This window comes from Denticeps clupeoides, chromosome 4 (assembly GCF_900700375.1).
Source record: "Denticeps clupeoides chromosome 4, fDenClu1.1, whole genome shotgun sequence".
Taxonomy (NCBI): domain Eukaryota; kingdom Metazoa; phylum Chordata; class Actinopteri; order Clupeiformes; family Denticipitidae; genus Denticeps; species Denticeps clupeoides.
This window is the reverse complement of record NC_041710.1, coordinates 15,705,470-15,934,212: the sequence shown is the minus strand read 5'-3', so window position 1 is coordinate 15,934,212 and position 228,743 is coordinate 15,705,470. Positions and strand designations below refer to the sequence as shown.

Here is a 228,743-nt window from a genome sequence, read left to right as displayed (position 1 = left end):
TCTCTCAAATGTTTTTAAAAGTGCAGAGAGACACAGGGAAAAAGATTAAGATGACAAAAGGTTATTTCCACCATGACTATTGCAGTCATTTTGGCCTATGGTGTTAGCAGGCTTGAATATGATACAGAATTAATCAAACCAAATAAAACTTTTCCAGGTACCCCAACAAAATTCATTAAGTTCCTGCTGTATCAAGGCCAGTATTCACGCAAGAACATGAAGAAGTTAGGTTTAATCCCTTTAAAGTGGATGCCCTTGGAATCAAAACATCTAATTTTGTATGCAGAGTGTCATTTGTGTCTGACAATTGAATTACCGGCTTACCGTCAAGTAGGCACAATCCATAATTGGAGTTTTTAATAACTAATGCTTAATTCACCTGACTTTCATCCCTAAGGCAACACTGTGCCAGTCAGTCTTTTCCCACACTGCTGGTCTTAGTGGCCAGTCCTGTTAATTTTTGCTTGTTTATGATTCATGACAAAGCTGTACCACAGGCAATGTTATGAAAAAATGGTGCGGCGTATTATACTGTTGACTCACACAGATACATAAGATCTAGGTTAAAGATAATTAGCGGCTAAGATTGCAAATCTGACACATCTGTGCATCCAGGTCAAAGGTCAGTTAACATGATGGTAATCCCCTTGCAGAGCATAGAGGGTATTTGGATGAAGGGAGGGTTTGTATCTGTTGATGGTGGGCAGGTTTAGATTTACATTTCCGAGTTCCTGTTTCCCAGACTGGAGTTTTGAGTCACTTTGACTGTTACTTTGTCTTGGAATTCCTCATTTCATCCATCTTTCATGTGTTTATGGTTTGGTGTCTGTGTTGTCTTTATTTCAATTAAACCAATGAGTGAATCCATTTTCCCTGCTGCACATTCCTGACACAATATTAGGTATCATCCCATAATATTTCTTCAGGTCTTTTACAAAGACAGGAGAATAAATGCAGTCTGCTTTCATTGCTTAAGTGGTGGAGTGGTAGTAGCCTAGTGGGCAACACGGTCAGGATTGACGGCACCTGGACACATCACATTGTATTTTGAGTTCTGGAAATCGGCACACGCCTGCGGGCCAGTTTGTTGTTTTCCCCGTTACTTCCCGTTTTTGGCCACCGTGCTGCGTTTATTTGTGTTTTCTGAATAAAATCCCTTTCCCAGAATGTCCCACCTCTGCGCTTCTCTCCCCTGTCAGCTCGCGGGCGTGACAAACACACTCGCCTATGAACCAGAAGAACCAGGTTCAAACCCCACTTACTACCATTGTGTCACTGAGCAAGACGCTTAACAAAGTGCATGTCCTGCCTTCCTTGTGACCACTGTGAGAAGATATACCACAAATCCTGACTCCCTATCTTTTTGGGTCTTGTGTGCAGGTCTGCCAGAAGCATTTTTTTATTGAGTGTCAGATGTATCTGTATGAATCTAATGTGGTGCAGCTACCGTAAGCCAGAGAAGGAAATGTAGCAATGGAGTTGTGTAGGAAAGTGTTGTGTAGGATCATCTGGAGATAACTACCAAGAGGTTATTCCTTGTTTAATCTATCTCTGAGGGCACATTCGCGGACATGGCTGATGTTCTTTTTGTAGTGGATGAATAAATGTCTTTAACATGCCGGAAGCTTTGAATGGATGCACCGGTGGAGAAGCAGCAAGAGCACTGGGGAGGAGAATGGAGGGGAGAGGAGTGGCCACATTGCTCCATTTAGGAATAGGGCCTTCTATGGGAGAGAATGAATGAACATCATCAGGGCCAAAGTGGCATACAGAATACATCGGTCAATTTGAGAAGTGATTTTTATTGTCTTGTTTTGTATCAAATGTCAGACATGTATTCATGACTGAGCCACAAATAAATGAATAGAGAAGTGTTTTTTGAGAACAAAATATGTACATGGATTTTTTCATTCAAAATAAACTTAAACTACATTCCTACTACATGAAGACAATGTTCACTGAAAGACCCGGGCAGTCTTCATGATAAGCCCTGTAATGTTACCACTGCATAAAGGGGAAATATAAATGTATGAAAGCAACAGGCATGGATTTGTAGAGATCTATAGACAATGAAATGTACATTTCATACATTTTTAGACAATGGTCCATTCACATTCACTCCTTTCAAACATTATTTGGCAAACAGAACATTTTGTAACATAAAATAAAATCTTACTTATGAAATGTTATTGATTCTTCATTTGCTCGTTATACAGCCATACGCAGCACAAAAGTCATATTTGCTTGCACCATCAGAGAAGCATGCTTAAATGAGCTTGGAACCCCATCCAAATATGGTGGTGGTATTGAAGAGGCAACATCTGCAATAAATTTCTATGGTGTTTATGGACCATGCCAACCCTGCTCTGAGCAAAGCACCGTCCCCACACGATGCTCCCTGGGTGCCTGTCATGGCTGCCCACTGCTCATCAATGGTGATGGTTAAAAGAAGAGGACACATTTCGTTGTGTGCACCGTGTGCCGTGCTGCAGTGTTTCACAATGACAATCACTTCTGCGTTGTCACCCATGTTCCCCCTGTGGATTCTACAAATCCTGAAGAAGCCTTCCCTTACACTTGCGAACATCCCCCATACTTATGAAGGAGCACTGCACATAACATCACTTTTTAAAAGAGTGTTATAGTTTGTGAACAGAAAATGAGCCCACCGACATGTTGCACATCTGCTCATTGTCTCATCTGTGCCACACAGTTCCGTTTCTGTCCCCTTCTCCAGGTGTTCTCATATTTTAAAGTGTGGAGTTTTACAGCTCTCAGCTGGTACTGGTAGTGGTCTCAACCAGTCCAAGTGAAGCCTGTGGATCCTTAAACAACTGTTAGACAACCCCTTCTGTGAAGCATAATGAGTTTTCTCTTTTTTTGCTGTTCCTGTCTGGACATGGATCAATTGAGGCCAAGACCTTTAAACTCTCCTTTCAAAGTGGATGCAATAGATATAAAGAAACCTCCATTCCAACCATTGCAGACTAAAAGCCATATTGTTTGTCATATTGATCGGAATGTTTGAAGGTGGTATCAGGGCAGAGAGGGTGGAACCTTCCATTGTCAACATTTCTTCAAGGTGTTAGTGCTTGTGAACAAATTAAGTTGTATCTACGAGTTACCTTCAGATTTGTCTGTCTGCAAAGAAATCTTCCAGCAGAAACAGATATGATTAATGTGACACTCTTCTATGAGAAATTATTAAATGATGGGTTAAAGAAATATAGTTGAATAAAAGACAGCAATAATGAATAACTGGTCAAATAAATATAAATAAATAAAGGATAACATAAAATGAAATTCCCTAACAAGTACCTGCAGTTAAAAAAAAAAAAAAACTACAAGCTCTAAATCAATGTGTTCAATGAAGTAAGCACTTTTATTTATTTAACAGTTCTGTACGTCAGAGGACAAAAAAAATGCACTTAAGTGTTTAATAAATGTTTGAAGCATTATGCTGTCATGACTGGGGAGCCCTCATATTGTGATTGTCTGCACTGAATATCGAAGAAACTCATTTGTATTCAGAGCTGTGGTGACTGGAGGTCTGCATTTTGTGCTTGAGATCATGATGAGTACCTGGAAGCAAAATAAAGTGCCGCACAAGAACATTTGGTTTTAGATTTTTACGTTCACAAATTCTTATGTTTGACAGAATGTAATGAAAATATCCCTCTGTTTATTTAATGTATTTTATTAGAAATGTGTCACATTTAGGGTGGCATAGAATTCCTGTATACAAACCACTAAATCGTTTCCAATGAGGAAAAATATAAATATTTTATTACAGCTCTATTTCTTTCTAAAGGGTGGGCTATTTATATGGATACACCTTAATAAAATGGGAATGGTTGGTGATATTAACGTCCTGTTTGTGGCACATTAGTATATGTGAGGTGGCAAACTTTTCAAGATGGGTGGTGACCACCCACCAAACAGGCTAGGACTGGACCGCCACTGTGCATGACTACTTATATGACAGGGGATTTTACTTGGAACAACTCGCAATACAGGAGAGCAATGTCAGATTTTGATATGGGCAACATGGTTGGTCACCCAGGGTGGCATCTGAAGAAATTACATTTTGTTTGTGGATGTGGCTGAAACTGAAATCTCTGCATCTTTTTAGGAAAGACAAGCATATATGATGTCCTTGAAGAGCAGAAAATTGTTCTCTGTGTGGAGACAAGATTTTACTGTGTTAATATATACATTAGTCTTAATGCCCTCTGAATCAAACCTTCATAAAATGACACTCCATATACACACAATAGTTCAAATAGTCATTTTATTAAACAACAAAAAATAAACAACAAAAAAGAAATTTTCATAATCATGGCTTGGAAATGTATTAATGAAGATATTTCAGATATTCTGAGACTATATGATTAAAAGCCACCAGGAGCAATCTTCATGTCTGTATCTGGAGCTCAAACAATGTTTTTAGATCTATTTATAGCACAGAGAACACATCAGCAAAAAAAAAAAATACAGGGGAAATGAATTCAAACTATGTCCCTCCAGAAAAGGAAAGATGAAAGGAAGCGTCACAGTCTTTCATTTATGGCCTGTGCAAGTTCTTCCCCAGTTCAAGCACGTTGCATATGAAACGTTGACCAGGCCCGTTTTCCTGTTATTTTTGTCTTTGACCCATGTAGAGTGGTGTTCGTCCCTGCAAATTAGTTTCATGCAGCCCTCGACATCTGCAGGAATTCTGTCAGGTGATTTTTTTTTTTCTCCGCTTCTCCAATTCTTGCTTTCTGTTCAGCAACAGTAATCCCTTTGATAGTTGGGGTAGCTGGTACAGCCGGGGGGTGGCACAAAGCATCAGTCACATGAAACTCGAGGGAAGAAAAACAAGCTGACAGATAATTACTGGGTTCAAAAATGCAACACTCAGCCTTTCCATGTGTTATACTGTGCCCATCAAAACGTGCCATAATGTTTGAAGTTAGAGTCCATCATTAGATCAAAAATGCTGCAGGATGGTCCAGGTATTTGTCTTGAGAAGGAAAATGGGATTTTGAGTTTAAGAGATGATGGATTCAGTGGGAAACTTTGATATGAATCTGAAGCAAGATGAAAGTGGCTGTAAAGTGATATTCTGTGTTTCATTATTAGTGTTGCAAAGAGGAAATGGGAGTGTAAACAATAGAGACAACAGGAAATTGATTTGGAATAGAGGACTGCTGGCTCTTATCCATGGTGCTGACTGGGCAGAGTCTGATTTCAGAAGATTACACCGGTATCTCAGTTAATCCTGATCTGATCGTTCATCCGCCCATTTTTTATCCCAGTTGCCAGGTCAAGCTCACTAGGAAGTATGGTGTGTGTTGAAGCCAACATTTTGGCCAACATCGAGAGTTCTCATATTATCAAGATCTCATATTGCCTAAAATATATAAATATAACATCAACACAACCCCTGTTTAAGCATGTATATTTTTAGGATCAATTCACAGGATAAAATTGTGCCATTGTAGGAACGTTTATCATACCAGAGACCTTGTGCCTTGTTTGGGGTCATGTCCTCCTTTGTTTAATGCTTGATATAATTCATTTTCACTCACACCTGCATTCTTCATCAATACCATAACATTTCTGACAAGATGGTGTCAATTAGTTCTATTCTTAGAGCAAAGAGCAAAAGTCTTCATTAAAACCAGGGTTCCAGACTGGACCCTAGATATCTTTCTGCTGGCAAGAAATAAAAAAAACAGAGTAATTAATGATAGATCATGGTCCAAATTAGCTTAGCGGGTGTCGGAAGGGATTAATCCAACATCAAGGTCACTTTCTAGCTCAAGCTGTTGAGCATCCACTCCTATGCAGGTGGGCTCTGGACAATCTTTAAAAAGAAACAGATGGTCTTGCAATTAAAAAAGGAAAAACTAAACTGAGAATGCACTGAATGCACTGAATCTTTTTAACGTTTAACGTCTAGTGACCCTCAAAGTTTGCCAATGAAATTGATGATCCAAAGGAAATTACTATTGATTCAATGTATCTTTTCCACAGAGGTGGACAAAAACATTTTTTTAATCTGTTGCACCAGGATCATCCTTCAAAACAGAGGTTCTTGACAGGGGATTTGTACAAGCTTTGAATGAACAATTATCAGACTCTCATTGTCTGTGTTCTACGATAATTCTGCGCAAAGAGAGAGCAGCTCCAATAAGGCGAAGATGCCTCCTTCATTATCCCCACAGTGTGCTGCATGTGGCATTGTGTGTCGAGGGTGTCATTACAACCCATAAAGTGTGTTATTATGTCTTTCATTGTTCGCTTCACTTGCTCGATGGTGCCGCCTGGTTCCTTCCCCGACACTCCAGGGAGAACAATCTACAGAACAGAGCTGAAGTAGCCATTTATTGTGGTACTTGTCATTGTTCCTGGCTCACCTAATAAGCCTGGCAGCATCTGTCAAATGGCATAACAGGCCTAAACAGTGGTGTTGCAGCATGGAAATGTGTCCTCCGTTGAAAACGCTTTCCACTCACTGCAGTTTGACAATGGATCCAATTTATTCTGTTGTCATATACACCCATTGCTTATCTCAGTAGAAAATATAATTTCAGACCTCCTTGTTATCTCTGTAAAAACATTAGTGACAGTCAATAGCAATGAAGTAACTTGGAAGGAGACTTGAGAATTTCTGAATGGCCCTGGTGTATTGATTAATTTATCTGAAGCTCTTATGCAGAATGACTTTCCTTTGATAATTACAGGTTCAGTCCCAGTGGACATGCTGTACAAAGAAGTTGCTAGAGTGACGTCTGGATCTCTAGATAGGTCTGATGTGGTCAGCGTTTTATAGGAACGTCCTTCGGTGTGTCTAATACACTGATTTCTCGGTGCACATTCTTCTCTGTATTTGGGCTATGAACTTTCAAACTGACCTGAATGAGTTTGAACTCCCAAGAATGTGATTCTGTACTTGATCTACCCCATATTGAGAAATGGAGTAAACACATGTAAAAACACATCACAGGTCTTATGCCCCTGCTGGCTGGCTGAAGAACAGTTATTAATGTTGTCCATCCCCATTGGCTTTTTATTTTTCTCATGTAAACAGTTTTTCCCTCTACAGTGTGATGAGCATGTAATTTTTTTAGTTGTGGTGTGGTTGCTATGTAATACTAGGGGTGGTAGTAGCCTAGTGGGTAACACACTCGCCTATGAACCAGAAGACCCAGGTTCAAATCCCACTTACCACCATTGTGTCCCTGAGCAAGACACTTATTCCTAAGTTGCTCCAGGAGGGACTGTCCCTGTAACTACTGATTGTAAGTCACTCTGGATAAGGGCGTCTGATAAATGCTGTAAAGGTAAAAGGCTGTAAAGGTAATAGCTGCCTTTTACATTTACAAGTGAGGCATTTGGCAGATGCCCTTATCCAGAGCGACTTACAACGTGCTTCCATTAATGAAGTGATCAATTCTGGTTTACTAGGACCCCCAACTATGAATACAATCTTTTTATTCACTATGTTGTAGTTTATATACATAAGACAGACAATATGAAGGTTACAAGTTAATCTAAATATTCTCTAAAGAGGAAGGTCTCTCAGCTGCCGTTTGAAAGTGCTCAGTGACTGTGACCTCTTCATTCCAACACCGAGGGGCCAAGACAGAGAAGAGTCTAGATGAGTGTTTTTCTTTTACCTTAGCGATGGGGGGACAAGGTGAGCAGTACTGGAGGCTCAGAGTATATGAGGTGCAGTGCGAGGTGTAATAAGGGCTGAGAGGTAGGATGGTGCTACTCCATGTTTGGCTTTGTAGGCCAGCATCAGTATTCTGAATCTGATACGTGCAACTACTGGGAGCCAGTGGAGGGAACGTAGCAGAGGGATGGTTGTGGGAGAATTTGGGATGGTTGAAGATCAGTCGTGCTGCTGCATTTTGTATTAGTTGTAGAGGTCGGATGGTACATAGCGGTAGACCAGCTAGAAGGGAGTTACAGTAGTCCAGTCATGAGATTACTAAGGACTGAACCAGTATATGGGTGTTGACAGAAAAGGACGGATTTGTCTGATATTGTGGAGAAGGAATCTACATGAGCGGGAAAGGTTGCTGATGTGAGTCGAGAAGAAGAGTTGGTTGTCTATTGTTCCTGCAAGGTTGCGGGCTATTGTAGAAGGAGAGAGCTGTGAGTTGTACCATTAAATTGCAAGATCCTGATGTGGTGAAGAATCTGCTGGAATGAATATTAATTCAGTTTTGGTGGGATTGACTTTGAGACGATGGGCTGCTATCCAAAATGAGATGTCAAGATGTCAGTTAGACATGCAGAGATTTTGGAAGCAGCATGTAGATCAGAGGGAGGAAAATAGAAGATAAGTTGTGTGTCCCGGCATAGCAGTGGTAGGATAATCCATGTGAGGAAATGACCTCACCAAGTGACCTCATGTAGAGGGAGAAAAGGACAGGACCTAGTACTGAGCCTTGAGGGACGTGAGGCAGAGGTGAATCATTTCCAAGTCACTTGGTAAGATCGCTCATCAAGGCAGGAAGCAAACCACTACCATGCTGAGCCCTGAATTCCAAGCCTCTTCAGGATAGACACGAGAGTCTTGTGGTTAACTGTGTCAAATGCTGCAGAGAGGTCGAGGAGAATAAGTACAGATGACAGTTTTGCCGCATGTAGCTTCTCAGAAACAGCCAGAAGGGCAGTCTCAGTAGAATGAGCTGTTCTGAAGCCAGAATGTTTGGGATCCAGGAGGTGGTTCTGTGGCACATGAAGTGATAATCTTGAGTCTGGCTAAAAGACATTAAGTTACAGTCATTGAGCAGATGCTTAGATCCAAAGTGATTTACACATGATGACTAAGATTCAAGCATCAGCACAATAGAAGACATTTCAAAGTTCATAAGGCTTAAATAAAAGGGAAGCATGTAAAATCCAATCCAGGGTGGACACCAGAAATTGCTTTGCCCTTGTTAATCTGACTCCATTAATTATTAGCAATTTATTTAAATCTGATATTACCTGGATAATGAGGTATGTCACATTACTATTTACTATTGCATTTTACAATTACTGTTGCAGATACATGTAAATAAAATAGTACCAATGTTACAGAAAAGTGTCTGGTTAGGCATATAACAGCTGTTCACTGAGGAAGAGGAACAATGTACAAACACAAAAAGTATGGAATAACCAGTACTCGAGATTAGGGGGGACCCCATCCCACCTGAAATAAAACAGTAAAAATCCCCCTTCCAATACAAACATCCCCCAATTCCATCCCTTGTCCTTTCTTTTCAATGAATGCATAGGGCTATTTAGGGGCCTATGATTTCCTTGACACCGAAAACATGGACGAAATTGCAGAAATGAAAAGGCTTGCACACATACTACTTCATAACTATAAGTACATAACTCCACGTTTGTTCATTCATAGTTTTGATGCCTTCAGTGATAATCTATTCATGAAATAATCATCAAAACAAAGAAAACACATTGAATGAGAAGGTGTAAGAGGGGACGTTGCAGGGCCATGACGTTTCTGCACCTTTGTTTTGCATGGACGTTCATCACCTCCGTTTTCCATATCTTTGTCAAATGGCAAGAGGTGTGAAATGCCAGCCATGTGTTCTGCGACCCCCCCTGCCTTTTGTCTGCTACAGACGGGAGACACCGGGGGGTGTGACAAGACAGAAACAACAGATTCTGATCTGTGACAACTTCCTGGCAGTCAAATGTATAAAATAATGTTCACTTGTGATCTCTGGACTTTTTTCATCTTCTTTTCCAATAATAATAATAATAATTTAAAAAAATTCACGTTAAAAGCTCAACAATAATATCACGATTAGGGTAAATTGAGCCCAAATGTGCGAATTAATTCATTTGTGAATTAATTCATAAGGACGTGACCACAGTTCTTATAATGAGACATGGACAAAAAGGCATCCCCTGACGTTGTCCATGATTATTATAGATAAATAATAAATTTAGAGCAAGTTTGATCATTATCAGTGTTGTTTACAAGTTCTAAAAACTATTACAAACATCATAAAAGAGGAAAGTGTGGTATGTTTCATTCACACTCACTTTCATACAGCTATCTTGGTAAATGTTAAGGTGCCGGATTTCACATTAATTGGGTTATCAGGGACAAAATTTAAGGAGCTATGGTTTTTATAATGCATCTTGTCAGCTTGACAAGATCACAAGGCAGACTTATGCAATGAAAAGTCAATGCCAATACTGTTCCAGATCCGTAACATGTTCTCTGTCTGACAGATGATTATAGAATATAAGGCATGGAACTTTCCTACTTTATTACTGGATGATAAGGTTTGCTCTTGTTGATCAGATCTTGTTGATCAGATGCTGATCTCTCGTGTTGACTTGTGATCGAAGGGTGGCATTGTGGCTGGCCGAAGTCTTCTGAGGGTTGGAAGTTGCAAAAAGAGGGACCTGCTGAACACTAAGTAGGCTATAGGAAGGCAACTTTTATCTTCAGGGGAACTACGCCCCAGGTTGGAGCCTTAACCAATGGCTGTTCGGTTCTCTGCCCCCCAACGTCTTGATCAGAGATATGTTTATTGTCATCCTCAATGTAAGAAAGCGATATAACACTTATACACTACACTATTGCTATTCACCCATTCCACATTCATTCATGTTATAAAATGGTGATAACAGAGACATCAAACAGTACATGGATCCATGCTCTCTTGTTCAAGTCTCCTGGTTAAAGAGGGTGTTGTCGATTTTTTGGTCCTTATCTCAGGCTGAAAGAGGGGTCTCTGTGAAGTTTTGTGGCTATCCTTTGACTTTTCCTTTGATACAAAAGAGGCTTTGTAATCCTTATAAGTTGTTGTTTGCCCTCGTCTGGTGTATTTGGGGGGGGGGGGGTTATTGATGGAATGTGGACTGTGGTTCCATCTCGGTTTCCCTACAATTTTATCACCAAAAATTGCCAAAACTTTGGTTTTACTTTCATCTCCTCAACTGCTCATCCACTACTACTCTACACTACTAAGTTAGGGATATTGTGAGAGACTTAGTGGATGTCATATATAGAGTGCTTGTTTCACTTCAGACATTTTTTGGATAGTGAGGCAATTGTGTCGGGGTGATAAACACACCTCAATTTGTGTTTTCCATGTAATGGTCTCATTGAGTACAGGTGTGCCTTATATTGAGGCCAATATCAAAAGGCAACCTTTCTCAATGTGACATTAATTTCAACATTCTGTGGGTATGAAAAGCTGGCATTGTCAGTAAGTCATTCCACGATCATCATACAGCCATGAACACACAACGTCACCTAACGGACGGGTCGGTGGCAGGCAGTAAGATATGGCTCATGAACTTGGTGTGTCTCAAAGTGTCATCACCAGACTTGCATCAAGACACAGAAATACTGGCAGAGTTTTATGACAGACCCAGGAGTGGAGCCCCACGAGTGAGAGACCGCAATGATGACCAGTACCTAAGGACCTGTGCACTCAGACAAAAACCATGTGACCTGGACAATGCAGCAGTGGTCCACGGTCCTGTTCACTGATGAGTGTCACGTCAGCGTTGCTGGAGAAGACAAGGTGAGCGATAGGCTGAGGTCAACATGGTCCCCAGGGTTTGCTTTGGTGGAGGAGGTGCAACAGTCTGGACAGGTCTAATGAAAATTATCTTTCTTCTCATACATTAATACTTATTAAAATTCAGAGCAAATAGGAAAAGCACTCATGTAAATAACGATATATCTATCTTATTGTGAGTATTGTATATGCCACTGCAAGGTGTGTGAGTCCATATGTCTTCAAAGGCTGAGGAGCAATGCAATATTTTATCAAAGTTTCCAAGTCAGGTTAGGAGGCAGTGATGAAATAATCTTTCAGGATCTTAGATTTCTGATACATGTCACAGTGATCAGAACAGACAGAGCTTGCGATAAGAGTGACACGACCTGTTCTAATTTCTAAATAGAAATGTATGCATGCAGAGTAATATGCGATACTGATATATCTGTAAGAGGTTAAATCTAATTGACAATAACACTATGGTAGTTAGAGGTTCACCCACCTCCAACAAACAGGAAAAGAGAGAAATGACAGCGATACTTTCATTAGTCAGCACCAGGCTCTGGGTAGTTATTAACACAGCTCCATTCTCCTTAAGATTGCTTGATAGTGTTGTTGGATAAAAAATTATGCTGCCTGATGAAATGCAACTGCAAGTGTGAATTTAAGTGAGTTCCACACTTGGTGGATGGATGTTCTGTGTTGGAGGACCAAGCCATTTGTTGAGCCATTTGTTGCTAAGATGTTGGAAGTCTCAGCTCTGTATTCTTTCTTTGTGTCCAGGGCCCAGGCACAGGCGGGATACAAAAAGGTTTATTGTTTTACAGGACAAACACATAGGGCTTTGGAAAAGGGTATGTGGAAACGGGAAAACTCACACTCACAGGAGACACACCACAATCACACCACATCTGAAAAAAAAAAATCACAACCATTAACATAAACACAAAGACCCTGAGTTACACCAACTCAGACCAGTAGGTCTGTGTGGACAACACTGAGACTTCCCTGTGGCCACATGGCAGGAATTGACAAAGAAGCCTGCGACCATGCCAACACACATACAACCCTTTAAAACCGCTGGCATGGACCGCACTGTGGCCAGCCCACTGACCATACACAGTATGCACCAGTACCCTCACCCAAGTAACAGGATAACAAGAAGAGCGATACAGTCACTCTTTTAAAGTCAGGGAAACAGGTGTTGGGAAATGAAGAGGGGGTGTGGCCTGTGCACAGTGCCCCGGAACCAGTAAGCATGCCCAGCTCACACTGAACACCGGGGATGAACTTCATTACAACCCGGAAGATAAAACTTGAATGAACGATTCGGCCTATAAGTACGTTTATTTCAAAAGTCCTCAAAGTCCTTTACAAATATGAACTATGAACAAAATATGAGATAAAATAATACAATATGGCATTAAGAATTTTAAGCAATTCATATAATGCAATGCCCAATGAAACTACAGGAATCTAAGATACATAAAACATTTAAGAAAAAGCATTAGAAAATAAACCTGTTTTTAGTAAGGAGGGGTTTTATGCAGAACACGTGAAGGTAGATTTTTCCAGCAGTGGGCAGCATGGTAACTAATTGCAACTTCTCAATTTCTAGAAATTCTGGGCTCCATTAGCTGACCTACTAGATGTGATTGACACCTCTCATGCACTGTACTTCTTTTTCTAATACCTCTTTTACACAGGGTATGTATGAGGCGATTACAGGCCATTAAAATCTCAGGTCCATGGCCTCTTTTAAGACAAAAAACACACACAAAAAATGCCTTCTGTAGTGTCTGATTTAAAACATACCAGCTGGAGACCTGAATATTAGGGTGGGGATACCCCATAAGTGCATGTTCCAGGTACAATTGTATTAAAGTGAGGCTGCATGCCACGTGTTGGACTTCCATAGTGTTGCAATGCAGACCCTCAGTTTGTAAAAGCTCTTCAATAATCATCATGATTATTAAGTTATAAGAGTAGAGTAACTACAACAAATGATATTAAATTAAGATAATCCTTTCAATCCTTTATGTGGGATCATATTTAGGACAGATGGCTCTGGCACATCCAGCACGGTGGATTACCTTGCATTTACTGCAGGTAACTGTGTATATCTGACAGGGGCAACATGTGCTCTTTTCTTGTCCAGATGCAACAGCCATATGTTGTATCATTCCCTGAGAATAACAACATTGCAATATGTCTGATAATAAGCCTTGTACAATGGTGCATGGAGGCATGTAGATAAAATAAGATAAACCTGTGGGGGATTCAGTCAGAGGGAAATTGTGTTCCAGTTTCCACTCTTTACCCGCTTATCTTTGATCCAATAAAATGTCTGGATGGAGGAAAAAGATAATAAAGTATAATGACTATAAACACAAACAAAAACACACGAAAAATGATCAATTATATTGTTTTTTTGTACAGACACCAAGTACCAAATATTTACTGTTAGCAAATGTTTGCAAGTGAAATCACCAAGAGAGATAAATAAAAGAGAGCATAAGTGCATAGTAATTTTATTCTTATTATTTAGAGCGCTCTTCAATTTGTTTTGATTATTTGCTGAGAATGAAGACACCCTTTGCTTGAAGGAGCTTACTGCTCTTCCACAGTCCTGGGGAAGAAATGCACATTTTGAGAGATGTAGGCAGTGTCTGTTACTTCTTTTCTTATGATCTTTTTTTGCTTTGATGAGTGGCTGAAACCTGACACCTAAGCTAGTTATACCCAAATCATTTCCATCTCCTACTGCAGAACTGAAGAAAAAAAATGTACAATAATCCACATTATTGTTGTTACGAATGACGTGATGTGCTGTTATGTTCTCTGCGGTCTGTGTCAAATGCACATGCATAGGTGCAAAACTGTATCTCTGCATTCAAGGTGTTTGCAGCCAAAATCAAAGATTTGAAGTCAAATTATTTCAACTCTATTTTTTATTACGAATCTGTATGCGCTCCTTCAGCAAGTGTAAAATTCTCAGATCTGTCAGATGTGATCACAGACACATAGATCAGAGAGAATTGGGGTAGGCAGAAGTAGACAACTCATCCCTGCCCTCTGCTGTTTAAAGGTGGAATGGAAAAGAAGACCAAATGAAAAACACCACAGTAAGTAACCTTTGCTGCCATGGATTGTTTTTTGCATGATACAGTTGGGGGCTTTGTACCGCTGTATGACAAGTTCATAGGTTCTGAGGTAATTGTTATTATCATCATAATAATCTATTTAGCCACTATAGTATGCTATTATGCTCTGTGTAGTTTAATGTGCAAGTCTCTCACAGAGTTGGGAGCAAAGTTGGACATTTCGGGTTTAGGGAGTAAAAAAATGGTTTCCCAAAACAAGAGGACTGGTTAAAAAAAACAACTTTTAAGATTTGTTCTGCCCTGGATAGTCAATATCATTCCCCTACTCTCACTACAATGTCCATTTTTGGATAGACAAAGCATGTAGAGGAAAGGAAGAGCTTGAGGGTGTAACTTTTGTTAACAGAAGGTGGCGATAGCAGCTCACAGATTCGCACCAGCCAACAGCAGCAGAATGGCTGCTCAATCAACTGGTACTACAAAGCAGATGCAATGATCAGTCATGGATGCAGTTTTATTAGTTAATTTTACTAATTATTATTTTGCAACCTTTAATTGTATTAAATTATATGTTCTATAGGTGTAAAGTATATCTGCTTTTATGGCATGAAGACTGACACTGGGAAATAAAAAAGAAATAGTGTAGTGCAGGGCAATCTAATCAGATTGTAACAACCCCCCCCCCTGGTGCCAGCCCCGCCCCTTCCCAATCCCCTACATCTGGTTTCCCTCCAGTGCTCCAGGTACAATATTGCAATCTGTCCATCACTAGGTTTTGTGAGTAGGTGTTGGTGGTGGTGTTGAGTGCGTATTGTGTGTGTGTGTGTGTGTGTGTGTGTGTGTGTGTGTGTGGTTGGCGCACCTGCAGGTCAGCTGCACTCGGTCAGACCCTTAGTGGACCACATCAGCGATTTTACTGTGTCTGGTCAGTGGGCTGGCAGGCAGGCCATGGGAGGCCATTCCTTTTCCCATGTCTACTTCCACTTGCACCAAGAAGAGCCCTAAATGTTTGTTCGTCCTGTTTCAATAAAATGTTTTTTGTTCAAAGCATCTGTGCCTGGGTCCTCCGTTTCTTTGGTGATGTGACACAGATAGACAAACTTACAGGTTTGATGTGGCTCATTGATCTACTGGGTTGGCCTTCTGAACTCCTTAAGAATGTGCTAAAATTGGTATGACTGTGAAATATGAATCACAATCCAGTGTTGCAGCCCTGAATTTTCATCCATTATTCACCCTTCCTATTACTCAGAAATGATAGGATATCATATTACGTTCTTGACCAGGTCAAAAAGTAAAAACTCTAGCATATGATCTATATGTCTTCAGGTCAGCATAACCTGATTACTTCTGTGATTCTTCTATGTGTTTCAATAATAGGCAGCCTCCACAACCCCCCAGTTCCTCTTTTCTCATGTTCAAAAATGGGAAGCCGGCCCCACCTCTGTCCACTAACGTCATTCACTCTGTGTGTTGCTACAAAAGTCCCTCGAGACGGGATGCTCCCACCATCTGGCAGAGGTGGTAAGAGCAGGTCCAGCTTCTGAGACTTCCAGCTGCACCCTTCCATGAAGGTCATGGCTTTGTGTGTTTCCTAAACTGGGAAGAAAGATAGGCATTCCGCGCATTGCTTCAGGAGAGAATTGTGAAGGAAGAGGGAGTTGACAGTTCGTGAGGAGGCCAGAACACCCCGCAGCATCTCTCAGGAGATAGCGGTTCGGAGAGAGGGGAAGAACCATAATCACAGACCAATCCCTGCTCTGCTTTTGATTACTTTAGCAGGAGACAAGGTTCAGTCAGGCCATGTGCTCTTCAAATAAACAAAACCTCTGAACTCATATTATGCTTAAGGCAGGCATTTGCCAGTCATCAAACTGGACCAGTCTTCATCAACAGATTCTTAGTCATGGTATTTTAAAATAAACATTCAGAATTCTGAGAATAGACTAAATAATTTTTTTTTTATCTCATGCAATTGGTAATAAAAAGTTAATAAATTAACAGTAAAATTGTATAATGGCAAATACTTTTGATATCTCTTTGTATTGACAATTGCTTATGCTTTCTGTCACAGTGAATAATATTATTGAAGGCCAACAGCACTTTGTTTTCATGACAAAAGTTCTTATCCAAGGTTTGACTAGATGACAAATTACATAAATATGTACATTTTTTTTACTGTATTTTAAGCAAACTAAATGTTGTGGATAATATTAACCTCTTATACCAGTGGCACTAAACAATGGAGAATCAAGTGAAAAATAACACAACTAATTCTGCATTTCAAGTTGACTTCCTGAAAGACTGTGAATCTTAAGCCCACTGTAAATATGAAATTATGGTGTTTAAAGTCTTAGAGTAAGATAAAATCAAACAGCACATAATCTGTATGGGTATCCACGGTGGTATGTCATGGAAAAGCAGGAAGGTCTGGGGTTTTTTTGGAGTGGAGAAAATAGATAGAATATGTTGGATTGTCTTGTGTGGTGCATGATGATGTTACTGCAGATGCCAGCACTTTTGAAGGCATGGTACTGCAAAGTATTAAATACATGTCATACATCACTTGTTTTTATTTTAAAAGCTGTCTTATGGTACATGTAGCCTTCCATAAAATGTGAGTTACAGCTCAGCAGACATGTTCACGGTCATATTTCTTTCAATGTACTATCTTTCACATTCTGAGGAAACTGAGGAAACAGACTCTGCTATGTGCAACTGCACACATCTGGCTATGAAAACTATGATAGAACACGTGCACATGATAGACCATGCACTATTTTTGTTCCATACTACATTGTTTAGGTTAATATTTGAACGTGACAGTGAAGTGCACACAACGTCTCTGATAAGTCCATAGATTGCAGACGCTTACATCTGAAACCTACTGAAAACAAGCTGTTCAGAATATAAATATATCTGGACCAGTGGATCTCAATTAAACATTTTTCCCATGGACCTATTGGAACAATGGTGTGTGTACGCCCACCCTTTCACCCTTTCTGCTTCCACGGGTGATGTACACAGTTTATGGCCTTAGCCAGGTTGAAATTGATACACTGTGGACTGTTTCTCAAAACTAATGAGAAGAAATGCATGTGAACGCACCATGAGGATGTAATGTTGCATAATGCATGAGAGGCTTTTGACTCGCACTGGGTGGGCTGCGTTAACTAAAAGGTATGTCTTGGTACCCTGAAAACAGACAGATAAGCCAATATCTTTAGGCATTCTTAGCTGAGACCTTCTCAAGTTACTCCCAGGTTTGGGGGGTCTGTGCTGATCCCGTGGGCAGCAGAGTAATTATTCGCTCCTATATACTGCATGAAAGCAAGAGGGTCAAGTCCTCCTTGAGGAGTAAAATTTGTCAAAGGGGTCCATGCAGGAACGTAAGGTTGAAATTCAATTAAAGCCATAAATAACCCGCTCATATATTTTGAGTCTCCTGTGCTGGATGGTACATTTTCTTTTCTTCCAGTGGGCTGTGCTTTACAATGACAGGATGCAGGGTTACAGCAACATTCATGCGGTACATCTTCCTTATTTTCAGTTCAACTCAAAGCCATGTTGATGTTTATGCGAGCACTTTTGTCAATACTGCTGTTTCCTTTTCTCCGGCAGTTTCCTCTCATTCATTTACAGCAGAGTCTCAGCAGACACGGACATCTGAAGCAGTGCAGCATTAAATCTTCATGTGCTGCGAACTGGGCTTGTAAAGAACTGACAGTAATAAGAACAAATGGCATGGCAATTCCTGTATTGCTGAAGGGTTTCCGCCGTGGGAAAAAAAAAAAAAAAAAAAAAACTTACTCCGCTCTTATTTTATTTATTTATTTATCTAGTCTTCTGTATATCTATTTTCCTACATATTAATGTGATGCAAATTGGACTTTCTGACATGTAAACTGTGAGATGCACTAGAATATACCGTGTATACACTGTAAACTATATTTTCGTGCAACTTAAAATAAAAAAAATAAATAAAAAGTAGATTTCTTTGTTTGACATTTAATGGTATGTGACAACATTGTTATTGTTGGAGAAATGGAAGGGAAACGTGATCTGGTTTTTGTTCAAGCATCTGTGCCTGCGTCCTCCCCTTCATTTGTGTCGTCACAGTTACCAAAATTCACTTTTATTCATAATGCTCAGTATGAAGGTCACTTTGAAATTAAGGAAGCCGCCCCGTAATCAGAAGGTTTACGGCAATATGCCAAGGTGCCACTGAGGTGCCACTGAGCAATGCACCGTCCCCACACACTGCTCCCCGGGCGCCTGTCATGGCTGCCCACTGCTCACCAAGGGTGATGGTTAAAAGCAGAGGACACATTTCGTTGTGTCACCGTCTGCTGTCCTGTGTTTCACAATGACAATCACTTCACTTTCACTTTCGCTAATATAAGGAATTTAGCTGAAGTTGAGGCCAATATGTCTAATCTGTAACAGATATGTGTGCTTTAGATCTGCTTTTTTCTGATTATTTAGAGTTTGTAGCACTTTGATGAATGCTGGCAAGCTCCGAAGGAAGCCAGATAAGACCCTATCTTACATAAACAGATTACTGCAGAGCCAAGTATGTGAGAGAACATGACATCTGTTCTATGCAAGTCTTTCCACCTCATCGGGAAACATGCTTTCAAACTCTTCATCTTCTCATCCGTCTCTAACAGATGACAAACAGGGTACGGCTCTGGCGGCTGGGGTCAGAAAGACAGGCTGCAGGACAGTGGGATTTGTCCAGTTACCATGTGTATAGAGCTGTGGCTGTGATGATTGGGTGAGAGCTGAGGTATGTGGGTGCTGCCTCAGGGGTCAATAAGCTGACGCAGGTGAAGGAGTGAGTGTGCATTGTTAAGGAGTGTCATGCACATACAGTGACAATTCTGGAAATCCTGTGTTGTTGCAAACCCCCCATGTGCGCGCTCCACTCCATTGTGCGCTGTGACCTTGCTGTAGTATTGTTTGCAGTCAAGCTTGTATTGGCATGCAATGTGTTAACCTGTCTTTGAGGTTGTCAGTGGGTTTTTCATGGATTTAATGGGGTCCTGACCACATACAGTAACGATTCACTGTAATTGTGATGCTTCTGTACATATCTACACGTGCACACACAAATTTTATTTCTTTTAAATGAGTTGCTTTATTTAATATTTGCTGAAATTTCAACTGAACTTCAACCAAAACTGCACATCCAAAATGTGACACTTAAATACAGTTATCAGAAAATAAGCACAGATTATATATATGTAAGTATGTATGTATGTATTATCTTAGCAATCCTTTTTCACTGGGCTTCATGGGAGCATTTTTTTTCATTGCAAGTAAGACAATCAAAAGCACAGAGAATCTATGACCCTCAAGGTTCCTCTACACCTCATGGTCTAAACTCACTTTCTCACTTTAAACATTTTCTCCCTCACCACGGGGTAGTTGGTGCATTGCACCTCACTAAAGGAGATTAGACCCAACAAGAGCTCCATTCAGAAGAGACGGTCACCCCCGACTGTGATTTTCTTTTTCTGGTGGTGTGAACTCTGAGAGGAGAATAGATTCACAACCAGGGCCTCCATGCTGGATTCACCTTTAAGCATATTCAGCGTTCAGTACAGTTGTTTAACTCAAAGAAAATAAAGGTTATGATATCAGGTAATGATTATGAGTTCTTCAAATGTTCATCATTAAATAGGAATCTTGATTACTTCATATCGCCAAATTAACAAACTGACTAAAGAATTGTGTCCATGTAAACAATCTAAATATGTTAATATAATTTAGATTTCAGAACCCAAACAGTTTGCTTAATGCTTTATGTGAGTCCAGTGCTGAGGCCTTTTTTGTTGACCTGTTTCTTACTCAACCCATGTCCTGAAGTTCTTTAGCTGTTTGTTAGCTGCTGAACACATGCGGAAGTTTGTTTCTTTGCTTGGCTGGCAGTTCCTTTTAAAAGCTGAATGAATAGGCAGGGCACTTTCTGCTGGGAGACCAGTTCATCTCCCAAAATGGACTTCAGCCAACGTCTGCCATTGTCCATCTGTTAAGCAACATTTGGAGCGGCCTTTCTGTATTATTTATGGATTTGTACATGTCCTGCACAGATATATACAAAGACTAGAACATACCATGGAATAGTTACCTTTGACATGCAACATTGTATGTGTATTTATTTTGATTTTTTCCCTATTCTTTGAATATCTATGGACAGTAAAAATATTCAAACACCTTCAGGCATTAGAAGTATTAAAAGGTACACAAGTGTTCGTACAATTGAGGGAAACGGCTTCCAGATTGCTTCCTTCCCTTGATATACCGGTGATCACCATATAATGGGAGAAAGACGAGTATCCCACTTCCCCCTGGGACAGCTGCTGTGAGAAGATCCTGTGTTCTCTCAGTAAAGCCACCTCTCCACCACTGAAGTCATCTCAGGCCCACAGCCTGTTGATTGCTTTGGACTTTGGCAAGTCAGGATGTGCTGCCTGTGTTGTACTTGAATTTATGAGCCTCGTATAACAGCATCTGCTCTATAATTCAGAACATTTAAGAAGGAGTTAAATCGAAAGGATACAAGCGTGTATATATATATATATATATATGTGTGTGTGTGTGTGTGTGTGTGTGTGTGTGTATGGTTTAGAAAGACAAAAAACACAAAGTTGAATGAATAGGCAGGATATATGTTTCTAGATACACATTTTGAAAGTTCTGAAGTTCAGCAGAATAGGAGTACAGTGGGAGGACAGCTATTGCCATGGTCTTCTACCCCAGAGACAACTTATTTCACACAATGGACCAAAATGATTTATCATTTGCATGATCTCAAATGTCCCCTGTTGTTGGAACAGTTTTCTGTGGCTTAGTCCATCTTATTTTGTGTTCCCCATTTAGACAGTACACTCTGAACAATGACAAGAAATAAAAAAAAAAATTAAATATGTAAAAATGCCGTAAGCAGAAATGTAAACTGCACCTTTAGGTCTTATTCATGATGGGGCCTCCATGCATTTATCATGACTAAGGGCTGAAGGGGGAAAGAAGCACTGAGAAAGGTGATCTGGATCAATGGGATTTATTAACCAAACACAAAGGAAACAGCGCGAATGCCAAAAAGAGAAAACAAAACAGGCACAAACAAAAACCTGGCATTGCCAGAACTGAAGACATAGCATAAGGTAAATCAATAGTGCACATGTGCACATGTAACAGCACCCATTGCTTTCAACCTTCTTTTAAGAAGCCCTGACCTATCATGCATAATTGGCTTCAGCTGAGATTACTCAAGACTCCTAAATGATGTGCCCCGGCACCAGTTGTGAGCACCCAGAGACCACTGTCACAGTACCCCACTATGTCACAGTACCCCACTGCCCCCACTCAAGGTCACCGGTCTGAGGCAACCAAGCTCCATCACTGGCAGAGACAGGGATGGCAGCATCAACACGGCTTCGGCTCTGTGCTCCCTGGCAAGAGAACGTGGACCCAGACATCCTCTGGTATGGTGGCTGCTCCGGCCCCTCTGGTGACCTGCACACATAATTCAGGGCTTATACATCTGGGCATGTGCAGGCCCTGCCACTGCATTTCCATACTGATGTGTCCTTCATCTCTCCCTACCGCCCCAAGGGAGTTGTCCCGGATTGGCCATAGACCTCATGGCTGCCCCGGATTGGCCTCATACCTCATGGCTGTACCATCTGGGCACGTGCAGCCCCTACCAGTGCACATCCCTGCCAGTGCATGTCCCTGCCATGTTGTCCCCTTGCGGCTCAACCCAGTCAGCGTCTGTTGGAATAAGCAGGCCCTCTCCCTGCACGTCCCGTCTGGTCCCAATTGCCATCCTGAGGACTCTTTGGCTTCCCGTCCCCTTGTAGGCCTTACCGGAGACCTGGGGGGGACAATCCCCATCACTTCGCTGCCCACCACAATCCAGACCACCACGCCCTGGACTGGTGTCAACAGGTCAATTTGGGACTGTGGCATTGGCACCTGGTAGGAGAGAAGAGTGGGAGTGGGGGCGACATATGGTCACATAACATATACATACACGCACACACACAAAGACAGACCAAAGAGAGGGCTCTCAGGCTTGACCGGAAGGGTCAATGTCATTGGGTGGCATCAACAGCGGTCAGCTCCCCTTATATGCCTGACTATGGTGGTGGCCATTTGCAAGGAGCTAGTGTTGGAGGCTGCTGGTGGTTCAGTGCTGGTGCAGTTTCTGGGCCGTTGTTTCAGTGCTGTCGTCCTACTGCAGAACATCTGAGCAGAGAGGTCTGATCGTGTCTGCAACAGACACTGGAGAGGAGAGCAAGGCAAGAATGGCAGTGCAGTCGCTGGCTTCAATGAGCTCACCCCCATGTAGTCATCTTGCTCTCCTCTTCTTGGGCCTTGTTGACATCGACGTGACTTGGGAAATTGGGGGAACTGTGCAGATCTCCTGATGATTCACTTACATCACCCTCATCAACGTTGTTCTCATCAACCTGGGCATTGGCGAGGATCTCGCAGCGCTCCCAGCTTGTCATCAGGTGCACGATGGGAGATGTATCTCCTCTTACACCTCATTGGTGCTCAGCCTCTGATTTCTTCTGCACTTTTTGGCTGCAACAAACTGTCAAGACTAAGGGCTGAAGGGGGAAAGAAGTGCTGAGACCAGATATCTGGATCAATGGGATTTAGCAATGGCCAAAACAGATTGATGGCCAAAAAGGGAGCATTAAATTGCATGTTATTGTTGCAGCACCCAATGGGTGCTGTCGACCTGCTTTTAAGGAGTCCTTAGCAATCATGCCTAATTGGCTTTAGCTGAGCTTACTCAGGACTCCTAGATTACATTTACAGCATTTATCAGATGCCCTTATCCAGAGCGACTTAGTTACAGGGACAACCCCCCCCCCCCCCCCCCCCCCCCCCCCCCCCCCCGTAGCAACTTAGGGTTAAGCGTCTTGCTCAGGGACACAATGGTAGTAAGTGGGATTTGAACCTGGGTCTTCCAGTTCATACGTGAGTGTGTCACCTACTCGGCTACTACCACCCTCACAAATTACTAGGTGCCTAGGCACTGGGACTACTGGCCATCTAAACATGTCACCTTTTACCAGAAAATCCCACAGACAGATTTAGAATTAAGGAAATTTCAAGCTTTTTCTTATGTTCCTGAAGTTTGCAGTGTGGCAGGGTGAATTACCTATTTGAAAGAGGCCACCCCCGAAACAATTCACAGTTGAAGAATACTGATAATATGAAGGTCTATGTAGTTGGCAGCATCTTATGGTAAGTGGTTTGTGTCAAAGTAACATCCACATGAATGTGGATGGATCATGAATTAGCAGTTAAGAATGATTTAATTTCCCTTACACCCAGTATGATGAGATTTATTTGTGTGTGTCATCAGCTCCATCAGTACTTTGCATAATGACTTCTGATTGAAGTTGGGAAATGGATCATGATTCAGCAAATGCACATGCTCATGTTCCAAGAAATCTATGAAGAAAGATTAAAGATATATATTATAAATATTCTATATATATATAATTTATTCCTTTATCTTATTTCATTCTAAATGTTTTACAGCTTAATTGTGTTCTTTTCTAGTACTACTATGCAGGAGGAAGCCACTGCTTCATTTCACAAGACAGATGTCCATGACCTTTTGTGACACTGTTTCCTCAACTTTCACAGTGTTGATGTTCAACAAATTTGAAAAAAAATCCAGATTCCTGCAACATATATGCTGAACTCCTGAGTTACATAAACCTGACTACATAACTGACAATGTCAAAAACTACAAATATCAAAGTTACAGTCCACTTCAGAACTGAGGAATTAAGTGAAAATTAATAATTTGCTAGGTTGGTTAAGGACAGCAAGGTTATCAGCAGTTTGGGGAAACAAATTAATTTGAATGAAGCTACTGGTCTATTACAATTAATTTTGCAGGTTAGTTAATTGGTCTAAAGTAAAACTTTAACTCTGTTCACTTTCAGTTTTTCAGCTGGGCATGATTGCAGGTCCAGCGTAGGCTCTGCCTCTTCCCAATTTTTTAGACCTGTTTTCACTCCTTTAACGGAGTGCCTGCACCAGTGTTCCAGGTACAGTCTTGTTGTCTGTCACTGTCACACACCTCTGTGTGCGTGGTATGAGTAAGTACGAGTCCGCGTGTGTGTAAGAGCATGCACAGTGTGTGCATTGGGCTGGTGTGGCCACAGGGAAGACTCTGGGCAGGCTGCACCAGAGAGTTTTACTGTGTCGGGTCGGTGGGTCACTCAGGGTCACATGTTTTAGTTATGGTTGTGTGTTGTATTTTAAGGTGTTGTGCATGTGTGGAGTGTCCCCCATGTGAGTGCCTTTGCATTCATCATTTCCACTTCCCCTTCTGCTATGTCCTATATGTTTGTCCCATAATATAATAAACAGGTTAGTTTAAGCATCTGTACCTGCATCCTCCCCTTCCTTTGTGTCGAGACAGTTACCAAAATCCACATTTATTCATAATGTCCAATATGAATGTCACATTGAAAGGCTGTGGTTTAGAGTTTAAGGAAGTGGCCCCATAATCAGAAGGTTGCCGGTTCGATTCCCGATCCGCCAATGTGCCACCTAGGTGCCACTGAGCAAAGCACTGTCCCCACACACTGTTCCCCGGACGCCTGCCATGGCCACCCACTGCTCACCAAGGGTGATGGTTAAAAGCAGAGGACACATTTCATTGTGTCACCGTATGCTGTGCTGCTGTGTTTCACAATGACAATCACTTCACTTTCACTTCATATTGTTATATTTGGCAATGAAGCTCTTAAAAATATAGTGACTAAAACTTTCTTTACAAAGTTGAGGAAATTAGCAGTATTCAGCCTGCAGATCTGTCTGTTGGATGGTATGTCTTTGTCTAAACATTTGAAGTCAGGGAGAAAATTCCTCAAGATACCCTCAAAGGGGTTAATGCCGACACTTTTCCAAATGCCCTACATCCCCAAAACTGATAGGTTAACACTGTCATGTTGAAATTTTGGACCAGAACTCAGTTAAGGTCATCCCATGGTCAACGAGCGTATCAGCTTTGCAGCTATCAGATTTGCCATTAAAAGAGTATTCTGTGTGGAAGCTTTGTTGTTCCTGATCTTGATGATCCTGTTAAATACATTGTGCATAATGAGGACTGAGAAAATAAAGCAACCTGAACTCTTGCTGGCAGTGTTCCACAAACGATAATTCTTAATGGGTATTTAAGGGGTACTATGCTAGTGGGTAACACTCTTGCTAGAAGGCCATATAATTCACTTACTTTACTTTACTGTACTTTACTTGGCAGACGCTTTCATCCAAAGCGACTTACAAGGAGAAGACACCAGCAATTCTCATTTGGTTTCCATAGATTGTGAGTTACAAGAGCCCTGATAAGGCCTAACTTGTCAAGAATTCACAGGTTCAAACCCCACTTACTACCATTCTGTTGCTAAGCAACACACTTAGACCTGAGTATATCCAGGGGAACTGTCTCTGTAACTACTGATTTTAAGTTGATCTGGATAAAGGCACCTGATAAATGCTGTGAATGTAATGTAATTAGTTGCAGAACATTAGCATGGAGTGAAGATTACTCAGCAAGAATGTAGGACTGAATGATTATGTGCATCATAATGTGAATATTGCTGATTTTACTTTTTCACATCATTCAACTGGTCCAGAGATACAGCTATGTGTCACGCCGGCGAGGTGACAGGGGAGGGACATACTTTATTAAGAAAACACAAATAAACGCAGCTCGGTGGCCGAAAACAGTAAACTTAACACGGGAAAAACACTAACTTGCCCACAGGCGTGTGGCGGTTGCCAGATCTCAAAACACAACTCAGGTTCACAACAGAAAGCCACGTTCATGACAGAGTCCACGAAAATGGCATCGCCACAGGCTTTTAAAAGCTGTCCGGATTTGGCACAGGTGATGTATCCAGGTGGCGTCAATCCTGACACTATGATGGAGAATGCAGAACAGTTATCAACATAGCGGATTGGTTGCCGATGTCAACGTTCATGTCATCCAGCACACAAAAAGAGGCTGCAGTGTAGTTCACATAAAATGAGCAATGAACAAACACCTCCAGATCAGTCAACATTTTTATAAGATCTTAATAAAATTCTGGCTCTTTACTGCTGAAAGGGTTCACAGTTGTTTTGTTTGCCAATATTTTGTGACTTTCCTTACATTGTGCAACATTTTAATTGTTCCACAGCTTCTCTGCTTTTTCACTTTCAATAATGTTAGATGCCCCACCTGAGTTCTTGGGTGAACTTCCAAGAACTGTTCTTTAGTCAGCCTGTAAACAGGAAATTCGGTCAAAAACAATATAATCTGAATACTCATCATTTTCGGCACAGAGACAGTTGGCATCAAGCAATCTTCTCAGCACATAACAATTTAACAGATTTTATCCAAAGGCCTTTGTCCAATACAAAAAAATTGTCCAATACAAAGCTGCCAGGCATGCTGGATGAATAAAAATAAAAGTGTTTGAACTGAATAAATTCATCAATGCAAACTATATCTGAACCCCAATCAGATATTTTAAAAATATTGTTGATAAGCATAAATTAAATGTTTGTTGTTAAATATGCTAAAATATACACAGTCATGCTCATACATATACTTACTTACATATCCTGTGAAATAAGTACCATTAAGTGTGTTCAGAGATCTTTGTACGAGAAGTGTTAAGTGTTATTCTCAGACAAATTCAATTTCTCCTTATCCCTGCACTCTCTGAAAGTGTCCGCCCATCATCGTACCCTGAAGAATTTATTATGGGCCAAGGGGCATGATACGCTCCGAAGACAAACAGCTTCAGTCTGATTCCGGCTTTCTAGAAGGCGCATCATTGGCCCTACATATTAAATAATGACGCAATATGTATTTGTCATTCCAGTGCACTTATTTGTTTACATGTTGGTTCATCCACGTGGCTGGGTTCTCTGTTTAGATGGTAATTCTGTTTAGTCAGTAATGTTATCATCTAGGATTCTTTTCTTGGGTGGTCTTCCGAGGCCCATTCTTGAGTCAGTCCTTAAACAGGCGATCATGTCAAAAATACATTTTCTCCAGATTCACCATTTAAACAGATTCTGAGTCACTTCTTTGTTGAGCCCTTATCCACAGATTTGAACTATTTGTGCAAATATGTGTGGATATTAGGTAGGCTTATCCATTGTATTCAAGAGCATCTGCAAAATCCCAGTCACATCTTGTTTAGCATTGTGTGTTTGGGTGAAATGTGGCTGCACTGACTCCAGTGCAACTATTACAAAAATAAAATGAAATATCAACTTGAGATACTAGTGCACACGATACATTTAAACTGACCCCCAAATTTGGACAAAATACTTCAAGTGATTGCTGAACACTAACTAAATTGCCGTATAAGTAAAAGTGATTGTTTTTGTCATTGTGATACACAGCAAGCACAACACACAAAATATGTCCTCAGCATTTAATCCACTCTTAGTAAGCAGTGGGCAGACAGTTCTGATGACAGTAGCACCTTGATGGTCCAGGATTTAAACCCACAACCCATCAGTTATAAGTTCATTTCCTCACCTGCTAGTCAACCACTGCCACCAGACCCCTGCCCCGCAGTTATGTGACCTTCATGCATGTGTTTTTTTTTTTTTTGACCATCATCCACATTTTGCACTGAAAACAGTCAAAAACATACTATGCAGCTAAAATGTTCAGTAAGAAAATGTACAAAATTTGACATTTAGTTTGCAAAGGCCAGAACTTATTGATCACATTCAAAAATGCTTTTGTAATAGGTTCATTCTACAGGTGTCCATGATCCTGTCCATCAACTGACACAAAGTTGCCAGCACCCTTTGGGACCGAACGGCAGGCCAGCCCTGTGCGTCACGTCTGTCAGGAGAGCACAAAGGCCAAGATCAGCATGACCAAACATAGAACCACCACTTCCTCCAGAAGGCAGCCCCCTGGTGAGTTCTATCAGTCTGAGGATCCACAGCATCCTTCGAAGCCTCCTGAGTGTCTGTCTCCTTTTCCTACAGGGTGGAGATAAGGATCATCAGGTTGGGGTGTATGCCACACTGGCTCCATTGTGTCTGCATCAGTGGAAGCTGCCCACACATTTTATAACCTTGAGAACAGACTGTGGGCAGGCCATTGCCATGCTACGGAGGGACCCACCATGGTCACTTGGTTAGATCCTGTTCATCTGCATCCTCATTCCTTGGCAGTAAACCACAACAGTAAAGACCTGTTATTGTTCACAGATCCCATGTGTTTTTGTTGACATAACAACCAAAGGAAATGTGTTGTGAGGTTGTAAGTCAGCATCATTGGCATTGTGACGCAAGACTCTTAAAAAACAATCTTCGGTCCAAACAGGCGCCTCGCTGCCATTAAGTGCCACGGTCGTGTTGTGTCCTTGTGGTCATGCAGATTCCATTTACTGATCACAATAGATTCAGCCCCAGTAAATGTCAACCCGGACGTCACTGCAGAAAAACATGCAATAATCTTGTTTGTCATGCCTAAATAAATATGCATGAAGCTGTCGTTGTAGTTCTGAAACTGGTGAGAAATGTAAAAACGTTAAACAAATTTACACCATAAATCCTCAAATATATATACTGGCACTGCAAAGGATATTTTTATCCTGGAAAAATCCTATCATCCATTGTCTTTTGATTCATGCTCCCAGGAAATTGAAGTGAAAATGAAGTGATTATCAATGTATGCACACAACGAAATGTGTCCTCTGCATTTAACCCATCACCTTAGTGAGCAGTGGACAACCTTGACAGGAGCCCGGGGGGTGGCTTACCCACTAGTCCAAATACGGCCCCAGTGGAATATGCCAAGAAACCTCTCCTGACTCACTGGGGTTCCCTGATGGTATTTATGCCATCTCACCTAACCCATTCTGTACAAGTCACCAGCATGCACACACATTGCAGTACACACATTATTTCCTTGTTTTGGCCTCAATTTCAAAGCTGTGGTCTGGTCCATTGAGGTCGCGTTTAAGTATTTATTTAAATATGAAAGTATCTCCTTTTTTCCAAGTGTATTTGTGGTGGGACACCCTGCTGGTGTGATTTGTGAGAATGGCAAAATTAAATGCCGATGTTTAGGTGAGCAGTTTCCAGTCTCTGTCTGCCAGTAGCTGCTGTTTGTTTTCCACAAAGCTCTGCTTATCTGCAGTATCTTGGGCGAAGTGTGGAAACAAACCGGAGGGCATCAGTTAAGAGGACAATGTGACTGGTTATCGACAAAATCAGGAAAAAAAACAGAGGTGTGCTCTTTCCAGTCTGTTTTGAGAAACAGAATGGGATAAGCAACAGTTTTGACCAAAAGGATGCAAATAAAGGCCGAATAAATGACTAAATATAGCTTTAAATACGCTCAGTACTCAACATGTGATTTCTACATCAGATTTCTGAGCAATAGTAACCTTTAAAATATCTAATCAACATTACTTGTAAACAAACATAAACAATAGCATTTTCCGTTTCAGAATAAAAATATGTATACACAATTCATTCATTAGTTTAAAAAAAAAATTCTCAAAATATTCCTGCCAGACTTTGACCTAGATATGTTAATGGACATTATATTTCAGTAAAATGTAATCACACTGTTCAACTTTATTATAAATACTTACTGCACTCCTTCACTACACTAGCTCCTCTCTAGTTGTGACCATGACCATGGTTTTGTTGATATGGTCGTGACCATGAAAAGTTCATATGGAAAGGTCTATGGATGGATCCATCCATTTTTCCCTGTGCATTTATCCAGTCCATAGTAGATAATGACGCCGCTGTAATGTGTTTCAGGTTCAAAGCACAAGGGCCATATTTTTTGTGCATAAAATTATTTTTTCACTCAACACTGTATTTTAAGGCTAAGTATGGCTCACGCTTCCTGGTTCCTGCTGCTCATTTCCCGATTTCCACATCCTTTTAGATGCATCTAAAATTAGAACAAGTCTCATTTTGCCCGAAATCTTCAATGGAGATTTGATAAAAATACATCACAGGCTGAAGGGCTGCAACTCTGCAGGAGTGATGCAAGTGGAGTCCTGTATTTACTTTGTTGGACTTTCACCTAGAACAGATGCAAACTGTGCATGGAAACATGTAGCTAAACAGAACCGCGTGATTTATCTTTTAACAATGTTATGGCAGTTTAACCCCTAAGTGAAGTGATTTGTTAAGTTTAAGTTTTCTTAATTAATAAATCAACTTTTTGGTAATGAAATATCTACTAATTACACAACAACATTAAACTGTATGGCTTATAAAACTGCAATTTTAAATATTTTAAAACATTAATATTTTTAAGAACCACCAATGTATTAATAAAAACAGACAATGAATTCTAGATGTTGAATCATTAATCAAAACAAATGTTTTCATTAATCAACCAATTTTTTTATCGCCACTGAGAACATGTGTTCATGTGTTCTTCATATTAAGGCCATGTCTGTGAATTAAGTTTGTAATCATATTCCCTTATTTGATTTTAATATTGCAAGTTCACAACATGAGCCCAGATTACACCAAACATCCCTGGAGAGAATGCAAACAGGAAGTTCCACAAAATAAGGCGGCTTTATCTAGCAGAAGATCAGAGTAGCTTTCCAGCTATTTTCTGCCTTTTCATTGTTGAAAGTTTTCTTCTCAAGGATGTTAAACCAAAATCGCTGGCATGATGTTTATTCAATGCTCATCCTCGGCTCTCATGGCACTTAAAACATATCAATATTTTGGATTATCGTTGTTTCTTATAGTGTCACATGGCAATTTCTACCCATTCAGATGTTACCTCTAGCCAGGGCGTCATTATAGAGTCATTTTTAAACATTTACAAATAGAGCCCTAGCCTACTTCCTGAGGCATAAAAGTGTTTTCTCTACGTCACCCAACAGGACTTGCTGAGAAGCCAAGTGATTCATTATCACAGGACTATTGTGTGTTGCACGATCTTGGCCTCACTGGAGTATCATCTGTTGTAAGCACAAGCTCAGAATGTAAAGATGCATTCTGGCCACAATACTGGAACATCAAATATCAGATTCGTAGTACAGACCACGTTCAGTTGGTTCAGATTTGGAATCTCTGCTTTATTAAAACTGACAGTGCGAGGTGCAGCAATTCATATCTCTTGTTGGCCTGTCATCCAGACATTTGACACTACTATGTCTATGACACAGGATGGACCCGAACTTTAATAACCGGATGAATAAGTGTGTTTTCTTGTCAAAACCACTGTTCGTCTGCTCAAAGAAAGCTTTCATGTGGTAAGCTAAACATTTGACCACCTGGATCATAAATTATTAAGTACGCATGGGAAATATCAATCTCTGTGCATCGCAGTAATATTTTTCTAAAGATGTAACCTTGTCAGGAGCCTCTTTTCTCTGAATCATCGTCCAAAAGAAATGTAAAAAAAAATCAGACCACTAAAGCATTTGGACTTGCATTAGAATGCATTAGGCGATTATTTACACAAATTTCTTTTTATTGCCTCCTAATGAGTCTGGATATCACATAAAAGAGAAATTTGAAGCACACTTCCCGTGTTCAGCTGAGCTTTTAGGTTCACGTCAATCAGTGTGTGTTTCAGAAGCCAAATATTTAATTCAATTGATTTTAAGCTTGGAGAATGCAATGTGGATCCAGGGATTCTGGGCCAAACAGACTGAAGATGAGAAATGTTAGCGTTCCAGGAACACCCACTACAACAAGACATCAAATAAATGTACATGAAACGGACTGTTTATTACTCAAGTTGAAAACCTGATTTCAGGTCATGTGGCTGCACACGAGTTTTACAAATTCAGTCAGGAATGCTTGCAGTTCAACTGTTTGGTTTCGAGGGGGAAAAAAAATCCCTCCTTATTGAATTTCCTCTGAAAAGTTCATGCCTCCCCTAGAATTGCGAAGTCTGTCATTCTTTCCCTTTCATTGCGAACTTCAGATTTCTTTATATGGTTTATCTCCTCTTCATGGTCAAACAAAAGAAGTTCACATGTGGGACATCCATTCAGATGATAAGTTCTTTATGTTCATGTTGGAGAATGTTATGGAATGATGTAAGACTATTAGTGCTTGATCGGACTGCAGTTTCCATGACAGTGGCAGCCCCCAACTGAGTCATTCATAAAATCTTTTTGTACATGTTCTTCCGTGGTTTTAGGAGGTACGCATGGGGGGTTGCTAGACCTGGTGGCAAGGAAACAAAGAGTTAAGATGTGACCATGACGAAACAGCAGCCCCGTAAAAATAAAAATGTGTCTCGGTCACACAAGGCGCGGATGCAGACCTTTGCACACTACAGCTGGTGGCATCCGAACAGACACAGCACTTCCTGTTCCAAATAGCTATTGTTAACCTATGACCTCAGAGCTAGTGCAATGGCCCACACAAAAAAGATTGGCACGCTGTCTTATTAGCTTTTTCCTATATGTCTTCACGAATTGAACAAAATTAACCTCCTTGTGTTTGTCCTCCCTGTGACATTTTGCCTGGTGTGTTTGACTGCTTATAAAGCACAAGGGATGAAATGAAATACAAATTTTCTTTCATTCTTTTAATGAGCTTCTTTCCAAAATATTAACATATATTTGACCCTTTTTTTAATCTAATTTTTTTTTTTTAATCTAAAATCACACTATTTTGTCAGCAAAAACAAAGTAAACATTCTGAATTCCTTTCACTATGGTTATGATCATATGCACAAACCTCGGCAGAATATCAGTGACTGGTTTATGTTAAAGTTTAGTCAGGATATTGTTTTGAAAAATTTACATTTTTTTGAATGAAAGCAAATATTTGTCCACCCAGTGACAATTTATCAAGTGTGTTTGACTGCTCATAAAGTGAAAGTGGAAAAAAGTGAAAGTGAAAGCTGTGGTATTATTGACCATTTAAATAAAATTCAAAATGTATTCTGATTTTTTTTCACAATGTTTATGATTAGAAGTGCAATTGGTGAGGTCGATGTATCCTACTGGACATCCATGACCAAGCTGGCAGCCGCTGGTCTGCAGGGAAAGACCTGGCATCGTCTTCTGAGAACTGTCACAAGTTCCTCAAGTTCGATTGCCTGGGCATTGCAGGCTCTCCAGATTTTGATGCTGTACTTGCCAGGTTTACTTGGCATATATTGATTGAATTCAACAAGAATACTTGTTGTTTTTAGAGGTGTGTGTGTTTGTGTGGGTGTGTGTGTGTGTGTGTTTTTGAAGTAATTTTGTGTGTCTGTGTGTGTGTGGAAAATGCAATAGTTTTTCCCAGTGCAACACAAAAACTGGCAGGGTGAAATTGTAACCAGGAAGAGTACAGGTACTACAAATTTTAATAAAACACATGTAAAGTAGCAAAAAATGCTGTAATTTTTTGTTTTACAAATAGCGTAGTCTGGAACCAGTCATGTCCAAAATAGAAATAAAAACATACAATGGTGTTCACTCCTTTTGGTTTAATTACAGAATTCAGTCAGAAATTACTATGACTTTGTTTGTCTGTTTTTCAATTGAATTGTACATGCTACATTTTTTAGGATTTTCTGTGACCTTTAACCAGGGGTGTGTACACGTTTCCTATCCTCAGTATGCCCTTCTCTTCAGTAAATTCGTTTTTTTGATTGTTGTAATGAAGAAAACGTAGGCAATGGCAAAGAACTAGAATATTTTGGTGGAAAATGGGTAAAGAAGAAGGCAAAAAGTAAGCTGAATAGATGGATGGATGGTTAACCATTAGGTGTCCGACTGAAGGACAGGAAAAAAGGTCTGTACAGGACATTCCTCAGCAGCCATATACGTCAGGTTAACACAGCCACTCTTTTCCTATGGACTGAAGTCATATTTAAAATAAGAGGATTTCCTGTCTAAGTGAGTGCTTAAATAAACATTTCTCTCTATGGCCTGCTAATTGCATTGCCTTAGTGGAAGTCAGATAAGCAAGACACCATTAAAAAAGCATTATCATTGTTACTACTTCCTGTCCTGAGCAACCACACCAAAAGCTATATCATACAAGTTTTGTAAACAAATTAAAGCGACCGCTGTCGCAGGAAATCCTTAGAACATCATATACCTCAAGGAATTTTCAAATGAAGGGGGAAAATGTCTGATTTGGGAATATCACTGCATTTCATAAGATGCCAATCTATAACAGCTAATGTGATGCAAAAACATTCATTGCATATTGGATTAGCATTCATTTTGTTCCGTGCAAAGTTTTTGTTCCGGAACTGTCTCACCTCCTAAAAGGGAGCATTCACTCTTATTGTCTTCTTTGTTGTTTTTGACCTGCCAATGGCTTAAAGATGGATGAAGTAGGATTCTTGTATGGTTCTTGTGATATATGTTGTGTGGTGTAACCATGTGCAGATGTAAGAATGCATTCAGAGGCATAGTTTTCACAGGGGATAGATACGTGATCAAAATCAAGTTTCCATCCTTGTGAGATTGATAGGACTTGTCAGTTCTGAAACACCCCTCACTGCTTTTCAAAGGCTGTCTTAATCTAATCTACTCAGCTCCTATCAAAACAGACACTTTGCCCACATTATCACATCTTCATGTATATAGCATCTTTTTTGCATTCTCTAGAGAGTGAAGTGAACAAGCAAGAATTATGTAATCATGGCCGTCTGCAGGAGCTGTGCAGGCACAGATTTGCCGGATCCTCATTAGAAAGGCATTTAGATCCGAATGCCTTGGCCATTTCTCGGTGAATGGAGCCCTTTCAGAGTTATGGGCATGCACCGGTCATTGTGTTTATCAACCGCATGTTGCATTGTGATGCTTGCCATGCTTGCAAACGGCGCCTGCACAGCAGAGCTGCAAAACATGATTATGGTTCATGTAACCGAATGCATTATTCAAGGCTTAAACCAATCAAGCTTTTTCACACACATTGGAATTCAATAGCTACTTTCCACAAAGGGATAATAACCATGATCGGTCGATCCATACGTACATTTGCCACTGTCATTTCACAAATCTCATCATTTGAGACATCTTTTCATTCGCTTTTCGATGACAGCAGCTATGAAAGCTCTTCCTGTCATCAGTCTCGTCTACTCTCCAGACAAACTGTGGCATGGAGCAATTAGATGAGTACGAGCCATTAGGAAAATGAGTTCTTCTCTTGTCACATGCCGTTACACGGATGACTGCCTTTCCCAGTTTCCTCTCCTCCAACAGCTCCATGACCCAAACTCCTCCCCGGTCCAAAAAAAATCCTTCAAAGAGAAGTTTGATCCTCTTTTTTTTGGCCGTGCCGCTCTGATAGGTTGGATATGCCTAGTACACCAGCACCTTTGATCCTCTGGCAGAAACTGTCCATGAAAGCAGCCTCAGTTAAAAAAAAATGTTCCCGGATAGACGGACAGAACTTCTTAAGCAGGATCCTCATTTTCCAATCAGTCAACCAGTGCATTAGAATGTCCAGCATGAAGCGAAGTGTGTGGATTGTCTCAACATTCTGTACATACCTTAATTCTTTTCAGGTCCGAGTTGTCGGTGGCATCTGCGAACATTTGTGTATATGACTTTTTGATACTGATGTTAATATTTGATATTAGTTTCTATGAAAGTGATTTCTGTCAGTACATTTGTTGCTGATAAAAATGGCACCGTGATAATGGACAGTAGATGATCAATAGAGTAAACATGACTGAAACAATGTGTCTGGTGAAAAAAATGAGTGCATGAACATTTACTCCAGTTTTTTGCGAGTACACATATTTCACCCAAAATAAACTTATGCCCCTCTGGTTCTTAGCCATTGGTATTAAAACTTCCTAGGGATTCCTTATGTGCTGTTTATGGATCATAATGGTTTATGGTTTCTGTTTATGGTTTCTGAAAAGACAAATGACTAACATCCCCAATGAACTGTAATGGATCGAAGACCACACAGCATGTAGTCCAGAGAACATCATACACAGCTCTTGTTTGGCTACAAAAGAAGTTGATTTTATATTACATTCAATTAAAAAACCAACAATCCATCGAAAATGCTGTCTTAGATTCTGGGCAAGACCCTTGCATGTGTGTGTATTGGCAGAAAACACTATGTGAATGGGAGTGAGGGTGTGGGTGGATGGGTGGTTTGGTGGGGGCTGTCATATGACTTCACTGCAATGATTTGCAGTGACCGTAATCGAATGTTGCCCATTGCATCACAATAAAAAATGGACTCAGCCGTCCTCATTTTCATTTGCGTAGTTTGAAATAGTGGTATGAAATATAACTGCAGAGAGAATGTGGAATGTGGTGCAAGGTTTTTTCTTTAAAGAAGCAACAGTGTGTAGTGGGGGAGAGTGAGTAAGCGAGAGAAAGAGGGGGAGGGAGGACAGAGGAAAAGCCCTCATTTCTCATTAATAGAAGATTGCCCTTCCCTCTTTCCTCTCTAAACCCGCCTCCCCACCATTATCAGCGGCAGGCCTATAAAAGCAGCTTTTTTGGCAGCAATGTTGTTAGTACACAACCTCGCAGGAGTGCCCCCCCCCCTCGTGCTCCCAGCCATGAAGAGTGAGATCAAGAGCAAGGCGTTCTGGAGGGCCGTGCTGGCCGAGCTGCTGGGCATGACCCTCTTCGTCTTCCTCAGCATCACGGCGGCCATCGGAAACAGTCCCGTGGACGAGGTCAAGACGTCGCTGGCCTTTGGTCTGGCCATCGCCACGCTGGCCCAGAGCTTGGGCCACATCAGCGGAGCCCACCTCAACCCGGCCGTCACCCTGGGCTTGCTGGCCAGCTGCCAGATCAGCGTCCTCCGCGCCGTCATGTACATTGTTGCCCAGATGCTGGGGGCCACTCTGGCCAGTGGAATCATCTACGGCGTGAGGCCGGCAGACTCCGTGGCTCTGGGACTCAACGGCGTGAGTTCACCTTCCTTCCCAGCTCTGTCCTCTGTGGAGCTGAGCCCTGTTTGGGAGTAAAACAGATTTGGCTCTGTTGTGGCTCGTGGTACGATGCATGACCCAGTGAAATGTTTATAAGAACAGCTTCATGCATCCTCTGACCGTGTGTGTGCCAGGAGGAGATAATAAATTATCTCCCGATTTCAGCTGAGGCCTTGGCCAAACTGATAATGTTTGGCTTTGCTGTAGCGTAACGTCAGTGAGCATGTGCCAGAACGGCGTAATTCAAAGTTTTTTAAAAAATCACATGCATTTTTCCATAGGCTGTGCAGGTTCGATTCAGGCTGATGGGTATGTTTATGCTGGCCTCCAGTGTTTGTTCTGTGTACTACGACAACGCAGCTTCAAGCATTCGCTAACGTTCTCTGTTTACCTGAATACAGGATGAAGGGATTTGGCTCAGCTGTCAATAAAACGAAATATGTCCTGTTTTATGTCAGTGTATATATAAACCAGTACACTTAGTCCTCAGTCACACCGGACCATTGACATATCTGTTTTGTTTTTTTGTTTTTTTTTGTAAATGAGCATTAGATGCCAACTCTCGTTAGATGGGAAATCCTTTTAGCGCAATTGTGAAAGCCCATTCATCCCTCTGATCAAAACGGACTAATTGTTTTTTATTGTTATTTTGTCCCGTCCGCACAGCTCAACAATGTGACCGCAAGTCAAGCCATTGGCATCGAGCTCCTGGCCACCTTCCAGCTGGTCCTGTGTGTCATAGCAACCACCGATAAAAGGCGGCGCGACGTGATGGGCTCCGCCCCCCTGGCCATCGGCCTCTCTGTGGCCTTGGGCCACTTGACAGCCGTGAGTAATTAACAGTTCGGACACTTCCCACTGTCCCACTCCAGCCTGGAGAACAATGCATGTTTCAGGGCCCTCATTGTCTGTCTTATGAGAACCGTGACACAAAACAGTTGGAGATTTGATGAGGCGTTTTGCACATCGTAAACAAAGTATGGCCTGCCTATATGAAACCTGTCCTCACATTTTCATCCCTTGCTGTAGAATCTATATTAATGTACCACAATGTAATTATTTTGAGAGCTCGAAGCCTGTTCACACAAGGACATTACAGTGACAAGTGTTCATTTTCTAAGAGAACTCTGTTCTTCACGTGTACACTGCATGTTTGGGTTGCCTGTGTTTTTCTTAATGCTTCTCTGCTGGCGATGTGTTCCCTGCAGATTAGCTTCACTGGGTGTGGCATCAACCCTGCTCGGTCCTTTGGGCCGGCTGTGATCTTAGCCGACTTCACAAGCCACTGGGTGAGTCTAGAATTAAACTGAACTGGGTCTTTCAAATATAATAAACTTTGTTAAATAAATTATTAATGACAGAGATCTAGGGCACAGTTTCAAATCGATTCCTTAAAATCAATTATTCTACCAGAAAAAAAATAAAACAATCATTCACATATTTAATTATTTCAGGTGTACTGGGTGGGACCAATGTGTGGAGGCGTGGCCGCTGCGCTCATCTACGACTTCCTGCTGTATCCTAAACTGGATGATTTTCCTGACCGTGTGAAGGTTTTGGTCAGTGGGCCGGCTAGAGACTATGACGTGAATGGACCAGAAGACACCCCAGCTCTAGAGATGTCCTCAAAATGAACCCCCCCCAGCATCTAGTGTACAGTCCTTTAAATGTCCGTTTGCCTTCAAAGAATTGTTTTCACCAGTGAGGAGTAGCTTTGACGTTTGCTTGATGTTTGTTAGTGTTTGTTCTGTTTGACTATCCTAATTGGTGGCTTGACTTGTTCAGTTCTTCCATTTGGTTTTAAATATGAATTTTCTTTTTGGTTTTACTGATCTCAGTGCCTTAGCTTCCCACGTCTAAATTAAAATCAAGACTTAATTTTTATTTTGTAACAGCCAAGGACCACAGTATTTTAGATTCAGAGTCACTTTTTTGTAAGCTATTTTCTATGTAAATGTTTATTGTATCATTTTATATTTGTATTCTCTGTGTGCTCAATGAAATCCCGGGTCTTCACTTTTGTAAGTAAATAAATACTGTGTTGAATCATGTGTCACAATCATGTTTACCACGTCTGATTCAAGAATGAAAGAAATGGGTTATTTTTACCCTTTTTTCACACGTCTGTCTTTTCAGTAAACAAGAGGTATTATAGTCTGAAGGCAATTTAGGTCACAACACGTTGTCCATTCATAATGAGCCACCAAGCTCCCAAATTCACACACACAAGGTATTCACACCAGAATTCTTAATACATTTTAGAATAACGTGGCTGAAGTAGCCATTCTGTCCATAATACCACATGTACATTGTTCCCCCGGATTCTCAGGCAGTCTAAGGGCTGGACACTGTTCGTTTCAGATGATCTGAAGAAATGAAGGATGCCTATGGACACATTTGTGAAAGACCTTGACAGATAAATATGTACAATACGTAATAAACTCACTGCAAGCAGTAGATCATACTTGTTTGGTGAACGTTCGGGACACATGATTTCATTTTACAAAGCAAAGGATCATCTGTTTGGCAGGACCATGTTCGAAATTACAGCAAAAAAAATTAACCCCTCCTAAGATTATTTATGTAGTTTATTTATTCTTAATATTTGTGTGATATTGGTCATTTTACAGTCATTTTATTGCTTTATGATCTTGCAAGCGACTGCATGAAGTCATATACTGCAGTCTCTAATGATGGATTTTGTCAGATGTAGACAATCCACATCTGCACAGCGTTATACGGTTAAAAAAAAAGGTACAGTATGTGTTACATTTTCCCTGAATCCTCTGAAGAATTCTGTTAGTAGCAGGAGATCCATCTTATGAGATGACACAATGGAGAACCTCCCTCAGAGCAATAACGAGGATTCTTCTGCAGCTCTCCCTGGGATTTCCACACTCAACACATGCCCAGAGCTTTAACGTGAACTAATATCTGCAGGCTAATCTGGAATTTTACTTCATGTTCACCACACTTCATTAGCAACTTTCTGCTCCTGCACTTCTGTCAAAATGCAGCTGTTCAATAAGGTATTAAGACATATTCCGTTGCTTGAACACTGTTTCACCAAGTCAAGAACTCTGATCCACTGGTGGCTGGGGCCTGACAGGTTTCCAAACGACAAGCAAAAAATTCCCGCAGGTGGCAGAAGAGGCACAGTGTCTACGATCTTCAGTTTTCCGGTCATTCTGCTGGCTGTTCCCACCAGGATCAGGAATGAAAAAAATAAACATGACACAGTTAACAAAAAAAATCTGTTCGTTTTACCATAGATGAGCAACTGTTTCACAGAAACTGTGGCACGTTTGTTTTGTAGTTCAGGACGTGTAGCGGATGGCGGGACACTGCTTTGTTTTTACCGCATCGCTACTTCTAATGACTTGAACAATGTGCCAAGCTCTGCCAAGCAAACAACTGCTATAGATTTTGGGGGCAGAAAGGTCATTTGTACAGACAGAGCTGCCGCTCCACCTCCCCACTGGATGCTGTAGCTCTTGCCTTCAAAAAGTTGACCTATATGGTCCTACTTATAATTAACCTACATAGGTTAATTATATAGCATTTAAACTAATAATAAGTATAAAGTCAATCAAAAAATTAAGCAGACTAATAGGAAGGAAACTCTAGGTCTAAAATGCGAACATACTTTGCTAGGGATCAGCAATTAACAAAACAGTTAAGATGTGGCTCTAATTTGCATGACATTCAACTCAATCAAACAAATAAGAAAACAGCTGTGTCTGTGCTCTATGGCCAATCACAGCTTCTACTCTGATCAGTCGGAAGTAAAGGGTCATGTTAATTGAGGCATATTCTCATTTGGTGGGTGTTGCGCTTGAATCAGTTATTTTAAATGATCAGTTTAAAATTATGCACATTTGGTTCTTTTGGGCAAAGTAACTGCAGAGCAAAAGCTCACAGCGTGGCCTGAAGATAAGTCAGACCCCAGAGAGTATGTTCTGCTTGGACTTTGCATGGGACTTTTAATTCCCAGCCCTTGCAAAAGATTCCAGAAGGCATGGTGAACGAGGTGAAGACCTTGGCCTTTTGGCGGGCGGTTCTGGCTGAACTGATAGGAATGACATTGTTTGTCTTCACTGGAATTTCTGCTGCAATTGGAAACCAAAATAGAGGCTACCCGGACCAAGAGGTCAAAGTGGCCCTTGCCTTTGGGCTGGCCACAGCCACCTTAGTCCAGAGTTTGGGTCATATTAGTGGCGGTCACCTGAACCCAGCAGTCACGCTGGGCCTACTGTTCAGCAGTCAGATCAGTGCCCTGAGGGCTGTGCTCTATGTGGTTGCCCAAATGCTGGGGGCTATTGCAGCTAGTGGGATTGTTTTTGGGATTATGCCGGCCAGAACTGATTCACTTGGTTTGAATAAGGTATGTTGACTATGAGCTCTTTTACCTCAAATTAAACGGATAATTTAACAGATTTTCTTTCCCCAGCATATTTCAAGGTCAAATTAGTTGTGACTGTTCTTAAAAAATTATGTAAATGTTGATTTTTATTAAGAACCTAAAAAACGCATTAACCGGTCCTCTAAACTTGATACACTTTTGTATTTGTAATTTAAATTAATAGCAGACTGTGTGTGTGACTGTCGCTACTTTTATTTTAGTCAATATTTGTGAGCTGATGACATGACTGATGGTTATTTGTTCTGATTCAGCTGATGTTCTTGACTGGCAACAACATTTCCTTTCCCACATGAATCACAGCTGAATGGAGTCACCGCTGCCCAGGGCTTTGCCATCGAGTTTTTACTCACATTACAGCTTGTTGTCTGCGTCATAGCAACCACAGACAATAGGCGGCAAGATGTGTCTGGGTCAGGACCACTGGCCATAGGGCTCTCTGTGGGACTGGGACACTTAGCAGGCGTGAGTGAACGAGTGTCGTCTTTTTTTTTACTGTTTAATAGCACTCTTTTTGATTCTAAGTTTTATTTGTATAATGAGAAATATTTTGTTCTTTCAGATTAGCTACACAGGCTGTGGAATGAATCCTGCCAGATCTTTTGGACCAGCTGTTATCCTTCATGCATATGAAGATCATTGGGTGAGGAGCATAATAACACTACTTTGTGAACACACATGAGCGTGCATTGCATTAGATTCAAACTCCCTAGGCTAATACCGCTCTCAGTGTTTTTGCAAGCTCAATTCTAACGTAATGAGAGGAAATTAAGCATGTAACTAAAAACCCAGAGTGCACTGTAGATCCAGTGGTGCCACTTCAGTGCCCTCCCACACATGCAGACAGTTTAAGCCTAAGCAAACAATGTTTTATTAATTAAATGTTTTGTAGGTGTACTGGGCTGGCCCAGTGACCGGGGGTCTGGTAGCAGCGTTCCTCTATAACCTGCTCCTCAACCCTAAATGTGAAGGCCTCTCTGAAAGAATAAGGGTGTTCTGCTATGGAACCGAGGATCAAGGTGAGAAAGAGCCTCTGCTGGAGGATTTCAGAGGAGACCATTGATTTGAGGACTGGAGACACTTCACCCCTGGAGTGGGTGTGATTGTTTAGAATTGACACAACTTTTTTTTTTTTTTTTTCTCTTCTGTGAAAAGGACTTTTGAAAACTGCTTCAAAATAAAATGCGATGCAATAACTTTTTTTTGTTTTTTTTTTTTGTTTTTTTGTTTTTTCTCCCCCCCCCTCTGCTGTGTGCACGAACATGACCAGATAGGATATGTAAAATCTTTTTCGACATTTGAGATTTCATTAATAAGAATACCTTTTCAATGAGTCTATCATCAGCCTGTTACTCTTATTGTACTTGTGTGGGTATATAATGATAGTGGTTAAGGAAGCAGCCACGTAATCCGAAGGTTTCCGGGTTCGAATCCCGATCCGCTGAGGTGCCACTGAGCAAAGCACCGTCCCCACACGCTGCGCGTCATGGCTGCCCACTGCTCACTATGGGTGATTGTTAAAAGCAGAGAACTCATTTTGTTGTGTCACTGTCTGCTGTGATAAGAGCATTAATTAAATCCACTGCTCCTCAGAGCAAGTGTTAAATAATTTAAAACAAGCTTCAGTTACTATACTAAAGAGAAACTCACCGTTGGTTTATGACCACATCTGCTTTTTGCATAAGTCATGACTTCACCCCATTAGTCTTTGGAGTCCTGTAAAACTCCAGGGAAAAACTTGTCTGCATCTATGAAATTGCTTGAAGTTTGATTGGGGTTTGACCAATGTAAGGCTTCTTTTAATGTGTCAATCATCTTTGTTCCAAATATATATATATATATATATATATATTTTTTATTTTTTTTTGTCAGACTGGGGTCTCTACGGTCTGATCATATTAGGTAAAAATAAAGAAAAGATCAAAGATACAGACTAGTTGTAAAAGCCAGGAGCGGAGCTGTGAACTCAACCGCCACCACCACTACTGTCAGTTCTTCACTGTCTTTCTGCTTACAGACACTGAGGTGTCTGAAAATTGAGTTGGCGAGTGACTTTAGAGCATGGTCGCTGTGGAGGGCTGTGCTGGCAAAGCTGATGGGAATGATCAACTTAATCTTCATCAGCATTTCTTCTGCCATTGAGAACAAATACAACAAGCACCGCAACAAGGAGGTCATAGTTGCCTTGGCCTTCGGGCTGGCCATCGCCACTAGACCAGAGTTTAGGGCATATCAGCAGTGCCCACCTGAACCCGGCTGTGACACTGGGTTTACTGGTCAGCTGTCAGATCAGCGTACTCCGAGCCATGCTGTACATCATTGCCCAGATGCTTGGGGCAGTGGTAGCCGGTGCCGTAATGTGTAAAGTTAGGCCTGAATCCATCGACTACCTATGACTCAATGCAGTGAGTTTGTTTATTTAAATGCTTTCATTTTCAAATTTGGACAGCCGTGTCAAAGTAAGAATCTGATTTAAACAGGCCAGTGACGACTGCTTTCTTCGTGCCTCATTCACAGTTAAATGGGGTAACTCCAGCCCAAGGGTTTGGCATCGAGCTTTCAAACACCTTCCAGCTGGTGCTGTGCGTGTTCGCTACCACCGATAAAAGGCGCACTGATGTGACAGGCTTGGCTCCCCTGGCTATAGGGCTGTTAATGGGGTTGGGGCATTTGGCAGCGGTGAAAGCTTTCAGTGGTGTGAAGCAGTGAAAGCAAAGAAAGAGACTGTACTTAACATGCACAGGACTAGTCTATTTGTAAAATATGCAAGTGTAATAATCATAAAGTGGAGAGTCTGTTTCAAACAGGTTTTCTCCCCACAGACCAGCTACACTGGGGCAGTGGTGGCCTAGCAGTTAAGGAAGCGGCCCCATAATCAGAAGGTTGCTGGTTGAAATCCCAATCTGCCAAGGTGCCACTGAGCAAAGCACCGTCCCCACACACTGCTCCCCGGGCACCTGTCATGGCTGTCCACTGCTCACTCAGGGTGATGGGTTAAATGCAGAGGACAAATTTCACTGTGCGCACCGTGTGCTGTGCTGCTGTGTATCACATGTGACAATCACTTCATTTTATTATTACACTGGGTGTGGTATTAATCCGGACCAGCGGTTATTTGAAGTTTTTTGAAAACCACTTGGTAAGCATGTGCCATGCTGGTTAGTCTGCATATATTTTTGAATTTATTTAAATCCATTCCACCACTTTTGATGTGCTACCAGTGTAGGTGTAATGGATAGGCCCGATATGCGGGGTGTGCTCTGGTGTATGACTGTTTGCTGTACCCAAGAACCATATAACTTCGCAAACGACTGACTGCTCTGACCAGAGGATCTGTGTTCACAGAAATTGCTACAGAAAAAATACTTTAAAGAATGGTCCTTGATCTCCAGTCAAAAACATTTTTAAAACTCATAATTCCTTTTTGTATTCACATACATCCCTAACCTAACATATCTAACTTTATATCCACAAGAATAAACAAAACTTTTTACAGATATGGACACAACCATGAATTTTGTTCTGGGTGATGCAGATACATGCGTTTTTTTTAAATCTCATGTAATAAATTATATAACGAGTACACATATAGTGGACAATGTAATATATAATGGCTCTTGAATATGTTGTAAATTCCTGTCATTCTCCCATTTTAATCTTTGTACAGGAAGAGTTAGGGTGTAGGCACCTAAGTGTGCATCTGTTATTAAAATACGGTAAACACAACTGCTAAACGTCTACCATCCGAACGAAAAGGGTTTCCTTTCTGGCACTGTCACAAGTCATTGTGCAGAGCTCCAGCGCTGTCTTGTGTACTCTCACATTGGTATTTAATGAAGCCCCCCCGCCCTCCGCTAATGACTGATTAGCGAAATGTGCACAGAACGACGGCTTTGCCACGTAAACATAATCGGGATGGGTACTGTTTAGAACGCCTGGGCAGGAAGGAAGGAAACATCGCTGCTGAACGGAGACCTATTATCTAATTCCATGAGAAATGACGATGTACCTCTGATGATGGCCAAGAACATACGAAGCCCTTTGTTTAATTTACTTGAGGCTGGTAGAGAAGGAAGGATGTGAGTAAGTGTGATGAGAGGACTCGCTGTTTGCTTCCCCAGGGAGCTGTAGCGCCGTTCTGTTTGATCAAAGACGGAGTCTTTCATTGTGGCATGTTTGCGTAAAGATTTGATATGGCGTCGCTGATGCGTTCATGGAAGGGTCAAGGTCAATCCAGCATCCACCCTAAATTCTAGCCTTCTCCTGGTTTCTTTCGGAATCACCTGTTCACTGTGGAAAGACTGCACCAATTCATTTTTTTTGCATAAATTCAACTACACTTGCAAATTTTCCATCTTAGATGACAATACCTAGCATCTATTCTAGTCAATTTCTTTGTACCCCTGAAACCTTGACTCCGAGATAATACCACACTAGATGAGGGCCCTGTCATTCTATTTGAAGAACACCAGTGTTGCACATGATCTCCTGTCAGAGTAAAGCTGCTCTGCTGCCTTCGCTGTAGTAACAGTGACCCAGGCAATGGATGTAGAGGAGGAGGCCCTGGTCCTGCACATTCCCGGTGTTGAGAGATGGTAGGTTCTTATCTGCTCGCCCAGTGGGCCTTCACCGCCCACACCCTGTCTGCTCAACATCAGCTTTTGGCAGGGGTTCAGTGGGTGTGCTAGTGGCGCAAAGGCTGCGCGGCACTTGTTTAACTAAGCAAGGCCGCTGTGCATCTGTACCAGTTCATTCATCATGAGAGGAGACAGGCATGGCCTGGGTGAGAGCAGCGGAATGAAATTGTTGCTCAAAAGTGCTTGATGAGGTGTTTGTGACTACTTTGGTGTTGGTTTTGCAGCTCTTGTGCTCTGGGGTGCAGAAGAACACCCTTGGCCCACATCGGCACTGTACAAAACACCCATATGTGCAGTTGTCTTTTTCCCTACACTGAGTTGACAATAGAACAAGCAACATCTCAGTGATAGTCAGCTCTTCAAGCTGATCTGCAGCTCACACCACATTTCTCAATTCAACCAATGCCCGCCACCTTTAGGACGTATTCTGTTTTGGGCCCTACACAGTAAAATGACCAATAGTTTCACGTTTAATAAATAGTCTGGACAAAATGAAAAAATATTTCTGAAGCATAACTGAAGGTGGACTGCACAACTATATATATATATTTTTTTTATGCTGCACTGGATACAAAACAATGGATGCAGTCAATTACAGAACAGCAGCAAGATCATAAAATTCAAGGTCCTGCAACAAATTCATTGTTATTTCAAATGAGACAAGGATAAACCCCTCAAAAGTCCAAAATAGACCTCTTTTGGGTGAAAGTGTTCTTGCAGACAAGTTAGAGGAAGCTAAATGACAGGATATGTTCCAGAACACACTGTAATGTGTCCTCACTAACATTTTCAGATTGAAAATCAATCTGATTTCACAGTTGGTGGACTGTGGACAAAAAACCACACATGACAACACAGAGAACACAGACAATTTCCATAGAAAAGCACCCAGGCCATGACCCTGCTCTACTTGTTGCAAAGCAGCAACACAAACCTCTGCTTCCCTCTACTTCTGTTGTTGGGTCTCACTTATGTCATTTGATGCAGCATTGGATCTCACACAACATATTGCACAGTGTGCAATAATCGGTCTCTATAATACTCACTCACTGTCCTTAACCACTTAGTCCAGTTACTCAGGGACACTGGCCGCAAGGTGGGGACTCACCAGGGGCAGGGCAAACACACACTCACACCCACAGCCAATTTAAAGTCGCCTATCCACCTAGTATGCAAACTGGTGGGAGTCCCCGCCCTGCACCCAGCATTGCAGGATGGGCTCCAGCAGCCGCAACCCTGAGTAGGATGCAGCGGTTATAAAAAGTTAGTGAGTGAGTAAATGTAAACAGGTCAAACTTGAGCTTACATTTGTTCATGATGCCCAAGAACAATGGAAAGAAGAGCTGTGATGTTAATCCTAATATGATCACAGTAGCTATAGAATCATATAGTGATTAAGCATAAATTATATTAAATGAATTGGTTTTTTTTTTACTTTTTTCAATTAAAAATCTATTTACTGTAACATATTAACATATAACTTATATAACATATATTATATTGGAGTTTTATAGAGCTCTTGAAAAAAAGAATCAAAGAATTTCATCAATGGTAGTGATTATAAAACTTGAAACCTGATCTTGATGTTCTGTGTGAGGAAGGGGCTGGATAATGTAGTGGCAGGCTCAATGTTTTCTTCATGGTACTCCTTGCATGAAGACAGCAAACAATATTAATGTCTGCGGTCCAGGTAATGCACAGTTTTATCCTCCCTCGTGGTTGACCATCCCATTAGGGGGGATATGAGGATGGAATCTGTAGCTTCAGCATAACTTCATCATTAAAGCCAGAATTAGACTTAAGATTTCAACTAACGCAAGACATTCGTCCTGTTCTGTGCATGACGAATGCTGAGGTCTTGAGTGATTATCTTTCTGAGAAATTTGCCAGGCTCTGTCATGTTGGTAGCTGAGCTGTTGATGGTTATAGGAAGCAACCTCTCCCACTTCAGCTTCCCTATAGATGCACAACAGATTAGCTAGCTATGTGCATACAGGCTCATAAATTATGTTTATTATCTACAAACTTTAAGAGCTTTTACCAGCTGACATTGAGAAAGAAGTCAGTCATCCTTCAACAGATGGCGTCATTCATAACTGGATTTATAAGAGATCATCTTTCAAACTGAACAAAAAAAATTCAGTCACTGCATATTCAAGCAGTGCAATAATATTGTGCTCTTACAGCAAAAAGCTGCTGTTTATTAAACGTCTTTTACAGCAGGTGGATCCATGACACAACTGTAACATTCGCATGCACATAGAATAATAGAAACATCTAGCCATCAATGTGCTGAGGAAGTTCAATCAAATTAAAACTTTTTTGCGGTACTGATATTAGGGATATAATTTGTAATATACGGATTTTAAGGATTAAGTGACGAGATCACTGGAAATGAGCAGCAAACCAACCACACATCCACAACTTCGCCGGTCGTGGTTGAACTTTGTTCAATTCTACCATCTACCGGCCAAAACTGATGAAAAAAAAGTCTCTAATATATTTAAACCTTGGACAGCTTTATCACATCCATATTTCTTTGATATAGGTAAATAAATAAAATTTAAAAAACAGACGAATGGTTTTAGAGTAACACAAACTTGTTTTTGTACGACCCTTATGCTCTTATTTTGAGTAGAATGTGTAAACCGGAAGCAAAAAGAGAATTCCTGCAGGTCAGAATTTTGACCAAGTGCGAAGAGAACGATGTCTCCGTCCAATTTTACAGAAGCAAAAGAGAAATTTGCGGTGCGTAACGATTCATAAAATGAATTGTAATCCATAACTATATACGAATGAATGTTGCATTAAAGTTAACTTGTAATATACCGCTAATAGTATTTCTGTAACAATGCTAAGTTAGCTAGCCGGCGCACCGTTTTTGTCAACGCGTTTTGGAACTAACATTCAGAAATGTTCCCTTCGTCTTTGGATCATTATTTATGTGGCGACATTTTATAATTGCACATTATAGGATGCGACCAGAAGTGCGCTGAACACAAAAAGCAGCAAACCTTTACTTCATGCATTCAACCATTTCCCGGGAAAGTAAGTAGGGCGGTTTCATTCTTGCAGCTTTTTGATTCCATCGTGGCTCTAAATGCACATTGACGTAACGATATAATATTTTGCATCTCTCCCAAGCGAGACGGAGAAGAAGTCCACGTTGGATCAGGCTCTGCGCGGGGTTCTGGAGGATGAGATTGTGAGTTAAAACTATTTCCCCTGCCCTTTCTTTACCATTAGCTCATCAGAACCTATTCAGTCCTAACTGCAATTCTGTTTTTCTAGGTAAAGAAGGCCAATAGTGATGTCTTTCTTGCTCTTATTTACCTCAGCATTGATGCGGTCACTGAAGGTGAAGGTTTTAATGCTAGAACGGTCAGATTTAAAAAAAAAAAAAAAGAAAAACTTGCCATCCCTTATTGCTTCACTGAATGTGGTATTGAGCTGTTAACTGTGTTTTTTTTATTTTCAATTCAGGAATATGTTCAGCCTCTACACCATTCCTTTTGTTAGGAGATGTGTTGGATTGTCTTCCACTGGACCAATGTGATAAAATATTCTCTTTTGTCGAGGAAAATGTCTCCACATGGAAGTCGGTAGGCTCTGTCACTGATTTGTAAATGTACGGAGTGTGGTCTGTGTTATCATATTTTCTCAATTTCCCTCATTAATTCTTCTTCTGTAGAATTCCTTCTATTCTGCTGGGAAGAACTATTTATTGAGAATGTGTAATGGTAAGCAAAAATAGGTTTTGTATTCTTGGAATAACAGCCTGACTATGGTTTAAGGTCGATTGTGTTTGTGCATTTTATGTTATGTCTGCTTATTGCTTTAGACCTGCTGAGAAGACTCTCCAAGTCACAAAATACGGTATTCTGTGGCCGAATTCAGCTCTTCCTGGCCAGACTGTTCCCTCTGTCGGAAAAATCAGGTAATCTTATATGTCAATACATAAGGTTATATGCAGAAGAAAGGAGCAGGTTTACCCTATGTAAAAACCTTTGTTTTAACGTAGAAGCAGGCTTGTCATTGGCAACTGACTTTTCATGGTTTTTATTTCAGGTCTGAACCTCCAGAGTCAGTTTAACCTAGACAACATTACAGTTTTCAACAAAAATGAACAGGAGAGCACTCTGGGTCAGCGGGTACGTGCTAAACACTAACATGTTTAGTCATTATAGAATCAGTATGTGTTGATTAAGACTACTATGCTTTATTTTTAAGATTATAGCAGTTTATGGGATATAAAAATGTGCACAAAAAAAAAACTGAAGTTTGCTCTCTGTTGTCTCTGTAGCACACTGAAGAAAAGGAGGATTGTATGGATGTTGAGGAGGGGGAAATGGGTGATGAAGAGGAGCCTGCCCCTTAGTAAGAAATTCAATAATTTTATAAATGTCTGTGTTGAGAGCTTTTTCAGAATGGTGTGATGGTCCTTAAATTGTGTTGAAATTCAGTGTTTGATCTTCTGTTGCAGCACCATTCCTATTGATTACAACCTGTACAGAAAGTTCTGGAACCTGCAGGATTATTTTAGAAACCCAATCCAGTGCTATGAAAAGTGGATGACTTTTCTCAAGGTGCTTTATCCTTCATTAATTTAAAGGTCCCCTATTATGAATATTTCACTTTGTGAGATTATTTAACTTTAAAACGAGTTCCCCTAGCCTGTCTCTGGTTTTTCAGTGGCTCGAAATGGTGTTATTTATAAAGCGTCCTTTGGCCATTCTGCTTTGCTGCTCAGAGAGCGGTAGCTCCCCTTTCTCATGCTTTCTCCACCCACTTCAGTGTGTTAACATTCTCTTATTATCATACAGTGTAAGAGCAGAGAAATTACGAGTTGCTTTGTGACTCCAGGAAGCACTGTGTCCAAAGTTTTTCTAGTTTTCTGAGACAGTCCATTTCAACTAGAATTGGATTACAGAGTTTTGACATAGAAGCAGAAAGTGGAAGACTGAGCCATAGTCCTTTAACAGACTATTTTGAAAAGAGATTGCAAGAGATAGCAAAAAGGATGAAAAAGTGAAAATTCATTTTGGTTTTTCCCACCCCTCCCCTAAAAAAGTAACTCCACCAACCGTCATGGCTTGAAAACGTGCGATGCATTGCAGTTGCTTGGTGATTGGATATACAAATGCTTACACGTCTTCCTGTTTTCGCCAAAAAGGAAGTGTTGATGTCATTTCCGCAAATGCCTGCTCACTTCTATAGACCACTCTCCTCTTCATCCCACATCTCTCCTCCTAATTGCCATTTAAAGCTACACACACTGCTCATTGTGGGACTGCCTAAAAATGGCTGTAGAAATTCTGCACATAGCTGATTGTGATTGTCATTGTGAAACACTGCAGCACAGCACACAGCGCATACAATGAAGTGTGTCCTCTGCTTTTAACCCATTAGCCTTGAAAGGTGCCCGTGGAGCAGTGCAGACGGTGCTTTGTTCAGTGTCACTTCGAACTGGCAGCCATCTTATTACGGGTCCACTACCTTAACCGCTAGACCACCTTAACAGCCCCACTGAGACTTCAGATATAGTATTATTATACTATATTACACTATATAAAAGCACAATAGGGGACCTTTAAAGAAACTAAAATCCGGAGTAAAGAAGGCTGGATCTGCGTGAAGATAAATTTGAGTAAAGAACTTCATCTAATTTAAATACCTTTTATATATTTTTCTCCATCAATTCAGTACTCAGATGAGGTATTAGCTGTGTTTAAAAGCTACAAGCTGGATGACACTCAGGCCTCCAAGAGGAAATTAGAAGAACTGAGGACAACTGGAGGCGAACATGTTTATTTTGCTAAGTTCCTCACCAGTGAGAAGGTAAGGATAAATAGAACTTTCTTTGTCTTAAGTGTGAGCTTATTGTATTGTCATTGTGTACATTTAAAAACCTACTATTTCAATCAATTTTTTCTACTCAAATCTGTATTGTGATCTTTGACACACTCACTCCCACCTCCAGCTCATGGACCTTCAGCTGAGTGATGGCAACTTCAGACGCCACATCCTGTTACAATACCTTATTCTTTTCCAGTACCTCAAGGCCCAGGTCAAGTTTAAAAGGTGTGCTTTTTTCATAGCATATAGGGTGGATGTTGGCTGGATTCATTCTTTACCATCCAGCTCATACAAGGTAACTTGAATTCATTCTGCTGTTGCAGTTCCAGCTGCGTTTTGAATGACGACCAAAGTTTATGGATGGAGGACACCACCAAACTTGTTTACCAGGTGCTGTTCTTTTTCTAGTTTTTTTAACTGCTCCTTGAACTCAATTTCTTTCCCAATGCGTGAATCCTGATGTGGTGTTTTGTGTAACCCAGCTGCTCCGAGAAATCCCTCCTGATGGAGACAAATTTGCCGGTTTGGTAGAGGTGAGACTTTATTTGAAATTAGTTATTCTGAGGGTTGTTTACATGTACTAACCCTAACCCCATCCGATACCTAGTATTGAATTTATCAAGACAACATGAATGTTTAATTCAAGGTCTTAATCAATGGAATATTTGCATGAATGTAGAAAGCGTCAACTAGTCTATCGTTTCTATGAAATGATACTGTGTAAATGAGGACAAGTCTGTCAACTGATTGATTAAGTATCTGGTGCACCAGCAAATGTGGGTTCTATTGTTTTATTCTTTGACAATTGCTGTTTCTTATCAGGGCTGCAACTAACAACTATTTTGGAAGTCGACTAGTTATAGGCATAATAGCAGCAATGACTGGTTATTGATCTGATTAATAATCTTGATTAATGCAAGGCTAAATATGGAATTACATTTGTTCTAAAAGTTCTATCCAAAAGAAATATGATACAAAGATTATAAAAGGAAATAACACAACAGAAGCTACACTAGGAATAGAAATATTTTCTGTGTTTTGCAAGCATGTTAATGAAACTAAGCATTATTCTGAAATTGCAACAGCACATTCTCAACACAGAAGAGAACTGGAACTCTTGGAAAAATGAGGGATGCCCAAGCTTTGTGAAAGAAAGGTAAAGTAAAATTGCTGCAAGACATACGCTAAATGCACCCAGACATAAGCTGCTTACAGAAACCGCTTCTGCTGTCTTTGTCCCTGAAGGCCAACAGAGACCAAACCCACCCGCCCCAGCAGAAAGAGGCCGGCCCCAGAGGACTTCCTGGGAAGAGGTCCTGACTGCAAGATCATAATGGGAAAGTATGTTTACTTTGCACATCCATACCTCTGACAAATATACATTTTAAATGATACAAATTTAAGTAAACATTGCAAGAAATTGTTGTATGGAAAGAATAACCCTCTATGTTTTGCATTAATAGTCAATCAACTTAATAGTAATGCATCAAACTAAAATTGCATTGTAAAACTCGGGAAGATGCATATCATTACATTGTATGCTGTGGAATGGGGGAGCAGCTGTGTTCCACTGTAAAGTGTAGTTGTTGGAACGTGTCCAGTTTATTTTGGAGCTCTTCAGAACTGAAAATTTGAGCTGGGGCTTTTCAAATGAATTTTCACAGTGAGGAGCTTACAAGACTCTGGAACCTCAATCATGACAACATGGAGGCCTGCAAATCAGATAGCAGGTGTGTTCCCTTAAGACTGGGAGGTCTCATTTAAATGGTCTGTTGCCTGACCAAATATTAGCATTAACAGTAGTTGGACATTCATCTGTTCCCAGGGAGTTCATGCCGTCCCTGGAGGAGTTTTTCGAAGAGGCCATTGAGCAAGCCGACCCAGTAAACATGGTGGAAGATGAGTACAAGTAAGTGCAGACATGTGGTTTCATGCTGGGAAAACATGAAACATTGTGTGTTTGACAATAGGGCAGTTGTCAATGATGCATAGTCTACTGATGCTGCATCAGGCTTCAAGAACTGCTGGTTTTCCCCACACCACTTTTGACCTGTGGGAGTGTTTGGAGGCCTTTACAAATTGTGAATTAGGCATGATCTCAAGTGTGGGGGGTAATTTGGTCATTTGTACAGGTAACTTTGTGAATTACATTTTTTAAGACAAAACAATCACAAAATGATTACATTGAGCAAATAATCAGTGGTCCGTCTTTCCTCACAGTAACTTAAATGCATTTCAGTGTTTGGCTTCATTCTCATGAAATCTGTGATATTATAGGTGGAGCATCTGAACTAGTGGTAAAATATTTTGTGCTTCGGTGCAAATCATTGTTTCAACCTTCAAACAGATCACTTGTACAATGTCTTTTACTACTGTCAAAGGCCTATGGAAACGGGCAAATTAATACAAATGGTCAACTGTGAACAAATCTTCCCCTCAGGGTTGTCCGCAACTCCAACTACGGGTGGCGCGCTTTACGACTACTGTCAAGAAGGAGTCCTCACTTCTTCCAGCCAACTAACCAGCAGTTCAAGAGCCTGGCTGACTACTTGGAGAGCATGGTCATCAAGCTGGCTAAAGAACTGCCGGTGAGCAGTCGAGTATCTGGAATTGTCGAGGGCACTGATTGACATTTTGCAGCTTTTCACAATTATTATTTTTTTGTTAATACCCACAGAAAGACATTCCATCCGAGGAAATAAAAACTGGCGAAGAAGATGATGAAGATAATGGTGACAATCTCCTCAAAGAGACCAACGACAGTGAGTTTTAAATGGTTCAGATGTTCTGGTTGAATAATGCAGATTGATTAATTATAATATATGAACATCTCTTATGCTACACGTTGTCTTCATTTTTTTAAGCTTTAGTATAGATTTTGTTACATATTAGCCACTTGCCTTAGCTATGGATGTTTTTATCCCCATCAGGTCCTGGTATTCAGAGCAAATCAGTGTCTAATGAACAAATGGATGAGATTGCATCCAAGCTGGGTGCCCAGTGGAAGACACTGGCTGAGCAGCTGGAGCTGAAAACTACAGAGATGCGGGACATCGAGGCAGATAGCGAGGATGTGGAAGTGCAAGCCAAAATGATGTTAGTCGCCTGGCAGGACCGTGAAGGCAACCAAGCTACAATGGAGAACCTCATCACTGCTCTCAACACGGCAGGGTTCTCCAAGATTGCTGATGCCCTCAGTGAAAGCTAGATATTATCCTTGATCAACCTTTTTTTTTTTTTTTTTTTTTTTGAAAAGTTGGTGACCTTGCTTTAGGTCTAACGGTGGGTTTTTTTTGTAAAGCTGTAAAAAATTAAATAAATGTGACAACATGCACAGTGGTGGTATTTTGTGTTTAATCTTTATGAAAAGCCAGCAGTCAATAACTTATTACATAAAGAAGTGTTAGCTTTTACCTTTCCATTTACACAAACGTTGGTGACGTGGAATATATGAACAGGAGCGTTATAATTTGAACAGGAAGTGAAAAGGTCTCAAAACCACAAAATGCCACTTTCTGTCATCATGCCTGTGCAATAGCAACCAGCTGGTTACGGTCTACATCATCAATACAAAGCTAAGAGGCAACAGGCCTCTCACTCATTGGTAACTGAGCTGAAACAGTGATCACCTTCTCCAGATCTCTTGTAACCAGAGAGGAATCTTTAATTCAGTTGGCTGAAAAACAGCCCTTCAAATCCAAAGCTTTAAGTCCTTACTAGTTTTCCAAAGTAGTATACCAGGGTACTACATATTCAGCATGAACACGTAGTCAGAAGGTCTGAAAAAAAAAAAAAATACATCATGTATGCAAAACATTTGGGAAACCGGCTTGAAACATCCACACTGCACCTCAAGTTTAAGGATTGTTCGTAGTTTTACAGTATATCCTCCTTTAACATGCTGCTTCCCAGTTGGCGCATAAAGATGAGTAAGAAGCGCTCGTGTTTATATAAAAAAAAAAAAAAAAAAAAACATAAAAAAAAAAATGTTTTAAAGACACCAGGATTTATTGCACATCTATTCAGACAGTGCTTTGAAATGGCAATATTAAGTGTTGGGTTTCTTGTATATTTCTCTCTCTTCACATTACTGCTCCTCTTCAAGTATTTCCAGACGACGGGGCCCATAGAGCAGGACATATGCTATATGCCAATCCCCACCTCCGGACAGCTTCAAGATGTCCTCAGGAGTCACAACGCTCACCTTGTCATCATCAAACTTCACCCACTCATCTGCACAGAGTTCACAGAAATTAGAAGTTTCTGAAAATGACCCTCATATCTATATATACTGTGTTGCTTTAGCTTTAGGCCTCTTTTAGCAAATGACAGAATGGTTGTGCAGCACTTTTATGAATGTTGATTGGCTCCAGTCACCCTAATGAACACTGAACAGCACTGTAGCATGACTACAATCAATCAATTACATCACAGTACTAAGTCTGCAACTATAATAATTTGATGATTGATTATACTAAAATCATAAACTATACCAAGTCAACATAAAGGGTTTGAAAAAAAAAAATGAACTGAACCATGTCAAGGATTTTTACCTTCTTTCCTTTTCACCCAGGCCACATAGTGGCCAGACGAACTTGAGCGCCCCTGATGTGTCAGCACCGCCTGCAGGTCATAGTAGCCACTGTTGTTGGATCCCAGGTCTGTAAAACATACACAGAAGAATGAAATAGGAATCAAGCATGTCTAATCTGTCTACAAAATTGCATGACCTCTTGGCTTAGGTGGGTTGAATTATAAAAGCACAGTAGGCTTACCATTTGGAAATGAGAAGGGCTCAAATTTCACTTCTTTTGGTGTAGAAGCCTTTTTTTCCAACTGCTAAAAAAAAAAAAATCAGGGCCAACATATTACAAACGTATTATTCTATACTGAGTGTGAACTATTGGAAGCAATTTTTATCGTCACCGGTCACAGTCAGTTTTTTTACTGCACAATTTCCATACAGCCATGATCCTGGGAGCCCTTGTAATGTACAGCTTTTTAAAAGCCCGGCTTTCTTTGCATGCTACAAGCATGAGAGTGAGAGGGAAAGGAAATTGCCTCAGTTTCACCTCCTTAGCATCCGTTTTCTAATCTCTCGTGATAATTAAAACACATAACCTGATGACGGTAGCCAAGAATTGCAAGTAAAAATTTCAAGACTAACATTTAATATAAACATTTTACAACATGCAAAACCGTTCTACCAATCACCAAAACAAATTTACAAGCAGTGAATCATACGAAAAAGAAAAGGTACTATAGACCGGAAGTTTGCCTTAGCCCAATTATCAAAGATGCACTGAATAAAGAATCTCCACTATTGTCACATTACACATGACTGCAGGAGAAATAAATCAGATAGGAACAAACCGCTTGCTAGTTATCTGCATCTTGGAGAAAAGGAACGGTTACTGGACCATTTAAACACGGTCCTGTTAACTTGTTATAAACATGCAGATAGGTTGTATTATGTACACTGATCTTAAATCAGAGGTTCAATATAAAACAAATACACTATAAAAAATTACCTTCTGTTGCTGCTTCTCAAGCTTCTTGTCTTCCACTTCCTTGAACTTTGACCTGACTGCTACCATATTCTCTTGAAGTTCTGAAGTGCACAGCTCATAGACATCCAACATTAGAGGAAACTTGACATCCTGGTGGTCAGAATGGAAATACAAGGTGTGATGCAGCGATTTCATAGCAGATGTGGTTTTATTTATTATATTATTATTTACCTTAAGAACTTTGGCATTAACAGACTCCTTCTCCTTATAGTAGAAGCGAACCATCTGTACTGTCAGGTAGGCAGGCAGACGACTGACTTTTGACTAAAAATTACATAAAAAAAAAATAAAATAAAAAATTATAAATGAATGCTCTCCCCATAGAGAAGTGCAGTCTCTTGAAAATCACTTACTGATTTTATATAGAGAGCATTTCTCTGTAGACTTGGAGATAATTTTGTGATTTCCTCTTGTAGTCGCTAGAAGGGGAAAAAAATAAAATAAAAAATAAATAAATAAAAGTTGGTTTGGCACAAATGCTCTAGTTGTACTACTTCCAGTTCATGGATTAGGCCCAGCCCTAGACTAAAAGAGAACTTCAATGAAGAAAATTAAGAATCTGACCTCAACGTTTATACTGAGGCATTAAGGAATGTCAATGAACTCTAAAATTCAGATTAAACTAAATTCTAAATCATACAAAATGTTTTAAAATAAATACATACATACATACATACATACATACATAAAATATAATACAGATTTATTCCAGACTAATAACATAAGGTGTGATCATTAATTTAACACTCTATAGAAACTCTTTTGTACATGGACAAGTGCTCACCAGCCTGAGTCCTGTGGCCAGGTATTTCACCTCCTGGTTTATGAAACAACTTAGCTGGAGCTGACTCTCTGTGCCTTTGGTGGGCTCTTCATCATCAGACTCTGTGCATTTCATACTGAACAGGACAAAAGTTAAGTGAAGATGTCATGATGTGGCACACTGTGTACACAATGGAATGTATCCTCTGCATTTATTCAATCAATCACCCTTAGTGAGCAGTAGACAGCATTAAAGGTGCCATGGGAGCAGTGTGTGGGGACTGTGACCTTCTCAAGGAAACCTCAGTGGCACTTTGACTGTTTGGGACTTGAACCCACAAACCTTTGGTTATGGGTTCCTTACCCTCTAGGCTACCACTGCTTTAAGACCCAAATAATTCCTAAAGGGTAAGTTCACCATGTAGACAAATCTTACTATATAAGCCCAACTCCTAAACCTAGGTTCAATATTAAACAAAGGATACGTCGTCTCATATTCCACTCCAAAAAACTGATCGATAAAATTCTTCTTTGCTGAGGCTGCAGCGCTTTTGTCATCCACCTGAGGAAAAGGCAAATGAAAAACAGGGTGTGATGAAGCTTGGGTAAGTACAGATATTTGTGTGACCAGACTACACAAGGATTAAAAAGCAATAAACCAAAATGTATTAAACATCTTTTAAAATCCTCTGCACCTGTATTAATGTTGGTTAATAGTAGCCAGTCTGGTCTAATTCGGACTTTTTGCTATGAAGCAGTATCAAGTCCCTCTCTCACGTAAAGGGACTAGTATTAAGTACACAATGTTATCAAAACCGTCAGTGATTGTAGACAATGTGTTGCCTGTGCAAAATATAAAGATTATTCTCAAAAATCATTACATTTAGATTTTGCTATTCTCCTCACCTCCATGGTTGTGACAGGATCTTGTGGTTCTAATTTCTGTTGAAGGACCCTCATTACCTGCACCCAGCATTCATTGGCATCCTTAGTGGTTAAAAACAAACAAACAAACAAATCAATAAATAAACACATGAATGCAACCTGGTTTAGGCTGAAGTTGTATCAGTAAGGAAAAGTATGAGTATGAATGCAAGTCTGCCTACCTGCTGCAGGTACTGCCCTTGGTCACCCTTCTCTGCAAACTGTGGGAAGGCCATATGCAGAAACTGCAGCAGGATGATGGGTGGTATGCTGGAAGAAGTCTTATCCATTGACTCATACAAATCACGGAGGGCTGTGGAAATCAACATATAATAAACCTGGACGTTAAATCTAGTACTCATCTAAACACAATGTTTATATCAGTCCAGTACCAAATGCATTTTGTTGTACAGAGATGCTACCGACCTGCTGTGATATACTGAGATGGTGCACTGGCTCCTGTAGACTGTAGAGCACCAGAATATCTACAAACAGCACACCACAATGAGTGGAAGTGTAGACGCATGCAATGAAATGTTGTTTACAGGTAAGTTAGAGTCTACCTCTTGAGGGCACTTTTGAGCTCAGGCACAGAACGAAGACACTGCACTGTGGCATTCATGTAGCAAGTGTTGCCTAAGTTCGTCAAACCGCACGGCAACTCCATCTGGACAGGGAAAAAGAATCAGTGCTCCACATGAACCATGATTAAGCAGAGATTGAGCTGCATCAAAACAATGCTAACAGTATCTTATATCCACTCTCAAGCAAGAACAAGAGAATTAAACTTCCAAATGAAACAAAATCCCTCACCGCTGATGCAAGCTGCTCTTCAGTCATGTCTTCCACAAACATTGGACGAACAGCAGGCTCCTCAGGCAGAGCGTCCGCTGAGCCCATCATAAGCAGGGTCATGCCCTGTCGAACAGAAATCATTCAAATAAAGCACACTAAGTATCCGAGTGGACCGCTACGTTGAATAAGGTGAACTCACGTTTTTTAACTTGATGTTTCCCCATTCATCATCCTGAAACATTTAAAAAATAAAAGCAATTATGCCGTGAGAAGATGAACTACAACATTTTCATTAAGAACCTAAGAACCTACACACCTTCAAGGTTCCTCCTTTGACCATGACTTTCTGTCTTTCTGGTTGGACTCCTGTCAGTGCGAAGAGCTGAGCTTTGAAGACCATGGGTGGCTCTTCAGTGTTCAGCTCCACTGCGTCAAATTTCTCCTTTCCCCATTTTACATTCACTGCAACAACAGGTCAGCATCAAAACCACTCACTTCCCAAAGACACTTCCTGATTAAATCAACCCGCCTGAATGAAAATTTAATCAGGAATTACAACTGGCCCTTAAGATGTTGATACACATAGATTAAATCCATATCTTTCATGATATTTAACACAATTTGGATTACAAACCGAATTCAAACTACAAGCAAACTGAAACGACCAACTTCTATAAATGTGCACATTCAGGTGCAGTCTAATAAAGTGAACATGACTTGAGTGACGACGATATTAAATAAACCCAGACATAGTATGGACATTGGTATTAACGCAGCAGGTTTTGAAAGCTGGTTAGCAAAAGTTGTCTTATACAGTGTAGTCGCCAATTAGCTTTAGCTTAGCTACCTAGCAGCATTGCTAACACTAGCAGTTAGCCTCTCTACAATCACATGCGTGCACTCGAAGCAAAAAACGACAGGGGGCACAAAGGGAACTTAACGCGGTTTACAGTTTTAAGCACAAGGTTGTAATAGTCGTTCGTATCATCATATCGCCCTTTAGCCACCCTATTCCCTGGCCCCCGCGGACTAAAGACATTCACTGGATCCGATTGATTAGCCTGGTCAGCCTGTTAGCAGCTGGAAGTCTGATCTGTCCATGGTGCTGCCTACTAGCCAGCTGTCAAAAAAATACCCAAACACATAACCTGGCCCTACGCAACACATCACAGTAGATAATAGTGATAATACAGCGTGTCCCCTAGATGCGGGTGGGCGGCTTAATGTTGAAAGCTAAACAGCAGCCAGCGAGGCCTTCATCTTAGCAACACTGGCAACCCTCGTTCGCCGTGGCTACTCTCGAGTTTCTAAGAACCGAATCGCTAGAAGCACCTCCCGACGTGGAAACCGCTAGCGGAGAGAGTCGACATACCTGTAAACACGGGCATGGTTCGCGGATAGTTTTCTGAGCGGCAAAGGTCCGATGACAGGGGCCGGGGCGCGAATCCTCACCGCAGAGTTGTCCGAACTTCATTCAAACAGCGCCGCACAATGACGCTGCAACTGCACACTCATCGGCATCGACGCGCTCGGCGTGCGCCTATCTAGCCTGCCGCAGTACAGCGGGACGAATCTGCCAAGGCACACTCGAGTCGAGCAGCCGTTCCCGCCGGTGTTTCGACATCCTTCTGCGATATTTGCTATTGTGTGATCTCGAGCGAAGAATATTCCGCTGACGCGGACACATTCGAGATTATTTAAACACAAAGTATTTTAAACACTCGGGAAATGTTGCCTAAAGGTTATCCCGGCAGACACATGTTGTAGGGGGAAGAAAGCTTTCATGAATAGGACTCAAGTTCGCCATGAAACCCTCCCTTGAGATATTTTAGCCAGTGTTCGCCTGCTGTGGTAATCCATGCATTGGGGGCAGCTCTTAAATGCCCGGGGGCAGCTCTTAAATGGCTAGATTTAGATAGCCATCTGATCTCACCATAATTCATTTATATGTGTCCCTCTACTTTAAGTTGTTTTTTTTTCTAGCTGCGTCCTTTGATTAGGCTATTAAGCGTATTGCATGATTTGTATGTTTTTGTAACCTTGCCTGTATTCAAAGTTTTGGATTGGATTAGCTGCCCGCAGCATCAATAGTAGAATGTTTGTCGCTGTAGATCTCCCTCTGCAGTGCAATTCAAACCATGTTCTTTTACTAAACATCATTTACAGAGTTTTATTAATAAAAATCATTCGAACTTTTGGCGGGTCGGTCTTCCACATCGACGCGCTGCTTGGGAATGGAGTGCGACTTGTTTTGCCGCAAGGGGGCGCAATCGCACTGACAGAGAATCTCCCGCCAACACGAGATGCAAAATGGCTACATTTTCATTGGTTTTAATAAAATATTTTAAACTTCACTCGGGTTACCCGATTATTAATAATTAAGCCTTTTAAAATCCTCAGCAAAGCCATAACATTTACTATGACATAATTCTCATTGACAGTAGCGAATTGATAACATGTCCGTCCCAAAAAGAACACTGCATAACACAACACTATGCAAAGCTACAAATCCCTGCAGGACTTTGGCATTTTCAGAAAAGCAGTAATTATTAGTTAATAAAGCCCAATAATACTTGCAAAGCTAAATCAGTTTCTTTCTGGTATAACTTTATTGGAATGTCTTTTTGCTTTTTGTTTCCTTCTAAATATTTCTTGCCCTCTCTCGTTTGTTTGTTTTGTCGGTATTTCTCTGTGACACATCTCGACTTATTTTTAAAAAGAAGGCGCAGGGTCCGCGCATGCGCACTGGCCGAACTTTCGGAGTTGACTCTCCGGGGTGTTTGAACAGGAAGGCGGACATATTGGCCAAGCAGTGGGAGAAAATCGGGCTCAGCCTGCTTTTCGACAAATAGCATCGATCAAGAGGTCCTTTTTATCTAGAAAGCCGTCGTCATATTTCCGCCAGCGTCGGCTGTGGTGGCGGTTCATTGAGGATGTGAGTGCAGCCCGGGACGGACCGCGTAGGAACGTTTTAACAGGACCGTGTTTTAAAGTGATCGAATTTTTTTTTTTGGAAGGCGAAGTTTTTTTTTTTCTTCTTCCTCGCCACTTCTACTTTGGAGCTGTCAGACTCGTTTGTCGTTTTCTGTTTTTTTTTTTTCTCTCCTTACAGGGGCCTGGCACCGATCTGGACCCGGGCCTGGCGTTATGTGGCTCGTGTCTAAATCGTCCGTGAGATCGCGGATCCAGTTTTATGTGTTGTCCGCGTTATTTTAAACAGAAGTTTGCCGGACGCTCGGCTGCAGCTCAGTAATCTGTCGCTGTTGGCTGTTTTTTTTTTTTTTTTTTTTTCCTCATTCTTCTGCCGACCAAGTTGTCATGGACCAGTGTTAATTCCTCGGAAACAACTGGAGTCTTTGTTTTTTTCCCCCTACAATGTGGCTTTTGATCGCCCGGTGTGCTCGTACACGTTTAATTAAGTGTGAAGCGCTGGAAATACACCCGAGGCTCCAGTGATCGGCGCGGACACGACGCTTCTCCCCCCCCTCCCCTCTCTCTCTCCCCCCCCCGCAAGTTAACGAGCGACCCGGGCAGTTAGCTGGCTAACGAGGTTAGCCGCGGGCCGTTTTAAACTCCCAGCGCCGGCGTGGACACCAGCGACCAATAAAATGTCCGCCGGGGAGAGTTTGGAGGCTCGGTTCGACAAGATCGACGCCATGCTGAAGGATCCCAGGTCCGAGATCAACACCGACTGCCTGCTGGTGAGTGGAGTCCCGGGCTTGTACCCCCGCTGCGCCACTGTCACCCCGCGTAACTGTTGCAAAAGTCTTGTCACAGACGCGGGGTGTCACGGCGGCGAAATGAGTCGCGAATCTGGAATTTGTTTCAATTAAACGGGGGGGGGGGGGGGGGGGGGGTTGTTAAATAGGCTAGGCGCTAGTTAGCCTCTCTGCTAACGCCTGGGACAGGTTGAAGCTGACTTGACAGTTTACAGAAGTTCAGCCTGCGCTAGTGACGTGTGGCAAAATGCATTATTTATTCATGCTTTTAATTGATCTGTGTTGACGTCACGCAACCCAAGTTGACGAGTGCAAAGCGCTAAAGGCTGTTTTTTTCCGTCAAATGTGGTTCTGATGCAGCAATGTTTAACATGTTAATGTCTAACAGAAGTCTTTGCTTGTGTGGTGGCGCTTTGGAAGACCTTGATTTATTAAGTGTTCGAGCGTTGTTGGTGATTTATTATGTCCAAATATTTCTTTTACAACAAATTTCGCGGATCGTCGTAAAAAACACTGATTCTGAATAATTTTGTTGCTCTTTGGTACAACATGGATGGCTATTTGTGAATGAAACTTGAATTGTGTACATTTAATAGCTTCTACTATAGAGTAGAATATTTCAAGTTCAAGTTGAGGATGTTACTTTAGGTCTCCTGCCTGGTCTTAAACTAAGTCTGTGGATTTAATGATGGCGCATCCTATGCTGGACTTTAAGTGCCATGAGGTTTGGGGTAGATCATTCAGAGTTCAGATATTGAATGCATCTTGACAGTTGTGCAGATCAGGGCATTAGTGCAGGAGAAACATGAACCTTTTGAGTATTTTGCCTTGTAAAAGGTCAGGGCTTCTCGTACCTAAGCTTTCCTCCGCAGGCCTGTTTAAACCTGCCCTCCCCTTTGCATCCATCCACCTGTGTGTACGTTTGCCTCGGAAGCTACTTCCTGTCCCTCCTCCTCCTCGTGATGTGACTTGTTGCGGGAGACTGCCACGTGCAGCTTGGCCCGAACACACCTTGGGGCAGCAGCTGATCATGGAGGCGTATTGTTCTCGTATTGTAGATGGCTCCCTGTGGGCATGTGCACATGTGCATTATTACTCACATCCGTCTGTGCCAAGCATCCTAATTCGGAGCATTTTTTCAGCCTGGTCGCCATGGTTGCGTGCAGGGCGGAACCCATTGTATGTGCAGAAATAAAGGCCCCAGGCAATTCCTTTTCATTAGATGATCTGTTGCTGCTGTGTGTTAATGCATTCCAACTGATGCGTTAAGGATGTTGCAGTTCAATTAGTTAATAGATTTAATTAGTTAATTGGTTTCATTTTGATTGTCACTGCTAAAACACATTATTGTTACATTCTTTGCCCCTTGCTCACACTGTCTCCACTATTGATGATTTTGCTGCATCCTAATATCACTATAGTAAACACAGCACACATTAATGATTCCACTACCCTGGATACAAGTAGTATTCTCTTCTCATGCTGTAAATAAATAACCAATAAGAACAAGTGGCCATACCTGCATGACAGGAAAGATCAGTGATGATGATGATGATGATTGAATTCACTACCAATTAGTTCAGTTTTGTATGAAATTTGCAGTGACTCTGTACTGTTTTCTTTTTTGAAACATTGAATAAAATAAACAGTCTATGGGGTTGCATGACGTTATTTTCCATGAATGGTGCCATAGGGCCCAACCCCCAGGGACCTTTTAGGTCTGGTTTTTATCAAAACTGAACCAGTACGAACAGCGACTGGACAGGGAAAGTGTGGAAAAGGTGTGACTCCAGTGTCGTAGTTCCCATGTGCTGAGCACTTCATCATATGGGAAATGGGATAATATTGAACTTCTGTTAGAGCTGTTTTTATAGCTATATACTAATACAAAAAGCGTTTTTACATTTTCTTTCTGTTCAGCATATCTCTCACCTAACATCCACAAAGCCTGAACAAGAATACTAATTATCCGGGAGGACCGTGCAGCAGGCAGCCAAACACAAGGGTGTCGTTTTTTTCCCCCCTTTAGAACTTCCTTCAGATGGATGAATGGAGTCCTTTGCTCCCCTATGCCCCAACACCGCCATCCTGCTCGCTACTCCACCCACCGCTTAATAAAATTCCATACTAATCAAATAACCTCTTGTCTGCAGCTCGCCGGAGTTCTGTAGGCCTTCTTTATGGTGGGGGGAAATGAAACATCGAAGATCCATGGTACCAAAAACGGCAGTAAAGCAAAGTCTGATGTTGCTGCCATTTTCAGAACCATTTATTGTTTCATATGCACAATGTTTTTGGGATCATTAAAGACGTACATTTCATTTGACTGATTTGCCATTAGGGCTTCACTTTCTGAAAAGCTTGATGAAAGAATAACGGAAAACCTATTCTGCAATCCAATATGCTCACAATATATAGTAATTACATACCTAGTAAATATATAGTTATTGAGGTATGTGTCAGTGAAATGTAGTTTAATACAATATATATTTTCCTCCCATGCCCCACCCCACATAATATCCCCATATGCTAAATACTGAGTTCAGTGTTGCCCCGCCTCTATGTAGAACTGTCCCGTGCCACAGTTTCAGCTCACTGGGGGATATTAGAGCTTTTTATGGGCATGACGGCAGTTAGGCCTGTGAAGCCACAGTAGCCTGCTCATAACATTGTGGATGTCCTACAGCAACCTTCAGGAAGAAAGAACAGATTCTCTCTTGTTCTTGTACGTTTCCCTTGCTTTTTGTGCCAGAGACTGAAACTACCCGGATTTCCTTTTCTCGCCGGTTGCAGGTTAGAGGTGTGGGTGTGGGTGTGGGTGAGAGCATGCTCCAGGTGCACTGTAGCAGAAATAGTAAACAGACAAGCTGCTTTCATGATATTTGTGCCTTGAATGGAAATTAGCATTATTTTTAATAATTCATATTCACTTGCCTTCCCAGCCTATGTACAGTATCAGTAGGTTTATACAATTAATCAATATTTTTGTGTAAACAAACCTACAACAGCAATTATTTCTGTAATATCTCATTAATAACTTCATCGATGGTAACTTAAGCACGTTGTAAGTCGCTCTGGATAAGGGCGTCTGCCAAATGCCGTAAATGTAAATAACTCATTACATGCCTGGCCACAATGATGTTTATGACAATACATACAAAATAAAATACAGTTTTTGTTTATTTCTTTATTTTTCCAGCTATTGCAGCTTTCACGCAACAGCATTTATCTGTACAAGCAAAATAAAAGGGCACGCTATCAAAAGATGCACATTGGCATTATAGTGCAACAGTCGAGACCAAGCATTATTTATAGTGATGCATTATAGTCAAACGTAAGCAAAAAAAGTTGCCTAGGTAGTTGACAAATTCTATCTGCTGCTGTGAAGCTCACTGGAATCTCTTTAGGGCTGTGGGGTAGAAACATGCTCTTTCAGGTTGTTTTCAGTTCCTGGTTATTTCTGTGCGTGCGCTTCACATACACGTGCATTTTTATGTGCTTTGGTTTCAAGATTAATTAAAGTGGAAGTGAAGTGATTGTCATTGTGAAACGCTGCAGCTCCAGTTGCACACATATTCATAATATAAAACCTGGGCAATTTTTTAGATTCCCACTACCACCAGCTCCCCCTATATGTGACCCATGACAGTCCCGAAATCTGTGATAACTGCAGCTTGCAATGACAGCTAGACAAATTTGGGCTTGTGGCGCTGTGCATAGGGCCATATGAAATCCGGAAACACGTGTAGTGGGCTTCGGCAGAATCATACGCGAATCATACATAATTCTGCGCTTTATAGCGCGATTCCATCCATGTTTTCTGCATACGTACCAGATGTGAGCCGCAGTTTAGAGAGCATTGCTTAGAAATCTATGTTACTGTCTTACATAGCGTACAGAAGCTACAAAAGCTATTATCGCTTTTATTATATAACACCAATACACAGTCCAGTGCATGAGTGGAAATTATTGTGCAACGCTTCTGTTGTGTTGTTGTCATGTCACAGAACCAGTAAACATGTATATGTATATATTGTGTATATGTAAAAATTGAAGTCAAGTCAAGATCTTTGTCAATTCTACCATATACAGAGTATACAGTGTATCAAAATACTGTTTCACTCCAAGCCACCCATGGTGCCTTTATAAAAAAAATATCACAATATATTCACAGGAAATATAAAACTAGAAGTTACAAATACATAAATTATCAAATGCAAAAAAAATTGTCTATGCAACAACAACTGGAATTCCAGATATTTAGCTCAATGTTAACATTTATATGCCCATTCAGCGTGCTTTGTGTATACGAGCCGAACGCTCGCGTTTGTTATTTGGTGTCTTTGACCCAGTAGTGTCCCTGTGGGTGTCTTTGCATGTCAAGTGTTGCACGAGCACTTGGTGGGAACTGGTCACACAGCATACCAACCTGCTGTTTGTGGAAAAGAAAACCAACCAAACCAACCAACCAACCCTGTAACAAATGCAGTTATGTCCGCATTTCTTGCCTTGACCGAGTTAATTTTTCGTTGCAAGGTGGAATCGCTTGTTCTTCTCTCGATTAGAGCAGTCGTAAACTACACAAAACATGGACATCTTTTCAGATGGCCGATCCTACCTACCTACACTTCCGGAATTCCGTGCCTTGGCATGAGGTCATGTGAAATTAACCTGTTATCAAGATAAAAAAAATTTTTATTCATTTGTTTGTTTTAATTTTTTTTACTTTTCTTCCCAGCAGGCATTTTGATTAATCTGACTATAACTAATTACTAGATATTTTGTTGCATAGTTTTCAGTTGTACTGTCATATAACCATTGGCTGCTTGAAATGATGTTGCTAGGGAGCAGTTGGTGCAAAGATGAAGCCATTATGTTGCCCAAAAAGGGAAAATACAACTATATTAATGCTCAACTAATATATTATATGTACATAATGATCTCATTCACTGGCTTATCCATTCACTTGTTAAAAATTGCCGTTTTTGTTATCGTTTCTGCTCTGCTGTGTGCTGCCCTGTGCCCTGTTCAGAAACAGCCTCAATCCTGCAGGGAGCCTATAATAAACCACACAGTATCACCGCTTCCGGACTTATCCCCTTCCCAAATAGGCTATAGTCTGCAGGAGAGCGCCGTCTTATCTGCGGCGTGCAGACCTCGGCGGTGCTCTTCACAGCAGCAGCACAGATTCAGTTCCTGCCATTGTTTATTGCTCACATGAAAGGTCTGACGCTGTTAGTGCGGTACGTGCAGCCGTGTCATGGACATTTACATACGTATCCGAAATCGGTGTGTTGAAAGCTTGGTTCGCGTTTTCAGTCTGTGTACTGGGAGGATATAGAAATGCCCTTATGGCGCTAGGCTCTGGCTTTAGACTAGTCACATGACTCACTGGGAAAAGACATGGGTGGACCTTTTTATTTACCTATTTTCTTGCATAGATTTCAGTCTTTTTGTTTGTTTGTTTTGTTTTTGCAGTTGAACAAAAGTATTTGTGGTTAAATCTGAATTAGTGCAGCACATTAAAAGTTTTTGATGGTGAAGAATTTGGGGTTCCTGAGATTCCTCAGAAATCCCACTGCTGTATAGTTATTTTGAACAGATGTATCTGTCTTTCATTACAATAATAAGAGACCAGAAGATGAGCACAGAAGCCCTGGAATGTCTTTAATTGTCTGACTTTGTTCAAATCAAACAGCTTGAATGACATTTCCAGGTTGCACTGCAGTGCCCGGTCATTTGGAGGCCGACGTTTTTCTCTGGATCGGGGACGGGCGATGGAAAAACAATCAGTGAGCGGTTTATTTTGTCCCAATGGTATTGAAGCTAATGTTCATTCTTTTCGTCAACGGCAACCTGCATGAGCCTGAAGGGCTGTGTGGTTATGGCCAACCTGTAATGCAGCATTGATGCTGTTATTAACCCTTCATACAGTTGCAGAAGTGACTGTTTGAAGTCTAGTGTTTTTTCCGCATTTCAGTTTGTCCTGATCTAGTGGCTGTTAGCCACAGGATCTCCAGTCTGATCAAGAAACCCGGCTCTCACTTGTGTTTTGACACGGAAGCGGTCATGACAGTGGAGCTGTGCCCAGCCTGGATGAGGAAGTGGGGTGTGTGACTGCTGGCTTCTATGGACTTCAGGAGCTGTCACTGCCATTTATTCAGACTGCCTGTGGTTATGCGTGATGCCTGGTCATGGGAGATTAAAGTAGTCCCTGCATTTGTGTACATTTATAGAATGGAAGGTCAACTGTTGGCCTAAGTCACATTTGTGTAAAGAGAATATGCATTGTTTTGCTTAAGTTGTATTTTTGTTAGATATGAACATATATTTCAAGCAGATGTACATTATGTAATGGACATTTAATGATAATTCGACAATACTTGCATCTAGACATGATTCCATGATTGTCCAGGTGAATTCTGGCAGAAGCACCACAGAGGCAGCGTTCATTGTGCGTTTGGTAGGATCAGAAGTTAACCACAATGGAGCTGTGATGGGCTTGTACCCAGTAGGCTATGCGGTCTTATTCTTCTGTACTTACCTCTGGTGATTTAGACAGTGTTAAAAGCATGCAAATCTGTAATTATTGCAAAAATGTTGTTATTCACAAACCTTGTATTGGAGAACATCTATGTCAGCCTGTTCAGTCTTGGCCCCTGTCATGGTTTTGTGGGGTTTACCCACTTATGTACATTGGGTGGGTTGTGTGCTTGGTTTTACAACAAAAACATATAAATGCAAAAAGTGAATACAGTTCCTCAGTACACCTGAGAGAGCACATACGATGGATTAATTGCCCTATCTTGGCTTCCCCCTGAGGCGTGTGTGCCCGCCTGGCTTTGCCCACCATAGATGCCCAGAAAGTAGTGATGCGGTTGGTTCGCCCATGGAAAGATTGCTGGAAAAAAGGGACTGTACAGATTTTTTTTCTTTGACCAAGGATTTAATACAAATAATTACAGTGTTTAATGTCAGTGACTGGTGTTTTATGTTTTTCCATGCAGTTTTTTTTTTATGCCACTTGAGCAAATAAGTGACTAATTTATGTTTTCTTTAAAATTACTGAGCCTCTTGGCTACCACTTGACACAGCAGCATCAGCAAAAATGTGGACAAGTGAGTCCAATTTTTGTGTGTCATTTTTTTTGTCAAGTGAATTTTGCCAAAACAGTCATTTTTCAGGGCTCTAGTCTAATTTCCATCATTTTACTCAAGCTCGGGCTTGCATGGTTTCGATTAGTCGCAAAAATGGATGCTGAGGCGGTGAAACGGAGGCTAGGTTCGGGTGATTTCATTGCACTGGAAAGGAAAACTGCCAGTGCAGTGGAGTCAGAGATGTGAGAAAAACTTTGATCATGAAAATTATTAAAGACTTGTAACGCACGCAAAGTATGTTTGTAAACTGATGTTGCGGGCTGTGACATTAGCCCGCCACAATCATGTTGGGTTTTATAAAGCTGTAATTGTCGTGGTCGGGTCTATATTTTAAAGACTGATTAAAGCTTTAATCCGTGGCTACATCCACTGTGTCTATCTGACTGGTCTGGGCTACTCACCTCTCTCTGTCTGACTGCATCATCATGTATACAGCCATATCTGTTCCATGCCCAAACAGAGGCGGCCCAACATTCACAAATCTCTGATTGGTTTAGATTTTGACAGACCTAATATGTGTCTGTTGGCGAACCACGGAGAGCTGATGGACGTCCCCGTGTTTCGTGTTTTTTTTTTTTTTTGCACAATTGAGAAATTAGGTTGAATGTACGTTAGTAGCACCCTAGAATCCAGTTTTTGGTTTTGAATAGTCTTAATGTATCAGCAAAGAGGGTTCCATTGACCAGGATGGTTGGGCTAGACACCCTCCGACCTTATCGCACCATCTCCATCTGCCCCCAGGCAGCAGACAGATTAAATCAGGTCTGTGACCTCAAACGCTAATCGCCTAACCAACTGCAGTCCTATGCCAAGGGGGTCTTTGTTTTTGTTATGAATTATTTCTCTTCCTTTAGTTTTTATGTATTTTTTTTTTCGTAATTCGTTGTGAAGTATTTTTATTGAATGATTTGTTTATTTATTGGAAGAATTGCTGAACGCTTTATCGAATTTTGAATGAATTGTTTTTGCAACCCCAGACTCTGCTCCATGTCATGGTTGCTGTAGGAAGATGCATTTGCTGACATGCGGGGTTTGTTGGATACAGTCAGTGAGAGACAGTCTGGAGGGTTGATGACCCCCTGAGGCGTTGGGGATGTAGGCAGAGGAGAGGCAGCTGGGTTTTTATTTAGTTATTTTTGACAACTCTGTAGTATAGTGAATACTAATCCGACTTCACAACAAATCATGAATTAAATCACAATCACAGTATCTCAAATCAAATTCAGTTCGATATTTTCTTAAAATGGTTCAGCCCTGTTTGGAAGGTGCTTAATTTCATGTCAGTACTTGATTTGTATATGATCCTACAGTAAGAAGAGCTCCCTTAACCCCCAGCCGGCGCTGATGTGGGTGTTCGCCACGTGGATGACTGGGGAGGGTAATTACCAGTTGCAAATAGAGAGGGTGTGAGTGCTTTTATTCTCACATCTCTTCTCACACTGTCTGTAGCCTGAGGGGCTTTCTTGCTCTCCAGAAATAAGGAGTGGGAAAGAGATCATGTGAGGTGACAGATGACACTCAACTTCTCTCCATTTAAAAAAATGGAATGAAATAATGAAAGACATTCAGATTGTGTAAAGCGTGTTTTTTCTAGGTTACGCATTATCTTAAAATGCCGAAATCTGTAGCATCACACGTCAACGAATATTTCCCGGTGCTTCATATGGTCAACTTTTTAAATATTGTCTTCACGTTAAATCTAATTCACTACTTTTTAGGACTGCAACAACCAACCAACCAAGATATGATTTATATTTCAACAATGATTTTAACTAATAAATTTACAAATTACCTCAACACAAGTTAAACATCAAAATAGTCCATTTGAAGGCCTACTGTTATTACTGGGAGGTATTGAGGCTTTTTGTGGCGGGGCTATACTCGCCACACAATCCATTGTTTAAAACTATCGTCATTCATTTTTAAAATTACTCTGTCAGTTTAGTGTGTGGTCATTAGAAAATATATATTTTATTTTTTACCTATATAACTGCTAACTGAGTCAAATATAAATAGGGCCAGGTAGGATGGAGAACATGTTAGTTTTGGCCTTTGCTGTGGTCTTTGCTCTCCCTCTCTCTTTCTCCCCCCTTTTCCTCTCGCCTCATTCCTAAGCCTGCTCCTTTGAGATTTTTCTCCCCGGCCCTATTCAGACCATACACCGCTCCTGAGACTTCCCGTCTCTGTTCATTTTTTGGGTTTATTAGTCCTTCGTAAAGGACCCCAAGGCCTAACAGTTGCTTTGTAACCAACACCATACACACACACACACAGACGCACAGACGTTTTTTTTTTTTTTTTTGTTGTTTTTCGTCCAGAACTTGTTTGACTGCATTCTTAAAATAGCTCTCTGACGTGTGCCGTCCTGCAGTGGAATGTGGCTGTGGCCATCCAGAGCTCTGTGGCAGGAAGTTATGCAAACGTGCTGAGCAGCGCCGAGCTTGGAGTTCGGCACTCGGCAGTGTTCCCATCAGCCCCGGCCTGGAAACAGCTCATCCTCCAGTGCAAATGCTGAGAGATCGGTTTGACTTTGTGTGTGTGTGCGCACATGCCTGCTTCTCCCATTTACCCCACAACTCCCTGCCACCCGCTCGCTTTTCCACTCGCTCGCTCTCTCTCTCTCGCTCCTTTTCCCCCTGCGTTCTTGTCTCCCCCACCCCTCCCTCCTCGGCCCTGGGACCTGACCTGTTCCTGGCGACGTGCTGAGCAGCAGTGAGAGTCTTAAGAGGATTCCTGTTCCACCTGCCCATCGTGGCCCTTCCACACCAGGGTCGCCTGAATGCAGCCTTTCAGCTGCCTACATTTACCGCAGTTTCCACAGTTCCGTGGGGCTGCATCACCGACGTCTGCCGAGAAGACAAGCTAATGAATTCAACCATGGAAACTTGATGATCTCAGAATGTCTGGTGTTCAGCGCATGGCCATTTTTTCTGATGACAGTTCATGCATTAGCATTTAAATGATAAGTGTGTGTGTGTGTGTGTGTGTATGTTTAATGACTTTGGCTGTAGTGTGTGACAGAAGTTCTGTCATCTGAAGGAGCTGCAGCTCTGCTGCCCCTGACTGAGTGGCCTGATTGTGAGATGCAGTCCAGGATTACAGCGGATTACATCCCAAATCCTTCTGATGTCATTTATGATGCAGCACGTTCAGATGACTCCACTCTTCTGCTGTGGCCTTCTAAAGTGTCTCCCTTGCAGAGCTCATACACATTTACACAGACACACACAAAAAAAAGCAGTTTACGCTTGTTCACAGCATAACAATGCGCAACATTATAACTCATGGTCTTAAAGCCATGGCTGATTAAATGTTGCCTTGTCTCATAATGCCAATAATTTGATAATAGATCTGTGTCAGGTTATAGTATTTTGGACATATTAAGAGTACAGGTAAAGTGTATCTATTATATCTCTTTTTAGCCAAACATTTGATGGGGATATTGTGGTGTTAAAGGTCCCCTATCATGACATTTTCACTTTGTGAGATTATCTAACATTAATTAGAATGCCCCCAGCCTATCTATGGTCCAGTGGGTTAGAACCATTGGGTTAAAAAAAAAATTTCTGGAAAAACGTCAACACAACTTCCTCTCTGCTAAACATTGTGGTTTGTGAATGGTGATGATGATGTTATTTTCACGACTGCCCCCTCGACTTCTATAGGCCACTCTCTTCCTTGTCCCACCTCGCTCTTTTTTTTTTTTTTTTAATCATTTGTCTTTCATTTGTACTGCATTAATTTGTACACTTCAAACAGAAATGCACTACACTTGTTTGTTTCTGTATATTCAGAATTTTAAACTAAATGTAATGATTGTAACAAAGTGTCATGTCACTGGTTGAGGGTGCAGGTTAGCAGGGGAGGGTTGAAATTCATCGTAGAATCGATGCAGTCGTGGCCGAATCTGCATTGATGCAGTGCAGAACATAATCGATTATGACATCGCTTGGTGATTTTCTGAAGTCGGCATAAAAAGTCTGTGCTGGTAGTGACTGTGGTAACTGATCTGAGATCCGGGTTGGAGTTTCGGCAGCCTAGTTCTCGCACCAGGGGCAAAATTGGAACTACATCAGGAGCCGTGATGTAGTTTTGCTCGATCAATCGAATCAAAGCGGGCAAGTGTTTTTTCTGCCACCTCGAAACACACTAAGTTGGAATGGAGGTACGGCTGATCTTAACAGTCTGTGAGTGTCCAGAGATCTACAACATGACATTATCGTCTTACCAGACATGCACATTTCTTGCACTGAGCCCGGCAAGCGTAGTGTGGTTTTAGCCACGTTTGGTTTTAAAGCAGTTTTAAATTTTCTCCAATGAGCAGAAAAAAGGTCTTTGTTCAGCCTGCGCCAACCTGATGCCACAGACGTCTGAACCTGGCTTTTTTTCTGGCGTTTGTGTTTTCAGGTTGTAACGGGTTTTAAAAGCTTTCAGAATATTTTACATAACATAAATTTTGTATTTTTATAATTTGTTTGTACAGTTTATATTATAGTGGCAAAATTTTTTTATTAATACACACACACACACACACCTATTGCCAGTGGAGTATCACAATTAATCTTGCGAGCATGTCTTTGAGACTGGGAGGAAATCTGAGGACCCTGAGGAAACCCGCACCAACATGGAGCATTCAAACGCCACACGCTTAAGGCTGGAGCTTGAATTCAAACTTTCAACTTGGACCACCGCGTGGTCCGTTTACTATTGTTCCCTGTTAGTTTGTTTTGTGCTTTTGTGCTATTATGACCATTACCTCTCCCCCCCTACCATCCAGTGTACCTAGAGATCGTGTGCACACTGGATTGTGCATAGTTTGTATTCATTGTATTCATGTAGATTGTATTCATAGTTGAGGGTCCTAGTGAACCAGAACTGATCACTTCATCGATGGTAACTTGAAAGCACGTTGTAAGTCGCTCTGGATAAGGGCGTCTGCCAAATGCCTTAAATGTAAATGTAAATAGTCTATCACCTGTGCCAAGTGGCCACACGCACCCCCATTCGGAATCCTGAGGTCGCTTCAGGAGTTTGCAGGTGATGTTGGACATAAACCCTGCTTTCAGAGTGATTCCTAGCAATGCTGATTTATTGCTTCAGTCAGATGTCGCTGAACTTTTCTTGACCCCTTCCGGTTAATGCATTAAGTAACTCTCGTCAGTTTCTCTAATTAAAAGGCTCCTTGAACCAGTATTATCAATGCACTTTTTTTTTTTTTTTTTTAACTCTTCTTCTAAATAATGCATCTTTTTAATCCCGTTGGTTGTCTTGAACTGTGCAGTTTCTATATCCACAGCCATCCCCTAATTGAATTTGATTTGGGTTTTTGCTGATGAAATTTGCCTGCAAGGCATCATGGTTTAAATGTCAGCATGGAACAGCCGTTTCTGGCCAGTCCTGGGCTGGGTCCTTAATCACATTTCACTGTACATCTGACCTTCAGGAATTATTCTCTAGATTGAAGTGCCCAACGCACTAGAATAGCACCATGCGGGTCGTGATGTCAAAGCAAAATCTGGCGAAATCCCCTCCATCAGATCAAACACAAATCAGTTTATAGCGTTACACATGTTTACAGCGCCACTGAAATCTGATCTGGGGTTTTGAGGCCGAATGAAAACGCGCCGCTCAGCTGCTAAGCCCTGTAGTGACCTCTGCCCTGACACCCAGGGCAGCATAATCAAGGATTTCTTGGATTACACAGGCTTATGGCAGCCTGCCTTTTGGCTTTTTCGGTTTGCGGTAAGGCCTCTGTGGCCTCCAGGCTTCGGTATCGGTCCGGTTGCTGTGACCTGGTTTTAGGCCCGTTTCTTTTTTCATTCTTCCGATTGGTTGAGGTTCCGTTAATGGTGGTGTTGCCCATGTTCTTTTATTCTGATTGAATTTGATTCTGACATTTGTAAGCAGTGCAGCAATCAAGTCCATCTGATTTGATTTCAGTGTGAATGCCAGCGCTGATTCGTAGCAGCTCTGTTTTGACTGCGCTCAGTCTTATTTGCACAGATTAGGACATGAATGCTGCAGTTGACGCTCAATCCCCTGCTCAGCCCAAGCCTGTTCTGCGGGAAGCCTCAGTAGCCACGTTCTTTAGTGTACATGAGTTCAGTGTAACGCTGTATGACCTTCAGTTTTTACATTCCTGTTATATAAGTCTATTGGTGTGGTGAGACAATTTGTTGACATTCTTGACAAAAGTCATTAATATAATTGGTGCAGATTCATTTGATGGTCTATAATTTTTTGTTAGATGTACTTCTAAACAACCAAAGTGATGCCGGCCAGCATGGGATTTGAGCACTTGTTGAGTTGACACTTCTGCTTGCAGACGAGTTGAATCAGTTGCTAAACTCATCAATAGTTCAATTGTTTAATTAAATTTACATTTACATTTACGGCATTTATGAGACTCCCTTATCCAGAGCGACTTACAATCAGTAGTTACAGGGACAGTCCCCCCTGGAGCAACTTAGGGTTAAGTGTCTTGCTCAGGGACACAATGGCAGTAAGATTCTCTAGTAGGTTGGGGTTCGTCAGATCTGAAAATTTCCAGAATTGTGTTTCTAACATGTAATTATTTATTTACTGTTAAAGTACAGGTCTTTTCTGTTGACCACAGCACTTTAGAACTTGTTATGAACTTCTATGTGGTTCTTTTCTCTGTTTAGATACCACATTGTGGTCAAATGAAAATGCAATGAAAAAAACGATAAATTGACCACTGACCATGTTTCTCTCTTTTGTCAGGATGGTTTGGATGCATTGGTCTACGACCTTGACTTCCCAGCCTTGAGGAAAAACAAGAACATTGACAACTTCTTAAGTAGATGTAAGTGCCCTGCATGTTTCACCAGTGAAGACCACACCATCCCTCTCACATTCTAATTAACCTAACACAATGCAGTCCATGCTGTCAGGAGGAGTGGGGTTTTTGGGTCAGTACCTCCATGTATGCTGGGGCACCATTGTGTCTGGTGCTCCAACAAAAGGGCTTTGAGAGCTACTGGGTGACCCACATGGGGTTCCACATGATGTCCCCTCACACACTGTATATTACACGAGAAACCCGTCTCTGTCGGAGGAATTTAATTGTCTGACATCTTTGACATTATATGGTGGAGAATAGGCTTGTCATGATACTGAAATGTCTAACTATTTTACATACGACAGTGGGAGAAGTTTTAAACCAATTTTTAAATAAATAATGAATATTTTGAAGTCAGACCACTACGTAAAGAAATTGTAAAAAATACATTGTAAAAAAACAAACAAATAAATGAAAGAAATGTATTTAAATATTTGAGTCCAGTTAAAAAAGCACTACTTACTTCCCATGCCACAGAAGTGAAAAATATATGCAAGTGCAATTAGATAATTATAAAACGTGGAGAGTGACAGAAGCAATAAAAAAATACCCATATTTCATTTGAACAACTGATGCAAAATACCACGGCAAATAATAGGCCCTTAAATTAGGCTAAGAAATTATACCCACCTCCAGTTATCATAAGTGTCTGTATATGGCATCTTAGTGATGAGTGAGATTGCAGCATTTGGAGTTGATCTGACATCTAGAAGTTTATCTGCTGTGTTCCAGAAGTACTCCTCTGTACAACTGAAATGCACCAACAAGTTCTGTTGTTCTTGTTTTTTTCTTTTTGTACCTCATGCAAAACAAGATTTTCATGTTCATGCTTCATAAAAGGACATAGCTGAAACATTTAAAATCTGGGAACTCGTACTGAATCGTGAAACAATGAGAATTCACATGTACATACATACACAAAGTTTAAGTAAACTTTGTCATCTCTTCTATATATTGTACAGATATACAGAGAGACGAGAAGACATGGCTCCAGTTTACAGAGTGAAAGTCTTTAAGATGAGTGTTAGGGTACATGTTAATTACATTGAATTTGCTATGGGACATCATAATTCTTGCTATAATTACAAGTAACTGTGATGTGATTTGTTCAGAAATTCTGTACGATAGTCAAATCCTTGATTATAATAATCAAAGAAACCAGATTTAATTTGTGAATGTGGTAACCAAATTAAGTTCAGGTGATCTAACCTGAGAGGTGCTTTATGAGTGTACTTTACCATTTCAGTTGGAAGGAAAAAATCGACTTTCTTAAATAGCCTAAATCAACTTGTCTCCGTATGGCTCACTGCTGAGATTAAGGCAAATGCCAACTTCTGCATTGAAAACAGATCGCTAAATTAAAGCAGTATTCGTACAACCTGTCACTCACATACCTGTGCCAAGACTGTTTGTGGTTGTCATGTATGCCCTGGAGAGTTGGGTTTTTACATATTACACTTGGCTAGAAACCACTTCCTAAACAGTTTTCTGTGATTTGAATTTCTCTTTTGTTCAATAAATCCAGTTGTCTCTGGATTTAATCCTGACCCAGAATATGCATGAAGTGGTGACAATAGGTCCTCAGAGTCTCACTCCTAGTTCCTGTGACAGTATGACCACGTAAAACACTATTTCTATTCATCTCTACTGCCATTCAGAGTGGCTGATTGACATACATATTTTTCACCAGTTGTCCACAGAATTCATTGCATTCATACAAACATTTTTTTTTATATACAATTACCTTTAGTGTTCCGTTGTCAGTGGAGAGAGATGGATGGACAGAAGAGCTTGTCAGAAAGATTGGTTGCCGGTGGATGGATTTTATGGGGAGAAGGTTCATTCCTTTCTTTGTGGAATCTGGAGTGTGCAGTGTGTTGGTGTACTTGGCAGCATTGTATTTTACACACATGAGTGAGGATCCAGGCCTTTTGTCATCTCCAGATATGTCATTTTGATGTAGTTTCCACAAATTCCTCAGGAATGAACTTGCTGTCATTGCCTCCTTTTCTTTCCTGCATGCAACAAAAAGACTCCCTGGTAAAACTCTGCTGTACTTCTGGACCTCCCTTTTTTATTTTTAGGCGATTTTGAATTCGGAGCTGTCCCCCTCTATGCATTCTTGTGCCAGTTTCAACCCATGCGAGGAAGAGAAGAATCCCCTCCTGTTCGACTATGACCAAATTTGGATGAATGTAATCCCCCAGCCGGTGGGGCCAGTGCTGAAGTGAGCGATAAAGCCGCTGGTGGAACAGCGTGAGTGGAGATGGGCCCGCCACCTTGTTGCCCAATGAGAGTCATGCTAGTATCTCCCAGTGGAAATCCACTTAACAATACGTTGCAGGCTGAGGGCAGTTCGAAGCAGCAACGGGCGACTTGCGGTGTGGAGACTGCTGGGTTTTTATGAAGGCTCCATTTTCATCTGTTTTGATTATACCAGTATGCGAAGACCCAACATTGGGTTGATGTGATGAAGCGGCAGACAACATTGTCAAGGGGAAAACTTGATTCAAGGACTCAAAGTGGTGCAGTCACGCACACGGCTCGAGGCAGCCCGTGTTATCTTACCGTCTCGTGACTTACTGTAGACCTAGTGCAGTCGGGCCATGGGGCCGAGTGCCAAAAGCACAGGGCATAAAAAAATAAGTAGGGCAATCATTGAGTAAAGTTTGCTTTTACACAGAAATATCCTAAACTTGCTTCACTAACGTCTCCCCTGCCTGTGTCCAAGACAGGTCAGGACACCCCAATCCACATACACACATTAAAAGAATAAAATGATTAATTACACACTTTTATTTAAAAAACAGAAGTTGTAGGTTTTTGTTCGTTTTCTCCTTGTTTTACGCTGCAGGCTACAAATTTACAATCAGCAAAGTATGTGGAAAGGATAGGAACTTGTCACAGATCCCGTTCAGCGGCCACGGCGAGAAGGGGCTTCCGGGCATCCGCCGGGCTCATTGTTTGTGCCACACTACAGTGCTACTTCCTACTTCCATTGCATGAGCTGCGACTTCTCTTTAAGCACCTGACCGCACTCTGCTTTGATTCTCCCCCGCCCATCGTTTATGTTTTCTACCCTCCGATTCGGCCCAACTTTTGCTACCTGACTACGCCTCTCCAGGTTTTCTACCTGCGGGACCGCCGCCCACTCACTTGCCAAGCTTCCTCCGGACAGTACTATAGACTGGACGTTCATGTTTGTGGACCGAGGCGACCTGATTCTGACTAAAATGATTGAGTATGAACCCGATCCAGCTCTGCTCGTGGCAACATTTACAGATAAATCTTTTATTGTCATTGTCACTTCTCAAGCAACAACGAAATTGTTGTGCAGTCGACTCCGTGTGAAACATATAGGCAAAAAGAAAATAAGACAATTAAATAACAAACAAATAAAATAGTAGTAAACATATAGTAGTAATATATTATTGTAATATATACAATTATATTTAAAATATAAGTACAAAACCACGAGGTTTTTTGGCAGTGGTGGCCTAGCGGTTAAGGAAGTAATCAGAAGGTTGCTGGTTCGAATCCCGATCTGCCAAGGTACCACTGAGGTGCCACTGAGCAAAGCACCGTCCCCACACACTGCTCCCCGGGCGCCTGTCATGGCTGCCCACTGCTCACTCAGGGTGATGGGTTAAATGCAGAGGACAAATTTCACTGTGTGCACTGTGTGCTGTGCTGCTGTGTATCACGTGTGACAATCACTTCACTTTCACTATTTGGTGTGCTATTTTGTTGGAAGGGGCTTGTAATAGTATACCACAACATTGTAGTACTTGAGCCTTGTACCGTATAATCCATTCATTCACAGCAGCAGGGTAGAGGCTTGGTCTGGATGTGTGAGCGATATTGGGGACTGGGAAATTGAAACAGACGCGGGTAAAATACAAGGTGTAAGTTCAAGGACAAGCAGGGTCAAGACCAGTGTAACAGTCCATAAAAACCTAAGAAACACGTATAGTTGTTTTGGCAGCCTGTCTTAATTTTAGTTTAGGCTTCGTGTCAAGCTGTCAGTAAGTCTTTATTACTCTTAGTCATGTCCAGACTAAATTTGGTTGACTAAAACAACCCTACAATATATTGTTAATGCATTGTATTCACTTTAAGAGCTCATTTTGCTCAAACTAGTCATAAATACTAATTTAGTCTGCATGCTCATTATCATGACATAAGGGGAAATTAACCTTATTTATATTAGTGTAGTGTTTTATGTGTGTGTGTGTGTGTGTGAGTGTGTGTGTGTGTGTGTGTGTATATATATATATATCTGACAGTATTATGATCCATGCCTTCACTTTTTTTCTCTGCAGATAAAGACACCATCAGTAAGATCCGTGACCTGCGTATGAAGGCAGAAGACTATGAGGTGGTGAAGGTTATCGGCAGGGGGGCTTTTGGAGAGGTGCAGCTGGTGAGCTGACCGCTTTTGACCGCTAAGCTGTGATGTCCAGCAGGTTGGTTATCGGAGCTCTGTAATTGGTCCTATGTCTATGTAGGTGCGGCACAAAGCCACGCGAAAAGTTTACGCCATGAAGTTGCTCAGCAAGTTTGAGATGATCAAGAGGTCAGACTCCGCTTTCTTCTGGGAAGAGAGGGACATTATGGCCTTCGCCAACAGTGCTTGGGTTGTACAGGTATGGCATGTACTTTTACATTCATTTTTCTGTTGCTGAGGAAATGCCATAATGTAATAAATGCAATAATGTAACCTTGAGTGTTGCTCGGCATAAAATACTGGTTACTGTCCACACATATGATTCTTTACATCCAGATTTGTGCACCCCCACTCTGGAGGTTTGTGCATGCAGGTGAAACATAAGCCTAAAAGGTGTAATGTTGTAAGCAGTACAAGCTATCCATTATCATCTGAAACAATATTTTGCCCATACACCTGCAGACTTGTAATAAAGAAAGAATCCCTTGTAGCCACCACATGATAAAATTACTAACCATCACTGGTTACTAGAAAAAAACAGAAGACAAGAAGAGGGTTCAGTGGGTGTTTGTCTTGGGTACTGAGCTGCTGGGGTCGGTGTTGGTGCCATTTGCTAGTATTGATCCAGTACTGATACCAACTTGGTATCGATAATATTGATATTTAGGATCCACCAAGCAGACTGGTCCAAGAGTATGATGGAAACACCAGCAGCAGCCGGAGTTTCCACCACTGTCCTCCACTGTCGAGCAGTGTGAAACTCCTCCCCGGAGCGGTGCTGTACTCAGATCAGGCAGCTGCATTCACTGTCAGCACTACCTTTTCTAAAACTTTCTAAGAAGTGAGGGTCATTGTGAAACACTGCAGCACAGCACAAGGTGACTCAATGAAATGGGTCCTCTGCTTTTAACTATCACCCTTGGTGAGCAGTGGGGAACCATGGCAGGTGCCCGGGGAGCAGTGTGTGCTTTTATATAATTTGATATAAGTGAATATTTTCGATTCAGAATCGTCCAGGTCTGCATCACCATGCATTGATTATACGATTCATTTCAACACCCCTAATATTCAGCCACTGCCTGTTTTACTTTTTTCCACACCAGTGTGAGGAGGAGAATGTATTTCAGAATCTGACCAATACATAGCTTTCTTTACCATAATGTTTTAAGATGAAGATCTTGCACCTTTTGAGTTGGTTAGTTATTGGTACAGTGGAATTCCTTTAGGTTCTTTTTTTTTATGACCTTGTGTGTTGGTTGGATGGTTGATAGTGGAGTTCATTGAATGATTGTCTGTGGTCACTGAGAGTGTTTTAACACCTTTTAAGTGACTCATATGCAGACATTTGATTATAGGAAGTGAAACAGGCGCTCATCAGTTTTCTTTAGACTAGAAATTTCCATCTCCTGTTACTGCCCATTTTAGCCCATGGCTCTGTGGCAGGTTTTCCTTGGCTTCATACGTGTGGTTTCTTGCTGAGCGCTTTAACAGAGTTTGATTTGGTCACCAGCTGTTCTATGCGTTCCAAGACGACCGCTACCTCTACATGGTGATGGAGTATATGCCAGGTGGTGACCTGGTAAACCTGATGAGCAACTATGATGTCCCAGAGAAGTGGGCACGCTTCTACACTGCTGAGGTGGTGCTGGCACTGGACGGCATCCACTCAATGGGCTTCATCCACAGGTACTTTTTATTTATTTTTTTTGTCAGATTTGAACATTTCAGTTCAGCAGAACAACGTGCTTCCATATATTCAGTATATATTTAATCATGATGCATTCTCTAAACATGAAAATGTCTTTGTCTGAAGGGACGTGAAGCCTGACAACATGTTGCTTGATAAATCAGGTCATTTGAAACTGGCAGATTTTGGGACCTGCATGAAAATGAATAAGGTATAGAATTTAATCAGCATTAGTAGAATCTTTAAAATGTTTTATTTGATGTTCCGAATAATGTGTGTGTCTGTCTCTGTGACAGGATGGTATGGTACGATGTGACACAGCGGTTGGAACACCAGACTATATTTCGCCTGAGGTACTGAAATCACAAGGAGGAGATGGCTACTATGGCAGAGAGTGTGACTGGTGGTCGGTGGGAGTCTTTCTGTATGAAATGCTAGTTGGTAAGTCATAACATGGAGAGAGGTGTCTGTCCTGTGTATTCAATCAGCAAAACCTGTCTCTGGTATAGTACTTCTTACTCTATTCTCTGATCAATAAAGGACGGTGCTACATAAAGAACAGTGTCCTGTCACCAGACCTACTTTTGCAGACGTTGCAGAATTTTCCGTGTAAAGGGAATTGGGAATTTACATTAGTGTCCAAGGCTGCTGAGTAAACCAGCCACATTTTGTTGATTTATATTGTTGCTGTTTCATTTTTACATTTCTGATGAGGTACATGTCTTGCTACGTCACAGGGTATGACATACCAAGAGATTTGATTCTGCAAAGGCCTATAAAACAGAAATTGACGGAACACACAGAAACTCGGCTCTGAAAGTTAAACTTTAAAAGAAAGGGCAGGGTGCTATTACACTAAAATATATTTTCATTTCCACCATTATTAATTCTTACATCAAACCTGGTGTATAGTGATGAAATCCACCATGAGGTCTTCATAACAATCTCAAGAATAAAAGGACTTTTTAGAAAGGGGCATCTGAAACAGGGGTCATTTTATCATACATAACAATAGTTCCTGTGAATATCAATATCTGTACTTTACTTTTATTCAAAGCGACTTACAAAGAGAAGACACCAGCAATTCTCATTCGGTTTCCAAAGTAGTATCTGGTGGATTCAGAGCGGTCCCTACAGTGGTCTTTTTTCTTTTTTTTTTTGAGCTGCTTGGGATGGAGACCAGACATAGCCCTCATCCTGACATTCTGAATGCCCATAGCTCTTGTTTAGTGGCCCTTTGACCCATACCATGTGTTTTCTGATTATTCTTCCTCAGGTGACACACCATTCTATGCCGATTCACTGGTGGGCACATATAGTAAGATCATGAACCACAAGAATGCTCTGACCTTCCCAGATGACAGTGACATCTCCAAAGATGCAAAGAACCTGATCTGCGCGTTTCTGACTGACAGGTAATACATCACCTGTGTGACTGAGATGAAGGAATGGCATTAATCCTCCAGGTTTCTCCGGCAACGGCGAGTCTGCGTATATGGAGCCTTTAAGGAGCGCTGCACAGAGCTGAAACTGGCGACACCTGCGTGTCAGGGGTCTGGAAAGACTGCAGTGTGGAAATTCGTAACAGTGCTGCAGCGCCACTGATTGTAATGCCTGGCTGAGCGCATCAATGGGGCGAGCGAGGCAACATATGTTTTCCTGAGCAGGAGAAACAAAGATACAAATGCCTTTGTGCAATGTTCCTGCTGACAACGGGAAGCGGCGGCGGTGCATGGAGCACCGGAAAATCTTAATGTTACCATCACACACACTGTGGGTGAATAAAACCTTTTTAACAACACAGATCTAAGGGTGCTTTACACTTTACACTCAACAGGAACTGAAAACATTGGCACTTCAGGTTCTACACAAGTCTTTTTTTTCTGCCAGTCCTTGTCTACAACAGATTGCATTGATCTGGGTTGTGCTTGCAGCCCATTACTTTTAGGAACATGTTTCCAGGTACATCCACCAAAAGCTTTGATAATACCTATGTGGGGTGGCCACCAAGTCCATGGTAACATTGCGTTCAGGTTTAAAACTATTCAAAAGCTGGTGGGCTCCTTCTCTTTTCTTTTTCACTCCTACAGTTGTTTCATATTAGTGGCACACTCAGGACAAAAACAGAATGGAATGGAAGTTTACAAATCCTGTCCTAGCTTAAAGGCTTGGTGGCCACCCTGTAACTGTGTAAGCCGCTAATGGGGAGTGTTGGGAGATTCCACCACACTCATATGGGAGCTTGTCCTCTGTGCACTTGGACATTAATACTGGTTGATCTGTCCATGGCCGCATTTTACCCCTGATACTGATGTTTTCGATATCCCAGTGCTATATAAATTGTATATATTCTATTACTGTACTTACTTTAGTGTGAGTGTTTCATTGGGTTTGAGTTTTTTTGTTTATTTTTTCACGCGGTGCACTTTTTTTTTTAGGGAGGTCCGCCTTGGTCGCAATGGGGTAGATGAGATCAAACGACACCCATTCTTCAAAAACGACCAATGGACATGGGAGAACATAAGAGAAAGTGAGTGAAAACCCAGCTGACCTGTTTCATTATTCCCTGTTGATTGGGTCCTCAGTTTGACTCCATCAACACTTGCTACAACAGTTGCTGATATGGCCAAAATTGTAGAAGAGCCCCCATAATCCCCTTCAGTGAGTTAAATGGAGTCTTGCCCTGGGCCTTCTCTACCAAAACTGAATAGAATAACCACTTTGCAATGAAATTGAGTGGCCAGTAATGTATATTCTCAAAGCCAATGTATATACTCAAAGCCAAATTATTTTTGTCTCAGTTCTTTTAAGGATAGCTTACGGTAAAAGTCCAACTGTAATAAATATCATTAAATGACAGTTCTGTTTTCTGTCATAAGAATAAATATGTTTGATATAATTTCTTATTATTGTTTCAGTGGTGTCTTCAGTTAAGATCAATTGTTTAAGCCACATACTTCCAGCTTTACTCCTAACATCCCCTTGAGCTACTCCCCTGTTTGGTTGCAGCGGCTGCACCAGTTGTGCCAGAGCTAAGCAGTGACATTGACACCAGCAATTTCGATGACATTGAGGAGGACAGAGGGGAGGAAGAGACCTTCCCCATCCCAAAGGCCTTTGTGGGCAACCAGCTTCCGTTTGTGGGCTTCACCTACTACAGCAATCACCAGTGAGTTTGAATGTCCGCAAGAATGTCCTCAGAGTGGAACATAAAAATACCAGCACTTCCTGGCCATTGTAGGAACTCATTTTCAGGCCCGTACTTCCAGGACATTATTTGGTTTAGATGATATGTTTGGTGGCATGCCAGTCGTTGGCCAGAGCCAAAGAAACGTAACTTCCTGAAATGCAAAGCTTGGTGCTATATGGTGGTTTGCTGCTCCATAGAAAGTTGCATCTTTAGCTGATATGGTAAATATTTGACCTCTTCAGGTTACCTCGCAGTTCAAGCACCAAGTCAACTGATGGACGCAGCAGTTTGACCAAGGAAGACCAAAGCCATGTAAGTCTATTCACCACTTGGTGATCCCTTTTCTATGCTGTCACTCATACTTTGGGATAGATCATAGTACATCTGACTTTTACTGTTTGTAATCTTAATTTCAAGCAGGTGCTGGTGCCAGACTGTTCAGTTCTTCATGTTCTATTGCATTCTTGGTTCATGTAACGATTGTGGGTGTTGTGTTTTTGTGCAGTTGGAGAACATGAAGAAAAAGATCTATCAGTTGGAGGAGCAACTCCACAGTGAGATGCAGATGAAGGATGAGATGGAGCAGAAGTGCAGGTACCACCCTGCCTGAATCACCCTGAGTTGCTTTATACTTTAGCCCTGATATTATTGGGGCATCAGAGATAACAGTTCTGTTATCATGATGTGATGTTAAGCAAATCTGCCTGTTCTTTCCAGGACTTCAAGCACCAAACTTGAAAAAATCATGAAAGAACTGGATGAAGAGGTACATGAGCCTCTTCATGTGTCTAAGTAATAGATTTTTTTTTTTTTTACTTAACTAATCCGTTATTCACTCATTGTGCTTTCTAGATCAATCAAAGGAAAAGTATAGAGCTGTCGATGTCCCTGTTAGAGAAAGACAAGATCATGATCCAGCATCGGGCCACAGAGTACCAGAGAAAGGCCGACCAGGAGGCTGAAAAGAGGCGCAACCTGGAGAATGAAGGTGAACTTTGAATGAATTTTTATTAAAATGATATTGTCATTAATTTTGTCAGACTGTTTACTTCAGGTCAGATCTGCTGGCTGTTCAGTCTACCTCAAAACTTTGATTCTCAAATTGTGGTATGCATTCCACTAGTGGTTCTTTGGCTCCCTCTAGTGGTGCGCATGCTGTACTTTTGACTGTATTTACATTTACATTATTTATCAGAAACCCTCAGGGACACAATGGTAGTAAGTGTGGTTTGATCCTGTTTGCCTCCTTTATTCTTTATTTGCTTGTTTCCACACTGGTGTTGAGCTGCCTGTTTGACCTTCTGTGGCCTCTGCTAATGTTAAGTGCAAATGAGAGCTTCTCATGCTAAGTAGATCCCAATGAGCCTTATTCCACAGTGCCGGGAATAAATGATGTGCCAAATGTGACATGACAGGACAGAATGAGAGTGCTGGCAAGCAGCCGAGGTCCTTTTGCATGGTGGAAAAAGCTAAAAGTATTTGTGATGGTGTATAATTCAGGACACTGTTGACATTCCTTCTTTTTCGCTTTTTAGTGTCAACTTTAAAAGAGCAACTGGAAGACTTAAGAAAGATCAGCCAAAGCTCCCAAGCATCGAGTGATAAGATCGTCCAGCTGCAGAAACAGGTATGTGGATTTTTTGTAATGAATGGTTTAACCAGAGCCAAGATTCAATGTCTCGGGTTTGTCTTGGGTTGTTTCAGATCTCTCTCACACACACACACACACACCACACCACACCATACAGTCTCTTCTATTAGAGTTATTATGTAGAGTTATGATTATAAAACCAGCATTCTATATCTTCCGGGTTCTTTTGATCAGTGATTGTGAGCGATTCTGAGATGAGTGTTGAATATAAAGCTAATTTTGTCCTTTTTTTGATTAGATTTTGACTGAAGTTTGATCTTTCATTGTCCTTATGCAGTTACGAAAGTTTATCTGGGTTGATGTGTGAATGTTATCTAAGATGAGATCTTATCTTTATTCATAGTCTGAGTCATAATAAATAAAACCACTGTACACAGACCACATTCAGACAATTCCAGACATTCTTCTCACCACTGTACGGGTGTGTGTACCTCACAGCTGGAAGATGCAAACGAGCTGCTTCGGGCGGAGTCTGATACAGCGGCGCGCCTGCGGAAGAGCCACACCGAGATGAGCAAAGCCATGAGCCAGCTGGAGGGCCTGAACCGCGAGCTGCAGGAGAAGAGTCGTGCCGCTGACCATTCCCGACTGCAGCTGGAGAAAGAGCTGGTGCAGCTGCAGACCACACTGGACTCGGAGAGGCGCAACTGCAGCCAGGGCTCAGAGGAGATCCGCGAGCTGCAGGGTGGGTGCACATCACAGCACATGTGCAAGGGAGGTTCTGTTGGGTCAGATGAACCCTAGCGCAAATTCGGTTTATTGGCCAAGGACACTGTATGTACCAGGATTTTGTCTTACTAGTGTTACGACATGAATGTACAGTATATTAGTACCAAAATATAGTTAACTATTGCATTTGGGTACTGAAGGCAATGAGAACAGGGTGCCAATTAAATAGATGCTAAGAAATATTTAAATATAAAATAGCTTCTAAGCTGGAAATGTGAGTGTTTATACAAGTATATTTCTATGCATATATTCAGTTTGGGGGGGATAATTATGGAAGCATTATAGTGAGACTGAAAAATAACAAATCCAATTGCCTGAACACTTTTTAAATAATGTGGGGATAATGCAGTGCCAAGTTTGGAGGAAAGGTACAGAGGCAGTGGCCTTGTTGTGGGGTGTGTGTGTGTGTGTGTGTCTGTATGCCATTATAATGGCATTCTGCATCCTTGAGTCTATATGGTTCTGCTGTAGTCTCGGATTGTCTGATTGTCTCTGATAGGTTCCATTGTGTACTCTTTAAGTAACTGTGGTGCATTGTTTTTGTAGGCCGGATAATTGGTTTACAAGAAGACAACAAAAACCTAAAGCTGAGTTTGTCCAAAGTGGAATCAGAGAGGAAACATTCCCAGGAGAGAAGCAATAGCCTGGAGAAGGTCAGTGATGAACTCTGGAATTATGTATTTGCAGTAGCCATTGCCATTCAAATGATCCCAATAGAATGACATTTTGAATAGGTCTTGAGTGATATTATAATATTATTATGATGATTATTGAGATTATTGAGCACTTTAACTGTCATAATAATACATCCAAACATTGAGATGAGTCTGCTAAGAGTACAATTTGTACTGTAAATGTTAGAACGCTGTGAATAAGTATTGCATATATCTCATGTTGAAAATTCTGCAGGAAAAGAACGGCTTGGAGATCGACCTGAATTACAAGCTGAAGACACTGCAGCAGCGTTTGGACCAGGAAATTACTGAACACCGTGTGACTCGAGCACAACTCACAGACAAGTATGAGTCCATCGAAGAGGCCAAGTCAGCCACTATGCAAGGTACACATGAGAAGTCCATATCCACAAAAGCTACATCAGCGAAGTACACAACAGTAATGAAGCATTGTTTGTTTATTAACCCCTTGGTTCTTTATTTCCAGCGGTGGAGCAGAAAGTTTCGGACGAGAGTAAAGCTCGAATGAGGGCTGAGAGCCGGGTGATGGAGGTGGAGAAACAGTGCTCCATGCTGGAGTTTGACCTCAAGCAGTCTGTGCAGAAGATGGAGCAGCTGATGAAGCAGAAGGAGAGGCTAGAAGATGAGGTGAGAGGGTTTTATCAATTGTTTAAGCCTCATACTTCCAGCTATACTCCTAACATCCCCTTGAGCAGCATAATAATAAAAATTTTTTTATTTCACTCAATTTATTTCATGTGTCTTAAGGCACATAAGCTGTTCTGTAAGGATTAAATATTTTCCCTGACTCCCGCCTGTGTCTGTGTGCCTTTTCAGGTGAAGGCTTTGCGGGTGCAGCTGGAACAGGAGTCTGGGAAGCGAGCATTGGCCCAGACTGACCTGAAGAACTGGGTGCTGGAGGCCGACAGGTTAAAAGGCTCAGAGAAGCAACTGAAGCAGGAAGTCAACACAGCGCTGGAGAACAAGCGCTCCCTGGAGTTCCAGCTGGCGCAGCTCACCAAGTAAGAGCCCCTCCCCCTCAAATCTCCACCCACGACAGTCATCAGCCACCACTGCACTTCCTATGAATACAGCATACAGTGGTCAATGTATAACTTTGATTTCTGTTCCATTTTGACCACATTTAATCTAGAACAAACAGCCTTTTATCTTACTTCCCTGTTAAATGTGTCATATGAGCATCCCAGATCTTTCAGTGATGTTTGCATCTTGCCCAGGTAACCACTTTATCTGATCCTTCTACTAAAAATGCTGTTAAAGGTCTATTACAAGTTATTATTTCAGAAAAGACTCCATCTTATAGTCAAACATAGCCAAAATTTCCATCCACCAATATTTACAACACAGATTAGGGATTATTCCATGTCTGTCTCCACCCTCCTGGTTTGTAATCCTCTCAACCACCCAACCACTAATACCTTCTGGTGTTTGTTTCTTGGTGGTACAATTTTTAAATAAATGTTCATGTATGGGGGTGTTGGACTGCTTTGATAAGTGTGTTTCTTTTATTGGTGTGTTTTCAGACAATACCGGGGTAATGAGGGACAGATGAGGGAGCTCCAGGACCAGCTGGAAGCGGAACAGTATTTTTCAGTAAGTACACAAAATGGAACTGGCATTGGCAAAGATTTTTTAAAACCAGATTTGCATGTGTTATGTCTGGGTCAAGTTGACATGACCCGAGAAGAGTTGCATTGTCAGGTCATGACAGTAAAACTTCCTGTTTCCTTCAGACACTTTACAAAACTCAGGTAAAGGAGCTAAAGGAGGAGTTTGAAGAGAAGAACCGACAGCTTCAGGATGCTCACAAGAAAATGCAAGAGCTGCACAGTGAGAGGTGTGTAACATCAATGGGCATTTGAGTGGTACTACCCTTGGGTTTGACCATGTGTGGATCCATTCCTCCCCTCCCTTTAATATTTTGGCTCCACCCGAGAAGCTCGTCCTGTGGTGGTTGATTGGTGGTTGCTTTGTGCAGGGACTCTTTGTCAGCTCAGCTGGACCTGACTGTGACAAAGGCGGAGTCAGAGCAGTTGGCCCGCGCTCTGCAGGAGGAGGAGTATTTTGAGCTCACCCAAGAAAATAAGAAGGCAGCCACCCGCCACAAGCAGGAGTGCATTGAGAAGGATGCTGCCATTGCTAGAGTAACTCGAAACACACACATTTGTTTTTGCCACTTTATTGCCACTTTTATGAAACTTTAAACTTTATGAAACAGCCTTTAAAATGACTAATGTAAACATATATAAAAATATCTAATGTTTCTTAAGCTTGAAGATTCCTTGAAAACCCTAACCAAAGACGTGGAGATCCTCACCAAGGAGAAGACAGAGCTGGATGAGAAACTCCGAAATCAAGCACAAGGTTGCAAAACTACCTGACATTGTTACTCCTCTTTTATTCTTTGATGTATGTATCCCCTGACCGGACTGTTTATGTCTTTAGAATTTGAATCCCAGAAAGAAGAAATTACAAACTCCATCAAGGCCAACTTTGAGAAGGTCCTCAGTCAGGAGCGAACTCTCAAGACCCAGGTAACATTAGAAATTAGAGCAAATGAGCATAAACACTATCTCACAAAAGTGACTATACCCCTACATAAAGTGAAAGTGATCTGTCAAATGTGCCACTTAGTGTGTGGCCTTCCAATCACAAGTCCGCCTCCTTAACCTCCAACGCTGCCCCACTGTTGTCCCAAGGAAAGATACAAAAATATTTACAAAAATGGGAGGGGTCTTCTCACTTTTGTTAGATATTATAGTATTGACGCATACATTTTAATATGCAAAATTATGTCCAAACAGAAATGGGTTCTCTTCAGATCTTTGAGACATTTTTGTAATAATTTTACTGAGAAATGAATGACTGTTAAAATGTCATTAGAGATCATTCTGTGTATGTAATGGATACAGCACCAAATTTAAAGTAGCTTGAACAAAAAGCAGTACCAAAGTAGCTTTTGTTCTTGTAAGCCTGATTTAAGAGGTTTAATGGCCTAATATGTCATTTCTGTGTACAGGCAGTGAACAAGCTGGCTGAGATAATGAACAGGAAGGACATGAAGCTGGACCAGAGGAAGAAGGCCAGCACGACTGACCTTCGCAAGAAGGAAAAGGAGAACCTCAAGTTGCAGTCGGAGCTCAAAGAAGAGAAGCAGAAGTTCAACCACATGGCCATCAAGTACCAGAAGGAACTGAGCGAAATGCAGGCGGTAGGCATTAGCATTCCCAAATTGTGTATTTTTGGGCATAATCTGCTGGTATTTCGGAACCCATTTCTCATTTAAGTGTATCACATTAAAACTTATTCAAAACCAGCTAATCTGTGTAGTATCTGCTTATTCTAGTTAGCACAAGATATATATGCTATATATATCTGAGCAAATGTAACCATTAATTTAGGCTAATACGCTGCTTGAAATGAAGGACTCGTAGATAACTGTCCCGGAATCTAGTGCTTGAACTGCTATATTTTGGCACACAGCAACTGGCTGAGGAGAGTACGTACCGCACCGAGCTGCAAATGCAGCTGGACAGCAAGGAGAGTGACATCGAGCAGCTGCGCGAGAAGCTCAATGACCTGCAGCTGCGCATGGACAACTCCAGCGTCACCAGCCTGCAGCCAGACGAGACTGATGGCAACGTAGCTGGTAAGGCCCGCTGGACGGGCATCAGCCAACCGCTCTCTTTCTTGCCGTGGGTAGGTGCTGGTCCACCAGAGAAGTGGCTTCTTGGTGGGGATGCCAATTCTAGATCTGTCAACTTGTTATTGGAATCCTGATCAGTCATTGCGCAGTGAAATGTGAGTGTATTGTCTATGCATAGTCCTGGTAGGCTGCCATTTTCAGAAGAATTTTTATTTTCATTCCATCCTCACATATGCACCATACATGTCAAGCCCAGTTCAAGTAGCAGTGGCTGATGGTTGACCATCAGTTGGTAGTCCAGGATCAAATACTAATTGATCAGAAGACTATCGATCACCTTAACAACAGGTGAACAAATGCTCAATAAATATGTTGAACAAATAAATGAAATACCCCTTGCTGGTATTTAATAGCATAGTTAGATGAGGGGTAGGAGCTGTACTGATACCCACCGCTACATCTGGGCCGGCAGTGGCATTTTGCCATGTTGGCGCGATTGTGTCATACATTAACTGCTCTGGTCTGTTTAAAGTCCTCTCTCATCTCTCCCTCCTCATGCCCAGTCGGTACTTCTCCTTGCTCTCCTTATCTCTGTCTCTGCTATTCTTTCTCCTCTGTGAGTAACCTGGAGCCTGGGATTCCCACTTCATGCCTGCCCTGTGCTGTTGGGTGTTTGTGAAATCTTGTCGTCGTCGTTGTTGTTTTTTTTGTTGGTTTTTGTTTTCCCCCAAAATCTTGAATAGAAAAGTGTGTAAAAGCGTCTTTCTACTTTCTTTTGCAAGTGTGACATGTTTGAAAAGGTTTTTCTCACAGTGACGCAATAAGAGAATTGGTTCAGGAGAGGCTGTTTTAAGGCCAGCAGTTCCATTTATCAAATAGAGGTGTTTATTCCACTTGAGTGTCAGTGGCATTGGGTGAAAATAACATAAAAGCCCTCCTGATGTTTAACCTTTTCACTCTGACCACCTTTCAAACGTCTGTCCAGCCACTTTTACACCTTTTGTGTGCAGAATGCTTTTGGTTAACAAACCTTGTTCTGTCCGCATGCTCGCCCAACGCTGAAGATACTTATCTCGAGAATTTATGGTCTCCTTTTGTTGTGTGAAAGCGCACATCCAGAGCACTGGTTTCCTCAGTTGGAGCGCTTTGCTCCTCCGACCGAAGGGCGAGTGTTTCTGACCTTTCACTGTGGTCAGACGCTGTGTTGATTGGCCTCAGCTTTTCAAACTCTGGTCTTTATTAAACTGCAATTAGGCCTGTGTGGTGGTTTTTTCCCCAAAATCACCGACAAGAGTTCAGAGCCAGTGCCTTGCTGTGTGCAGGGATTCATTTTAATGTGCCAGGGCTTTCCTGGTCTGTGTGACCCCAGTTCATTTTTTCTCTTGTTTGCTTTTGGTTTGCTTTGATTTCACTGCATGTTCTTGTTAAGTCAAAGATTCCCGAACATGGGTCCCATTTGTAGTCCTAATACTTTTTATATTTCTTCCTAGAATCAAGACTTGAAGGATGGCTCTCCATACCTAATCGTGCTAATATCAAACGTTATGGCTGGAAGAAGCAGGTGGGGTATTCGTATTCGTGCTCCATTTCCAAATGCACCTGCAGCTGGGTCAGTAGCTTTCTGACGCCTTGTTTTGTTGACTTCTTCCTCGCAGTATGTTGTGGTCAGCAGCAAGAAAATCCTGTTCTACAATGACGAGCAAGAGAAGGAGCAGTCAACACCCTCCATGGTACTAGATATTGAGTAAGTAGATGAACAAGACATGGGTCCAGATTTGTGTGTTCTTTACGTACAGATCATTGTCTTATAAAACTCGAGTTGTTTTGGGAACATTTTCTTTTCTCTAGCAAACTGTTCCATGTGCGTCCGGTCACCCAAGGTGATGTGTACAGAGCTGAGACAGATGAGATTCCCCGAATATTCCAGGTCTGTGTCTCTCACTCACTGCTAGTGTTAATGGAGTGCTCTGTTGTTTAATTGAAAAGCTGGGGGGGTGTGGAAAAGAGGGGTTTATTCATAACTAAACACAGCATAACTATACACAGTATTACACTACAGGGTGGGCTGTTTATATGGATACACCTTAATAAAATGGGAATGGTTGGTGACATTGAACACATTTTATTAGTGGTCAGAAACTTGTAAATAACTCATGAAAGAATAAAGTTACGTTAAAACCAAGCACACCATTGTTTTTCTTGTGAAATTACGAATAGATTTGATGACCCTCTTCCTATTGAAAATCAAAAGTTGGATCTAAAGGCCGACTTCAAAATGGCCACTATGGTCACCACCCATCTTGAAAAGTTTGCCCCCCTCACATATACTAATGTGCCACAAACAAGACGTTAATATCACCAACCATTCCCATTTTATTAAGGTGTATCCATATAAATGGCCCACCCTCTATACATAATACACAGTATTGCTCAGGTCCATCTCTTACAAGTGTTTGACACCTTCAGATCCTTTATGCCAATGAGGGTGAGTGCAGGAAGGAGAGCGAAATGGAGACCGTCTCACAGGGCGACAAGACCAACTGTTTGCCCCACAAAGGCCATGAGTTCATCCCTACCCTCTACCACTTCCCCTCCAACTGCGAGGCCTGCTCCAAGCCCTTATGGCATGTCTTCAAACCCCCCCCTGCCCTGGAGTGTCGGCGCTGCCACGTCAAGTGCCATAAGGACCACCTCGACAAGAAGGAGGATGTAATCGCCCCTTGCAAAGGTGAGGCCGCATTGCAGCTCGGTCAGCATGGACGGGGCCTTCTCTGGATTTGAGGACAGATGGTAACATGCTATTGGTTAACGGTCTTTGCAGTTAACCATCTAACATACACAGTCCAACATGCTTTGCCCACTAATTGCTGTGGCAGGAGCTCTTAATAACAGTATCAACAGGAATTTAAAGAATGTGCACGTTTTGTTGCATTACAGTGAACTACGACGTTACTTCAGCCCGGGACATGCTTCTACTGGCCCTGACCCAAGATGAACAGAAGAAATGGATTGGCCACCTGGGCAAGAAGATCCCCAAAACTCCACCGTCTTCCTTTTCCCGGGCGTCTCCTCGAACCATGTCTACCCGCTCTGCAGCAAACCAGTCCTTCCGTAAGAACCCCAAAAGTATCACAGGGAAGCAAAGGTAACTGAACACTTCTTTACTGATGGATGTTAATACATCTGGGGTTATTGGTAGTATTTTTTAACACATATTAGTCAATGTGAACAATGTGGATTTGTGCAACTAAATAAATGCTTCATACATTAAGGTGCTAAAATGATCTTTAGTTTGAATCTAAATCCTTAAGCCCAGTGAAAACTATTAAAAAGATTTTGTCCAGATTTTTCCTTTTGTCCACACCATTTAGATGTGTTAATATATGTATTATCCAAGTTGATCATATAGATTTCCTTTGTTTTTGTTAACTGATTAGCGTTCAAGTTCAAATCCATGTTCTTGAAGTGACTGAAAATTGTCATTTGTGTTCAAGTTTAAAATTAGACTTTGATTGAAGAGCAGATATACTGCTGCATGAGTGTGGGCTCAGGTAAGCTCTCAAAGAAACAGGCCAGAAAGAAGGGCTCACAAATGTTGTCTCCTATGTTGTGCCAGGACAATGTCAACCAGCAGACTGCCAGACTTTCAGCCTGCAGACACCTCATCCAGCACATGCTGATGGCAAAAAAATTGCCGTGGTCCAAGCTTATTGTCAGCAGCAGCAGCAGCTCTGTGATAGGCTGGTCCATGGGTCTAACCATGTTTTTATAGACCGCGTACTGTTGGGTTCCTCTTTGTCTGTCTGTAACATGGGACCTTCCGTCTGTAAGGCACTAATGTGGGATTCTCCCGGTTGCTGCTTATCCACCACTGAGCAGTTTATGCTGGTTAGTTTTTGTTTGAGGTAACAAATATTAGCTAGTGAAGTAGATTTGTTGCAACAGTGGTCCCATCTCCCCTCTGGTGGTGAAGGAATATAACGCAAGTATTTTTGATACGCATGAGTAAGACTTAAGTACTAGCTGTCTGAAGCTAACTAATAGGTTTGTATGAATACTTTTAAAACATTAATGGATGCATTTAGATATTAATATGGTAAATCAGAACTATTTAGCTGCTGTGGGTTCAGTGTTATGGAACATGTTCTGGGGGGGTTTTCGTACTCATCTTTTTTTTTTTTTTTTTTCTATATGGGGGCTTTTTTGCAGACTAACCATATGTACAGTCTCTCTTTATTTTATATACAATCCTTTTTACTGGACACCTTTATCTCTTCTTCTTTCTTCTAGTTAACCATCTCATCCGTTGGATTCCATTTGGGACTCTGTACCTTGTGTTCAATACAAATAGAAAATATCTGAAAACAAAAATTCTGGAAAAAAAGGAGTAAAGCCGTAGCATGAGCAACGCTGGATGTTTTGGGACTTTGCCTGGGACTGGGCACCATGGATGTTGAAAAGACTTTCCTCACCTTCCCTCCCTCCCTTCCTCCCTCCCTTCCTCCCTTCGTCTTGCTCTTATTCTACTGGGATTCCTCCGCCATCTTCACAACACGACTCCTCCTCTCATTTTTCTCCTTCCTCCTCTCTGGGCCTCCCAGAAGACAGCAAGGGACATCGTTCAACTTGGAATTTTTATTTTTTTTTTCTTTGGAGGGTGTCCTTTGGTTATGTAACCATGTGAGTAGGCGTGCGGTCTCTTGGGTGTGTGTGTGTGTGTGTGGGCGCCTGGCCTCTGGTGTATGGTGGAGGTCAGGAAGGAGCTTTTTTCAGCACGGGGCCGTCGCAGCGAATGGGAATGGACCAATGTCTTATGGAAGCAAAAACTGGGGATCAAAAGTGTCTGAACAGACCTTCATGCCTTGTGTCCCTGGACTCTGGTTGCCTTAACAATATCCTTTCTCTCTCATAGCAGTCACAGAACACAGCATGCCAGAATTGGGTTCAGGCAGAGTTTTGGGTACTGAGTATTTGGACCTTTTTTTTTCTTTCTTCAGGCTCATTCAAGATCATTACAAACTATGCATATTATTTGATATAATTATAAAATGAATTATTACGGTGTTGCTCCAAGCCATAGGAATTCCATCAGAATGGCGTTAAGACACGTACATCTTCACAGAAACCATTGACATTGTGTGTTCATTTGGGTACATTGTTTTTTTGTTTTTTTTTTCATCTTGTTTATATATTTTTTGTAATGTATTTGCCTTACATTTGATTCATAGAGAAATGGTTCAAAAGGAAAACATTAAGTTAACAAATGTAAAACTGCACTGTTTGAATGTGTAAATTATTTGTAGAAGACTAAACAGGTGTAGCATTTGGCCCACCTAGTGCCTTAACTTTTGGATAACGATTTTACTGCCATATCTGTTTATGTTAATATCAGTAATGAGACAAATCTTAATGCTTTTGTGTTTTCTGTTTTTTTTTAATAAACAAAAAGGATATCTTCCACATTGTCATATGTGTGGTTTTATCAGAACCCATGTTTTGAACTGTCAGGTTTTGTTTTTGTTGCTTTGTTCTTTTTGGAAATTTGAATATTGTGTCAACCAAAGTCCCAGTGTTCAGGGTCTCCCTGAAACGGGTTGTCTGAGTTGAGGTCATGGTTCCATGTACTCAACTTATTTGTATTGATCAGTTAAGATGGGAGGGGTAAGGGGACAAAAAAATAATTCTCCCTTTTCCCATAGACACAACTCTCTTAGTGTATATAATCAGACTCCGTGATCTTGAATACCTCTCCAGTTATGCAGAATGGGTTTTTACATATGTATTTGGTTAAAGAAGCACTGGAACCACCATCTCTTCTGTCTGGGATGACTTGCATGTTTCGTTGCATTGGGGGTCGCACTGATGGATGTGTCAATAAACATCTTTATCTGTCTACAACATGTGTCTTTGTATAAAACGGTGTCCTGTTTTAATTGTCTTTCACCAGCCTAGCTTTTCCCATTACATCAGCGTTCCATGTTCATCAATGATCAGCTAGACCCAAACTTCCATTCTCCACAGAATTATGCTAGGCACCCCAAAACATTTGAGTGTAAGTGGCAGTGCTGCACCCAACTCCTTCAACTCCTAAATCAATGTTGGCTAGCAGAGGCCATTTGGTCAGAAACTGGGCTGTGGATGGCTGACTGATGGATTACACTCCCTGTCCCTGAGTCCCCATCCAGAATGGTGCTATTCTAACGTTTACTTGATGATAATGTAATGGATGGAAGCTAGAAGGTTCAAATGTGAGTGGTTAAAAGCTAAAATAAAAAAATAGTTTTATAGCATATGTGATGTACTTAATTAAGTGGACATAGTAGTGGTTTCCTCGTACACTCCTCGTGCCTTACTATGGGTCAGAATGTGCTTTTATTCCCATGGTGCTACTGCCAACTTTGTACATTCAGAAGAGCAGTGAGGTTTTCACTTTGTTTATCCCTCGTTTCATTTAATGTATATTTAGTTCATATCCTCTTGACTATATTAACCTCCACCATTCCCACACTCAGAATATGCTCAGTGATCTGCTGAAAGGAAACAGGCCCCATGGGGAAATTTTTTCACTGGCTCAGGATGGCCGCCAGTATCAAAGCTCCCACTTCATCATGAACTCTATGTTCAACGGTGTGTTCACAGAGAAGAGCTTTTAAATGTTACATTTAAATTAGTTAATCTAATTTGATTGTACGACCTAATTCTGAAGTTCTGAATCTATATTTAAAATGTACTAGCTTTTGTGCTGACTACTGATGTTTCAGTTATAGTACACTTTTTCCTGAAATTGTCAATATACATAAGCATTTTAGGATATAAAGACATGGAAAAGCAGTACTAGATAGACATGACTGATTGTGAAGTTAGCCGGTGATTAAGATCAACAAGGCCTTAGATTTTAAGATATTTTAGATAGAAAGTATCGTGCCAGACCATGTTAAATAGAAGGTTAAATAAATTAATGGATAACACTCATAGATATGGTAGCAAAAACATGGTGCCTCCGTAAGACCAAGCACATCATGGAGGACTCCACGGAGGGTGGTAGTTAGTGGGTTATATACTCCCCTGTGAACCAGAAGACTACAAAATCACAGGTTCAAACCCCCCTTATGACCATCGTGTTTCTGAGCAATGTACTTAACCCTGATTTGCTCCAGGGAGACTGTACACCACTGGCTTACCATAATCAGAAGGTTGCCGGTTCGAATCCCGATCCGCCAAAGTGAGCAAAGCACAGTCCCCACACACTGCTCCCTGGGTGCCTTTCGTGGCTGCCCACTGCTCACGAAGGGTGATGGTTAAAAGCAGAGGACACGTTTCGTTGTATCACCGTGTGCTGTGCTGCACTTTTCATTAAATAGTTTTAAAAAATCAACTTTATTCTGGTTAAATAAGCAAGTGGCAATGTTTATTTCAAGAGCCGCCTCATCAGCAGCACCGCCTGGGTTCTATCGTTCCATCCGACTTACCGAAACGTCCTACCGAAGGCAACTGCGCATGCGCACGCCAATAAACTCACGCTGCCGCCGCACGGTTTTCCACGTTTAGTTTGAGTAGTTAAAAGGAAAACACGGTACGTGCTGCACCAAATACTTGTGTTTCTGAACTATCCGAACAAACCTGTGTTTTTTTTTTAGAATAAAGTGTCATAATTAATAATCCAAACAGAACAATTGGTAGGACAATCTGATGGGTGTTTATGAGCCATCACAACTTGCTACTTTACGGATAATAGCATAGTAGTATAATTATTATATAAACAATTTTCACATCGTATTTGTACAGCTAGCAGAAATGCTGCGGTAGGACAATCCGACAGAACAACTGCCATGTCTCTGCTTTCACGAACAAGACGCAACTGCACGTCACGCATTTCTCGGCTAGCGCAACGAGAAGCGGGTCGACCGGTGCTCGGTACGCCGGTACTTCAGAAAACCTGCCGCCGTAACATTTACATTTTTAGTGGCGGGTCTTTTGACAACAGTACTTCACTTACTGATTCTTACTCGCTGATTGATGCAGCAAACATGTAAATGGGGGCTCTTGCCGCCCTATTATAGTCCAACGTACACTGGCGCGAAGTGACCCACATTGGAAAGGAACTCTAGTGTGTTGCTCATGTCGCATTATAGCTGTTGGGTAGTGTGAATTGCCCTGAATAGTGCGCTTATTTCCAGAGTCTAGTTTTCTTTTATGCTGCAAAAGAGCCTAATGTGGATTTTTGCGAGAAGACCTACATGATAATGCAGAAGTCCACTGAGAACATTGAAGAGGTCAGCGGTGCAGGCCCGGATGACTGGCTTTGTGGAGATCAATACGTGGATCAAGCACGTGTAAACATCCCGAGAGGACAAGGATGTCTCATGAGTTCATTCCTCAACAGGATTTACAATCCACAGTGGAGAAGATGGTGAGAATGAAAGAAATGGACATTATGTGAGTTCTATATATTTTACATAACTATCGCAGCATTGCGAATGATGACGGTAGCGTTGGTAAAGTGTTTGAATCTATAGGTACGTTTTTAACTTAAACTTGAATATTCACTGGAGGTTGTTCCATAATTTTGGAGCTCTATGAGCTTATGTATCTAACTAACTAGCTGGAACAACAAGCAAGTCTGCTCCATGGACTGACTGGATCAGGGTGGCTCATGAGCAAATACTAAATACTCAGATATACTCGGCATACATATGATAATAAATGAAAAGAAGAATTGTAATAATAATGCAGTTTTTAAGTGGGAGCCAGTTCAGTGAAGACAATATTGGAGTCATGTGGTCGTATTTTCTCCTGAACAAGTTATTCAGTGTAACAGCCAGAAAACATGAATGCATGTAATGCTTTCTCTGACACTATAAAGTTTCTGAGGAAGACGTAAGCTGACTTGGAAATGTTTTTGAGTCAAATAAAAAAAAGTTTTTTACTCGGATGCAATCAGAGCAAATGAAACACATGGATTTTTTTATTTCAGTATGTTGGTGCCTCAGACTGAGTGGCACAACAAGGCCGTCCCATTTTGAATCACAAGATGGATGGGGGGGGGCAGAGGGTCATGTGGTTTCAAGACTGAACTAAGACGGCTGGGTCAGAGATTTATCATCACTGTTCACTAGATCTAAATGTTCTCTGAGGCATTTACTGACACAAAAGTCAACTGTTAAACTAATGCCATAGTCACAAGGGTAAACTGGAAGTAATGGTACTGTACTGTACTGTAGTCACAGACAGAAGGCTGGATGCCACTGGTGTGTTATACATGCTTCATTACACACTTAATCAGAACAAGGCACATTAGAGATGACATCCACAGTTACTTTCATCATTTGATGTGCGTCATGAGGCAACGTGAGGGCCAGTATCCTGTTTATGGATTACACTTAGTAATAGGGGAAAAGAGATCTTCCATGTGTTCTCCATTCAGAAATGCTTTAGCCCGGGACTAAATTTATTCCACGAATGGGAATCTGACTAAGAATTTAGTCATCAAAAAATTGAAGTGTCATTTATTCTTATTTTCTAGCTGTGACCATATACTGAAAAAACATCAAGATATTTGATAGCTAAACCAGTTTTGTACAGTTTGTGCAAACCAAGATCATTATGAAGGCCAGCTAAAAAAATGTTTTTTTTTTTTTTCAGATGGGGAGATATTTCTTATTAATTTTATTGTGACGGGAACTCTTCACCACTAGATGGCGCCGTTCGCTACACAAAACAGCATAAAACCCAGGAAAGTCGGAGTGGGTTATACCGGCTGGAATCGAATTTATGACTGAATATTGCTCTAAATATTACAGCGTAGGGACCAGTGTATTTAATCATTTAATCATATAACCAAACTTACCGTAATAGCATGGTAACTCCCCACGCAGTGTTCTGTACCATAATGAGAGGTCATGTCACCTTAGTCCCTAAAGCAAAACCCTACTGTATGCATTTAATTCTGTAAATTCTTATGAGATGTATAATTCATTAATTCCGTATAGATAATATTTATATTTTTTTCTGACTTGCAGATCAGAAATGTCAACCAGCTTTCCTGATGAGTGGTGAATGAACGAATGAATGAATCCGAAAATGTGACGTTCGTCCACCCGGTTCTTATTTATTTCCTGGAAGGACACGCTGCGATGTTTCTGCCGCGTCCCGTGTCCGCGTGTTCTGCTCCGCTCGGTACGGACAGTCACTGCCTGACGTCACGCCGCCTCCCACGGCTGGAATTAAGGCAGAATCGCGCGTTGCGGCCAATGAAGCGACGGACTCGAGCGGCTGCGGCGACAGTAAGTTCATTTCCGACTCCCTTCCCGCGGCTCTTGTCGTGTGTGTCGTGTATTAAGCCGCGGACTGTGCGAGGATGGGGCGGCTGGATGCGCGTCGGGGTCAGACGCGGATCGGAACTTCCATCCGACCCGACAACTCGCCACTTGGCAGGAGGGAACCTGGAGAGATGCCCTAACATCGTCCGCAACGTGATAACTGGCAGCGTGCTCGCTTTTAATTATCGTCTCATTAGGCGCGACGTCACGTGACAGTTCCGTCCTTGGCTGTTATGGTTATGAGTTATGAGGCATTATAGCACGTACGCGCACCCTGCTTTTATGCCATCAGCAGCCCGGTGAAGTGAGGGTTCCCTTGTTGTCTCTGTTCTGCTGTGTCAGTAATTGTTTTATTGGGTTTTATTTGGTTATGGTGCTGAGTTTCGTTTGGATGCACATTTGATTGGTCTTCTTGTTTGTCAGAAAACCCCGAACCTGTTCGACTTGAATTCCAGACTTTGTTTGTGCCCCTGAAGGTCTTTGGACTCTTGGTGGTTTAATGGGCTGTTTTTGGTTGCATTCCAGTGTGACTCCCCTCCAGCCCCCCTGTAAAATGCAGTTCTGGAGAGGTCACAGACATTTCGGAGCCTGGGACAAATACCTTTCTGTGAAGGTTTGCTGAGAAGATTGCATTTGGACGTGAAGCTAATTGCACACACACACACACACACACACACACACGACACAACGGCGAGGTGTAAGACTGGAACACCGGTCGCTTTATCTGATGTATAAAACCACACGCGCACCATGTCTACTCTGCGGAACGTGCATCAGATATTGCCGGACCACCCTCTCCGATTGGCCGAAAGGGATCAACTGTTCTGGGTGGCCCGGTGTCAGCCTGAGCACGTGCAGTTGTGTCCCTCAAAGGAACGACAGGGTCAGGGGTCTCGGTGCAGTGGCCATCTGGCCCTCTGGGGGGGCTGGCTTCCTGAGAGGTGGCCTTTGTTTGTGCGGAACAATTGAGAGTTAATCTGGGGGAGATAAGAATAGCCTCAGCAACACTCCTGCCTTTGGACAAGATCTCAATAGCCTTGAAGGAGAAATCTGTCCCTCTCTGGCTTTCTGCTTCTAATGTCACTAGATTTAAAATGTCATTCTTTCAATATATATATAAAAAAGAAATACATGCTTAACTGTTGCTTTGCTCTTACGTTTATGTTTGAAATGCTTCTGGGAAAATCTAGATAGACACTCATGAATCAGTTTTTAAGCAATCGACTTTGGTCAACCCTCGCCAAAATGTAGTTGTATTGTATCTCAATGGGGACCCATGGGCCTGGATGTTGCCTGCGTTGCTGCTATTAAGGCTCTTCTACATGGACTGCAGGTCTGTGGTTCTTGGCACCAGAACCAGGATCGGAGGACAAAGGTCGGCCCGAAAGCTGCGTGACATTTCTTCCTCTAATAAAGCCGCTGCATCTGACATGGACCAGGGCTGCTGATTCTTTCTTATTTTAGGCTGTTGTTACCAGGGTAACAATGTGATGAACTACTGCAGCTTCCTTCTGGTGCTGAAGATCCCTTTCCCCCCCCACTGAATCAATGAATCAATGGGTCTCCTTAAACAGGCCCATTTTTCCCAGTGAACATAGCGCCATTATCTGTTTGTTTTGACAGGTTAGGGTACATGAAACAGCAGCATGTCATAACCAGAGGCATGAAGAATACTGATTATCAATCATCTCCCAGAGGAGAAGCGTTTCAGTCTTGCCCAGAGATCAATGCTGTGGCCGAATATGAGCAGTTTTTTAAAACATGTTGTATACTCTGTAAGAGTGCAAGTAAAATTGATTTTTATTAAACTGCAACAAAAAGCCATTGTGACATCAGAGGCCAGAGGATATGCTCTCCCTGCTGATTGGATCGCAGAGAAGTTAGTCACATTGAACAACCTTTGAACCCAAACATGAACTGCAATATAAATCCTTAATTTGTCAGATTTTCATTGACTTCTGCGAATAACACATGTACATTGCAAAACATGCTTTATGAATTAGCCATTAAATGCATAACACTACTGAGCAGTTCATTAATATCTCTTCATTATTTATGGTAAACAATGGAATTCAGCATATACACTGAGTGTCCCTGTCTGAAGAGGTGCTGGGTGTTGAACCAGAGCAGGGGTTGCTGGGTAATGAAGTTCACATTCAATGGCAGAGAACGTTGACCTTGCACTAGACTTTGCATGATACTGATAAGGATGGTGCTCAACATTTTCGATACTACAGAGGGAGAGAAAACAAACATAGGAAACACACACACACACACACACACACACACACACACACACACACACACACACACACACATATATATATATATATATATATATATATATATATATATTATTTTATCAATACCAATTAACACTGGTAATGATACTTAAATTCCAGTTTTTCATCTGCCAGTTCAAGGAATCACCAGCAGACTACAGCAACTTTCAACAGGCATTGCAGTGGGCAGCCCCAGGCTACCTGGAGGATCCAATATTTATATAAGAGACACACTTTTAACATAATTCACTAAGCAATCTTCTAGCAAGCTATATATAAAAACTTAGGACTTACCTGGCCTGACGCCCAGCTTGACATTGCGGGCGCTATGGGCAACTATGCCTCCTTAGTTAAAACTGATCACCTGATGATGGTGATTTACTCCACAAGCTGGACCCTACCCAACTGTAATGATAAAAGTTGAGCCGAATCCCAAACTGAAATACTTCCAGACCGTTTTCTAGCAAGCTTGGTGCTACAGAATTATGTTAAAAGTGTGTCTCTCATGTAAATATTGGATCCTCCAGGTAGCCAGGGGAGGGGCAGCCAACTGCAATGCCTGTTAAAAATTGCTGTAGTCTGCTGGTGATTCCTTGAACTGGCAGATGAAAAACTGGTATTTAAGTCTCATTACCAGTGTTAATTGGTATTGATAAAATTTATATAATTTTTTTTTTTTATATCGATTTTTGACAACCCTACCTTGCATATATGAGCAGCTCAGGAATGCTTCATTTATATTTTTATGATGCATATTTTTGGAGTATTTTGTGAGAATGCATGTATATAAGTGACGTGACGTGATGTGTTGAGATCTTGAGGTTCGGGCTGCTTCCTAGAGCATTTCCCCTTTGATCCCTCCCACCTGATCAGGATGAGAATCTCCTGTGACCCTTGACTCTCTGAGTCCCTCAGAAGACCTGGCCATCTTCCGCATGGGTGCTTGTAAACTTTTAACCTGTGTTTTTTATTGGGGGGTCAAGAATGCATGGAACTTCTTTGCATTGTGAGTCATTGTTGGTCTTTTGTACATTTGTATCTTCCATAAACTGTACACTTTAAATGCCACTGAGTGCATATATAAATATGTACTTAAACATATAAAATATATATTTGACATTGCTGATACTTTGACTATATGATTTGTGCTTTAGGAATCCTTTAGGAATATTTGTATATATTTTTATATAATTTTTTTTTTATATAAACATAGTCCACTTTGTAGGCTACTGTAATTGTACTGTAATGTACTGTTAGTTCATATTATCGGTAGGGATATCATAGAGAAGGATTTAGATTCTGGATGGAGAAATTTACGAACGGTCAGAAGTGGATGTGCTGTGAAAGTCAAACTGGAGTTTCTTCCCACTCTCGACCTACATCTGTTATTGAGAATAGCTGTGTTTGAATTTGGGGATGAAACTGAATACACTGTACACTGGGGACAGCGTCTGGTGTGCACCACTCGGCTCGGAGAGCTAATTTCACAAAGGACCTCGGCCCCTCCCCCAGGCTGAATGAAGATGTCAAAGGTCTGTGACCTCCAGCTTTTACGTGCATTGATCCGTTCTCTGGGGGAGGAGGTCGGTTCTCCAAACTCCCCTGACCCCATCAGAATATCTTTGTTCTTGCTTCAAACAAAAAGTATTTCTTCATTAGGAAGTGCTTCTCACTTGCAGTGTGCCGCTGCCACACCACAGAACAATATCCTGTTAACAATATAATTAAACTGCATCTTAGAATACAATAACTATTTCATACACAAAATTCACATGCTGTTCATTCGATCACTCTGAAAACATACCGCACCATTGATTATATGATGCAGCATTTTATTATATGTTATATTTATACTTTGTTAGGTTATTCAAAAGACAAGAAATGAGTAAACATTCCATTTACCTATAAAAAAACAAGGCTGTTGTAAGAAATTGTTAATAATTTAGTTCTGCCCAATTTAATGCCATTGTAATTTGCAGTAAATTAAGATGGTTACATTCAATAATCTCATAAATTACATCAATAATGTGTTAAATGTGTGTTTCATATGGACATATTTGATGTGAAATGAAATGGCTGTTGTAGGATACTTGAATGGACATGCATATTGAACTTGACTCTGAAAGAAATTCCCCCTCACCCTACTCAGTTTGAATAATTTAGTTTGAATTGATGACAACATGATTTGCAGCACATCTTATGTAAATAGGAATGTGGACATCATCCTTTTCAAATGCGTGCCCGTGAGTGCACTTCACACCCTGGAGTTTACGGCAGGGAAGAGAAAACACTGCTCGATTTGCAGCATCAGTTTGGCAAATGTATGTTGGTGTTAGTACCTTTGTGATGCATGGAGTTTGAATAGATTATGAGTGAGTTTCTGTAGGCCCCTGTGCTGGTCCAGTGTGGTTACATCCTGGGCACGAGGGGTGGGACACCAGTTTCCATCAGGACTTCCTCTGAACTTCTGCAGCTTTTGCCAGCTGCCCACAGGATTCAAAGATTAGTGCAATGCCTGGAGCCCCAAAGCATTGGCAAGTACAGAATGAGAGCAAAGTGAGACTCTAGATCTGTTTTCAGCAAAAATGGGTCACTACTGTGTGGATTATATTGGCACTGATGGACACACATCCTGTTGTACGACATGGTTATCTCAAGCTGGAGCGTGAAGGATGACTCTTATCTGATGCAGCTGTACTCAGGAGCACGGTCCTTACATCAAAGGGGGGTGTCCCCACAGCAGTGTAAACGCACACACGACTTATCTTCCCCAGCCTCCTCCATCCATCAGGAAGCATGTCCACAGCAGGGAGGGGGTTGCCAGTGGCTCAGCTTCAAGGAAAAGGACTAATGGTGAAGGATGAAGTGGCCATCTTGGTTGGGTTCACTCCCACATAGCCAGATATATACAGAGCACAGTGATAGTTAGACCCAAAAGTCTGAAAAAATAATGCTGTACAGGGATTAGGTTTCCAAGGCATCTCACAACGAACGAGCCCTCAGCCTGTTCTCATGTGTACCAGAATTTCTGTGTGTGTGTGTGTGTGTATTGTCTAGATTTTTCCTCTGATCACAGTCTTCTGTCTATATGGACATGTAGAATAAGAGTGCTGTGCATGTAGAATAGAGTACATTGTATAAACAAGTAGGGTGCATGTAGGGTGCATCTTTTAATACATAATTAATGTGCAACCAAAATTTTACTTTACAACTCAAATATTTAATGTGCAATATTTTTTTATGTTCGATCTATCTATCTATCTATCTATCTATCTATCTATCTATCTATCTATCTATCTATCTATCTATCTATCTATCTATCTATCTATCTATCTATCTATCTATCTATTGATTTATCCATCCACGTGTGCCAAAGACAGTGACAAAGTCCTGTGCATCATTTCCAAAGAAATAGTTGAGTCTCCAGCAGGTATCTCAAGGCGAATTTTATCGCCCCTCCCTTAATCGTCCCACTGGCAGCCATAATAAGTAGCACCGGGTAAACTGTACACTCTCTTATTCAACCCACACTGCGTTCTGGCTCGAACGGCACGTCTGCTGTGATATCCTCTTGATTTCTTCGCCTTCTGCTTGTCCCGGTCTGGAACATGGTGTTCTGCGGCTGATGGGCTGTATTTATGTTCTGTGGAGTATTTAGACCCAGAGGAACACAGCCTTCTGCCAAAAACAACTCCCTGAATTTGCTTATTCTCACAGAGCAGGGGAGCTGTGATTGGCAGAAAGCTGTGTGTGCTGCTGGCACATTGGAGTGTGTCTCAGAGCACGAGCATCGGAGGCCGAAAGCAGCTCAGTGAAGATGTGGCATGTACTTGGTTCTGTGGAAGGTTGTATAGGCTTAGCTGTGTTAGGTCCAGATGTTTAGCAATGTAGAGAACTTACTGATTTCATCTGGACTGAATTGTCCAAGTGCAGTCCTGTTCTATCCAGAATGGAACATTATTCCTGATCCCTGTCCACTCAAGTCTGACCAAACACACCCACTCTGGCTGGCTGTGTACTGAAGACCAAGGTCATCTGCACGCCGGTCTGCCAAGGCCTCTGTGTGGTGGGGGGCAGGGATCTCCACCGCAGGCTGTCACGGACTGTCCAAGGCCGCGGTGACCAGGACCCAGTCTAGCACGCCTCCAGCAGAACTCCACGTTCCTGAGGGAGGTCAATTCCCGGTTCTGCCTGTCAGCTCACACTTGCTGTCTCACTCCTTTTAAACTCTCACATACAATTAACACTCACTGTCTGCGAATAGTGTGGCCATTTAATCGTGGTGTTGGTTCTGATGGCTCTGAAAAAATGTTTTAATCAATAAATACACATTTCTGTCAAAATATACGTTTTTTTGAACATGGAGTATTGTGGACTTGGGCCTACAGTAATTAAACCTAAACACTAATCCTGTAGCGGCAGTTTTACGGATGAAGATTACACTAAATCTGAAACTTAATGATCCTCTTAAAGAGGCAATCTAAAAAAAAAGATCTGAGGTCAACAGGTCCTTTGGGTTCATTGGCTGATTTAAATGGCTGTCTGATATTTAATTACTCATAGAAGACAATAACTTTCTTTATGCAGTTCACTGTGGAACCATTATTGTGGTCTGAACGATGCAGGCTGTGTTCATTTTTCCCTAATTTACTGTAGATTCATTGGATGTGTTTAACCTGTGGAGTCGAAAACTAATTTCCATACATGAACTGGGCTGGAACTGAACTGAAGAGTTTATTTAGTGTGAGACTAGGTACACTGAGAATGCATGTTTTGAGCTTATTTGCAGTTGAGTACAACCTTGGCATGATTTGGTGAGAGTTTTCCTCTGCCCAGCCCACAGCTCGCATCTGTTGAGGTGAGTTAGGTTCTCTGGTCGACCTATTGTAGGACATAGATCTTACTATCCCAACGCCGTTCCTTGGTCTAGTTGGCTTTGTGGAGTGAGCACTGGCACTGTGCAGAAATTCTGATCTTACTTTAGCTTTCTGACATTTTCTTCTACTTTTACAACCTCGTTGTGTCAGAACCATGAATGCATCTAGCTGCAAAAGAGCCTTGGAAGTTTTTTTTTTGGTGGGAAAAGCCTTTCCTCTTGACACCTTGAAGCCCTCAGCTCAGATTTGTGGACAAGATGTGAAATGGTTGTAATATGCGGGGAGTGGCCAGTTGGTGCCGTAAATGCCTGCAGATCCTTTAAGGTTGCCATTGGCCTCTTGGTAGCCTCTCAGTTGACCTCTCTGCTTGCCTGCTTATCAGTGTTGAAGAAACATCTTCATCTTTTCTAAATCCTCCGTATGCTAAAGCTAACCACACTCAAGAACAAAGACTCTGAAAGCTGACATGTTTAAACACAGTGCAGTTACTATGATGAGACAATTAGAGACAAAGACTTAGAGACAATTTCTCATCATGCTGTTGGTGCATCTAATTATTTTTCAAAGCAGAAGAAACAGACCTAATATTTGGCCTCGATGTGAGACAAACAGATAAAAATATAACAAATAATAAACTGCACCTATTTGGTGCTGTCAAGACTTCACCTATAGGTTGTATCACAATAAAATGAAACCGTGATGATATTATCAAAGCATCAATAGGTGAACAGGGCAATCCTGACCACAAACTGATATTAATCTGATTATTTTATTATGTTGTTGGAAATCTCTCTGCAACAATGAAATCATTTCAGGTTGGTATGTTCATCCATCACTGATGGTATAGGGTGGTAGGGTGATAGTAGCCTACTGGGTAACACACTCGCCTATTATCCAGAGGACCCAGGTTCAAATCCCGCTTACTACCATTGTGTCCCTGAGCAAGACACTTGACGCTAAGTTGCTCCAGACCTTTATCTTTATCGACTGACTGTGGTGATCCACTTACTGTTTGACCAAACAACCAACAATGAAACAAACGAAAAAAATGTATTTAAGTTTGTGTCATGACAAATTACACAGAACTGCTTTGCACACTTACTAAACTTTTCCCATCATTGTTAAACATTTGTTTTCCAATGCATCTGCTTTCTTGGTTGCTTGAAGCTGGAATCAATCCCAGAATTTTCCAGGCTTAATGCAGGAACACCGTGAAACTGGGTCATTTGATTTTTACCAGAATTCGTTAAGCTTCAATCTCATGTTTAATCCCATTAGTAAGGACTTTGGTATCAACCATAGGTCTCTTTATATGAACATGTAAGCATGAAGCACTGGACTGTGGAGGGTTCATAGAGGGTTTGGGCTGTTTAGTCTAACACAGCCTTAGTTAAAGAGCACATCCAGACTCCCACCTCTGCTGTCAGATAAGGACAAGGACAAATATTTACCTGAGAAACACAGTGCCTGAATCCTGTCCGGCCTTGCACTGATAAGCGAATGCTGGTGGTCTCTGTGCACCACAGCCATCTGATTCTGACCTGATGTTTATTCATTTTTAATAGATTTTTTCATTTAATGACACAAGCCATACTCAGTCTTCTGGAAATATTATTTTCCCCACTCTGTGTTTTGAGTAGGGGAATAAACCGGTTCCACACACAGAGCACCACAAAGCACCAGTTTACTGTCACTTTCAGTTCCGGAGTCTCTGACTGTACTGGACATTGGTCACCGCCCCATCTTTGTCCTGTTCAGACAATGGCCACCCTGCTCCCAAGGCTCTCTGGGACTCGTGGGAAATGGGGTGTTCAGTGTGTTGTCACCAGGGCAACAGGGTCTAATGTTGTGCTGACGCGGCACCGCTGCCTGAGGTCATGAAGAGGGGCATGATGGATACAGTTGAGCAGGCGCCGAGGAAGTCACAGGACGTGGGGGTCTTTCCTCAGGACCCTGAGGGCCACCATTGTCCCTGTGTCACCCCAATGCTTTAAATGTGCTTTTGTTTTGGTACGGAGGAGTGGATTTTTAACAGAAACCTGCAAGAAGGCTGTTTACACGGAAGTGGTGGAGAATGACCATCAATCAGTTGCTTCTTCCTAAATAAGTCTTGCGTGAACACATCCTTAATAGGGCACTTAAAATAGTAATACTACAAAAAAAACTGAAAAACTATGAGATGCAAAGTAAATTTGTGGCACCACTCACACATACTGCACATCCACAAGAGCATGAGATAAGATAGGAAAAAGTGGACTCTGTGAACGGACGGTGACCCTCAGCTGCCCTGGCCGCCTGATAAGTTGGAGTGTTTTGGGGGTATGAGCTTCGGATGACACATGGCTTTCCAGAAGCCTGTTTCTTTACGCACCATAACAAACAGGCTGCATCCAAGCTGGCATTTAAACCTAGTGGAGCAGGCACGGTCAATCTGACCGTAAAGGCGGTGGCCGGAGGTTCTGTGTGTGCCCTTGTGTGTTCATATGTGCGGCAAGGCCTTTACCAGATGTGCACACAGATGTGTGGAATAAGTGTGTGAAAGATGCCATTGTGATGTGGACATTGCATTTAACTACATGTTTAATAACTTATACAGCAGTAAACCAGTCTAAATGAAATTATTAATTGTTTATTAGCAAAAAAATGCTAATTTATTGCTGTGTTTTTGTTGGGAGGCTGAATTAGCTCATTAACCTGTAATTACATTCATCAGCTTTTCTTGCCCTTCATGTGACAGAGCAGCATTCAAGCTTGGTTTGCTGCTGTAAAACGCAGAGTCAGATTCATGGGTAGGTCTTCCGTTTCATGACCCCAAGCTGCAAACCGTCCTAATCCTTAATCTATATGTTTTTGTTTAACCTTCTGTGCATTTCTCCTTTTTATTTGCATGATACATTAATAAATTGTGTACATTATCAATAGTAATATTGTTACTTTCTGTTGTATTAACTCAAAATAATACATTTGGTTCTCTCATTGTGAGTATATTCTGTTTCCATTGCTCAGTTGTAGCAAATAGCTACATTTTCACCATAAATTACCACTCGAGCAAAGGCTTTTCTTCAGTCAGTGTGTATCACACACAACACATTGTATTCTGTTATAAAAAGATCTGTCTCTTTGTCTCATTCCATCACACAAATAATGTTTTGTCCTCAAATGTGAGCAAGATAGCACCTTAAATTGTGCTTAACAGGTGTGGTGTGTGACACAGCTAACACTACCAGCAACGTATCCACGACTTTAATACTGAATAGTGTTTTTTCCCATGTAGTCAGAGTCTGCATCTCTGCTCCTTAAATATCCAATGGGACTGTCATGCACTAAACTTTAACCTGTTATTTCTTCAAACCGTGGCTCTGTCAGGTATTACTGTACACGCAGTGATAATAGGAACAAAAAGTGTGGTAAAGCATTTCATTTTTTTCCGTTCACTTCTCAAATGAAAACATAATTCTTAAAAGAAGAAAATATACTTTTGGGTTTAAGTTACAGTTTTATAGTACAAGTGTTACATAGTTTTATATTCATTCAATACTGTAGTGTTTTAGTAGATTTCTGTATATTTTTGTGCGTGATTTCCAGCCACTGAACAGAAGTATTTGCCAGCGCTAAGATTGCCCAGCACCTAATAGCGACCTGTTCAGCAGGCTTTGTTAATAAATGCCTTTTGTCTCAGTGCAGGATTTAGTTTAAGGTTAAATGCCCTGCCCTTAAACCCGTTCACTCTTTTAGTGCACCCGGCAAGGTCAGTGCTCCAATCACAAAGAGCAACTGTCCCTGGAATCGCCCTAGAGCTTTCTGGCCATGCTGCTGAGACCCGGCTCTGCCCCCTCTCTCTCCCACAGCTCCATCACCCTGAAATGAGTTTTATAACCGGACAGTAAACTTCCAGGGGCTTAATGATGATGACTTCTTCATCTGCCCAAATGTTCCTTTTGTTTCTCTTGCAAACCCCCCCTTGCTTAAACCCCAACTCAGGTCCCACCCCCGCCTCTCTCCTGTGGCTAATCCCTCCTCGGGCTCTTCTGCCCCCTCCCTCTGCCTCTATCTCTTTCTTTCTGGCCACGGTCTGTGATTCTCCCAAACTCAGCATTGGCTTTCAGCTGGAACCCTAACCCCATCGACCCCCTTTTTTGTCTCGGTGACCTGCTGGAAGAGGATCTTCTGTGGCTCTCGCCGCCTCATCTGCTGGCTCTCTGCTATGTCCCTTTTTTTGCACTTCAGTCTCCCCAGCAGGCGGTCCTGGCGAGAGGGACTTTAGCATAGAAATGGGAGCCACCCAGCCGGCACTGATGGGCCACGCGAGTCCTCGCTCTACATGGGCGATCAGGGCCGGGCCACTTCGGAAAACGATTGGCGCCCTGGGAAGTTTTTTTTTCTCCCCACCATGTCAGAGTATTGTTCCTTCAGTTGTTCTCCAGATCGATTTGTTTTTTCTGACACTGACCCTCAGAGCTGAGCTTCACACCTCTCCACCACTCTTCTTTCTTTCTCACCTGAGACTCATTCATCATGTTGTAGAAATCACATCATGCTCACACCTTAAGGACAAACTTTTCCTGTGCATTTCCTCATAAATAACCCTGCCCTACTGATTTGTTGTCAGTTTGTTCTCTAAAACCGAGTCACACACAATTGATCCCTCAAGCCATTGAGCCAGGGCAGGAGGACACAAAGAGCGGTGAAAGAAAGCTGGGCTTAAGACAAAGCAGTGTTTTCAAAGATGTGGCGAGAAAGAGTGGAGGACTGGAAGCCTCCACATGACACATCTTTTCTCAGGTGGCAGTGTGGATGGGCTCCTTCCCTTTGTCAGCTGCTGGGGATGGTGAAGGATGGCCAGGAGGTGGGCCAGCTCTCTGACAGGCTCTTTTGTCTATCATCAGGGTCCTTTTGAGCAAAGGAAACCCATCTTTTCCACTCTTTCTCCATTTCAAATGACCTATTTAGATCTTGCTGTGTCAAAGTCAGGGACCTGCAGATAAATCAAATCAGTGGTTCATCCTGTAAGAGTTGAACTTGCACTGTCAGAATTTTCTGTGCAGAACTATGAGGAATTCATCTGTTTGTTAGCAGTTAGTTGCCCTTTTCAGCATATATAAAAATGCACGTGTGCCCCAAATGGGACTGGGACACAATTTTTTTTTGTGGGATGATGGGATTAATGACTCATTGGACCTAATTTAGCCCTTCATTTGGGGGAGTCCATTGTCCAGGGCTGGTTTGCTTACACTTTCGGCTCAGTTGAGTAATTGGTGACAGGGTGAGAAGCTCTGCATTGCCAGATTAAACCAACTGCAGTCTGTTTGTCTCACAAACAAAATGTGAAATGAGCACAGAGTACTGGACAAAAAAACAAATAATAAAATGCATTTCTCTCAGTTCTCTCAATAATCCTGTATGTTGAAATGCTGATTAAAACCTCCCACCACCAACGATAGGATTGAAATATATAGGAATATTGCATACTGGTCTTTTGGGAAGCCACACCCCAAGCTGTCTGTCAAGTTGACTTTCTTTGTTTACCTGACAAATTCAGCAACTCTGCTTCAGCACATCAACTCGCCACCATGGAATGGTCCCTGCACCCGAGCAATCTTTCCTCTTCCATGGACCCCAAGGCCACTATCAATAATTAACATAGACTACTATGAGGCTAGAGTCAAAACAGGATCTTGGCAGTTGCTGATTAAATCTGCCTTGGCGGCCTGCAGGGTCTATTTACCTTCCAAAGTCATATGATAGGGCAGGGCTGATGAAACTATGGGCCTTTAGTCCAGTATCTTTCCAAGTCAATGCTTTGGCTTTTTGGCTCTTTCTCCCAATACTTGCGGCCATGGGGGCACAGAGTTTAAGAGTTGGTCTGACGTGTTCCCCCAAGGCATATGCACCAGATGACATGCACAATTAACGTTTGATGACTAAACCTGTGCTAAAGGATGAGTCACAACGTTTTGTCATAGTAGGTTAACATGAGTAGTGAGAGGACAGAATCTTATTTATCTGTATCTTTATAAATGTCCTCAGATCCTTCCCAAGGAGGCCTTTGGATAGAGTGGAACTGTGGGTCAGCTTACTTATTCTCACCAGATGAGCCTGGTATTTATTGCAGGGATACATTCTCAGTGAATCCTCAATCCAAGTCGAAAGGACAGACATGTGTGTGAGTGTGTTCAAGGCAAGGGCAAGGGACAAAATGGTATGTCTCTGACCCCACATTCCTTGCCAAGTGTCCCCAGTTTGCCCTACCTTTGAATTGGCCCCAATAAAACAGGGAGGGAGGCCAGCAATTCGGGAGAGGTCTTTGGCAAGTCTGCTGCTCTTAGTGACTCCTTAACCTGCAGCCTCTATTGGCCCATGGCTGGATGGCTTTGGCAGGATGGCCTGGTCCACACTGGGTCTGGGTGCTGCCAGGTCCGGTACCTCCATTGTTGCTGTGTTCTGCCTGTTTGGTTCTATCCAGCAGAGCATCTGTCACTGTAGGGGGTCAGTAGAGACCAAGATGAATGGGTCCTCAGGGAATGCTGCCTACCTCTCTGAGCAAATGGCCCAAAAAGGGAGGGGATTGGCAGGGGGGAGGGTCCTGGTGGTGTTTGTGTGTGTTTGTGTGTGTGAAAGAGTCATTCAGAAAGGGTTCCACAGAAGGAGCAGGACAGTGGGAAGGATACTAGCAACAAGCAACTGGATTTACCTAGCCAATTTGAGGACTAATATGGCCACAAACCAGATGATCCCTACAACACTGAAGTGATGCAATTCAGTTGTGTTTGAATTTTACCCATCTGTTATCCTTAAGGACCAATCTGCCACCATGGACTAGATGATTCAACCAGCACTCTGAAATCTGGTGCCCTGTGACTTGGGGGGTATCAGGAAATTCGAATCACTTGGTCCAAGGGGCATCTGGAAGGTACAGGGAGCACATTCCTATCTCTTTACACTTTCTTTGCTACTCTTTGCTTCTGTTGTGGTTTGATGAGATGGGCTTTTAGCACCTACTTGTGTGAGGAGATGTTAGTTTTTTTCTGTCTTCACCCCCGCTATGTATTCTTACTTACATAGTCGGCTCCTGAAAATGCTTCCCTAAGCTTGCTGCTGTTTCTGAATCCTTAGACCTTGTGATATTTCTCAGTCAAAAGAAAAAAAAAAGCAATGGGATATCACAGATCTCATCTATTCTTAAAAACTTCACAAAAAAACTAGTTCAAATGCTCCTGCCATTTATTTACATGTATTGTCATTTTAAATTTGCATAACGTTTTGTAACAGATGCATTTCACAAATTGCTCTGCTGTTGCTATCAGGGCTCCAGAACATTGACCTCATGTCAAGTTTTATTACCTTCAGCTATGTGACCACTGGATCTTCTTGCCGTTTTCCACTAATGGATTGGCAAATGCATGTATGAACTTGTGTGCAGTGAGATTGTTGATGTTAGAAGGACACAAATAAGTTAGAAGAGTTGATTTCATTTTAGCTTTCTCCTCCTCATTGTCAGCAATGTAATGTGATTATGCAGATAAGATGAAACAAAAGGAGGAGTGGAGGGAAGGCACACTACAGGCAAGGGTGGGACGGTTTCACACTGTTAACATCTGAATTATCGGAGAGGCAGTAATATTGCCCTTACTGTTAATATATAAGAATATACACATATAGGGTAATTTAAAATATGCCATTAATGTGTAACTAATGTGTATATTTAATGAAGTTCTAACTTTGTAGTTGATTTTTTTTATGTTTCAACATTTGACCAAGTACATGTGGCATTTCCAGAGTACATGTGGCATTTGCAGAGCCCTGTACATGTCAAGTGCTCCGAACTCTCCCGGTACTGCAAATGCTAGTGATACTGGTAGTTACATGTTACACTAATCCACATGGAAGTCGGAGTGGCACGTGACTCCAACAAGACAGTGTTCCCCCATTTGCCTGCAGGCGAGCCCTTAAGCAAGCATGCTTAATGCCACAAATGTCATTACCAGTTCGACAGGACCTGTGAGCCCTGTAATCAGTGTCTGAATGTTCATTTAGACTTACTGTGAGTCTTCCTCGTGGTACCTACTACTGATTACCTTTGTTGATGCTTCAATTTGCATGAAGCCTGGTAGAGCAAAATCCATTTTGCACAGCAGTATTTGCACTATTTTCACTATTTTCGCACATTTATTATTCATTTAACCAGTTTAGCACTGTCTGTCTCATTGCTGTCTACATGTTTTTTGTTAAACGTGTCCCCTGTTTGCACTTTATGTAGCCTAGTTTTTAAACTTTGTTTAATTGTATAAATGTAACATGGAGCACCAGGTTCCAGAGAAACATTGTTGTACTGTCTAACATGTATATAGCTGAAATAACAATAAAGCTCAACTTCAATGACCATAAGTCCCTTCTGTTGGGCAGGAATGTCTTTGTGAAGTTGAATACTTTTTTCTCATTGAATTGTAATAGTGTTTTTGCAGCATTTTACTCCTAATGTGTTCTATGCAACTGGGTCCAGAGATGTGTTCATCTGTTCTTCCTCACCTTGAATGTTAATGGGGATGCCTGATTTAGCCTTCACCAAACAATGAGAGAGTCAGACCTTATGGATTTCCTATGGAAATCTCCCCCACCCAGCAGTTTGCTTTGATTGGCTTCGTCTAATCATTTACAAGCCAAGCTACTAGAAGTTCATCAAGATCTTTAGCTGAGCTGCATTTGCGTTTCTCAGGCGAGAAACTGTGTCTGGCCCTGGACCTTGCGTAAAAAAACTGATTGGAAACATGCATCTTTGTTTCACCGTCTGGTAAGCTGGCAGTGTGTGAGGTCTTGTCCATTGCTGCTAGTGGTTGTTGATGAGATTTGATTGCAATCTTTGGTGCAGTATGTTTTTCCGAAATGCCCCAGGCGCTGTGCTATCACATAACCCATCTCTGCCACTTATCACTTTCCCGCCGCATATGTCCAGCTTGGCTCCAATCTGTCATAACCTTCCCAAACAAACAGCTCCGTGTGAATAAAAGATTTGCAGAACAGTGTCTGCAATGTGAAACTGCAGTGCTTGTGTATGTTTGAAAGCAGATCTGATTTGAGCTTTACTGTTTGCTTGCATTTGTCTATATCAGGGACTTGCAGGTATATGAATTTTCACCTAAACACATCTTTATATGTTTAAAGTTTAATGACCACATTATGTTTCAGTGGTTTTGATGAAAACTTGCGGGCAAACTGCACCTAATTGTGTGCCATTATGTTGCTCTATTCAAGTCAGAAAAGATCTGTTCCTTTTCTGGCAGCAGGACAGATTGCATATGCTGAAGCTTTTTTTTAAACGAGGCAGCACTGAATTCTGAGCATTACATTTTGGGGCGCTGTATGATATGCTTATCTTTCTGCATTTTTCTTATCCCGGAGGAGTAGTGTGAGAGGAGTATGATGGCCCTCCCAGACGTTTATGCAGCTCAGTAGTGATCGGTCATGGAGCAGAGGTGAACCTGACCCTTCACACCCGAGGAAAAACACACACTCACGGTATGTTAACACTCTGTGTCCAAACAGTTGTGCGTGGTGTCAAGGTCTCATGCACCTAGTAACATTACCAGTTAAAACTCCAGTAGTGTTGACTGTTGACCAGTAAAAACATTTTAAGTTTTAATTGGAATTAATAACTGTATGCAAATACTCAAATGAATGTACAGTGGAAAAACAATAGATTTGTTTTTTAGGAAATGTTTCAATTGTTTTTTGTAATGAATATGTCAATTAAAAATACATGAACACATATAAACCAATACATATTCATAGACTTTTTTTTTTTTTACTTTTCCATGCTTCTATGCTGGAAATAAACCAGCAATTTCTCTACTTTAATGCCATTGGTATTAAAGTATTTAATTTCACGGGTATGTAAATACAAAAAAAGCCCAGGGAGGTGGCCTCTGTGTGCACTGAGCATGCATGATATGAATAGGGCCTTTTCGGACAGGACATCTGACTCCACCCCCCAGTGTTCCCCTCAAACGCCAGGGCCACATGTGCCCTCAGAGCCCTGTGCCCTGTCCAGCTGCCACCTGCTGCATCTTGGCCAATCACAGCTGCAGCCACAAGATTACTCTCTGGCAGATGTTCAGGAGTTTGTGTGTGTCCAGGGAAAGGGGTCAACAGATGCGACCTGGGGGGGTTTAAAAGGCAGAATTGATAGCATGAATATAAATTCACAATCCTTCAGTATCACCTGAATGAATATCATGGCCATTAATAGTATTTTTCTGTTCTTCTCTCCTTATAATTTAGCTGTTATAATTGTTTCTCTTAATCATGCATTTTAATTCATTAATCAATATTTTTATTAGACAAACTGTTTTAATTCAACATTTTCTTTTTATAATGTTTTACAACACAGGTTGCATGGTTCACATTTGAGGCATGTGAAGGTGTGTTTTAGACCCTGATGTTGTGTTACAGACAATGGGAAACTCATATGCAGGGCAGCTGAAGTCTGCCCGTTTTGAGGAGGCTCTCCATAACTCAATTGAGGCATCCTTGAGATCGAGCAATGGTGACCCACAGCCCATTTTTACTCAACTTTACCTGGATCCAGACCAGTATCTCAGCAACATAGAGGGTAAGCAGTAGCTTCCTTGTACACTTTTAGTACATTATTTATAACTCCAGCGTTCTTTGAGACCTTGTACAGTTTGATAATGATACAGTATATTATTATTTATTGTCTCATGATGTCCATATTCAGGTTGCTATAATTCATTCATATGGTAATGTCTCAACCAGATATTAAGCCCAAAGCAGAACTGGGCCTGAGGTCTGCTGAGGCTTCAGGGTCTGTTCTGGTCAACAGCCAAACCCCTAATGGAACAGAGGAAGATGAGAACGAGTCAGACAGCAGCAGTCCACCTCTACCCTACCTACAGGCTCCTACACCAGATGGCTGCTGCACTGTGGATGGTACCAGTACCCTCCATGCACCTATTTCACTGTTCATAAACCTGAATTTGTCAGATCTACACTAGGATACTAAATCCGACTTTATATTTTCATATAAATGTATAATCTCCTTTACACCATTTAGGTAAAATGCACCATTGTACCATTGCACCATACACTACTATATGATTGAGTTTATATATTAGGGGTGGTGTGCTGACTCAAATCCACTGTGGTCAGGGTTCTGTCAAGCTGGAAAGGATCTACGACTCATCTCCATGACAACAGAGGCAATTGATGTTCCAGCTGGGTTTGAGCTGGTGGGTGCAAAGTCTCCCAGCATCCCAGAGCATATTTTGGTCTGTGCGGTGGACAAGCGCTTCCTGCCAGATGAGAATGGGAAAAATGCACTTTTAGGTGAGCCTGCTTCATAACCACTTTATTACTACCATAAATTACAATAATGCAACATAAAAAATGAAACAGTCCGCTAAGCTGTAATGGTCCATAATCATTCAGGAAATATCTTCAAAGTGTCATTATAGGCTTATATATTTTTCAGGACTCTTTCTTTATCTGAAATTACAGTGGTTAGGTTTTTAGAAATAAAAAGCCAATTTGTCAGCATTTTGCACAAATATCCATCAGAAGAAATATTTGATCAGGTGAATCAGTGCTTCCAAGGGGTCACCTAAACCTGGTTCATGTACAGAGCTGCTGACCATAGATTTAAAATGGTGAGTGGAGAGTAAAATAGCATCTTGGTTATGTGAGTGTTGCGTGTTTCAGGTTTTTCTGGAAACTGCATCGGCTGTGGGGAAAAGGGTTTCCGCTACTTCACTGAGTTCTCCAACCACATCAACCTGAAACTGGCCACTCAGCCCAAGAAGCAGAAGCACTTAAAGTACTACCTGGTGAAGAATTCTCAGGGTGCTCTGTGCAAAGGACCCCTCATCTGCTGGAAAGGTATTTTTGATAAGCTACTTACGTGATTTGCAATTTTAATGATAAATAATGACCATATCAATAATCTCCCCTTACTCATTTGCAGACTGTAAAACCAGACAGATTTCCAGCAGTGCTTCATCCTCCAAGCCTAGCTCTTCTTCTTCATTAAGCAGCAAAGAGAACGGGGGCAACAGTGGCCAGAGCTCTTCTCCATTGTCCCTTTCAGGTCAGATTTTCTTCTTTAGTCAAGGCTATTGAGCATGTGGAACTAATAGATGATTTGCAAAGATCAGTCTCAAAGATCAGTTCTTAGAGTAATTCTAATTGGAGCCCTGATTGGCCCCCATGGTCTGACTCAAACTCCTTATTACAGTCAACATGAACTGAACAACAGCTGCTGGCGGTTTATCCAGAGGTGTTCAGTAAAAGAATAAGAGATGTCACCAAGTACCAACAAGCACAGACGACAAGACACAAGATAAAATCAATGAACAAGCCTCAAGACCAAGAAAGACCAAGAGAGAGACAGAGAGGAAAGAGCCAGGGATATGCAGAAATAGAAAAAACTCAGCCTCCTTGCTAATTAACTAACAGCAGTGAGGATTGATAACAGAAGAGAAAGTGGTAGCACAAAGGCAGCACAGCCAAATAGAATGGAGATTCAGAGATGGGGAACAAAGGATAGGTCAAAGTTAATCAGAATAAGGAAAAAACAATCACAACCCTAGGAAGCTAACATTGAGCAACAGATGGCCACTGATGGCTAAGGGCCGCTAAAACCGAACAGTGACAACATTTTACTGCAAAAAAGAACAATTTCTATTAGATATACCTGTGTCTGATTAACTTGTAATTAATTTGTTCTTTAAACTCATCAGACTCTCCTCCTGTCCGGATCCAGCCCACCTCCACTGGGCTTTTCGGCGGTCCAGAACTGTCCAGAGAATGTGGCTTCATAAAACCTCTGGCATCATCACAGGGCACCAAAACATTGCCTATAGGTAAACACTCAGTCAATCGCTATTGTTACATTCATACCACACATAATCTTCATGGTTTATTATTTATTTATGCCGGTGTCAGATGTTGAAAAACACCTGATTTTATCTACGTGATAGCCACAAATTTTTGGTGTGACTTAGCCATACATCTATGACCAAGCCTGTATCACAGTGACCTCTTAGTGTCCAGGCCTGTGTTGGTGTTGCCTAGCACCAAGACTATTTACCTGGTCATTGGGCAGGACAGATGGAGCTCTCTGGCTGAAGGTCATGTGGATTAGGTTTTTGTGCCGCTGGCCAAAAGGTTCTGTAATGAGTTTTTAATCCATCCATTAGCGCATTTGCACGTGCTCCGAGATTGACAAGCAGTCTGCATTGAATGTGCGGGTCGAGAATATCTGATGTGAAAGTGCCTCTGCGATTCATTATCAATAGAGCTATCAGCTAATGGAAATCAATCTTTCACTGCTTCTTAGAGCTGATTACCTCAGCAAAACAAGATTTGTGCACAAAGGAAGGATCCATTATAACACAATAATAAATGTTAAGTTAAATAATCGTATTATAAAGCTTTAGTTAGTTTATTTTACTTGCTTTAGTTGGTCAGGAACATTGCCAAAAATATTGGAATGTCAACTTTTAAAAATAAAATATACGCATGTCTAAAAAGATAATACATGTAAAAAATATTTGTTGTACATTTAATGGAATGTTATAGTTTTTATATATCATAAGTTAATTAAAGTGCCTGTCTGTTACTGATGCATATTATTGATGTGTATTTGTTGTGTTTTGTGTATGTGTGTGTGTGTGTGTGTGTGTACATTGTACAGTTCCTACAGCACTGCGGGTGAATGGCCTAACTAATGCCCAGGGTGTTGAGGGGCGGCCCGCTCTGCTCAGCCCGACCCAGGTTACACATCTGGGCACGCCGACCCACAACTATCGTCCCACAGAACCAGGTGACAGTCCAGGTCAGCCAATCAGGAGGCTTGTGTTTATCACACACAAACACAACTGCTTTGTACACGTCACTTATAACTTGCATTTAATATAGACCCAGTTAAAACAAAAAGAGCAGCTATATATCTTTGAAAGATATATATTATAAGCAAACTCTGTCCTTCAATGGTAAATTCTACAGAATAATTGCCATAGTATTAGTATGATTTTCACATTTGTAGGGATTATCACATCTATTTCACATGAACTTTGCTTTCTACAGCCTCCACAGCCATGTCCTCAGGACCCCCGAAGAAGCGTCACCGAAGCTGGCACCCCACATCTCTGGTCCCTGTTCCATCCACTGCAGTACCTGTTCCAGCCATCCGGCCCCTGACGTGCAGCTCCGGTCAGTGCCCAGTCAAGACTGTACAGGAAAAGGAATGCCACCTGTGTGCTATGAAAGCTCTATGCTTGCTCCATGCTTACTTAAAATAAGTATTTTATAGGTCTTACCTGGTTACTAATCAAAACTGGTGTTGCTATCACTGTATGGGAGAGAATGGGAATAAAATAGTGAACACTGACCTCCCATGGCATTGTTACTGCTCAGGGATGAGCTTTTCAGTTACAGCAACAGGGTCAGAGTTCAGAGTAACAGGACCAAATGAAAGACTCTAACTTTGACCTCTGACCTTTCTCCAGGTCCTCATCTGGCCCTGTCCAATCCACAGCCTCCCTCAGGGTCAGGGGTTATACAGCCCCAGCCTATTACAGCTGGAGAGACTGTTATCATCCCAGACAACCTGCTCAGTATCTCTGGAGTCCGGCCAGTCATCCTAATCGGTACAACGAAAATCATATTTGAATGATTGTAATATTCATGAATATTATCAGACGATTCTCACATAGTGCCTTACCTTCTAGGTCAAGGCACTTTGCCATACTTTTATGGCAATGTTGGGGATATCGTAGTGAGCCCCCTACTGGTGAGCTGCTATAAAACCAGCCAGCTATCGGAGAAGACCCTGGAAAACCTGGGAATGACAAGCAGCCAGCTGCTCAGTGTGGAAACCATGATCCTGCTGACCCTGCAGTACCTCGGACGACTAGGTAAATAAGTGCATCAACCTTGCTAACGCTAACTGTAACACCGACCTCATTCACCAACACCAACACTACAACCTTCTCCTGCTTTCCTCATCTAAAATAAACCAGCTAATCTGGTTGGTGTTTAAAGCACTGTTTAAGAACTGTTTTGTGCACCCCATAAAGTCTAGATGTTTTCCCTCTGGGTAACTGTTTGTGTCTCACATTTCCTCAGGTTCTGAGCAGATCCCCCTGCGTGAGGAGTTTGAGCAGATCATGGTCAAGGCCATGCTGTGTGGCCCCGCAGGAACCGCTGTGTCCCCCACACAACTACCCTGGCTGGCCCGTCTCGAAGCTAGCGTCTCCGGTGGCACAGTGCAGGTTCTGGTTTCCCACAGTTCTCTTGGGGAAGGCATTTCAGAGGCACTGCGTTCCCTGACTGAGAAGCCGCACCAACAGTGTCTACCCAACTACGTGGTCATCATCTGTCCCTCCAAGATGAGCGGCAATGAGTTCTGCGTGCTGGTGATTGGTAAGTGTGCAATACAGTGCATTGCAATCGTAAGTAGAATATCAGTATAAATATAACACATTGAACAATACATAAAGAATGTATTGTTATTAATATTATTATTTTTACCATAAAGTGCTGTCCTGAGGCTGTGCCTCAAGCCAAGTTCTTGTGGCATAATAATAATTATTATTATAATTGACACCTACTGAGCAAAGCACAATGACAATCACTAAATGGCAGTCAATTAACACACACAAATGTGTATCAGGAAAGTTCCAGGCACGCTCTCTGGCAGAGGGCATGCTGACCACCAACGAATTCCTGAAGGAAATCAGTTATGAACTCATCACAGGAAAAGTCAGTGGCCTGGCTGCTCATTTCCAGAGCACATCATTAGGTGAGTCCGGCTAATTCAACACCCTCTTGATCCCTCTGGGACTCCTGAAAAGCGAAAAAAATGAATGGTTGGTAATCTTGAACTGCACATAGTTTGTAGCAGAACATGTTTGGTATGTTTTATGTGTGCTGTCCACACATCTTAACTTGGTGCTGTGGTCCAATATAGGAGAAAATCTGGATAAACAGCTGGTCAAATACCAGCGGCGGCGTAAGGAGCAGGTTATCCAGCCCTATCAAGGTGACATTACAGACTACATCCACTCACAAGAAGCAGCTGTCATGGTACCAGCTACAGAAACAGGTGAGCATAGAATTAAAAGTCCTGTCACTAATCACAGTACATACAGTGCATCTGGAAAAGTATTCAAAGCACATTGCTTTCTCCACATTTTGTTATGTTACAGCTTTATTCCAAAATGAATTGAATAAAACATTTCCTCAGAATTCTGTACACAACACCCCATAATGACAATATGAAAATGTTTACTTGTGATTTAGGCAAATGTATTCAAAATGTAAAGATAAAGAGAAATGACAAAGTATTCGCAGCCTTTGCCATGAAGCTTAAAATTGATAATTCTTGAGATGTTTCCATATAGAAGCCACTCTTTAGTAAAAGGCACTTGGCAGCCCACCTGGAGTTTGCCAAAAGGCACCTGAAGGACTCTCAGACCATGAGAAACAAAATTCTGTGGTCTGATGAGACAAAGATTGAACTCTTTGGTATGAATGCTAGGTGTCTTGTTTGGAAGAAACCAGGCACCGCTCACCACCTGGCAGCATCATGCTGTGGGGATGTTTCTCAGCTGCACGAACTGTGAAACTAGTCAGGATAAAGGGAAAGATGACTGCAGCAATGTTCAGAGACATCCTGGATGAAAACCTGCCTCAGAGCACTCTTGAGCAGGATGGTTCATCTTTCAGCAGGGCAAAGACCCTAAACATACAGCCAAGATATCAAAGGAGTGGCTTCAGGACAACGCTGTGAATGTCCTTGAGTGGCCCAGCCAGAGCCCAGACTTGAATCCGATCTCCGGAGAGATCTTAAAATTCCCATCCAACCGGATGGCGCTTGAGAAGGAATGGGTGAAACTGGCCAAGGATAGGTGTGCCAAGCTTGTGGCATCATATTCAAAATCCAATCTGTGGACATAGATTTGTAAAATGTAAAAGGCCCATTATTTCTGGTTATTTGTGTAATGAAGACACTTTTCAGGAGGTGGAAATTGTACACCTGCTTGACCTGGTGTTAATATAACTCAACTCAATGATGTATAACTCACATATAGACTGGTGGTCTAAATGATCATTGAAATTTGTATTTTTTGGTGATTACTCTTTTTGCCAGGCCTTTAGGACTGTGAACCCTGAGGGCACAACATGTGTGACTTGATAATTTTCTTCCATGTTGTCAGGCATGCTGGATGAAATGTTCCAGATCCACCCCCCTCAGTTGAGCGTGGCTCGCAGCCTTCTGTCCCAGGTCTGTTCCATTGCTGACTCTGGCAGTCAGAGCCTAGACCTGGGCCGCTTTTGTAAAGTGGACTTTCTGGTCCTGGTTCCCCCTTCCCATGTGCTGGTGCACCAGACAGCCCGACGCATTAGACAGTCAGGTACAGTAAAGGTCCTCATACTACATCACTCATCAAAAAGACCATTGTGCAAAATTGAATAAGAATATGATTATATTTATGCATCAGCATATGCTTTTAACTGTTAAAGTCATAAAAATATTTATAATGTCTTTATTATAATTTTTTTAATTAAGCTGTTGTGAGACATTCTGCTTCTTCTTTTTAGGTGTTTTGGTGGATCTGGGTTTGGAAGATGCCTGTGCCCTTCAGAAACCAGACAAATACGTGGTGCGGCTAGATGCTGAAGTTCACACCAAAATTGAGGCCTTTATGCGAAAGGTCAAACAGAACCCCTACACACTTTTTGTCCTTATACATGACAATTCTCATGTCGACTTGACCAGGTAAAACTGAATTACAACATGTTTCCTGAACCCCTGTCCTGTCCGTGTGTCTCAACATCATCTCTAATATCTTTGATGTGTGCCTCTGTCAGTGCCCTTTCAGGTTCTGTGTGTCACGGTGAGCTGCAAGGCCTGGCTGATCGTGTGATCAACTGCCCCGAGGTGCTGGATGCAGTCAACCTGCTGGTGCTGCAGGTCAGCTGCTTTCCCTTCACCCTGCAGACACAGCAGTCCCGCATAAGCATCCACAACGAGGTGACATGGCCCACGTTTGACAGCCTGGTGAGTCAACAGCTGATCCAGGGAAAGATTTAGGACAATTCTGGATATGCATTCAATCAGGTGTTAACTATTAGTGCTTAGCAGCCCCTGGTGGTCATCAAACACCATTTATCAACAGGGCCTCTAAAGTTACTTGTAATTCAATATCTTGTCTTAATCATCATTTTGTCTCAAATCTGTCTGTATAATGTTATTTACAGTGACTATCTTTGTCTTTCTACTAAAAGTTTATCACATAAATGTTCGGAAGTATATTAATCACTTGCTACACTACTCCTCTCATTGTAGTGCTAAAAACCTATACAACCTATATCTGTCAGACTCAGCTTCAGTTATAAAGGAGTTGTTTTTTTCCAGGGGGAGCCCGCTCACAAGGACCTGGTTTATTTTGGGCTGAAGGACTACAGCTGCTCATTGCAGTGGGGTGTGGCTAGTCCCATACTCCGCAGTGACGACGCATTTGAGAGGATGGTTAACACCTTACTTGAGAGGTGAGTTAATGAAGACACAAAAAGGTCAAAAGATTTTGGGGTAAAGCTGCCATACTTGGTGAGTTCTTAGAGTATATTATGAATAAGCAACTCCTCCTCTTAAAAGGAAGTTGAAGTTGTCACCATTCTTGATTAACATGTCCTCAATGTTAGGATGTAAGGACATTAAAACTTGGTAATTACCCAGTAACAAATGGGTGATGGAGACTAAAGAGTAAATGATCCCACATAATTAATAAATATATTTATTTGACTTAATCTTATTTTGGTTACTGTACAGGCACCCCCACCTCCACAGCATGGTAATCCGCAGTTACCTGCTGATCCAGCAGTACACTGAGGCCATGATGGCCTTGACAGCAGCTCCGTCACTGCGGGACCATGTGACCCCTGAGACCCTGGCCATGGTGGAGGACCTGATCAGTGCTCCAGGGCGGGACAGTTCAGGCCGTGGACTCATGCTGCTGGTGCGTGTCCCCTCACTGCAGCTGGCCATGCTGGCCCGAGAGAGGCTGGAGGACGCCCGTGACAAGCTGGGCCTGCAGTACCGGTTTGCCGTGCTGTTGGGGAGCCCCGCTTCTGAGCTCAGTCTGCCCAGCCACTTCATCAGTCGTCTCAGGGTGAGTGTTTGTTATATGAAAGGGAAAAATTATGTTTGAATAAAATAATAAATAAAACAGATACATGTAAATAAATACATCTAAATTGTGTGGAGAAATTATTACATAGTAAATAAATAAGCTCTCAATATTTTATTATTTTTATTACAGCTAACTAATGGACTATGTCAGAATTCAATGATAATAGAATTGTTTAGTGTGTTAAGTGGTGCTGCTTACAGCCCAACCATGTTGCTGACAGATACACTGATGTGTGTGCGTGTGTGTGTGTGTGTGTTTGGGGGGGGCATTGTAGGCCTGGTGGGGCTATAACAGCGAGGACTGGGTCCCACACACATATGAAGACCTTGAGGGACTACCCTGCATTGTCATCCTCACAGGGAAAGATCCACTGGGGGAGACTTTCCCAAGGTGATTTGTTCAGGCTTTTTAGTCTTTTGCACTACAATGTTTATTTTGAGACTTTTAATAGACTCTCAATTACCACTGACATTTTGCTTATTGCAATTTGTGTTAAACATTTAATGGATGTATTTATGTATGTGTGTTTTCCTCTGCAGATCTCTGAAGTACTGTGACCTGCGACTGATCGACTCCAGCTATCTCACCCGTACAGCTCTGGAGCAGGAGGTGGGGCTGGCCTGCACTTATGTGACGCAGGGGGTGGTTCCAAAACAAAGAAGGGGAGGGGAGGGGGAGCAGGAAGAGGAGAAGCGCATGAGTGCTGGTGACCATGGTGACCCCGGTGACCCTGACGATGGTCAGATGGAGCTTGAGAGGCCACACAGCAATGGAAGTGCCGTCACCAGAGCCTCAGGTCAGCACTCCGGCCTTTTCTGTACAGACCAAATATTAGATGACCTCCAAATATATGACAACCCCTTTATTCAAGCCATTACAAAAATTTATCTGGAGCCAGCCAACAATAAAGAAAAAGCAATACATAATTAAAAAAATATATTTAAGCTTATAGATAATTCTGTCCATTATGCATAACATGTAAATAAATGTAATGTGATTTAGCTAATTTTCTGCGTGTGTCTGTGTGTAGGCTCTCTCACTGAGAATGGTGTCAGCTCCTCTGGAGTTCCAGACACTTCCCAGAAACCTCCTCTCTCCTCCCACTCTCTGTGCCCAACAGAGACAGGCAGCTCTGTTATGGAGGAGACTCCAATCACCGGTACCCACTCCTTCTGCTCGTCATCCTCTTCCTCCCCCTCATCCTCCTCAACAGCCCAGCAGCGTCCCAGCCAATCCACCCAATCCCCGCGTGGGCCTGTTCATCCTCGCGTTTTCCCTCGGACAGCAGTCCTCTCCCGGGCAGCTTACTCCCTGCTGGCGGGGGGGTCTGTAGGTCAGCCCAGCTCGGTGGCCCTGCTGCCCCATGTTGACGTCACCTGGACCAGTCCTTTGCGCCCACCAGTTCCCCAGCACCTGGGTGGAGTGGAGCATTCACTGTACTATCGACAGTGGACATCTGCACGTCAGCATCACGCTGACTATGAGGGATCCCCTACACCCCACCCCCGTCGTCTTTTGCTCAGTGGACCACCACAGGTGAAAAAACAGTTTGTTAACTTTTATTAACTTTAACTTAATAGAATCTGTATGTAAAATTTAGGACTATTTATTCACAAATAACAAATTCATGTTCCATGATAGGCAGGGAAAACGGGGGCCTACCTCCAGTTTTTGCGCATTCTGTTCCGAATGCTGATTCGACTGTTGGAGGTGGATGTGTATGACGAGGAGGAGATAGTGGATGAACTTGCACAACCACCCGAGGGTGCTCCCTCTAGCAGCATAAAGTGGCCTGATGTGGAGTACATTCGGAAACTGCCATTTGACCTCTACCCCCGTGACTACAAATTCAGAAACACCAGCCCAGTTTATGCTGAGAACATGCCCATGAACACAAAAGGTAGAAGATTACTTTTGCTTCATGACACAAGCTTTATGGAAGTTGTATCTGTGTGTTTGTGTGTGAGGGCTTGTTCCATTTAAATTCCTTTTTACTACACAGGAGTGAAATCAGAGGGCAGTACTGAAGATCCAGCTCAGAGGAACACAGTGTCTATTCGACTGAGTGTGTTTGCTGCCCACAATGCCTTTCATCACTGTGAGCAGTGCCACCACTACTGTGAAGCCAGTCCTGCCTCTCAGGTGAGCTTCCACTGATTTGCTTTTCATTTTTTTCTTTTCTTGTGATTCTTTATGAAGGTGAATGAAATAAATGAAATGTGTGTTTATTTGTGTGTAACTACAGATCTCTGACTGCACCTTCCATGCTTTCACCTTCTGCTCCTCCATGTTGGGAGAAGAGGTGCAGCTTCACTTTGTGATCCCTAAAGCCAAGGAGCCACACTTTGTCTTCAGTCAGCAGGGCAGCCATCTGGAGAGCATGCGGTTGCCGCTCCTCTCAGACAAGGTCAGAGCCGGGTCAGCGGCATCTGGTCTGTTGGGTCTCTGATACTCTTTTTCCACTGGTTCCTGTTCCTGTGCCACAGGGAAAAAAAATTGGTGCCGGTCCCCAAAACAAGTACCGAACCGGCCCCTAAACTTTTCTGGTCTAGTAGCGAAAGCCTGTGATGTCATGAGCGGTGAGCGGAGTGATTGGTAGCTTAAGAAGAGAAAATGCCGGATAGCCCAAGATCAATAACGTGGTGCGCTAAACAAAATAATACTCTTGAAGGTATTAGGAGGTATCTATTAGGATGTCCACAGAAATTTATCAAAAACTAAAAAAAAATAGGTGTATAAAGGTGTATGTTAAAGTCGCAGGCCTCACACAAGCAACTGAACAGTCAGAAAGGTAAAAAGACTACAGGGACAGAAGGGCCTATGTAAATGTGGCAGTGGTGAAGGCCCAAAAGATATCCATTACGATGTAATGGAGTCAGTGCTGGGATTTCTGTTTAGTGGGCATGACCTCTGACGTACTACCATGCGGCTCTGCTGAGCGCCTGCCTAGTGTAAATGCGGACTGGTTCTCAGTTGGTTCCCAGTTCATCACCGGCCGAGCACCAGAACCATCACCTGGCACCAGTGTAGTGGAAATTAGGTATCACTTTTCATGAAGGAGGAACAAAAACTACTCAGCAGGGTTTTCCCTGAAACTGATGCAATTAAATAATTGGGCCTTGTCAGCACAGACCAAAAAAAGCATAAAAACACAAAACACCCTAGATCCAAAGGAACCAACAAACACAATTGTTTGCATATTTGCAATCTGAAGAACTCAATTTTTTTTTTAATAGGACCCTGGCCTGCTGAAAAGCCCCATCTTCACACCAACCACAGGCCGGCAGGAGCACGGCCTACTCAACATCTTCCATGCCATGGAGGGAGCCGCCCACCTGCACATCCTGGTGGTCAAGCAGTATGAAATGGCCCTCTACAGGAAGTACTGGCCCAACCACATCCTGCTGGTGCTTCCGGCCATGTTCAACAACTCAGGAGTGGGTGGGTGTGGTCCCCTACACATCTCACACATTTTACACATTATGTAATATAGCTCTTATGTTCTGTAGGCTCCATGCCATGCTGTGGGATTTTCAGAATTATCCGTCTATTTCTGGAGTAATTAAAAGGGGCTGTGTAATGTGTACTTCTTTTACTGAGTTAGAATAAAATAGATTTGAGTTGAACTGTTAAATTACAAATTGAGTTATGCTCAGACTTGGTGGCTGTTTGTGGATTTGTGCACCAGGGGCTGCACGTTTCATGATCAAGGAGCTCTCCTACCACAACCTGGAGCTGGAGAGGAACAGACAGGAGCTGTTGGGGGTCCGCAGACAGGACGTCTGGCCCTTCATTGTCATGATGGATGATTCCTGTGTGCTGTGGAATGCCTACCACCCAGTGCAGGACAATTCTGTGTACGTAAATTACAGGTGGATACACAACTCTACCTGAACATATTTCAACTCGTATGCTGACAACTCATTGATCATGATCACACTATACTTGTACAGAAAGAAAACAATCAGTAAAGTATTTTACCCAGATAATCCATTATTGCTGTTTTTTACTGATCACAAATATAAAGTTATATTTAAGCTAAATAGAAAAGTGAAAAAAAAATCATTTTAGAAACAGTAAAAACACTTTAAATAGTTGTCTCTTTCCCCATTTAGAGGTTCTCCAGAGGTCACTAATGTGTCTCTGAAGTCTGTGCTGCAGCACATAGAGGCCACGCCCAAGGTCTCTCAGTATGGAGTGTGCGGGGTACGCAAGTGGAGCAGCGGCCTGGCATCCCAGCCGCTCTCTGCCCCTTTCTCACGGTGCCACCTCCATGACCTCATCATGCTCAACGTGGACCTGACACAGAACGTCCAGTACGACCTCAACCGGTGAGCCAGAGAGTGTGTGTTTCTCAACTGTATGTGTGTTTGTGTGTGTTGTAGTGCTTTACTGTACATGGGTCCAGTGCTATTAGTACAGTCATTTTAGAGTCACAGCGAAAATTAGGTCCTCTCAATAGAAAAAAAGATCAATGTGAGTATTGTACGATAGTATTGAATTTACTGATGTGTGTTTTTCTGTCTTAGATACACTTGTGAAGAGGTGGACTTTAATCTGAGGGTGAACAGCAGCGGCCTGCTGCTCTGCCGCTTCAACCACTTCAGTATTATGAAGAAACACATTCCCATTGGAGGCCTCAGAGACTTCCATATCAAACCCAAACTCATGGTGAGAACCCAAATTCGCAAAACACTCCATACACACACTTACAGATCACACATATGCTTCCGGATCAAACATAAACCCACACCAAATTCATCTCATGTATACATACACACACATTCATAGCAAGTTAGGCTCAGCCTGGAAGTTCTTAATCCACGTGTGTACCCCCCTGCAGGCTATGGAGAGCCCAAGTCCTCTCAGCGCCTCTCAGTACATCTGCGCCCCAGACAGCGAGCACACACTGCTGGCTGCTCCTGCTCACTTCCTGCTAGAGAGGTTTTTGCAGAGCTGCAGCCACCGCCTCTTTCCGAAGGCTGTCTGCAACAGCAGCAACCCGGTGCTGTCCATCAACAGCTACCTCAACATTGGTGCAGAGGTCAGAGATCATAAATGACACAAGCACATGGATATCTTCAAATGAGTGTTCTTTATTTGCAAGTGTTTTGTTTTTGTTCAGGTGGCTGTATGTTACATGAGCTCTCGACCTCATTCTGTAAACCTGGACCATCAAGGCCTGGTTTTCAGTGGCCTGCTGCTCTATCTGTGCGATTCCTTTGTAAACTCCAGCCTCCTTAAAAAATTCCGCTTCCTAAAAGGTACCGTTTCATTATCATACAACATTGGACAAGTCTTCTGTGTGAGACATATAATGTCATATATAAATCTCAGACATATAATCTGAGACATATAAATCTCAGCTAATTAACCAGTAGTTCAGTCATTTTTCAGACATTTTCAGTCATGTTTGAATCACATGTATCTATGTGATAAATGATAATTCCACATTAATTGTGAAGCATTTTTGCTGCTGGTGCAGTTAATGGTGAATTTAGTGTAATCCATGTCTATGACAGCATTGTTCAGCATTAAGTCACCGTCTCAATTTGTTTGAGATGGCACATTTGATGCGACCACAAAGTTACTGCAGGTGGTGGCAACCTTAGAACACACCTTAAAAGTGTGTGTAAAACATGTTATTCTGAAATGTAGTACAAACATTAAATTAGACTAATGTGAGCATCTTGTATGTATGAGCTGTAATTAACACTGTAACTATGTGTGTGTGTGTGTGTGTGTGTGTGTGTGTGTGTGTGTGTGTGTGCGTGTGCAGGAGCTACACTTTGTGTAATCTGCCAAGACCGTAGTTCCCTTCGGCAGACCATTGCGCGTCTAGAGCTGGAAGACGAGTGGCAGTTCCGCCTGCGTGACGAGTTTCAGACAGCCAACTGCAGTGAAGACCGCCCACTTTACTTCCTGACCGGCCGTCACATCTGACCTATGACCTCTCCTCAGGCCAGGCCATGTTTCCTATTCCAGATACAAGAGCCGAGTGAAGAACAGATGGGTGGGTCCAGATTTAAGTTCCTTCTCTATTCATTCCTATGGGCTCCTTTTCCGCTCTGCACTGCACTGCCTCTCACTTAAAGAGGGCCCAAGAGGCTGAGATGAGGAGTCCCTGCACTGCCAATCACAATTCCGACATCTGGAAAGGCTCTTCATTTCACCTAAAGACTCACAGAGACACCATGGAACTGAAGATTGTTACCGAACCCCCCTGCTCCACAGTGTCCTATACTGGATATGATTCTTATCTCAGGGTTTGCATTTTTTGCCAAGTGCCAGTGTTACTACTGCTTTGCTTTTAGTATTAAAACCAGTGTCTTTGTCTGTATCATTCTCACGCTCACAAAAAGACTATGGCCTCTGCAGATCAAGAGCTGTTATCAGGTTCACCCCAGATATGGAATCCTGTCAATCAGTCATCAGCTTATCCATAGTGTGGACAATGTGTGGGCCCAACCTGTGACCTTAAGCAATCCAACCAGCAACTTCGGGGCCTTACACAGCTACTGTCACTGTGACAGCCCCCACAGAAGGGCCACCCAGCCAGCTTCACCATTACGCTTTTACATATTACCTCTCCGCTGATGCTGCGCAAGGATAAAAACCTGTGACTTTTTATTTATGGCTGCCTCTGCTCCGGCTTTTAAGTGTACAGTACGGCGCCATGTGCCTGATAACATTACCAGCCCCAGTCTACCTTAACGAAATTGCACAAGTTAGAAATTTGGGTGGGGTATCTGACTTTCGCCCATCAGTAAACAATCCACTTCTCGTGGTACGAATGTTCTATGACAATTGCACAGAGAGGCCCAGTCAATATGCCTTAATTTTACTCTTAATCTCTAACATGGTGTTAGCACAAATTATTTGTTAAGAAGAGGTAACATTTATTAGTGTGTCAAGATGTGGTGAAGATGGCGATACAGGCAAAACTGACACCTTTTAGTCCTATATTCAGATGTGAAAGCTTTGTTTACATGAGAGAAATTGGTTAATTAATATATTGGTCTAACCCTGTCACCAATGGGGTGTGTTGATCGTATTGGTAATTAATCACTTTAAACCATATGTGTTGATGTATTGAAATAAGTTCTGCATCCTGTGTTTTTAGCAAGGCACAAAGAATCTACCTAAGATTTTCTTTCCACCACTTTTGTTTTAATATCCTTTTATTTCTGTAGTTTTGGGTTTTTCTATTTAAAAATGAAGAACAGGTCCTTTATTTTGAAGGATTTTTATTTATTGTTAAAGCTGGTTTGCCAGATGATATGCCAGATGAATGTATGTTGACTGCATACTGAGTTGACTAACTTAATATGAAAGCCCCCGTTTGAGTCTGTTCCAAAGAAGTCGTAAAAATTGTGAACTTGCACTATATAGCCAAAAGATGCAGTCTTGAGCTTCCCCATCAAAACCTGCAGATATGTTGGGAACAGACACTAAACCAGTATTTACTCCAACACTACCGAAGCCACATGACCATTGTGAAGACATTGTGACCCTTAGAATGTGTCCTTTGTGTGTAGATTTATGTGCACGTAACTTATGCAATTTGCTTTTCACAATCTCTACAGATGCATTATCTGTTGTGCATTTTCTGAAGCAGCCCGATGGTGTCCTTGTCATTTGATCTACCTCATGATTTTGTGGTTGTGAGTTAGTGAACATTTGACTTTGGAAATAATGCTTTTTTTGGTTGAAACTTGAATGTAATGTAATAAATAAACATGGCATTTAATCTAAGATTATGACAATGTTCTGTTTTTGTGTTCTGTATATGGGTCAACAAATTAAACACATTACATATGATTAATAGAAGACACACACTGAAACAGTGTAATTTGTCCTAAATAAATAGTGTACTGGTTCTGTCATTATAGCGGCAATTTAATTAACTAATAACATTCTTGAGTAAATAATACCAAAAGCAATAGTAACTGTATTGGAGCAAAATGCAATGTGAACAATAAGCATGTGCAAGCACTAGTTGGTTTATTGGATTATTAATGCAATATAGATTTCGTTCAGTTCTTCTGGAACTGAACACACGATTCAGTAGGAGAGGGTCTGGCGCCCTCTAAGGATGGTAATTTTTTAATTAATTTCCTATGTGAAGTGATTGTCACATGTGATACACAGCACACGGTGCACACAGTGAAATTTGTCCTCTGCATTTAACCCTTGGTGAGCAGTGTGCAGCCATGACAGGCGCCCGGGGAGCAGTGTGTGGGGACGGTGCTTTTGCTCAGTGGCACCTCAGTGGCACCTTGGCGGATCAGGATTCGAACCGGCAACCTTCTGACAACGGGGCCGCTTCCTTAACCGCTAGGCCACCACTGTGGTTTGTAATGTTCTTTACGACCTCTCAGACTTGTCCTTGTGAAGGTGGGCTGCATTGGGAATGTCCTCTGAGGGTTGGCCATCTTGGTGTCATGTACTATATCTGTGCTATAGCTCTGTGACATTGAGCTCAGGAGGGCAGCTGCTCTCTGTTCCCTGCTGTCGAGGAGCGGAATGTGGTTGTAGGACACTTCTCACCTGACTTCCCACCATAGGAGCTCGCCTACTCTATTTTATGTCGAGGAGGATAAGACTGAGCAGGAGCAGGCGTCTCCACACTTTCAGATGGACTATATGAACACATAACCTGTCCTCCTCTTCTCCTGCACACATGTTCCTCCGGATCACAACTTGGAGCTGTGGTTGGTCTGATGTCAGGTGTGTAACAGGGACAATAACCATAATTGTCAATTATTCAAACGTTTGTTTTTAAGACATTTAATCCTACACCATTTCAGCTCATCTTTATTATTCAGTTAAATACTTGTGAAAATTATCAGTATTGGGCACATTACTTTAAAAATGTAATTAGTTAAAGTTACTATAGTTACTCGTTCATTAGTGGAGCTATTAATTGACTCTTAACTTTTAACTCTTAAATAATGTGCAATGCTGCTTGAGCCATTAATACATACTTATTATTTAGATGTTATTTTTATTTCTATCTACACTCAAAGCGGGTCCGTAATCAGAAGGTTGCCGGTTCGAATCCTGATCCGCCAAGGTGCCACTGAGGTGCCACTGAGCAAAGCACCGTCCCCACACACTGCTCCCCGGGCGCCTGTCATGGCTGCCCACTGCTCACCAAGGGTGATGGGTTAAATGCAGAGGACACATTTCATTGTGTGCACTGTGTGCTATGCTGCTGTGTATCACATGTGACAATGACTTCACTTTACTTTATACTTTACATGGGTTTGGCTGTTATCAACATCCACATTGTTGGCCACTAGTTTTGATAAAGCGTGATATGATGATGTACATTTAACATATACATTCTTACCTTTAATTTAAGTATTTCTGTATATATTCTGTATAAGTCTGTATTTACCTTATAAACATTACTTTTGAAGTCGCCATTGCTGCGTCTGTTTTTGTGTGTGTTTGTGTACCGCCCACCTCTAATTATGACTGGTTTAACATGAAGTTTAACACAACTATAGCCAATCATTATCACTTGTGTGGTTTTCTTGCCCCTCACCAAAGAACAGAAGAAAGCTTTGCTGCTCCTGTGGATGAGTATGGGCTAATTAGAATTGTTCAGTGCCAATCATTGCATTAAAGGAATCTGAATGTTCTCTTTTGAATGTGCGTTCCACTTCATTTGAAGTTTCTATGCAACAATTGATCATTTGAATCATTCAAATTCAAGCACTGCAATTGTGATTCAGATACTGAAAATCAAAATCAGTTTCTAGTGGCACAAATATCAGCCCATACTGAGAGGCTGGTCAGATAAAAACAGTAACTAATTACAGTAAAACACTGCATATTGTCAGTAACGGTAACAGGGCTGTAACAAAGCAGATAGTAATTGGTCAGATTAATCATTACTGCCCTGTCACTGGTATTGATGCAGAGCAGTAATGGATGTTTTATAATCAGGTTTAATTGGTTTTGTTAATAAAGTGAGGGTTCATTAGTATTCATGTTAATATTAACACATACTGGATGTAAGTGACCCATAGGGCATTGGCATGATGCTCTGATTCCATCTGGTTTGACATGTCATCAATAATTCACTCAGGGTGAACTCTGTGACTAGTGAACTTTGTACATGGTTTTATTGCATTGTTAAATATATCCTTATTTCTGCAATACAACTGTGACACACAGTTTCATAATTCCCTCCTCACAAATGGCTGTTTGAACAAATCTGGCTTTCATACTGAGTCGCTATTCAGCGTACAGCACCTCTCAGTACGCGTAAATGAAAGCAGGAATTGGCTGAAGAACTTTGACCAGACTGGTATACCAGTCGAATATATGTAGCTGTTAGTATCAAGCGGTTAGATTCAAGGAAGAGCAAAAGTGCTACCACCACCAAGTCACGCATCATAGGCAATGGTATTGCCCAATGGTGATATAACATGTCCTGCCACCAAAATAGTTTAGGAATGGTATGAGGAACATGAAAAAAAAAGTTCAAGGTGTTCCCTTGACCTCTAAATTCTACACATCCCAAACCAATCAAGCATCTGTAGGATGTGCTGGAAGATCAAATCCCACCCATGAAGACCCCATCTCACAAGTTACAGGAATCTGATACTTGATACCAGCAGAGCTTGACAGATCAAAGCTATTTTGGGGTTTACCAGTAAAGTTTACAGTAAATAAGTGAACATGGCATCATGTCGTTTGCACATTCCGCATTTACAATTTACTTTGACTGCTGAACTTGTTGAAACAAGACCAAGGCTTACACCAGAACACAACACAGTGCAGTGGATTATATTGGAGAGGACAGCCAGCGCACTCCAGCCAAACTGGCCTACTCGCACCCAGCCCAGATGAGAGCTCATGGGAGAATAAAAATGTGACAGATGTGCAGCAACGTGCTGGCGCCCAAACAGTTGGAGCTGAGCCTCCGGCCTCTCAATCAGACATAATTCCCCTGGGCTGATGATAAGACCTGGGTGGGTCACTTTAGAGGTTACAGTCCTCGGGCGGCAATTGCCCTTTCACCTAGTTCTTGTCAGCTCTGGTGGTGTAGTGCCAACCCACCCAACCCAATCATAAAATCAAATGCGGCAAGGCTTTATCATTTATTTAAGACACGGGCATGTGCGCACATACATGTACATGTACACATACTCAGACTACAGAGACATTTTGTATGAAAATATTATTGCAGATGCAATGACACCTACTGGTGAGTCGGGTGGAACGGGACGTCATTTTGTACACCTATGTCAGGAGCTTTCCTTTTTTCCTTGATCCACAGTCGGAAACCAAAGCTTGCATTGTGATCACAGAATGTTGGGGAATGTTAAGCTGGTGTAAGGTTTAAGGCCAACCTGGCGGCAACCTCTGGGGCCGAGGGTCAACTCCCATTCTATATTCATTTTACAGTACAGGCGAATAATGTAAAAACAAGCACGCAGAGGGTTTGGGGAAGGAAATGTTCAAATTATTAAGTTACATCCCTGAAGTCTATGAATGGTACTGTACAGATGAACGATCAGACTGCCAGTTTAGTTGAAACCATGTGACCACGTGGGAAATGAAGTGGCTCTCTGTGCACTAAAATAGTCACTCTGTAGGATAATTCCACTCTACCTGTGTTTTTAGGTCTCGTTTGTCCCTGGTGTTTCCAGTTTTCTTTTTCTCTCTCTTTTTCAATCTAATTTAGTTTCTTTTAACTCAGGAGGGAATTCACATCTTGACATAGATGGCCTAGGTGCAGCCTCAAAGTCCATTACAAATTAAATTAAGAAACACATACACACACTGGACCAGAATGAAAAATACACACGTTATTTGGTTATTAAAAAAATTATATGAATAAATACAAGAACATAAAATGAAAGAACAAATAGCTGAACATGCCCTTATAAACGTGTGTGTATATATATATTTAATTTTTTGCACATAGCAAAAGGGAATGGGATGAAGAAGACATGACCAGCCAACACTAAAGGTCTTTTAGATGGTTCCCTTTTTCAATGACAGCCTTGGCAAACTGCCTGAAGACACGGTCCATGTATGTGTTTTGGCGTGGCCAGACACCCTCCAGAAAGCCAATGTGACCTCCATGACATGTGATCAGAATGGCCAGGTGAGGATTCTGCTTTACTGCTTCCACAGGAATAGCTGCAGATATAAATATATATACACATATATTAATTAGTGGTTATAAAATTTTTTGGTATATGGTCATTTTGGTATGTGAGGTGGTGGTAGCGTAGAGGCTAACACACCCAGCCTATGAACCAGACAATCACAAAGTCACAGGTTCAAACCCCACTTCCTGTGGATTTTTTTTCTTTTGGACTCCTGGTAACTTATGGCCTGCCCTTCCATGGTCACCAACGACCCTTCCCCAAGTTCACTGACACGTTACAGTTGTTTTACAACAAAAACAGTATTTGTCTTGTGAAAAGCCCTTTAAGACCAAATCAGTTAATCTGAACAGGAGCTTGTGTATACCATGCGCTGCTATTGTCCCATTCATTCAGGGGTACAATAAAAGGCTGATTTAGTCTCAGTGTGCCAAGTGAGTGAAATCTACGACTCACCGTGATTGGGGGAGAACACGTCATCAGCTGCGTTGAGGCACAGCATTGGCACCTGTACTGACTTCAGCTTGTGGATGGGACTGGCATCTCGGTAGTAGTCATCATTGGTTGGATAACCGAACATAATTGAGGTAAAACGCTCGTCAAACTCCCGGATGGTCTTGGCCTGAGGCAGAATGGTGAAGCATTTCCAGTGTCACTGCTAGTGGACTACTGTAATGAAAACTTTATTATACGCTATAGAAATGTTTATTGACTGATTGCTGTAAAGGACATGCACTGCACAGTGATGCATTGTTCACCTTCATCACATGATCAATGTCATACAGCTTCTCAAGAACTGGTCTGTGTCTGAAAAACAACAACAAAACTCACATATCTTGTAGACGTGGAACTCTAAAAGAAGATAGGCAGTGGCGGCAAAGCATATAAGGAAGTAGACTTGTAAAGGGTTCAAATCCTAACAACCAAGGAGCCTTTCATGCCTGCCCACTTCCCACTAAATGGTGATGGTTAAATGCAAAGGACATTGTGCGCAACGCGTGCTGTTGTGTATCACAATCACAAAAACAATCACTTTCACTCTGTCCACTCTCCATCACACCATAAGCTGTGGTTCCTTTATTGCATTGTGCATTATTTTTATTTTTTCTTACTTAAATTTCATGACATGACATCCAAACAGATCAGCTCTCCTTCAGCAATGATGATTTTGTCAGTATTAACATCATCACTGATGAGGACTGAAACATTATAAACATTTGGGAAGTTGAGACATATTGTCATGATTTGTGTCATTCTGGAAGTCTTCTTAAAGATTCTCCATATCCATCCTTCAGCTGGCATTATACGTTAATGAAAAGTGACTCCTGGAGTCAGATTCACCTGCACCTTGCATTCAAAACTTTTTGTTGTTACCACATATTTTGATTTATTATCACAGCTGATAATATTTTCTGAGGCAACAGCATTTCATGTCCTAATTTAATTACAAATCCTTCCTAACTCTGTACTCAGTTAAGCGCTTCAAGCTGACATGGCATGGAAATGAAGTAGAGCGGTCGGATCAGTGGAGGCCCAGGCCCACAGCCAGAACAGAACATGCGGGTCCAGTGAAAGCCAGTCTGGGTGGGATGCTGGCTAAGCTGCAGATAATCTGCTGTAACTCCCCTCCTCTCACCGATCCACAGAGGCCTGCAGGCAGCTGGTGAGGTATGAGTTGAAGAGAAAGCGGTCCAGGGGCTTCTCCAGCGAAGCGGTGCACTCAAAGACGTCCCAGCCGGCAGAGAAGACCACCACGCCTTTCAGGCACGTGTCCCGGCCCTTGCGCCCGAGGTAGTTGGCCAGCATCATACTGTTTTGGGGAAAGCAGAGGATGTTTAACCATCATTGTCAGGATTAGAGACCAAAGGCCTCTGCAGAATGGGACTCACAGTCCTCTGAGCCAAATTGCTGAAACATCAAAATGGAAGTAGTATATTGAAATAGGGCAGGGGCAGTCTAGGCTACTGAAAAGCGTGATTGTACAGATGTAACCTCGTGCACAGACTATGTTGCGTACTGTTCCTTCCTCCCGTACTGCACCTACATTCTAAAAGCACAATGCCACCTTACTGAAATTGCCGTAACAGCCACGCTTTAGTCAAATCAAAGCATCATGTTTACGTCATGTAAGCACATACAGCATAGACAGGGTTTTTATTCGTTATTCATAAGGAGGATGTACAAGGAGAAATTATCATTTAAAGGATTTATTTTTTTAAAAGGTAGAAATAGCGAGTAAGGGAGCGGACCCATAATCGGAAGGTTATTGGTTCGAATCCCAAACCACCAAGGTGCCACTGATGTGCCTCTGAGCAAAGCACTGTCCCACGCATGGCTGCCCACTGCTCACCAAGGGTGATGGTTAAATGCAGAGGACACATTTCATTGTGTGCACCGTGTGCTGTGCTTGTTGTGACACAATGACACTTCACTTTCACTTTCATATTAGTGTAACTCACCCTCCCATAGACACTCCAGCAGCCATAATTGGAGCAGCTTCATTGGACCTGTGGATGTGTTCAATGACTATCTCCAAGTCTTCTGTATTTGCTGCACAATATGTCCTGGGAGTCTTAAAAGCATAAAACAGATAACTGTAAGGTACTTCTAGCAATTGATCAATAGTGCTTGTCAGCTGAACACAAACTCATCAAACATTATTAGTCTTAGTCATTCAATCAACTAATGCACTCAGTTAACTTTTTATGATGAGTGCCACCTCTAACAACAGGAGGCAGTTTTAATCCTTTTATGAATATTATTTACTACTAATTGCAATCCAGTGTCAGTAATGATCAGTGTGATCAGTGTGATCACACAGCAACAGTGAATATTAACAATCATTTCCTGCCAGCAGAGGAAGTCTTTGTACCTCCATTTAAGAACCAAGGATTTGATTAAGGAAATTTGTCATCTTGGATGCATAAATATATATGCTTTAATTTTCAGGTGTATGTTTGCAGTTTTTATTTGAACAGAAGGTAGCATGTCACATCATACTGAGCAAACTCCAGTGGACACAGCAATTTTGGCATGTGTCTGTTAGTTGTAGATTTGGCACAGACTCATGCATTTTGTTTACACACAGCTACCCAGAGTATTGAAAAAAAGTACTGAAAAAATTTCATTAAGCAAAAGTAGCTTTACTTAAATTCTACTCAAGTAAAAGTACCCATATAAAATCTGCTTGAGTAAAAGTTAAAAAGGTAATTTGGAATGTACTTTCAGTAAAAGTTACTTAGTAACTAGTCATAAATCCAGCCCAGCACTAGTTTTTGACATTAGTGTGCTAGCATTAGCATGCAAACATGCTAGTTTTTAAACATGCTCCAAACGGCACTAAATGTCATCGCACTTTATTACGACCGCCTGCTCCTGCAGCCAATGCCCGGACAGGCCCATCAAACTTTCCTCTGGAATTTTGGTTTCCAATTTAATTATTAGTAATTAAAGTAATTTAATTATTAGTAATTATTTAAAGATTTGATACAAGGCACAGACAATTCAATAAAATCAATTATCTTATTTGGAGAGAGATGGTTATAATGTGAGAATATGCAAATTAGCTGGGCAACATTCTCTAGCAGTCAAGTTGTCATTGTTTGTGTCAAACAAGTTTGTATTTGAATTTGTTGTAATGCCTATTTCAAAAACAACTTAAAAATTACACACCAAAAAATTTACTCACAAAAACAAATGAATTACAGTAACGTGAATAAATGTAATTCATTACTTTGCACTTCTGGAAATTAGACTTAGAAATCGACTGTTCACTGCCAATAATAAATGAAGGTGTGACATTCCATCTCTTGTAATGCACCGGCCGTTTTAGTTGTGCTTCACTGGGTCAGTTTGCCAGATGGAAAACTGACTTGATTATATGATTATATGTGCATGAACTATAACAATTAAAACGGCAAGTTCTTTTAATTTGGTAGTTTACAAAGTGACATGGATTATCTGGTTGCCCTGATCTCTGGATGTTCTTCTATGATTACTTTCATCACATCAAATCTGATCTCACAGTGATCAAGCAGATGGGAGTGAGCCCCAAAACTCAGAAATGAAAGCAGGCCCATGCAATGCATGTTAATGGTATACCAGTTGGAGCACCGATTTGCCGAGTGTCGTTAAAAGGTGTCCAGCGGAATGGGGTCAGTAGCCCACTGGCCTCTTTAAACAAAGGGAAACATTCAGCACAGCCTGTGAATGGGAACTTGTAGACCACCACACGAAGGAGGTCTGAGAGGAAACATCGGACTTTTGAAAGCGGCTAATACCATCTATGAAATGGTGTGATGTCAGAATATTTTTTTAAGCTTGATGACTCGAGTATCTATGTGAATTCTTTCAGTTGTATTCACAGTGATGTAGAACGCCCCATCCTCTGTGCTACAACAAAAGGCTTTCATTCTTGCCTCCTGGCCTTGCCAGTCTAGTAGGACACAAGAATCCAAAGACTGAATCGAGTCATTGTGATTTCCAAGTGTCCTCATTTATTGCCTGGCTCAGGACTGTGTACAGACAACTTATAACTCAGCTAACCATGACAATTTCAGCTTTGAACAAAAATGAGAGATCCCTCTAATATTAGGGATCTGTGGATGTGTAACCATAATGGAATACAAACAAATGATTGTACACACTTGCATCTTATATTTATTAACAGTCTGTCCTTGATGTGACATGAATATGAACATGCTGAGATTTATCTGCAACATGCGTCCTCGATGCTAAACCAATTGGTTTATATTTACTTGAGAAATTACTAGAAAAAAAATAGAATGATTGAGAAAAACAGTGATCCTGGGTTGTGTGTGTGTAAAAATCAGAGCATGTCATCTGCTCCCATCTCCGGATTCCAGAACATTCTATTTAGGAACCCATTGACTGGATATGAGAATTCATTGAGTCTTACCAGGAGCTTTTCCCCAGACACTCCTCTGTTGTTGAACACCACACATCTGGAAAAAAAGCAACACAAACCTCCAGTGTCAGAGGAATACCTTGACATTATTAAAAAAACACACACAAGGGCATAACAACATAGTCCTTGATATCTGTCAAATCTGGATCTGTAGTTACCTAAACTATAGTGTTGTAATTGGCATTGCATAGTCCATGTTATGTGATCTGGAAACTACTACACTTCTCTACAGGCTACGGTTTGATCCACTGTTCCTCACTAATCAGCACCATAGACAGCGCATACTTCCTACTCAATTACATACATTTTATTAATGCGGTACTATGTGTATTAATGCATGGACTAAGCCGTTAACAGTGTTGGCTTGAAATATATTCCAATGCACATTAAAGTGTATAAGCGATCACAGAGCAGGCCAAAATTTCTTCAGCTGAAGGGGGCAGGTTGAAGGCCACCTCTGAGGACAGGGGTCTTTTTGACACAAGCCTGAACAGAGTGGGGGTGGGGAGTGCTCAGATTTTGCTGCAGCTCAGAGCAGCTCGTTTTGCTAAGCTGCCAAGCTAGTAAGCTGCAATTCATTAAGCTCAGGGGCAGGAAAGATCTAGAAGATGCTGAGTTTGCCCCTCTGTTGCTGCATGCCCATGCACACCAATTGAGAGAACAAGGTCCTTCCCTCATCCTGTCTTCGGAGAAAATGTGTCACTCTGCACATCTCCTGTGTTTGTGCAAGGCTCAGCTCTTTTCTGGACCATGAAAAGCTGCACCTGCATTGACCAAAGCACTGCAAAAATACTGAGCCATTAAGGACTTTAGAAATAAATAAATAAGTGGATAGTGCTGAACTAATGATGCAAAGGCAGAACGCTGGCCAAGGACACCTACCTATAGCCCAGATCTCGACTCTGATGGACCATGTGCAGGATGTAGGACTCACGGCTGGTGCCGGTCAGGCCCGGGAGCAGCAGGACGGTGGGCCGTGTGGTCGTGTCGGGGTACAATGCACTCTCATCGTTATCGAACCAGTCCAGAGAAATCTGTCCTCCATCTGGAGCCTTAATGAGCTCACTGCAGACATAGCAGGACATGCAGTTTAAAACCCGGCTCAGCCGGCAGGCACACCAGCCCAATTCACACTGGTCTAAATGGCTATGTGTGACCAGGCAGGCCTCTCAAATGCACATTCACGCGTTTGGAAAGTTGTTAAAAATCCAGCATGCGATTGCTAGTCATCGCTGAGCGCTAGACATGCAAACAGACTGCTGGCCACCATGTGATTATTCAGTATATTTACATTTCCATTTTACAGTAGTTACAGGGACAGTCCCCCTGGAGACACTCAGGGATACAATGGTTGAACCTGTGACTTTATGGTCTTCTGGTTCATAGGCGAGAGTGTGACCCACTAGACTACTACAACCCTTTTATAAAATCTGTGACTTTATTACAAAAACAGATGAATAAATGTGGCTGGTATGATAATGGTGAGAAGAAGAGAGTTTGCTGTTATGCATCCTTTCTAAATAAAAGGAACAGGGCCTGACGTGTTGACCTGGCTGCTGCCCATCGCCCTTCCCACAGTCCTTATATCCAGCATGCCGGTATAATCTTAGCCACCTCATGCTACGATCACAGCATGGAATTACAGAGCTCCCATTAAAAATGTAGCTAGGGGTCAGAGTGTACACAGACTGCGCCACCAGGAGCGGCGGCTCTTTCATTTCCCCTTTTCAATGAGAACCAAATGATTGAGTCATCTCTCATGTGCTCCTGAAATTTGCCACTGTCCTGGACCACTGACACCAGAGAAAATTTGTATTTTAATACTGTTTATACAATTTCATTTCTGCATCATTAGCTGTGTGTATGCAAAGAGCATTTGGTTATATCTGTACATTCGCATTTTGGGATGGCTATGAAGGTCTTTTGCTTCAAATTAAAAAGTGCAAAGAAAAGGTTGCACCACATAGCCTTATTACTTACATACCTGTCACTTGTATGAATAAAAAAAAGACAAAAACAAGAGTCCTAGACCATTTCAGTTTTGCTATGACATAAAACCACGTTAATCTATAATCAATGAGCAGTGTAAAATAGCTGTGTATGTTACACTTCCAGCACCTCATCTTTTCGACACATGAGATGACATCCTGCTCTACCACCACGCCCTACTGCCTTCGGCTCTCGCTTTGGAGTGGGGTAGGTGAGCTATATGAATTCAGCGGAATGAATTCAAAAAGAAGCGAGCTGCCGTCACTGAGCCTACAGAACCACACGAAAGCGGTATATTATCTGTCCGGCTGACAACAGGAGTCCACTTTCTGCTCTCTTGTAATTAACATATTCCTCATTAACCACACAAATCATTACTGAAGCAGAAAAGGATCTGGTTCATATATTGATAGCATGTAAAGAGCCTTACTTGCGGTAAGTGACGCCGGGTTTGGCGGTGACAAATGGCCTAAGCAGCGTCTGAACCCGGCTCTCCCAGCACCAGAAGGTAGGGTAGTACGTCTCTGACACCACCGGGCATTGTTCCTTCAAGAAATGATAGAATTTCTTCCCACCAGAAATGAGTTTGGGCTTCTGCAGAACAGAGAACGGCGTTCCAGTGAGACGGGAGAAACAGACGCATCTCAGCGATCATGCGGGTGAATACAGGCATGCGAATGAGAACACAGGTTCCTTGTTAAGCATCCATCGACACCGTTCAGCCTGACGTCGTCTTTAACGTTTTGACAGACCTTTAAACTATGACGTAACCCCACACCTCTCCGCACAGCCTAATCAATTCAAGGTTAGGAATATATCAGTTCATATATCAATATGTCAACCTCCACTAGAAAGCATTCAGCCTGGCATGCAGGAAACAACAGGGTCTGATGCTCTGCCATGGGGACGGTCAAGGCCAGAGACCCCATGTATGCTGCATGCAGACCCTGCAGATATGATGACATCGCCATACTTCACATTACTTAAATGCAAGTGTTTTCTGATCATTTTATGGTTGCTTTTTTTCCCCCTATAATAACCATAAGGATCAAACGGTAGCCTTGGGGTGGGCAGAAAGTAGCCTTCAATTGCGACTTGTGGTTAAAAATGAAAGCAGGAGGGCGAGCTCGGCGCGCTGCGGTGGGCACGTCCTGGCACCGGCGGCGCCACCATCATCCGCGGCGCTGGGCGAAGGCGCACGTCGCGCTGGAAGGGCAAAGTGTCGTTCGGCACGTCGGCGCGTCCTACCTTGGCGACGGAGATCAAGTAGTAGCAGGCGTACGCCGCGCCGAAGCCGAGCACCAACGACAAGCCCACCCCGGAGCCGAAAAAGCCCACTTTCACTTGGTTCTCCAGGTAATGCGACAGGTCTCGGGTCAACACGTTGAAGCTGAGCTCCAGCGAGATCATTGCCGGCTCCCGAGGTGCCTCTCGCGTCCGGGTAGCTTGGGGAGACGGCGTCTCGGCGCCCGATGCGTGTCCGAGTGTGAAGGGGAGAGTCAAGGGGACGGCGCTTTTATATAGACCGCCGCCAGGTGGCGCTGCGGCGCCGCGCTGCGGGCACCGAGACGCCTGCAGTTCCCGCGGCCGCAGTCGGAGACGCGCGTCTGCTGACGTCGTGGGAAACGCGGAACGCGTGGAATAGTGCGACGGATGCGCCTAAACAGTTCAAACGGGCTGCGGGAGGGCTCGGGTCGCAGGTGCCTTTGCAGTAAATAAGAATATAGATCAGCGAAGCGGCACATTAAAAAGAACCGCGGCGTTGTTATAACGTGGGGTGTTTAACTATCCGTGTCCGGACCGTCACTGGATGGAACTTCAGGGAACTGGGTGTCCTGGGAAGATAAGGAAACTTGAGTTGGATGCAGCATGTAGTGCCCCCTAGTATCCAACTCCTGCAAGGGAGCCTTTCAGGCCGGAATAACATGTGTAAGCATATTGCATTTACTGCATTCATCAGACGCCCTTATCCAGAGCGAATTACAATCAGTAGTTACAGGGACAGTCCCCTCTGGAGACACTTAGAGTTAAGTGTCTTTCTCAGGCACACGATGGTAGTAAGTGGGATTTAAACCTGGGTCTTCTGGTTAATAGGCGAGTGTGTTACCCACTAGGCTACTACCACCCTATATACCACCCTATATTAACATGCTTGTGTCTGTGATCTTTTTTTTTTTTAAGAAAATGTTGTGGGAGCAGTTGTTTTGTTGGAATGAACCCATAACATATATATTTGGGAATATAATAATAATAGTAATAATAAGCATATTACTATAAATATTACAGACAAATCTAACACTTACACAAGCACATGCGTACACATCGAACAAACAAATACAAAATGTATAAATACATTATAATTTTTTCTTAGTCTAGCACCCAACAATCTCCGAGCATGCTCTTCAATGACAAGTCTGAGCCTTATCAGGGCTCGTAGTTTGTAAACTCGATATTCTATAGAAATCGAACGAGAATTGCTGGTGTCTTCCTATTGTAAGTCGCTTTGGATAAAAGCGTCTGCTAAATAAAGTAAAGTAAAGTAAAGTAAAGTTTTTTTTTGTTTTTTTATTAGTTGTCTTTAGTGAAGCGAAAGTGAAATGATTGTCATTATGAAACGCTGCAGCACAGCACACAGTGACAGAACGAAATGTGTCCCCTGCTTTTAACCATCACCCTTGGTGAGCAGTGGAGGAGCAGTGTGTGGGGACGGTGCTTTGCTCAAGGGAACCTTGATGGTTGAGGATTTGAACCCGGAACACGGTTACTTCCTTTCCCACTAGGCCAACCCCTCACTGTCATCCGCTATAATTTTTTTGAAACTTTCAAAGAAAGTTAGTACAACGTTCTACACTGATGATGGTCTTTTCTGTACCACCAGGTTAAAGAAAAATAGATTTAAAAACAGTGGTTGTCCAGGTGGTGTAAATGTTTTCCCCTGGAAACACAAGGCGAACAGACATTTCTCTTCAAGCACCAGCAGGGAGCAGTAAAGTCTGCGTCACCTCAGTCCTCTGTCAGGACCACATCAGGTAGATTACATTTTACATTTACAGCATTTATCAGACGCCCTTATCCAGAGCGACTTACAATCAGTAGTTACAGGGACAGTCTTCAGTCTTGCTCAGGGACACAATGGTAATAAGCAGTATTTGAACCTGGGTCTTCTGGTACATAGGCGAGTGTGTTACCCCTAGGCTACTACCACCTTTGTTCAGATTGTTCAGGAATGCGGGGAAGCACAACATGCTGCCAGTTATGCACATGCCATGTGCATGTCTTCAAGAGAACACACTGTTTTCTCAATTCACACTGTTTTCTCAGTTCATGGCTTCATTAAAGACAATGAATAAAGGACATACAGCGGGGAAGGAAGCAAGGCCACCACTGCCTCAGTAAGAGCATCTGCCAAATGTTGTAAATGGCCGGCCACAAGGGTGTCACTGAGCGAAGCATCTAATTCGCTGTCAGTTATTGTAATTGCAATGCAGTACAACAAAATAGCTTGTTCCTCATCAGAAAAACGACAGAAGGCAATATTCTCAATAGAAAATAAAACACAAAAGACATGCAGACATGCATATAGGAATAAGAAGCAGTGATCATAAATTGCACATACACTACGCCAATCAACTATAATCGTTAAAATGTTAACCACACAACGTATGTTACACTGCGTTATGGAAAAAGAGAATAATAATTGGTCATGCCACCATCTACAAAAAGAATCTTGTTGTCACATAAATGCAGACACAGAATAACATGCTATTGAAATAGATCAAAGTGTCTCATTTATTTTCATGAATAAATACAGCACAATAAATAAGTAACGGCATTGAGTGGGATGATCGATTTAAAACACACTTTTCATTTTACTTTTAGCATACTTACAACTGTGGATGAGTAATTTTGGAAATAATACAATTAAAAAGAAAAAAAATAATAAACTTATCAGAAACTTAATTATGTTCCTAATGTTGTTATGTTCATTGTGCCAGGGCGATGTCTGCACGTCCCCGTATTATTTTGTACCCCCGTGTGTGTACGTCATGGCGCCGCGCCAGTTCACTTTAATACCCCGGTGACGTCACATGACGCCACGGGAGCAGCTCGAGTCCAAACAGACCCTTCCTCCCACCGGCCTCGGCCCCGATTCACAAGTAATGGCGCCGCGAACGTCTCGAGTTTTATCAGCAATAGCGCCCGCGTTGTGACAATCGAGCAATTTCGACTCCAAACAACATTATTTTGCAAAACCATTAACGAAGGTCTCATATTTCGTGCCGACGTGGCTCCCTGCTGGTCGGCGGTTCGACAGTACAGAACCAGCGCAGTGGCGGTCGGGCGGGCGGCTCCCAGACGTCCCGACGCGCTGGGACCGCCAAGTTTGTCGGCTCGCACCCCCGACGACGCCCCGCCTCGGCATCGTCGCCCATTGTTGCAGCGCGTCGGAGGAACTCACGCCCCTCACAAGTTGCGTCCATCTGTTGAGTCCCCCCCCCAGTGGAGCTCCGTCCAGCTGCGGGTTGGCGGCGCCGATTCTGTCGTAAACCAGGGGGAGAAACTTTGCCAATAACGAACACTTCGTTTTATTTATTGATCTTTTCCTTATTTCTTCTTTTATTATTTTTTTTCTACAGTCAGTTGTTGTCGTTGTGGCTGCTGCAGGTTGCAAAACGCCAGACGATGTGGAGAAGTTTTCGCACCTCACGTTGCCGACTGAAACGCGCATTTAACTAGCCGGACGCGGCTTTTGTTTTTGTTTTCTGCCCTTTCTGGTTTATTCGGTTTTTCTTTTTCTTATTTCGCTAACTCGCCGCACCATTCTACTCCCAGGCCGGTCACCGCGGCACACGTCGGGCGTGAATGTTGTGGTTTTAATGAAGGTATGTCTGGTTTTATTTTGTTTGCTAGCGCCATCGCCAAACACGGGCGCTAGCTAACTAGCCGGTTAGCTTTTTTTCCCCGAGTCGGTTTGCTCGCTGCTTCAGTTCGCTGCTCGGAGGACGCGGAACACGTCGACACTTATTGTTATTTCATTGTTTTTGTCTGGCTGCAGTTGTGCGGTTAGTGAGCGCTTAAGTGAAACCGGGCTAGTTGTTTAGACTGTGCGCACAAGCTACCGAAGCTAACGTGGCGCTGCTAGCCAGACTAAATGCAATTAACGCAGAAGCTCTGAAGCTTCTCAACGGGGAAAACGTCGTCGTCGTTTGTTTTTTTTTTTTTTTTTTTGCGATACTGCGACATTTGGCTCGTAAATGACCACCGGTAGGAATAACCGCATCATGATGGAAGGAGTGGGGGCGCGCGTCGTCCGAGGTCCGGACTGGAAGTGGGGCAAGCAGGACGGCGGAGAGGGGCACGTCGGCACCGTGAGGAGTTTCGAAAGTCCGGAGGAGGTGGTGGTGGTCTGGGATAACGGCACCGCGGCCAACTACCGCTGCTCGGGCGCCTACGACGTGCGGATCCTGGACAGCGCACCCACAGGTGAGCGGCCTGTCCGGCGGGGATCGATGCTGATCCTCCGGATCTACTCTGTCTCTCGGTTTATCCTGTCTGTCAAGCGCTGGAGATTCATTAATCAACAGCGCGCAGCTGTCCGGGGTTAACCTGTCTGCTACCTCTTCTGCTATAACCATCATCGTCATTATTTTTGTTGTTTTCTTCAGTGATCGACTCGGTTATGACAACGACCCATCTGATCACAGCACCATTAAATCTGGGATTAGATATAATCTGTTTTTTACCATCTGTTAGATACCTGTAATGTGGAACCCAGATCAAATATCGCTTTTTGTCTTTACAATGTTAAAGCTATTGTACTTCTGAATTAATTCAAGTGTATTAATGCAAATGAATACATAATACATTATCACAGGTATCAAACATGATGGCACCATGTGCGACACCTGCCGTCAGCAGCCCATCATTGGCATCCGCTGGAAATGCGCCGAGTGCACCAACTATGACCTGTGCACAACCTGTTACCATGGAGACAAGCACCACCTGCGCCACAGGTTCTACAGAATTACTACACCCGGCAGTGAGCGGTAAGAACGTCCGTGCCCATTGTATTGGGGCTGCAACTATCTTAATATTTTTGGAATCGAGTATTCTGTAGATTTTTTCATTGAGTAATCGGATAACTCATACTTTTGCATTTTTAAACAACTGTCTATACCAATGTGTTATGCAATATGAAAATCCTCTTAAAATTAAACTTTTAAAAACTTTTATTAGATCAGAGCTTAAAACCTTTGGGTTACTGGCTCCAGAACTAAGACCATTTAATCAATCTTTCTGTTAAACATTCATGATGTACATGAAAAAAACTATGAAACATAGGTTAGCTTATTTGTCCTTAGTTTTATTTTAATAAAAAAAGGATAAAGGGGTGTTCCCCCTGCTATAGCCCATCTGAGCATAAAGAGAACAAAAAGTATAAAGGTACAAAATAGTAAAAAGAAAATATAAAAAAAAAAACAATTCAAGTATTACTAATAATCTAACTTAAACAATACAGTTCAAGTTTCCATGAGGTAGGTAGGTAGGTAGAATGTTTGTCTTTGTGCAATGTTATGTGCAATATGGAGAGAATTTGTATTAGTGCATGTGCAAGCCTGCGCCGCTGTGATGTACTGTGGGGAAGAAAAATAAACATTAATTTGTGCAACAAATGCTCTAAACTCGCCCAAAAGCAAATCTATATGCTAATGAATGTAGATTTGTCCATCTGTTGCATTTATTATGACTACCTTATGTATGGGGAAGGCGTGTTTTGAGATGTAACCTATCAGTGTGTGTGTGGCGCATGCAGGAGGGAGGGATGAATTACATGAGTGAGATCTTGGTGTATTTGCTCTCTTGCTACTTATCATGTCTCGTCACTATCGACTCATAACCCAAATAATGTACGTTCTAAGAAGCGCTAATGTTAGTTAGCAAACATAAAAATACGATACCTTGTAGAAGCTCCGGGTCCGCTTTGAGAAGTGCGGTTCACGTGAGGGTGGTTTCGGTTCAGGTGCTGTAGCTTTGACGAAGTACTATTATGTAAGCCAGGTCCGTTTTACTGTGTATACACTGCACTACATTGTCCACCTCACGCAGCGTAAAATGGTCCCACACTTAGACATTTTATGCCTTTTACGCACAAACGGTATTTTCATTTACCGTCAATAAATCGCGCCTTCTTATATCTTTGAAATTCGCTTCGTTCTGTGTAAAACAATGATACCGGTGCTGCACAGCTCCACACTGGGTAGCTCCGTGGGAGCGATACGATAATAGATGGAATTTGGTGACTAATTAAACGAAGCCTTGAGGCAAATTTCTCTAACATTTTTTGTAATCGAGTTACTCGAATAATCATTTCAGCCCCACATTGTATACACATGTTGTCATCATTACAGCCCATTGCTTTGAAAGAATTGCGCACTAATGTATATCATCAATTCCCGTTGGCATGCGATTGTTGTGCCTCTCCGTATGTGACCCTACAGCATCAGGCAGTATGACAACATTTCTAAATGATTGTGGGTGTCTTTGACTACACGGATTGGTGTAAACATGTTAAATTGCAGTGCTGGTCAATGACTGGTCAATGTTTCTCAGCTCTTTCTCTGATATTTATTTGGCCATTAGGATAAGTTATGTTCTAGATCTGTGAATATACCAAAATTTATTTGTTCGTGTCTTGCTGGCTATCGAATTTTACATTTACAGCATTTATCAGACGCCCTTATCCAGAGCGACTTACAACTAGAGCAATTTAGGGTTAAGTGTCTTGCTCAGGGACACAATGGTAGTAACTGGAATTTGAACCTGGGTCTTCTGGTTCGTAGGCAAGTGTGTTACCCACTAGGCTACTACCACCCGGTGATCTGTTTGCAGTGACAGCCGTCAGATTGCACTAGACGAGGAGTTTGTTTCCTTGTGCAGTGTTTTGCTGAGATTGGTATACTCATTATATTACTTCTATAAATATTTTTAACAATTGTGTGCTTGTTCCATGCTTCCACAAAGAATTTCCCCTTAACACAAAGGCAGTGTGTTTTTTTTACCTGATTTTTGCATACTTTTGGATCTGTTTTGGATTTGGGTTGATAATTGGCTAAAAAGCATTATATAATTTAATATAGGAGAAGATTGGTATGTTTTGGCCTAGCATAGTGAAATGAAATCCAGGTAGTGTTAAAATGGTCCTTCCTGTTGTGACGTTTTAGACTGCTGCCCTTTCCTGCAATCAGATAAGTGACAGTCAGTCTCTCGTTAGCTGACGCAGTATGACAGTATTTCAGTGTCATCTTGAATATCACAAATGCAATCTGTTTTCATAATTCAATTAAAAGGTTAAACAGTCATATGTACTATACTTATTACATGTGAAATCATTTTTTTTACAAAGCTATCACAATATGTAGATGTCCAAATTTTGTTTGTTTATGCGGTCAGTACTTAATGATCTGAAAAGCTAATCATATCAAGTTAATGAATGCTTAGACTGTATAATAATACATACTATATTTAAATGAACAAGCAAAGGAATTGCTGTTGATTAGTTGATGTCTGAATCTTGATTTTCCAGGTTTGCAAATGTTTATAAAATGTGTACAACAAATTTGTATTGGGTGAGTAAAGTACAGAATTCCCATAAATAATTTAATAGTGTTGCATAGAACAGAGGGATACATATACAATTGGTAGCACCATGCCTTATCCTTTCCTACCTCCTGTGATTTCACATTTGCAGAAATTGACTGCTAGAGGTATATTTTATGAAAGTCTTCAGAGAAGTAAACTAGTGCTTAGGTAAAGCTACTGTAATTTTCATGCTATACTGCTTAGATGTTGCTGGTGCAGCATTTAGCACATTCAGAAGTGCGTGCATACACAGAAATTGAATTGATGTAACCAAGTGTAGCTTTGTTTCTGGAGTAGGGCTGGGCAATGTGGCAAATTGATTATGATATACAAATTTTTACACACTTTTTCTGATTGACTGAAACCAAAGACACCAGAGATTAACACACAAACAATGACCATCACAGTCTTCCTCACCTCCTTTTTCAGCCTTTTTGTTAGCTTTACGCAGTGAACAATGTCATGTGTATGCCCCTCGATAAGTTAATTAAAAGCTCGCCAGATCTGAAATCTGATTGGATTATTTTGCTTCATAGACATTCAGTGATCCACATGCACGTTCTCTCTCTCTCATCCCATGATTTTCATTGTGTGCTTGATGAACACTCTCATGTCTCACATACATGCTTTTGTTTGCTTGTGCTAGTTTCCGTGATCTTTAATTCAATTTGTTGGCATCAGGGAGCTGCTATTAATATGTGGGAGACTCCCAGAACTTTGGGACCCTTGAGACTCAGGCAGCATGAACCTCCATTTAACAGTAGTGTAAATACATAGACAAAATATGCAAATATCTGCCATTTTATTGCGATTGTGAACAATGCCCAAAGCTGATCACAGAGATCAAGCTGAATTTTATCACGATTATTGATTGAGATTGAATATTTGCCTGGATTGGTGCCACGTTATTTTAATTTAAAACATGGTTCTAAAACGCTTACTTCAATTGGGAGTCCACAGGTAGGTTCTGTATTTTGTTTTAAACCTGACTGTACGTGAATGATTGCAGCATGAAGTTGAAAGCATCTGCCTTGGCCTGTCAGTACAGATTTAATGAGTCCCATTATCAAGTGCCTGTAGTTCAGCACTGAGAATCTGAGACGGCCATCTGCCTTGGCAGCTTCCTTACTGCTGTGGTAATGTGCAGGTCAGGTCCATGTGTTAAATTGAGGGCTGGTGTGTTGTTTTTTTTTTTTTTTTCCTCCATGAAAGTAGAAAAGAAAAGTGTGTTCCTGGTGGAACCTTTACCATTTCAAAAAATAATTTAGTGACTAAAATTATTCAGATTCTTTAAAATAGTTTTTTATTTATTTGCTGTGTTTTCTTCAGAGTCCTTCTGGAATCCCGTCGCAAGTCCAAGAAGATCACAGCTCGAGGCATCTTCACCGGTGGCCGTGTGGTGCGGGGGGTTGACTGGCAGTGGGAGGACCAGGATGGTGGTAATGGCCGGCGTGGAAAGGTAAGATGATTATTCATTGGCATTTTTGTGTCTAGTGTTAAGTCATATTGGTGTACTGTCTTTTTTTTTTCCCTCTTAACTGTTTCATTCACTCACTACCATGTTCTAGGTGACAGAGATTCAGGACTGGAGTGCAGCGAGCCCTCACAGCGCTGCCTACGTCCTGTGGGACAATGGGGCAAAGAACCTCTACAGAGTGGGCTTTGAGGGCATGGTGAGTAACCTACAGAACACAGACATTCGCTGGCTGTCTTTTGTGTCAGCCCATTAAAAAGTGGTGGGCCTTTCTCGTGGGCCTTTGTGAGAGCCAACCAGCCGGCATGTCCCTGCGCTATTGTGGAAGCAGCTGGAGGGGGACATCTGCATGATAAAAGAAATCTGTTTCCCCTTGCTTTTATAACAGAGGGAGAGAGAGGGAGGGGAGGACACGGGGTCACTGGTGAGGGAGGGTCTGTTTCAAACGGCTGGTGTCCACTGGCTAAAATGCACTGTGCTTCATATGAATCTGAACCAATCAGAGCAACAGTTAGTCTGGCAGCCCTTTCTTTGTTATTAAAATGTACATCCATATGGTTGGTGGGCACATCTGTTGGGGAAGTTATCCGAGTCATGTTTCATGCTCTGAGCCTGCCATGGAATAAAACAAGTATATCCAGATACTAGTTATTATGTTGCCCATGTCTGTCCTCTAACCAAATACATTCAAAGACTTCATCACATTTAAACACATGAGGTCTTTTATGTCTGAGGGTGAGTCCTTAAGCCTCTACTGAAATAAAGGTGGCAACATTTTGCTGTTTTTCTTTGACCTTCACCCTTTGTGTATTTTAAACCTGTGTGAGATGGGTGTTTGAATCTAATTAGTCTTGAATTTTTCCTCAGTCGGACCTCAAATGTGTCCAGGATGCTAAAGGGGGCACTTTCTACAGAGATCACTGCCCTGTGTTGGGTGAGTAAGACAGGTGGTGGGGAATGTCATTGTTGCTGCATTTATCCACAGGTCACCACCAGAGGTCAGCACAGGACAAATGTAATCATAGTGCATTTCAGTTGATTACAGAGCATCACTTTTTCAACATTTTGTTATGTTACAGCCTTATTCAAAATGAATTAAATGCATTTTTACACACACACACACACACACACACAACACCCCATAATTTCAATATGGAAAAATTATTTCTTGAGGTTTTGGTAAGTTTATTCAAATAAAAAAACACTCAGAAAGCACATGTACATAATCACAACCTTTGCTCAATACTTTGTCGAGGAACCTTTGGCAGCAATTACAGTCTTTTTGAGTATGGCACACCTATTCTTGCAGCATCCCTCAAACTCCATCGGGTTGGGTGCTTCACTGTAGGGATGATATTGGCCTGGTGATGAGAGGTGATTCTCATTGTCTGAGAGTCCTCCAGGTGTCTGGCCACTCTACCATAGTGTGTAGAATTCTGAGGGAAAAATTAACATAATCCTTTTTAGAATAAGGCTGTAATATAACAAAATGTCCTGTGTATACATTCCAAATGCAGTGTATATTGCTTACATTTTCTGACAGTGTTCTTGTTTCCCACTGGAACTGAAAATTATTTCCATTTTTATGTGCTATTTGGTCTTTAATATCTGTGTGCTACAGAAGTGAATCATGATTCAGATAGATGCTGGACAAACTGCTACTGTGACTCATATTTTACCTAAGAACCAAAAATTAATGAACAATGTATTGCTAAGAGATTCTGAAGACAGTACGGTTTCGGTATCCACTATGTGCATATGACTTTTTATAATGTGGCTGACTCTTTTTCACTTTATCTGAATGTCAGGTGAGCAGAACGGTAACAGGAACCCTGGTGGCCTACAAATTGGTGACCTGGTTAACATTGACTTGGATCTGGAGATTGTGCAGTCTCTGCAGCATGGCCATGGTGGATGGACTGATGGCATGTTTGAGACGCTCACTACCACTGGGACTGTGTGTGGCATTGATGAAGACCATGATATTGTTGTCCAGTACCCAAGTGGAAACAGGTAATGACCGTACACTTCCCCTTGTTTTTCTGGCCTTGTGCATGATATATGGGACCAATGCAACTTTAATTCTCTATTAATGTCCTGCTCATAGCCTAATCATTAATTTTGTAAATGTTATATGAACGTTCATGTAGTATGTAATTCTTCAGTGTCTCAGCCTCCACCATGTGTCTGTGTAACAAGGTGCATGATGACGTTTTGCAGATGGACATTTAACCCAGCAGTTCTGACCAAGGCCAACGTGGTACGCAGTGGGGAGGTGGCAGGAGGAGCTGAGGGCGGCAGCTCCCAGTTCATGGTGGGCGATCTGGTACAGATATGCTATGACATTGACCGCATAAAACTTCTGCAGAGGGGTCACGGCGAGTGGGCTGAAGCCATGTTGCCGGTGAGTCTAACCACACTATGTCGTATGTCGACTCCGATACTGAAGTATCTTGACTCATTCTTGAATGGTGAAGTTCATTCTGGACCATTCATTGCTGAGCGAGGAGATTCACTGCCACACTGGTGTTAAATCACAAGCATACAAGTTCCTTTACTACTGCTGCATTTGTCATTGCTGCAGAGCATACTGGCACCTGCATTTCAATAGAGGCTGGACAAGGTCTCAGATGCACCAATATTACAGAACAACCAGTATTCAAAACATTTCAAGTTAATCCATTTTAGCACATACACAGAACTTTGAGGCATGTGCGGTCCAGAACTGTGAAGATTAAATTGTGCTCATAGCTTATTGTGTAAAGTGATACATCTTTGCCAGTTGGCTGAGTAGTTTCTTTCCTTGCAGCCTTTAATTTATCAGATGTTAGCACTTTTATTTTGAGAGGCTTATGGGTTTCAGAGTACTTTCAATGATTGGCTCTTTCCTCGTCCCTGCAGTGCCATTTGTTCTGTGTCTGGTCCTCCTCATATAAAATGCTTGTAAAAACCAGCTGTGATGGGTTCTGGGTTGTGCTATGTTTTAAGAAATATCACAGAAAGTGATGAGCGGCAAAACGCATCCTCTTGGTTTCCTCTTGGTATATATTTCTTAGAGACTTGGGAATAAATGCGGTAATTAAAAAATGCAGATGTATTGATCCCTTTGTTCTCTTGAACCTGCGCTCTAACTGTTTTTACTCAGACCCTTGGGAAAGTGGGCCGCGTCCAGCAAATCTACTCAGACAGCGACCTGAAGGTGGAGGTGTGTGGCACATCCTGGACATACAACCCTGCTGCTGTCACCAAAGTGGCCCCTGCAGGCTCTGCAGTGACTAATGCCTCAGGAGGTAAGGGAACAGTGTAAAGGGAGAAGAGTGAGACATCTCACTAAGGGAGACGCCCCTTGCGTGGCTATTTGCTGAAACCCAATTGTATCACGCTTGGACGGATGGGCCTGCAGGAGGCCCCCAGTGCTCATCCAGTCCCTCATTCCAGAAACCAGCTCTTCCTGACGGAATGCAAGCTAGGCATTCTGGTGAGATGTCTCACTCATCTCCCTCAGAGAACCTGGGTTACAAACGTAACCTTTCGTTCTCTTTTGGTGTATTTGCGCGACATCTCACTATGGGATATAGAAAGTGCTCTGATTGCCAGGCCAGTAACCGGAAGGGCCGAAGGCTGAGGAGCGCATGTTAGCAACAGACACACCCCTAAACAGTGGCCAAGATGCCGCCATCCCTCTGGCAGCAGCCCCTGATCCACGCAAGCCATAGAAATAGCCGGCATTAGCCAGTGGAACCACCTCTGCTTGGACAGATGTTTACCCCATGAGGGGTTAACAAAGCAGCAAGACACAAGCAGAATGAATCAGTGACTGTGCGGATATAGGTCGGCGCCGCCATTATTCAGGGCCAGGAGGAGCGCTAACTCGTTCACTGTGCGTCCCATCTGCGCTGAAGATTTGTACAGTTGAAACCAAAAGTTTACATATACGGAATAAAAAGGCATCAAAAATCATAAAAAAAAACATACAAACTGTGAGTTTTAGGCCCATTCGGATTCCCCAAATAATTTCTAATTGCCAAATGTCAAATAATGTGTGAATTTTTTTTAGATTTTTTTTATTACTTTCTTCAAAGTCAAATGTTTACATACATTTGCTCAGTATTTGGTAGAATTGCCTTTTAAACTGAATGACTTGACGCAAATGCTTTGGGTTTCCTTCCACAAGCTTCTCACAACAGTTTAATGGAATTCCTCCTGACAGAGACTGGTGTAATTGAGTCAGGTTTGTAGGCCGCCTTGCTCTCACACGTCTTTTCAGCTCTGACCACAAATGTTCTATGGGATTGAGATCAGGGCTTTGTGATGGCCACTCCAAAACATTGACTTGTTTTTTTTAAGCCTCTTTGTAACCAAATTTGCAGTATGCTTAAGGGACATTGTCCATTCGGAAGACCCATTTGCACCGAAGCTTTAACTTTGTGGCTGATTTCTTTAGATGCTGCTTCAATCCTCCTGCAGCAAAACACCCGCACAACATGATGCTGCCACCTCCGTACTTCACTGTTGGGATGTGTTCTCAGGCTTGAAGGCTTCCCCCTTTTTCCTCCAAATATGACAATGGTCATTATGGCCAAACAGTTACATTTTTGACCACAGGACATGTCTCCAGAAATTAGAGTCTTTGTCCCTGTGTGTATTTGCAAAGTGTAATCTGTCTTTTTTTGGTGTAATGGCTTTTTCCTCACTGGGTAACCTTTCAGCGCATTTCTGTACAGGACTCGTTTCAGTGTGGATATTGATACACTATCGCTTCCAAAGCCATGACATCATTATCGGGGCTTTCCCAAATAGTTTAAAGGCATAGTAACCTTAGTGTATGTTAAACGTTTGACTTTGAAGAAAGTACTAAAAATTGTCTGATTTAATATCAGACAATAAGAAATTACATACAGTGTATGTAAACTTTTAGTTTCTACTTTAAATCTTACCAAAAACTGACGTAATAAAGCACTCTGCTGCAAGGCAGACTTGGGTCTGTCCTTGTTGAGCGACGCCAGGGTGATTAGTGCAGTGGACTGTCAAGTCGAAACTCATGCACGTAGGTACTCGCGTGGGCTCAGAAGAATACAGCGAATGATGAGGTGACGAATGAGGGACCGGATGTGTGCAGGTCATGTGGCCTCCTGCTGCCCCATGCATGTGATTGAATTGGGCTTCAGCGAATAGCCACGCAAGGTGCATGTCCCATTGTGAGATGACTAGCGAATCATGTTTCTGACCCATGTAAGGCCAGTAATAGATGCTATTCTCACCTGGGTGTGGAGTGTAATTGGTGTTCACGAGCTGCTGGATGTTGGTAACTGAATTCTGAACACAGTTGGCAGGTGTCAGCATGAAAGAAAAGAAATCTGTTTCTATGAAATGTTCCGATTGCTCCAGTGTGCATATACAGATTCACACTATTTGAATTAATCCTGACAAGTGCCTATAATCTATAAATAGGTGACTGCACTCATGCATGCAACACATATGCATGATAACTGATGTGTAGCTGTGTCTGTAATCCTTTTCTATCATTCCAGAGCGTCTGTCTCAGCTTCTGAAGAAACTTTTTGAGACTCAGGAGTCTGGTGACATCAATGAGGAGCTGGTGAAAGCAGCAGCCAATGGGGATCTGGGTAAAGTGGAGGACATCTTGAAGAGGCCTGATGTGGATGTGAGCATATTATAACAGCACACTGCTATTCACACTTGTTTGTGTTGTGTTTCGGGATAGAAGGTGCAAGGGACAAAGGGTTTTCAAACTGGAAGCTATAAAAGATGATAACCAAACCATGCTAAAAAAAATCCAATTTTACTTTGAAAACAGCATAAAGTGCCTTTTTGGTCCTCTTGTTTTTGGTGGTCATATGGTTATAGAATATACATATTTTATGTTTTCTTTTACATGACGAGTCATTGCGTTAAATACTTGAGACAGGTTTTCAGAGACTTCAAATTGAAAAGCTCTTTATGCTTCTTGCCTTTTCTTCTCTACACCCCTCTGGCACCCTAGCTCCCTCAGCAGGCTTATTAGATAGGCGTGGCTTTAGCTGCCGAGGGTGTGTGTCAGTGGGAGAGCAGGGAGGGTTGGCCACCTCCCTGCTGCTTTTCAGAGGAGTAACTGTTTCAAGCTGTACTTGGGGAGGAGTAGGGAGGAGGCTGACTGGTCAAGTGATAGTCCTGCCAGGATGAGACGTGACCTGCAATTTCCCACGAGTCCCACATCAATATTCATGCCCTTGTGAGCTTTTTAATCCTGCCGCAGTGCTGCGGCTTGTTGCTTGTGTCTAATACATACCCACGCGCGTTAAGACACACCTATATAATTTTCACACCCGCCTGTCTCCTTCCTCCAGGTGAATGGACAGTGTGCAGGACACACCGCCATGCAGGCTGCCAGTCAGAATGGCCATGTGGACGTTCTCAAGCTCCTGCTGAAATATAGTGTGGATCTCGAGGCTGAGGTGTGTTTGCTCTCACTTGCCTCTGTACACATACATGGTCACTGTCCAAATATCTGTTGCCCTTGGACCCACCATTGTTCCCTAATCTATTTTCCCCCCAATGTTTTCCCAATAGGTTATACTGACCATTTATTATTCATAACCAATGCAAAATCATGTCAATAATATTCATAACTTAATTATTTGGGGATTATGACCCATGAACTTTCAGGATAAAGATGGAGACCGTGCAGTCCATCATGCAGCTTTTGGCGATGAGGGCTCTGTGATTGAAGTCTTACATCGAGGTGGGGCAGATCTGAATGCCAGAAACAAGCGCAGACAGACACCCCTCCATATTGCTGTCAACAAAGGCCACTTACAGGTGGTGAAAACTCTTCTAGACCTGGGATGCCACCCGAGTCTTCAGGTAGGTTTGTTGTGGTGGGTCTAGGAGTACAACTGTTTTCTGTAAAATACTGAACCATTCGGTCTGCCCTGCAGTCCCTTATGGACCACAGGATTTTGGATTTGCAATTCATTTTTAAATTGAAACTTGCCCCTTGCCCCCTCTTACACTGTTGTAACTGGAGGTGAGCTAGAAGGGATGCGGAGCATAAAAAAAAAAAAAAACACACACAGAAGATTTCCTTCTCGCCATTCCTTGACTTTCAATATTTCGACTTTACTATGCCCTGTTGAATGAATCTAAACATTAATCGGACATTAGACATTCCTTACTGCTACTGTTCTGTTCAAAAGTGAATGTACCCCAGCCCCAGTGTGGCATATAACTCAACTAAAGTGCAGGCTGATCTCACCACCCGACCACATAACACAGTTCAACTTAACAATTATTCTGTTTACACACAAGACATGTACGAAAATTAACCAAACCCGTGGCCTAAAATATTTGAGGCATGGACCGGGCTGATTTTCTCTGCGTGGTCTGGAATTGTGACATGGACATTTTTTAGCCACTCTTTAGTAGGGGTTCTCTTGTTTTTTTTGTCATGTTGACCTTATAGCTCACAGCCCAATCCCCCGACATGTTGTAAAATTTCCTGATACAACTTGGGAGTTCATTGATCCTTCAGTAATTGAAAGCCATTTGTGCCCTTAGGCACCAAAACAGCTCACCACACCACCGCTCCTGTTTACCTGAGATTATGGAGTTGGTATGCAGTAGTGCAGTTTCTCATCCCAAATCTGTGATTGTTCTTTGAAGATTTTTATCAAATTGAGTGTTTTCTTATGATTAACTATTTACTATTCTGTGGCACTCCACTAGGCATTGAAAAGATAGTTTTCCTCTGAATGATACCAGCTCCCCTAATGTCACATTTGCTAGTTTGCTATACCAGCTCAGGGTTAAGTGTCTTGCTAGGGACACAAAGGTAGTAAGCGGGGTTTGAAAATGGGTCTTCATAGGCGAGTGTGTCACATACCAGGCTACTATTATTATTTCAATATTGCAGGATTTACTAATCCTAACAATGTTATTTCTGTATTTCTAAAAAATATATATATATATTTTTTTACATTTTTAAGAATCATTTGGAAATAATTAAAAATGATATGGTTTCCATTTGCCTCTGTAGTTATAGCTATAGTAATATATCCATATTACTGTTATGTTCGTTTTTGTCACATTACTTTCCATTCATCACCAGGACTCATGGGATATTAACACAAATTTTGTAAAGGTTCTTACTATTTGATGAACACATTGTGGCAAAAATGGAAAAGGCTCCCATTCCTTCTGCATACAACAGCACCGAACAGGTCAACATGAATCAGTGTCCCTTAACTGGCTGCCTTCCTGGGTCTGAATAGCTGCCCATAAATTTACCACAGCTACGTAGATTATATATGAATCTGCTTGAATAACACATTCTTGTTTATTACCATGCTAACATATGTGACACCTGCTTTAATTACCGAATAGAATGTTTGGCTCCTCCTATTATAACTGTCAGCATTTTGTGTTTATAAACAGAATATTACCCCTTTTATTGGGGTACAGTTACGCATTAAGAAGCTCACTTGTGTTGCCCTCTGCAGGACTCAGAGGGAGACACACCTTTACACGACGCAATCAGTAAGAAACGAGACGACATGCTGTCTGTTCTGCTAGAGGCGGGTGCTGATGTCACCATCACCAACAACAACGGCTTCAATGCGCTGCATCATGCTGCCCTGCGAGGGAACCCCAGGTAATAAACCCTTACACGTCATAAACCTGCTTGTGCTTACTTTAGTGTGCTCTAGGGATTTTTTTAGAGAGTTTGTGGTGGTGCTCCTGGCGCACCAGAACCTCCTTTACACTGGTGATTCGTGCTGAAAGTCCCCCTCCCTCCAGTAAATGTGTTACAATTTTTTCAGAATGGCCATTACATGAGGTTACAATTGTTCTGGCTGGACTTCCTGCTCACTGACACACATTGTGATGGAGGTGGAGCATGGGAGAATTGGGGTCACAGTGCCTGCAGTGCACCTGCTGTTGCACACAGCTGCCCCCTTACAACCTGTCAGTGAGAAATGGCAGCTTCAGCATATAATCTGGATCGGCTGGTTCCCTTTGGCTCGACATTTTATTCACTCACTCTGTAAATGGCTTTTTCATTGGCTCCTGCACTGTTATTACAGTTAAACTTCATCTGTGTGTGTGAGCGTGTAAAAGTGTGTAACTCTGCACACTCTTGTCTGTGATTACTGCAATATTCCTTAGCAAGGATTTTTTTTTTTTTTTTTGTGCAATCTCTGCCTCTGTCACTTGAGGGCAACACGGGAATCCTTTTTATTGACTGTGTCGATGAAAAAGTGCTCCAGTCAGTATTTATGGCCGTCTCGTCCAGCGGAGCCTCGCTCTGGCGTGCGCCCCGTCCCAGCGCCATCAGAAAATCCTGGAGATATATTGCTCTCCCAGCATCTCACCATTTACTCTTATTTCTCGCTTGAGCTCCCACCGCTGCACTTTTTTATTTTTTTTATAAAGTAACCCCTGGCCCGCACTGCATTGAGCCCTTTAGGGTAAAGCACCGGCTGATGAGTTGCTGCTCTCGTTAGGCATGAGGGTTTCTCCAGGGTGAGACTGTGAGAGCTTTCAGAGTAGCCTGCTGGTTACATGATTTCAGGGTGCCATGCAATGGTATAAATTCATGGTGCATCTCAAAGCAGATTCAAATTAACATTTTATAATGCATGCAAAGAAGAGAAGAGAATTCTTCTTTTCCGTAACAGTAACATTCATAAGAGCATAACACATTAATATACAATACTGTAACACTGCTGTATATAATATATGTAGGAATTAAGTAGACTAATAACATGCAGTTTTTTTGCTAATCTGTATTTAATTGTATGTTCACAATTGTGATTTAGGCATACATTTATTATAAGAGTTACATCTACAGCAATAGTTACATAAAGTTTACATATCAGGTCTGAACATTGCTTAGCCAGTCTGATTTTACAGCCGGTTTTAGGAATTCTGTTTGTAGAAAACAGATAATTGATATGTATGGGGTATTTTTATGTGATATTTTTTAATTGTAATGTAAGGCATAAAAGGCAAAACCCTTTTAATTACATTTTTATTGACCTATTGTAAGCTTTATTAGTTTTTATTAGTTCCAGTAACATTTCTGTTATTACTTCTGTTATATTTGGCAAGACTGTTGCCCCTGTGTTTCAGTGTGATTGTCCCTGGTTCATGACGTCTGAAAGACAGAAAAGCCAAATTTTGTTTTAATTATCCCTCCGCATTCTTCACTCCCTCAACCCTGTGTTTGTGCGTGCGTATGTCTGTGTGTTTGCTGCAGTCTCCAGCCCTTTTTCAGCAGCACTGGTTCCTCTCAGCAGCGCTCTGTTCAGCTGCTGGAAGGCAGTGCTGTTACAGCACTGTAAACAGTGCGATTAATAGCCCATGACTCACAACAGAGCTCCAAACGAACCTGCAGTGGCAGATGCCGCGCCTTTACAACCTTTTCAGTCCTGTCATGTATTTCATTTTTTTTTTTTTTTATTTCCTCAACAACCTGCTTCATTACCACACAGGAGTTCCGTCCTCTCATGCCTGGGAGGCACTGCTCCAGTGACGGAAAACAATTAAAGAAACTCCCCCTTTCTCTTTCCCAAGCAATAGACCCCTGCAATGAACGTTCATTAGCAGGCATAGCAACAACAGTCACACCAAGTGGTGGTAAGGGCCAGATATCACCAGGTTTATTTGCAGACACATATTGACTCCCCCTGGACTCGACTTCGGGGCACCTAAAAAGACCCCATTCGAGCTGGCGGGTGGCCAGACAGACGTGGCATCTCCACTTTCACGGCCTTCGGCTAGTGGAGCGACACCGATACCCTGGCTCAAATGAACCATTTCATCACAGCCCAGATGTTTGAATATGCTGAGTAATCCGAAAGCCACTGACTGGGCCACAGTTGTGTAACTGTGTCTGCTCCGTTCAGGGTTACCAGCTCACACAGATCTGGAAATAAGTGCTGTGTTCTTTTAAGGTCACACTTGGATGTGGCTTCTGGATATTTATGGGTTTTTATGGAGGTGTTTTTTTCCCCATACAATATTTCTCCAACATAGTACAAAAAATCTGTATGTTTATGTAGGGCTGTACAATTATGTCCTTTCAAATCTTTAGGGAAAACAAGGTTTTATTCAGTTCTAATAATTTAAGAAACTTAAAATCTAATTTAAAAAATAATTGATTCGTGTGAGAAATCTAGTGAATATTTGGTGTTCAACCTGTATGTCCTTCATGATTGATGAAAGAAAAGCCTCCTTGAACACATAACAGTAAATGGCTCTTCAGGTTTACAAAATAGCTGTGGATTAATTGGTTCATGTTCTGCATTTCATTTATTTGGAAAGCCCATTTTTAATGGTCATTTTATTACTATTAGCTTTGTTGAACAGTGAATGAAAACGAAAAAGATAACAATCCCTGTTAGATCAAGATAATTACTAAAACCTGCATTCGTTGAGATGAATTTTTTTAAGGTTTTATTTTCATATTACATTCTACACAGTATAGTTTGGGTGGGTGGGTGTGTGTGAGAGAGAGAGGATGGAGTCTAAGCTATGGAAGGAGCGACCTGTGAAGAGTTTACTCCTGTGATTTGTATGTGTTCAGCTCGTTCCCGCTCCCCTGTTCTCTGGAGTGTCTGGCTTTCATCCCCATTCCTCACCCGCTGTCTCCCAGCTCCAGGGCTGGAGGGGTGGCTGGAAACGCCTGTGTGTGTCGCAGTACTGGGACTGTGCTGAAGCTACTTTTTTTTTTTTTTTTTTGGTATTCCTCCCCTCCCTCTGACTCTCTCATACTCTTCACCCGCTCTCTCCCTCGTTCTCTGGCGGTCTGTCTGTAAAAGGCTTTCTCAGATGTCTCACCCTGCTACGTGAAACCAACGCCCCACCTCTCAACATTGCAGTGCGCAGCTAACATCCAAGCCTCCTCTGCTCCTCACCAGTTGTCCTACCCTGCATATTTGCCAAGGTGTTCTGAGCCCGGGGCCTGAGCTGAATTGCATATTTCCCCCTGAAATACCCACCCCGAAACATTTTATACGCAGGGTGTGTTCACGCCGAGAATATGGAGACACAGTTGAGTTTAAAGAGGCCGTTTTCACTGCTGCTCTTTTATTGTCAGAGGGTTATAAACAATCAGTGCTCCGCCGTGGCATATTCCATTTCCCTGGCATTTACCCCACTTTCAAACATGCAGCTACGATTTCTCTTTTAGGTAAAGTGTACATTTCAAAGCCAGACAGAAATTACATCGCGCAGAAGTGGTACAGACAATACTTGAAAAAAAAAAAAAACACATTTTCTTATTTTTTTTCCTTCCTAAATAAATTCACATTGGGAATGTGTCCTAGTGCATGTTCGTTGTCAGAAGGATGTCCCCTTCATTATTCGCCAAGACTGATTTCCCTGCTTTAGCTCCCGTTGTCATCAAAGCATAGCTACAGCTGGTTGAAGGGGACCAAATCCATTGAAGAGGTGATTTGGTTCCATTTTACCAGCTTTAGCAAAGCATTGTTGTTGCAGTTCGGGAGAAGTTGGTGGTCAACGCCGTCCGATAACAAGAGACCTCCTGAGAAAACGTTAGAATTAGTCCTCCCTGGTCTACCTCTTAGTTTTCCTGAAATTGCTACTCGATGCAATGCTACCAGCTTTTTGCTTTAGTCCTCTCTTCCTTTCCCTTCTCTGGGTTGCATCTCTTTGCTTTTTTCCCCCCTTTAGTCACAGAGAAAAGAAAAATATTCCCAGAGAAAAAGGCATAATAATAATCCGTCGTGGTGCACTTGAGTCAAATGTCCCGGAGTCATGTAGCAATTACAGGAGCTGATGGATGAAGGCCGGTGACTGGCCTATTGCAGCTCGGGCCAAGGAGAGTCTGTCTGTGGCTGCCGCGTTCGCCCGCACTGAGGGATGGAATTCTTTTCTTTCTTTTGTTTCAACTCATTCTTTAAATCCATCACTGAGCTGCGGAGAACACATTTTTTGCCACACATTTTCCCAATGCCCTTTTTTTAAAATTTATTTAGATGCCACATATCAAAGCTCAATTAGCATGTCAGTGCTACAAATCTGCTGTCACAATAGCGGGTCGTCTGCGCAATTCGCAGTGTGAGATGTTGTAAATATAAAGGAGGGTCGCTGTTCAGTGTCCAGTTGCGAGACTGCTTTTTAAAGTGCTGTTTCCACCAGCCGACACCCCACCCCCTCTCGCATGCTATACTCAGATCAGGTGATTCACCCAACCCCTGCCCCTTAAATGTGTCGCCCATAACAGGGCAAATGCCAAGGGCGACTACGGAGCTTTTGATAATGTCAGCATCTGTTGCACGCGTCACTCATGTTAATGAAGAGAGCAGATAGAGCGAGGTCTGTCTCTTTGGTGAAGTAAGTGGGAACCAAAGTGGGACACTTTCTTCACTGTACCACTTTCTTGACCCTACTCAGCCTTGTCTTTATTTAAAAATGCGTCCTTTTGTCCTCTGCTTTAGCTCGGCCTAGCTGCATTAGCTGGACTGCTACACATCTCAACAGAGGTTAATCCACTGGCGCTGCTCACCGCTGTATCGCTCTTTGTTAATCACACACAGCCTTAGTGAAGAGGATATGTGGAGCATGTTCAAATGCCAGAAGAAGGTTACCAATTCTAGCTCCTTGTTTTTTTTTTTGTTTTTTTTTTTTGTTTTTTTTTTGCTGTTTAAGACATTCAATAAAAAAGAAGCGTTAAATAGTAAGTCCAAATAGACAGGTGGAACTGTTAATGTCCCATAAATGGAATCAGGATTGTGAAGGGCGGGAGTCAGACGACAGCATGACTGCAGCAGCTGGCAAAGTCCAACACCCACCAGCAACCACCCCTCCCGCCACGTCCCGCAATTGTGTGTTTGTATGAAGCTCTCCTCCATTGGAATCAGCTGACGGGCAGACCTGACTCTGATCCTGCATTGTCATTTTTTTCAGTGCTCTAATCTGACTGTTGTGTGGCCCAGCAAAGCATTTGGCAAGCCTAGCAAACCTGAACAATAGAGCCGGAGTTGGTGCTGGAAGGGTCGAAGAGTGTATGGACTGGAAGGGGTAGCGCAGAGAGGGGTTAAAAAAGCAGCGTTAAAGGACAAGTTGATTGTATTTCACAGCTTTTGCTTATTTGTAGAAACATGTCTAAGAAAGGGCAGTCTAGCTGACTAGTGCTCCTTGTCCCTGCTCTAATGAGGCAAACCAAAGGCCCTTTGGAGAAGATTATGGTATTAATTGTTCAGACCGGCTCTGGCATTCCGCTGCTCCTACAAAAGTTCAAGCTAAGTCTGGCAGACATTCAAGGCCCAAGATGCACCAGTCTTTCAATTAATGAAAGAGACTCCCTGTTTCTATGACGCAGTGTTTTTACATTTATACTATTCAACTGACAGAGTTGTGGCACAATTTTTAACATATCGGTTCTGCTGTGTGTTAAAAATCGCACAACATTTTTTTTTTTCTGAAAGAAAACATAATTTCTTAACACAATTACTCTTAAAGGTTTTTTTTCAGGGGGCTGCGGTTAAACTCTATGCAGCAGCTCAATTAATAGATTCAGCACCACACTTTGCTAGCAGCTTGATATAACAGCTGCTCGGAGGGAAGCTGGTTATTCATCGGTGGACGTTCAGTACCGACCAAGCATACATACTTCTTTACATTCCATAACTGTCATATGTCCATATGGGCACATAAAGAAGTATGTACACCAAGTGGGCAGCCCTGAGAGAGCGAGAACACAACTCAAAACTAGCGCACTTACCTTGTCCAGCTCTCCTGCATTAAGTAGAGCACTTCCATAACCCACACTGACTGCCTGCATTCTCAATCACACTGCCTGTACAAATGCAGTGCAGTCGTCTACCCTTATCTCTCCAGTCCCTTCTAGGAGAGCTGCCCATCCTTTCCAGAGTGCAAACGACACAGGGATCATACAAATCTGCGTGTCCCACTGACCCCAGCTGTCCTCTATCAAGCGCCAGTATCCACAGAGGACGTGGTTTCTGCAGCAAAAGAAGCTTGTCCTTGTCGCTTTTTTTGGTGGGGGGGGGGGTTCCACCTGAGCCTGTGAAGCGGGTGTGGGGGACAGTCCGCCCCCTCCCCTTGTGCTGTGTCCTTGCGGCTCCTGTACCTTCCCATGTCCATGGAAGTTGATTGTAGTGGGAATAGGAGGTGCAGTTCAAGCCAAATGGCCTCTTCAGCATTGAGCACATTCGCACTTCCTTCACTTCTCCCCCCCTCCCTCCCTCTCCTCCCGCCTTCCTCTCCTCCCTTTTTTTTACCATATTTCTCTGGCGCTTGTTCCGTTGCTCTGCAGTTTCCCCTCATTTTAACCTCAACCCGAGCGACGTATCAAAAAAGCCGGTGCTGTTGGAACAGTGAGGGTGATCCAAGTGGAACAGGAAGCTATTGTGAGCAGGATTTGGGCTTTGGGCGCACAGTCCAGGCCAGAGGTCACATGCATGTGCTAATGTCCACTCAGCATTTGCGGATTGGTTTGGATTGGGCTGAGTTTTACCCCTCAGCTCCTCCCTTTCTCTTTTCTATTGCTTTCCCCTTTTTCTACAAGGAGATCGTTTGCGGGTACCATTCTGGTGTGAAATGTTCAGTTGTCCTCTAATGAATCTTTGCCCCGTCTCCATACATTTCACAAGTCAACATCGCCTGCCTGTCCATCCCCTAAATCCTTCTGTCAGACCACAGGCCTCCAGGTTATGCAGCTGATAGAAAGGCGGAGCAAAAAATAGCACGAAAGGACACCCAGACATGCTGTTCCGGACTCTTTTAAAGATCCAGGCTTTAGAAGTTAAAATAAGGTACAGAGAGGAGTGGTCCAGAGGGAGGAACATGTATCGAGAGCCAAGGTGATGCCCGCCTTGTTTGCAAAGTTTTGGAATCTGAATAAGCTCTCACCGCTGTCAGTTTAAGGCATGACGTCCCATTTAGGAAATGTCACAGCGGCTTGAGAGGCCTAGGGTAGGGGGGGGGGGGGGGGGACGAGCGACTGATGGTGGGAGGGTCGATTGAGGTGGTTTAGCAGACAACTGGTTGAAGGGAGTGGGGGAAGCTGTGGAGAGACCGCTGCAGCACGACGCCCTACCCTACCCCTCTACATTGAACGCATGAGAGGGAGGGAGGGAGGGAGGGAGCGATGTGCACAGAAAGTGGGTTAGTAACCCCGGTGTTGTGGGTTCAACCACTGACACACATACCCAGAATACCTCCCCCACCCACCCCATGTGTTAATATACCCACCACCACCACCATCACAGCTATTACTACATGTCAACCTTCCTGATCCCAAACTCACGTCCCACTGTTAACACCCGTCTCCCTCCGCCGGCCCACATCTTGAGACCGTCCTGGAGTCCTGTACGTCCCACCAGCCTTCTCCATTTCAGAGGTCGCCACAGAAAATTTGCTGAAGTAAGAGTGCAAAAAGGCAGTGTCCCAGAAGAGACTCGCTGTGTATCCCTTCGCAAGATGCCGGTAGTGATAAGATCCAGGCGGGAAGGGTCATGGTTTTTTTTTTTTTTTTATATATATATATAACTGGTCCAGAACACAGCACTTGTGAATGATCAAGTCCGTCATTAGATAGCAGCAGCGTTGCAGCCATCGGGGGCTAATGAGACACAGAGTGCTCTGCTGCTGCGGCAGCCTTCTGGCCGGCCAGCTCTGCTAACGCAAGAGGAGAGCGCTCGAGAGAGTGAGAGCGAGTGAGCGAATGAGTGTGTGAGAGGGGAGGGAGGTAGTGAGGGCTCGAGCAAGCGAGGCAAATCCATGTGGACGATAGCAACTCCCCATCCCACAGTCTTCCTCATTCACCTGCTTCTCTTTCATCCTTTCACTTCCTCAGTGTCTTCATCCTTTTGAGGAGAGATTGGTTAGGGGAATTAAAGGAGCACAAGCAAGAAAAAAAAAAAAAGAAAACTCACACCCCTCATGTGTCGCTGGGCAAGTTGGTGCTGCTGCAGAACTGTAAATTCCACATTGGTGTGCCGAATGTGCTGCGCGTGGACAGGACGTGCCATGCAGTTAATAACCCGAAGCGTCCACTGAAGGATGAGGGGAGAGAGAGAGAGAGAGAGAGAGAGAGAGAGAGAAAGAGAGAGAGGGAAGGAAGATGTCAGTGCGGCGCTGGACCGACCGAGGGGTAAACTCTGGTCCGGAGGGAGGCAGGCACGGCCAGCATATATTACCTGTCAGCTTGGTTTCCTCCCTGCACACCAGGCTCCTCCCCCTCTCACTCATGTCTCCCTGCCGCGTGAAGAGCCATAATGACCTCCAGAGCGCTCCAGCTGCTGCAGCCATCGCACGCCCAGACTCGCTGAATCAGCGCCTCTGCTAGGGGCTCAGGGGGTGGGGTTGTAGATGGCGGTAAAGGAGGAGAGAGAGAAGGGAAGCGTGCTCATGCTTTACCTTTAGGAGGGGGAAAAGACATCATGCTGACATGAGGACTGCCGTTTCTGCTCTAAAACTGAGGCAGCACCCAAAAGAGAGAGAGAGAGAGAGAGAGAGAGAGAGAGAGATGAAAAAACAGAGAACTGCAGCACTCTGTTCTCCACGTGCACGCTCAGTGCTTTCAGTGAGGTCCGGGACTGCAGGAGCATGGGCATTATATCAGATGTGATACAAGCTAAGCCCTTTAACATGTGAAAGAGGATTTTTTGCAACTCCAGGATTTTGTGGCTAAAAGCAAAGCCGGCAACTAATTCACTTTTTTTTTTTTCCTCAGCAAATTAAAGAGAGTTAAAGAGGAGACGGGAGGGTCCATCTCTGGCTCAGTAAATGCTTAATATTCTGCTCCTGTGACCCTTAGATCCTGAAGAGAGCCGATTTCACTTTTATAAAATGCAGCGTGGACAAAGGTCTGTTTCATGACCCCTCAAGTGGCTGACCCGAGATTGGTTTGAGTTAGAGGGTCCCGCCTCCTTGTGATCCATTCCTGGGTTGACGTCTCCTGAGGAAAGAAGGTCATAGAGCCGAGGGTGGGCCTATGCTGATTGGGGGTGCGGATGAGAAATAGGCTAACTACCACGGTCCCTGCTTGCACTGCAGAAAGCTGAACCGTCTGAGCTTTACAGGCAGGGAGGCATTTAAAACATGTTCTTTCTGCTCGCCGGGGCTCCTCTCTGGTGTCTCTCTCACCTCCCTGTGACCATATTTGGTCAACCAGTGCAAAAAATAACCCTGTCACCAAACCCCCTTCCCCAAGCAGCTGTTCCCTGCCTCCTCCCCCACCATGCAAGCTCCGGGAAACCTTCATCCAGCACTCCGCCTATCGATTGCACGACCTGCGTGGCGAGGATCTAGCCAGCACTAGCACAGACCCGACTGCCATTTGCTGTGCTATTTTTAGTACCACCAAATAAAGTGGTCTCTCTTGGTTCCACTTCTATTTCTCCGACTCCCCTGCACCCCTCCCACCCGCATCCCCTCGCTCTCGCAACTCCTCTTCCCCGTGGTCTTCTAAATAGCTCCGGAGCATGCTGCATATGGTACATCCTGCTTCTGCTCAACTCTATACTTAGAAACACACACAGTTGGGTGTGAAAGCAGCCCCGGGAGTGGCTACTTCAGTGGGACTTGAACGGTTACTCGAGAGTAATGCCCGGTGTTCATCACGCCCATCACTGGGCTTTAAAGGCCGGTCGTGTTTTGACGCAGATGCGCTGTCGCTTTCTCAGTGTGAGTGATTTATTGTACCACTCTGAGCACATGCCCTAACCCTTTCTCCCCATTTTTTAAGCTTTCATAAATTTCAAAGTACCCGAGGTGCCTTCAGTGAAATATCTGCTTAATTAGGAAGTTAGCTAGCTGCCTTTCTTGGCCGCTCTGTGCAGGAGATGTCCTCTCTTGCCCTTTGTAGATTAGTGTCTGTCGAGTCTGTCTCTTGCTGTGGTCTGGCCCTCTGGCACATCCCCTTCCTTTTCTATGGGTGTTCAAACAGTACCACTGGACACTTGAAGTTTTCACTTTATCAGCGCTTTAAGCAGAAGTGAACCGTTTGAATAACTGCTGGCTCCATTTCTTCCTGGAACTCAATGCCATGTCCCACTGTTGAAAACGTTTGAATAATTTTCACTTAGCCCTTTTAGACGAGTCTGATTAAAACCACCCGAGGCTTGGAAGTACAGGTCAAAGGGTAGGAGGGTTTGCCTTAACACAGTTGTTTCGCACCCCCGGGGGGACACACAAGAGGTCACAAGGGGAGCGCAGAATTGTATCTGTACTGAGATTACCAAAATTATATTGGTAAACATTAAATGTATAAACAATAACTCCCAAAAGGATAATCCGAACTGTATTAGAATCATGTATGCTATATAGACTAGAGCTGTCAATCTTGACCTGGGTCAGGTTCATACTTTTTTCATAATTTTAGTCAGGCTCGGCCAGCAGAACTTCCGGTCTATAGTACTTATCCTTTTTGTATGATTCGCTGATTGAAAAATTTGATTTGTTTAGTGGTAAAAGTGTTTTGTATGTTTTATTTTATTTTTTTTTATGTTTGTTTGATTTGCAATTCTCAGCCACCATTGTGAGGTGATGCGTTTTAATTATCGCCGACAGAGGTGAGAAAATGGATGCTGAGGAGGTGAAATGGAGGCAAGCCGCTGCCGATTATATTTTAAACCCGCAAATTTCCTTTCCCTCTGGTGCGCAAAGTGTGCGCAAAGAAAGCCAGGTTTTTAAAAAGCTGAGCGTTGCGAGAGCTCGTGGCTAGTCTTGTAACCAGGCAGGGGTACACGGAAAAAAAGGTTAGGAACCACTGCCTTAATGAATCTTGGCCTTTACATTTTTATTTATTTTTTTTTCCCCAGATTTCAGGTTTCAGTTCTTCATTCTGTCAATACAAGATTTAAAAAGACCAAACGGTCTGCCGCTTCTCTGTCAGCACTGTTCAACGGATGCCTTGCTTTCTTTCATGAATTCTCTTCTTGGACCAGAGAGTACAATTCAATTAATGCACAGCCACAGTAATTTATTGCCATTCAGTAACATTATATTTATGGTTATTAGAAGAATTGACTATTTGCCATGTGGAAGACAGTCCAGACTAATGTATCTCCTTAAAGCATAAACGCCCATCTTTTCCGGCGGCCAGAGGAAGGATGAGGGTACTGCTTTTTAATCACTTCCACCAGCATTTCTCGACTGCAGTCCAGCCAGCCCAGCACTGCTGCCGCCAGATCTGTAGCATCTAACGTGACCCCCCTCATAGGCTTTATGTGGGTGGTCTCATTAAAGTCATGTTTTTGTGGAATACATGACATGGTTTGTCATTGCTGCAGGTTTGAAGAGTTTAGAATGACTTAATTCCCTATCATCCTGTTCCCTATCATCAAATTATTTCCAGTCTTCCACAATTTCTCTAATGCTGTTTCCCATACATGGCTTGTATACACCCAAGCAATCAGGAATCCATCCACGTGTCCATTTTTTTTTACACCAACCTGTACTGCCATTTTAATTTGGCTGGAGCCTCTGACTGATACTGTAGGAGGGACCCTGCACAATAGCCATCACTACCCCCCTGTGAGAAACAGGTAATCAGAACGAGTGGCTAATTCAATAGTCCACTAATGAAACAGTTTACACTATCATTGCATTATGCTGCTGAAATCCCTTCAGTGATTCTTTCAAGCTTACATGAAATACTTTTTTTTTTTTTTGTACTCGTTTGTCAGAAGGATAAAATAAATTAAATTTTTACTTGGCTTACCACGGGAACTTGTTTAATCTTAAATAAATCACATAGTTACATTTATACTTGAATTAGCTGAGTTCACTTTATCCCTCCAATTTTCCTGAAGCCTTTCTGGTTTATGCACCGATTTAACTTTATACATTACAGCATGGCAGTCAATCAAATACAACAGTACCTGCCTCTCTGGGTTTAAACAGGAAGTGTTGATGATTTGTGAACATTTAAAACAAGGTCTTTTTTTAATTGCCGAGGACCTAAGGGCACAGGGAGATAAATGGCTTTCTTAATGTTATTGGTTGCTGATTCATTTTGGCAGGAGATTGAGTTCTGCTATAGCGGGGGTTTTGTTCTCACTGCAGTGCACATTTTCATTCCCTTTTATTTCTTATGGGACGCCGTTAGAGAGCAAATGTGGACTGGATAAAAGCTGTTTAAATAAAGGCGTTACAGAAAAGTACATTTCCTCCATATCTAACAAGCTTGCCAGGTTGGCGATATCATTTCGGGAAGTGTGATATAATCACAGTAGCTCCTCCATTGGCCATCAAGTCTTATTTTCAGTGTTGCGATGTGCTGAAGTGGTGAATTTAACATTTGTATCCAAGAGCATTATTTTGAGACCAGACTCCAAGCTAATTAAATGATGTTTTGAATTCGGTTTTGTGATCATTTGTTATCGACAGTCAAACACTGAAATAATACATCAGATGTGCCAGTAATTCAATAAATCACACTTTTGATAAATTGGCATTAAAAAAATGGAGCTACCACACTTCATGTTTCTGCCCCAAATGTCTTCACTTGCAGACCCAGAGGTACAGATGTTGACTGGCAGTCTGAGTAAAGGTTATTATTGGGGGTCAACCTGAGATGGGAAAGCTTGTGACAGGCCTATAGCTCTTATTCCCTTAACTCACCCACAGGTACATGCCATACATAAGCCTTACAGCAGGCAGGGTGCACAGCAGCAGTTCACCTTCAACCCATTTCATCTTAGTCACCACAAACATCACATCAACACAACCTTGAACTCCACAAATCAATATTTTATTAGACATTTGATGAACACTTTATTTATGGGTCTTCAAGAGGGTATGGAACATTTTACTACAGCTTCCTCTTGATAAACCTGCCAGTGTATGGTGGAAGTAGCTTAGTAGGTTAGAAACTCAACTTTCAGCCAGAAGACCACAAAGTCACTGGGTTTTTTTTTTATCATTTTGACCCTGAGCAAGACTCTTAACCCTGAGTGTCCCCAGGGAAACTGTCCCTCTAACTACTGCTTGCAAGTCACTCTGGAAAATGGCTTCTGTTAAATGCCATAAATGTAAATTTGCAATCTGGGTTTCCCCAGTTTGCTATTTGAATGCCTTATTTAGATTTTAGTTTATAGTTTATTGTTTCATAATACATTACATGTAATGTAATGTATTGTTGTTGGTCTTTTCATTTGAACCTGTTTCAGTTGGTTACCCTCGACTGACCCAGCGCCATGTTGAATAGACTGCTGAAATGACCTTTCCTCAATCAGCTGCCTGTATCTGTGCCAGTTGGGCTATTTCGCTGCCTTATGCTGTCCAATCAGCAGGAGCCATGCAAAGCATGACCCCCTGCATCCAATCAGATTGCATGTTTTTTGTTCCACTACATGCTGAATCGTGGCTCTACACCAATGGCAAGCTTCCTCTGTGGTGTAGTGCCAAGAAGTCCTTGGCCAGCAGCATTACTGTGCTCCCTTGCATACTGCTTTTTGGAAGCATTAAATACAGAAAGATGAGTGCAGCTCAAGGGCACCTGGTTCTTTTGAGTGCATTACTCAATGACTAATGCGTTTGCATTGCATTTGCTTGGTAGTGACAGAAATAATTTCCTAACCGTTTTGATGCAAAGAGATGTTTGCCAGTGGTACTCTAGAATAATTTATATTTTTGTCATTTCTTAGTGATTGATTTCTGGGCGATAATGGTATACAATTTGTTGCATACATATTCATCTGCCATCACGCAAGTGTTCATAATTTATTCATGCACGTCGCTGAATGGCACTTCAATGTCAGTGAATTTGCATTGTAACTTTAATGTTGCTCTGGGGACACACACTGCACAGTACTTAACACATGCTTTTCCTGTGATAACCCGGATTTTGACCAAAAAAGGTCCAGCAGGCATCCTTCTATGTGCATATTCAGTTCTGTCCTATGTACTAAACTGTTAATGTACATTAGTACTATGAAAACACTGTTACTTGGCAATTACATGGTAGTGTTTTGTCGTTGAGGTTGTAATCAGTTTTTGAGTGACAAGCTAATTTGAGATTTTTAGCTTCTTAGCATTTCCAAAATTGCAGCTCTTGTGGCATTTCCTTGGTCTGCAGTGGTCAGGACTAGGGCTGTGCGATATGGCCTTAAATTCATTTTGCAATATAAATTTAACCATAGATGGTAGACTGAATATATTATGGTATATAATTTGTAAATCTAACTGTTTTTGAAAGGTTAACATGTGCATAGCAAAGGCAGTGCAGCATGAAGTTGTATAATAAACCTTTTTCAGATACATCAACATATAGCATAACCATATACCAGATAAAACAATATCTGGGCAATTCTACAGAAAGTCAGACAAATACCCATAATGCCAGTCAAATAACAGTTATTTGTATGATGTGAGTGATTCTATTCATCTTTTGGATTTTCTGTTCACATAATATTGTCAGAAAATATTTAAATAACACTATGCTTGTTCATATTTTATCACGCAATAACTCCAAGATGACAAGATTTAATTTTGTGATTTTTGACAGTGTAATGCCTTCTTTGCACAGGCTAGGACTGCCCCTGGTTATTTGTGCGCTGTCAGTACAGAATTGCACTTTGTAGACCCAGAAGTGTGCAGTGACTGGCAGATTCCTGACAGATTGACGACTTGTTTTATTTTATTTATTGGGTCTGCAGTATTTTTTAAAACTTTACTAGTCATTTTTAATAATATTTCAGGCTTTTTTTGGAAATATGAATTTTGAACTTAAGGATACGCGTAAACCTCTAAACCTCTAAACCTCTAAAACCACTCTAAACTAATGCCATGTGCTGCAAGTAGGCGTGGTTTTGCACAGGTGATATTTTCTGTGCATATACTATTTCTGTAATAGGCCAGTATAAAATAATATAAATATCTCCCGAAAATATCTATTGCATATTTTTTATACTGTTAATTAGGGCTGCAACTATCGAATATTTTTGTAGTCGATTACTCTGTCGATTTTATCGATTAATTGTATAACTCTTATAACAATTGTTTAAAAAACCAAAACAAAGTAAACTGGGTCGGAGCAGTCACGACGGCAGTCGACCTCACCGGCACCATCTTGGGTAAATCTATATGCTAATGAACGTTCTAAGAAGCGCTAATGTTCATATCAGTTGGCAATCATAAAAATATGATACCTTGTAGAAGCTCCGAGTCCGCTTGGAGAACTGCAGTTCACGTGAGGATGTTTTCGGTTCAGGTGCTGTAGCATTGACAACGTACTTTTATGGTAGGACAGATCCATTTTACTGTGTATACACTGCACTACGTTGTCCACATTAAGCAGTGTAACATGGTCCCACACTTTAGACATTTTTTGCCTTTTACGCACACAATATCTTCGTTTTCCGCCATATTTGGAATGTGCTTCAGGTAAAACAAGCGTACCTGGCTGCAACTGGTGTGGACCTCCGCAGTAGGCGGAAACACGTCACCTCCGCAGTAGGCGGAAACACGTCACCTCCGCAGTAGGCGGAAACACGTCTACGACTTTGGTGAATTAAACAAAGCCTCGAGGCAAAGAATTTTCCTCGAACATTTTTTGTAATCGAATTATTCGAATAATCGTTTCAGCCCTACTGTTAATACCACACAGCCCTAATCAGGACCCACCAAATGACAGAATTACCAATAGATTAATGGCCATTAATGCTGATTCCGATAGAAAGATGTGTCCAAAAGCTCCTGTGATTGGCCATTGTATAAAAAGAGCATGAAGGACCGAGGGATGCCTTCCCAGTATTCAATAAGTACTAGACAGTTTTAAATACAACACTTTGTACAACAGCTATGTTCTCAGTCACCTTCAGATCATTACCATATACCAGATCTGCAGTAGGACTCATTCGCTGCAAATCACATATTCAGCGCACCACCATTGGCCTGCACTCACTGCATCCTTAATCTCAGGCTGATTTGGATCACTGCTATCCGATGCCGCACTCATCTGTGGAGAATTTGCAGTTGATTCATTTGCTGGTCCTTTTCTTTTTGTCACCATATTTGGCTGGTAGGAGCCCCCTGCATCTCCCAGCGACTCCACTCAGGCACGTCTCGTAAACAGTTTGGAGCTGAAGTGATTTAATGCGAGAGATTTATGGCCTTGCCAAATATCAGCGAAGCCTCCCACCCCCCTCCCCTGCTGCTGATGTTGACATACCTGGAGTCTGCAGCCGATCGCTCCTTGATACATTTTCTGCTTCTCTGTGAATGAGCTAATTCTCAATTTTCATCCTTGTCTAAGAGGCTTGTCAGCTATACTGAAATTTCAATCTTGATACTGATACTAAGGATTGTACTCAATACTATTTATTTTTTTATACTACAGGGGGAAAAACAAACATAGGAACTTTCTAAATATTTTTTATTAAATAAAGTATAGTATTTTTTTTTACATATAAAGTTAGAACACCAATACACACATATACAATACACATACATACATACATACACACACATACTACATATACATATATATATATATATATATATGTGTGTGTGTGTGTGTGTGTGTGTGTGTGTGTGTGTGTGTGTGTATATGTATACATATATACACACACACACTAGATAAAACCACAAGAAATGGCTGAATGGGTTTTACAAACAAATAAATAAACTTGTAAATTAAATAAGTGTATTTTAATGTTTCTGAGTAAAACATTAAAAAGAATTCCTGCTACTCATGCCAGAAAAGTGAATAATATATGCATGTTGTGCTATTCAGGGCTCTACAGTAACCTTTTTCTCTGGTTACACTGGTGCACCTCTTTTTTTTTTTTTTTTTTTTTTTGGGGTGCATCAAATTTTTGACTGCCTTTAACACAATTTTACAGGTACACTTGTTTTTTTGTTTTTTTTTTATAGATTCATTGTGCTTTTTCAGCATTTCATTTCTATCATTTTACACTGACTCGGGTGGTAAGTGAGTGGTCAGGTGATTCATTTCAAAATGTATGCTGAGAGGTGAAATGGAGGCTGCCAATGCCGATTACATTCAGGTTGCACTGGCAGCGAAAATGAAAGATCAAGTTTATAAAGTACTCGTAACACGCGCAAAGCATGTTGGTACAGCCATATTGGCCGACATCCTCTGGCAGAATAATGGCTAGTTTGGGCTTTTAAAAAGCTTTACTTGTCTGGCTCGGGTCTACCTTTTAAAGTCTGGTTTAAAGCTTTTATCCGTTGCTACATCATCTCTGTCTATCATATCATAATACATACTAGATTTTACTATAAAAAGCATGTTTACTATAAAAAGCGTTAATAATAAAAGCCTGTGTACAATACTACAGTATCAAGAACTCTTCTGTTGCCTGAGTTTTAACTTTATATAAAAGATCTGGCCGGTGAACATGGCCACTCTGTCCGTGGCTGAGTCTATGGGTCTTTGTCAGCATGTGTTGCTATGAGAACTGGACTGCTTTATTACACCCTGGTGTTTTATCACTGTGACTGGAAGGAAGGAGAACATAAATAATTGGGTCGTATTATCAGTCATGCTGTCGGCTTGAGTGATTACTTTAAAAAAGAAGAGTACATAATTTAAAAAGAATGAGCCTCCTTATAAAAGCATGGCACCGTGCTGATGTGCCCGCTTGGGGCAGTAGCATGGTCATCTCAATCCCTTTAAAAATGCTCAGGAAGGTATCATGCGGGTCACATCTGCTCTACTTCTCACAAGAAAATGTGGCGATGCGGTGCTTAACCCTGCTGCTTTATGCTAATGCATCCTAATGAAGCGGCACATGCAGGCAGGCAAAGGAAGGTTGTCTTTGAAAAGGGGGAAATTATTCCAACCTCGTCTTTTAAAAAGCAGGCTGCACCACCCACCTCTTGAGGTGCATCCCCCACAGCCAGACTGTGTGTGTTTACCCAGCCTGGCATTTCCATGGGCTTCCCCCCCCCCCACATTCTCACATGGGTAGGTGCTGGCATAACAGACACATATAAGGGGTGTGCTTTCAGACTCGCTGGAGAATAAGGGCAGGGCGGCTGCTCTTATTCTGCTTATGGCCACGCTCTGGATTTACTTATTAATAAGCCAAGAGCAAGCGACTTAATCAAAAAATGGGAAGTATTTCTGGTTTAGCAACTCTCAGGCATACTTTATAATGTTTTAATTCTGGTTCCAATTCATGAAAACAGTTAATATTCGTTGGATTTGATAAGAACATTAGAAGCTTAAGAAACATTTGAATTTTGCTCGAAGTACTGCTAATGGATCTGTGCTGTATTAAGTTTTGTCGTGGAACAAAAATGACATTTAGTTGCACGTCAGTAGTGAAAGTAGTTTATTATAGTGATAACCATAGCATGTATAATATAATACTTTTAACAGGATATTAACAACTTCGGCTGCTTTTTTCAGCAGAATCCAAACTTAACAAAAAAGCACTTCTTAACAGGCCTCGGCTGCTGCATAGGCTGCAAGTGCTAGCACAGCTTGCTGGCAATCTGCTACCAGTAGTTTGCTACCAACCCCCAGTTACTAAGAGGATGAGCTCCCAGTCGATGACAAATTACAGTAGGGCTCCTTGAGACAACAGGGCCCATCAGCGCACTCAGGGGACTCAAGTATCACATGGTGACCCAGTTCAATCACGCCTCCTTCACTTCTCTCCTGTTCTTGCTCTGTTCCCCACCCTCCCGGACCGCTTTTACACCTTTCTGCATTCCTTTAGAATTCAGGCTACAGTTTTGAGCCCTGACATTTAGGAGAATATCTTGTTCTTCTCACTCCAGGTCTTCATACGGCTTCAACCCTCTTCTCCTTAACCCGCTAGCTGCAGTGTGAATGCGGACACCCGGGTCCGCTCGATTACAGGACCCCTTCAGGCAAAGGGAGCAACTGCCTGCATTTGCTCTTTTCAACCCTTCAATCCTGCGTCAGTCGGATCCCATGATGCCAAGAAAGCATCTTAAAGTTCTACCCTCTGCCTCCCCAACAAACAGCTAACTGCATTGCAGCAATGCTGGAGTTGTGCATTAATATTTATGCCTTCCCGGTCCACCAGCATGGCAGGGAGCCTGTCAGTCCACACTGCATCTGGAGGGCTCTTTTGCCCCCCTACCCAGTCCACCAGGCTGGCTCAATGCAAACACATCCACTGCAAACACCAGGGGGCACCAGATTTGACAGAATCCTATTGGCCATTTCCGGTTTAGTAGTTTCTCTGCAGCCAATGCGGCGTCTTCTGAGGGGGAGAAAGTTCTTCCCTTGTTTCGAGGAATCTCTGCATGCGCAGTAATGCAGAGCGATAAGTGTTCCCTCTAACTGTTCTAACGATGACGTCACAGCGTCAGTCATGGCTGAGAACTGGCCGTTCACTTTGTTCCATTTTCCCGTTGCCCAGAACTTATCTTGCTTCCAGAGTCGTTCTTAGAATGCCTGTATGTGTTGTGTGCATTCGGCAAATCAACATGCTGCTGCGCCAAGCAAGCCACTCATTTCCACGGTTTTCCTTGCTTCCAGTTCAGCCTGCTGCCGTGTTTGCCTGATTAACAGGCTTTCCCTGTGTCATAGGTGTCTGTGAGCAATGCAGGTGAGCGTGTTCTTGTGCACTGCAGCACGGCAGCTCGGCAGCTCTTCCCTGCAGCGCGAGATTGTACAAAGCTGCTGATGCGTTCTCTCTCTCTCTCTCTCCCCCTCTCTCCTGAACAGAAAGCCAGAGACTGGCTTAAGCACAATCCTCCCTGCAGTACTACAGGGCTACCAGTCACCCGCGATGTGACACAAACTGTCACGTCCTTTTGTTTCTTCATCCTGCCATCCATCCCACATCTCTGCACTCTCTCTAGGCACTGTGTTGTAGATGTTCGGGAAACCTTCAGCCAAGTGTTTTTTATTTTTTATATATATATAATGAATAGCGACACTCCAGGGACATGCTAATGTCATTTGCTGCTTTGACACAGCAGTGTAAGATCTGGTTAAATCCTTATTGGGCTTTATTCTGGTTGTCTGGGTGGAGATAAGATGGAAGGGAGCAGCCATAGGAAGTGCCCTTTGCTTCACGGATTGGTTTGCAATTCCATTTTATTACTTTTCCTCCCCCCTATTTTGTGCTTGTGGCTCTATTCTGCACATGTTGTCTAATCATCTCATCACCTTTATTTGCGTTTTTGTGTTCATGGGAGTTTTTGGTTTTTTTGTGGACGTCAGTCCCCTTCAGACATCCTACATGAGCATGCATTAATTATTCTATAAACCCACCATACAAAAACGAAGTCTAGTGGATGTGAGTTGTGCGTGCAGTGTTGCTGCTCTGGTGTGCCTGCAATAACCTTCTCTTCTCTGTCTCTCCAGCGCCATGCGAGTGCTGCTGTCCAAGCTGCCTCGGCCATGGATTGTGGATGAGAAGAAAGACGATGGCTACACTGCCCTTCATCTGGCAGCGCTTAACAACCACGTAGAGGTTGCCGAGCTCCTGGTTCATCAGGTAAGTGTTCACACCAAACATTTTAAAATTATTTTTAGCTACCTCTGTGGCCCAAAACTCTCCTTTTCACAATATTCATATTTTTATGTTCACTAGTGAAAAGCCCTTGCACTCTGAATACCATAAAATGGATAAAGGATAAATTTAAATTGGCACTGGGAGGCATGTATGGAATGGATTTGTATGTTTCTAAACTTCCCCTGGTGTCCTGTGTGCAGACAGAAATACTTTGTATGAAATATGAAGGCGGAGCATCATAATGCAGCCCTGGAAACAGCAGTGTGCATGTAAAGTGCTGAATCCTGCAGCCTCTTGCTGTGGTGTGAGGGAATAGACCGGTTCGGACTGACTCTTCAGTAAAATGCGATCTGATGGGAGGGTTAATTCGTTAGGTCAGCATGAGCTTCGCTGGCACCAGCTTTTGCCTCCCGTGAGCTGCAGCCAGTGTTTCCCCGAGGCGAGCCGTGTTGTGGCAGGACCCGTGGCAGGAGGGGGCTAAATCACGTAGCGCTGGGGCAGCATTGCTGCAGTGTTTCTGCACTGCTGTTGAAGCGTGTGCTTACTGGGCCGGCCTTTAGCAGGGGACTGGCTGGCTGGGGACGGGGCGATCATACGCTGCTGGTTCACGCTGCCCCTCACAAACAAGCTGCAGCAGGAGCTGCACTGCAGTAGGACTGTGCGTGCGTGTGTGTTGCTTACAGTGTCACAGTGGGAATATCTGAATACAAATTACCATTAGCAGAAGGGGGGGTGGGGTGCCATCTTTTTTTTTTAAACGGAATTTATTGGATACGTCTTTCACACAACTGTGCTTGCTGCGGTCAAAATTAGAACATTTTCAAATGTAAATTGGATTCTCTGTTGTATCTGCTCGGGAAGTGCTGGTAGAGCACAAATCCCAGAATTCTCTTGCTGCAATAAAGATTACAAATGGAAAGTGAGCAGAGGTAAAGGCGTAATTCTTATCTGCCTGGCGAGGACATGCATTATTAATGCAATTTTAAACTCTTAAAATTATTTTTCCCCTCTGGTTCTGAGTTTCTCTCAGATGGGCTCTAGCAGCCAGCTTTGTGTGCATGGCACCATGTGTATCGTAGTGTTGTGCTAGTAGCCTAGTGGGTAACACACTCGCCTATTAACCAGAAGACCCAGGTTCAAATCCCACTTACTACCATTGTGTCCCTGAGCAAGACACTTAACCCTAAGTTGCTCCAGGGGGGACTGTCCCTGTAACTACTGATTGTAAGTCGCTCTGGATAAGGGCGTCTGATAAATGCTGTAAATGTAACGGATTTTAACCCCCTGTGTGTTTAACCTCCTGTAGGGCAGCGCCAGTCTGGACATCCAGAACGTCAATCAGCAGACAGCACTTCACCTCGCGGTAGAGCGCCAGCACACCCAGATTGTCCGGGTAAGTGCTCTCCACACCCCTCTCAACCCCTCCCCTGCACCCTCCTGTCCCTGCGGGCATTCACTGTGTCGTTGTCCCGTCTTATAGCTTCTGGGTTGATCGCAATTCAGAAAACCACATGAGAGTGCATCAGGTTAAACTTTGAAGTGCGGCTCCTCCTGCAGCACAGGGTCAGATTGATGTAGCGCTGTGGACTTCGCTGTCTGGGCGGAGACTTGCTGTTTTGTGTGGGTGGAATAAGGAAGTTGGTGGTGGGGGGGTTGCTTGCTCAGCTGCCATCATGTGGCCATAACTGGTATCGCGAGCTCTGCTGAGCCTTGTTGCAACTGCAAGGAAAGTAGTAGCTCTGTTTCAAAACAAATATTTGATTCTTGATTGGAAAAAGCTTGAATCTGCATCTTCATTAAATAATCTTTTTTTTTTTTTTTTTTTTTTGCACTACTGTTTTTACATTTCAACCCCAGACTCTGAATGGTACCATTGGAGCACAGTGGTAGTAATTGCATTATTTGCCACCAAACAACTGGGTTTGACATGCATCTCTGTTTTCTGACATAGCTGCTGGTCCGAGCCGAGGCCAAGCTGGATGTGCAGGACAAGGATGGTGACACGCCACTGCATGAAGCGCTGCGCCACCACACCCTGTCTCAGCTCCGCCAGCTGCAGGACATGCAGGATGTCAGCAAGGTGGAGCCCTGGGAGCCCTCAAAGAACACGGTAGGGTTTTGTAGCCAAGCCCAGTAATAAAGAAAATTGAGGGTTTACTGTATGTCTGATTTCTGTCAACACTTTTTGACTTCTGTAGTCTATTAAATTCCCATTCACAGTTTCTTCAGAAAACCAATATTGCACATTCAGGCCTACTTCCTCTACAGGAAAAAATAAAACACGCTTCTGCCTCATCTGTGCGAAACACAGTCACACAGAGTCACCGTGGTCCAGGAGGTTTGTAGCAAGGCATCTTTCATCATGCGGTAGACAGGACCTAATTGAGATATCAGCTGTGGGATTGCTCTCCTGTTGCACGCTTACAAGATGAGAATTGAATTAGCCGCCCCGGCGACTCGGCACAGATGGAGAGCGCTGCGGCGTGAGAGCAATCAGGGAAATGATGCCCGATTCTGCACATCCGCTTCCCCCTCACTGTTGTCAGGTCCATGTTTTCCGCGTGGGAAGGCCTGCTGTTACAGCTTTCGTCCACTGACCTGAGATCTGCTACGGTACACACCGCAGCTATAGTCATGTCAGTGCTGAGGTCCTAAAGACATTTTGCTCTTTACTATGTCCGTCTTTACACTGCACCGTGAATAGTACATCACTGTCTGTACAGTCTTCTGTGACATCATCTCCATTTGTCTATGTTCAAATGGCAATGGAGCGCTGACCTGAGGCCTACTGCTGGTTCTCTTCTTCCCCTGGCTCACCGTTGCCGTAAATCAGCTTCGGTCTGACAGCGGACGGCTCCCAGGCCAGGCTTCTGTCATTTATTACCTCTGCCAGAGTGACAAATCTCTACCTAATCTCACAATCACCCCATTGTCAGAAGGCTGGTGGGAAGCGGCAGCCTTGGACTGATATCTGTTTAAAGAAAAAGGCCAGATTATGACCGTGTATCTGTCATAATCTTTAGAAATAGCTACATCATCAATATTATGTAATATTGGGTCTAGGATTAAATTGGTCTTGTAGCCTTTATTATTAAAATGTGACTTGTGTGTCTGTCAAGTGTGTGTTCACTTCATTGCTTTAATTAATTGCCAGATGTGCATTAGCTATTCAGATTTATATAACCAACATCCTTTTATTTTATATTAAGATATTACAAAGACACGTTTTCTATAGAACGTCTTATGTGATGATCATGCTGTAGCAGGTTTAATAAATTAATGAATAAACGCACAAATCTGTGTGTAGGATGTGATTCATGTTAACTCAGGATGCCCAAGATACTTCAGTATTTAATGCATTTATTTTAAATGGTATAATTTTCCTTACTACTTATTCTGAAACCAAACAGGGTGGTAGTGTCCTAGTGGACAACGCACTTGCTTACTACAATAGTGTCCCCAAGTGCCTGTCCCTGCAACTACTGATTATATGATGCTCTGGATAAGGGTGTCTGATAAATGCTGTACGTGGTATCTGTCCAGTTGTTCTTCTGGTTTCTAAAGTGTATATATTTTTCATGTATATGTGTGCATTTTTGTTATCTGTGGTACTTTTTAAACATGAAGTATTTTATGTTTTAACCTTGTGATTCTGTTTTAGTTGATCATGGGCCTGGGTACTCAGGGGGCGGAGAAGAAGAGTGCTGCTTCCATCGCCTGCTTCCTGGCTGCCAATGGCGCTGACCTCACCATCCGCAACAAGAAGGGCCAGTCCCCACTGGACCTTTGCCCAGACCCCAGCTTGTGTAAAGCGTTAGCAAAGTGTCATAAAGAGAAGACGAGGTACTGCCACTTGTACATCCCAATATGAAGGGACATGTTTGTTATGTTCTTAATTTTTTTTTGATGTATTGTTTCTCTTTTTGCCAGTGGGCAAGTGGGATCCCGTAGTCCATCTCTTAGCAGTAACAATGAGACGCTGGAGGAATGTATGGTTTGCTCAGACATGAAGAGGGACACACTATTCGGTCCATGTGGTCACATTGCCACCTGCTCCCTTTGCTCCCCTCGTGTCAAAAAGTGTCTCATATGTAAGGAGCAGGTCCAGTCCAGAACCAAGGTACTAACCCCAGCCCATCACAAGAAAGCTATAGTGGCATTTGGCAGACACCCTTATAAGTTATCTGAAGATGTATTTTAACTGAAAATAGGGAGTCGCACGGAATAATAGTGTCTATTCATGTTTAACATTTTAAGGTCCCAGGGCCATCTTGAGATTTTAAACTCCATCCAACAGGGGGTAGTATTTCAACTACATCATCCCTTTCCTTAAGAGACAGTTGAACTCCCCTCTATCCTGACTGCTGTCTCTGCAACTCAAACCTACATACTACAAATGTCTCCGCTGTAAATTTAACTGCAGACACAGATTCTGGTCTGTTTCTGTATTTACAGCATAGTACATTTCTCTACATGTTGTTTTTCGAAGATATGAAGCAAATGTTATCTTGTGCAATTAAATATATTCTGTTATACAACAGTTCAATGTGTATGTGCATGGCTCCAGATATTGCTCTGTGTGTCCAACCCACTGCTCTGTGTTGTGTCTCAGATCGAGGAGTGTGTGGTTTGCTCTGACAAGAAGGCAGCGGTTCTTTTCCAGCCCTGTGGTCACATGTGTGCCTGTGAGAGTAAGTTGTTTTTCCTCTTTGACTGCTGTTCAGTGCATTAGCTGAGCATTATGGGAGCAATAATCATCTCCCCCAGTGCTCCTTTTCCTGGTTCCTTTGTGGCTTGTTTAAAATGATTTTAAAAAGAACAAAAGAATTGTCGTCTCATGTAGTTAGGTGCAATAAATGTTAAACTACTTTTTTGAGCTATTGGCATTGTATTGGTATTGTGTGTGTGTGTGTGTGTTACAGACTGTGCCAGTCTGATGAAGAAGTGTGTGCAGTGCAGGGCAGTAGTGGAGCGCCGCACTCCCTTCGTTCATTGCTGTGGAGGGAAAGGTATGGAGGATGCCACTGATGATGAGGACCTTAGTGAGTGAACCTTCCACACGTTCCCTTTTAATTCTCTATCTCCTCCACTTTCTTTTTCCTTCTCATGGGTTGCACTGCTGTATTTAACCTCCTGATTGTGTTTTTGATTTGGGTGCCTTTGCCTCAGAATTCTTCTCTCACACTCTCATAACTGTGGAGTGTTTCCACCAAACCTCTACAAATTCAGATCATATGATTACTTTTGTACCAACAACATGAGAACAGAAACGCCATTCTCCTGAAAAAAAAAAAGGTTTGGGATTTGCTATATTCTAACATCTCTATTACATTATCTTTAACAGGCAATCGCAAAATTGTGTAAATTGTGATTTTTGCACATTTCCTTTGATCAATTTGTGTGTGTGTGTGTGTGTGTGTGTGTGTGTGTGTGTGTATATGTGTGTATATGCGTATATTAGCACAGAATGAATCACAATTGCACAATTAATCTGCCAAATTGTTTGTTTTTTTTCTTTAGTAGTGTCATATAGCCCTATATGTGCACATTGGCAGAATATTTGTGAAATGAACACCATTTTCTGGCAATATAGCTGACTGTGCAGAGAAGCATTTGAGGCAATTTTCTTTTGTTCATGATTTATGAAAGTCCCTTATTTAACCCCCATCACTTTTATTTGCTGTACTTTTGAGTTCTTTTATTTTGATTACTTTGCAGTTCCTCCCCCTCCAGTCTTTGTGAACATTTCCCATGGTCTGTTTTGTTAGTTTAATTTGACTTAAAAGGGAAACTGGTGCAAGTTCACTTTTCAAAAAGATTAATCTTTGGAAGTGTCTGTTTCACTGTAGCTGAGTGCAGACTTCAAACACACTACCACACACATAGTATAAGTTTAATGTCACTCAGTGGCTTACTGCTCATCTCCACCCGTGTGTGAGAGCACACATACACTCACAAATACATTCCCCATGCCTACTTCCATGCAAGAGCAGGGATAAACTCAAGTCCCCTTTCCGTCCCAGGCACCCATGCAGCAGTCACCTATGACTGGGTTTTTTAGGGGTGGCACTGGGAAGATGAGATCACCATACATGGGATTTTGCTCTGGTGTAGAAAATAACAAAAGCAGTATGGCCTGGCCTATCTGCAGGGCCATGTTAACCCCCCCCATGTCCTGCAGCTCAGATCTCCTTATGCCCACTGGCTTTGGAGTAAAAAGGCACTTGCCTAGCACAGATAAGCCTCACTCACCTCATAAACCAGACAGAGCTTCTCTCTTGAGGTCAGCTGGGGGCACCTGGAACCAGTTGCACAGAGATGCCAATCTGCAGACGTTTTTTTTTTTTTTTTTTTTTTGTCCCTCTTTGAACTCGTTGCTTGCTCTTGAGTTTGAGGCATGGATAGCATTCCTTCTGCAGTTTTCAGTATGCCAAATAAATATATGATTACAAGTAAATGGTGTTTATGAGCAGTGTAAACCAGTTTATGCCAGTGATCCTGTTAAATATGATCAATAAAACCACAGCTGTGTCTAGCATTGTCCTATTGCCTAATGAACAGTGACAAGCAAATGAAGTTTGCATGTAGGGTTTGCTGATCAGTAGTTTAACAGCTTCCATTAAACTCAAATAGAATCATTAAAAGAAATCAAGGAAAGCTGGTACTGAGTCAGTCTTTAACAAGGTCTCCATGGGTTCTTGAAAGAAGACGTATAGATATAGATATTCGAACCAACAACCTTCTGATTGAGGGTTTGTTTCCTTTACCCGCTTGGACACTGCATTTATATGTACTCGATACATATTGTTAGCCAAGCATCTGCAGCCTTAGAAAAGTCGTTTGAAAATATCAGCTCTGACAGACATCAGACAGAATGTTCACCTAATTTCAACCCTCACTGCATCACTTTACATGACTTTATGGTACCAATCTAACCGCGCCAGCTACTAATTAGCCTTTTCCACCCTGTGTGCTGAAGCCTTAAAATGTGCAATCATCTTCAATTATTTTCTTTTAACTCTACTCGCTGTGTTGAGCACTCCTATAATAGTGTTCTTTTCAGCCAGAGGAGCATATTAAGCATCTCAGCCCCTCCAGGATTCAGCATGGCTTAACTCGGACCTTCTCCAACCTGGTCCTGTGTTGCCGGTCCGCCTGTTATGATGCCTTTTTATGTCCCTCTCTGGTGTCCTTTCAGCCCCTTTCCCTGTTCACTTATCTGCACCAGGGGTCAGGGGCGTGGTTGGGAGGGTCACAGTCGGCCAGCACAGCTGGGCTTCTGCACTACGTAACAATGTGACTGGTTGCTTCTCAGCAGGGGGCTCTAACTCAGTGGCAGGGGGTTCGCAGGATCTACTACAGCCCAACAATCTGGCGCTAAGTTGGTGTAAGTATTTTATCACTGCCTCCTGACCCCATCTCTCAATGCCTCATTTCTCTCCCTTAAAACCCCCCACTTCCCCCTAAAAATACCCTGCTTCAGCTCCACCCTGCTCTCCACACAAAAATACACACACATCCACATTCTCTCAAGTCACATCCCCCCTCCTCCCAATATGACAGAATGCATAATCTACACCAGAACTTTGCCTTAATCTGCTTTTTTGGTTAATCTGTATTGTAGACCCATTGTGGACAAACAGGAAATTTCCCTTCCACTAAAATATTGATGTTACATAAGTCCCATCAAGTTTGTGTTTGATTAAAAGCCACAGGATCTCTGTAACTCAGGAAAATTATCACCAGTGCTGGATGTTGTAGCTTCATGTTGTGGAGAGGAAGCTGCTGCTCAGTCCTTCTGACCACAGGAGAACCTTTCACCAGCCCAAAAAAATAAAATACAATATTTCTCATGCTTTTTTTTTTTTTTTTTGTCTCCTCCTTTTCTCCCCTTCCTCCTGCAGCCAGCGGAAACATCCCGGCTCTGCAGAGAGATAAGGACAACACCAACGTCAATGCCGACGTGCAGAAACTGCAGCAGCAGCTCCAGGACATCAAAGAGCAGGTGAGTTGTCACATAAAGGATTCATGTTGAATGAAGGCACCCAGATGGACGCATGGTGCATTGTGGGTAAAGGCTGGTGAGCTGCTGTAGAATAACACTCCGTACATGCATGAGGGCAGCTGTGATATTCACTGCCCCTTCTCACCTATTTAGGTGCAACCTGAGTCAATTTATTAATAGCTGTTTCTAGGCAACGTCACTGAAACACACAGCCCCATTGACAAAGTTGCTTTGTTGAGAAAGTTGAGTTTTTGATCAATTTTCCTCTCTATGCAAGTTTCCTTTGACCGAGCATCACAAGAGAAAAGGAAGCAGAAATTGCAGCACACAAAGCATTGTAGTTCACCAATGTCACCTTGGTGAATGGCACTATAGTTACGGTCTCACTGCTTTGTCCGTGCTTCAACCGAAGCGCTGTGACGCTGGCCACCATGTTTCAACAAGGCAACACTGTGTAGCTGAGCGGCCAGTGGTCTTCATTAGCTTCAAATGGAACTAATAAATGTGTTTCACTCTTCTCCCGTCAGACCATGTGCCCAGTGTGTCTGGATCGCCTGAAGAATATGATCTTTATGTGCGGCCATGGTACCTGCCAGCTGTGTGGTGACCGGATGAGCGAGTGCCCTATCTGCCGCAAGGCCATCGAGCGGCGAATCCTCCTGTACTAGAAGACCGGGCTTCAGTCTGGCCCTCTGCTCCCCACATCTCTCCAGCATACCTATGAGGCCGCCATTGTATATTTCGGCCTTGTGCTAATCTTCCACTGGGCCTCTTTGTGAAAGCTTGCTTTGGAGCCTCCTCATCGCCCGTGCTGGAACATGCTCGCCTGTAACACTGCAGAGTTAAAAAGTCTTCACTTCTTGTGGCCTTGTCTCGTCGTCATCGTTTGGTGTGACAGACCCACTGCCTGCTTCTTTTGGGTGTCTTCACGCTCTGTACACACAACCTTTAGTAGCCTATAGAAAAAGACTGTTGTGTACAGAAGGGGGCGCTATTGTGGTTTACTCAGCCTTTCTCTGATCACAATTCTGTCTTATTGCATTCGTGTAGACGGCGCAACCTTTAACACTAGCCCCACCTCCTGCTGTTATAACCTGATATTGTACTAAAACAAGTGTATTTGTTACAGTTCACCTTGCTAAGCTTTGATCTGAATTGATCTGAACACTATTGTATCCTGAGGTCTGTCACTTTAACTGTGTTGCAACTGCCTGAGTCTTCGTGGTGCTGTTTGGCCATCCTGACGTCTCTGACACATTTCCAGTGTGTCGTCTGCCAAACTCTTGTGCTTTCAAGAGGCAAGCGTGTCCTCGGTAGTTGTTGAAAAGAGGTCTGTGTTAACTTTGGTCACGTTCAGGTTAATGCTGTGTCATGTGGCACCGGAAACGTGCTAACGTTTACATATTCCACCCATGAACACGGAGGACAGCGCACAAACATTAAGTATTATCGTCATATCCCCAGTCACGTGTGGAAGTTTTTTGTTCCATTGATCTTCCTGTTGTCTGAAGTGGAATTTTTTTAAATAAAAAACAAACACATAAAGAATTCTGTAGCTGAAAGTGTGAAAGTAACGGTAACAAGTTTCTTTTCTTGTTGACCATTGGAAATTCTGCATCATTACTTCCAAAAGTAGGAAACACTCAACTTGTCCATGGGGATAAGGTGCTGTTTACCCATTTTTTTTATTTAAGACCAATTAATTGGCAAATTGAGCTATAGAGTACAACCTAATATAAAGCAGAGACGACAAAGTCTCTTAGTAGTGGATTAAATTATTTTTGTTTTTGCTACCAACAAATTGGATGAAAGGTGCCCTTTTCTGTTTCCAAAGGTATCAGTTTAAAAAAAAAAAATTTTTAGTTTGTTTTGCTAGTTTAGCAGGTTGTGTATTGCCTAGATCATATTCGTCAAGGCTTTTAATCAAAATGAGCTTTATAGCTAGAGAAACAGCCTTATACTCCTTTTTTGCAAGTGTGTATATTGGTAATGAGAGCAGGTTCTTCAGTCAGTCCTGACCTAGGTGAAGACAACTTCGCATTGAGACCTAGGTGGCACGTCTCCCATCTTGGCTTATCAATGCAAAGATTTTTTAAAAAATGAAAATTTAAAAAGTAGCTTAATACTTTTTCAACAATTTGTAAACATGGTAAGCCAGGCTAATGTCTGAAGTAGCTTAATGAAAGTGTTACCATCCTGATTAACGCTGTTTTTGTACCCTGTTATTCTCATAAGATCTCCTTTTAAAATGTATTTATGTTCTTATTTGTCTTTTAATTTTTTAATTTTTTTTTTTTGGCATGAATGTTTGATTTATACAGCCCAGACGAAACATGGAGACGCTGTTCACTCTGTATTGCTACGGTGCTTCTTAATGAAATGCATAGCAGAATAAAGACCTAAACATCTGACAGAAACTGCACTTCTTGTGACTGTACAGCGTTGCCGTGTGAAATTCCTGCTCACTTGTTTTATTGTCAATTTAAAAATGCAACACACGTTTCTGTTCCTGAGCACAGGGACTTATCAAGTGTTAAGTAAGGTGTTAACAACTAAGGTATGGATGTTATCTGGAACTCTGGAGCCAAAGAGCCTTAAAAAAAAAAAAAATAATGATGTAGTGTTAATGACATCATACGACATAGCATATGACACTTTTTTTGTGTTTGTTTAGAATGAATATATGTGAATATAAAGTTCTTGTGTGGAGGGAGTTTCTCGTCCCATTAGGCCAGTGGTGGTTAATCCTGTTCCCGGAGGATTTTGTTGCAACTGTTTCTGACAAGTGTTGGTTGAAAAGAAGACATCTGACACATGGATCTCTGGGATCAGCACTGAACACCGCTGCTTCAGGCAATTCACTGATTGATTGGCTGAGTGAAAATGATATGTGATCTAGTCACCAAATTAACACCTCTGGGTTTGCTTTTGGAGTGATGTCTACATCAGCACCACCACCATCCCTTGGAATGGACAGCGACTGGAACAGTTTATGGTTCCTGAGACCCCCCCTTTAATCGGTCACCTGTCTTAATGTGCTATCTATCTCCATAGTCTAGAGAGACAGAGTGAGAAATGCTCCTATTAAACTCATCCACTAGCACGTTCATGACCGCACCATCTGTCCCTCTTTCTCACGGCCCTACTGGACCTCAGCCTTGTTTCCAGGCAACAACACTCCACGCAGTGCCTGTGAGTTGTGCCCTCCCGTAAGCCTAAGTGGCGGTGTGGGTGCGCAAAGCACATGGCGGTGATACTGTATGTCTCCTAGTTTGTTTTGAGCTCAACTTCGTGTGAATTAAATCCTCATTAAAACAAGAACTGCAGTCGTCCTGGTGGCAGAAGTAAAATAGCCTTTCCATTCCTTTTTACATAAAAGAATGTTCATGAAATCATGATTTATGTTAATTACTGTGACTGACACATAAATGTCCAGATTCTAAAGTATTTATATAGCTTCAAATACCTTTGAGCCTTAACTACATGTGTCTGTACCCAGTGATCTGCTTTTCGTTACGAAACACCCTGCCGTGATTGACAGTAAGCAGGCTGTACTGGTGCCTCTCTAGAACGGAGGGGTGGGGGAGTGATGGGGATAATGCTCACTGCACCCCTGTTCTGATAAGAAAAAAAACAACAGCACTGCTGATTGACAGATTTGCACTCCACACTTACGGGACTGTCAATGCAGAGACCTCCCATTGATTCGCATTCCTGAAATCTAGGTGTAGGTGTCAGGAGCAAACACTAGGTGGCAGTAAGTTGGCTTCCCATTTTCTTATGTCAGGGTCGGTGTTGAACTTTCTACCAGAGCTTTGTGGTGGCCAGTGTTGTCACGGAGGACGAATCAAAAACGTCAATCCCATCACGGTGAGGGCTCCATTAAAGTATTCAGTCTTCCGTAGGGGTGTACAGGAGTCGGGACCTGCCCTGCTGGAACTGTCTGAAGGTCCACGTACGTCAGTCGCCGTGGTGGCTGCAAACACACGTTTACAGCTCAGCGTTTATGGCAGAGCCGGGCAAAGGCCGGCGCATTTCAGAAGGCACACCTTGGTGCTGAAGGCCCAGGTCCAAAAAAGGGCCGTGGAGTTTGCCCCCTTCCCTTCAAGAACAGGACACCACCCGTCCCCTGTTCAGTTAAGCCATAAAGGAGCCGTATTCCTCCTCCTCCGGCGCTGTCTTGCTCGGCGCCGCGGCTCCTGACACTGCAATTGCTTTATTGATATTGATCAGGTCAAAGTGTCCTCCTCCACCTTTGCTTTGGGTGGGAGGAAGACGCCGGAACGTTCCTCAGTCAGGCCCTTCACCAGCATCCCAGCGTGTGCAGCAGCGCTGATGTCACGCTCTCCCTGAATCTTCTGCTCTCAAGTTTATACCTCAGATCAAGGAAACTGGAAACGTTTACTGATCCTTTCTGAAATTATTATTTTAATCCATCCGAGTCAGAGTTCAGGAATGATTGGACAACAGATCCCGGTCAACCAAATCCTGTTTAGCAACTGAGCAATATCATCTCCGGAAGATGTCAATATATTGATGTTTTCTAAAAGTGTTTTTTGATCTTGGGTCTCGAACAGTGGACCTGTTGCAAGGACTGATCTTTTTTCTTGAAAATGAAAGCAGTCAGGAAGTCTCTCTGGGCCTTAAAGGGGAAGTTTCCACTGTGGACCGTTGGAGGCATGGCTGTAAATGTATTATATGGCTAAAATGTGACTCGCTGAAGAACATCAGCGTTTGAAACTGAACTCACCAGATCTTTCTGAAACATTGTAATGTGTCGCCCTGAAGTTGTATTTCCTGTTGGATTGGATTGAATTGCCTCTTAAAAACTTTCAAGAAGGCTGCACATTAACTAGCACCCCTCTGTGTCAAAGTGTCCTTCCCGCCTGCAGCCTTGGCCACATCTGAGCACTTCCTGTGCCCAGGCACAGGAATTATTTGGAATGTGTGTTTTGTATTATTGACTTTCTGCATGACCCAGCTACATCCCTAGTGACTTTTTAACAAATGATTTTATGTTTGATTACCTCACTCAACAAACAATTAAAATCAAATGTTCCTGCCCTTTTCTCCCCTTTCTTTGAATTGTTTCCTCTGGAACCTTTATTCCCATTAACATAATTTTACTCAAAACTCTTCCATTTAAACAATACCGTATTTAAACATATATCTTAAATATCTTAAAGCTGACCGTTTGTTATTGTAATTTTGTTTTTAAAATGTAATCCTTCATTTATGTTATCATTCTTACACAAAAAAGAGATATTTGTTTTGCTGTTTATGGATGAAAAAATATATGTCAATACTCTTTCTTATACACAGACCCATGGAGGTCTGGATTTGGAGTCACACTCTAAATTAAACTGGAAAAAAACACTACAGGCTGATCCAACTTGGATGTAACGTCCTACAAACAAGTCAAAAGGAGGCCCAGCAGTGTGGCCTCCACGTGCCTGTATGACCTCCCCACAATGCGTGGGCATGCTCCTGATGAGGTGGCGGATGGTCTCCTGAGGGATCACCTCACAGACCTGCACTAAAGCATCCGCGAACTCCTGGACAGTCTGTGGTGCAACGTGGCTTTGGTGGATGGAGTGAGACATCTGGTCCCAGATGTGCTCAATTGGATTCAGGATTCTTTCAGGAACTGCTGACGAACTCCAGCCACATGAGGTCTAGCATTGTCTTACATTAGGAGAAACCCAGGGCCAACAGCACCAGATTATGGCCTCACAAGGGGTCTGAGGATCTCTTCTCGGTACCTAGTGGCAGTCACACTACCTCTGGTGACACATGTAGGGCTGTGCGAGCCCCCAAAGAAATGCCACCCCACACCATTACTGACCCACTGCTAAACCGGTCATACTGGAGGATGCTGGAGGGTAGCAGAACATTTTCCACATCATCTCCAGACTCTGTCACATGTGTTTCAGTGTGAAACCTGCGTTCATCTGTGAAGAGCACAGGGCGCCAGTGGCGCATTTGCCAATTTTGGTGTTGTGCTGTGTTGGTGTTGGCCTGTAATCACAACCCCCACACGTGGACATCGGCCCTCATACCACCCTCATGGAGTTTCTGACTGTTTGAACAGACAAATGCACATTCGTGGCCTGCTGGAGGTCATTTTGCAGGGCTCTGGCAGTGCTCCTCCTGTTTCTCCTTGTACCAAGGCAAAGGTAGTGGTCCTGCTGCTGGGTTGTTGCCCTCCTACAGCCTCCTCCACATCTCCTGATGTGCTGGCCTGTCTCCTGGTAGCACCTCCATGCTCTGGACACTATGCTGACAGATGCAGCAAACCTTCTCGCCACAGCTTACATTGATGTGCCATCCTGGATGAGCTGCACTACCTGAGCCACTTGTGTGGGTTGTAGATTCCGTCTCATGTTACCACTAGAGTGAAAACACCTCCAGCATTCAAAAGTGACCAAAACATCAGCCAGAAAGGATTGGAACTGAGAAGTGGTCTGTAGTCACCACCTGCAGAACCATGCTTTTATTGGGGGGTGTCTTGCTAATTGCCTTAATTTCCACCGTTTGTTTTCACAAAAGTGTGATTGACTTGTAGTCACATTGTGTTGTTTTATTTTTGTGTTCCCTTTATTTTTTGAGCAGTGTTTATCAGTATATTCAGTATATTTTGTATTTAATGATTTCATTGTGATCTTAAGTTACAGATACATTCATGAAAAGCATATTTACATATTATGTAGTTTGCATATGTTCGATTATAAATATACACTGTTTATAAGGTAAAACAACACAGGTAAATACTGTCTCATTAATGCATTAATGTCAGTGAAATGTATTGTCATGTTGTGTGATATGATAATTCGTTTACAGGGGGTAAAAGTAGGGTAAAAGTCTTAAAGTCTCACTAAAGAATGACACACACACACACACACACAGTGCACTCTGCTGATGTATTCACGTGCCTCTGTGCTGTAAAATGAAGAGACTGTTGAACAGAAAGTGGTTTTAATCTACTGGATGCCAGCCCCCACACCGCTTATCAATGCAGCAGAAATACTGCTGGGTGCTGAAGCCCGTAGTCCACATTTACAGTGCAAATGTTATCGTTACAATGACACTTTAAACAGCCTTTATCAATATATAGTCATTCAAGGTTTATGAGCCTTGATAAAAATAAAACAGCCTCTTGCTAAGTGGGGTCATAATGACTGTGTGTCCTAGAACGATTCGGGTGCCGGCCCACCTCCCTGCTGGTCCACAGGGGTATCCCACAGGAGTAACCCTGAATGTCCAAAAACTATTGACTTTACAGTGGAGAGGGGGAGGAAGCATAGCTGTGAGGCACAGTGCATGTCTGGCAGAATCTTATCATTCGATTATCTTTAAAACAGCAGGTTATCATAATTGCTTATTTAATAATTCTATAAACCTACCCAAGCACAACCTTTGCCTGGGCAGTAAAGCAGTGGAAGTGCTTTTGATTGTGAGATTGGAGGAGCGATGGGAGGTAGATAATCATTTTGGCCCCTGCTAGTCCTGCCTTTCTGCCCTTTCTAGCCTGCCTTTCCCCGAATTTCACCGGGCTGAGTGATAACAAAGCCGTGTGCCGAGGAGAGGTCTTACTGCGCCACTTGAGGGACCTGGTCGCCTTCTGCATGAGCACTGATAGAAAGCTTATTAGCCAGCGTCTATTGATGGGATATTGGGTCACATGCGTCTAAAGCTCAACAGGTTTTCACAAGCCACACTCCTCCAATCATCTCTGCATCCAGGAAGTCAGGGTCCCTCTGCACCCCAATGCATGAGGAACCACCAGGAAGAATTTAAAAATGTGAAAGATTGCCACTTTGTCAGAGAGAGAGAGGGCGAGAGAGAGATTAGCGCCTCAGGAAATCCCATGCAGACATTTTGACTAAGTGTCTGGTGCCGGCCTTCATCCCTTGGTTGCTCTCAAGGTTTTTCTTTCCTTCCCTGCCATCATCACACATCATACGAACATTACAATGGTGATCCTTTACATTTCTGTTTTAATTTCATTTCTATTTCATTTTTTTTATTTGGTTTCAATTCAAATTGGTCTCAACTTCTCCATCATGGCTCCTCTCAAGATTGATTTCTTATTGATACTTTACAGACGTTTAGTGTTTAGTGTTACAAATACAAGGGCTTACACAGGTAAATCTGAGCTAATTCTACAGTGAATATTAGTCTAAACTAACTAACTAAATAAGTTTATAAAAAGGCTCAACAAACTTAACAGAATGGCACACAGCCTACAATTAAATAAATTTTATGATCTAAACTAAACTGAACTCCAAACTAAATAAATCCTAATTTAACAGAATTGACAACAGAACCTGATATAACCTGAGCTAATTTAAACTAACTAAAACTAAACTAAACCGACCTGATCTGAACTGAAGGTTTATCTGCAGGCAGCAGACGGTTGAACTGAGCTCTTTGTCTGATCAGCTCTTGTCGGGTCACTCTGGCCTGTCCTTGTGGGAGAATAGAGCCGCCGCCTTTCATTTTTGTTTTGTTTTTCCACTCTCACTCTGCACACTTTGTGACCTCGGTGTGCAATTCACGTAGCAGGCACTTCTGGCCGGAGATGATTTAATAAGGGGTCAGTATCAGCAGACAGCGCGGCCCTCTGGATCTCATGCGCTCATCGCCACTCTGTCTCAAGAATGCCGCTGCGCCGGAATATTTGTGCATCATCTATTGATTTGGGGTACAACCCTCGGCTGTAAAAGAGAGATAACAGAGTTAGGCATTAACTTTTTTCCAGGGGTCACTTTGTGGTTTCACATGAGCCTAGTGCTAAAAAAGTCTCCACTTGTGGACTCTGGAATATTGATTTTTTTTTTTTTTTTTTGCTATTACGCTCTTGCAAAAAAAAAAAAAAAAAAAAAAAAGCCTTTGCAGTGATTTTTTCCCATCTTTCCTGATAATACGGCAACATTCCGATCTACTCCCTTCAAGGTTACAAGTGGCTGGTAGGAACACCTGCCAGATGCTGGTTTGTTTTTTAGATTCTAACTGAGGGTCTTACTGAGCTGTGATTCTCCGAACCCTGTGATGAAACTTGGATGTCTTTTTCTTTTCTTTTTTTTTTTTGCAGCTGCAGGTTCTGCCGATTGACTTTCTCCCCAATTATTGTGCTTTCTTGGTTAAGGGAATTTTTTTATTGGCTTCGTTGAGGCAAAACCTCATTTCAGAGTGATGTCTCCAGGTTATGCCGAAGAACATGCGATGATTTATTCACAGAAGCCCTATGGTTCCGCTGACGCCCAGTGTCCATGGCCTGAGAACCGGGCAGCTGGGCCTGGCCTGTGTGTGTGGGTCAGGGTTGCTGTTTTCCAGCATTCTCACGAGTTCCTATTTCAAGTGAAGGGAAAGTGCGCTGTCAACGACTGCTGCTGCGTGAACACCTGAGCACACAGGGCCTGTTCATTGGTCCTGACCGTATACTACAGGAATAACTCAGTCTGGCCCAAACCTTCCCTCCTGTATAGTATCAGGCCCGGTGTCAGTCTGGCAGACGGATGAGGTGCTGGGCTGATAGGGCGTCTCCGGGGGGCTTGTGGCTGGGGACGGGGTGGGGGTTGAGCGATGCCGGTGGCTGGCTGAGGCCTGCTGAACCTTCTCTTGTCAAGGAGTGATTTTTGGGTTGGGGGTCCTGAGAGCTGCAGACAGCTCCACTGGGGGTTACACAGACCCCCCCTGGGTCTGAGAGAGACAGACAGACCCCGAGTCCTACCTGAACACTACTGGCTTTATTGTAGAGGACAATGACTGGATTTTATTGCTGAAGAGTTCCAGCAGGACTGTAAGGCTATAGACTAACATGGAACATGGTCTCTAAAATCGTTTTGGAATCCAAAACGATCAAAACGACAAAAGGGTGCTTTGCTTGTGAGCTCTAGCTGGAGGGAAGATGAGCAAAGCTACAGAAACCAGCCAGCAGCACTTACATGAGTGGCCTGCCTTCACTTGCGTCCTTTTCCTATGATACAGCAGATGTGGACACTGGAGGTGACGCTGGTGAACATGTCCTGTGTGATCATTTGTGCCATGCACAGGGTCATGAAGTGTCTCCCTACTGCAGTAAAAGTGACATAAAACATCAGAAACTTTGTTTCCTTATCATTTTTAGTAATGATTTTTGTCAGATGCATTGATGTTGTTACCTATGAAGTGAACCCTCTACTTCTCATGCAGCTATGAAAGTTGGGGTTTAATGTCCCTACTGCTACAGTGGCCTTGTCCTGCAGTCGTGTCACTGGTCATGGCTGATTATCAGGAATCTCCTCATTACCACAGATGGAATGTGAGATATGCCAGCAGAGGGTAGCTTTTTGGTCTCAGGGGTGTGGCAGACACACAAGGCTCTTTTCTGACTGTAAAGCACATTTTACTACTATATACTACACGTATTAGTAGTACAATTTCTAGTCACATGTTCCCAGTAGGGGTTGTCTGCACAATTGATCGGGCAAACGTTTTACACCTGATGCCCTTCCGGACACAAACCTCCCCATTTACCCAGGCTTGGGACTGGCACCAAGAAACACACAGGCACATGTTTCCCCAGTGGCTAGGTCATAATTACTAATCATACAATTTCAATGATTCAATCACCACAATAAATCTCAATAAATTGTTAATATTGTTTAGATGAATAACTATCCACACTGTCCAGACAGTGTTTATGTGTATTTTATTTAAAAAAAATATGTTGAGGATAGTTATAACTGTGAATAGCACCTTGAACATTGGTTTAAGAGCACAATGTGTGTCATCACAGTAACAGTAAATCTGATTGGCTGTGTTATGTGTTATGTGTTCTACTGTGTCCCACAAATTGGGCTAAATTCCTTTTTATTCATGTCTGCATTAAAAAAAATATTCAATAGTTATTTTGAAATATATCTCAATGAAAAATAATCATATATATTTGATCATTTTTCATCCACTTTACTGAGGTTCAGCAGACTTTGTTCTAAACTCTGATAAAGCTTAAATCTATTTATTGCAATTCAATGTGAATTACACATGTTTACACAACGCGAACGTCATTGGTCACATGTACAAAATCTGTAACTAGGACCTATAAATTCCTACCAGTGATAATTCTCAATTTTCCTCTTTGCTGTAGTAAGCAGGGGTTTAAATGAGTTCCGCTTTCCCAATCAAGCTGTCTGATTTTCTCTCATCAAACATCAATTTGTACGCACCAAAAAATAGAGAAAAGAACAGAAAACTCTGAAGTTAACTCAGATTTGCCATGAATGTCTGCTTCAGTTCTCAGGTACAAGGGTCTGTTTGCGCTGGGCACACAGATCCATCTGCCAGACTCAAGTCCTTCACATTGTTTTAACGCTCTCCTAATGCTGCAATTATGTCCGTATCAAGCTGTTGGAGCTGGAACAGCCGCCCACGTTAATTAAAGCCCAGAAACCAGGAGGAGAGCTTCATGTCTGTTTTTAAGGGCCTCGATGGTTCCTCGGGGAGGAGGGGTGGGCAGGTTTAGAGGTGAGACATGGGAGGAGGGGGCTCCACAGGAGATGGAGTCTCTGGGTCACCATGAGGTTATCCTGACCCCTCTTATGGGCTCCGCTGGCTGCGTTTATCGTGGAGGCAGGAGGGCCGGAGAAGACTCTGAAAGGTGGTGGGGGAGCAGGGGGCTGGCAGGAGGGAGGAAAAATGAAGAAAGGAATAGAAGGAGGAGGCAAATGTGCCTCCTGAAGGTGTCTGTCAAGGGTGATGGCGCTTGGCTCCGGTGCACGTGGAGCCACAAGGCCATTCAGGGGGAGTCGGGGATCAGAGATAACCCGCAGTCCTGGATCCTGAGATGGTGAAGTGGGGGGTGACCACTAATAGTGAATACTTTTACTACATTGTGTTAATGGCCCTATTAACACAATTAATAAATGATCACCAATTAAGCCTAATACTAATGCTCTCATAAAGGAACGGGCTGATGAAAAAAACGTTTTTACAACGCAGTCACTTTAAGAAAGCGATTGAGGTTTGGGTTTATATATATATGTGGGTTTATGTTAAAATATTCACATTTCCACATGAATCCACCTCTAATCTCTCCCTCTATTCAGTCTAGCTCTGGAACGTGACATGAAGGAAGTGAGAGTTTTGCCTCATGTGCACGTACGGCATGGCTGCGGTCTCACCGTATTTGCCTTTTCCCCCTCAGCTTTTGCCTGTAAAAAGAGACTGTTGGGGCACACGTCTAGCACCGCCGTTAAACATTAACGAAGTCGTATAACTCGGTTACTGATTGATGCTTCCTGCTCTTGGTTCTCCTGGCTTTGCCTGGCCAGGGACGTGTCCTTCAGATGTGCACACAGGTGCCTCCTTATCCGTGAGGACCTCTCTCCCAGCTCTGGTTCCCTGAGCCGAAGGCCAGCCTGTCTTTCCAGGCCTCAGGTGTATCTGGGTTGTGCCAAGATCACTCCCCCTTCGGCTGACTTCAGGATCGGCCCTTGTCCTGTTCCCCATAAAGCCTGGGACGTAAACATGTCATTTTAAGAAGGCTAGGAAGTCCAGAGAGACGTTTAAGGCCTCTTTCGCTTTCCTTCAGCGTGAATGTCTAACACCGCCTCTGGATCGTAATATATAATCCCCCGGCACATGAACAGCGCAGGGGGAACAGGGGAAAACACATCTCGCGTAACCACTGTGGCTCTCAAAAAAAGAACACCGGCAAATGAAGTCGTAATATAAGATTTAGTTTCATTGCCATCCCCAACATCTGACCAAATACACACACACACATCCAGAGATGTGGACTAGGGTTGGATCTGAATCTAAATACGGTATTTGGAACATTAAAAGCATAAATAGCACATTTTTATTAATCATGATTTTTATGATCATATTTGTGTGAGTGAACTTGCACGGTCCTGTTAAATAAATCTATAAGTATTGATACACCACAGTGTTGTTTTACTTCATTTGAACTTCTTGTAGAAACGAGCACATTTTACGTCTAGAACATTTAAGTGTACATACTCATCCAATATTGTTTAACCGCAAATGTTAACACTTTTATCTGAATAAAATCTCTACAAACACAGATACGAACAGTGGGATCCCAGCTTCAGATTCAGTGTATCTTCAGTGTTGTCAAAAGCAAAAGCAAGTCAACATGAATCTGCAGCTGAAGTTTTTTTTCATTTCATTTTATTTTCCATAACCCAGCACTCGAACTTTCTGACTTGTTTCATTTAGAACAACCTTAAAACACTATGGTGTCTGTAGTTCGAACAATTTGGTTGTGTTGGCAGTTCAGTGGTTCTCAACCTTCTTACACAAGTTACGTGTTGCAGACAATATCATTATCGTTAGATTCTCATTGAATTTATGACCTACATTTGACAACTACTGTTTATTGATAGGTTATCAGTATCGTTTCTAGCTGGCTGGATGGTGTCAGAATCCTATCTTTTGTTTTGACTTTAGAAGGCTCATATTCAGATACGCAGTGGCTCTCCAGCGGTTCACTGGCGGGGCGTGGCAGAGTGGCTCCGGCTTGGTTGCTCTCCTTGTAGAGAATGAAAGAATTATCTATGCATTAAAAACACTCACTTGCACATTTGTAATTGAGGACCTGTGGTAATGTAGCCAATGCATTGCGAACATGAAATAGATGACAGCTCTGATCCTAAATACTTAAAACTTTCTTTAGTCAAATGTCTTATCTTTATTTTAGTTTTCCTGTTTTGCTATCTTTATCTGGACTCACACACACGCGTCAAAGCCCAGTTTCATCAAGGGATTTATTCCTTATTAATATAAAAAATCCTCGCTGCTATTTCAGTTGCTTTTATGTCATTGCTCTGGCCACTGTCACCAAGCAGCTTCACGGCAGTTCTACAATCTAGAGCCCAACAGGCCTGTTGCAAGACCAAAGCTACTCATTAAATCCTAAAAAAATTGTATATCTATTATTTCTGCTGATTAATTATCATTGCAAGACTACGCCTGTAATCTTGCTGCCATAATTTATCGCCAATTAATAAGCAATGAAGAATTGATAATTTCAGCCACATTATGCGGAATGGGAGTGGCATTTTATTTCTTCAGGTGGTGCAGTGCTACGGTAACACTTTCACATTACAGTTGCACTTGAGTGCAAAGAATTTACAGCCGTGTCAACAAGGCCGCAATCAGACTGATATATTTCCAGGACAGGAACAATAATGTCGAGTCATTGTGTGCCAATCTAAAACTGCATACAGTCCAGATTCTGAAACATGAAATATTACACAAATTACACTGATTTTCCTTTATCATTTTTTATAAGGATATGAGGGATCCAAATGAAATGACATTTAAATGTAAGTCCTCTCCACCCATACCACAATTGATGTTTAATATACATTCACAGTAAATACGGTATAAATATACAAATTAGATTCAGACAGTCTGTAATGTCCCAGTCAGGCCGTATATTTAGTGACGTTTCTTCTACTTCTTCTGCAATCTGCGTGTTATCGGACACGCAACGCTCTAATCTGGAGATGTGGCCCCACATCACGTTCTGGCCCTGTGTTCTATAAACACGGGCTTCGCCGTGTGCCCGGCTCTATCAAAACACTCCGCTGGCAATGGCCAGGGTGGGAGGCAGAGAGGCTACCGACGGAGCCACCGCTGGGAGCTCACCCCTCCACCAAAACCGGCGCTGCGCCCTGATAACTGTCACGCCATGAAGGCCGACAGGATTAACGTGCTGCGGAGCTGCTCAGAGAGACCTCGCAAGGACTTTCGGATTCCAGTCACTTCCGATGAAACCAGTTTAATTCCAGCTCCGGGGGTGGGCTTCAAACACACACATGCACATTTATGGTCAGTGGGTTCATGTACATGCACATTTTCAGCACTCTATAACACTCTATAATATGCTGCTTAGAAAATGCTGTTACATTTTATGTGATTTAGGTGGGTGTGTAGCTGTGCATCAAGGTGCCGGTTTTGACCTCTGTCCACATAAAGCTCTCCTGCAAATTGTTATAACACACAGGATTTAAACAAAAACCATTCGCTTTAGTGGTGTCAAGACAAATGTACCGACAACTTGGTGTGGAACAACTCCATTTTGACATTTACGCACACACACACACACACACACACACACACACACACACACACACACATATATATATATATATACACACACACACACACACACATACATTAGGCAGAAACCGGCTGTGAAAAGATTCAGTTTTGATGTATGAAAGAACAAGAACGAGGGCCCGGGTTTTAAGGTACAATCAGTTACCAGCGAGTGGCACGGAGTGACACATTGTTTTTCGATAGAGTCACGTCTTTTTTTTTTTTTTTTTGAAGGGACGACAAGCTCGACTCAAACAGCGCACTCCCGCCATGAGCAAACAGTTCCGGACAAACAGTGAAGTGGCCGTCTCCAACACCGCCTGGTACAGTACACTGGTGCTGAAACCCCGCTGAAGAATGGTCACCACTTCACTGTTTGATGGAGCTCTGATAAAAACATAATTGCAGAATGTAGAATGCATGTGTGTGAGTGTGTATGTGTGTTTTTGATCAAACAAAGGTTCGGTCACGCCATAGAGACTGGCCTCGCTGTTGCTATTGTGCGTTTGCTTTTCAGAAGTCATGGGTGTATGAAAGGCCCCCCCCTACCCAAACACGTACACACACACACACCGTCTGAGGCTCGTTTGCTGAGGTCACGGGGACAAGAAGGTAGCCGTGGAGCTGTTAAGGACGAAGGGAAACTCTGCCACAGCCGGGTGGCCATGTTTGGTGTGCGACTGTAGACTTCTTTTCAGGCCGAGACGAGATCTTATCGGAGCTGCTGGGTTCTCGATTGTTCCCCAGACACAAAGGGGACAAAGAGTGTGATGTAGAACAGCAGCGGCATACTCCAGCAAGTCCGCACACAACAATTACTATTGCCACATTATGAATTAGCGTGGTCCACATATATATATATATATATGTGTGTGTGTGTGTGTGTGTGTGTGTGTGTGTGTGTGTGTAATGTAATGAGAGCCCCAGTAGAAACTGCACAGCACACATTGGGAAAATATTACACTCCATGTGTAATCACCATGATCTCATGAGGTATTCTAATGACCTTCTATGACCTGTATATAAATAAATATAGTTAAACGTGTTATGACGTGGCATGTTAGGTGATAAAAATGCTTAGTCATGGCACCATGTAGGATACAGAAAGAAAGTGAGAGCTCCATAGGGGACCTGGTCTCGTTTTCCAGATGTTTGCAGAATGGACCAGTCTTGATTGTGCTTCTCCGAGGAGAAGGTGGGTAATGAAATCTGAGCTGCTCGGCAGGGGGACCTTGCAACAGCCTTCAATGTGCAGTAAATAGATTTTAATTAGTAAAAAAAGATTATTTTGTGTCAATACTAACATAAGGAACCGTGTACAAATGACTGCAAGCGGGGCATAACGGTTACAGATTTTAAAAATGAATTAATTTAATGTCCATATCAATACTTCTGTGTTGTTTTTAAATCCATTCGTCTGTGCATCACGTGATCAGGCAATGTTAAAACCAACTGTGCTGCGACGAAGAACTGATTCAGGGAAAGTCGCGACCTTCCACTCAGACAAAACACGGCGCGGCGCGGCAGGATGGAGGCCGCCGGGAAGCTGCGTGGAAACCATAACAAGGGGTCGTGGACGGTGGCCGGGGTGTCGCGGCTCGTAACCTGCCGCACCCCCACTTTCCATCTCCTCACACCGCAGATGCGGAAACATTTCATATATCGTTCGTTCATAATTCAATTTCCTACATTTACTCCCGGTCTGTCCATCTGTCCACACAGAAAGTGGATCCAATCAGACGTGTGACTCTGATCAGATCGGCCAGAGTCATCGGGGATATTCGGTCCCTTCCAGCTAATCTGAAACTAATCCAGCAGCGCACACTTCACTTCTCTTTTAATCCCTTATTGTACTTTTACCTTCTTATTTTATACTCTGCTGCGGTGTTATTATTATTATAATTATTATTGCTGCATGTGCTGGACGTGTGTGTGTGTTTTCACGTCTCTGTGTGTGAGGTTCAGTTGTTTGAATGAAATGACTGTAAATTAAAAAGTAATTGGAAATGAATTAGTAATTGAATTAAAGAGAAATTGGAGGGGCGGGACAGTCCTGGCCTTTTTAGGCCCGAGTTATTGTCGGCGTCTGTTGTCCGACATTTTTATTGTTGCTGTTTACTATTATTACAATATTTACTGAATATTATATATGAAATGTCATATATAATATTTGACGTTACCAACCAGGCTTGAAGTCAGTTTGTTGAATGAAACGGCGGGAGAAATATTACAGGTTTCTGTTTTATGTCGCCTTTCTGCAGATTGGAGGATGTATTACAGCGCAGCTCAGAAAAGATGCTGCTGTGTAGGTGGGCGTGGCCTTGCAATAAACTGTGGGAAGGCAGAGTCTCACACACACTCACTCACACACACACACACACACACACTGTCTCTCACGCACATACTCACACACACACACACTCTCTCTCTCTGACACACAAAAACACTCTCTCTCTCACACACACACACACACACACACACACACACCGTTTGGTCAGATGAGGGCGTCTCTGTGGTGCAGGACGGTTCGCGCGCTGTCCAAACGACAAAGGTCACATTTCCACCTGCCTGCGGTTTAATCATCAACCCGCGACTCTCCTGATCCATCCCGACGCCGCATTTGCATTTAATTCCCTTCCTCTGTACTGATATTCCGGGCGGACAGTGGGAAGAAAAACGGCGCACACGCAGATTTATTCTTTCCTTCTTCGGGGCCCGTGGGTGCGATCAGGGTGGGTGGGTCCGTCATAGAACCACACAGAAACGATTCAAACCTTTTCTTTATTTGTGCGTGTCGATTCGGATCTGCTGAACCTCTGCAGGCCCGTGACTCTGCATTTAACATATGAAATATATATTTTCACGAGATTTATATATTTCATATTATTTAGGAATTGTGCTCGTTGTGAAGTTTTCATGTTTAATACTGACACGCTGCGTGCAGACGCTTCCTGTGGCGACGTTGAATTTTTATCGAAAAAAATGTGAGAAAGGATATTTGATATTTTAATTTTAATTTAATTTCAGCATTGTTCTCTGCACTGAGACGAAATAACACACCTTTAAAACACAGACATTTTAATCCTTTATCATTAACAGAGGCATACATGCGCGCTAAAACGATTTAAAAATAAATTACTATAATACTTATTTAAAAAAAATATTTGCTGTTATTCTTATGTTAAAACTAAATTATTATGATATCGGTGACATCGATAGACGGCGATTCCAGTTTTATTAGTCATATTGCGGTACATATTCGGAAAATGTGCGTGGGATTTACACGACCTGAGAGGAGAGAGCGCGTTTTACCCCCGTACCCCGGTAAACACGGTGCGCGCGCGTTAATCACCGCCGAGTGATTAATTCGATTGGCACCTCGTGACTTGTGATCAGCGTGTGTGTGTGTGTGTGTGTGTGTGTATTCTGCCTGAGCGAATCATCCCCCCGCTGCGTGTTTGTGTTCGGGCCCAAATGAAGACACTCTCCTTAAATAAACGAATTACGTGGATTAACATGATAAAGACGAAATAATAACGATAATGATTATAATAAAATAAACGAGGAGATGCGTGATGCCACATATTACAACAAAAATGTTTTCTTTATTTATTTATGGAAGAAACGTTACCTAAAACGAACAGAATAACCTGGAAAAATATAAAAAGACAAATACAAAATCGCTGCGGGCTCATTTGTCCGCACGAGTTAATTGTAGCGATGATAATAATAATAAGAAAGAAAGAAAGAAAGAAAGAATGAAATGATTTTGGAAAGCTGCATGTCTCCATTGTCATGTATTCTTTCCGTTTGTTTACAAAATGCAATTTCTTCGAGAAAATACCGGCTGAAATGATGGGAAAGGTCGTGATCGGCATTTATAATTCATTTGCGATAAAAAAAAAAAAAAATAACGAAACCGAAGGAATGAAATAAAAAATTCTTTCTGCCTCGTCCCGTCCCGTCTGGTCGGCCTCAGGCCGGGGCTCGAACCGCCGCCGCCGCCGCCGACGTCGGCGACGACGATGATCAAAGCGGCTGACGTTTCCCGCGCGCTGATTGATGGGCGCAGACTGGCACCCCCGTGGAGCGCGCGCGCGCTCTGCGCCAATCAACTCCGGCCGCGCGAGGCGCCTCCTCTTAAACCTCACCCCGTCACGAGCGCCTCCATCCCGTCCCGCCATTCCCCGAACTCCCACGGAGCCGCGACCACGGAGCCGGAGACCGATGGACGAGCAGCAGTAGGTCCGTCTCTCTCTCTCTCTGAAAGGAGAACATCTGGCTTCTGAGGGGCGTCCAGATGCGGCTCCTAAATCATTCCGCGTGTGTGTGTGTGTGTGTGTGTGTGTGTGTGTGTGTGTACGTGTGCGCGCTGTTATCTCTGACGCCTCTTATCACCGCGCCGCGTTCCGGTTTCCTCCCTCATCCTCTCGCTGCTTCCCAGGGTTCCCCCGTGTCCGTGACAAGAGGCTCTAGAACGCATCCTGGATGGACCTGGCCGATCACAGCTGGTCCGTGGTCAAGCGCGAAGTGTCCAGCAGCCCGGGCTCCCCGGCCGAGCAGAGCTACCTGCAGGGCGGCCGGAGGGAGCGACACGCCACGCCGCCGCTGGACGCCGCGGGCAGCAGCCGCCGCGCCGCCGCCGAGCAGAGGCCGCTACACTCCTACGTCCACTTCGGACACGGCGCGGAGGACGTGGCGCTGTTCACGGACCTGGACCAGGCCAGCAAGCTGGTGGTGCCCGGGGGCGCGCACAAGGGCGGGCTGATCGTGGACGCCGGCGACATGTACCAGACGCTGGCCATCGCGGCGGCCCAGACGCAGGGCGGGTACGACCCCCCCGCGGCCGGTTACATGCACTCCAGCCCCAACTCGCCCGTCTACGTGCCCACGTCCCGAGTGGGGCCCATGATCCCCAGCCTGTCCTACCTGCCGCCCAACGGGGCGTCCCAGCCGGCGCACGCGGTCAACAGCCACTCGGTGTGGACGCAGGCCGCCCCCGACAGCCCCTCCTACGGCGCGGGGAGCCCCCACGCGTCCGGCCGCTTCCCCTACTCCCCGAGCCCCCCCATGAACAACGGCAGCTCGCGGGACAGCGGCTACACGAGCCCCCTGAACCCCAACACCCTGGCGCGGCCCCTCGGCGGCTCCTACGGCGGCCCGTACGGCCCGTACGTGGCGCCGCAGCTGCCGCAGCTCCCCGCGCCGTGGCCCGGGGCCCCGTTCGACAACTCCATGCTGCACTCGCTGCAGGGCCGCGGCGCGCCGCTGTCCATCCGCGCGCCCAACGGAGGTACGAAGCCGAGGGTTCGAGTCCGTGCGCGTGGTTGTCGCTGGTCGATCTGACGCTCTCTGCCCGCAGATATCCTGGAGGACATGGTGGAGAGCCGCGAGTGCGTCAACTGCGGCTCCATCTCGACCCCGCTGTGGCGGCGCGACGGGACCGGACACTTCCTGTGCAACGCGTGCGGACTGTACAGCAAGGTGAACGGCCTGAGCCGACCCCTCATCAAGCCGCAGAAGCGCATGGTAACCCCTGACCCCTGACCCCGCACCTCCCGCCGACGCAGCAGCGCGCAGAACCCCGCCACTGAAGCGTCTCTCTTTCCTTCCCCGCAGTCCTCGTCCCGGCGCATCGGACTGTCCTGCGCCAACTGCCAGACCAGCACGACCACCCTGTGGCGCAGGAACGCGGACGGCGAGCCGGTGTGCAACGCGTGCGGCCTGTACACCAAGCTGCACGGGGTGGGTGTCGGGACGTGGACTCATCTCGCCGATACCGAATCGAACATGTCGAATGAAAAATGAAAAATCGCCTTTATTTTGAAATTCAGGTTCCTCGACCGCTGGCGATGAAAAAAGAGGGAATTCAGACGAGGAAGAGAAAACCGAAAACGCTGAACAAAACAAAGGGATCTTCCGGTGAGCGAAACCGATCGAATAATAAAACGAAGAAACCTGTACATAATAAATACAACAAAAAAAACACCAAAACGAATTTCATAATAAATTAATAATTACGAACAATTAATGGGATAAAATCGATCATTTTTTCCTTTGCCTTGTAATTAGGAAATAATTCTGTCTCCATGACTCCGACGTCTTCTTCGTCCTCGACTTCTGAAGAGGCGTCCAAGACGAGCCCCTCTGCCCCGCAGGTAAAAAAAGAACTTTAACACCTGCGATGAAACATATTTATGCTTTTTAGATTTTTTTTTTTTTTTTTTTTTTTACAATGTGCTAACCGCACAGTAATCATTCAAATATTCTTATATGAAAGTACCAGCATTTTCCAAACCACTTTGTAGACCTGCAGTTGAGCCCAGTTTGTCTGTGGAATTCCGGTAAGCTGGGTTTTTTTTTCGGGACAGGTGACCCCGTCCTCCATGGCTGGCCAAGGTGAGGGTGGCAGCGGCGCCGGCTCCGCGGTGAAGTATCCCGGGCAGGAGGGCCTGTTCACAAGCGTCGGCCTGGCATCGTCCACCAATGTGGCCTCGTCCGTTAGAGGCGAGACCTGGTGTCCCATGGCCTTGGCCTGACTGTGACTGGGATGGCGCTGTTCTGCAGACCTTCTCCTCGGAACGCCGGACACTCCGGCCTTGCACGGGAATAGATCTCTCAGTCGTTCCTTTCTCCGGCCTTGGAGTGTTTTCTGTGGATTCACCAGATTTTTCTTTTCTCTCCACTGGGCAAATGTGATTCAGTTTTGGAATATTCACAACGGATATGATTCTGCCAGTGCCTGTGTGGAGGAGAACATTTGTGAGGACGCGACATGATGTTCTTAGCAGTTTGCGGTTCAGGTACTTTAAGAACACGCACTACAGTAGAGATGATGTTCAGTGGAGTTAGTGGATCAAATGTAATTTTTAAAAAAAGAGTAATGTATATATATATAGATATAGATATATAAAATGCTTTGGATGTGGATCTCCCGATTCTGAAGACTAACTGGTTTGTTGGACTGGAGTGTTGACGAAAAAAAAAAAAAAAAAACAAGCTTGATTTTTCTCCAACTGGAATTGAAGACATCCTGAAAGAATGAAGTATTTATAAATCTCTGATTTTTAAAAAAATATATATTTGTCAATAAAAATGACAAATAGGACTGCTTGCTCTTTTAACTTCTGTTTTTCTTTCTTCAAATATGTTGGAGTGCTCCCGTCCCTGATTTCAAATCTGCACAAAATCCTGACGAAGCTCTTATTGAATTGGACTGAAACTCAGATTGGTTGAAACAGGGTAACCGAGATCCAGCCACCTATTCCGTTAACTTGGTTTTTTTTTTTTGGTTGTTTGTTTTATTATTTTAAAAAATGAGTTATGGTGTCAAACAATAATCACCGCTAGATCATATTCTGCATATCTGATGCTTGATCCAAAACCGTTCTTTTTTTTTTTCTTAATCGCACGGTACTATTCTGTCCAATTATTTTATCAGTTCCAAAAGTAATCCCATTAGTTCATAGTCTCTCGATGAACAAATCATGCTCAGGATCTGCGAGAGCTGCTCCATTACGCTCTGTTACTATACGAAAGTGCCATGGTTTTTTTCAGATATATTTTTACATGCGGAAAAGGGCTCATTGCGCTCAGGCCGGAACAGATGAAAATAAGCATTAGATATTTTAATGGTGAAGTGGATTTGGCAGTTTAATTGAAGCGAACGCTACAGACTGAGGACGGGCCGCGGGGTTTAAAATGCTTTTTAACTGGACCAGGCAATAAATCAAAGGGGCATGAAGGGTTTAGCAGCAGGCAAGATCAAGCCGAGGTGTCTGAAACATTGATGTGTGCATAATATATTTGCCATCTGACCAATTAATCTGATGAATTGTTTAATTTGGCCTAAAACGTGTAATGTGAACATGATCTGTGAACTCCGTAAGGCCAAACGGTTAACAACACGACCCGCTGTAAACATTTCTGGGGAATCTGACAGCTTTTCAGGGCGTCTAAGACATTGTGTAACCGGCTTTTACGCTCATGATTTCATTTCTTTTTAAAGCAGGGCCTCTGGTTTTCTGGACTTATTTATTTTTTGTGGTGTTTGTTAAAGAGTGTTTTCATATTTTATTTTGTCTGATGTATTGTATTTCATGGATGCTTTTGGACATAATTCTCACCCTAACATATTTAAATCTCGTGTCAGAAATGAAGGTTTTAATTTGAGATTAAAATGGTTTCTGTTGTCAAGAAAACCTGCGGAGAGGGTGTCTGCCGTTCTTTGTGTATGTGTTAGACGGGGCACAATCTCCTCTGTGCTAAACCTGACCGGTTTACGGAGTGCTTTCTATGTTTTTTTTATTCTATTTCACGTCTTTTTGTGAAATCCTGACGTGTGAGAATCCCGGAGGTCCTGTTAATAAAATGGCGCCTGTGCTTTACGCTGATGTGGTGAAGAATGTAGCAAAGTTCTGGAGTTCACTGTGTTATAGCGTCTGTACATGGAATGCTGTTATAAAATGATGCACGTTTGATAAGGGGATTCATGGACTGGATGTCTGGGCTGGAACATTTTTTTTTCATCGGTAGCCATTACAACTGAAAAGCAGGTGACAAAAGTATTAAATTCTTTTTTTTTTTTTTTTAATACTCAGTTGATTATCAGAACCTGCAACAGAAAACGGTCAGACATGAGTGAACAGGGGTCCTGCATAATTAAAACCGTACTGCCTGCAGGAATATCACACGTGACAATAACAGATAAACTTTGAGACTAATGGCTGTTATTGCAATCCCTCTTGTGCTATGTGACCTTTGCACTATTTCAGTCTTTTTGAAAGGAGTAAGCACCACTGTAAGAAGTACTATTAATAGTTTTTCTCTGGAAAATACATAATGGCTTCAGTCAGAATGCTGTTCCAGTGCAGATATTAGTCCGTTTTGCCTCAACTGCAGAAAAGCAAACTTTCACTGAAAAGTGAACAGCCTCGGGCTTTAGTGGATTCAGATAAGGAATGACTGGACTGATAAAAAAAAATATTTATGGAAATTTGCATGTGTATAACAGTTTAAATAAAAGTGTAAATACAGTATTTTTTTCCTAAGGATTTTCTGCATTCCTCAGATAAATGTCATATTCTGGTTCTAGTTTAATGTAAATGACTAATATGGACCAGACATGATGCTTCATAAATCCGGCAATACCCTGTATTGTAGTGTATCAGCAAATTTTAACATATTACAGTAAGTACAGAATGCTAGCACCATGTGGGCTTTAATACATGTTTACGTTCAGACAGTCTATTGTCATCTAAGCCCAATCCAGCCGCATACTAAAGCAAGTCATTAACATTTTCCCGTACGAAAACCTCTTTTCGCCTCCTGAAAGCGCTTCCTGAGAAGAACAGCGTACCAGCTCAGAGCTGGGGGCCAGGACTGCTATCTCTGTTTGTAAGTTGCAACACCGTCTTGACACAGAACTAGACAAGCGTTTCCCCGATCGCTCCCCAAACGCCCGGTGAACTGCGGCTGCCCCCTCCCCTCTGGAGCTCGGTACCAGCCACAACAACATGCTCCCAGGGAGGGGGATCCCGGCCCTTGAGTAATGCCCTTGGCACAGCCTCCAGAAACTCACTTAAGCTTTAATAATGTCACATCGCATTCCAGCGGCCCTCCTCTGTCACGTCCTTCTGCGGAGATGATGAAGATTTATCCGCAGGCATTAGGTTATCTCCACGCAGTTTAAGACATATTGCCATGGGGTTTATTGGGTGTTAGGATCTGTGGAAGATGTTGGCAGGATGGGGGATTTTTTTTTTACTACTTCTGCCTGTCTGGAAGGGTTGTTAGAAGGCTTCCAGAGCGAGGCTGCTTTGGATGTGTATGCTTTTCGAGATTAGGCAGAAGAGCCGCTCTCCTGGTGTGTACTGAAGTGCTCTCGAATGTTGTCTCTGCGAATTTCATTTTAATGCCCTCCACTACAGTTAGTTATGGAGTGGTGCAATGTTCAAACGGAAGGTGGCTACCTCGTAGTCAGGAACCATTCATCAGTGTGGCAGCCTTGAAATCCTGCTCTAGCCTTTTGTTTGAAACCTAGAACAACATTTGAGAACATTTGACTGCACATGAACCCATGAAAGTGTGTGGAAAGTAGATAAAGACCAGCATGTTTTTTTATCATATTTGTATGCTTTCCACTATCATTAGCCTTCATGGACTTTAATTAAGATTAGGCTTTGATGTTTACATTCTTGTTTTATTTGATTTCTTGGTTTGACTTTAAAAGTATGGACGTCACGTTGTCTGAGAGGTGGAAGCACCTGATGTCCAGCACACCTGCTGGTTGGCAGCTGTACAACGTTTTTGCACAGCCGATAACCACGTTCTGTAATGACAAAATGGTCAATTTTCCATGTCGCTTTACTCCTCTAAACTGTCTTTCCATTCAAAAAGTCTTTTCCCTACAGATAAAATGTTTACTCTGTAGCAGGAAGGTGTGGTTAATGTCCCGGTTCTGAAAGAGAGTGTGTGTTGGTGGGGACGGGAACCCCGGTGGAGGCAGGTAAATTTCCACCGTGTTAATCTGCGAAGGTGATCCGGTGTGAGACGCAACACCCAACGGATGTTGGTGTTCGCGTGAAGGACAGGATCGGGGAAGGGACAGGATAAAAGGATGAGTTGATAGATGATGAGACAGATAAGGACAGTCTTACTTAGTTGAGGAGAGTCGAGTTGACAAATCAATGACTGAGCGGCTGGCAGTGGCCACCTTGGCAATTTATGGGAGTTACCTGGTTTCCATGGTGCTCCCGGTCACGTGAACGGAGTCACGTGACTGTTAACTTGGAAATTGTGATTGACAGCCTTGGCTCCCACACCTGTATTGTGGGATGGGCCAAACAAATATTCAATGACTCTAAACATGGTATTTTGGCATCTGAAATAAAAAAATATATATATTTTGCTTGTCTGATCAATTTGTATGGCCATTCCATTCCAACACAACATTTTATTTCTAATCTAGATGTGATCTCTAGGCAGTCCTGGGCTCGCCGCTAAAGGTGGTAGTAGCCTAGTGGGTAAAGACACTCGCCTGTGAACCGGAAGACCCGGGTTCAAATCCCACTTACTACCATTGTGTCCCTGAGCAAGACACTTAACCTTAAGTGTCTCCAGGGGGACTGTCCCTGTAAAATACTGACTGTAAGTCGCTCTGGATAAGGGCGTCTGATAAATGCTGTAAATGTAATGTAAAGCTGCTGCTTGTTTGGTGTGGGTGATTAGAACCCTGTATTAGTTCATGTCTCGCTCACCCCCTGCTCCTGCATTGTAGATGTTTGTGCCTCTCTCTTTTCACCCTGATGTGGCATGACACTTGCTCATTATATTTTGGTAGTAAACGTTTTGTAGTCAAGATTACAGTACAGTGTCTACCCTAACACTGTGATTCGATTTTCAGATATTGAGAAAGGTGAAAATATTCAGGGGAATCAAAGAGGTCAGTGTATAGATATCTCACTTTCCACTGAAACTACCCTGAATACCTTTCATTACACTCCTTTAACCTGGAAAACAACGTGCTTGTGTCTCACGACCACAGGCTGATGGGGAAGAAAGCACAGAGATGGGACATTTATATTTACGGCATTTATCCAGAGCGACTTACAATCAGTAGTTACAGGGACAGTCCCCCCCTGGAGCAACTTAGGGTTAAGTGTCTTGCTCAGGGACATGATGGTAGTAAGTGGGATTTGAACCTGGGTATTCTGGTTCATAGACGAGTCTGTTACCCACTAGGCTACTACCACCCCATTGAGAGGTGCTGCTGGGACATCTGAACAAAGGGGTTTATTCATGCACAAAATCGGCACAAGGGCCCAAAACAAGGGAAAAAACAACCAGGTCCTTATAACAGGGTTCTAACCATGGACGCCTGATCAGCAGCACCTCTCCATGGTTAGAGCCCTGGTGTCAAGCTGAGCAGTGCAGGCTGTGGCCCCAGCTTGTCAGTGGCATACAACCACAGAGAGTGGTTTTGCAGGTTAGTGTCACGCGGCGGGTGCACGGAGAGGAGGACGAAGAGTGACGAGGAATGAAGGATGCTTTCACCTGACATCACAAAACAGGGGTTAAATAGTGAATCACAGGACAGGGGAGACATCCGAGACGTTGACATGGGTGAACACGGAACATAACGTCAAAGACCTGACGGTGAACAGAAACGAACAGGGCAGCTTTATACATTTGACACAGGTGAAAACGATTAGGGAACATTACACATGACAACAATGAAACTCCGGTGCGGATCCTGGACCGGAGTAACCCCATTTCGGACCGGATCGTGGCAGTTAGGTTATTCTTAGTAGGTATTAGTAGGTAGGTAGTCTAGGTACAGTAGGTATTATACCATTTTAGAAAGGGACTTGAACATGACAATGTAGGAACTTAATAAATACATGCAGGGTCTGTGCAATTTGTTATTTGTTAAGCATTGTCTGCATCAAGTTCTTTAAATTATACACCCCGAGCTAGGATTAGCAGTTTTTTATTTGCATCTATTAACAACTGCAATAAAATAATGAACCAGTGACAAGTATTTAAGGGTGCAGGTCCATGAATGTGATGAATTTGCAATAATATTACATAATAGCATGAAACTCTTAAAGTAGTGGTATATTCTACTGCTTCAAAGAAGCTTTATTATGAGGGTATTACCATGACGATGATAACATGTCACAACTTCTGCCTTGCTGGTCTAATACCTCAATGAACAATGAACATCCTAATTAGGCTGCAGTCAGAGGCTCATATATCACATGATGGATGATGTGTACAGCAGCTTTCCAAACTATTTACAGTATCATGATAGTTCAGTACAAGGGAGCATGTATACGGGGATGGTTTGCATGTTTCGTTCTTCGTTTTTGTTTGAGGTGCTGGAAAATCACACTTCACCCACATTTATGGACAAGCATACCCAAGCCATAAGTAGGGCCCGTAGGGAACGAAACAAATTACAAACCGTCCTTTAAATATTTAAATTCAGCATAGTGTGAAAACTAAAATAAGAGCAAATATTTATCGGCCGGTGAATTTATGGAGCGGCTGTATCCATGGAGCTCAGGGAGAGGATTTACAAACACAATATCACCCAGGTCCCTCTTTTGAGTCGAAGAGGTCTTCAAACATGGGTCAAAAAAGAAAAATGTTACGTCATGGAATCACCGGTAACACCACTTCTGTGGACCAGGAAGGGAAACTATCACTTTGTGTTGTTCATTGTGCTGTGCATCTGATTATGACATTGAGCGCGCAGGACAGGATCATAATGTTTGATCATTTATGGTAACACAGAAAGCAAAATGGAATATTTTTGTGCACTTACTGCCAATTTCAGACACAACCCCCTTACAAATATTTGGATGTGAACTTTCACCTTTTAACCTTTTATCAAAAGTCGTACTGATCCCAACCAATCCATTACATTGAACTCACCTATTTGTGAATTACAGACCCCTGTTGTGCTGCTATAAATACTCCACTGAAGCGTGTGTTGGGCTAATAACAAAGCCAGGGTTGCCTTCCCAGTGGCAGCTTTGTTTTGACAGCGAGTGCGTGGGTCTACTGATCCCCCCTCCTGTCTCCCGCGGGTGCAGGGCTGAACGTCCCACCGTGGCCGAGCCAGAGTAAACAGGCGTTGGACAGGGCAGGGACTGCTGCCCCAGGGCTATTTGACCACCGGGCACACTCTGGAGCTCTTTAGGGAGTTGCTGGTTGATCTCTCCATGGCGCTGCCAGAGGAACTGAGGCTTCGTCTCAGGAAGAGATGGGATCTCTGACATAGTCTCCAGTACTTTCCTAGAAGGATTCGGCCTACATGAAAGTTTAAACAAACACAGGCTCATTATCATCGAATCCCTTGAAAGGACGTGCAGAAGTTGCAGCAAATGGTTTGCAGAGGTTTGAAGGCACTTTAAAAAATAGCAGAACTAATTACAAAGCGACACCACCACAGTTGGTCCACAAGTTTGGTTTAATAATGACTGATTCTCATTGGCCACAGAAACTTCCTACATTACTGAGAGTTAAAGGAAAGCAGTATTACCTGCACCCTGAAGGCTGTGAGTTGAAATCATTACTTAGATTGAACTTCAGCAGAAGTAATCACTTATCATGAACAAATAAAGATGTAAGTTAATTTAAATATGTAGATTTTTGTAGAAGTCTCTAGCTCTAGCTTTGGTCTGAGACAATCAGACGCAGCCCTGTACATGGGCAGAGGTTTGTGTTGGTTCGATTCCCTTATTTGTCGTTTCTCAGCTGTTAATCTGTCAGGAATGAGTTGTAAAAACATTTAGCTGGAAATGATTTTTCCCACTGCATGCACTAGACTCCTTGTGTATTAGTCACCACAGCAGCAGATGAGACTGACTGCTCCTTCTGCTCTAGATCTACGTAGAGAAGCTTTTCTGTGTTGTTGCAAAAGTGTGATGTATTACTGATTAATGTACTTTTTGATATCTGCATCCTGTCATGTGTGGCTGCAGTAGAGATGACAAGGAGTGAGAACAACAGACAGGCAGAAACCCGTTACCCTGCACAGTAATTTATTCCCCACAGCCTTCACTGGTCCTCGGGTCAGTTGCCTGACACAAATTATCTCCTTCATTTGTTTTTACTTGGAATGTCAGTGGGTCACACCAGTTCAAACACAAGGTCAAGGTCATCTGAGATCTTCAGAGTGTCTCTGCTGCCTGTGTCTCATACGCAGACGGGGACGGACGACAGCACCACAGGCAACGGATGGAGTCTCGTTTTTTTTGTTGTTGTTTTGTTTTTCCCCTTTTTTCGTTCCGCTGTCATAGAATGAGAAATGTGAGGAAGTGGTGTGGGGAGGGGTGAAGGCCTGGGTGGAGTTGTAGGTGCATGGTTGAAATAGAGGAAGAGAAAGAGCACAGGTCCACTGCTTTGAGAGAGAGAGAGAGAGAGAGAGGGAAGGACAGCATCAGTCACTACTGACAACTGGCTCCCTGTAGGCATCCTGTGTGAAGGGGGGGTGGAGGGTCAGACACCTTCACCTACAGCTACAATGACTTGACCCCCACGCAAAACGAGTCACGTATGATGTAATGCGCTACGCCTTACACACACGATGACTCTTTCTCTACTTTGCTTCCCATAACTCTCTCATTTCAAGAATATCTCAACACTGAGATCATTTACAGTCACTTATTTAGCAACTCATATTCATTAAATATATAAATATAAACATATACAACACTTAATACATAAATGCTTTAACACATTTTGCCAACATTTTTAAAGTAATAAAGATTTGTACCATTAGCATCATTATAAAATTGCTATATCAGTGCATAATGAATTATAATGTGAAAACAAAGAACTTAATATATAATGCAAATGAAAGGCACGTGGAGAAAAAGCTACAATAACGGCAACATAGAAAGGTTTAAAACATATGCTTCAGGTTTCTATGCTCCATTGTGTCCTCAGTATTCAAAAATCGTTTTGTTTGGTTTTTCACTGAAAGTTGTTTGAATATCTGGTGCTCAGAGTAGAAAAAAATTCAACATTGTTTGCCTTTCCACAGTTCCTTTTCTGAGGTGGCCTGATCACAATTGTATCGACCATAAAGCCAGTCTTGACCAAACAGTGGGAGGCTGTAGCCTCGACATTATTCCCCCTGAATGCAAACTACTGTCCACTGGTATTTTTCACTAGTATCTGCTGCATAGTGCATGAAAAATGACAGTTGCAACATTTACTATTTGAATATGCAAAAAAATATATATTCAAACTTCATTCTTGTATATCTGTATTCAAATAAAGGCTTCAAATAATATGTGAGCCGATCTGAAGATTGGCTAAAAAAACCTCTCTAATTCTGTACGATGGTTTGTGCTTTGGCTCGTAGACCATTACAGACAGCTAGACTGAAGGAAGGGAAGAGGAAGTCATTCTTTCTCGGTCTATCTTGTAGTCAAACACAAGCCATTCCATCGAGTAAACACGCCAAAATAACACTCCA

General features: G+C 42.6%; 9 protein-coding genes, 1 long non-coding RNA gene and 1 pseudogene across 28 annotated transcripts; 8 read left to right on the top strand and 3 right to left on the bottom strand.

Annotated features, from left to right (window-relative positions):
- The first annotated feature begins 37,134 nt into the window (after nt 1-37,134).
- On the top strand, nt 37,135-39,630 carry LOC114787904 (aquaporin-1-like). The gene is made up of 4 exons (XM_028975825.1): nt 37,135-37,547; nt 38,238-38,399; nt 38,780-38,860; nt 39,026-39,630. The coding sequence occupies exons 1-4, from the start codon at nt 37,140-37,142 to the stop codon at nt 39,203-39,205; spliced, it is 831 nt and encodes a 276-aa protein (XP_028831658.1). The 5' UTR covers nt 37,135-37,139; the 3' UTR covers nt 39,206-39,630.
- Nucleotides 39,631-41,589: 1,959 nt separating this feature from the next.
- LOC114788014 (aquaporin-1-like) lies at nt 41,590-43,105 on the top strand. Its single transcript, XM_028976090.1, has 4 exons — nt 41,590-41,955; nt 42,295-42,456; nt 42,554-42,634; nt 42,884-43,105. The coding sequence occupies exons 1-4, from the start codon at nt 41,590-41,592 to the stop codon at nt 43,052-43,054; spliced, it is 780 nt and encodes a 259-aa protein (XP_028831923.1). The 3' UTR covers nt 43,055-43,105.
- Nucleotides 43,106-43,370: 265 nt separating this feature from the next.
- LOC114787818 (aquaporin-1-like) lies at nt 43,371-44,700 on the top strand (annotated as a pseudogene).
- A 4,570-nt stretch (nt 44,701-49,270) lies between these two features.
- Nucleotides 49,271-55,712, top strand: thoc1 (THO complex 1). The gene is made up of 21 exons (XM_028976089.1): nt 49,271-49,376; nt 49,603-49,676; nt 49,773-49,833; nt 49,920-49,986; nt 50,112-50,230; nt 50,320-50,368; nt 50,470-50,565; nt 50,697-50,779; nt 50,932-51,005; nt 51,112-51,214; nt 52,332-52,466; nt 52,609-52,709; nt 52,808-52,874; nt 52,967-53,017; nt 53,570-53,640; nt 53,730-53,825; nt 54,149-54,214; nt 54,310-54,393; nt 54,925-55,072; nt 55,162-55,246; nt 55,415-55,712. Exons 1-21 carry the CDS (start codon nt 49,335-49,337, stop codon nt 55,690-55,692), a joined length of 1,950 nt encoding a protein of 649 aa, XP_028831922.1. The 5' UTR covers nt 49,271-49,334; the 3' UTR covers nt 55,693-55,712.
- A 109-nt stretch (nt 55,713-55,821) lies between these two features.
- Nucleotides 55,822-62,079, bottom strand: usp14 (ubiquitin specific peptidase 14 (tRNA-guanine transglycosylase)). 2 transcript variants are annotated; one of them, XM_028977300.1, is made up of 16 exons: nt 61,908-62,079; nt 60,852-60,997; nt 60,735-60,767; nt 60,554-60,658; nt 60,304-60,407; nt 60,167-60,225; nt 59,923-60,053; nt 59,723-59,803; nt 59,302-59,378; nt 58,839-58,953; nt 58,408-58,473; nt 58,226-58,318; nt 58,016-58,144; nt 57,260-57,323; nt 57,038-57,145; nt 55,822-56,717 (listed from the first exon to the last, which is right to left on the bottom strand). In XM_028977300.1, exons 1-16 carry the CDS (start codon nt 61,921-61,923, stop codon nt 56,572-56,574), a joined length of 1,473 nt encoding a protein of 490 aa, XP_028833133.1. In that variant the 5' UTR covers nt 61,924-62,079; the 3' UTR covers nt 55,822-56,571. The 2 variants fall into 2 exon arrangements, with proteins under 2 accessions (XP_028833133.1, XP_028833134.1); XM_028977301.1 differs by having other exon boundaries at nt 56,572-56,717; nt 57,260-57,320.
- A 1,525-nt stretch (nt 62,080-63,604) lies between these two features.
- Nucleotides 63,605-100,216, top strand: rock1 (Rho-associated, coiled-coil containing protein kinase 1). Of its 2 annotated transcripts, XM_028977118.1 has the most exons (33): nt 63,615-64,236; nt 78,156-78,237; nt 82,596-82,696; nt 82,782-82,919; nt 84,231-84,406; nt 84,534-84,618; nt 84,704-84,848; nt 85,684-85,822; nt 86,846-86,937; nt 87,417-87,576; nt 87,840-87,909; nt 88,103-88,191; nt 88,315-88,363; nt 88,450-88,585; nt 89,133-89,224; nt 89,687-89,933; nt 90,524-90,630; nt 90,887-91,037; nt 91,139-91,299; nt 91,489-91,673; nt 92,196-92,265; nt 92,406-92,509; nt 92,651-92,816; nt 92,943-93,036; nt 93,118-93,206; nt 93,692-93,883; nt 94,156-94,321; nt 95,809-95,879; nt 95,974-96,062; nt 96,167-96,245; nt 96,785-97,046; nt 97,256-97,463; nt 98,609-100,216. In XM_028977118.1, exons 1-33 carry the CDS (start codon nt 64,144-64,146, stop codon nt 98,610-98,612), a joined length of 4,092 nt encoding a protein of 1,363 aa, XP_028832951.1. In that variant the 5' UTR covers nt 63,615-64,143; the 3' UTR covers nt 98,613-100,216. The 2 variants fall into 2 exon arrangements, 1 of the variants encoding a protein (XP_028832951.1); XR_003749546.1 differs by lacking the exons at nt 97,256-97,463; nt 98,609-100,216 and adding an exon at nt 94,882-94,934 and having other exon boundaries at nt 63,605-64,236; nt 96,785-96,847.
- Nucleotides 100,217-104,497: 4,281 nt separating this feature from the next.
- On the top strand, nt 104,498-138,625 carry greb1l (GREB1 like retinoic acid receptor coactivator). Of its 8 annotated transcripts, none has more exons than XM_028975636.1 (33): nt 104,498-104,601; nt 121,196-121,309; nt 122,243-122,402; nt 122,567-122,740; nt 122,960-123,136; nt 123,509-123,685; nt 123,771-123,893; nt 124,546-124,668; nt 125,502-125,642; nt 125,894-126,019; nt 126,316-126,456; nt 126,538-126,723; nt 126,935-127,231; nt 127,482-127,610; nt 127,779-127,913; nt 129,028-129,225; nt 129,413-129,590; nt 129,683-129,872; nt 130,230-130,363; nt 130,644-130,983; nt 131,279-131,394; nt 131,544-131,800; nt 132,035-132,540; nt 132,646-132,904; nt 133,007-133,146; nt 133,250-133,411; nt 134,241-134,445; nt 134,693-134,876; nt 135,120-135,335; nt 135,534-135,675; nt 135,848-136,048; nt 136,130-136,268; nt 136,784-138,625. In XM_028975636.1, the coding sequence occupies exons 3-33, from the start codon at nt 122,246-122,248 to the stop codon at nt 136,945-136,947; spliced, it is 5,817 nt and encodes a 1,938-aa protein (XP_028831469.1). In that variant the 5' UTR covers nt 104,498-104,601; nt 121,196-121,309; nt 122,243-122,245; the 3' UTR covers nt 136,948-138,625. The 8 variants fall into 8 exon arrangements, with proteins under 8 accessions (XP_028831469.1, XP_028831473.1, XP_028831474.1 ...); XM_028975640.1 differs by having other exon boundaries at nt 104,499-104,601; nt 121,193-121,309; nt 125,502-125,630; XM_028975641.1 differs by having other exon boundaries at nt 104,499-104,601; nt 121,193-121,309; nt 134,693-134,861.
- abhd3 (abhydrolase domain containing 3, phospholipase) lies at nt 123,060-151,588 on the bottom strand. 6 transcript variants are annotated; one of them, XR_003749459.1, is made up of 12 exons: nt 151,303-151,588; nt 150,485-150,648; nt 148,948-149,130; nt 148,057-148,102; nt 145,598-145,710; nt 144,775-144,948; nt 143,897-143,945; nt 143,595-143,760; nt 132,667-133,479; nt 132,045-132,417; nt 130,681-131,819; nt 123,061-127,654 (listed from the first exon to the last, which is right to left on the bottom strand). XR_003749459.1 is itself a non-coding variant. In XM_028975644.1 (9 exons), the coding sequence occupies exons 1-9, from the start codon at nt 151,462-151,464 to the stop codon at nt 133,424-133,426; spliced, it is 1,113 nt and encodes a 370-aa protein (XP_028831477.1). In that variant the 5' UTR covers nt 151,465-151,588; the 3' UTR covers nt 131,868-133,423. The 6 variants fall into 6 exon arrangements, 2 of the variants coding, with proteins under 2 accessions (XP_028831477.1, XP_028831475.1); XR_003749460.1 differs by having other exon boundaries at nt 123,062-127,654; nt 133,279-133,479; XR_003749458.1 differs by having other exon boundaries at nt 123,060-127,654; nt 132,045-133,479.
- A 2,242-nt stretch (nt 151,589-153,830) lies between these two features.
- mib1 (MIB E3 ubiquitin protein ligase 1) lies at nt 153,831-200,027 on the top strand. 4 transcript variants are annotated; one of them, XM_028976430.1, is made up of 22 exons: nt 153,831-155,538; nt 155,930-156,101; nt 160,024-160,153; nt 160,263-160,367; nt 161,036-161,102; nt 161,977-162,181; nt 162,389-162,572; nt 163,314-163,458; nt 165,700-165,833; nt 166,516-166,623; nt 166,835-167,032; nt 168,667-168,818; nt 189,483-189,615; nt 190,940-191,026; nt 191,585-191,743; nt 193,295-193,476; nt 193,564-193,753; nt 194,246-194,324; nt 194,556-194,642; nt 196,949-197,020; nt 197,538-197,638; nt 198,166-200,027. In XM_028976430.1, exons 1-22 carry the CDS (start codon nt 155,310-155,312, stop codon nt 198,304-198,306), a joined length of 3,060 nt encoding a protein of 1,019 aa, XP_028832263.1. In that variant the 5' UTR covers nt 153,831-155,309; the 3' UTR covers nt 198,307-200,027. The 4 variants fall into 4 exon arrangements, with proteins under 4 accessions (XP_028832263.1, XP_028832262.1, XP_028832264.1 ...); XM_028976429.1 differs by having other exon boundaries at nt 194,556-194,675; nt 196,952-197,020; XM_028976428.1 differs by having other exon boundaries at nt 153,879-155,538; nt 194,556-194,675.
- Nucleotides 176,472-177,486, bottom strand: LOC114788163 (uncharacterized). The gene is made up of 3 exons (XR_003749518.1): nt 177,358-177,486; nt 177,094-177,213; nt 176,472-177,024 (listed from the first exon to the last, which is right to left on the bottom strand). It is a non-coding gene; the product is annotated as an uncharacterized LOC114788163 (long non-coding RNA).
- Nucleotides 200,028-216,927: 16,900 nt separating the features above from the next.
- On the top strand, nt 216,928-221,784 carry gata6 (GATA binding protein 6). 2 transcript variants are annotated; one of them, XM_028976914.1, is made up of 7 exons: nt 216,928-216,994; nt 217,194-218,042; nt 218,112-218,278; nt 218,369-218,494; nt 218,584-218,671; nt 218,822-218,907; nt 219,121-221,784. In XM_028976914.1, the coding sequence occupies exons 2-7, from the start codon at nt 217,238-217,240 to the stop codon at nt 219,286-219,288; spliced, it is 1,440 nt and encodes a 479-aa protein (XP_028832747.1). In that variant the 5' UTR covers nt 216,928-216,994; nt 217,194-217,237; the 3' UTR covers nt 219,289-221,784. The 2 variants fall into 2 exon arrangements, with proteins under 2 accessions (XP_028832747.1, XP_028832748.1); XM_028976915.1 differs by having other exon boundaries at nt 216,946-216,990.
- Nucleotides 221,785-228,743: the final 6,959 nt, after the last annotated feature.

Excerpts from the sequence above, each read along its gene's own strand:
- abhd3 (XM_028975642.1), bottom strand. The coding sequence starts at position 151,464 with ATGATCTCGCTGGAGCTCAGCTTCAACGTGTTGACCCGAGACCTGTCG. Across the intron at positions 148,103-148,947 it reads AGTCGAGATCTGGGCTATAG|ATGTGTGGTGTTCAACAACA; the intron begins GTAGGTGTCCTT and ends CTTTTTTTCCAG. Across the intron at positions 145,711-148,056 it reads TGTCTGGGGAAAAGCTCCTG|ACTCCCAGGACATATTGTGC; the intron begins GTAAGACTCAAT and ends TATGCTTTTAAG.
- mib1 (XM_028976428.1), top strand. The coding sequence starts at position 155,310 with ATGACCACCGGTAGGAATAACCGCATCATGATGGAAGGAGTGGGGGCG. Across the intron at positions 193,754-194,245 it reads AGGTCCAGTCCAGAACCAAG|ATCGAGGAGTGTGTGGTTTG; the intron begins GTACTAACCCCA and ends GTTGTGTCTCAG. Across the intron at positions 197,021-197,537 it reads CAATCTGGCGCTAAGTTGGT|CCAGCGGAAACATCCCGGCT; the intron begins GTAAGTATTTTA and ends TTCCTCCTGCAG.
- usp14 (XM_028977300.1), bottom strand. Across the intron at positions 60,226-60,303 it reads CTCAAAAGTGCCCTCAAGAG|ATATTCTGGTGCTCTACAGT; the intron begins GTAGACTCTAAC and ends TGCTGTTTGTAG. Across the intron at positions 60,054-60,166 it reads ATCTCAGTATATCACAGCAG|CCCTCCGTGATTTGTATGAG; the intron begins GTCGGTAGCATC and ends TGATTTCCACAG.
- LOC114788014 (XM_028976090.1), top strand. The coding sequence starts at position 41,590 with ATGGTGAACGAGGTGAAGACCTTGGCCTTTTGGCGGGCGGTTCTGGCT. Across the intron at positions 41,956-42,294 it reads ATTCACTTGGTTTGAATAAG|CTGAATGGAGTCACCGCTGC; the intron begins GTATGTTGACTA and ends CATGAATCACAG. Across the intron at positions 42,457-42,553 it reads GACTGGGACACTTAGCAGGC|ATTAGCTACACAGGCTGTGG; the intron begins GTGAGTGAACGA and ends TTGTTCTTTCAG.
- thoc1 (XM_028976089.1), top strand. The coding sequence starts at position 49,335 with ATGTCTCCGTCCAATTTTACAGAAGCAAAAGAGAAATTTGCG. Across the intron at positions 50,369-50,469 it reads TTTATTGAGAATGTGTAATG|ACCTGCTGAGAAGACTCTCC; the intron begins GTAAGCAAAAAT and ends TTATTGCTTTAG. Across the intron at positions 54,394-54,924 it reads ATGGTGGAAGATGAGTACAA|GGTTGTCCGCAACTCCAACT; the intron begins GTAAGTGCAGAC and ends TCTTCCCCTCAG.
- gata6 (XM_028976914.1), top strand. The coding sequence starts at position 217,238 with ATGGACCTGGCCGATCACAGCTGGTCCGTGGTCAAGCGCGAAGTGTCC. Across the intron at positions 218,043-218,111 it reads CATCCGCGCGCCCAACGGAG|ATATCCTGGAGGACATGGTG; the intron begins GTACGAAGCCGA and ends CTCTGCCCGCAG. Across the intron at positions 218,495-218,583 it reads TGTACACCAAGCTGCACGGG|GTTCCTCGACCGCTGGCGAT; the intron begins GTGGGTGTCGGG and ends TTTGAAATTCAG.
- rock1 (XM_028977118.1), top strand. The coding sequence starts at position 64,144 with ATGTCCGCCGGGGAGAGTTTGGAGGCTCGGTTCGACAAGATCGACGCC. Across the intron at positions 78,238-82,595 it reads TGACAACTTCTTAAGTAGAT|ATAAAGACACCATCAGTAAG; the intron begins GTAAGTGCCCTG and ends TTTTCTCTGCAG. Across the intron at positions 87,910-88,102 it reads CCAAGGAAGACCAAAGCCAT|TTGGAGAACATGAAGAAAAA; the intron begins GTAAGTCTATTC and ends GTTTTTGTGCAG.
- greb1l (XM_028975636.1), top strand. The coding sequence starts at position 122,246 with ATGGGAAACTCATATGCAGGGCAGCTGAAGTCTGCCCGTTTTGAGGAG. Across the intron at positions 126,457-126,537 it reads CCGGCCAGTCATCCTAATCG|GTCAAGGCACTTTGCCATAC; the intron begins GTACAACGAAAA and ends CTTACCTTCTAG. Across the intron at positions 132,541-132,645 it reads TGCTCAGTGGACCACCACAG|GCAGGGAAAACGGGGGCCTA; the intron begins GTGAAAAAACAG and ends GTTCCATGATAG.
- LOC114787904 (XM_028975825.1), top strand. The coding sequence starts at position 37,140 with ATGTTGTTAGTACACAACCTCGCAGGAGTGCCCCCCCCCCTCGTGCTC. Across the intron at positions 38,400-38,779 it reads CCTTGGGCCACTTGACAGCC|ATTAGCTTCACTGGGTGTGG; the intron begins GTGAGTAATTAA and ends TGTTCCCTGCAG. Across the intron at positions 38,861-39,025 it reads CCGACTTCACAAGCCACTGG|GTGTACTGGGTGGGACCAAT; the intron begins GTGAGTCTAGAA and ends TAATTATTTCAG.